Below are 208,127 nucleotides of genomic sequence, written 5' to 3'. Positions count from 1 at the left end.
GCCCACTGTTCTACTCCCTCTACACCTACGACTGTGTGGCTGAGCACAGCTCAAATGCCATCGATAAGTTTGCTGACAGCACAACTATTGTTGGCAGAATTTCAAATTGTGACGAGGCATACGGGAGTGAAATAGATCAGCTGGTTGAGTGGTGCTGCAACAACAACAGTGTGCTGACCATCAGTAAGACCAAGGAATTGATTGTGGACTTCAGGAAGGGGAAGTCAAGGGAACACATGCTAGTCCTCATCAAGGAATCAGCAGTGGAAGGGCAAGCAGTTTCACATTCTTGAGTGTCAACATCTCTAAAGATCTACCCTGGCCCCAAAATAATGATGTCGTTAAAGTTACAACGGAGGCATGACAGCAACTAAAATTAATTAGGAGTTTGAGGAGACTTCTATTAGGGCATAGTAGTGCAATGAGAATGGCTCCGGAGGCAGGCAGTGTTTTGTACTGTGCGACTTCTGGGAGACCTGCAGTCTCCCGGATAAGCACATCTGCACCAGGCGCAGCGAGTTGCAGCTCCTGAGGGAACATCTTAAGGAACGGGAGCTGTTTGATGGCCTTCAGCTCATATGAGAGAATGAGGAGGTGATAGATAGGATCTCTAGGGAGGTGGTCACCCCTAGGTTGCAGGAGACCAATAACTGGGTGACTGTCAGGAGAAGGAAGGGAAATGCACAGGCAGTGCAGAGCTCCCCCCGTGGCCATTCAACAATAAGTCTACCACTTTAGGTAGTGTTGAGGTGGACAACCTACTGGGGGGAGCCGCAGTGACTGAGTCTCTAGCAGTGAATCTGTGCTATAGCTCAGAAGAGAAGAGAGGTGAAGAGGATTACAGTAGTAATAGGACTTTCCATGGACAGAGGAACAGAGATGACCTTCTCTGGATTTGATAGAAATAGAAACACCCAGGTGGTATGTTGCCTTCCAGATGCCATGATCAGGGATGTTTCAGATTGGGTCCATGGCACTCTAAAGGGGGAGTATGAACAGCCAGAAGTCATGGTCCATATTGGCACCAATGACGTAGGTAGGAAAGGTGAGGAGGTCCTGAAGAGAGATTTTAGGGAGCGAGGTAGAAAACTGAAAACAGGAACTCCAGGGTAGTAATCTCTGGATTGCTGCCTGTGCAACATACCAGTGAGGGTAAGAATAGGATGATTTGGCAGGTGAAAGTGTGGCTGAGGAACTGGAGCAGGGGTCAGGGGTTCAGACTTATGGATCATTGGGCTCTCTTCTGAGTAAGATGTGACCTGTACAAAAGGGACATCTTATACCTGAACCTGAGGGAGACCAATACCTTTGTGGATAGGCTTGCTAGAGCTGTTTGGAAGGGTTTAAACTAATCTGGCAGGGGGTTGGGAGCCGGAGTGATCGTGCTGAGGATGAGGTAGTTGGTTTACAAACAGAGGCAATGTATAGTGAAACTGCTAGCAAGGAGAGGCTGATGATAGAGCAAAATTGCAGCTAACAGGATGAGTTGCAACGTAAAAGGTGGACAAAATCAAAGAGGGTGAGTACAGGACTGAAGGTGTTATATTTGAACGTGCACCGTATACAGACTAAGTTAGAGGAACTTGTAGCACAGTTACAGATTGCATGTATGATGTTTTGGGTATCACTGAATCGTGGCTGAAAGAAGATTATAGCTGGGAGCTTAACATTGAAGGATACATATTGTATTGAAAGGACAGGGTGATAGACAGAGGGGATGGCATGGCTGTGCTGGAAAAAAATTGAAATTGAATCATTACAAAGAGGTGATATAGGATTGGAAGGTGGTGAATCATTGTGGGTAGAGCTAAGGAACTGCAAGGGTGAAAAGACCTTGATGAGAGTTATAGACAGACCCCCAAACAGTAGGAAGAATGTGGTCTAATGAGACAGAAAATGCATGTCAAAAGGGCAATGTTACAGTAACATGCAGCTGGATTGGGGCAAATCAGGTTCGTGCTGGATCCCAAGAGGGGGAACTTCTAGAATGCCTACAAGAAGGCTTTTTAGAGCAGCTCATGCTCACTGGAATTCAGAAGAGTGGGGGGGGGTATCTCATTGAAACTTATCGAAGGCTGAGAGGCCACGATAGAGTGGTTGTGGAGAGGATGTTTCCTATGGTGGGGGAGTCTAGAACCAGAGGACACCGCCTCTGAATAGAGAGGCATCCTTTTAGAATGGAGATGAGGAGGAATTTCTTCAGCCAGAGACTGGTGAAACTGGAATTTGTTGCCACAGACAGCTGTGGAAGCCAAGTCATTGGCTATATTTAAGGGAGAGGTTGATAGACTCTTGATTAGTCAGGGCATGAAGGGATACAGGGAGAAGGCAAGAGATTGGAGCTGAGTAGGAAAATGGATCAGCTATAACGTCTTAAGGCCTTATGTCACCAAAATTTCTACAGATGTACCGTGAAGAGCATTCTAACAGGTTGCATCACCACTTGGTATAGTGGGGCCATTACACAGGATCATAAAAAGCTGCAGAAAGTTATAAATGTAGCCAGCTCCATCATGGGCACCAGCCTCCACAGCATTGAGGACACCTTTAAAAGGCGATGCCTCAGAAAGGTGGCACCCATTATTAAGGATCCCTCATCATCCAGGACATGACCTCTTGTCATTGCTATCATCAAAGAGGAGGTACAGGAGCTTTAAGATACACACTCAACATTTTGGGAATAGCTTCCCTTCCTGCCATCAGATTTCTTAATGGGCAATGAATCCATGAACAATTTCTCACTATTTTTGCCCTTTTTGCGCCTTATGGTACATCAGGCAGCTTTCTTCCCATTTCTTCAGCGTCTGACTGTTCTTTACGAGGCTCAGCCCAGTACAGATGGAAAGCAGCAAGAAATTGGCCAGACTCGAACTCAGGACCATTCGCCTTGAAGTCTGGTGCTGGTGTATATTTATATGTGTGTGTGTGTGTGTGTGTGTGTGTACTTATTATTGTAATTTATAGTTTTTTTATTACCATGTACTGCAGTGTATTGCTACTGCAAAACAACAAATTTCACAACAAATGCCAGAGATATTAAACCCGATTCTGATTCTGATACTTTGTAGTAAGTGCATATCATTGGAGAGAAGCTGATCTCTGCATTGTTCAACCTACTTTTTTTTCCATATGACCAAACAAAAACTTCCAGGACATTAACATGCTTGCAATAGAATCTGGTCTGTTGTTATCTTGCTCCACCTTGAACTAGATGTACAAGGTGGGAAAAGAAGCAACCCTCTGCCACAGGAAAGCTACTCCACTGAACTCCTTTCTCTGGCAAATTGCTAGAAGCATGCTCTTGTCATCAGAGAGAAAAGTACAAAACCCCAAGGCAATACCTCAGTCCAGTCACTGGCATCTGTAGAGAGGCTACAAAGATGTCTGCATCACCCAAGCCATGGTACTGATGGTGGCTATACAGACTACCTCCTAAACTACTCTGTATCCCCATCTATCTGCCTCAAAAACATCCCTTTCAACAGAAATGTTGCCACAAAGGACACACAGAAGGATGTGTATCTGGTACCATGTTCTGGACTGCCCCAAACCCACCATAATTCACGCATGTGAAGAGATTCTTTGCTTCTCTCCCAAGGATAATTGGGTTTGACAATGAGAATCGGGAAATCCAGGAGCTATTTAACTCAGGTACAGTATTCTGGATTTAAAGTTTTCTGCCACATCTTAAGGGAAAAGAAGCAGCAGTAGAGGAGCCTGAAGGCCAGGGTCCAGCAGAACACTTGTAACTTATGAGGCTTGACGTGTGGATGTGCAAGTCCACCTGTGTCCCAAGCACATGGCCCACCCCAGTGAGAGGCAGGAATGGGGGGTGAACCTGTGAAGGGCGGGGATGCAGTCAATCCGCTAATAGGAACACTGGCAAGACCTCCATAACTGCAACTCTGTCCTTGACATGTGTACCTCACCACAACTTGGAAATGGTTCCACAACCTACAGAATCACTTCCAAAGTTCAAAATTTTAAGTAAATTTATTATCAAAGTACATACATGTCACCAACTATTACCCAGAGAAAATGAATCTCGGGTTAATATATGATGACATATATGTACTTTGATAGAAAATTTACTTCGAACTTTGAACTTCAAGGAGTCTACAACTCATTTTCTCCGTGTTAATTTGCGCTATTTGATTCTTTTGCACATTAGTTGTTGGTTAGTCTTTGTTTATGTTGTTTTTGGCAAATTCTATTATATTTCTTTATTTTCCTGTAAATGCCTGCAAGAAAATAAATCTCAAGGTTGTACGTTGTAATATATACTTTGATAATAAATTTTACTTTGACATAGACATCTGATCCCACAGCAGCCTATTTGGCCCATCCTAGCTGCCATCCCTATCTGATGGGAAATGGACAAAGCCATTCTCGAAGTAAAGTTAGAACCTTAGAAACAGAAATCCTAACATGAGCAGTGGATGATTTCAGTCATAGATCCAAAGTGTTATCACCCATGTCTCAGCAGAGGAAGATATTCCAGGGGACCTTGGAGATGTTGTCATCCTCAACTGTCTTGTCCCCGGTGGCTAGGTAGCCGTTCTTCAAGCTGCAGCATGGATCCCATCCATCTGAAGGCACAGAGAACTGTGAAGCGATTCCAGGGAAAATGCAAGGAGCCACGCCACACTTTACTTCAGCTGTGTTGACCTCACTGAAAGCTTCGGCTCTGTCAACTGGGACAAACAATGGAACATCCTTCTCAAAGCAAGCTGCATTGTGAATATTGGGCGCCGCTGTTACGGCTTGGGGTGTTGGAGTTCAGAGTTCAATTGTGGTGTCCACTGTCAGGAGTTTGAACATCTCCCCGTGGAATGTGCATGTTTTCTCCGGGTGCTCCAGTTTCCTCCCACAGTCCAGAGAGATACTGGTTAGTAGGTTAACTGGTCATTGTAAATTGTCCCATGATTAGGTTAGGGTTAAACTGGGGGTTGTTGGGGTTGCTGTATCTCTTAACAAATAAAACAAATGTGCAAACCACAGGCTTAACCATCAGGTCAACAATAGACCCAATCCCAGTGCAGACGAATGTCAAGGAATGTTTGGTCATTACCTAACAATTTTAGAACATAAGGACATAAGAAACAGGAGCAGGAGTAGGCCATCCAGCCCATCGAGCCTGCTCCGCCATTCAATAAGATCATGGCTGATCTGTCCGTAAACTCAGCTCCATCTACCTGCCTTTTCCCCATAACCCTTATTCCCTTACTATGTAAAAATCTATCTAACTGTATCTTAAATATATTTAGTGAAGAAGCCTCAACTGCTTCCCTGGGCAGAGAATTCCACAGATTCACCACTCTCTGGGAAAACCAGTTTCTCCTCATCTCCGTCCTAAATCTTCTCCCCTGAATCTTGAGGCAATATCCCCTAGTTCTAATCTCACCTACCAATGGAAACAACTTTCCTACTTCTATCTTACCTATCCCTTTCAAAAGTTTGTATGTTTCTATAAGATCCCCCCTCATTCTTCTGAACTCCAGGAGACTCAATCTCTCCTCATAGGTTAACCCTTCATCCCTGGAATCAACCTGGTGAACCTCCTCTGCACTGCCTCCGAAGCCAGTATATCCTTCCTGAAGTATGGAGACCAGAACTGCACACAGTACTCCAGGTGCGGCCTCACCAGTACTCTGTATAGTTGCAGCATGACCTCCCTGTTCTTGAAATCAATCCCTCTAGCAATGAAGGCCAACGTTCCATTTGCCTTCTTAATAAGCTGTTGCAAGCCAACTTTTTGCGATTCATGAACAAGCACTCCCAAGTCCCTCTGCACAACAGCATGCTGCAATCTTTCACCATTTAAATAATAATCTGCTCTTCTATTCCTTCCAAAGTGGATGATCTTGCATTTACTAACGTTGTATTCCATTTGCCAGACCTTGGCCCACTCATTTAACCTATCTATGTCCCTCTGCAGACTCTCCACATCCTCTGTACAATTTGCTTTTCCACTCAGTTTAGTGTCATCGGCAAATTTTGCTCTGCTACACTCGGTCCCCTCTTCCAAATCATCAACGTAAATGGTAAACAGCTGCGGGCCCAGCACCGACCCCTGCGGCACCCCACTCACCACAAACTGCCAACCGGAGAAACACCCATTTATACTAACTCTCTGCCTTCTATTGGTTAACCAATCCACTATCCATGCCAATACACTTCCTCCAATTCCATGCATCCATATCTTATTTATAAGTCTCTTGTGCGACACCTTATCGAACACCTTCTGGAAATCCAAGTATACGACATCCACCTGTTCCCCTCTATCCACTGCACTCCTTATGTCCTCAAAGAACTCCAGTGAGTTTGTCAAACAGGACCTGCCCTTTCTGAATCTATGCTGTGTCGGTCTAATGGAACTACTCCTTTCTAAATGTTTCACTATTTCTTCCTTAATGACAGCTTTCCTGACTACAGATGTTAAGCTAACTGGCCTTTAAAAATCTTTCTTACCACATTGCTGTACCTCCTCTCTGAATGCTTCCAATGGAGCCAAATTAATTTACAGGAAAACTGGGAAACTGTTTAAGCTTAATTGCTTCCATTCCAGAACCAAGTTCACCCCAACTGAGGTGGTTGAGTTTCTGGGCATATGATATTTGTGTTTGTACATGTTTAGAAGTTAAATTGGGTCTCAGAACTGGACTGTCCATGTGTGTGAGTAGATGGGAGGGAGGAATGGGGCTTGTTTTGCTGTTGTTGTTCTGTTGCTTGTTGTGTTCTGTGTTGTTCTGCCAAGCATTGTGGGCATGGCTATGTTGGCACCAGAATGTATAGCAACGCTTGCCGGCTACCCACAGTACATCCTTACGTGTGTTGGTCGTTAGCACAAACATCCCATTTCACTGTATGTTTCAATGTACATGAGATAAATAAATCTGAATCTTAATCTGAAGCATCATTGATCTGTTAACTGAAGTATATGAGAGAATGGAGCTTCCTCTCAACATCCACAAAACTAATTTTCCTGCTGATGTGCAAGACCTGAAAATATGCTTAATGTCCACTTTATTAGTCACCACCTGTACCTGTGCATTCAGAGATGCTCTTCTGCACACCACTGTTGTAATGTGTTGATTATTCTGTCAGTTTGAATTAGTCTGGCCATTCTCCTCTGACCTCTCTCATTAACAAGGTGCTTTTGTCCACAGAACTTTAGCTCATTGGATGTGTCTCTTATTTGTTGCACAATTCCCTGTAAACTCTAGAGAGTATTGCACGTAAAATTCCCAGGAGATCAACAGTTTCTGAGATACACAAACCCCACCCTGTCTTGCATCAAAAATTATCCCATGGTCGAAGCCAGTTAGATCACATTTCTTCCCTGTTCTGATGTTTGGTCTGAACAGCAACTGAACCTCTTGACTGTGTCTACATGCTTTGATGCATTGTGTTGCTGCCACATGATTGGCTGATTAGATATTTGCATTAACAAGCAGGTGTACAGGTGTAACTGATAAACTGTGTGTATGTACCATCTCCCAAATCTAGGGAAAGCCCTCTCAGCAAAGACAGACACTGATTGTGAAACTCACCATTGCCCTTCCACCATCGCACAGCCTCTGGTGGAAGGGAAAGATATGTGAAGGTCTGGATCTCAACAGCACTTCTTGTGAGCAGCAGTGATGCCTGCCTTACTATTAGTGTCTGATAGTGTCTATGTGTCTATTAGTGTCTGATAGTGCCTATTAGTGTCTATTAGTGTCTGATAGTGTCTATTAGTGTCTGAGACCTATTTACAAAAGTAACCAGCACTGTCTCCTCCAAATCGATCAGAAAGTTAAGTGAATAAATATCAGTGTCCTCTCCCAAGCCATCCTCCCCAGCACTGAGATCTTAATTACACTCTATCTGTTGGGCAGACCACATCAGTCCTATGTACAACAGCTGACCATGAAGTGTACACTCTATTCTGAGGACATTCATAGGAAAATATTACCAGGTGGAAAAGAATCAAAGTCTCCTTGAAAATATGTAATATTCCTACTGACTCATTCCTGGCCCATGACCATTTAACGTGGACAAGGGGCAGATCAGATGGACTTAGAACCTTGAGACCATTGGCCAGGAGTAGGTGGAAACCCACAGTAAATGAAGGAAGGTGTACACCATTTCATAAACTACCTGCTCAGCTCCTTGCCCCATCTGTGGTAGCTTAGAGATGCCCATATTGCCTTGATCAATCACCTCAGAATCTAAAGAACAAGAATGAAAGTAAGTCATCCTCAATCTTGGAATGGTGCCTAAGATGGAGAATTGTCCAAGGTCTATTCTTCAGCTGTGATTGCTGAAGATAAAGGTTTACCCCAGTCAGAACACTTTTTTATGTAATGCAAATAATTCTTTACTTTAACTCATCCTCTTCTTAGGCCAGGTTTACACTCAGTGGCCACGGTACACCTGTACACCTGCTCGTTAATACAAGTACCTATTAGGTCTATCATGTGGCAGCAACTCGATGCATAAAAACATGCGGACTTGGTCAACAGGTTCAGTTGTTGTTCAGACCAAACATCAGAATGGGAAGAAATGTGATCTAAGTGAATGATTGTTGGTGCTAGACGAGGTGGTTTGAGTATCTCAGAAACAGCTGATCTCTTGGGATTTTCATGCACAACGGTCTCTAGGCATTACAGATTTACTTAAATGGAAAGATTCCAATCCTCCTACTACATTTCAATGGTTTTCCCAAATGATAGCATGCCTAAACTTGGAAAAAATTAGGAGTGGTACTACAGATCCTTCGGTTAAATTTGAAGAAACTTGGAGGCCATTTATTCAACATTTTCATATGATGTAAGTTGACCCTTTCTGAATCCATTGTAGTAATTTTTTGTTCATATATAGAGGAGTGAACGACAAATAATAATCTTAGCCGATGTAATATGACAGCCCAATCTTTGTCTGTTTTTTAGTTTAGCTGTTTTTTTTTAGTTTGGAGTTTTTTTTCCTCTATAAAATATCTTTTTCATGGTTAGTTACTATGAGATTGGGAGGCTAAACTATATTTGTTACTTTGAATCGGTGCTTGTACATGTTAACCATTATTAATGTAATCCCAATCTCTTCGTATCATTATTATTATTGTTATGTTTATTAATTTTGAAACTTAATAAAAAGATTGAAAAAGAAAAGATATTACAGAGAATTGTGTGAAAACAAAAAAAAAAGCATCCAGTGATCGGCAGTTCTGAGTGTGAAAATGCTTTGTTAATGAGAGAGGTCAGAGGAGAATGGCCAGACTGGTTCAAGCTAACAGGAAGGTGACACTAACACAAATAATCACGTGCTACAACAGTGGTGTGCAGAAGAGCATCTCTGAATGCACAGCATGTCAAACCTTGAATTGGATGGGTCACAGCAGCAGAAGACCACACCGAATTCCACTCCTGTGCCTAATAAAGTGGCCACTGAGTGTATATTTGGCAGAGTAAAATGGACAGTGTGGTATCTACGGGTTTGCTTTCACACAGCTTTCAGCCAAAAGCCGCCAGAGCAATGCGAGAGGAGGCGAACTGTCAATCCCCCTTAGTACAAAGCAAGTATCAAATGTTTTAAATCAACTTCAAAGAAAATAAAGGACATTTTGTGGTTGAGTCTCAGCTGGCAGATTACGTGGGATTCCGTTTCCCAGCTGCAGCAGGGGTTTGGTGCAAAAGCCACAGAATAAGGGATATGGCCAACATTACAAGTTTAACACACACAAATGAGGTGAAAAATGGCAGAGCTTAAAGAAGAAGCTAGATAAACCAACCCAGTGGTCAGTAATTGTGTCACAAAGCCTTGTTGTACAGCGTGGCACAAGTTGGCTGCTGAGCTATGTCAAATGTTCAAACAATCTAGCAGCTATTTTATCCATAGCCACACATACTCTTGAGAGATTGTTTATAGCTGTAATTTACAACAGCAAGCCTAAACACCAATTCATATTTTTAAAGGGATTTCGCACAGAGAAATAGTACAAGTGATGGTACACAGTCGCCTAATAACACCTGAGATGGACAATAGCTTCACCACACTGTGAAAGTACACCTTCAGTTTGCTTATTTACGGATTACTTCTCTGCTTGCCTGGCCAGGCGGCACACATCAGAACACAAGCTCATGCTCCCAAACAGGAGGGGGAGAGTTTAGAAACGTGTTGGCCCAAACATCCTAAAGAGGATGCTCCCTTGACTGAAAAAAATAATGAAGGGGTCAATGCAACAGAAAACTAATGTCAACTTCAGATCACTATTCTCTTACAATGTTAATAACCAGCTTTTTTATTAATGATCTGGATACTGTTGTTGATTTTAAAAGGGGGAACGGGGGAGAAATTATTTGAAAAAAATATGGTTTGTGTTAGATTTTCATCAGGCCATAACTTTGGTTCTTGCCAATTTCCAAAGTAATTTCTGAACCCAAAATCATTGTCTTGTGATCCTTTCCTGAACATGGAGATATGATGTTTGGTCTGAATAACGTCTGAATCTCTTGACCATGTCAGCATGCTTTTATGCATGGAGTTTCTGACACATGATTGGCTGATTAGATATTTGCGTTAACGATGAGCAGCTGTACAAGTGTACCCAATAAAGAGGCCGCTGAGTGCAAGTTCTATGTTCAATACATTTCAGATCATTTGAGAGACTAATTTTGTTTTCACCTATTTTAAATTCCTTACCAGACCTTGAACGAAAGTTGCTAAAGAAAACTCTCCTGTGTCATATTATTTTTTAGAAATATTCTTTCTCCTTTTGTAACATCAGTCTCTCGTGCAAAGTTAGGAAGGGAATTTGCTCATGGGTTTCTACCATTGTAGAGTCATGTCACTTTTTGGAAGATACAAATGACCCAGAGTAATTTCCCAGCAACTCCCAAAACATATTTTAAGCTTGTGCTTGACATTCCTGTCATGGAGCAAATGAGATCAGAAACTATCACATGTATAGAACAAGTAATTGCTGTCATGGTGGTATTGTTGTTACGACCATGTTTAAAACTCACTGTCCATTGCGGGTCATGGGTGAAAATTTCTTTAGAATCCCATTGCAAGTTTTATAGCTGTGAAGGCAGAAGTACAATTAAAAAAACTTTCTTATAATAGGTGCTCTTTTTCAACAAAAATGCTGACATCACAATCCAAATAATTCTAAATGTTAAAACAAATTATAATATCCTGCAGTATCAGCAATTACTATCAATGTATTCTGACATTTTTGCATGGCTGTTGTTTGCAATTATCCCAGGAGCAAATGTAAAAGACTTTTAGCTGAACCAGACTGTTCCTGTCTGAGTGGATGCACATTTTATTGTCACAGGATTTGCTGGGTATATTTTCATTGTCAGTTCCACCAGAAAAATCAATTACTCCCCAGAGTCCAATAGCATCACAAGGAATGAATATTTGTTTTTTTTTTACTTACACATTCTTAGGCTTTCGGTTTAGCAAGGATGCCTGTGGATATTCTCCATTCCAAGAACCCAAGATGTTCTTAAAACCTGGTGGAAACCCTTTAAACTGCTGCCGTCCATGTAGTCAATATGTTATCACAGCACCATTTATAAAAAGATACAAGATTTAATATCAGGATTGTGTGATGTATATATGCATCTGTGTGTGTCTGAGTGTATGTGTGTGAGAGAGAGAGAGAGAGAGAGAGAGAGAGAGTGGAAGAGATCTTGAAGTGAAGCTGTTCCTCAATGTTTTAGAAGTCACACCAAGCCTTGGTAAAGTGCTGCATTGTATCCTGTAAACAGTGTAAACTGCGTCATAGTAGTTCAGGTTTCGGAGGTAAACAGTGTAAACTGTATCATTGTAGACTTGTAGCAGAGAAGGGGGGATGTTCAGGTTTCTGAAAGATCTAGCAATGAAGTGACCCATTGTCTTCAATGTGTTAGGTGTGTGATACCATTGAAAATCCAGGGAATGACATTGAACTCTGATGAATAAACTCTTCTCGGGCTTCCAGCAGGGTACAGGTATTGATTGTAACTAATGTTACAATGACAAACTCTACCATCTTCATCAAGGATGATACACGATTCCTGAAGATGACAGAGTTTACCATCAAAACATCGGTTATCATTGATACCAGTACCTGGCTGGAAGCCCGAGAAGAGCTTATTCATCACTCACGCCTGGAAAGCACTAGATCCTTTTTCACATTGGATTCTGTTTTACAGGGGACTGGCGTGGCCAATTATTGCACTCTACTCTTCAACCCAAATCAAGATTTTTGTCCAGATCTTGCAATGTGTGAGCATACCTTGTAGTAATAGCGCAAACCAAAATGGAGAGAGTCCACCTGGTCATCCGAAGGACAGTGCAGTTATCATTCCAAACAAAGCTATCATGTTTGGAGCTATCTACAGCAGGATTAACTCAATTGCATGGATTCTTAATTCAGTTATCTAATCACCCATCATAAACGTGACCTAGTAATTCAGTCCCTCAAGGCTAGGCCAGGTCAGCAAATGGCAAGACTACCCAGTCATGTTTGGTGATGAACAGAAAAGTCCCTCACATAATCCCATGGCTACTTCCACTTCCTCCAAGTGGTATTGAACGAAGTAAAATATTGAATCAAAGGCTGAAAGAGAGGATTTATTATTGGACCTGAAAGTCTGACACAAGGTTCAGAACAAATATTGAGTCCCAGCTGTACATCACTATGAACACAGAAGATAGTACTGTACAGCAGTACAGGCCCTTTGGCCCATAATGTTGTGCCAACCTTTTAAGCTGCTCCAAAATCAATTGAACACTTCCCTCCCGTAATACCCTCCATTTTCTTTCAGCCATGTGCCTATCTGATACTCTTAAACGTCTCTAATGTATCTTCTTCTACCACCACCCCAGCAGTGTGTTCCACACACCCTCCACTCTCTGTGTAAGTAACCTACCTCTGACATCCCCCTATATTTTCCACCAATCACCTTGAAATTATGCCTCCTCATATTAGCTATTTGCACTCTACTGATTGTTTCCTTTATTGGTCAAGACATAGAATATAAGAGCTCAGAGATTACAGTGGGATAGGATAGAACACAAAATAGTTTGAGGAATGCATATGCCACATAACATAAGGGAGGGTGTGCCAGCACAGGGGAGGATGCAGAGAATGCTTAGCAAGAATAGAAATCTTTGGCTTTGAGGAAGGTTTGGAGAAATTGTATTTCTTTTCTATGGCACAATGATGGAAAAAAGACTTGAGGTACAAAGAACGAAATTTCTTTAGCATAAGGATCAAAATCCAAGGGCATGTGGATTATAATAATTCTAGAAGGATTAGAGAGGGGAGCAGAGATCAAAGCCACCCAAAGGATAACGCGTCCCTGAATGTAATTATTCACAAGAGTAAGCGAGGCAGGGATCCTCATCATACTTATAAAGTATTTGGCTGTGCACTTTAAGAGCAGTAACCCATGGATCCCTGGACCAAGTGCTGACAGGAATAGGCACAGTTGGTCAAGTGGCCTTGTTCTATGTTGCAAACATTCTGTGATTAGGTCCCGTGGATATTTCCATTCCAACTGCTTCACTTGAATATTTTTGGTTCAAATTAAGTTCATTGGGATGTGTAACAAGATCGTAAAATACCTGGGATTACTTACGGATCATAATTTAGTTTTGAATTCATAATTTGAAGGCCTAGATTTTAAAAAAACACAACAGTTCAAACCTCAACATGACCTATTGAGAAGTTGACAACACCAATTTAGAACAATAATCAGACCAGCTTGGCTATAGCCAAGGTATTAGGACAGGGCCAGATGCAATCATGGAATGTCTTGTCAACTCTACAATGTCCTGCATTGGATAGGTGCTAGAAATTGGAGATTGTCTCATATTCAAATTCATGAGGCAGTATACAGTCTTTACCATCCCTATTCACTAACAAGACTGACACAGCAAAGATGGCAGCACAGGAAGTCAGGAAGCATGGGATCCAGGGATAGTTGGCTGTGTGGATATAGAACTGTCCACAGAAGGCAAAGGATGGTAGTATTTGGAGTGTATTCTGCCTGATGTCAATGAGCAGTGGTATTCAATGTGAATCTGTTAGAGAATTCCTGTTCTTTATGATGTTTGGATGAACAAGTGGAATGGTGGATGAGTAAATTTGCAGATGACATGAAGGTTGGTGGTGTGGATAGTGTAGAAGATTGCCATAGGTTACAATGGGACATTGACAGGGTGCAGCACGGGAGCAAGAAGTGGCAGGTAGAATTCAATTGGAAAAGTGTGAAGGTATCCACTTTGGAAAGTTGAACTTGAAGGCAGAGTACAAAGTTAATGGCAGACTTCTTAGCAGTGTGGAGGAAGAGAGGGGCCTTGGGATCCAAGTCCATAGATCCCTCAAAGTTGCCACATAAGTTGACAGGGTGGTTAAGAAGTTTGATGGTGTGTTGGCCTTCATTAGTTGTGGGATTGAGTTCAAGAGCTTCGAGGTAGTGTTGCAGCTCTATACAACCCTGGCCTGACCACACTTGGAGTATTGTGTTCAGTTCTGGTTGCCACATTATAGGAAGGACGAGGAGGCTTTAGAGAGGGAGCAGAGGAGATTGACCAGGAAGTATCGATAAAGCGGACAAAGAGCGTCCGTGGCAAGAGAAACTAAGTTAACGTTTCAGATTCAAAATTCTTTCTTAAGCCTGTCGAGTGCTTTTGCAGCATTAAAAGGAGAATCCTGCCAGCAAGAAAGTTTTCCTGTTTCGGTGTGTCCACCTGAAGCGTTCCCGTAAGATTCTGTATAAGATGATTGTTTATTGACGTAATAGCTCAACTGGGACAAACATTGGGATCCCCGATAGGCGTGCCAGTCCCCAGTAAACCACTCTGCTGCCCAGCGTTAGCTCGTGCCCCCTCTGCCCACACTAAATGCAGACCCAAAGTTATTGTGAAGCAGATCAGAAAGGCGGTCCTCAGCTCTTGCCTATTCACATTCCCAAGGCACATGTAGAAACGATAAAGTAGTCAAATTATTTTAAAGAAACCAGCGTGAATTCTATTTCGAAGCATCCGTATGATTCTTTCATTCGCTAAAGTTAACATCTGCTGGTATTTATATCATCCGCATTGTTAGATTTTAAAAAAACAGAACTACTCGAACCACATCAAGGGACTAATGAATCAATACTCAAACTAACACTATTATGTACATACAAAGATTTTCATCAGTTAGGAAGTAGCTAAAAATCACGTTTTTCGCCAAAGATAAGTTATAATAATGCGGACATTTAAGGTTGATTGGTTCGATTTGTTTCAGTTGAAATATAATTAATCAGGAATATTTTCCCAATTCCCGCAGGATCCAGAGTAAAATGTAAACAGAATGAGCGGTTCGGGAAGTTCTGCGGAGTTGATTTTCTCTCCATGCCACCAACACCGGCAACCTCCCGGATACCGCCCCCGACGAACCAATGCAGAAATATAATGAATTGAGTGGGGATGCGTTCTTTACGTATCCTGAGCTGTCCGTTCTGAACAAGACTTTCGGGATTTGTTTGCCTGGAATGGGCGCGGCATTCAGTTAATCCCTCAGCTGCCCTGATACTCTGCTTTCGCGTCCCTCTCCAGTCCGCAGCTATTTGCGTGTTTGCAGTGTAGCCGCTTCCGTAACTCAGTCCAGCGATCCGGATCCCTGCGCAACCTGCCCGCTTTCTCGCCTGGGGTTAAATTTGACCATCTCACCCAAGGACGTCAAAACACTAAGTTTCTATATGACCTGGGAACTGTTCCCTAAAACAGCCAGAAAGTTACTTAAATCAGTGCTGCACGTTGCGCCGGGTTGTTTGCGTTTCCATAAACCCCGTCGGCTTGAGCCGGACACCGTTCTTTGTTAAATAGTTCAGGATAAAAATTCTGCCCAGGTTTTGTCAAGGCTGACTTTTCCAATATTGGGAGCAAAGCGTGGTCCCAAAGAGGATGTTACATCCCCGCATGCGTTGCTGCAGCATTTTCTTTAAAGTGCTGGCTTGTATTTCGGGTGAACAGATTGCACTCTCTCCATTCTCCAAGAGGAGAGTTACGAGAAGGATTCTGGGGGATGAAAGGGTTAACGTAAGGAGCGCTTGATGGTTCCGGACCCGTACTCGCTGGAGTTTCGGAGAATAAGGCAGGGGGTTGGTGTTGTTTCACTGAAACCTGTCGTATATTGAAAAGCCTAGATAACGTGGACATGTGGAAGATGTTTCCAGTAGCGGGGGAGTCTAGGACCAGAGGGCAAAGCCTCAGAATAGAAAGACATCCCTTTAGAACAGAGGTGAGGAGAACTTCTTTAGCCGCGGGTGCTGAATCTCCGGAGTTCATTGCCACAGACGGCTATGGAAGCCAAGTCACCGTGACATTTTAAGAGGATGTTCTTGATTAGTCCAGGGTGTCAAAGGTTAAGGGGAGAAGTCAGGAGAATGGGGTTGAGGAAGGATAATAAATCAGCCATGATGGAGGAATTTAAGGTGGGGGGGTTATATGGGAGGCGGGGTTTAAGGGTCGGCACAACATTGTGGGCCGAAGGGCCTGTACTGTGCTATGCTATTCTACGTTCTATGTTCTATGAACTGCGGAGCAGATTCGAGGGGCCGAATGGTCCAGTTCCCCTCCTATGTTAGATGATCGCTCCATAGTTACAGCACCGCTCTCTGATCTTCACCCTGGAACTACAACAGAAAACACGCAAATCCCCTTACCCCGGCGGTAAGACACTGAGAGTCGCTCTGACTGCCCAGCCTACCGCCATTCAGTGTAAACCAATGGGCGGATCCATGAGAAAGCGGTGGAAGGAGACGTGGAGAAGGGAACTCCTGTCACTGACGTGACACTTTGTATTCACTTCATTTTCTCCTTTGGGATCATTTAAGACCATAAAACCATCAAGCATAGGATCAGAATTAGGCTATTCGGCCTATCTCGTCTGCTCTGCCATTCGACCACGGCTGATTTATTCTCCCTCTCAACTCAATTCTCCTGCCTTCTCCCTTTGACGCCTTTACTAATCAAATACTTATCAATCTCCGCTTTAAATAAACCCAATTACTTGGCCTCCGCAGCCGTCAGTAGCAATGACTTCCACAGATTCACCACCCACTTGCGAAATCCCTCATCTCTGTTCTAAAGGGACGTCCTTCTACTCCGGGTCTGTGCCCTCTGGTCCTCGACTATAGGAAACATCCTCTCCACGCCTAATCTAGGCCTTGCAGTGGGTTCCAATGAGATTTCCCTCTTTCTTCTGAACTCCACCGGAGTTCAGTCCGGAGCCATCAAAAGAGTGTCATGCATTAACCCTTTCGATCCCGGTATTATTCTCGTAAACCTCCTCTGGAGCACAATGACAGCACATCGTTTCTTACATATGAGTTTTGTCTTCCGAGTTTTCAGGGAAATTTGTTCGACGACAGTGACCTTCAACTGATTTGCTCCAAATCCTTTTTTTTTCCCAGTATCTTCATTTGATTGGGGCTGTACTAGTCTTAGCGAGGTGCAAGAGGGTTTGTCAGAATTGTGGGTTCGTGTACCTTTTTAAAGCCTTTCTCAAGGGCTTATAAATGAAACATAACCCCGCAAGGTTTAAGCCTAACTGAATGTCCTGACGAAGGGTCTCGGCCCGAAACGTCGACTGTACCTCTTCCTAGAGATGCTGCCTGGCCTGCTGCGTTCACCAGCAACTTTTATGTGTGTTGCTTGAAATTCCAGCATCTGCAGATTTCCACGTGTCTGTGTAAGTGTAACGCCTTTCCCTGCTTCACCCCGCTCCCACCCCCCACCGCCACCCACATACACAGCTTCCGTCGTATAGAACTCCTCCAAGACAAACAAGAGAACTCCCAGTCCTGTCGAAGGGTCTCGGCCCGGAACGTCGACTGTACTTTTTTCCATAGATGCTGCCTGGCCTGCTGCGTTCCTCCAGCATATTTTGTGTGTGTGACTCCTCCAAGAAATGGGTGGGTTAGGGTCAATGATAGTTAACGCTGTTGCAGACAACGTCAACTATGTCTTATAATATTAGGTATATTCTTTTGTTCTGGCACCGCACTTCTCCATCCGACCACCATCCCCACGCTGAAGTCCAGTGCCAATAAGTACGCGGATCAGTAAACAGCATCATCTGACCTCTTGTTACCGAATTCCCAGTTAAATGCATGACATGGGATTCCATTAACGCTTTCAAATAATTATTTGTGGTTAGCACAACGCTTTACAGTACCAGCGACCCGGATTCAATTCTCGCCGCTGTCTGTAAGGAGTTTGTACGTTCTCCCCGTGACCGTGTTGGTTTACTCCGGGTGCTCCCGTTTCCTTCCACAGTCCAAAGACAGACCGGTTGGTAGGTTACGTATAAATTGCCCCGTGATTAGGCTCAGATTAAATCGGGGGTTGCTGGGCGGCGTGCTGGAAGGGCCAATTCGCGCTGTGGTTCAATAAACAAACAAACAAATACATTTCACAATAACTTTCATAAATTACTAATGGGGTCCGCTCATTACTTCATAAACAGTGAGAGCGGGACATTGCACACTGTCCTGTCCGCGGAATCCCATGACAATGTAAAAGTCATTCAGTGCGAACTTAGACCGTCGTACATCGGTTCGTTCATAATACAAGCTCCCATGAAACAGCCCATGTAGTCCTTGCTTTAGCTAAAACCGGATTAGATATAACGAAATTAATCGTAGCGGATCAATCAGCTACCTGGTCGGGGCTATCGGAAAGGAATGGGTGATCGGCTGGCTCGATAGCAGATTGTTCATTCAAAGGGCTAGCATCGTTACAATGGGCCGGCTAGCCTCCTGCGTAGTTCTACGATCCTCCTGTTTCCTTCACCACTTCGCTGATAGGACGCCCCGTTCCCCAAAGGTTGTACAAGGCCTCTGGATTAAGAGGCTGTTTCTCTTGTTTTTGATCGTAGAGCGTAACACCGTAGAAGAAAATACATAAAGTTAAAATGTTGCTTTTTTACTTCAAGTGAGCTCCTATTTCGTTGACTCTGCTTCCGCCTCATGCACAGGTGGGATATTCCTGTGAAACAACTCCTGTGATTTGTACCCCTTTCTTAAAAGTTTTGGAGACCCTGAGCTCTACAGCTGATTACCTGACTGACCCCTTAGTAGGACTTTAGGCTCTTCGGGTGATCTTTTCTCGGGTACGGTATCGCAAACGGGCTCTAGGATAAAGGTTCTCGGCCCGAAAGTCGAGTCTTTATTTCTTTCTATAGAAGCTGCCTGACTTGCTAAATTCCTTCAGCATTTGAGTCCGTGCGTCTCATGAATCAGTTTCACACAGCCGAGACGTAGAGAAGGCAAGTGTACCGCTAACGGTTAACCAGTTTATTAAGTGGGTTATTTGAACTCTCCATTGTCCGGGTCACTCTCTCCCAACCCCAGCACATTGTGGAGCAGACTTAACACCGGTCTGGAATCTCAAGCAGAGCCAGACCCAGCTTCTTGGCTTGGACTGTCGTGTATTTGGGGAATACAATGGAATCTTTTTCAATGCGGGATGCGCCCGGGTTCCGACGCTGAAAGCAAGTCTAACTGAGGAAAAAGGTGAGATGTCTGGCCTCTTTCTGCTTTGCCCCAGAGTGAGGCAGATGTTCAAATCTTCTATGTTCCCGTTGCCAATCTGAACAAAAAAGATTGGTTTATTGCCAACAGTTTGATGCCTGTGTTGGCGATAAGAAAAAAAAACACGAGAGATTCTGCAGATGCTGGAAAGCCAGAGTAGGAAGCTAAAAATGCTGGAGGAACTCCGCCGGTCAGGCAGCATCTGTGGAAAGGACTACAGAGTAGATGTTTCATTCTGATATCTTACCGTTGGTAATAAACCAATCATTTATCAGAAACTGAAAAAGGCTCTAAGAAGGCTGGAACCATTTAACATAGTTAGAGCATTACAAAGAGGTTCCGAAATACTCGGTGTTACCTAGCGCCCTGACCGGAGTAATATCTGGCCCCCGCTCTCCACTCTACTGAACGTCCATTAATTTGGGGTTGGTTTGTGGGAGCTCATGAGTTTTTCTTGACCACTCACTTCCGAGCTTGTAGGAATGGAGAAGGAAATGGGCGAACTGTCCGCAGATCGCAGTGTTGCTTTCTCCAGATTAATTACTGGATAACTTCCTCGTGGAATATGGGTGTAGGGTTGAATTGGCTCAAAATCTTCCTCCCTTCCCCGTTTGCCGTCTGTTTACCAATCACACTAACTTAACTTTATGGAATAATAATCCATAATAACTATCGTCAATCTTAAATAAATTATCTATTTTCCATCAACCCGGAATAAAAAGATTTGATTTATGCCATTACCCAATCACTCAGCTGCCGAGTATTTCGGTGCCTCCTTCGCCCTGGAGCGGAGTCCACTCCGCCCGCCCACTCACCGATTCCCCAGCACAGCGAAGTGTAGTGACCTCCCCACCCCGGAACGCCCCAGGGGAAACTCCCCGCTCTCCGGATGACGCCTAAACCCCGAGGTCAAGGGGGTCCATTTATTTGACCGGTTGATCAGGTCTGCTGGGAGACGCATTTCGAAAAGAAAGGATCTAGTTAGGTTGTTGGAAATTCACTTAGGTAAAGATTCTGTGTTACTTAAATAATCAAAGCATGCAGCAGTGAGGCGGGCATTCGGTCTATCGTACTGGTGCTGGTTACTTAGAACTCTCCGAATAGTCGCAATTCACTCCACGTTCTGCAAGTATTTTCAAACATTTTACCATTTCTGGAGTTTTTTAAACTCTTCCCATTTCCTTTCAGGTGGCGCATTGCGGATTCCAGTAACTCGTTGCAAAACCCATCACTTACATCCCCTTGGACACCCACTCCAATGTCCCCCCTTGCCCCTCCCACTAGACACACACACACACACACACACCTGGTCTACACATGGCGGCGGGCCGGGATTGTTCAATCCCTGACTATCCAGTGTAAACCACTTCGTTAGTGTCATTTGACTGTGGAATTCTCCCGGCACTTTGCCCATCGTTAGCTGCGCTTCGGAGCTCCAGCAACGCAGCGAGAACTTACACTTAGGGGAACTCGGAAAATGTAACTTCGATCTTTTCTCATTCATAACACTTCCTTCATCCAAACCCTAAAGTTCACTGTCACCGTGAGTTCCCCAAAGTGCTTTCAACATTTTCAGAGACAGTGAAGAATAATGTCCCTGCTCTTGGACTGTCTGCCCCTCTCCCTTCAGGGAAGGAGCTACGCAGCATCCACGCCAGGTCCATTAAACTCAAAAACAGCTACTTTCCCCAAGCCGTCAAACTGAGCAACACATCCACCCATTAACCTACCCCCCCCCACCACTCCAACCACATTACCTAGTGTTACTTTATATATATACAGTCAATATTTAACAATTGTGTTCACGTTCTATAGGATTATTTTTTATTTGTAGTTGCTTTTTCATTATTGTGTTTTTATTCTGTATCAGATCCGGATTAACCATCATTTCATTCTTCTTTACAACTGTGTACTGAAGAATGACAACAACATTCAGTCTTAAATGTAAGTAACCGACAACGGGAAATACTCAAAGGCGGAGAGCATCTCAACCGGTGCGGTCTCCAGTTCACGGTGTGTTTGCGGCAGAATGGGTACCCGATGAGCTGTCGGTATATCGCAATCCCGGGGTTACAGAACGACCTGGGAACTGGGATTAGCCTAAGCAGATCTCGGTCGGCACCAAAAGAATAGGCCGAGCGGCCTTTTTTTAAACGGCATGCTGGTTCTACGGACTGGAATGGACAGGCGTTCACAGATCACGGACGGCTGTAATACGAAGGTTAAAAGCCCCGTCTTTCGACTGGGAGCGAGGTGGAGCCAACGGTTTGACCGGAGGAATCGGTATATGAAGGTGATCCGGAAAAGTATAAAGTCTTTATTTTCTGCGAGTTTGTCACTTTACTTCTGCTGGGTCGGGGCGGGTTGGAGGACGAGTTATTCCACTTTGACCATTTATTATCTGAAGCAAATGATAAACATTTCTCGACTTGAACGGGACAGTCAGCTTGGGCGATAGGCGGCAAACTTTGACATCCACGATACCTGTACCCGTGGTCACCGGCTGAGTTTGTGTAACCTGCTGACAAATCAGTCATGATTTATTGTAAGCGAGTTAGATATGATGTTCCAGAATGACCGGTAACACGGTGAGTGTAACTACACCGAAATCCACTTGTAAACTAAAGTAAGCCCGCGGACTAATGCGAAGATGGGGGGCGGGAGGGGGGAGAGAGAGAGACGGGGGGGGGGAGAGAGAGAGACAGACAGAGACAGAGGGGGAGAAGGAGGGAGGGAGAGACAGAGAGAGAGGGGTTATTTATTTGTAATCGAGAAATACATTGATGGATTATCCAAACGCAAATAAAATATCCCTGACGGGAGTACTGATGGTGGATCTCGACCCGTAACGTTGACTGTTTACTCATTTCCACAGATGTTGCCTGGCCTGCTGAGTTTCTCCAGCATTTTGTGCGTGTTGTTTTGTATTTTCAGCATCTGCAAAATTTCTTGGTTAATAATATACTCCTTGTATGTTCACATACATGGTGTACATATTAAACATCCAAGATCATTTCTGTACACGGCACACGAAGTGCAGGGAAACGACAATGGAATCTGAGGTAAAAATAGAAGTGGAGAAAACATTATGTAAATGTTATATTTATTTTTAGTTTGCGAATTCCTGAACAATCCTACCATATATTCCTTCCAAAGGGACAACAACAGGGTCGCAAACAGACCTAAACCAGCTGATTCTAGCATAATGGGTCGGGACTGGTACAGAACTTCTTCCGTACCCGCCGTGGTCTTTACACTCGGAAGATCTCGCCTTTACCGTGGGCCCGTCCCGTGTCTACGCTCAGCCCGCATAGACTGGTTTTCCTGGAATGCGCAAAGAAAATACAGATTATATCCATATCTGACCAACCCCACAACCGCACACAGAGTCCAGGCCCCTAATCACTTTCTCTGGGTATGAGGGATCCCTGGTAAAGATACCGCGGAATGGCCAGACACGGTGTGCGTGTGTTCTTGGTGATAGAACATAGAACGGTACAACACAAGAACAAGCTCTTCGGCCCACAGTGTTGTGTCGAACCAATTAAGTTAGTAATGAAATGGCGAACTAAAGCAATCTCCTCTGCCCACACAATGTCCACTTCCTTCTATTTTTCTCGCATTAAAATGCCTATATAAAGCGTCTGCTAAAAGTTCTTTAATGTTTCTGCCTCTACCCCCACCCCAGGCAGCGTAATCCAGGCATCCACTGCTCTCTGTGTAAAACAAAACTTGCCCTCACATCTCCTTTGAAATTGCTGTCTCTCACCTTAAATGCATGCCCTCTCGTATTTCAACCCCTGGAAAAAGTTTTGTGTCACTACTCTATCTACGCCTCTCATGATCTTATAAAACCTCTATCAGATCTTCACTCAGCCTCAGCCGCTTCAGAGAAACCAACCCAAGTCTACCCAACCTCTCGTTATTGCACATACCCTTTAATCCAAACAAAACCCTGGTAGACTTCTGTACCCCCTCGAAAGCCTCGCTATCCTTCCTGTAATGGGATGATCGGAACTCTCTGCAATACCAACTCCTAGTGAAAGCACTGGTATCAAACAACTTGCCTGGCCAATGTAGTCATTTCGAGCGAACTATTCTGGTCTTACTGGGGGATTACTTCGTCCCTCAGGCAGGGGTACCTTCACCCAGTTAAAGTACCTGTTGCCAGCCTTCTCTCCCGGCGAAGGCAACGCGAACTAGTTATGCCCATGTAAAATCAATCTGCAACTACTGGGGCAGTAGTGGGAACTTCACTGATTACGGAAAGAGCAAATTAAAGAGAGAGAGAGAGAGAGAGAGAGAGAGAGAGAGAGAGAGAGAGAGAGATTAAGAAAAATAAAAGAACGTCCAGAAAGAGATGGAAACAAGTTTAAACAAGGGATTTACAAACCGGCTGTCAGGCAGACATACACAACACGAAGGCCAAGAAGAAGGAGTAAGTTTTACTGAAAACAGTAACGGCTGTACTAGGTTGGGAGGTGAATGCTGACACAATGACGATTTCAAAACGTTGATCTAACTGTAACTTGTAATGATCTGTTTCACGTGATGAGGCTTACTTAGGTTTATTTGAAAACGATCACGTTTGTCAATAGTGGCAATTAGCCCGTGTGTAACGACGAACCGTAGACCCGCCAAGCGCTCACTGGAACCAATCTCAAACATTTACATTTCAGACTCCGAGTCAGATCACGCACTATTTATAGGTGCAACAGGCAGTAAGCGAGAGAGTTGGTTGGTGCAGCCAAGATGTCACACTCCCAACCCGTCGATTTTAGCCGCGGCCGCCTGAAATCCTGTTTCACGCGCTTATTATAACGGGGTCGGAGGCTTCGCGTCCCTAAAGGTGCTGTTTCACCACACTCCAAAGTCGCAGAAGATGTTCATCGCCGTGAATAATGTAAAACAGTTGTTCCTGTCAATAATGTATTTTGAAATGCGGAAATATGACAATGTGTTTTTTTGTAATTCCATTTTATTGTTTTTTTTCTGATCAAAATATTAATTTGTCCTGAACGAGACGGAGGAATAATTACATAAACTTAATAAGCTATTAAATGTATCGAATTTTTAAACTGTATTGACGGATGGAATTGCTTGGAAAGAGTGGGGACGCGTGTGCCTAATGACAACACAATATTCTCTTTTTGCACCCGTGAAAGCTGCCTGGTGCCAACCGCTACCAGCACCTACAACGATATTGTTTGAGTACTTATCCCGAACTCACTCATCGACAAATCACTTTAGGACACCCAACTCCTTGAAGTCCATTGGCAGACTGTACAATGGCCGCAATCCGCACACTGCAACTTCATTATACTCCCCGCGAAGCTGCGGTGAACGAAAACAAAACCTTCCTGAGGCAGAGGTAGCACCCACCCACTCCTCCTCGCCACCCCTTCATCCATAATTACTTTATCTGAACAATATGCGGAAACTTCCGGCATATAGGCTCTTCTGGGCGTCGTTCGTTCCCCGTTCCTCTCATTTCGACTAACAGGGGTCTGCTCTGTAGTCACTGTGATGTCAGGCGGAAGCCCCAATCAGAGGCGCCCTTGCTCAGGCACGTGTTATAGACGCATTAAAAAAAGAGAGAGGAAAAAATCCCTTGCAAAGTGACAGAAGTACATTTTAGTCCAAAAGTGTCACGGGAAGGTGGAAATCCGGTGTGCGGAGAGCGGCCCTTCGTGGAACGGGTCTGCCCCTGTCCACGGTGCTGAAACGTATTTGCCCGTCCAAACGTCCTCTGAACTAGAATATAGAAACATTTTCAAGCCACAAAGAGGTCCTGATTTTGCACCAACTTTCCTTTGGAAATTGCAGTCAAGGTTTCATTGCTCCGAGTAGCTGTTTGGAAGCGGAAGGATTTCACCACCTAGTTTCAGGCAACTTTGTTCCAAATGACCATTTAAAGTGAGGCATGGAAGGCTCCAGCTTTGGGATTGACTCGATTTTATCCCACAGGCCAGTCAGCCCGGTCCTGGCCAAAGGAGATTCGTTGATAGGCGACTGCAGGTCACCCTCGGAGATGAAAGGAGGTCTGAGCCCAGTATCGGACATGGGCAGCGAGCAGGACTCTCCTTGCTCGCCCGGGACCGAGTGCGGCGAGACGCCTCCGCCCCTGCCGGGCGCCGCTGGCGGGCTCGAGTCTCAGCCGCATCCGGGGCAGCTGTGTGCCGTTCCCCAGCCCAGAACTGCCACCTCCTCCTTCCTGATCAGAGACATTCTGGGCGAGTGCAAACCTTTGGCGGCCTGTGCCCCGTATTCCAGCAGCGGTCAGTCTCCTCAGGAAACGGCGCATAAACAGGGGGAGGAATTCAGAGACAAACTGGACAAAAGAGAGAATTCTTCCTCGGACACAGAATACAAAGGTAAGCGGAAAGCAGGTTAGTCTCATAAATAGCAAATAATTCAAACTCGAGGGGAAAGGATTTTTGGTAATGTGTAGGGACATCGCTAGAATAAATAGCCATTAAAAGCTCAGAATATAAGGAACTTCAGAATGAGACTATCGCTTTTACCTATCAATTCAAAACCACCACGTTCTGGACAAATGCAACGGACTGAGTTTGGATATTGTCCATTTTGACTGCTTTTGTTTTTTTAAAATTTCCCAGGCAGGACCTTTCCGCGTTTAAAATGCGATTTTGTCTTTTTACTCAGTTGCAAGGTAGAATTTGATTTTCGTGGCTATTAGGGTGAGGGCAAAGCCGATCAACCGCCGTTCACACTGAAGCCACATCGAGTTCGGTATCGGCGGTGTTAAAACCTTTTGTTTCCATTCTACCACTAACTTCAAACTCTCAGGTCGAAGTCAGTCTTGGAGAGTCAATCCGCCGATGAGCTCTGTACAGGCCGTCTGACCCCGAGAGTCCGCACTATCGGGGGAGACTACATCCGAATTACTTTTGTAAAAGAACAATTACAAACAGTTGGATACGGGAAAATAGTTGACAATCTCCTCCAGATTGCTTTAGTAAGCAGATATTCCTAAATGGACCGTCTGCCAAAATACAAGTAGAGTGTCAAATTCAGATAATAGCTTAATTAAAAAAAAATAATTTGGAATTGGTTATCTTAAAATTTAAATTGTTGCTTTCAGGAAATAGCATTTAAATATGATATGATCATTTGAGGGCATATATGTTTGTTCATCAAAGCGTCCTTTCCAGGGTTATATTAAAAAAAAGCGGACAGATTTTAATGGAACAGGAAAATTTAAAGCAGGTCCCTGAATAAGTATAGTTAGCAGCGTTGTTAATTGAAAATTTCCCAGTTGTTTTGAACTAAATCGAATGTCAATCAAATAAAGTTCTGTCAAAACAGAAATTCTTCGTTTGCGCAGAGACGACATGATTCAGTGAGATATAAACGAAAGAAACTAAGGAGTTAAATCTTATCTAAAATACATTGATATTAAAAAAATTAAAAACGGTGTTAAGAGAGAATATTGTGTTTTGCCGACTTCGAGTAAAATCCTATATTTCTCCCTATTAAAATCTTATGACCCGAAAGTGAAACACAGTCAAAATTGGTAAATGGGAATAACGTCAGAAGGAATACATAGACAAATTGGTATCTAGGAGGCATTATAGGACTTCAGAGATTATTGGAACCAGACAGACACTCTCAACCGTCAGAACTTATTTATCAGTGCTGGAATGATCCTGAGTTTTCTGAAATCCCACCATCAATAAATAACGATATGTCTGTGTGGGAGGGAGAGTTATAAAAAGTACAGATAGCAAGCTTAAAAAAATAGGGAAGATAGAGACTCACCTGCTCCCTACGCACAATTCTTTAAACAGCATCAGAAACATTCAATCAGCTGAAAGGCATGAATAAACGAACGTCATTCTTAAACGATAGCCTGTCAAGGATGGCACAACTTAACATAAATCAAAAGAATCACATTGGACCAGTTAAGTTAGACTGGACCTGGACTCGTTGTAACAGATTGACGAGGAAACGACAAAGTTTCCAACGTCAACTTCAACAACAGAGGAAATTTAGTTGTTCCCGGAGAGCTGTAATTCGGTTTCAGTAGCGGGCAGATTTAATTCCTTGTCCGGTCCGACTTTTTTTTTATCATAGAAGCGTTGACCCTTAAAGTCAGGAAACTTCAGTCGAAACTTTTGATTAAAGTTTCTTCTCTTTATTAAACATACTGCTCGAAAATTAAACTGGCATCTGGGAGACATTATAGGATTCAGAGATCATTGGCACCAGACAGACACCCTCAACCGTCAGAACTAATTTGTCAGTGCTGGAATGATTCAGTTTTCTGAAAACCCACCATGTTTGGGATGAGAGGATTACATGTATATTTATTTTCAATTTAAATCTTTGAGTAGGTTGAAATAGTATATTTTCCTGTTTTGTTTTCTCATTTTATATTTTAAAATGATCTTTTCTTAAAAAAGCGAAAAGCTGCTGATAATCCAGGTGCTCTGAAAGCTCTGAAACAGAATCTTCGGACTCTTAAATAAACGTAGCCAGTTGACTTACCTTGCCAGATACTTTATACCGACACGAAATGTTTATTGTGGAATTGGTCCCCCGGCCTGATTCTAGATAAGAGGGATTGATCTGAAGTTAAAATTTCACAATTTTACTGGAGTCTCGGCCGTTGGTGTAATGCTCGCCGATTTTGCACCACTTTGTGAACTGACACATTTCACACAGAAATGACCCTTGATTTTGTTTTGAACTAATTGAATAAAATCTAGAATTTTTTGGAGTTCTAGTAACAATATAAAGACAACGAATATATTGGTATCTGAACATATTTTCTTGATCACCAGCCAATATGTTTTATTTATCTCTGCTTTATCCTTGATCGTTAAACCAAATTATTGCAAATAATCCGATAAATGGAAGTTTTAGAATCGGGCCGTTTTCCTTAGTGAAATCCAATAAGAGTGACGAAGTTTAGAGGCTGCTTTCTTTAACCCTATGTTTGTGACTGTGAGGTGGTCTTGCATCTGTACATTGTCCGTGTTTTTTTTTGCCCTCCGCCACGTTAACCCTACTAAGAACACGTTGACCGATAATCACTGTCGCGGTGGTAATGAGGAAGGGTCCTTTTATTGTGCACTCGCCTCTGTTGGAGCTCCGCGCACACCGTGAATTCGGTGGACTCTTTCTGTGTACGGCCCTAAAAGTGTGAAACTTTCGCTGTTCGAACTGTTCCAGCGTGGACTGTCAACAACACATTGTTCAGCAGGGCAGAGAGCTGAAGGCGATAGATCCTTGCATCTGGCTGTGTTTACGTGGTCATGGGCGATAGAAGTCTTACTGTGCCCTGGTAAATGCAATAGACTGTAAGCGCCAAAAAGCAGTAGAAACAATACCTTTAGATATTACCAGTCGCTCCTAGCTAGAAAGTAGTTTGGGCTTCAAGCGGAATATTTTGCAGTCTGTGGACTGCAAATATTGTACATCACATTATAGTATTTAGTAACCCACCCAATTAAGGTCTCACTTTAATTTGCGGAACAATCCGGTGATCAGTTTTATTTCGAAGGATTCTGGCGTTAATCGGCTTTGTTCGTTTCTGAAGGGGCGGGGTGGGATATAATTTGTAAAACACGAGTTAAATGGAGCTGCCGTGTGCGGGAACCCCCGGTTTCCTGTGCCTAATTGACACAGTCAGCTTCAAGCGATCGGCGTAAATTTGCGAGGTAATCCTGCGATCATTTTTTCTGTAAAGGGTCGTTCGAAGACCTCTAATCGGTCGGCTTGCTGATTTCAGTCAGCTCCGGGAGCTTCCCTGGTGACTCAATTAAATGGATTATTTCTTTCCTGGCCCGTGCTGTTAGATCCGAGTATCTTTTCTCCTTTCTGCTCTTTCGTCCCTGCTCCCTTAACAACAAACCCCACTCGATTAACGCAAACAAAGACTCACTGGACGTGCCTTTTATATCATACCTGCAGGCACAGCACGATACCAGCTATTAACTCGGGAGAAAAATATCACTGAGGCCGCCTGAATTGCACGGGTCCGTTGTTCAGCGGCCCTTGCTTCCTTTAAACTCAAACTACCTTTAAAAAAATTAACGTGTCACCTCATAATAACTGACAGAAAGATATTTCCTTACAGGGATTACAGGCTCTGAGGGAGGGAGGGAGGGAGGGAGAGAGAGGGAAGGAGGGAGAGGGAGGGAGGGAGGGAGAGGGGGACAGAGAGATACAGAGAGACGGGGAGAGATAGAGAGGGGAGAAACTGCACTCAGACAGACAAGAGAGTAGCAGAGGCGTGAAGTCTTCAGTAATTGGAATATAGGCTATGGATAATGGGAACCAGCCCACCTTAACCGCTTGGGGAGGAGGATAGAAAAGGGTTCCGGTCTTGTAGAGGTGTTCAATTGCCAACTGTGAGACCAGACGACCCCTCTCACCTTGAATGCAAAGAAGCCAAGAAAATGCGATCACTGTAAGCGAAAGCCGACAATCTAGAGCTTTCTATCGATAGTTATTATTATATTGCTGACGATCCAAAGTTTGACAACATAACAGTGTGTGCAGAGTGTGTACGAGCTGAGATCCAGTGGAGAAATAACGCTTAAGTGGGTTCCCCATTTACGAACGGGGAGCTTGCAGTGGGATGAGCTGCTGGCATGGGGTAGCGGCTGGTTTACTTGGCAGTATTAGCGCTCTGTAACCCTCCGTCCATTTTCCCGTGTGCAGTCAAAGAGGAGGCGGAGAGAGAGATCTCGAGTAGCCGCGAGAGCCCGCCAGTCCGCTTGAAGAAACCCCGGAAGGCCCGCACAGCCTTCACCGATCACCAACTCGCCCAGTTGGAGAGGAGTTTCGAGCGGCAGAAATATCTCAGTGTGCAAGACAGGATGGAGCTCGCGGCTTCGCTGAACCTGACAGACACCCAGGTCAAAACCTGGTACCAAAACAGAAGGTGAGACCAAGAGAACCGCAACTAATTAGTAATAAGAAATAAACACGCCGAGCGGTGGCCATAAACTCGCACTCTGAGCACAGGAACACCCGAGGAGGTAGGCGTTTGATTTAGATGCTGCTGGTATGAGGGTGAAAATCAGTTCCTGTCAGCTGGAGTTTAGCAGAATGGGGGAGTGATCTCATTGAAATCTATCGAATATTGACAGGCATAAATAGAGTGGACGTGGAGAGGATGTTTCCCATAGTGGGGGATTCCAGAACCCGAGGGCACAGCCTCAGAACAGAAACACGTCCCTTTGAAACATAGATAAGGAGGAATTTCTTTCGCCGGAGGGTGGTGAATCTGTGGAATTCTTTGCCACAGATGTCTGTGGAGGCTAAGGCATTGGGTACATTTAAAGTGGAGGTTGATATGTTGTTGATTGGTAAGGGCGTTAAGGTTACGGGGAGAAGCCTGGAGAATGGGGTTGAGAGGGATAATAAATCAGCCACGATCGAATGATAGAGCAGACTCGATGGGCCAAACGGCCTAATTCTGTTCCTATGTCTTATAATCTTACGGAAGGTGACCAGCGCCGCTCTCAATCATTCGCAGATTCTGGGAGCAGGCACGCAGGTTACAGAAATGCGATCTCTAAGTGGGATGTGTACCTCTCACACCCACCAAAGAAAGTCAGAACGAGCAAGGAAGTTCAACAGGCGACTGTGAATCACAGCGGCTCCAATGGGAGAGCGCTAATAACCCACCCGACATCTCAACAAGTGGGACGAAGGGATGGCTGCTTAGTGGTGAAGTATTGATATGGTGGGAGAGGAAGTGGTGAGGGTGGGGGAGGAGGGGGAGAGTGGGCGGGAAGTGAGGCCTGAGGGTCCTATAATATTACCTGTTGTATTTGGTGGGGGGGGGGGAGTTATACGACAGTGAAAATAGACCTGATTCTGAGGCACTTCTTGGGTGTCCGGACGTGGCAAATGGGAAACAATCACAGGTGGCAAATCCCGCCAGCACAAGGGACAACTCTGACCTTTAGACGCTATGGCCTGGGGCGGTTCAGCACTGGACGGAGCGACCCTTGATAAACAACGATAAAGGAAACAGATTAAAAAAATAAAAATGAGAAAATCTAATCGGCAGGAAACAGTAAGCTTGAAAGGATGAACGTTCTCCCTGTACCTCCATTAATGGGTAGAATTTTTAATGTCAGAATTCTTAACTGTATCAAACAGCAAGAAGGTCAAAATTGCTCAGTCTCGAGACAACGCGAGGTAGAGTAACACTACTGAAAAAGGCGGGAGCGTTGACAGAAGGCACCGCACACTCATTTCTCCTGAACACTATTGCAGATGTGCGCTATGCTGCAGATACCCCAGGGGTAACGCGCGGGGGACGAATCTGCCAAAATAAATTTAAATAAATAATCCAGATAAAAATGCTATACTGCTTTAAAATCAAAACAAAGAACATCGGCTCAATCCGGCGTATCTCGAAAACTGCACCCGAGAGAGGTAACCTCCAAAACGAATGATTCCCTCAATTTAACCAGCCCCAAAAGGCGAAGTGTTGCAGTGCTATCAACATCCGGAAGAAGGAGCATTAGGTAGAACCCTTCCTTCGAAAAGTGTGCATTCATAATCAATCCAAATACATATGAGATTTCATTGAAATTTGTTTTAAAAGCAACTTTTTTTATCGCCCCGTTTCCGACTGAGTCCTGCCCATTCAGGCATCATCTTCCCCAACTGAACCAAAATGCAAACTAAATTTAGTATTAAAGTACATATATATGTCACCATAGACAACCCCGAGATTCATTTTCCTGCGGGCATTTGCGGTAAATACAAACGAACACAATTGAATCGATGAAACACGCACACAACGAAGAAGAACAAACAACCAATGTTCAAAAGACAACAAACTGTACAAATAATAATAATAATAATAATAATCAAATTCAAGACGACAAATGCTGAAAACGCCAAGAGAAACCAGAAACAATCCAACACATTCCAGGATCCTGCAGTAGTTTAACTCAATCTGATTACATACACAGGCACAATCAAGTGGAAAACATCGTTCACCAAAATTTTGCCTTAAAATACAAACTCATAAAAGGCACCACACCTCACTATAAATCCAAGCCTGATCCGGTTTTAGAGTCAGACTCCCACAAATTATAGTACTAGCGATCTGTTATTACAGATAGGACAATCGATTACAACTATCCAGATATAATATTACAGGATAAACAAGCAAGAACAATTTACTTAATTGATATAGCCATTCCAAACACACATAACATAAAGACATCAATAAGTGAAAACACTACAAATATGCTGAATTAAAAGAGGAAATTGAAAGACTTTGGAACATGAACAAAGTATACATTGTCCCGATAGTAATACTGTATCTACAACTTGTATTATCCCAAAGTCTCTACACAATAACATCAAACAATTAGGGCTACACAGCAACATCTATGTAAATCTTCAGAAAGCCACAATGCTTTACACCAGTAGAGTAGTCCGAAAGTTCCCAGCAATTCAGGAAGTGTGCTTCGCTATGCCCATACCTCAGATTTTACCAGTTTTAACTGAGAAAAAATATATAATTGTGGAATTAGAAATAAGGATCTTAAATAAGAACGAAGTTTTCATTGTGGATAAAACAATAGTGCCTGAGAGTCAAGTACAACACGGTGCAATATCCAATTTGCTATCGTCCTTTTAGCACCTACACTGTTCACAAAATAATTAGAAATAGCAGCTTTTTTAATCACGCGAGTTTACTTTTGGATTAAGCAGCCACCTGTCATTGAGACAACCTCTCACGCTGCCCCCCCCCCACGTCCTTTCTACTGGGTAGGAGTAAGAACCTAGAACGAGGGCCCACATTAAAGCAACAGTTATCAAGATGAACTTGTCGTCCACTTTGGGTGCTGAGGACTTATTAAGCATTTACTGGCTTCCTCCGTTAAGAAATCACTTTGGTTCAGTCTCGGGGAGAACGCGCATACGGATTCAGACACGGCTTGGGTGGAGGGAAGGAGAGGGACGGGAGGGGAGGGGGAGGAGGAGAGTTGTCCGCACTGGGAGCTGCAATTACTCCTAAAGCTCGCTGAAACTACCCTCCAATCTGGGCTCAAAGGAGGAGCTGAGGAAATCTGCAGATAAAGTAGAACACAGTACTGTATCGGAAAGAAAAGCAATTGTCTTTAAGCAGCCTGGGGCGTCTAGTTACATATGTCAAACTACCTGGAGTTGAGAAATAGACTATAAATCCATAAGACTTGGGAGCAGAATCAGGCCATTCGATCCATCGCTCCGCCATTCCATCATGGCTGATTCAACCCCATGCTCCTGCCTTCTCCCCGTAACCTCTGACGTCTTACAAATCAAGAATCTAAATATACCCATTGACTTGGCCTCCACATCCGTCTGTGGAAATGAATCCCACAGATTCGCTACCCTCTGGCTAAATAAATTCCTCCTCATGTTTGTCCTAAAAGGCCGCTCTTCTATTGTGAGGCTGTGCGCTCTGTCAAGGAAGAGAGGGAAACCACATCTCAAAGTAGAAACAAAACATTGAAACGTTTGTAGTTTTGGCGTTATTAATAAAAGCATAGGAGGATGAATGACAATGTGTATGTTTGTAAGTGTGTGTGTGTGTGTGTGTGTGTGTGGTTTTATGCGTTAACCTGTATATTCTGTTCATACATACCACGCATGCGCACATATACACGTAAGGTTTGTACAAACTACCGTCTCATACTTTAAGACTTGTCTATGATATATTAAAGCAAAGAATTGTACATCCTTATCGATGATTTGGATTGTTCTTTCCGGCTTGTTTAAAACCAATTATTTGAAGGGAACATTTGTAATCATGTTAAAGCCAGAGTTTATCGACATGTACCCTGGAACAAAATGCACTAAACTTTCTCCCCGCACCCCAACCAGAAGTTTGTGGAACTTTAGCTGAGAATTACACGTACCACGCAAAATGTCAGTTTTATATTATCGCACAGATTTATTCTTGTACGAACTCCCGAATCCCATTTGGAATCCCCCTCTCCCCTATCTGTGAATGAACAGCCCTTTACAACAATTCTAGCGGAGACTGTCGAACTTTATGGCGAGTAGATTGGTTAGCGAAAGAAGCGCCAATATGTAATTTCACATAACTCAAGGCAGCTTTCATCTGCTTCCCCAAGTAACGTGATTTACTTAGTGAAAGAAAGCTTGGCTTTTTAAAAATATTGTTCAGTACAAAGAGAGTCCCAAATTGCCTTTCCGCCCCTGTGTAATATTGGTGGTAACTTTGAATACTTCCCACTGCACTTTCTTCACCCGTTCTTCAAGAATTCGTTCGGTAATTGCAACCATTTGGATGCGATTCCCTTCGGGCAGTGAACGCGGGCCAGTTTAGGGTCCGGCGCGCAATCCTAACCTAATACTTGCAGGTGATACAGAGACGGGCTCGCCGATGCCTTTTCTTGACCCGCGGGAGAGGAGACAGGCTCAGTTAAACTTCTATCGCAATCACCTGCCAGCGCCTGACATTCACTGACAGGAACCTACCGGAGATCCCACTCTGAGATCTATATCCTAACACATTCAGTATCCTCCATTAAGGGGTCCTCAATCTGTAGAAGGCGAGAAGTGGAACATATTTTTAAAAAAAATATCGATCGATCGGTTAGTGACAGATTTAGAATCATTCGAGGGACACATCTCCTTTAAAATCAGTGATTAACAAACCTGTCTTTGTGGGACCTGACAGCCCATTACAGGGAATCAAGAAAAATTCTAACTCAAAAATTATCCCCCACCTTCCTTAAACATAGTCTCAAAGATTCCTCCCCTCAAAGTTGTTTTGCTTTGAAATGGATGCAGCTTCTCGTTGTCACGTTGAGCAAAATCAAGGCGAGTTGGGGCCAGGTTTGGTTTATTGGGAAGGTCAGGGATAATGCAAGAAATCTCAGAACAGGAAACGAAACTTTTTGCAAAGATTCCAGGATTGGAGCGGCATAATACGTAATGACTATTCTGCATAAGGGTGATAAAACTCAGTCACAATGATTAAGTTCAGGTTAAGTAAGGGCCCCAGTCTTTGAGTCGTTTGAAGCACTTTCATTCCTGTTATTCGCCCCTTCAATTTTATTAACATTTCCCACTGACTGTAATGGAAATTCAATCAAACAATAAATAAATCCAATCAATAAAGCGTCCGAACGCGAAATAAAAAAAATGAAAACAATTTACAAAGTACTTAAACAACAGTGGAAGTTCAGAGAAACAGGCACCGCTCAGGAAGAAGAGTTGCCTCCCCCCCCCCCCCAACACCCCACTTCTACAGACAAGCCTTGGGAAAAACCTGTGTGGTGTTCAGAAAGGAGATTGTGATCTCATCCGTTTCTCTTCCGCACTTCCTGCAGTGAGATCAGACTCACTCAGATCCGGAGCAGAAAGAGGAAGTTTTGTAGGGATTAGCTCAGTTAATATTGTCACATTTTAGCATACGTTCTCCAAATAATAACGACGCCGACAACCTGTGTGAGATCCTAGAGTCAAACCCCAGCTACATCTTTATTAAGATATAACACACACACACACACACACACACACACACACACACACACACACACACACACACACATTGCGTAATATGTTTTAATATATATTTATTCTAATCTCATCTCGGCCTCACGACACAAGCTCAAAGATAAGGCTAACCATTTAGCTTCTGAACTGTTTCCCAGACCATCGGAAGCACCGTCTGCTGCCGGGAACAGAGCCTTGGCTCTCTCTCAGCCAGCCTCACCCAGCCTGTCATCTAGATTGTTTCGTTCGGCTGAGGTTGAGGCCGACTAATCCTTTCATTGAACTGGAAACCATCTAGAGCCCGGTTCTGAACTAGACTTTAGCTGTCGTTCTGAATGTTAAGATTAGAATAATTTTAACCCGGATTTATCTACATTTGAAGACTTAATTATGTTCCCTTCCCCAACAGGACGAAATGGAAAAGACAGACAGCGGTGGGGCTGGAACTCTTGGCAGAGGCCGGAAACTATTCAGCCCTGCAGCGTATGTTCCCATCACCTTATTTCTACCACCCTAACGTCGTTTCCAACCTAGACCCGACTGCCATGTACATGTATCGGGGTCCCGCCGCACCTCACCCCGTCATCCAGCGACCCATCGTCCCGCGAGTGCTCATCCACGGACTGGCAGCGGGGGGCGAGCAACCACCGCCGCTTCCCGGTCTTGCAGGCGTCCTCCCTCGGCCGCCGCAGCCTCGATGAGCCGCTCGAACCCCGCTTGGACTTTTCGTGGAAGCAACAACTAAAAATCAAAATAATTTAAAAAAAAAGCTCCAGTATTTAAAAAAAACGTGAAAAGAATTTTTAAGAAAGATTGTATTCTACTGTATTTATGGTCTTTATTTTCAAACTTTTTTGTGTAAAAAGTGAGAGGTTTTTAACTGTGATGGAAACATTGTCTTAATTTAAAATGTTTTAATTCATCCCTGACATCTATAGTTTATTATTTTTCTTTTTAAAAATTTATAGTTTTTTACAAAGCAGATATCAACTTCATGGTATGAGAATAGTAACTGGTGATGTTGCACTATTTGAAATCTTTTTTGTTGCTATTAAGCATTTAAATAGATCAATTTATTTATTTTAAAAGTAAGTTACAATGATGGACGAATTCTCTGTATAATATTGTAAATACCACGTGAGTGTATTGTGCGCAAATTTTGTAGTTTTCCTGTTGTGTTTTTGATTTGACACGGGTGTAGATTGAAGCCGGAGACATGACTAAATCCTTATCCTAGCGCTACCCCCTACACCTCGCCCTCTATCATATATATGATTATTTATTGAATACCGCGTTGGAGCTGGAGCCGGCAGCTGTTAGCGCGGCAGCCTGAGAGCGGCACCCCGGCTTCGGGAACCCGACAGATGGATAGCGGACCCTGGCATTCCCCGGCGCCTTTAGCTCCCAGCAGGACACAAAGAGAAAGAAAGAATGGACATTCGGCCAGCCCCCAAAAAAAACACAGAACCCATTCGGTTTTAGGTAACTAAACTCAACAAGTCATCTTTGAGGGTTTTAAAAGAAAGAAGTGTTTAGAAGAATTCTAAAACTCAATCAACCCATTTTCTCTCTACACCCCTTAACTGCTGTATTGTCTCAGAACTTTTAGTTTTTAATTCCTGTTCAGTGAGTACTCCTCCATTTCAATGACAGATCTTAAAATATTTACAGCTCCGATCATATCGTTTTTACAACACGTCTTGCAACCTGGCTGTACAATAATTGTTTCAAAAAAAAAGTTTGAACGCTGTTTAAATGGGATGACTGTCCTTTAGAGCGTTGTGCTTAAATGTGAATCCCTGTAGCTGTCAGCGACGCGTCAGTCACACGTCAGTATTCCATTTAATCGGATCTGAATGTACCATCAAGGAGAGAACAAGAGGCCGAGATTCAATGTCTGATATTCTGTTTCAAGACTTTGGAAGCGTTATTATTTTTATACCGACAGTTTGTCAATGGAGAATTTCAACATGTCGATATATTTCCTTGCAGGCATTTCTGGAATAGCCGTATTTCTGTTTAACTTGTCATTTGTAAAATATTGAAAGACAAATTATGGAAAAACGTTCAACACAGCTCCATTTTTTAAAATTATATTTCAGTCAATAAAGGATTCGCTCTTCTTTATTAAAAAAAGTTTACTGGCAAAATTCAGGCGTATATTTAAAATTCGAGAAATCTTTAAATTATTAGTGAGCAGAGTTAAAAATTCAAGGCGTTGAACGATAAAGTATTCAGATGATAGGGCGTCCATTTAAAAGGGGCATAAGGTGGTACCTCCCGAGTCTCCTCCCAAGAACCCCAATATGACAGGTTAGCTCCGTCCTTTTTATTTAAATCTGTTTACCAGGTTTTGGTCCCTCTGTACCAAGAAGACAAGTGTGCTGTTCTGTAAATACTGTTACTAGGTGCACTGGGGGTTGTGAGGCGAGGGCTTTCATCGCCAGGAAACCTCTGGTGCGTAACTAGCTGAGGGAAAGCGGAGCAGCAATTCTGGATGCATTAGGCCACCCGAATCACACACACACACACACACAATCAATATCGGTACTTCTATCTCTATTTACAGCCCTAGCTTGTAAGGCCAACATCTTGAATCAAATTGAATCAGCCTCGTGCGATTTTGAATGACAATATTTAATCGCAGAGAAACTCACATTAGATTATATTATCCGGCCTTTCATTTCAAGATTACTTAATTATGAGATGATTAAGAGTGCTCGTTGTAAATGTTAATCATGAGGTTTGGTCAATTTCAGCTAACAGTTGGATTTTGCCTGTTTCTTTATAGATAGTACAATTTGAGAAAAACAGTCTTTTAGAATAGAAGTTGTCTTAATGAAAGGTTTTCGCTGCTCCAAAGGTCACAGCGAAATAACTGTGGGAAGCAGAGGGAACATTAGTGGCGAGTAAAGATCAGCGATAATAGTGTTAAAACTTGATGGGACCACCCGAGTCACAAAAGGGAACGTTACCTCGCCGTGGTTTTATCACCGAGGTAATGCAACCGAAAAGAAACAAATTGCTTCTGGGAGTGTCTGAGAGACGCTGACCATCTCTCACAAACAAACTTTTAATGTTTTGGTGTAAGTAGTTTCTCGCGACAAAAGCTCACCCGCGTTTGTTACTTCCAACCCGACAAGCTAGTTTGGTTGAACCTATACAATTGTGTGCCTGTATATTTCTGTCTGCCTCACACTCTTTTGCTGTGTGTGTGTGTGTGTGTGTGTGTGTTTCTCTCCCTCTCTTTCTTCGCGCGCGCTTGTGTATCTCTTTCCGCGTGTGTCCACTCAACCTATGACGTTTGTATGTGATATACTTTAAATCAGAATCAGAAACATATCACTATAAAATCGCTACTGTGTTTTTAAAATTGCTGTTTAACAAAGATCAAGGCACTACTTGTAATTTTTACCTAATTTGGACCCAAAAAATGATAAAGAGGTGTTATTAGATACCACAAATCTATTCTAGTATGCGTAAAGTCAAAAATAAATTAATTCAATATGTTAAACGAAATTCTATTTGATTTAAAATAATAATCTGGTTTATAAACTGGTTTAGTATCTAAAACACATTTCCTAAATAGGAACTTTATTTTTAAATGATGGATTAACAGGTTTTAAGAAATTCAGAGTTTTGGAAATTCGGGAGCATTCCGAAGGAATTTTTTTTCTTTCCAAATAGAGTTATGAGCAAACTGTGGACTTGACTGATTCCTTTTATCATAAAAATTTCTCCCCTCCTCCCCATTCACTGCCCTTGTGCATTACAGCAGGGGAAAATTGTGAAAATCTGCCCCTTCCTTTGGCCTGACTTGTATATCGAACAAAAAAAAACCCCATCAGTACCGCTTATCTTCAAAACCTCGATTTGTTGCCAGATTAAGACGGTTCGGTTCTTTTTTAAAGTCAGCCCATTAGAGTACGTTATACCTGGAAAATTCCAAGGATGTATGTTACGAGTTGCGAGAGGCAGAAGCATGCCAGAATGTTAATTTTTGCAGCGGAATTTTGGCGAGTCTTATTACTGTGGATATTGTACAAAGTTAGATGGCTCTTATTCTACAACATAATATAGTGATCAAGCCAGTGGACCAGCAGACATGAGCACGGACCGTTGGTCCATATACAAGAGCTCGTGTCTCACCACGGACGCTGGGGAAATTAGTTTTAATTAATTAAATCATTTGACTTTAAAAACTAATATCAGCAACGGTGAACACGAAACTGCTTAATTTTCTATATAAACACGTTCACTATAGTCCTTCGGGCCATTCTCAGTTGGTCTAGTCTACATGTATGAGTCCCCCTCATGTCCTCTAAATTGGCCCAAGAAACCTCGCCGATTGGGCAAAAAATAATGCCGGCTTTGCAGCGACGCCCTTATCCTGTGAGCGAATAAATTACTTTCTGATCATCCTGGTTAGAATATTTCTGCAGATTATATGATGGGATTACTCCCCCTTCACAAATCCCTTAACTCTCAACATCAGCGGGTACAAAATTCAGGCTGGTATGATTTGGGGGAGTTTTCAGACTTAAAGCACAGTTGGTGTGGAAATGTATCCATTAAATGCTCTCAGGAGCGGTGAGGACCCTGATGTTACCAATATTAATGAGGGAAGTGTTATCTGCATCGTGCCCTTTTTACAAAAGATACACCCGATACATTGCGTCTCAGCAACAAAGTGGAGGTTGAAATTTGAACCATTCTGATTCGAATTAGTACCGAGTCCTGAAATGACTCAACTACACCGCTCCACTCGACCAAGATTCCATCCCCGCTCTTTCTGCCCCGATAATCGGAATGGGTCGACACCACGACTAACGCGAGAGAGACAGGGTTATAGACGGATATCATAATCTTTCCAACGCAAATGTTCCACTGTATAATCCCCGGTTCTAGATTTCTCACTTCAGATTTATGAGGGGATAGAAAATGCAAAAGAAAAAAAAAGACAATTTCGAATTTGCTACTTCATTTTCCATTGCTGTTCCACGGATTTTTAAAATATTTTATCTGATTATTTGCTCTAAATTCAAGACACCGCCATGAAAATGAAATGCTGATTTATTCTAAAAAAACGTTAAAAAAAGACATCAAAGAGAAAAAAGGGTCCTTCAGATCCGTAGTTTTGTACCACTTTGTAGTTAGGCGATTTCACACCGCCGGTGAACGATGAGATTACATAAACATCATTAGCAGCGGTATCTATACCACAACAGGAAGGCACTGATCCGAATGTGTCAGCATCGAATGCGGTTTACAGCCCAGCGATTTACTTCTGATGGACCAGTAAAACACACGCACATACAAAATGTGGAGAGACAATCGCTATTCAGGTATCACCTACAGGCTGAGCGCACCAAAGCGGACGATAACATTGCACTTTGCTGCTAGAACAAGGCGCTATTTAAAGAGCGACATTATTTTATCCCTTCCAGACATTTACTTATTTATTTAAACGGTGGGAATATTCTTAACTTCCGCTAAGCATTGATGAAGGCACTGGTCCTACAGAGAGGTGCAACTCGTGTCACAGACGCTTAAAACGCACACGCATTTTAACGCGCTCTGCAAAATGAATTAGTCTTCATCTTTAGGAGAGATTATTTTTTGTAGAGAAAGCGTCCCCTCTTTGACTGGAAGGCAGTTGTAGGTTGTGTGAAGCCTAGGTCAGTAAACTGATCAGGTGGCCGGAGAAGCGGCGGGAATGACACGGGAAGGGCGACATCATCTAACCAAGGCAGGACACAGAGAAGCGCAAAGGATCAGAATATACTTGTCCAGATCTCTTAACGTAGTGGGAGTCAAGGTGAGTGGTTCAGAAGGCATCCAGGACGTGGCAGGTTTCTAAACTTATTGTACAGAGTATAGGAGAAAAGAAGGCAAACTAGAAAGTTTTGGGCGCATTTCTGGTCACGGCAATACTTGAAGGTTGTTGTTGGAACGAGGAGGACATACTATAAGACATAGGAGAAGAATCAGGCTATTCGGCCCATCGAGTCTGCTCCGCCATTCCATCATGGCAGATTTATTACCCCTCTCAGCTCCATTCTCCTGACTTCTAACCTTTGACACCTTTACTAATCAAGAATCTCCCAATCTCCGTTTTAAATATACCAAATGGCCTGACCTCCACAGCCGCCTGTGGTAATGAATTCCATAGATTCACCCCCCTCTGGCTATAGAAATTCCTCCTCGTTTAAGACAAAGTTGTCAGGAACAGAGATATTCAGATCTGAAGAAGATTTTATTAGGCTGGGATTGCCTTCTTTGCCACAGGAGAGGATGAGCAGAGGCTTAATTGAGATGTATAAACCTATAAGGAGCTTGGAATTGATGGCGAAAGCTTGTTTCTTTTATCCCGGTGGGATTATGATCAATGGACATTTGTTTAAAGCAAATTGTAGAAAGATTAGGGAAGATTTTCCCCCCTTTGGTGGCGGAAGGTGACGAGAATTTATTGGCTGAAAATGGAGGTAGATGCACAAACTTTTAAAACTCACTTTCGGAACACCTGCGGCGCCCTGACCTCCAAGGTCAGACATCAAAAGCTCAGCAATGAGGTTAGGAAGGCCGCTTCTGCATTCGTTGTCGTGGACACAATGGGCCGAACCGGCTCCGGGGTCGTCAGTTTCTGACGGTGGCCGGTGCAGTCCCGCTGTCTAGGCCTGTAACACCGCAACATCTGCCCGCACTATCAACTGTGGCAATTTGTAACCCCCTACCCCACTCCGGTCAAGCAAAGTTACAGTCACTTATTGGAGTTGGGATCGGGATGAAAATAAATGAGTATTTCGAATCGGAAAGTTCATTAGTATGAAGAAATGTCCGCTGGTGGGGAGAATTTAGGTACACAGATCTGCTCAATGGGTCGACAGCTCCAACAATTAGACTCCCCGATCTTCCCTCACCTCTGGGCTTTTGTTTTACCAAACACAATTCCGTTATTCTTGGTTACGGAGACTACAGTAACCGATGTCACACCATATCATAGCCGTTCGCATGTAGTGTGTTTCACTCGGCCATCACGCGGGCTTGGGAATACTCTCACCTTATCCAACGTGTGCTAATAGGAAATATTACATTAGGACCTGCATCTAGGCCGGAGCTGGTCATAAAGCGAGGGTGAAACTGCTCCCGCTTTGGCCATGTGTCTTTGAAACGCAATTTCTCCCTCCTTCTGCGAAGCGGACATCGGATTCCGCCGACCCGTGCCCAAAAACAGCGTCGGTGGTTTCACGTTCACCAAAAAAAAAGCACAACCTGATAATCCGACCATATTCTCCTGTTATTTCCAGAGTCAAACCCTGGGTGAATTATGGAACAGAGCACCATGGCCCGCTCCTTATGTTAATTTTTCTAATTACATCTTCTTAACAGTCACTTTCCAGCGGTAATTTGAATATACTAATGCAGGCTTTGATGTGATGCTGAATAAACTGGTCTCACAAGGAAACGTTGAAAATGGCCTCCAAAATACAATTAAAATAATCTAACCAGGGTAGGTTACTTTGGACCATTTCAAGTATTTTGCAAACTTCAGAAAGTACAATCCGGAAAGAAAATGTCCCCATTATTTTAGTGTGTACCAGCGGGTAGGGATACATATTTTATATATATATACATATATATATATATACATACACACACACACACACACACGTAAAGTTAGGGCAAAGTGCACAGCAGCTGATTAATTCACCAAGTTTATAATATATTTTATTTGTATTTATTTGTATTTCTAGAAAGTCCGCTGTTTATCTTTGCTTGTTAGCGTATGAAAGGGTCTGGCAAATCCCACTGGTCTTGAACAGGACTCAGGGTTAATGAAGTGACGGACAGAAACTCTCAGACACGCAGAACAAAAAAGCAGCACAACAAAACGAGAGGATTCTGCAAGGATTGACTGAAACCCAGGGGATAATGAGAGGTTTCTTATAATCTCATTGCTTAATAATGAAATGAATTAAGGGCACAACAAAGTTTTTTCTTAAATTAAATTTATAACCTATCTCAAAGACTACAAAAAAAAACTCTCTACTGGATGAGGTTTGCAAATAACCTGTAATTAAAATCTGAAGATTAATTTGCCTTTCTTTGTTTTTAATGAGTTGCAAGATTAACTTGATGGCTTTCAAAAAGAAATGTAATGTATATAACATCAGCTGGTGCCGCAGAGGAAACTTAAATGTCATAAAAGACCTGATTTTCAAAAATCCAATACTTAAAACTGGCCTACAACTGAAATGGATCAAAAGATTTGCAGATTATTTCTTCTTTGATATCCTCCGGCAACAACTGCATCAATTAAATTTATTTTGGTATTAATAAAAACTGAAGCAAATGTAAAAAAACAACTATGTATTTATTGCATATACAAAGGCTATCTTGAATTTTAATTTTAAAAAAAACAGCCCATACTGCCTTCTGCCCACCCCCTTTCATACTTTAATTTCCTAATACAACATTGTTTACATATTTTCATTCAACTCACTCTAATTTAGTAAACATGTTTGACAATATTCCCAAATTTCACTCTGGGTTTTAGGTGTGGGTAAAGGAACTTAAGCCTGCCTGGGATGTATTAAAATATAAGTGCAGCACATTGTGTAGCTGAAACAGAGAAGTTTCTCACCAGTAGTACCTCAGGCAGAAGCCACTATTACATAACTGCTTCAGGCTCAAGTAACTATACACAGTGGCCACTTTATTAGGTACACCTATTCGATAATGCAAACATCTAATCAGCCAATCACTTGGCTGCAACTCGGTGCATGAAAGCATGCAGACATGGTCAAGAGGTTCAGTTGTTGTCAGCCCAAACATCAAAATTGGGAAGAAATGTGACCTAAGGTGACTTTGACCATGGAATGATTGTTGGTGCCAGACAGGGTGGTTTGAGTATCTCGGAAACTGCTGATCTCCTGGGATTTTCTTGCACAACAGTTTCTAGAATTAGCAGAGAATGGTGCAAAAAACCACCAGCGAGCGGCAGTTCCGAGGGGTGAAAATACTTTGTTAATGAGAGGGGTCAGAGGAGAATGGCCAGACTAGTTCAAGCTGATAGGAAGGTGACAGTAACTCACATAACTATGAGTTACAACAGCAGTGTGCAGAAGAGCATTTCTGAAGGCATCTTGAAGTGGATGAGTTACAACAGCAAAAGACGATGCTGGGTTCCACTCCTGTACCTAATAAAGTGGCACTAAGTGTATATACCAGTTTGATAACTAACATTAAGAATTCATGGCTGTGAAAATCAGGCACATATCTGACAAGCGTAACACTTTACTGTCTGATAGCAAAGAGTGCAAACTGCTGGAGGAACTCAGCAGGTCAAGCAGTGTCTGTGGGGGCAAAGGGATGGTTAATGATTGAGGTGCTTTCTGATAACTTGTTGAACTGATTGAGAAAAGAACATAAGAGCAGGAGCAGGGCATTCAGATACTCAAGACTGCCCCACCATTCAATGTGGACATCACCAATCTGCCCCAGGGCTGAGCTATTCTGTGCTTGTTGTCCAGAGCCTGATCTTTTGAAAAAAGAGCATCTACTTCTTTTTGTCTACTCACAATAACCTGGCCTCTGCCATGCTTGGCCTTGGCTTGTTAGTTTCCTGAATTCACCAGCAATATAATCTCTGGTGGACATGGTGAAATTAATCACTCTTTCATTTGGATGCAATCCTTAGGTAAGATAACACTAGGCAGGCTTTAAGCAAAACATCAAAAGAGAAGGGGTGAAGGTTTAGGAAGGTAACTAAATCTTTGGTAGCCAAAGACAAAGTGAACAATGTGGTGAAGGGTTTATATTTGGGGATAACCAAGAGGTCGAAACTCAGAATTGGAGGAGTCCAGACATCTCTGGTGTAAGATATCAAAGTTAAAGGTGACAGAGGATTCTGTAAACAAGGACGAGTTTTTAAATTCAGCTGTGAGTGAATGAGCGGTTAATGTGTTAGTGAGGGCAAGGGTTGGGCTGGTGGGTGAACAACCTCTGGACGACAGAAACTTCGATTATGTTATTTGTAGACTGAGATGAGTTGGACAGGTATGTATTGGAGTTATCAGGTATTCAGGTAACAAAGACTTGGGAAACAAATTCCACAGAGACGGGCTATTCTATTGGGCAGGTGGTCCGCGTGAGGGTTTGGATATGTGACCCAAAGCTCACCTTGAGGACAAATATGACACACACACTATGGCCAATCAGATCCAGCTGCTGACACCAGTCAGAAAGAGGGATGGAACCAGAGATTAGGGAGACACAGCCAGCGGAAGGTATCGATGACAATACTTTTAGTTTTCTTTACATTTGGTCCAATGAAATATCTGTTCATCCATTACTGATGTGGGAAAAGTAATCGGAGACTTTAAAGACTGTGGAGGGGCTGGAAGGAAGTGATGGTGACATGGAGCTGGAGGATCCCAGTGCACATTTGAACCCTGATCCTGTTGTTTTGGAGCAGCAGCTAGACTGGGAACTAGGAGGGGTCCAGGACAACCTCAGCTTGATAAAAATAATATCAGGTGACTGCAGACCCACCCGACTGGATGATGATGGACAGGCACTGAAGAATGGCAGGGTCAGACTAGGCAGAGACTGCAGGAGCACTGAGGGTGCCGGGAAAGGACCGATTACTACAATCACAAAGGACTCATTATTCATTCTGATAACATACATTTCCATCATGCAATAGGGAGAAAACACAATAGTAAAGGTGCAAGCAAGCAGTTCTGGGTATGCATTTTCAAATGGTATAGAAGATTCAAGAAGTGAAAGGTTAAAGATTATCTTTATTTGTCATGTGCATGTACATTGAAACATACAGGGAAATGCATCATTTGTGTCAACAACCAACACACTCTGAATATGCCGGGGTCAGCCCGCAAGTGCCACCACGCTCCTAGTGTCACATAGCATACCCACAACTTACTAATCATAACCCGCACGTCTTTCAAATAAGGGAGGAAACTGGAGCACCCAGAGGAAATCCATGTACAAGAACATATAAACTCCTTGACAGTGTTCCACTTACAGGGCAGGAAGGGAGGTTGGGTGTTCAGCTCAGTAGGGAAAAAGGTGAAGGGCATGACAAAGTCAGAGAGGGCATAAAGGGGAAATGGAACAGTGGTCTCATTCCATTTCTTGCCCTTGCTAGGTGTTCTGCAGTGACACAGGAGGTCTGTCCATATTTTACATCTAGAGCAGAAAACAGAATGAGGACCATTTTCTAAGAAGCACACCTGTAGGTCACAATTGGTTCGAATGCTCATTGTCTGTCCTTGGGTCGGAGTTGCTTCTGGCTTTGTATCAGGTTGGAGCAAATTCCTGTTTCAAGACCTGCAAAGGCTATTTGAAATTGATTTAAATTCACTTTAGTTTAAATCTGCAATTATTTTATTCTGTGTGAATATAAATTACAAACAATTCATTCAACGTCAGCAGACTTTGTCAGTCGGGGTGCCCTGTCCATCTGGGCAGTTCTGTAACTTGCTCAGTGCTGCTAACTTCATAATGATAGCACTCGTTCAGCCTTCGACAAAGTGTCTGTAGCTCACTTCAGATGGCTTCTGACTGGGGTCTGTGACTTTTTAAAGGCTTTCGCTTCTTCTTTACCTTATAAAATTTTTCCCCAAGTCCACTTGAATATTCGGATTGGAGTTTCAAAGCTACTTGGGCCTTAGTGGAAAGATTCCTGCCCAAGCCAGACCTGCGGAAAAGAGAAAGCTGTGAGTTTGGCAACTCTTTATCATTCAGAGGTTGAAAGAATAAGAGACACGGCCAGTTTGGTGCAGCAAACCGTAAATATTGTTGGGTTGGGTGACTTGAACATCGCTATAAAGATCAATGTTTACCAATTTCAGATCTGACACAAAGTCATATTTTACCATTTTACCAGTAATGTGTGCTGTGGATTTCCAGAAGGCATTTGATAACATACAATGTCAAAAGGTTATTGTGGAAAACAAGTCCAAAAGGTTTTTTTTGGTGCAGATGAAGATAAACATAGTAGACATACAGTATATGCATGACTTAAGAGCCACATAAGTACGGTTATATAGCAGCTAGTGTTAACTCTATTAGAGCACCAGCAGCTTGAGTTCAATTCCACTGCAGTCTGCAAGGAGTTTGTATGTTCTCCCTGTGACCATGTGTGTTTCTTCCAGTTTCCTCCCGCATTCCAAAGGTGGGTTAGTAAGTGGTGGACACCGAAAGCACGACAACACTTGTGGGCTGCCTCCAGCACATCCTTGGACAATAATGCAAACAATGTAATTCACTGTCTATCTTGATGTACATGTGATAAATAAAGCTACTGTTGAATCTTTATCTGATTGGCAAAGTGTAGCAAGTGGAGTGATTAAGGGGTAAATGCATGTACCCCAACTTTTACAATGTACATAAATGTGGAAGCTCGTCACTGAAGATATTTTTATTAAATTTGCTCCTGTCAAAGATAGTTAGTTGTGAAGTTGATGGAACAAATTATATAAGCAGATTAACAAGAAGGAGGATCTTGCAAATGCAGGATTACATGGAATTTCCTCCATTTTTTAAAAACTTTCTCCAAAAAGTAAAAACAAAATCATCCCAATAGTGAGAAATTTCCCAAGATGTGAAAAGATCTGGGTGCATTACAGCATGATTTAGAAAAGATTAGGTCTGCAGGTGCAGTAAGCAATAAGGAAAGTTGGCAGAATGTTACCATATATTGCGACAGGTTGTGTCAATATATAGATAGACTCCATATCTGGAGTACTGTGAAAGGTATTGATCTCTTTATTTAAAAAAACAGGTGTAAATGTGTTGGAAACAGTTCAGACAGGTAAAGAAACAGGAAAGGCTAGCCTGGCAAGGTCTGCATCTGATGGAATTTTGAAGCTTCTGAGGGGACTCGATCAAAACATACCAGAGCCTGAGAGGTGGATGTGAAGAGGCTGTTTCCTCTTGTGGGAGAATCTAGACAAGTCACAACTTAAAAATAAGGAGCTCCCATTTAAAACAGGTGAAGTGAAAATTTTCCACTTAGAGGGTTGTGAGTCTTTGAATATTTGCTAGACTGAGATAGATAATCAAGGGAAGAATGGGTAGGAATATAAAAACAAGATAAAATTAGCTTTATTTGTCATATACAGTTGCAAGAAAAAGTTTGTGAATCATTTGCAATTACCTGGTTTTCTGCATTAATTACTCATAAAATGTGGTCTGATCTTCATCTAAGTCACAATTGGTAATAGGCAAAAGTAATCTGCCTGAACTAATAATACACAAACAATTGTACTTCATCTTGTCAATACTGAATACACTGTTTAAATAATTACAGTCTACGTTCAAAAAAGTATGTGACCCTCTGGGAGAATGCCTTCTACAAAAGCTATTTGGAATCAGGTGTTCCAATCATTGAGGTGTGAGTTGTAGAGGTGAACTGTGCTAAAAAAAACGACACACAAGGTCAGGTTACTGACAAAGCTTGCGCTTCTCAAGAAAGATTTGTTTATATGCACCATGCCTTGATCAAAACAAGTTTCAGAGGACCTTCAGAATACGAATTGTAGAGATGCATGTTGCTGGAAAAGGTTACAACAGAATTTCTAAAGACCTGAGTGTTCATCAGTCCACAGTAAGAGAAAATGTCTGCAAATTCAATACTGTTGCTACTGTCCCTAGGAGTGGGCATCCTGCAAAGATCACACCAAGAGCACAACGTGCAGTGCTGAAGGAGGCAAAAAAGAACCCATGGGTAACAGCAAAAGACCTGCAGAAATCTCTCGAACTTGCTGAAGTCTCTGTTCATGTGTCCACTATAAAAAAAAACTGAACAAGAATGGTGTTCATGGAAGGACACACGAAGGAAGCCACCGTTCTCAAAAAAAAATTGCTGCATGTCTCAAGTTTGCAAAATACCACCTGGATGTTTTACAGTGCTTCTAGGACAATGTTCTGTGGACAGATGAGACAAAAGTTTAACTTCTTGGCAGAAATGCACACTAGTATATTTGGAGGAAAAAGGGCACTGCACACCAACACCAAAATCTCATCCCAACTGTGAAACATGGTGGAATGGATATCATGATTTGGGGATGCTTTGCTGCCTCAGGGCCTGGGCAGCTTGCAATCGTTGAGGGAACAATGAATTCAAAAATTGTATCAAGACATTTTACAGGAGAATGTCAGGGTAGCAGACCGTCACCTGAAGGTTAATAGAAGTTGGACGAGGCAACAAGGCAATGATCCAAAACACAAGAGTAAATCAACAACAGAATGGTTTAAAAAGAAGAAAATTCCAGCTTTTGAATTGCCAAGTTGGAGTTCAGACCTTAACCCAATTGAGATGCTGTGGCAAGACCTGAAGAGGGCTGTTTATGCAAGGTATCCAAGAAATACTGATGAACTGAAAGAGTTTTGTATGGAGAAATGGTCAAAGACTCCTCCTCGTCATTGTGCAAGTTTGATCAGCAACTACAGGAAACGCTTGGTGGAGGTTATTGCTGCTGCAGGAGGCTCTATCAGTTATTAACTAGAAGGGCTTACATACTTTTTCCAGCCTGGACTGTGTATGATTAAACAATGTTCAATAAAGACATGAAAAGTACAATCGTTTGTGTGTTATTAGTTTAGGCAGATTGTGCTGGTCTATTATTGTGACTTAGATGAAGATCAGACCACATTTTATGAGTAATTAATGTGGAAACCAAGTAATTGCAAAGGGTTCAGGAAAATGCATCATTTGTTTCAAATCAAATCAGCTAGGACTGTGATAAGCAGCCCACAGTGTTGTCACACTTCTGATGCCAATGTAGCATGCCCATAACTCACTAACCCTAACCCTACGTATTGGGAATGTGGGAGGAAACTGCAGCACCTGGTGGAGTTGGCATAACAATTGGATTAGTCATGATCATATTGAATGGCTGAGCAGACTATAGCAGCTGAGGAGCATAATCTGTTATGTTCATTCTTAAAAATTTAGCAAAATTTCAAGTTTTAAAATTGTCTAATACATACTTGTTCTTCAATACATCATACATATATCCAGAGCTCCAGTCCCAAACCTACATTAGATATTTATGCACAACCACCTAAAAGATTAGGAAAAAACATCCTGCTCTTTTATATTTTGTCCCATAAGAGACACAAATATGGGTGGAGCAAACTTCTGGGCTCAGTCTTCAAATTAAGCAAAGTTCAGGGTGGAACATAAGAATTTTGCTTGCATCCATTATTCATATATCTTAAAAAAATAAATACATTTGGGAAATTTGTTTTTGAAGGAAGCCGTAGAAATATTGGAAAGCAGTGGTGTTTCAGAGTGGAGGAGGAGAATGGGACTTGGTAGGGAGAACAGGCTGTAATTTGAAAGCTTTAAAGAATAATATTTGCTTTAAGGGGATGATTCTTCGTACGTGGATGGTCCTGCATAGTGCAAGGACATTTCCCATGAGTTCCTTGGTGCATGCATTGCAATGCTTATTTTTAATTATATTATAGAAGACTGGCTGTGAGAAATTTGGTTTAAAAAAAATCAACAGACTGAGCTTGTCAAAGGCGGGGAATTAAATAGCACTAGCCTTTCTCGGTTCTGTGGACCGCACCAGAGGTAGGAATGTTATGTATAAAAATTACCATTACTGAAAGACATTCTGAAATCCCTATACTTGCTTTGTATAGTCCTGGCCTTAATATCTGAATTAGCCTTTTTCACTCACAAGAAAGGTTTCAAAATAAAGCCTTTGAACTGTTGCAGTGCAAGAACATTTTGTAAGACAGCAAGGACATGAAGTCGCCTTAAACATTCTGGTTACTGATCTGACACATAAAAGAGGTTAGTACTTAATCAATTGTTACCCTGATAGCAACAGAGAAAGAATAATGTAGGCACAGCTTAGCTCTCTGACCCATCATATTGAGTTACTGAAGGAATAAAGGCCTTCTTTATAAACAAAAAAGAGATGGGATTCCTTTAGTACCAACTTCTGTGGGCTGTGCTACAGAGATCAATGTTAGAGGACATGCAACATGACTTTTACTGGAAAAAAAACACACACATTTGTGGAACACAGCCAAGGTTCCCTCAGCAACAAACATCTCATTTAAGAAACTAGGGAAGATGTCCCTGTAAATAAAATATCTTCAGCTCAGAATGATCGTATGTACACAGTGCATTCTTAAACAGCAAGTAAAGCTGTTTCTGAACACCAGAAAGTCTGAAGATGCTGGAAATCCAAAGCAACACACACGAAATGCTGGAGGAACTCAGCAGGCTGGGCGTCATCTATGGAAAAGAGTAAGCAGTCAACATTTTGGGCTGAGACCCCTTATCGGGATGAAAGGGTCTCGGGTAGAAATGTCAACTCTTTACTCTTTTCCATAGATGCTTCCTGGCTTGTTGAGTTCCTCTGCCGTTTTGTGTGTAAAGCTATTCGTGAAATTTCTTGCCTCCAACATTTACACAACGCATTGCTCCTTAATATTACATCTCATGAGTTATGGGGCAAATCCACACACTGAATATTACCCAGACTCTTCAGTAACATTCGAGACACCTTTTCGCCTAACTCAGACCTTAGAAATACTACAATGGGCACTCACTCATGACCACCTGTTGGGATGTGTTCCTGTAATTGATAAACTCAACCTTTGTGGAAAATAAGACTGCGGAAGCACATAAAAATTAGCTTTATTTATCACACATCAATAGAAATACCGCAAAATGTGTCATTTCTGCGCCAGATCAAATTAGTGAGGATTGTGCTGGGGGGAAGCTCGCAAGTGTTGCCAACATAATGTGCTCAGAACTTGCTAACTCTAACCATACATACTTGGAATGCGAGAGGAAATTGAAGTGCCCGGTGGAAACATAGTAGTAGTAGTCATACTTTATTGATCCCGGGGGAAATTGGTTTTCGTTACAGTTGCACCATAAATAATAAATAGTAATAAAACCATAAATAGTTAAATAGTAATATGTAAATTATGCCAGTAAATTATGAAATAAGTCCAGGACCAGCCTACTGGCTCAGGGTGTCTGACCCTCCAAGGGAGGAGTTGTAAAGTTTATGAGTTGTAAAGTCCTGACGAAGGGTCTCGGCCTGAAACGTCGACTGCGCCTCTTCCTATAGATGCTGCTTGGCCTGCTGCATTCACCAGCAACTTTGATGTATGTTGCTTGAATTTCCAGCATCTGCAGAATTCCTGTTGTTTGAGTTGTAAAGTTTGATGGCCACAGGCAGGAATGACTTCCTATGACGCTCTGTGTTGCATCTTGGTGGAATGAGTCTCTGGCTGAATGTACTCCTGTGCCCACCCAGTACATTATGTAGTGAAACATATGCGGCCACAGGGAGAATGTACAAACTCTTTACAGTCAGCAGTGGGAACTGAACTCTGATTGGTGACCGCTAGTGGTGTAAAGCAATGTGCTAACTGCCATGCTACTGTGCGGCTAACGTTTAGCTAACAACAGCCTCCAATCAATGACTACAGCTGTAAGAGACCTGTGAAACTTGTATATAGCAGCTCCACTTTGCACATTCTGATTTGCTCCAGTTTTGTAACCATAAAATCTAAAGTAGAAACATCCATATGATCATTCAAGCAAAGAGTGATGGATGTGCACACAACACCTAGAATACTCTTTCATTTTGAAACAATACATTTGATGAGCACCTTACTGTAATTCACCGGGACTCAATTATAGCCTTGTTCCTGTGTTGTTCCTCCTTATGTTCTGAGTAATGGCCCAGGTGACAAGCTAGCAAATGATTGGCTGCTTAATCACCTTATTAGGTAGGGCCCGGTCAGTAATTAGTGGCTGGAAGAGTGTTGAGTACCAAAAGACCACATCAAACTCACACACACCTTCAATTAGGCCACAGACCTCTCTGATAAACAGGTCATTAGTACACTACTGTAGGCAGGAGCGGGAAGGTGCATCCTGAAAGAGAAAACAAATTATGCTCCTTGTTTTGAGTTTTGCATTATTAGAGAGATAATGCAGTTGCTAAATTGCACTGATTTAATTTCCCTCCATCTTTCTGAGGGTCATTGGATTTCCAAAAAACTGTCTTTCCTCTCCCTTTAGAGATCTTCCCTTTCAGTCAAAGGGAATCACATCAGGCAAAGCAGAAGAAGAAATATTAAGTAAACTGGGAAAGTGGTTCACTGAGATGATGGCACTAGGTTAAGAGCAATCAACACCAGCCAAATGCACTGTGGGATTAATTGACAAAAACACCCACTATTTCAATTGCAAACATTGAACATAAGAACATAAGAAATAGGAGCAGGAGTCGGCCATCTGGCCCGTCGAGCCTGGTCTGCCTTCAATAAGATCATGGCTGATCTGGTCACGGACTCACCTCCACCTATTTGCCTTTTCCCCAAAACCCTCAATTCCCTTACTATACAAAAATCTATCCAACCTTGAATTAAATATATTTACTGAGGTAGCCTCCGCTGCTTCATTGGGCAGAGAATTCCCAGATTCACCACTCTCTGTGAAAAGCAGTTCATGCATCTCCATCCTAAATCAACTCCCCTGAATCTTGACACTCTGTCCGTCTCACTGACCAGTGGAAACAACTTTCCTGCCTCTATCTTATCTATCCCTTTCAAAATTTTATATGTTTCTATAAGATCTCCTCTCCTTCAGAATTCCAGTGAGTACAGTCCCTGGCAACTCAATCTCTTCTCAAAGTCTAACCCCTTCATCTCTGGAATTAACCTGGTGAACCTCCTCTGCACCACCTCCAAAGCCAGTATATCCTTCCTCAAGTAAGGAGACCAGAACTGCATGCAGTACTCCAGGTGTGGCCTCACCAGTACCCTATACAGATGCAGCATAACAATCACTGCTCTTAAATTCAATCCCTCTAGCAATGAAGGCCAACATCCCATTTGCCTTCTTGATAGCCTGCTGCACCAGCAAACCAACTTTTTGTGATTCATGCAAAAGCACTCCCAAGTCCCTCTGCACAACATCATGCTGCAATTTTTTTTACCATGTAAATAATAATCTGCTCTTTAATTTTTCCTTCCAAAGTGGATGACCTCGCATTTACCAACATTGTACTCCATCTGCCAGACTCTTGCCCACTCACTTAACCTATCAATATCTCTCTGCAGACTCTCCATATCTTCTGCAGATTGGGAACCCGATTTACATTAAATCAAAAGAACACGGCATTGTACACTGGATGAATTCCTCCATTGATAAATATTAGGAATGAATACACAGTTTTATACAACTGTAGTAGTATTGGTAGTGTTCTAATTTGTTCTGCATTTCATTTAAATGCATAATTGGTTACTCAGTTAAATGGTAATTTGTCTTTTTTATACCTTTGTATCTATTTCCATTTCGGCTAAGTGGGGCAGCTCTTTAATTGGGCCAAAATGTACTGGTCCCAATGTGTCCCAATTAATCAGAATCTACTGTATATGTTCTTCCTGTAACTGTGTGGGTTTCCTCTGGGTGTTCTAGTTTCCTCCCACATTCCAAAGGACATACAATTGGGATTAGAATTAGTAAGTTGTGGGCATGTTACACTGGCACTGAAAACGTGGCAACACTTGTGGGTTGCCCTCAGCATGATCCTTGGACCGTGGTGGCCATTTACGCAAATGATGCATTACACTGTATGTTTCGCTGTTTTGATGTGCATGTGACAAATAAAGCTCCATTAGGCGGTGAAGTCCAGACCCTCACAATTTGCTGAGTAATGTTTCTTCCTGATCACTCTTCATTTATCTCTAAGAATTATTTTACACGAGTATTTCCTGGTTATTGTCACACCTTCCAGAAGAAAGAGGTTCTCCCTATTAATTTAATATTGGCCTCATTATTTCTACATACAATAAAGGAGGCCTGACAGGTGTACGTAGAAGTCAAGCTGTCATCTAACTATGGAGTACAATTTCCCTCCCACTCTTATGAACACAAGAGATTTTGCAGATGCTGGAAATCCTGAGAAAGAAGCACAAAATGCTGGAGGAAATCAGCAGGTCTATGAAAATGAATAAACAGTCTATGTGCTCGACTTGCTGAATTCCTCTAGCATTGTGTTAGTTCCCTATGCCTACATTCAATGCCTTCGATAATTAAATAAAGGACCCTCCTTGCCTTTTTTAACCAACTGTTCGACCTATTCTGTTATGTTTAAGGATGTTTGGACATTCACTTCCACACCCCAGAATTCCCTTCCCTTGTTGCATTTCCCCACATGCATAACCCCAGTCTTTTCCAGACTGAATTGCATTTGCTTTTCTAGTTAATAGGGAAACATGCCCTGTATAATACTTTGATTCCTCATAACTAGTGCTATAAGGAGTGGAATCAAGCAAGACAATGATAAATACCTTCAAGCAAAATCATCATTTGGAAATCCTCCTATGTGGTCTTAAGACTTCTGACGCAAGTCAGTAAAGACCATAGACCATAGATATAGGGGCAGAATTAGGACATTTGGCCCATCGAGTCTGCTCCGCCATTTCATCATGACTGATCCAATTTTCCTTACAGCCCCAATCTCATGCCTTCTTTCTGTACCCCTTCATGCCCCGACCAATCAAAAACTACCAACTTCTGCCTTAATATACATAAAGACTTGGCCTCCACAGCTACCCGTGGCAATGAATTCCACAGTCACCACTCTTTGGCTAAAGATATTCCTCCAGCAGTGCAATGAAATACATAGTACTTTAGATTAGTGAAATCAATATATCCATCTGCTTCCCCATTCTAATTTGAAAGTGGGAACCATACTCACTGAAAATTGGCTCTTCTTTACCAACTGATTTGAGACTTCAAATCAACATGTTAACTCTGAAAGTCAATGATGTAACTTTGTTATAAATCTACCCAAGCCCAGATACTTCAAGTTACTTTCCAAAGACTTCATTCTAGCAGTGCTGAGCTCAGCAAGACACAACTGGGCCATGCTGTGATGCATCTAGCCACTAGGTCATACTCACCAGGCTTGGCTCCCCGATACTTCACATAAGAGCAAATAAAGTAGATGCAAGAACAAGCCATTCAGCCCCTCACACCTGTTCTACCAGCCAATAAGATCTCGCTGATCTTTGATCTCAGCCATTTTCCAGCAATAACCCCATCTCTTCATTCCTTCAAAAACTAAAATCCACTAGTTTTGCATCCTCGGCAGAAAATTCCAAAGATTCGCTATCCTCTGAGTTAAAAAATTGCTTCTCCTCTTTGTCCGGAGTGGACTTCCTCTTATTTTTGTAACTGTGACTCCTGATCCTAGACACCTGAGACAGAGAAACATTAACTCTTCACGGCTCAGATCAAGCCCCTTAAGAATTCTGATGCATTAAAAGCATTATCTCTTATTCTTCTAAACACAAGAATTCAGTGGCCCAGTCTGCTTGATCATTCTTCATGTGACAAACTTAGCGCTTCAGGAATTAACCTGACAATGTATAGGGAGACCAGACCTGCAGATGATATTCCAGATGCAGTCTCACTTCAAGTAAGATTTTGCTACTCTTATACTCAAATCCATTGCCCTGGCCCTATCTCATCTCAGAGCATGGCAGCTGTTTCTCAAATACATAAATAGGTCTTTTATTTGTGGCCATCATTACAATCAATGGGGATAGGGGGTAGAGGTACCGAAAAAAAAAACAAGAGGGTGAAGGTTTCAAGTGAGTGGAAGGAGTTTTAAAGAGGATTTGAGGGAAGAGTCCTGATGAAGGATTCCCTGCATAGATGATGCCTAACCTGCTGAGTTCCTCCATCATGTGTATGTTGCTCAGAGGGAAAAGTTGTTTTTTTAAAAACCCACAGAGTGGTTGATATCTGGAACGCACTGTCAAAGGAAATGATGGAATCCAATGCAATCACTATGTTTTTGAGATACTTGGGCCCAATAAAATTGGGGTGGCATGCTAGTGCAGTGTTAGTGTAATGCTTTTGCAGAACCACTGTCTGTAGGAGTTTGCATGTTCTTCCTGTGACTGCGCAGGTTTCCTCCCACATTCCAAAGATGTACGGGTTAGTAGGTTAATTGGTCACATGGTGTAACTGGGCAGCGCAGGCTCGTTGGGCTGGAAGGGTCTATTACTGTGCTGTCTCTCTAAATAAAATTTTTAGACAACCACTTAAATAGGCAGGGCATAGATGTATGTGAACTAATGGGGGCAAAAGGAGTTGGGCAAAGAGTTAGCACGGATGTGGTGGGTACTGTACAACTCTATAAATCTGTGTTTAACTGTTTATTCTCATGGTGGTAAAAGTCACCCAAAAGCAAAATGTAAAGACAGGCCATTTATCAATTCATTGGGGTAGAAAGTCATGCATTTTCTCTTGCTGAGCCACCATTTCTACAACACATGAACAATACCTGTGACAGTGAACGGATAAACGACAGTACTCCATAATACTACTGAAGGAAAGCACGAACCAGCCACTTAAAAGATTTGACAATGCACATACAATAACTTAACCATGCAGAATCAGAAGCAGATTTAATATCACCAGCATCTGTTGTGAAATTTGTTGTTTTGTGGCAGTAGTATATTGCAATACATAATAGTAAAAGCTATAAATTACAATAATTATATATAAAAATGAAGAAAAAAGTAGTGCAAAAAGAAAGGGGAAAATACCAAATAAGTGTTCATGGACCATTCAGAAATCTGATGTCAGATGGGAAAAAGCTCTTCCTGAAACATTGAGTGTGTGTCTTCAGGCTCCTGTACCTCCTTCTTGATGGTAGCAACGAGTAAAGGGCATTCCTGGGTGATGGGGTGAATAGCACATTCTAATTGCTCTCTCAATCATGAGAGACCAAGGTCACTCGTGGGAGCGGATTCATTGACAGTAAGGTAAAGTATCAGTAAAGTATTCCAGTTTGAGATTTTCCCTGCAGTGGATGGTCTGACTGAAAACTCAAAAGCCAAACAAGAACAATTAAAATCCTACACAAATCAGGTTAGAATTTTGTTCAGAACAGAATAGTTACCAGGCATCACAGGGTTAAAGGCAACAGCAAACTGTGTAATCCTGTAATACATTGGTGTCCCTTCTTGTTATGGAGCATCCCACTGCACTAACAACAGTCAGTGCATTATTACTGAGGATCAAAGCCCCCAACCCTGTCTCACATGCTCTTTATCAGTTAATCACTCTATTCATCTCTGAATAATCACCCTGCTAAATCCTCTCCCTATCTCCCAACACATGGGTATTTGATTCCTGATGGCCATCTGCCGGTAAAGGTCAAGCAACAGAATACAGCCTCTTGCCCCAGTGGTTTCTCTAGGGATGTCTGGTCCCTGTCAGCACTTTCTTCTCAGCACTACAGACACATTGGTAAATGCTGCAAGTGAATTAAACTTAAAAGACAATTAAGGAATCAAGGTGATGTCACCTTGTGAAATTGGTGAGAATGCATTCAATGTAATTGTTATCACCAATATCATGCAGCAGGGATAATTTGATTCTTGTTGTATATTCATAGGATAAGTGCTCAAAACACAGTATGTAAAAGCAGGCAATTTACTGATCAAGACACTGAATCAATTGTTAATCTTTACAGATACTATCTCTTTCAAGCAGCACCACTGGTTACACGGCTACACAAAATAATTCTGTTATTTTAATAACATGACAGATCTTTAGATGACATGTTCATTTTATGGCAGAGCAGATTTTCCAACTGCAGTGTTATTTTCAGTTTTAAAAGCCACGTCCGCAGATCTGGCTTTTAAAGCTTAAATTCTGAACGTTCCTTTTGCAACTGAGCCATTTTCTTCTCCTGACTCTTTCCCCAGCTCTCTTAATTAAAATAAAATTCTCATCATCTTTCCAGCCAGAACATTGCATACGTAAAGAGTTAATGGATCCCAGTTACACGTGGAAAGAAAGCAAAACGATTGTCAGAGTCTATGATAAGAATTACCTGAAGATTGTTTCATCATCTAATTGCTGAGCTGAAAACGCGGGCAGTGTCAGGAGTGAGTACTATTCACTTACCACCGGTAGATGCCACTAATAGAACCTACCTCAAATAATGCACAACTGACATCAAAGGGCTGAATGTCGATAAGACACAGCATTTGTTCTCTCCCCGCAAATGTTTCTCTATATCCACATACCAAGGAAAAAATACTTAATTTCAGCTATTACAGGGATTTTACTCCTGTAATGAGTATTATGTTTTCGGTTGTAACTTGACATATTACCTTCAGAATTAAAAAATATGGAAAACCCCCTGATGGGACCTCTCTCAGAAGATGTAGCTCCCTCATCCTTGAAAAACAAAATCACGTCATGGACCAGTAGCAAAGCATGGTGCTGCCTTGCTTTGCTACGCTTTCACTTTTAAATGAGATTATGGGATAACTGGGCAGTCAAAGCCGTGGAGTCTGCATGGCTGTCATCAACACTGTTTTATGATGGACAGATGAGAGGCATACTTCCCCTGTGGCCCATGTTGTTGGGTTGGTCACTGCTTTGTCGTAAGGTCGAGGTGAGAATTCCCACAACTCATCCAACGCAGATGTAAATCTCACAGTCAACCTTGGGCATCTTATTGCTGAATTTTGTGTATGACAGCAACTAAGAAAATAATATTCTCAAACTACAAGATAGAGCAGAAAGATGGATAATAATCTAATTACATTAATACTGTTTGTAATTGGCAACTTTTATGGGTTTGATTCCTTTCATCGTGAATAGGAACTTTCAAAGAAAGTGCACATCACACATATTGCTATGCTGTAGATGCTATTATGAATGGAAACTTTTAAAGATAGTGCGTAGCACACATACTAACGCTTTGCCTTAGACACTATTTCTTAGCAAAAACGTACATCATGGGAAAAATATTAGAACATTTATCCCTATACTTTAAGAAGAAATACTTGAATTGATACTACGATGATAAATCCAGGCCCCAAAACTGCTGCCAGTCACAGCATAACAGGCATGAAACTTGAAAGAAAGGCAACTACATGAGAAAATGGCTCCCCACTGTTTCTGTTGTAAAGATTATAGAATAACCCCTTGGGGATCTTTGCAACAGAGGGCGCACCATTCACAAACAGACAGCTAAATACAATCTGATCAGCTGAATGGGAGCCAGTTGGTCGCTTACACTAGGAGCAACCACCCTAAGCCACATTTGTTTTGTGCTTGCTGTCCACTTTTGATCACCGATTTGCGTTCCTTGCTGGCTCTTTGCTACAAGTTTTTGTTCTGTACAATTTGGACCACCTACTTCTCCACACCTTGTTCTAAATTCAGCCGGTAGGAGGTGCAAATTGACGTGAAGCAACATTTATGCTGACACTCCTCCTAGCAGATTAGTCAAGAATTACTAAAATACCCTGAAGAGTCAAGATATCCAACCAAACACTGGTAGAGTTTTAAATCTACTTGTCTTAATATTGCCTGACAGGCACTCCCTGATTATGTGACCAGACAGCTCAAAATATAATTTTTAAAGGCCATAATTAAGATAGATAATGTGCGAGGTCTTTCTGTGTAGTTTTTCATTGATTCTATTGCATTTCTTTATTCTACTGTAAATGCCTGCAAGAAAATGAATTGGTTAGTATTTGGTGAATATATGCACTCTGATAATAAATTTACATTAGACTTTGAACTTTGATGTACATTCAAGGAGAATAGTCAACTAATGCTGAACATTAGACGACTGAGTCGAATCAATGCAAAAACTGAATTAATAAAGAATAGTTTTATTTAACAGCTGGTTCACAACAGCATTGAGAAGGTCACATGATTTTCTACAGAATGTTTGGTTAAGCTCACTTAAGTCTTCACTGGTGATTTTCGCTCGACAGATAACCCCGAGTCTCTGGGTTAGCTCCCATTCTCTTCCATATTCTTATACAGCAATGAGCTGATTCTCTTTTAAGGTACCAATGGACTTTGCTTCAGTAATTGCTAGTGACAGAGAATTCCATATTCTCACTAAACACTATAAAAGAAGATTTTTAATCTGCATCTCTTTAAAAAAGTTTTCTGTCTGCCTGCACATTCTCTGTAACTGTAATGCTTTATTCTGCATAGTTATTGCTTTCCCTTGTACTCATGTGATGTATGATCTGTATAGATGGCATATGACAATTAATAAACAAATTTACCTAATCAGATCCACCCCCCAGTTTAGCTAACTTCTTCAGCTCTAGTGAAACTGACCTGATTTCTCACATCTCTGTTAGCGTTTAATTCAGTCCCTGCTAACAATCTAGGAATATATTCTGCTGCTTTTTGAGTGCTTTCACATCTTTCCCATATAGCATACAGATCTACACAACTCCAGAAAGGCAAAACAGGTTTCATATTCTACACTTGTTTGCTTTTATATTTTATGCCCAGAGGTCAAAACGAAGCATTTTGTTTGTCCATATCATAGTCTCATATACTCTCACTACCACCAGACATAACTTGTACATCTACTAGCCAAATTCCGACAATTCACTTTCCCATTTAAGATGTTACTATCTGAGCAGAACCTTCTTTTGTATTCTAACATCCAAATGTATATTTTTCTCTTCCCACTACTATCATCAGGGAGGAGGTACAGGAGCCTGAAGACACACACTCAAAAATTCAGGAACAGCTTCTTCTCCTCCGCCACCAGATTTCTGAGTGGGCAATCAACTAACCCATAAACTCTTTCTTACTCTTTCTTAGCTCTCTTTTTGCACTAGCTATTACATATGTACAATTTCTTATTGTAATTTATAGTTTTTTTAAATGTATTGCATTGTACTGCTGCCTCAAAGCAACAAATTTCATGACATATGCCAGTGATATTAGATCTGATTCCGATATTAAATGATTTTGCTGAAGTACGAAGAGTGGTCTCTGTCACCTACTTGCCCGTCTTGATTGGTTTCTTTTGCACTCTTTTTCAGTCTCTCAAAAGAAAGGTGTCTTGCAGCAGGGATATTAGGAGAGTCGTTCAGCTTGGTTAAGGTTATTGGTTCTGAAGGAGGTCAAAGCACATGATGGAGATGGTAGAGGGAAGGGGCTTTGGATAAGAAGCTGAAGTCAGAGGAACATTAAACATTACAACACAGTGTAGGTCCTTCAGCCCACAATGTTGTGCTCTACTCTAAGATCAATTTAACCCTTCCCTCCCACATAGCCCTCCATTTTTATATCACCCATATGACTATTTAAGAGTTTTTTAAAATGTCCCTAATGTATCTGCCTCTACCACCACTACCAGCACAGTATTCCACACACCCACTTTTCTCTGTGTAAAGAAGAACTACCTCTGACATACTCCCAATACTTTCCTCCAATCAGCTTAAAGCTACGCTCCCTCGTTTTAGCTATTTCCACCCTGGGGGGGGGGTTACCTCTGGCTATCCACTCGATCCATGCCTTTTCTCATCTTGTACACCTCTATCAGGTCACCTCTCATCCCCTTTCACTCCAACGTGCAAAGCCCTAGTCACTCAACTTCTGCTGATAAGACATGCTCTCAAATCCCTGCAGTGTCCTGGTAAGTCTCCTCTGCACCCTCTCTACAGCTTCCATATTCTTCCCATAATGGAGAGAGTATTTTAAGTGTGGGCTAACCAGGGTTTTATAGAGCTGCAACATTACCTCGCGGCTCTTGGAATTCAATCCCCAAAGACAGGCATTCTTCACAAGTAAGTTTGATGTCACCTCAGCGTGTGCGTGCATGTGTGTGTATGTGCCCGCATAATAAAAAAGCACAGAAGTAATCCAATAACTATACAGACCGTTTTCAAAATGAAAATTACTAGTTCATTTAAAACTTCTAAACTGCAGTTTAGTATAAATCAATAGGTCAAATCTATATAGGCCATTAAATGATTAGAACAAAGTCATTTACATGCTAGGTTACCAAAGGAGCCTGTGATGTAGCAAGAATCACTTCAAATAACTACACTATATAAATAAAAGGATAAAAGAAAAATTAATCCTTAACATTAATCCTGTTAGTGGAAGTACTAGTCTACTTCAAAAGGAAGTCACAGCAAACAAAAAAAAACTGATTACAATACAACTCAAACAGTGTCCGTTTAACAAAAAGAGATTGACTATGGTGTGCGTACATTACCAGGGAACTCAACAGAACCAAATGACAATGGTAGGTTTCATTCTAAAAAGGAAGCCCAACTTGCCAGCTGACAGGAGCATCCTTGTTTAACAGGTGCTCAGTTTACAGAAACCTCTTATTGTTTATTGTATTAAGTAGCAGCTGTTTACTGAACCAGCTACGAACCCTACCCCCCACTCTAAAGCAATCCCCTGACACAGACAGAGACAAGTGCGTGCTTTCAATCGGGTCAAGTTTAAATTGTTGTCTATTCTATTAATTGCAGCACAAGCTGTGATCTGACACATTACTACAGGCATTACAGAGAATAATAAAGGTAGTTATCGTCAGTAAACAGACAGTTTAAAAATAGACCCTTTTAATTAACATTACTCTGTTTGACAGGAAGGATGGAGCAGCAATTGCGGCATGAGTTTTATCTTTCTGTGGATATGGCTCTTTGAATTCTAGCCTTGATTTGGTGCCATATCTGGAAGCTAGAAGCTATAGTTAAATAAATGTGAAGGATTTCCTCCAGGATGAGGTTATATTTATAAAGGTATGAACTTCTGTTTCTCCTTTTATTGGATATAATCTCCAAATGCCGCCCAAGGTGAGAAGTTTGAAGTATTACTACCTTCTGCATGATAGAGGATGTTCATAATTCAACTATTCCATCCCCAACAACCAGGATACACCATCATAACCTTTGCTGACTCTGTCACCTCCCAATCTCCAACTCTCAAACCATTGCCTCTCCCAATATAATCTTCGCTCTTATTGAGTCTTCTGACATAACCCTTGCCCCTCCAAACACAATTCTTGTCACCCGTCTCCCTTGACAAAATCCTTGACTATCCCAATACAACCTGTGTCACCTCCATCTCCCCCGACACAACCTCTCCCACCACAATTGCCCACACTCCCTAGTGACCTCAGGCTTTTCACTACTGCCACTGTGACCTCAAAACTCCATCCTCCACCATGATCTTCAAATACACCTTGCTTAATCGCCCAAGGAACTTCAGACTTCCCCACCAATCATTGCCATCCTTTTTAACCCCCGAACACAGGGCAATCACCTACTTCCCTGGCACCCGCTTACATTCCAACAGGAAGGCAGCCTGTCAATCTGTTTGCCTACTGGGCAGAAAACCTTCTGAGAATGGCTGAAAGACATCAAGCAGTTAACCTCAGCAGAGGGTCTGGGAAACCCAAACTTCTGATCTCCCTATCCAGAATTCTTTCCATCCACTCTTTTCCCAGTGCTGATTAAATATTGAGGCCAATGATTCAAGCTGGGCATAATTTCATGGGCTTCAACACCTCTCCAGTCTCCTGCCTAAGTGCAAGCTTTTCAGGGTAACTAGGGATAAGCAATTAGTGCTGGGTTTGCTAGCTCAGCTCAAAGAGAAGAATCAGTTGAAAGAATTTTGCAAGTTTCCCATTGTCCTGAAATGGCTCTAACTCAGTCAAAAAGACTACCTCTCTTTTAGGCTTTGAAGGAGTTAATCATAGCACAACTCTCTTCATTTGTAAAGTGTTACAAGAGTGCTTACAGTTGTTTCCGGCCATAACCAGAGGAATTTCTTAAACCAGACGGTGCTAAATCTGTGTGAATCATTGCTCCAGATTGTTGTACAGCCCAAATCATTGGGTATACTTAAAGTGCAGGTTGATAGGTTCTTGATAAGTAAGGGCATCAAAGGTTACAGGGAGAAGGCATGAGAATGGGGTTGAGAAAGATAATAAATAAGCCATGATGGAATAGCAGACAAAACTCAATGGGCTGAATGGCCTACTCTGTTCCTATGTTTTATGGTCTTAACCAGAATAGCCCCAGTAATAGGTCTCTTCCTCCTTCTGCAGTGTGGACTTTGAGTCTACCCAAGGACACATCAATAATTCCCCTGCTCTCACTTCCAGGTTGTCTCAATGTAACATCACCCACAGAAAAGAAGTCAATATTATATACCTGCAAATACTAGGCTTCATCACTTCTAATTTCCGGAAGTGACTCTACGTGGTCACTGTTTGCCCCTGACCAATTTCTGATCTGCTGTGATCTAATGCTGGTTAGTTGTTCAATTCAAAAATCATTTTCACCTCCTTCACAGCCTCAGACCTGGGCTGAATCAGATCAATTGCCACTCTTCAATGCCACCTGAATGCCCGATCATTTCCAGTCTGTGTCCTCTCCATCACGATCACTTCTAACTTCAGTATCGTACTGATTTGACCCATCTATTGCTGAATCTCTCTTTCACACTGGACTAGACTATTGCAATGAATGGCTGATGGACCTGCCATACTCTGACCATACACTTCAGCTCATTCAAAGCACTGTTACCCATAACTTATCTCAATGACCCCATTTGCCTAATGATTCTCAGTCCCCCAACATAAAACCATAAGATATAGGAGCAGAATTTGGTCATTTGGCCCATCGAGTCTGCTCCACCATTTCATCATGGCTGATTTATATCCCTCTCAGCCCCAGTCTCTTGCCTTCGCCCTGTAGCTAATCAAGAACCTATCAACCTTTGCCTTAAACATATCCAATGACTTGGCCTCCACTGCTGCCTGTGGCAATGAATTCCAGATTCACCACTGTCTGGCAAAAGAAATTCCTACTCATCTCCACTCTAAATGGACATCCCTCTATTCTGAAGCTGTGCCTTCAGGTCCTGGACTCCCCCATTACAGGAAACATCCTCTCCACATCCACTCTATCGTGGCTTTTCACACTCGATAGGTTTCAATGAGATGCCCCCCCCCCCAAACTATCCTTCTGAATTCCAGTTGAGTGCAGGCCCAGAACCATCAATCAGTCCTCATATGGCAACCCCTTTCATTCCCAGAATCATTGTGGTGAAGCTCCTCTGAACCCTTTCCAAATTCACCACATCCTTTCTTAGATCAGATATTTAAGATCGTTAACATTCTTAAATATAAAATTCAAACTGTTAGTTCTTCCATGGTGCTCTTTCAGTGTTACATCCATAATCACCTCCCAAAGACTATACTTCTTTCTCCTCACTCTATTATTGATCCTGGCTTCCCATGAAGCACGTCAGCCCACTACGGAGGATCATTTAGTGGAGTTTCTTCCTACGCTCTCTCCAAGTCCCTTCAAAACAGCAGCAAATACTTAAATATTCATTGAAGATTTAAAAATTTGAGGCATCGATGGGCTGAGAAATACTTAGATCATTAATAAGAGGTGATAGGCAGCGAATCTCTTTACTCTTAGCAAAAGATGGGTGTGTGAACCATCAATTCAACTTGGCGAAACAACCCTGGAAAATGCGGACCAGTTTCCGTATCTTGGAAATCACCTCTCCTCCAGGGTCGACATTAATGATGAGATTCAACATCGTCTTAAATGTGCTGGAACAGCTTTTGGACATCTCCGAACAAGAGTCTTTCATGATCGTGACATCCGTCTGGGTAGCCTCCAACCTGATGGCATGAACATTGACGTCTCAAACTTCCGCTAATGCCCCACCTCCCCCCCGTACTCCATCCATTATTTATTTATATACACACATTCTTTTTCTCTCTCTCCTTTTTCTCCCTCTATCCCTCTCAGTATACTCCTTGCCCATCCTCTGGGCTTCCCCCCCCTCCCCCTTTTCCTTCTCCCTAGGCCTCCTGTCCCATGATCCTCTCATATCCCTTTTCCCAATCAACTGTCCAGCTCTCGGCTCCATCCCTCCCCCTCCTATCTTCTCCTATCATTTTGGATCTCCCCCTCCCCCTTTCAAATCTCTTACTAGCTCTTCTTTCAGTTAGTCCTGACGAAGGGTCTCGGCCCAAAACGTCGACTGTACCTCTTCCTGGAGATGCTGCCTGGCCTGCTGCGTTCACCAGCAACTTTAATGTGTGTTGCTACACAATAATCTTTGATTACTACTTAGTGGCGCACAGCATTTCCAGCAACATGTTTCAGTCCTGACTTTGTGCTGTAAGTGGGGAGTTGCACATTCTTCAATTAACCACTTGAGGTTCCTCTGGCTTCCTCCCACATCCCAAAGATGTGTGAATTGGCAGGTTAATTAGCCACTAGAAATGCCTCCAGTATAGTTCAGTGACAGAATCTGGGGGAGATTTTGAGACTGTGCTTAGAATAAAACAGGATCAATGTAAAAGAGTGCTTAATGTTCAATGTAGACTTGATGGGATAAACAGCCTGCTTCTGTAGAGTACAACTTTCGCTGTTGTAGAAAATGGACTTTGTTATTTCCTATCAATGCCAACTATTCCATAAATTGTGATCAGGGTTAACTTCAGGATACAATGGTAATTCTAGCTAGTTCCCTTGGCTGTGTTCCTAAAAGTACAGCTAAGATCAGATCTCAGCAATACATGGACAACTGGCTTTGCAAGGCAATACACAGTACAATGGTAGGTATATGAGAAATGTGCAACTTAATCAAATATACAAGGGTAGAATATATGGAATTTAAAACAAAAGTATAAATATATTCCTTCATTTATTAGGTTAGCATATTTACTATTCAGAGAATCTCTACGCTATACAAAATACCTTACGGAATATTTACTGAGAATAAAAAGATTTGCACACTGTGCCTTTGAAAGCACACAAATATTTTGGAAGGTCACATTTTGTCTATGACTGGGTTTAACATGTGATGACTCAGTATCTCTTTCATAGATTAGTGTTTTTTGTAACAATGATAACATGGGTGTCTGACAGTCTTTAATGAATAATAATAAATAATCCCTGTGAATGAGTCAATATCTGCATTGAATCACTTTCAAGTTACTGACCTGGGAAAGACCAGTAAGTTAGCACACTAGTTACAATATATTAACACAAGAAAATATACCACATGTGAACATTCTATACTTCTGATGGTAAATGTTTAAAAAAAATTGGTTCCTGTGTCTAGAATCAATGCTGCCGTTGTAAACATTAGATTAGATTAGCTTTATTTGTTGTGCGTATATCAAAACATACAGTAAAATGTGCTGCACACATCAAAGTTGCTGGTGAACGCAGCAGGCCAAGCAGCATCTATAGGAAGAGGCGCAGTCGACGTTTCAGGCCGAGACCCCGTCCTGACGAAGGGTCTCGGCCTGAAACGTCGACTGCGCCTCTTCCTATAGATGCTGCTTGGCCTGCTGCGTTCACCAGCAACTTTGATGTGTGTTGCTTGAATTTCCAGCATCTGCAGAATTCCTGTTGTTTGCAGTAAAATGTGCTGTTTTGTGTCAACAGCCAACACAGTCTGAGGATTGTTCTGGGGACAACTCACAGGTCACCATGCTTCCAGCATCAACATAGCAGGACCACAACTCACTAACCCTAACTCTAACAGTACGTCTTTGGAATGTGGGAGGAAACGCATGCAGTCACGGGAAGAATATACAAACTCCTTACAGACAGTGGTGGGAATTGAAATCGAAATGGTAATCGATGGTGCTGTAAAACAATTGTACCATCCTCTATAATTTTGCTCTGCTATTTATAACCTCAAATTTTGTTGAATTATTTGAAATTATAAGCTAAACATTATTCATCATAATTTCAAATAATTCAACAAAATTTGAGGTTATAAATAGCAGAGCAAAATTAAAACAAAGGAATCAACATTCACCGTGATGCTTAGGGTATTGTTGTATTGCCATTTTGGAGGATTTGAATTCCATTCTTCCATCCACCTACCAACCTGTTACCCAGAGGCCATAAAAAATGAGAGTCAATTAGAAATGAATGAATGTTAATCATAAAGCACAAGTGTAACAAAGAAAACCTCAGCCATTATTGTTTTGCTGACACAATTTTTACATAGTGAACACTACACGAGCTCTGCCATCGATGGACCCAAGCATGCCTGCGAAAGGAGGAGGGACCAGCAATGTCATCCTGTAGAAACTTTAAACTACAGAAACACCAACAGAAGCTCCGAAAACTTCACCCCTGGGAGAGGATGGATCTTTGAAGACTGGCTACATCTGTGGACAAGTTGAAAGGCTGGCCCAGGATAGAGAACTCTGGCGAGCTGCTGCCGGTGGCAATGTCTCAGTCAGGGTGATGGGCTTAAGAGGGGGAGGAGAAATACTACACAGCTAGTAACATTACTGCTTCAGGAAATCTATCCACTATTATTAATAATGTCTCATTGTGTGCAAGTTCTGCCATTCAAGTGTTGCTATATTTTTGTCACATTACCATTTTCCCATCAAGTGCCCACAGTTATAATAAAGATAACTCACATAAAGATGCTATTAACTGTATTCTCCTCCACTGATGGTCATGTTCCACCACCTCAGCTTTGTGCCTCTAACAAAACACTATTCTGTAGGATTCCTCTGTTCCAACTAATTTTACTCTCGGCTTCCAAGCAAGGATAATCTTAAAATGGGAAAGTGAATTACAACTTGACAGTTCACACGGAGCCAACCAATAAAAACTAAAAAAAAATGCTAAGAATAAATTGTACAATTTAAAAATGTGCATTTTATACCAATTATGCACTGCTTCTCAAGCTCACTTGAAACGAGGAGTACATTTGGCCGAGACACCTCCTGTGCAACACCATAGGAGACCAACTAGTGTCTTGAAATGTTTTTACATTATATCTTCTCAATATGCATTTTAGGCAGGAATTGCACCAGTTTGAAACAGAGTTATGGCTGGTGGTCTGTGAGTAAATCCAATACATGACAATGGTTCATGACAGACAAGAGCTAATTGTCTGTGATTGTCATAGCCAGTAAACAGGTTGTCATGGTAGTCAAAGTTTCCAAGCAGGAGCCAGTAAACAGATTATCAGACTGATGGAACATAGGTGATTCTCTCTTCTCAACCCTCCTCAGGTGATAGAAATAATTAGCATTCTGCACCAGCATGCTCAGAACCAGCCTGGGTTTTCTTCAGAAGTACTTACCCAGTATGAGAGAACTCCTTTGATCTGAGGTGTGATATGCTCCTTGGAGAGGTATTTTTGTTGCTAACTCTCTTTAGTTTGTGAGTTCATTGAGCCCAATCATATCACCACAGCATGGCAGCAAGACAAACCTTTGTGTAGGTTTGTGCAAGATCTGGATAAAATACTCCTGAAAAATTCACTCTCATAACTTTTTCTCCCAAATAGGAATTGTATGGCTTCTGCTCGGTATGAGCATCCTTCTTGACTTTGTAGCCTATGTGAGAACTCAAATTCTTCTTCCTCACGATTCAATCTACTTTGAAGCTTCAGTCCAAAGTAGAGAAGCAGTTTAACATTTTGTTGTGTTTTACTTTTGGAGGTGTCATCCCGCATGAAAGAAGAGTATTGAGGTGATGCAAAAGATCCCATTGAAGAAAAGTCCAACTACCCAAGCTTCATGATTGGAGTTTTGTTTTTGGAAAGAGGTTACCAAGAAGTTTGATGACGACAGGGCAGTAGATGTGTGTTGTCTAGTAAGCCCTTTGACAATGGAATGGTAGGCTGATCCAGTAGGTTAGATCATTTGGGTCCTAGGGTGAGCTAGCCGAACGGAAGGTGTCAGAGATTGACAGTAAAGAGCATTTTCCAAATTAGAGGTCTGAGAACAGTTTATTTTTTGTCATATATGTTAATGAGAATATAAGCGGCATGATTAGTAATTTTGTAGATTGCCTCAAATGTGATATTTTGTGAAGTGTGAAGAAGGCTACCTAAGATTACAGAGGATCGAGATCAACTGGTAAGGGAATGGCAGATGAAATTTAAGTAGCAGATGGGCAGCGTAGTAGTGTAGCAGTTAGCATTAAACTTTTACAGCGCCAGCAATTGGGGTTCAATTCCTGCTGCTGTCTATACAGAATTTGTATATTCTCCCTGTGAATGCGTGGGTTTCCTCTGGATGTTCTGGTTTCCTCCCACCTTCCAAAGACACATGGGTTACAGTTAATAAGTTGTGGGCACACTACACTGGCGAGGGAAACATGGCGACACTAGCAAGCTGCCCCCAGCACTTCCCCGGACTGTGCTAACCATTGATGAATTTCACTATGTTTTTATGGTTCAATATACATGTGACAAATAAAGGTAATCTTTAAAACTCAGGCAAGGGTGAAATTAATCATGATAGGACATACACAGAGAATAGAAGGGTTCTAAGGAATGTTGTAGAACAGAGAGACCAAGGGGTACAAGCACAGAGTTCCCTGAAAGTGGCAACACAGAATACAAGAATTGGGATGTCATTTTACAGCTGTGAGACCGCACTGAGTATTGTGTGGTGTTCTAGCTCCTATAATTTAAGAACAATTGAGTAAACTAGAGAGGATGCATAAAATATTTGCAAGATATTGCCTCGATTAGAAGACTTGATGTACAAGGAGGGACTGGAGAGGTTGGGTCGATCTTTCCTGGAGCAAAGGAACATGGGTGATGACCTTATTAAGGTTTACGAGACCATAAGGCCATAGGAGAGCCCATTAGAGGATCAGCTATTCTGGATTGGGTGTTGTCCAATGAACCAGAATTGATTAGAGAGCGTAAGGTAAAAGAACTCCTGGGGAAAAGTCATCATAATAATATCAAATTCACCCTGTAATTTGAAACAAAGAAGCTAAAGTTAGATATATCAGTATTACAGTGGAGTAAAAGGAATTAGAGGCATGAGAAAGGAGTTGGCCAGAATTGATTGCAAAAGAACATTGGCAGGGATGACGGCAGAGCAGCAATGGCTGCAATTTCTGGAAGCAATTCGGAAGGCACAGGATATATACATCCCAAAGAGGAAGAAGTATTCTGAAGGCAAAATGACACAACCATGGCTAACAAGAGGAGTCAAAGCCTACATAAGAGCCAAAGAGCAGGTATATATCAAAGCAAAAATTAGAACACTGGGAAGATTTTAAAAACCAACAGAAGGCAACAACAGAAATAATTGAGAAGGTAAAGATTGAATATGAAAGTAGGTGAGCCAATAATATTAAAGAAAATACCAAAAATTTCTTCAGATGCATAAAGTGCAAGTCAGAGGTGAGAGTAGATATTGGACCACTAGAAAATGATATTGGAGAGGTAGTAAAAGGGGACAAGGGAATGACAGATGAACTGAATAAGTATTCTGCACCAGTCTTCACTGTGGAAGATACTAACAGTATGGTGGAATTTCCAGATGCCAGGGGTCATGCAGTGTGTGAACTAACCATTACTAGGGAGAAGGTTCTTGGGAAACTAAAAAATGTGAAGGTAGGCAAGTCACCTGGACCAGATGGTGCATACCCTAGGGTTCTGAAAGAGGTAACTGAAGAGGTAACTAGATTCTGAAATTGGTTCCAGAAAATTGGAAATTTGCAAATGGTACTCCACTCTTCAAGAAGGCGGAGAGACAGAAAAAAGAAAATTATAAGCCAGTTAGTCTGATGTCAGTGATTGGGAACATGTTGGAGTCGACTGTTACAGATGTGGTTTCAGGGTACTTGGTGGCACATGATGTATTCAACATAGTTTCCTCAAGGGAAAATGTTGCCTGACAAATCTATTTGAATCCTTTGAAGAAATAAAAAGCAGGAAGGTGCCACACATGAGGCTGCTTAACAAGCTAAGAGCCTACGATATTACAGGGAAGATCCTTTTTATACTTTATTGTCGCCAAACAATTGGTACTAGAATGTACAATCATCATAGCGATATTTGATTCTGCGTTTCACACTCCCTGGATTACAAATATTAAATATTATAAATATTAAAAATAGTTAAAACTAGTAAATATTAAAAATTTAAATTATAAATCATAAATAGAAAATAGAAAAATGGGAAGTAAGGTAGTGCAAAAAAACCCGAGAGGCAGGTCCGGATATTTGGAGGGTACGGTCCAGATCCGGGTCAGGATCCGTTCAGCAGTCTTATCACAGTTGGAAAGAAGCTGTTCCCAAATCTGGCCATACAAGTCTTGAAGCTCCTGAACCTTCTCCCGGAGGGAAGAGGGACAAAAAGTCTGTTGGCTGGGTGGGTCGTGTCCTTGATTATCCTGGCAGCACTGCTCCGACAGCGTGCGGTGTAAAGTGACTCCACGGACGGAAGATTGGTTTGTGTGATGTGCTGCATCGTGTTCACGATCTTCTGAAGCTTCTTTCGGTCTTGGACAGGACAACTTCCATACCAGGTTGTGATGCACCCTAGAAGAATGCTTTCTACGGTGCATCTATAAAAATTAGTGAGGGTTTTAGGGGACAGGCCAAATTTCTTTTGTTTTCTCAGGAAGTAAAGGTGCTGGTGGGCTTTCTTGGCAGTGAACTCTGCTTGGTTAGACCAAGTCAGGTCATTTGTGATATTGACCCCGAGGAACTTAAAGCTTTTGACTTGTTCCACTTGTGCACCACCGATGTAAATTGGGTCGTGCAGTCCGCTACTCCTTCTGAAGTCAACAACCAATTCCTTCGTCTTGCTGACGTTGAGGGATAGGTTATTGTCTTCGCACCATGCCACCAGGTTCTTAATTTCCTCTCTGTACTCAAACTCATCATTACCCGAGATAAGACCTACATTTGTCGTGTCATCAGCAAAATTATGTATTGAGTTTGATGGAAACTTGGCTACACAATCATGGGTGTACAGTGAGTACAGCAAGGGGCTGAGTACACATGCTTCTAGCATGGATAAAGCAGTAGCTGATTGGCAGGAGGAAAAGAGTGGGAATAAAGGGAGACTTCTGGTTGACTGTTGGTGACTAGTGGTGTTCCACAGGGAAACAATTGTGTGGGGACCAATTCTTATTACGTTATATGTCAATGATTTAGATGATGGAATTGATGGCTTTGTTGCAGTGTCTGCAGACGATATGAAGAAAGGTGGAGGAACAGGTAGTTTTGAGGAAGTAGAGAGGCTATAGAAGGACTTGGACAAATTAATAAAATGGGCAAAGAAGTGGCAGATGGAGTACAGTGTTGGGAAGTGTATGGTTATGCACTTTGGGAGAAGAAATGAAAGGTTTGACTATTTACTAAATGGAGAGAAAATGCAAAACAAAACTGAAGCACTAAGGGACTTATACAGGAATTTCTGAAAGATAATTTGCAGATTGAGTCTGTGGTGACCTAACTGAAACCTATTGAGTGATGAAAGGCCTTGATAAAATAGATGTGGAGAGGATGTTTCCTATGGTGGGAGAGGATAAGACCAGAGGACACAGCCTCAGAATAGAGGGCTGTCCTTTTAGAATGGAGATAAGGAGGAATTTCCTGACCTCCACAGCCGCTTGTGGCAATGAACTCCAGATTCACCTCTCTCTGGCTAAAGAAATTGCTTTCCATCTCCATTCTAAAAGGACGTCCCTCTATTCTGAGGATGTGTCCTCTGGTCCTAGGTTCCCACACCATAGGAAACATCCTCTCCACATCTACTCTATCGAGGCCTTTCAACATTTGATAGGTTTCAATGAGGCCACCCCCCATTCTTCTGAATTCCAGCGAATACAGACCCAGAGCCATCAAACACTCCTCATTCAACAAGCTTTTCAATCCTGGAAAATATATAAAATTAAGAGAAACATAGATATGGTAGAGAGTTACATTCTTTTTCCAAGGGCAGGGAGTCTAAAACAAGAGGACATGGACTTGAGGTGCAAAGGGAAAGATTAAAGGGGATCTGAAGATGAGTTTTCACAAAGAGGGTGGTGGGTATTTGGAACAAGCTGCCAGAGGAGGTGATAGAAGAGGGTATAATTGCTCTGTTTAACATTTGGACAGGTCACAAGATAGGAAATTTTCAGATCAGAAGAAATATGAGCAGAATTAGGCCATATGACCCATCCAGTCTGCTCCATTTTAGAAGGATATGAGCCAAATGCAGGTAAAGAGAACTAGCTCAGATAGGTATCATCGTCAGGTTGAAGAGCAAAAAATCCTGTGCTGTATAAATCTATGACTTCATGCCAAAATTTTATCCACAGCATTACATAATTCTGAAGAAAATAGTTATATGCAAGTCATTGCTATACTTGCAAAATGCTAACATACAGTGGCATGCAAAAGTTTGGACACCCCGGTCAAAATTTCTGTTACTGTGAATAGTTAAGTGAGTAGAAGATGAACTGATCTCCAAAAGTCATAACGTTAATGATGAAACATTCTTTTCAACATTTTAAGCAAGATTAGTGTAATATTTTTGTTTTGTACAATTTTAGAGTGGAAAAAAGGAATGGAGCACCATACAAAAGTTTGGGCACCCCAAGAGATTTGAGCTCTCAGATAACTTTTACCAAGGTCTCAGACCTTAATTAGCTTGTTAGGGCTATGGCTTGTTCACAGTCATCGTTAGGAAAGGCCAGGTGATGCAAATTTCAAAGCTTTATAAATACCATGACTCCTCAAACCTTGTCCCAACAATCAGCAGCCATAAGCTCCTCTAAGCAGCTGCCTAGCACTCTGAAAATTAAAATAAATGATGCCCACAAAGCAAAAGAAGGCTATAAGAAGATAGCAAAGCATTTTCAGGTAGCCATTTCCTCAGTTCGTAATGTAATTAAGAAATGGCAGTTAACAGGAACGGTGGAGGTCAAGTTGAGGTCTGGAAGACCAAGAAAACTTTCCCAGAGAACTGCTAGTAGGATTGCTAGAAAGGCAAATCAAAACCCCTATTTGACTGCAAAAGATCTTCAGGAAGATTTAGCAGGCTCTGGAGTGGTGGTGCACTGTTCTACTGTGCAGCAACATCTGCACAAATATGACCTTCATGGAAGAGTCATCAGAAGAAAACCTCTCCTGCGTCCTCACCACAAAATTCAGCGTCAGAAGTTTGCAAAGGAACATCTAAACAAGTCTGATGCATTTTGGAAACAAGTCATATGAACTGAAGTTAAAACAGAACTTTTTGGCCGTAATGAGCAAAGGTATGTTTGGAGAAAAAAGGGTGCAGAATTTCATGAAAAGAACACCTCTCCAACTGTTAAGCACGGGGGTGGATCGATCATGCTTTAGGCTTGTGTTGCAGCCAGTGTCACGGGGAACATTTCACTGGTGGAGGGAAGAATGAATTCAATTAAATACCAGCAAATTCTGGAAGCAAACATCACACCATCTGTAAAAAAGCTGAAGATGAAAAGAAGTTGGCTTCTACAACAGGGTAATGATCCTAAGCACACCTCAAAATCCACAATGGACTACCTCAAGAGGCACAAGCTGAAGGTTTTGCCATGGCCCTCACAGTCCCCCGACCTAAACACCATTGAAAATCTGTGGATAGACCTCAAAAGAGCAGTGCATGCAAGACTGCCCAAGAATCTCACAGAACTAGAAGCCTTTTGCAAGGAAGAATGGGCAAAAATCCCCCAAACAAGAATTGAAAGACCCTTAGCTGGTTACAGAAAGCATTTACAAGCTGTGATACTTGCCAAAAGGGGTGTTACTAAGTACTGACCATGCAGGGTGCCCAAACTTTTGCTTCAGGCCCTTTTTCTTTTCTGTTATTTTGAAACAGTAAAAAAGTAATCTTGCTTAAAATATTAAAGAAATGTGTCATCTTTAACTTTATGCCTTCTGGAAATCAGGTCATCTTTTACTCACTTAGCTATTCACAGTAACAGAAATTTTGACCAGGGGTGCCCAAACTTTTGCATACCACTGTAACTGTTTAATTTACTGTGCATGAAAAAATTTGGCACATGATGAGAATGTGAAATTAACGCTTTACACTTTTGGTATTTAACCACAGATATTTTATGCATAAAAGTTTACACTTGATATGCTGGTAAATATACTTGCTGCTCGGTAAACACTGCTTGTCTGCAAGCAGTTGGGATTTCAGCTCCTTGAGGATAAGCCTCACTAATACACTGCAGATTTCTTTTACACCAACTCATCTCTACTTTTCAGCAAGACAAAACCAAACATGTAGACCTTTGCCTTAGCTTTTCAGGAGGAAAAATGTATCCATTATAATTTAAAAAAAAAACTGGTTAGCACAGAAAAGTGATATACTTCGTCACTTTTGTGTTTTATTTTCAAACACTATTTCCATCATCTTGAATATATTGTCAACAGCTAGTGTTAACAGGTAGTGCATTGCTGCTGTATCAACTCCTGCCTTCAGATGAATGTGGTTTGCGTGGTCTATTACAACAGCACATACCATCAGGATGACAAAAGCCTCCTACATAAAACCAACATATACCCTGCTTCTCTGAGGATCGTCAACCTTCTCATGGGCAAGAGGCTTGTGAGTTCCTGACAGCAATGCTATCTGGTGTTTAGCCATTTGGAGCTTAGCTCCCGCTAGGGTCACGCATGGCAGAAATGTCAAGGCGGAAGTTCGAATTGAAGAGCAATCCAAGCAAGACCTCAATGGTGGAGCTGGTGAAAGATGATGAGACATCGCAAGGGCAGTGAAGGGGGAGGAAGGCTACAGGGGGAGGAAGCACTGAAGGGCGAGGAAGCAGTGAAGGGGGAGGAAAGCTACAGCAGAGAAGGGGGAGGAAGCAGTGAAGATGGAGGAAGCAGTGAAGGGGGAGGAAGTTCTACAGCAGTGAAGGGTCCTCAGTTGTCTTGCACTCCATACCACTGGACCCTGACCCCGATCTGTCAATGACCATGTGGCGGTTGCCCATGCATCAGCCTGCCCACGTTAAACAAAGTCATGCAAAATCCATCAGAATCCAACCATAAGTTCCCCGTTATGTGGATCCTGGATCACCCTCTATGGTCACCTGAGGATCCACCAATAGACAACTCCTTGGGGCAACATCATATTCGACTTGAGTGATCACACTGCTACTACATATAACCAAGTGAAACCACGTGAAATAATACCTTGTTAAATAATTTGTTCCAAATTTGGCTTGCAGCAGGGCAGAACTGTGTTGTTATTTTGGAGTATGGGGAATTAGAAGAGACAAATTTTAAATGAAAATATTAAAAAAACCTGCAGATGTTGTAAATCTGATATAAAAACAGAAAGTACTGGAAATAACAGGCTAGTCAGCGACTGTGGTAAAAGAAACAGTTAAAATTTCAGGTCTGAGAGTCCCCAACCTGAAAAGTCACCTATTTTTATTTCCACGGAAGCTGCCTGTCCTGCTAAGAGATTCCAACATTTTTCATTTTTTAAAAAAAATTTCAGCAAAATTGCAACTCGGGAATCACTAGTCATTAATTTCAAAAAATGTACAGAAAATTTACAAAATGGTTTCCAATTTCTTTCCATGAAAGCACATTCAGAAAGCATTCACAAATTGTGTACCTGATCTATGGTACACCTAACCACAGTTCTGGTTGCTGCTTTATGAAGTTGCTCTTTTCTGTTGATTCTTGTCATTCAAGGTAACAGGGCAGGTGATGGAAACTTAACAAATTTTATTTGGCTCTTAAATGAGTACTGTATAGTGAATGATTGTGGAACTCAAGAAGTTCAAAGTTCAACGTAAATTTATTATCAAAAGTACCTATATGTCACCACGTATTACCCTGAGATTTATTTCCTTGTGGTAATTCACAGTAAATACAAAGAAAAGCAAGTCAGGTGGCATCTATGGAGGAGAATAAACAGTCAATGTTTTGGGCCAAGATCCTTCATCAGGACTAAAATGTCGACTGTTTATTCTCCTCCATAGATGCTGCCTGACTTGCTGAGTTCCTCCAGCTTTGTGTGTGTGTTGCTCAAGATTTCCAGCATCTTGTGTTTAGTATATAGTACCTGCAAAAATCTTAGGCATATATATATATAGCTCGGGTGCCTAGGACTTTTGCACTGTACTGTATAATGGTTAAAATAGAAAGGTGGTTGGGGAACAGACAGAAAAGTACCTAGCTTTGTATTAGCTCAGTAGTTTTAAATGTTATTTGGCAACTGGAAAGACATAACATACAGTACTGTGCAAAGTCTTAGGCACAAATATATAACTAGGGTGCGTAAGAATTTCGCACACTACTGTATGCTTGTGCTAAAATGAAGAACTGTACTCAGCAAAAGAAAATATTCGGATCAATAACAAAAGGATGTTTTTGATCAAGTACAGTACATCAAGATCGAACACATTCAGGTAACCCAGAAATGGGAAAAAAAAACAATATCCCAAAACCCTGTATATCCAACTCTTGGTACTCATTTTTTCTCCTCTTGGAAGACAAAGGCAGGAATACATTTAAGAGCTGATGTTGGCAAAACTCCAGACCAAAAAGCACGAAGTTCGCCACACAGCCAACCAGCGACAAGATTTCTTCCCTACATCACAACTGAGTTTCCGACATGACTTTCAATCAGCAGATAGATAAGTATATAAAGGTCAACGGAGGACCCACCACAATCAAAAGAGCACTAACGATGATTCCTTGCATGGTGATGAAACGTTTGCAAGTAAATGGCCAAGATCGGAGAACAATTCAACCCAACTATCAACAACCTGAGCCACACACCTTCCGAATTAGATCCATACATTTATTTAGTTCAACACCTACTACCTAAAAATATGAAAAGGAACAGAAATCCATAACAAATTTGTAAGGCTAATCTGAGAGGAAACAAGAATCTCAATTGCTTGCAGACGAGCAGAGTCTTTTCTGCGGCAGCTAGCAAATCAGCATGCTGGCATAGAATTGTGCATAAAATATCTGTGGCATACATGCAAGTCAGAATAAGTATGCTCCAGCTAACACTGGTAAGTAGCAAGTACTCTGGGTCCCTGTAGAAAAGAACTCCACTCACAACTGCTTCAGTGCTCTTCTGCAGAATATGGGTGGCTGGATATAACAGACAAGATGATAATCAGCCCTTCACCTAGCCCCAGGGCAGGAATATCGACCCAGCTTAAATGTACACAGGGGAGGATATTGTGTACATATGTGCTCTGCTTGGTCATTGTTAGCAGAGCACCTCAGAAGAGAATTTCCCCAAATTTTAGTAGAATGTCAACTAAAACCTTATTTATGAGAGCAACTGGTAATTCCACCAAAGCAACATCAGAGAACAGAAGCCCAGAGCGTTTTAACTCTTCACCCAGATGTACACAGTATTACAATACAGCCCACAGAATGCAGAAGAAAGAAGTGTCTCATGATTCGATTTACAATGGAGAGTAGAGGACAAGCAAAATTATCTACCCAACCATGTAAAAATTATGGTATTCACACAGAACCGTATATTCGTAGCATGTCAAAGCTAATCTTTAGAATGGGTAGTAATTTCATTTGAAGTACATAGAGATAAATGGGAAACTAAGCCGTTCAAAACTAAAAGATTGCAATGATCATGCAAGGTAATTACTTCTGAAACAATGCCTTCCTCTCCCATATAGATCTAAAATACTTTCCTTAAGAGCCAACAGACACTTTGTTTGCAAACATACACTTAATGGTCACTTTATTAGGTATATCTATACACCTGCTCATTAATGCAAACATCAAATCAGTCCATCATGTGGCAGCAACTCAACGCATAAAAGCATGCAGACACGGTCAAGCGGATCAGTTGTTGTTCAGACCAAACATCAGAACGGAGAAGAAATGTGATCTAAGTGACTTTAACCATGGAATGATTGTTGGTGCCAGATGGGGTAGTTTGAGTATCTCAGAAGCTACTGATCTCCTGGGATTTTCATGCACAAGTATCTAGACTTAACAAAGAGAGGTGCAAAAAACAAAATAACATCCATTGAATGGCAGTTCTGTGGACAAAAGTGCCTTGTTATTGAGCGAGGTCAGAGAAAAATGACCAGACTGTTTCAAACAGATGAGAAGGTGACAGTTAGCTCATAACCACACGTTTTAACAGTTGTGTGCAGAAGAGCATCTCTGAATGCACAACACATCGAACCTTGAAGTGGATGGGCTGTAGCAGCAGAAGACCACACCGGGTTCCATGCCTGTACCAAATTAAATGGCCACTGATTGTGTTTATGGCTCTGGCCCTGCTTTAACGTTGGTGTCAACTGGAAACATTTGAATCACAACACAACGATTAACACTTACCTCTTCACTATTGGTTTAAGGTTCTTCTTCTGCTCATTGGCCATTATTGTGCCACTCAGTTTCTGTGGTGCATCTCTAAGTCCAAAGCTTTTGGCAGTGTGTCCAAGGTGAAGGGATTTCACATGAAAGATCTGCTTTAGATTTGCTGGATATGTGGCATATGCTCGAATAAATGACTGCAAAGCTGGAGAATGATTTAAAAAAATATGATTAGGAATCGGTCACATTGTGATATATTATTTACACATCGCTCTAGCAATGAAAATTAATTTTCTTAAAAGTGAAATATCATTCCATCAGATATTAGTTATTGCTGGGACTGTAAGTAGATAAATTGGATCGATTCAAATTTATTGATCATGTGTACATCAAAACATACACTGAAAAGTGTTGCTTGCGTTATCAACCAACACAGCCGAGGGGCAGCCAGGAAATGTCACCACACATTCATGTGCCAACACAGCACGCCCACAATATTTGGCAGAAATGTTTGGCATTATTACTTTAAAAAAGTCTACAGTACCACCATTCTGAACTACACAAGACCCTCTACGTTATAAATGAGGGCATGTAATTTGTAATAGCAACATTAAATCAAGGACAGAATGTAGACACTTATTTCAACCTTTTCATATGATGTAATTTGACCTTTCTGAATCCTTCTTATTAACTTAAAATATATGAATAGAGGAGCGCAGTTGACGACATTACTGAACGTGTTCGATTTAAGATATTGGTGTAGCCTTGTTTTGTTCCGTTTGTTTTCTTTTTTGGGTTTAGTATTTAGTTTCTTTTTTTTGGGGGGGTTTTTCTTTGTATTTTTTAAATTTCTTTTTTCTCTATGATTAATTTTATTAAGAGTTTGGAAGTCTATTATACCTGTATTATTTGAAATCTCTTTTGTACATGCTTATCAACAATAAGATTATTCCAATCTCTCTGTATCAATATTGTTATTCTGTTTATAATTTTGGAAAATTAATAAAAATATTTAAAAAGAAAGAAAGAATGTAGACACTTAAAACGGGGAATTAATTTTACCAGCATGTCTGAGTCTAAAGAGTCCCCATCATTATCCCTGCTTAACCTGCATGGTCTGGATTCCCAACATCAGCAAAAAACATCAATTGTTGGAGATTAAATAGCTCCTAATTAGACTGGACTCTAACTCCATGATTACTGAACACTGAAGTTGTGAGGTAATAGCTTGAAAAACAAAAGTGAACAGAAATGCAGTATGTTTCTTTGCAGCAGATCAGAAAAATAAAAATCGCTTCCATTTTCAACTGTTTCCCTTTGGCATGCCCTGCAGTCAAAGATCAACAGGAAGTCTACTCACTCTGCCCCCAACAATGCAAAGACTGTGATCCTTTGCAGAACTGCCCTTAGGATTCTACAAGGCAGAACGGTCATAAATCTTGAGCAGTTATTGGAATCAAAAAGCAAGGGACCACCAAATGTTGTCAAGCGTTCTATTTTTCAAAACAAAAAAAGCAGTTGCTGTAGGAAAGTGACACCAGTTACAACCAATAGCTAAGAACAAAGTTTTTCTTTGCTCTAGAATCTGGATTTAAGCCACCATTAGGTTTATGGGATGCAAGTCTTACACATTCCCCTGGCTGAACAGTATAGAATCACGGATCACAGCCTCATAACAAGGGGTAAACAGGCTAGGACTGAAGAGGGAAAAATATTTTAAGCAGGTGATCTACTGCCCTTGCAGTGTATATGTACAAAGTTATGCCATGGGTTGAACACCTTCTCAAGAATTACCCAAGATGGAAGCTTTCTTCAGGGTTTTTAATGAGGTCTTACTTGTGAAAAGATATTGCTGTTTCAAAGGTAGATAAAGATGAAAGTTTTCCCACCATGTGCTTCAAATTGAATAAAAGTTAACTCGCGCAGAAAAGTGATATTTAAAAAAAACAGCTTATTTATAGGAACTGACGTTCATACAAAACAAACTGTGCCTCTAAAGGCCAGAACAGGTGAACGATTGGAATTTCATACCTACAAGTTGGCCCAATTAGAATTCATTAAAATATCCAGAAGATCTATTGACCTCTGTAAAGGGAACAAGGAGAAGGTGCAGAAGGATGATGTTGAGACAGAACGTCGGCCATGATCTTGATGAACAGTAAAGCCAGAACAAAGGGCAAAATGGCCTCCTACTGGTTTAATTCCTTATGTTCACCACTCCCCACCTGAGGTTCAATCCTCACCTCTGCTGTTTCTGTATGGAGCTTGCATGTTTACCCTGCAACTGTGTGTGTGTGCACGTTTTCTTCTAAATCTCTCCCACATGCCAAAGCCATGGGGCCTGGTGGTAGGATAAATGCCATTTGTAAATTGCTCCAAATGCAGGAAGGTGGTAGAATCTGAAGGAGGAGAATGGTAGTGAGCAGTTAAAAGGATATAAGGAAAATTAATGGGGGGTGGGGAAGAGATGGGATTTTTCTATGAGCCTCATGGACTCGATAGGCCAAAACAGTCATCTTTTCTGTAGTATGGAATTAGGAAATAATATTTGGTGCCTCAATTTAATCCAATCTAAGAGACACAATGTCTAACATGGTATTAAACTGAAGCATCAATCTAAATTTTTACAGTCTGAACCTATAATCTAATCAGACACAAGCATGGTACCAAGGAAGCCTATCTGACTCAATATTAGAAAAACTACCTTGAATATAATTCAGTGACCTTCCTTGGCCAGGATAACTGAGCAAAGGAGAAGATGTGTACTAGTGCATTAAGTGAATCCCTGAAATGGATCTATACCAATGTCGTGCCAGAGTGGAAGAAAACTCGCCTTGTTCTTGTTTCATTCTATTCATTTATTTAGAGATACAGTGCAGAATAGGGCCATCAGAGTCATGCCACCCAGCAAACCCCAATTTAACCCTAGCCTACTAACTGGTATGTCTTTGGACTGTGGGAGGAAACTGGAGCACCCCAGGAAAACCCACGCTTTCCATGGAAAGGACGTACAAACTCCTCGAAGAGGATGCCAGGATTGAACCCTGAACTCCGTCGCCCGGAGCTGTAACAGCGTTGTGCTAACCACTAAGCTACTGTGGTGCATCCAAGATTCAAGGATCAGAATATGCCATCGCTCAGGAAATCTCCCAATTCAGGAGTGTAGATATCAGCTGGATCAAACACAGCTGGGTATCATAAGAAAACATTGTAAGAGGAAGGAGCATAAAATGTCTGCTTCTGAGCTCCTTCTGAAAGGGAGGCACTGGTACTGAATAGAAATGTATGGCAGTCTTACAGCCATCAACTTGTATATCACAGAAATGGGCCTTTGGCCCACCACATCCATACCAACTTCCTTTGGTAATTTATGATAATCTCATTTGCCTCTAAAATGTCCGTATCTTTCTGTACTTTACCTATTTAAGTGCTTGACGAAATTACTCTTAAATATAGTGCCTGTATATGACTCAACCAACTCTTTGGAGTTCCTGCTATCAACCACTACCTGTGTAAAACAAAACCTTTTCCCTCAAATCCCTTTTAAAACTCTTTCCTCTCACCTTAAACATATATAGTACTGTTTTTGAGAACCTCTATCATGGGAAAATGTTCCATCTACCCTATACATATAATTTTATATTCCTCTGTCAAGTCACACCTCAGCCTCCTTCGTTTTTAGAAAAACAAGCTCATCGTAACCAATCTCTCCCCATAACTCAAGTCCTCCAATCCAGGCAACATCCTGATGACTCTCCTCTATTCTCTCAAGCACAACATCGTCCCTCCTGTCGTGTGATGATCAGAACTTCACAAAATGCTCCAAGGGTGGGATTCGCATGGTAGCGTAGCCGTTAGCACAATCACTTTACAGCACCAGCAATCACCAACCGGTTCGATTCCCACCACTCTACGAGGAGTTGGTACGCTTTCCCTGTGACCAGACCGCATGAGTTTCCTTCAGTTTCCTCCCACATTACAAAGACCTGCGGGTTAATAAATTGTGGGCACACTACATTGGCACCAGAAGTGTGGTGGCAACGGCAGCCTGCCCCAGCAGATCTCCGACACAAGTGACGTTTCGATGCTTCAATGAACATCTCTGATCTTTAACCACTTGGAGTCTTATGTGTGATAAAAGTGGAAATTAAGTCCAGACCATTATAAACATCCAGAATATCAAAAACAAAGCATACAGGGAACTCAGTAGCCTCTGAAATGCGAACCGGATCACTGCTTAAGAGCGAATTATAGCAAGAAAGAACTACAAACTAATATAAAACAGCTTCTTTAAAATCGGGTCTAAACTGAAGACTGAGAAAACACAATTAACAAAAAAAGATTGACTGTAGCCAAAGGCATTTTCTGCTGTGTAGAACTTCAAATGAATACCTGTTTGCACAAAGTTTAAGTAGAATTGAGCGAGAGTAACAGCACATCAGTGTTTATGAACAGTAATAAAATGTGTCATTTTATGGATTTGTGGCTGACAGGACCCAGGGAATATTTTAAAGCTCTGTTTACAAGGAAAAGTGTGCTTATTTCAGATCAATACCATCTGAGTTAAAGCTGCATTGCCTTTGAAGCACTTAAATAATTCATTCACCTTTTTATCGCACACATGCACTTGTTAAGCCAAAGGATGGGTCAGGATGAGAAATGAACAATTTTCCAGTCCGATTTTACAAGGTAGTAGAGACCAAATTTAGTGTGAATTCAACAATTCCTAAATGGCTGCAAGGACCTAGTTTTAGTTACTAATATTTTAACTTAAAGAAAAGCGCCTTTAGTGGCTAAGTCAACCAATACATTGCTTAATGCAGAAAAGGACCATTCAGACCAAGGAGGACCGCATTCTCAACCCTTGTCTGTATGGCTGAGCAGTCCAAGCAGCAGAAAGAATCCTAGACATGGCTTCTGTGCCCTGAACACTGAGTGGAGCTTTTGTTGGGGTGGGGGTGGGGATCAGTCACGGAGGTGAGAGGTACAATTAGTGATTCCTTGCTGGCTGCTTCCCGTGGCTGTCAGATGGCAGAAGAAGGAGGGAGAGTGAAATGTTAATTCTGTTTCTGATTCTACAGATGCTGCCCGACCTGCAAATGATTCCAGCATTTTCTGTTTTTAAATTCACACTATGAATATCTGCAGTTTTTTCAAACCTAAATGAAGTGTCTTACTTAGGTTTTGCTTTAGTAATAAATACTTTTAACAATCCAGCATCTTCATTTAATTGTTACTTTATCTTCCTGTCTACCTCAGTAATCCTTCAACGTCCTTGATCATTAAGTATCTATTTACCGCTGCCTAGAAATATTCTAAGACTTTGTTTCTACTGTCCTTTGAGAGAGTTTGAATCACGGCCCTATGAGAAAAAAGAAAATTACCTAGTCTTTCGTAAATTGATAACCTCTTATTCACAAGTTCCATATTCTCTTACAAGAGGAATCATTCCCTCCAAGTCCACTATGAAGTCCTTTGATGATTTTATATATTCAATTGTCCCGTTACTCTTGATTACAAGCCTAACCTGTCCATCCTTTCCTCATAAAACAACCTGTTCCTTCTAGGTTCCAGAAAAGTAAACACAAGAGATTCTGCAGATGCTGGAAATCAGAAGTAGCACACACAAAATGCAGGAGGAACTCAGCAGGTCAGGCAGCATCTATGGAAATGAATAAATGGTCGACGATTCAGGCTGAGACCCTTCTTCAGGACTGGGAAGGAAGGGGGAAGACGTCAGAATAAAAAGGTGGGGTGAGGGGAAGGAAGGGAAGAAAAAGAATTTCAGGATGTATATTGTATACATTTCCCTGATATTAAGTGTACCTCCTATTGAAACCTAACAAAGTGTTCAGTGAAGCCAGGTGGGTGGGGAAAGGTAAAGGGCTGGAGAAGAAGGAATCTGACAGGCAAGTCTGGGTGTGTACATGGTTGAAGCATCAGTGAGCAGAGATCACAGAGGGGGAGCAGTAAGAGAGGATCTCACTGAGCTCCCAGCATAATCCTTCTCTGAATTGCTTTCTGCATATTAGTATAATTTCTCAAATAAGACCAATACTGTACACAGTAACCCACAAATATTCTCACCAATGTCATATACAAGAGTAGCACAGGCTCTCTCCTTTTATATTCATTTTCCCAGCAATGAATAACATACTGCTATTTTTCTTAATTATTTGCTATTCCTGCATGAACATTCCGTGAATCATGTACTAATGCACTCATTACTCTTTGCAATTTCTTTCTATTTAAATAATATGCTTTTAACATTTCCTGCCAAAAATTAATAAATTGCCATTTTCCAGCCCTATATTCCATTTGCCAGATCATAAGATATAGCAGCCATTTGGCCCATTGAGTCTGCTCCGCCATCTCATCATGACTGATCCACTTCTCTCTCGGCCCAATCACCTGCCTTCTCCCAGTATCCGTTCATGCCCTCACCAACCAAGAATTTATCAATCTCTGCTGTAAATATACAAAAAGACTTGGATTCCGCAGCTGCCGGTGGCAACAAATTCCACAGGTTCACCACTCTCTGGCTAAAGAAATTCCTCCCTATCTCCATTCTAAAAGGATGCCTCTCTATTCTGAGGCTGTGTCCTCTCGTCTTACTCTCCCACCATAGGAAACACCCTCTCCACATCCACTCTATCAAGTCCTTTCACCGTTCAATAGGTTTCAATTAGGTCACCCCTCATTCCTTTAACTTCTAGTAAATACAGGCCCTCTCCAGTTTTAGCACTTCTGTTCTAAGATGAGGGGCCTAAAACTGCACACGATACTTCCAGTGAGGCCTCACCAGTGCTTTATAAAGTCTCAACATTACATCCTTGCTTTTGTATTCTAGTCCTCTTGAAATGAATGCTAATATCACACTTGCCTTCCTCACCACAGACTCAACCTGTACATTAACCCTTAGGGAATTCCTGCACAAGGGCTCCCAAATCCGTTTGTGCCTCAGATTTTTGTATTTTCTCTCTATTTAGAAAATAATCAACCCTTTCAGTTCTTCTACCAAAGCGCATGACCATATACTTCCCAACACTGTATTTCATCAGCTACTTCTTTGACCATTCTCCTAATCTGTTTAAGTCCTTCTGTAGCCTCCCTACTTCCTCAATACTACCTGTCCCTCCACCTATCTTAGTATCAGCTGCAAACTTTGGAACAAAGCCATCAATTCCATCATCCAAATCATTGACATATAATGTAAAGAGAATCGGACTCAACATAGACCCCTGTGGAACATCACTAGTCACTGGCAGTCAGCCAGAAAAGGCTCCCTTTGTTCCCACTCTTTGCCTCCTGCCAGTTGACTACAGTTTTATCCATGCTAGAATCCCCCCTATAATACCATGGACTCATAGCTTGTTAATCAGCCCTATGTGTGGCACCTTATGAAAGGCCCTCTGAAAATCCAAGTACACAACATCTACTTATTCTCCTTTGTCTATCCTGCTTGTTCTTTCTTCAAAGAATTCCAACAGATTTGTCAGGCAAGATTCTCCCTTGAGGAAACCATACTGACTACAGCCGATTTTATCATGTGCCTCCAAGTACTCTGAAACTACAGCCTTAGCAATCAAATTTAACATCTTCCCAAACACTGAGGTCTGGCCAACTGGTCTTTAATTTCCTTTCCTCTACCTCTCTCCCATCTTGAAGAGTGGAGTGACATTTTTCAATTTTCTAGTCTTCTGGAAACTTTCCAGAATCTAGTGATTCTTGAAAGATCATTACTAATACTTCCACAATCTCTTTACCTACCTCTTTCAGAACCCAGGGGCGTACACCATCTGGTCCAGGTGACATATTTACCTTCAGACCTTTCAGTTTCCCCAAGAACCTTCTCCCTAGTAATGGTAACTTCACATACTTCGTAACCCCTGATACCTGTTACATCCACTATACTGCTAGTGCCTTCCACAGTGAAGACTGATGCAAAATACTTATTCAGTTCACCTGCTATTTCATTGTCCCCCATTACTACCCCTTCAGCATCATTTCCCAGCGGTCTGCCAGCCACTCTCACCTCTCTTTTACTCTATGTATCTGAAGAAACTTTGGTATTCTCTTTAATATTATTGGCTAGCCTAATTTTGTATTCCATCTTTACCTTCTTAATGACTTTTCTGTTACCTTCTGTTGGTATTTAAAAACTTCCCTATCCCCTAACCTCCTACTAATTTTTGCTCTATTATATGCCCTTTCTTTGGCTTTTATGTTGGCTTTGACTTCCCTCGTTAGCCATGCTTGTGTCATTTTGCCTTCAGAATACTTCTTCCTCTTTGAGATATATACATCTTGTGCCTTCTGAAATGCTTCCAGAAATTCCAGCCATTGCTGCTCTGATATCATCCCTGCAGTGATCTTTTCCAATCAATTCTGGCCAATTCCTCTTTCATGTCTTTGTAATTTCCTTTACTCCACTGTAATACCGATACCTCAGCCTTTAGCTTCTCTTTCTCAAATTTCAGGGTGAATTCCATCATATTATGATCACTTGCCCTTAAGGGTTCTTTTAGCTTAAGCTCTCTAATCAATTCTGATTCATTGCATGACACCCAATTCATGCAATAATTCCCTAGTGGGCTCAACTATGAGCTGCTCTAAAAAGCCATCTCATAGGCATTCTAGAAATCCCTCCCTTTGGAATCCCACACTACCCTGATTTTCCCAATCTACCTGCATATTGAAATCCCAGTGACTATTGTAACATTGCCCTTTTGGCAAGCATTTTCTATCTCCCATTGTAACTTGTAGACCACACATCTTTACTACTGTATACAACGCCCATCAAGATTTGGCCATTTGCCACATCGTATCCAGATCCAGATTAGGTGTCCATTCACCTAATCTTTCTGTATCTCTTTGCAGATTTCTAACATCCTCTTCACAACCAATTTGACTAGTTATCATAACATCATCAACAAATTTAACAATGCTTTCATCCACATCATTCTCATAAATAGTAAACAATTGAGACCCCAGCTATGATTTATGTGAGTCCAGATATTGAGAAGAATTGACCAATATCAACTGGTATAGCATAATATTAATAGTTTATTTGCTTGTAATTATCAATCACTTATCACTTGGCACATGGCCAAGTGGTTAAGGCGTTCGTCTAGTGATTTGAAGGTCGCTAGTTCGAGCCTTGGCTAAGGCAGCATGTGTGTCCTTGACCAAGGCACTTAACCACACTGCGACGACACCAGTGCCAAGCTGTATGGGTCCCAATGCCCTTCCCTTGGACAACATCGGTGGCGTGGAGAGGGCAGACTTGCAGCATGGGCAACTGCAGGTCTTCCATACAACCTTGCCCAGGCCTGCACCCTGGAAACCTTCCAAGGCGCAAATCCATGATCTCATGAAACTAACGGATGCCTACTAATTACCAATCAACATTTTAAGTCTTGTTGGCTTTGCTCTCTTCTCTATTTTCACATCTTCAACTAAGATCAAAATTGTTTTCAGAAGATATTTGCTTATTTCAATTCATGAGATTTTACAATGAAACTTTTGATGTGGTGGTAGGGGAGATGGAAGAAGGTGCTGGTATTCCTTCTATCTAGCACAATAAATGAGCAAAAATGACATTACTTTCTACAGTTACTTTACATTAAAACCAACATAAACCCATTTGGCTGATCTACAAATACCGGTGCAACAGGGTCATATACTGATTAGTAACCAAGTCCTCCCAATTTTGATCACAACATGCCAAAAGATTATGATTGAGGCATAATCCAACAGGATCTCTGTCTGTATTTTGGGGTACTTCAGAAATGAGAGCTATCAGTCGAGTAATTTGTTTAGAAATAAATCAAGTAGTTAATTCAGTATTACTAAAATAAGCTTGGGAAAAACCCACAAGACCTAAGCAAATAATAACTGGATTCAGAGATCTGGCCAAATCTAAATTTACTAATTAGCTATTTGGTGCTGATATGAATTCATTCTAATATATGTTATTCCACCTTCACTTTCTTAATTTATAAAGCTATGAAAATTAAGTGTTATTTATTATATTTGTTTGATATGTGTAGTAAAAACCTTAGTTTCTTTTATAACCTATTGAAAGACTCTGGGTTATCTATTAAAAATGAGATTCTCATTTGCTAATGAAAATATAATCCATGGGTTTGCAGTGTAATAACCAATGAACAGTAGATGCAAGCTGACCTTTCTTGGCTTGCAGAAGATTTTCTGTGGTTGAATGCACGAAGGTCTCATACACTTTTTGCAAGGCTGTTGCTGATTCCCTTATTTCCTGCAGAATAGCAGCATCTAACTGTATGTGCATGTGGGGGGGGGGGGGAGAGAAGAAAAAGAGCTCATTAACTATTTAAGTTCATTTATTTTTGAAACTTTCAGAATACACCGGGGTTATCTATCTTGCAACATCAATAATAAGCACTCATTTCTAAAGCAAATCGACAGAGAAGCCCCAAATCTCTTCAGTCAGTAGTCGGTGAATGCTGAAACAAAAGTTATAATTAGTGTTAGCCTTTCATTCCAATTGACAAACAACACGGCAGTCCTTGAAGGGTTAACTAAACAACGAGCATTTCAGTGAGAAATAATGGACGGGTTTATAACAGATTTAATAACAAGAAAATTACAGAATAATCACAAAGGGGCAGGAGGGTTAATCCTTTCAATATTACTGAAAAGAAATAATATAATGTAGCTAAAGATCACATTGAATAAGACAGCTTGGTGTTATTTGTGGACTGCAATAGATTCCACCCAGCACTCTAACAATTTCTTGGCTTTTAATATGAATGTCAAATTACTTTTTAAAGGATGATTGACCTTTCCCTGAGGACATAGCATCATGTTATTAAAGGAATAAAGTTTTTAATAATGGAAGGTATGTTTTTTTTTTCTTTCCTCTTTAGTGTTTAAAATTAATGAGAAAGTGTAACAGTTGCCAGCATGAGATTGAACTCAGCGGCCAATACCAAATAAGAGTGGAAATCCCTATGAGTACTGAGCAAACACAGATTCAGCTGCTGAACCCTGAGCCAGATATTGTATACAATGTGTTGCACGTCTTCGAATAGATCAGTGAGGCTGATGGATGGAGAGCTCTGAGAATTCTAATAACTACTTTTATATTGAGGATGGTCTCCATCAACAGCCAAAACCTTGCTGTGGTTTCCAGTAGAAATTGGGTCTAATTACAGACTTGCAAGTGATATTTGTCTGGGATATAGAGTGGGATTTAACACATGCACACATACAAACACACTCTCAGACCGGGTAGCAACAATAACCATTCTGATCTTAATGAGTCTGACAATGACTCGATTACCTTTAGTTCAAGTCAACACAGGGCATTCATCAACCGTATTTACATCATGACGTACAAAGCACATTGTGGCAAGTTTATAGTAAGATTCTTTTCAGTCAATAATATTCTACAAGGTCTTATCAATGCTATAATTTGAAACCATGAATTCAAAATGGATGCTAGACCATATGACCATAAGACACAGGAGCAGAATGAGACAATTTGGCCCATCGTGACTCTTTCACAAGTGAAATGTTATTTCACTTCCCACTAAAGTTCTTTATTTGAGAAAATAAATTAATTGGTTTTCATTTTGGAAGAAAAAATCTTCCAAAGTACTAATAATGACAGGCTGAGTGATGAAGCCTTTTGCAGTAAAACTGAAGATTCAAGATGGGCACACCATTACCGAACTTTTGGCGTAGGTTCAGCTATACATACTGACATTTTGTGGGCAGCTCACAAAACTTCTATACAGGTATCCCCCGCCTTTCGAAAGTTCGCTTTACGCCACTTCACTTTTATGAAAGATCTACATTAGTATCTGTTTTCGCTAACCGAAATAAATCCTAAGAGGATTTTCGCTTTTACGAAAAAAGGTGAAAAGCAAAAATAGTGTTCAGCATTTGTTTTGCAGTGAGCTGTTATACAGGCAGCATGCACCCCGAGCAGCGAGAGTGGCGCCGCCAAGCACCTTCCCCGGGAACTACACTCAGCATCTCAGTGTCAAGCCACCATAACTTTTAACTGTGTCTATGAGCATCTGTGCTTTATCTTGATTTATTTTGTGTATCCGTTAGCAAGATGTGTCCTAAGGTATCAGAAAAGCCTAAGAAAGCTCGTAAGGGTGTTACGCTTAGTGTAAAACTGGACGTAATTAAGCATTTCAATCGTGGTGAACAAAATAAAGACATTGTGCATGCGTTGAACTTGCCTGCGTCCACCATTCGTACTATTTACACGCAGAGAGAAAGAATCTTGAAAGCTGCCGATGTTACTATTGGTTCTGCTAGCAGCAAAGTGGTCTCTTTTAGTCAGCATCCTCTCAAGCTTCCAGTGTGCTCGCTGTCTTCTCGATTCTGGTTAGTGAAATTACACTGTACACACATTATTTCTACTTTATACAGGCTGTGTATTTATCATTTCATTCCTGCTTTTACTACATGTTAGTGTTATTTTAGGTTTTATGTGTTATTTGGTATGATTTGGTAGGTTATTTTTTGGGTCTGGGAACACTCAAAAAAATTTCCCATATAAATTCATGGTAATTGCTTCTTCGCTTTATGCCATTTCGGCTTACGAAAGGTTTCATAGGAACGCTCTATTTTCGGATAGCGGGGGAAACCTGTATATACATCTTCTGTGCTAACAGGTGCTACCCTCAGACTGTGAGACTAATGAATACCCTGCCACCACCAAGCTATTTACTGTACTATTTACCTGTGCTGTGCACATGCAGTTTTGAATTCTATTTTATTAACTTTAGGCTGTATTTTGTCGTGTGTGATGTATGAGGAACATTGTTTCATTTAGTTGTATATATGTATGGCCAGATGCCAATAAACTTGAACTTGAATTGCTGCAATATGCAATTTCCCTTTACGCTTATTTTTCATATCGGTTGTTTGTCAGTCTTGTTTGTGTGTAGTTTTCCACTGATTCAATTGTATTCCTCTAACTCCACCTAAGCCCGGCTGTGAGAGGAGGAGGGTTGGGCATGGGGTAGTAACCTCATCCTATAAAAGCCCAGAGTTACAGAAACTCCAAAGACCTCATCTGTGGGAGAGGACAGATCTTTATCGAGAAGATGCAAGTTGGGCTACACCTGGGGACAGCTGGAAGGACTGACCCACGACAAAGTACTCAGGCAAGCTGCTGTCGGTGGCCTGTGCCCCAGTAGGGGTGATAGGCTTAAGAATGATTGTAATTCTCTGCTCTACTGTGATTGCCTGTAAGAAAATGAACCTCAGGGTAGTGATGACGATGATGGCATCTGTCTGTCTCGAAGGACAATGGATAGTGGCACTGGAGTGACCTCTCCAACACACAAGCCTGGGAGGAAGGTATGGAGATCCTAGGATGCCCAGTCATTAAGATGCCCCTCTTAGCCTCACCGGTGTAGTCCAAAGGAAAGCAAAGCAACACATTTGGCACCAGCTTAAGCTGCAGGAGTTGCCAGAAGGATGTTCAGTGACGTCCAGCTGCCTTAGGGGCTCCACTCTGGATTTTCTGTCTGTGTTTACTCCGTACCCTTTGCCTCTCCTGAAGCTGCCCACAAGGTGGTGGGGCTATTTACCCATAGCTGGGGATTTGGTTCACAAGCACCAGGGCGCGTCCACACACCGGTGGGCCTGCATGTGATGTGTGCAGCAGCCAGACCTCCTCCCTGTCTCAGAGTACTATATGGTGACATATACGTACTCTGATAATAAATTTAGTTTGACTTTAACTAAGTATTGTCCGGTGCAGTGTTATGTACTTCTTGATTCAATGCTTCTGAGTTACAAGGAGGTAAGTAAACAAAATGACCTACTTCTGATCAACTGAAATGCAAGTGTATGTGGAAAACCAAGGTTTTGGATGTGAAAGCCTCTTTAGTAGCTAACCATTGTAAATTCTAGGCAGAGATATAATAAAAGTTACAAAGACTGCCAATACCCATGAAGCTATCAGTTATAGATCAGCACCTCACAGACAAAGTGACAGCACAGAGACCGGGTTTGATCCTGACCTCTAGTGCTGGCTGTGGAGTTTGCCTATTCTTTCTGAAAGAAATCCAGCATCCAAAAGATGCGTAGATTAATTGGTCATTGTAAATTACCCCTGGTGAAAAGAGGGTGTTAGAAGAATCAGGGAGGAGAAAAAGGGCATGTGACAGAGAATATGGTGCAATAAGTAGGGAAAGGGATTATAGGTCTGCTCTGAGAAAAGGACAATGAGTTTGGCTTGTTAGGCCAAATGGCTGCCTATGTCACGAAAAACGTGATTAACTGCCCCCTGAACAAAATGCTATTACATCCCCCTATTCCTTGGCGATTATCTTTATTTCTGCTTTCATCAAATGAATGCCCAGGCCTCAAGAGGCATGACAGATAGGACATAAGACACAGGAGCAGAAGCAGGCCATTCAGCCCATCTGGTCTGCTCCCTCATTCCATCACGACTAATTTATTATTCAGCTCAAGCCCACATCCTGCAGCACTTGAGAATGCCATAAATAATGTTCTTAAAAATTTAACTTATACCCCTGGGGAACTGCTTTGTCTTTCCACAAATAATCCAGTGGAGAGTGGAGCTGAGTACAACCACAAGTAGCAGCTTAGTTGTCTATGCCAAAGCAACTGAACACAACATTCAGACTCGCTATTTCAACAAAGTGGCTAGTATTTTACATTTTGAGCCACTATTTAGCTCAAACTTAGTTCAATTAGGCTGAAAGCACATATAACACTGGACTTCTGTCCCTATACTAATAGAGTACGGGCACAGCAGGTAAGAATGCTCGTGGGAGCGATGTAACTTCCGCCAGGAAAAGTATTCCTAGCGTGGCAAATTGCAATTCCTGCATTTAGATAACATAGTTATATATCAGCTGGGCTTGCAAAATACTGCAACTAATTTAACCTGAATTTTGTTTTTTTTTCTTTTAAGAACAGTGAAAATGTGTCTTATAACCATATAACCATATAACAATTACAGCACGGAATCAGGCCATCTAGGCCCTTCTAGTCCGTGCCGAACTCTTACTCTCACCTAGTCCCACCGACCTGAACTCAGCCCATAACCCTCCATTCCTTTCCTGTCCATATATCTATCCAACTTAACTTTAAACGACAACATCAAACCTGCCTCATCCACTTCTGCTGGAAGCTCGTTCCACACAGCTACCACCTATCCTTCTCCATAATGAAATTGAAACTAATAGCATTGTGATCATTGGACCCAAAGTGCTCCCCAACACAAACCTCCGTCACCTGACCTATGTCATTCCCTAACAGGAGATCCAACACTGCCCCTTCTCTAGTTAGTACCTCTATGTATTGCTGCAAAAAAACTATCCTGCACACATTTTACAAACTCCAAACCATCCAGCCCTTTTACAGTATGGGCTTCCCCGTCTATGTGTGGAAAATTAAAATCTGCCACAATCACAACCTTATGATTACTACAAATATCTGCTATCTCCTTACAAATTTGTTCCTCCAATTCTCGCTCCCCATTTGGTGGTCTATAATACACCCCCAGAAGAGTTACTACACCTTTCCCATTCCTCAATTCCACCCAAATAGCCTCCCTAGACGAGCCCTCTAACCTATCCTGCCAGAGCACCGCTGTAATATTTTCTCTGACAAGCAATGCAACACCTCTCTCTCTTATCCCTCCGGTTCTATCACACCTGAAGCAATTAAATCCAGGAATATTCAGTTGCCAATCACACCCCTCCTGTAACAATGTTTCACTAATAGCTACCACATCATACTTCCAGGTATCAATCCATGCTTTAAGCTCATCCACCTTTTTTATAATGCTCCTAGCATTAAAATAAATGCATTTAAGAAATTTTCCACCTCTTTCTCTCTGTTTATCACTAACGGTGCAAACAACTTTACTATTTTCTTTTTCTAACCTTCTTCCCTACATCTGTTCCTACACTCTGGTTCCCCTCCCCCCTCGTATCTAGTTTAAATCCACCGGAGCCTCCCTAGCAAACCTACCTGCAAGAATAATTGTCCCCCTCCAGTTCAGATGTAGACTGTCCCGCCGGAACAGGTCCCACCTTCCCTGGAAAACTGCCCGATTATCTATAAATCTGAAGCCCTCCCTCCTGCACCACGTCTTCAGCCACATGTTGATCTGCACTATCTTACTATTTCTAAACCCGCCTGCACGTGGCACTGGTAGCAATCCTGAGATTGCTATCCTGGAGGTCCTGTCCTTTATCTTGGCGCCTAACTCCCTGAACTCACCTTCAGGACCTCCTCACTCTTCCTACCCACATCATTGGTCCCTACATGGACCACGACATCCGGCTGCTCACCCTCCCTCTTGAGAATACCGAAAACTCGATCCAAGATATCGCGGACCTTGGCAGCAGGGAGGCAACAGACCATCCGGGATTCTCGATCTCTTCCACAGAACCTCTTATCTGTCAGCCTAACTATCAAATCCCCTGTCACTACTGCTCTCCTCTTTTCCCTCCTTCCCTTCTGAGTTGAGGGTCCCATCTCAGTGCCAGAGACGCAACTACTGCAGCTTGTCCCTGGCAGGTCATCCCCATCAACAGTATACAAAACAATGTACTTATTATTGGTGGGAACGTCCACAGGGGTGCTGTGCTCACTCTGTCTATTCTGCTTCCCTCTCCTGACAGTCACCCAGCTACCTGTCTCCTGACTCTTAGGGGTGACTATCTCTATTAGGGGTCTTAATGCAAAGCAAAATACACTTTCTGATGAAAGGCCAGGACTTGAAATGTCGACTGTTTCTTTGTCCAGAGATGCTGTTGATTTTTCCCCCCTTTCCCTCCCCACTTCTTCTATTGCCCATTCTGGCTTCTCTTCTCCTCACCTGTCCCTGATGCCCTTCTTTGTTCCCTTTCTCCAATAGTCCAATAGACAATAGGTGCAGTAGTAGGCCATTCAGCCCTTCGAGCCAGCACCACCATTCACTGTGATCATGGCTGATCATCCACAATCAGTCCCCTTTTCCTGCCTTCTCCCCATATCCCTTCTCTCCGCTATCTTTAAGAGCTCTAACTCTTTTTTGAAAGAATCCAGAGAATTGGCCTCCACTGCCTTCTGAGGCAGAGCATTCCACAGAACCACAACCCTCTGTGTGAAAACGTTTTTCCTCAACTCCGTTCTAAATTGTCTACCCCTCAACTTAAACTGTGGCCTCTGGTTTTGGACTCCCCCAACATCGGGAATGTGCTTCCTGCCTCTAGCGTGTCCAATCCCTTAATAATCTCATATGTTTCAATCAGATCCCCTCTCAGCCTTCTAAATTCCAGTGTAAACAACCCCAGTCCCTCCAATCTTTCAACATATGACAGTCCTGCCATCCTGGGAATTAACCTCGTGAACCTACACTGCACTCCCTCAATATCTAGAATGTCCTCCCTCAAATTTGGAGACCAAAACTGTACACAATATTCCAGGTGTTGTCTCACCGGGGCCCTGTACAAACTGCAGGAGGACCCCTTTGCTCCTATACTCAATTCCCCTTGTTATGAAGACCAGCATGCCATTAGTCCACTTTCCTCACCTATTAGATTCCAGCTGCTTCAGCCCTTTATCTTTTCCACCTATCACCTCCCAGCTTCTCACTTCATCCCCTACCCACCTACCTTCTCATTTTCTAGTTTACACTCCCCCCCCCCCACAGTATTCTGGCTTCTTGCCCCTTCCTTTCCAGTCCCGAAGAACGGCCTCAGCCTGAAATGATTCCTTTCCATAGAGCTGCCTGACCTGCTGAGTTCCTCCAGCATTTTGTAAGTGTACTCTAATTCTTTGCACTTTCTGTTGTTAATTTCTGAAATTAAACTTGCAGTGGAAGCAAATAAGCTTCACCAGGAGGCCAGTGCACTGAGCATAGTGGGCACACTTGACATGCAACTCTCCATGGCCAATTAGACAGTGGTGCAAAGAGGCAGCCTAAGGACGCATCCTTCTGTGTGGGAGAGACTTGTCATTCGTCAGCCGTGAGGTGATTAAACTATGCAGGAGAGATTACATCTGAAAGCTTGCACCTTCCAAATTTTCACACTGTAACATTAGTAAATTAATATTTTTGTCACATCAGCAATGTTTATTGTTAACTCAAAGGACAGAAGCATGTACATTTGTAAGAAATAATGTGGAAACATTAAGAATTTGTACAGCAAAATATGAGAAATACAGAATGATTTGCCAGAAAGGATAGCAGAAGCAAAAAAAAAAGTAGATTTTATATTACAGAAAAAGTGCTGACTTAAAAGCTGGTAGGGCTCTTAATGGCCTTTTCTAACATATACAATTGTTTAAGCAAAATTGTTTAAGTTGAATATGTGAGTCAAAATAAAAACTTACTTCCAGTATAATTGCACCAGAAGCTGTAACCGCATGCTACCTGCTGTATAATCACATTAGGTCTAATTTAGATCCAGTGAGAATAATTTAAAAAGCACAGAAACATTCAAGCTTGCAAGTACATTCTATAATTCTTCATTCTTGCTAAACTATGAAGTATTGAAGGAATGAGAACTCTTCATCACTATATTTAGTTACGACATTGGATAAACATATTACTTATCGAATGGCATTAATTAGAAGTTCCTCTACTAAAATTTCATTGGCGCTTTTGGTATCATAATACTCGATGGGGGAAATTATCCAATTAATTCAGCATACTACAGGCTTAAAAAAATGCATCAGTACCATTTACTTCCTCACTGACACATTCTGTCACCTTATTCAAAAATCCTTATCAGGTTAGTTGGACATGATTTGCCTTCAGTCAGCCCACACTCATTTTCTCTAATCAACCACAATTTGTCCGCCTGTTAATTCTGTCCCTGATTAGCTTCCAGAACTGTCCCCACCACCAAGATTAAACTGACTTAATCCGTAGTTACTGGGTTTATTTCTACATTGATTCTGTTTGATCAAAGGCGCAAACTTTGGAGTTTTGCAGCTCTCAGGCTCCAGCCTAAATTTATAAGATTTGGAAGATTATGGCTTGTAATGTCCTACCTTACTGCCTCATCAAACCATCTGGTCCAGGGGACTTATGCACTTTAACCTTATGCAAGGCACCAGACCTGACAGTGTACCTGGCAGGGCACTGAAAACTTGTGCCAACCAACTGGCGGGAGTGTTCAAGGACTTCTTCAATCTCTCACCGCTGTAGTCAGAGGTTCCTACCTATGTCAATCATACCGGTGCAGAAGAAGAGCATGATGAGCTGCCTCAATGACCATCACCCAGTTGCACTCACATCTACTGTGATGAAGTGCCTTGAGAGGTTGGTCAATAAACTCCTGCTTAAACAAGGACCTAGGCATACTGCAATTTGCCTATTACCACAATAGGTCTAGAGTGGACGCAAACCCATTGGCTCTCCACTTGGCATTCAATCACCTGGACAGTGGAAATACCAATATCCAGCCGTTTACCGATTACAAACCCAGCATTCAACAAATCACTAGTGAACAAGCTCCAAAGCCTGGGCCTCCGTATCTCCCTCTGCAACTAGATCCTTGACTTCCTCATTGGGAAACTACAGTCTATGCAAATCTGAAACTGCACTTCCTTCTCACTGACAATCAAGACTGGCCCACCTCAAGGATGCACGTTTAGCCCACTGCTCTGCTCTACTCTATACCCATGACTGTGTTGTTAGGCACAGCTCAAAGGCCATCTATAAATTTGCTGATAGAGTTCAGATGGTGAAGAGGAGGCATACAGGAGTGACATAGATCAGCTGGTTAAGTGGTGTCACAACAACACCCTTGCATTCAACATCAATAAGACCAAGGAATTGATTATGGATTTCAAGAAGAGGAAGTCAAGGGATCACACACCAGTCTTCATCGAGGGGTCAGCAGTGGAAAGGGTGAGCATTTTCAAGTTACTGCGTGTCAAAATCCCTGAAGACCTATCCTGGGTCCAACATATTGATGCAATTACAAAGAAAGCTCGATAGCAGTTATATTTCTTTAGGAGTTTGAGGAGACTTGGTATGCCACCAAAGACTCTTGTAAATTTATAGATATACCATGGAGAGCATTCCAACTGGCTGCGTCACCGTCTGGTATGAAGGGGCCACTGCACAGAATCAGAAAAAGCAGCAGAAACTCGAGAACTCAGCCAGGTCAATCATGGGCATTAGCCTCCCCATCATCCAGGGCATCTTCAGAAGGTGATGCCTCAAAAAGGCAGCATCCATCATTAAAGACCCCACTCATTTAAGACATTGCTGCCACCCAGGAGGTGGTACAGGAGCCTGAAGACACACGCAGAGTTTTAGGAACAGCTTCTTCTCCTCCACTATCAGATTTCTGAATGGACAATGAACCCATGTACACAACCTCAGTATTTAGTTTTTCTTTTTGCATAATTTAGTATTTTTCTTATTGTAACTTATATTGTTTTATTATCACGTATTGCAATGTACTGCTGTAGCAAAACAACAAATTTCACAACATATGCCAGTGATACTGATTTGGACTCTAACTGCAAATACTCTTCCTATTACCTCCTCTAATAAATTTTAGCCCATCCGAAGTATTAAAGTCTAGTTTTGCTGAACTTCCCATACCTTTTCTTCTTTGGTAAATAACAATGTAGAGAACTTGCCCAGTACCTTAGATCTGCCCTCTAGCTCCATGATCAGATCTCTTTTCTGGCCCCTTATTGGCTCCATCTTTCCTTTCACAATATTTAACCAATTACATACCTAGGGAATATTTTTGGATTTCCATTAATATTTGCTGGCAATCTTCTCAACTCTCTTACTTTCTTTTTTATCTCCCCTCTGAACATTCAGTGGTCAGCTACATGTTACCAACCTAATAACTCTGATAGGCTCACTTACTCCCAATCTCCATCAGTTCATTTAAGAGAGTTTGTGGCAATACATTGATAATAATTTACAAAGACCATGACATAAGAGCAGAATTAGGCCATTCAGCCCATCAAATCTGCTCTGCCATTCAATCATGGTTGATTTATTATCCCTCTGAATCCGATCTTCCTGCTTTCAGCCTACAATTTTTAAGGAAGAATCTATCAACCTCCACTTTATATACCTAATTACTTGGTGTAATCTATAGCAATGAATTCCATAGATTCACCAACCTCTGGCTAAAGAAACTCCTCTACCTTTTTTTTAGGTTATGAGGATACGCAGCCCTCTTTTATTGTCATTTAGTAATGCATGCATTAAGAAATGATACAATATTCCTCCGGTGTGATATCACAGAAACACAGGACAGACCAAGACAGAAAAACTGACAAAAACCACATAATTATAACATATAGTTACAACAGTGCAAGCAATACAATAACTTGATGAAGAACAGGCCGTGAGCACGGTAAAAAAGTTAAAAGTCTCTCGAAAGTCCCACATCTCACGCAGACGGGAGAAGGAAGAAAACTCTCCCTGCCATACCCGACCACAGTCCGACTCTGAGTCGTCTGAAAACTTTGAGCTCTGACCAGCCCTCCAACACCGAGCACCATCTCTGCCGAACACTTCGACCCCAGCCCCGGTCGCCAGCAGCAAGCAAAGCCGAGGATTTTGGGGCCTTCCCACCAGAGATTCTCGATCGCACAGTAGCAGCGGCAGCTGCTTCACTGTTCTAGAGGGGTGTCCGTCTAGTCTGAGGCTGTACCCTCTGGTCCTAGACTTTGTCATAATTGGAAACATCCTCTCCATGTTCACTTTATCTAAGCCTTACAATATTCAGTAGGTTTTAATGAGATCTCCCCTCATTCTTCCAAACTCCAGCAAGTACAAGCCTGGAGACATCAAACACTCCTCATTCATTAAACTGTCATTCTCAGGATAGTATTTGTGAACCTCCTCTGGATCCTCTCCATTGCCAGCACATCCTTTCTTAGATAAGGAGCCCAAAACTGCTCACAATACTCCAAGTGCAGTCTGACCAATGTCTTTTAAAGCCTCAGAGCTACAGAGGAAGAATGGAGAAACAGATCGAGCATCAACTGAATGGTCTCATCTGTACCATCATAATTCTTTTAAAATGACATGGTAATAATTAAAACAAATTTAGAATGAAATGAATGCTTCAATTTGGTGATCTATTTGCTTCCTCAGAAAAGTGAACACAGTGCTTCAGTGACACAACAGCTTGAAATTTTGAATATTGAACATATTGAAATGCAGTTTTACTTTGAGTTATCAGAATGGCAATTCATTGCATGCTTAACCACAAAGTAATAACATTTTGATGGCTTAATGCATCTAAATAATCAATTTTTCAATTCATTAATCAATACAGCATTCAATTACAAAGAAAATCATCTGATATCTGCTTAATGTAGCAGGCCCAGCCCAGCTGCTCTAGATACCGAGCTCCAGCAGTGCACATTAAATGCTGGGGAGACGAGAGATGACAGTCCAGGAATTACCGTCTGAAGCTTAATTTCTCAGAAAAACTTGAGTAATTAAAGTAATACACATATTAACTTTCCAATGTAGAGAACATGACTTGCAATTTGGAAGTTACTATTAATCACAGTCTCGTCTTCGTGAAGACCAGGTTTCGCAGTTTTAAATGGATTTTTCTTTCCGAGTAGAATAGCCAGGACATTGCAATAAATAATTCAGAAGTACAGCAGAACATTATACTGGGGAAAAAAAAAACAACCTAATCAATTCCTCCACAGTTACCAAGGCTCAAAAGTGATCTTTCCCTGTGGATTATTTATTTTTAAAATACAAAAACGGCTGCAAGTAGAGTTGCCAAATATGATTTTTGAATTCTATTTTAATAAAAATAAATCTTTAAAGTTCAGCTCAATAAATCTGCAAACTTTGAAGCTAGTTAGAAATTACCTACTTAAATTAGAGCTGTATATTTATTCCACTCATTTAATTCAATTATGCATCAAATAAGCTTCATCATTATTATATGAACACTCAAATAATAATGAGAAGCTATACTATAACAATGCTTAATTGGGTTTAAGGGTAAATTCATCACTTGACCAGTTTCCTACTGGGAATGTATACAGATTTGTAGAACTACCATCATGGTGTTATGATCCAGTCTGTGACCTTTACTCTTTCCAAGCCAGCTCTCCTGCCAGCAGAACATTTTTGAACATTAAAGTAGATCATAGAACAGTACACTACAGCACTGAACAGGCCAATTAGCCAGCTATTTTTTGCCGACTTTGATGCCAACTTATACTAAATTACCTCCTCCTCTGCATCTTCCATATCTCTCCATTCCCTCATATTCATGTGTCTATCGGAAAGCCTCTTAAGCTCCACCAAACTGCCCGTTTCCATTGTGACTCCAGTAACCTAGTCCAAGCACAGCTATTCTCTGCATAAAAAAGCTTGCCACTCATGTTGTCTAACCTTAAAAGCATGTCCTCTGGATTTTAATATTTCTACTCTGGGGAAGATTCTAACTGTCTACCCTCTCTATGCCTCTCATAATTTAAAAAATCTCTTCAGCCTCCAGTGCTCTGGGGGAGCAACCCAAGTTTGTCCAACTTTTCTTTATAGCTTATACCCTCCAATCTAGGCAGCCTCCCTCTCCACATCCTTCCTATAATGGGTAACCAGACTGCATGCGAAACTCCAAGTGTGGTCAGACTAAAGTTTTCATATAGCTGCAGCCATGACTTCCTAAATATTATACTCAACATGCCTACCAATGAAGGCAAGCATGCCATATGCCTTCTTTACTACCTTATCCACTTTCAGTGAACAATGGACCTGAAAGGTCCTTCTGTACCTCAATGCTATTAAGGGGTCTATCATTAACTCTATACTTTCTCCTTTCATTTGACCCCTCTAAAGGCAAAACATCATACTTGCCTGGATGAAACTCCACCTGCCACTTTTCTGCCCACATCTGCAATTGTTCTATATCCCATTGCATTCTTTGATAGTCCTTTACATTGTCCAATCTTAACGCCATCCATAACAGGCCAATCCACCTATCTATATTTTCCATTTAAATCATTGATATATTACAAACAACAGAAGTCCAGCACTGATCCTTATGGAACACAGACCTCTAGCGAGAATAACAGCTTTCCACACTACTCCCTGTCTTCTATGGGCAAGCCAATTCTGAATCCAAACTTCCAATGCACCCTGGAACACATGCATCTTTATATCCTGAATCAATCTAGCATGAGGGACCTTATCAAATACCTTGTCCATGTAGATAATGTCCTCTGTCTTACCCTCCTCAAGCTCCTTTGTCACCTCCTCAAAAAACTCCATTCAATTTGTAGGCATGATCTGCCCTGCACAAAGCCATGCTGACTGTCCCCAAGCAGGCCATGCTTTCCAAATGTGTATAAGTCCCACCACGCACTATCATTGCCAATAGCTTCCCTACCACCGATGAAAAACTCACTGCCCTATAATTACCTGGATTATCCCTGCTTCCTTTCTTTAACAATGGCACAACATTTACTACTCTCCAGTACTCTGGAACCTCGTTTGTTGCTAGGACACAAAGATCTTTGTCAAAGCCCCAGCAATCTCCTCACTTGCTTCTTTCAATATTTGAGGATATATGCATCAGGCCCTAGCGACTTATCCACCCTAATGCTTTTCAGAAGACCCAGCATTACCTCTTCCTTAATCTCAAAATGTCCCAGCACATTAGCATGTCCCACTTTGCTTTCATTATCTTAAAAATCTCGCTCATATTTTCAGCTGACATCAAAATGCATTTATTTGCAAGATTTCTCGTTTCTCTTACAACACTGTAAGCGTAGTTTGTTGCCTACAGAATGGTACGTCTAGCAGTCCAGTAATATTACATTGGATGAAATTTTCAGTCAGTCTTTCCCTCAAACCTTTTAATGTTATCTTGAAACCAAACCTGGTCCATTTTGTTGGATTTCACTCTCCAAAAAAAGCAAGTTAATCACCATGTAAGTAGGTGCATTTAATGGAAGGACAACTTGTACATTTACAGGGCTAGGGACAGAGTTAAAACTTTATTTAATTTTTGAAGATGTCGTCTCATATTCTAGAGACCAAACTAACTCCCCTGTTTGCAGTTTACTATCAATGCACTTCAGCATTTCGAGTGCATGTTCAACAAGCTTTTAGCCTTCAAATGAAAACTCTTGATTTGAAAGCTAAAAGATAAACCGTTTCTCCACAGACCTGCCTTTTTGTTTTATTACCATTTAATACTATCCTATCGCATAAATGTATACTATACTATATTATACAAGTAAATCCAGAAAGTGTGATACAAATTCATATCTTGTACTTGGAATGTACAGACAATTACTAAAGTTTTTCAACATGCTATTCTTCCCAAGCCCGCACAGATAACTGGTGACTTGTGTCAATCATACAGTCATAAGAAAAAGCAGGCATCACATAACACATAAAAAAATAGTAATGATTAAAAAGTAGATGGAAACATATTTTTACGAATAGGAGCCACTTAATGGAAAACCCAAATCCAAGCAAGTACTTAATGTACAGTACGTATCCTTAAATATGTGCCTGGTATTATGGTTTTCCTACAAATTGGTTTTTAAAAATAATCGCCTTTTAATTGCTCCTCTGTAGCATCCTGAAGGTGAGCCATTTGCTGTGGGAAACAATGAAGCGGACATAATCGACTGATGTCAGCCAAAGAGATTCCTGCCGAGCACGCCTGTGTGTTCAGCCTGTTTCTCCATTCTGGCAACACTGTAATTCTGCTTCTGAGAAGACAAAAATAAAATGGCAGAGGAGGATGAAGAGGATTTGTGCTCAAAAAAATCCTCACACTGAGTTTTCAGTCACGTCTGTGACATTTGTGGGAGGGCAAGGTACAGGATTAGAACCCAGGTAAGATGTGAATTGAGCGGCAGGTATTGCAGCCAACTATCAGCCTCACCATTTTGTTGACTAATGAGTGTGATGTGTACTGGAAATTGGATATTTAACAGTCAAGTGTTCCTGTGTGGAAATTTGTCTTTTGTGTTCCATGAATAACTTTTGTCCTAATAACATAAGAACGGACTGGTGAGTTAAGACATAACTGTTCATTTAAACAGCAATGGCTAAAGTACTGAAACACATCTACTTTGGGTGGATGGGAAAGCTCAAAGTGGCCCAAAAAATCAGAAGACATAGGAGCAGAATTAGGCCATTCGGCCCATTGAGCCTGCTCCAGCACTTAATCATGGCTCATTTATTTTCCCTCTCAAACCCATTCTCCTGCTTCCTTCCTGTAATCCTTAAAAGCCCTTGCTAATCAAGAACCTATCCACCTCTGCTTTAAATATACCCAATGACTTGGTCTTCACGGCATCTGTGGCTGTGAATTCCATAGAATAACCACTCTCTGGCTAAAGAACTTCCTCATCATCTCTGCTCTAAGGCTGTGCCCTCTGGTCCTAGGCTCTCCATGCTATAGCAAAGATCCTCTCCATGTTCACTCATCTAGGCCTTTCAATATTCAATAGGTTTCAATGAGACCTCCCTCCATTCTTCTTAACTCCAGCAAGTACAGGCCCAGAGCCATCAAACACATTAACCCTTTCATTCCCAGGATCATTCTTGTAAATCTCCTCTGGACCCTCTCCAATTCCGCTATATCTTTCTTTAGATATGGGGCCCAAAACTGCTCACAATACTCCAAATATGATCTGACCAGCGCCCTATAAAGCCTCAGCATTATATCCTTGTTTTTACATTCTAGTCCTGTTAAAATGAATGCAGCACTGCATTGTTCCACATCTTCCTTTAATTAGTTGGTGAGAACAGAAATCAATTCAAGGCATTTTGAAAACATTACGGGCTGGAAGCTTACCCATTAGCAGCTATTATGCAGTTAGATACAAAGAACATACTTCTTCACTTATACATCACAAGATGAAAACTAGGGATCACCAATATCAGGTCAACAATAAGGTAAATGTGAAAATCAGCTGTAAGGAGATGCCACAAGTGGCAGTTGAGGCAAATTGCATAGCTGCATAAATGGGGAACCTGGGTAAAGATGTCAGAAGTGAAAATGTTCAATAGTTACTGCACAGTATCAGTTGCACACCTTTGATAGTGAAGCAGGCAATGTCCAGATATAACAAGATATAGACAATACAGCAGATTCTGGTTAACTGGGCCATCAGTTAAACGGGCAGACCATTTCTTTGGGACAACTCTTAAAAGAAGAAAAGAAATTGAGAAGATAGCAGGGACTCCCATCATTTATTTGGGACACTATGCCCCTCAATTAGCCTGTGGGTGGTGTAGTAGCATTAGTACCGCACTTTGAGGGAAGTGGTCCCTGGTTCCAATTCAGCCGGCTCCTTGCACGTGTTCCATCAGTACTGAGTCAAGTGGTGGGCTAGCAACTCTGTCTCATAAAAAAGAGAAATGGCAAAGTTGCTGCCCGATGTAGAGAGGAGGATGCCACTTAATTGGGGCAGGAGACTATTGTTCAACATTTTCAAACAGTTTTTAAATAGCATCACTTGCGTGTTTTGTGTTCAAAAAGCACTGATTTTTGTCACTGATAGTTGGCGAGTAATACACAGCAAGCCAATTCAGAACTGTTTGCTCACTGCAGTTTCAAGCATTCAGGCCTGGAGATGCCAGAAACGACCAGGAGTGAAAATGAAACAATTTCACTACTTCAACAAGTTAGGAATTACGAAGAAATTGAAGGTCATGTTAAACATTATGATGAAAATGAAGATTTGGATGATGCAATCATTGAAGGTATTGTTTGAAGGCAGTCCATTATCTGTGCTTGGGTGTCTGTACTGATTTTGCTCATTCTGACAATCAAAAGAACATGTCAGCAAACACTGAATGAATTCCAGATAACTATTAGGAACTAATGCTTAGTTTTATAGTACAGTAGTAGTTTCGGTAGTGTTCTAATTCATTCTGTACTTCGCTTAAATACATAATTTGCTACTCAATTGAATGTTAGTTTGTCTTTTTTCTGTTTTTTTAACTATTTCCATGAAATTTCAGCTAAATGGGTCAAAATGCACTAGTCTGATCCCAATGTGTTCCAGTTAAACAGAATCCACTGTATTCACTAACTACTGAATGCTAAGCAACATTAAAATGCTAATCAATAACCATCTCCCACAGCAACATGTTTAACTACCTCCATGTGACATTAAATGGATTAACAATCATTGAAAGCCCTGATATCAATATCCTGATGGTCACTGTTAACTAAGCACAACTACGATTTTTGTCTGAAGACCCAAACGCCTCAAAATGTTTCCACTATCTAAGGAAGTGGACTAAAGATTGGCAAATGGATTTCGATACAGGTGTCAGGTGATATATTTTGGAAAGTCAAACCAGCATAGGGCTTACACTATGAAAGGTAGGGCACTAGCGAGTGCATTAGGGAATTGAACAGCGGGACCAAAGAGCACAAGTGCCTAGTTCGTTGAAAGCAGTGTCATGGAAAAATAGGGTGGTGAGAAATGTGCATTCAGAGTAGGAGCTGGGTTATTATGTTGCAATTGTACAACTGCTGCACACCTCTATGACTATCTACTGGGAGTACAGTCAAATATCAGCCATTTTCTTCGCTGGGTTAAGCTGTGATATTCAGTTATCTTGATACCAGCTAGTGAAAAGCAATTGGCATTGACATTAACGGTGCAACTCAGCTGTTGTGTTTTTGAGTGTCAGAGAGATTGCAAGATGAACCACCGCCTCACAACGCCAGAGTCAAAGGTTCAATCCTGGCCTTGGGTGGCGTCTATGTGCAACTTGTACATCACCCTGAGACTGTGTGGGTTTCCTCTAGGTGCTCTGACTTTCTCCCATATCCCAAAGACATGCAAGCAGCTTAGTCAGCTGGTCACTGTAAATTGCCCTGTGTGTAGGAGAGTGGCTGAATTTAGGGAGAGCAGCTGATGAGAATATGGAAGATGTAGGATTGGTGAAAATTGGTGATAGATGGTTTGTGTGGACTTGGTGGGTTGAAGGACAGGTTTCTATGCTGTATCTCTCTATGGTTCCATGGCAGAGGTGCAATCAAGCAACTTTGAGCATCTCTTTCAAACGTGGTTTTCACCTACATGATGCAAGCACCACCTTTTACTCCACCTCTAAAATAACTTTCATATTTGGAAGCATATTGCTAAATCCACGTCTACAGTACCTTCACATAATCTGACTGCAATGGTTCAAAGTGGCAATTCAAAGGCAATTAGAGAAAGGAGATAAATGCTGGCAGTAACTAAATAAATCTTAAATATATATATTTGAAAATGAGGAACAAGGATGTTGTAAAGTTAAATGAACAGTGCAATGTAATGGGAAGGATAACACGGTACAAAATCCAGCATTGATCAGTTAGAGTGCAAACATACTGCTTGGTGTGGACAGTGGAATTTTTGTAACTGAAGCATCCTCCCAGTTTATTCAAGAAAGCGTTCCAATCCTGTCATCCTATTAGAGTACAAGTCAGTCAGTCAGCTATCTTTTTTTCTGATATTTATGCTCCTACATAAAGGTCTGAAACAGTATTTTCTTAATACAGGACCAATAAATGATAAACCTGTCATCAAAAAACATCTTCCTGGTGGAGGTTGGATGCACCATAATACAACTACCCAATGTAATGAACAACTTCCCTTGTACACTGAGTTGCAGTAGCCCAAACCATCCTTAGAAACGCCAGTATTTACTTCTCCAAATGAAAGTTTAGACCTCTGTGCTAAAGTGCCAAATTTCCGTACAGCTGATTGCTGGCTTGTTTCCTGTTGCATTCTGACTTCTCATGGAGACCACTGATGCAGTAGGCCCTTTCACAGATCTCCCAACACTTATGATGTGAAATGTGCACTTTGAAAATAAATGTACTTTGAACATTGCTCCAGTGTCATGTCTGCATGCTTTTATGCTTCGAGTTGCTGCCACATGATTGGCTGATTACATAGAACTTTCTATAGGGGCACAATTGAGAGCATCCTGACTGGCTGCATAACGGCCTGGTATGGGAACTGTACTTCCATCAATCGCAGTACTCTGCAGAGTGGTGCGGACAGCCCAGTGCATCTGTAGATGTGAACTTCCCACTATTCAGAACATTTACAAGGACAAGTGTGTAAAAAGGGCCTGAAGGATTATCGGGGACCCGAGTCACCCCAACCACAAATTGTTGCAACTGCTACCATCCGGGAAACAGTACCGCAACACAGAAGCCGGGACCAACATGCTCCGGGACTGCTTAATTCATGCTGACACAACTGTATTTCTATGTTATATTGACTGTCCTGTTGCACATACTATAAACTGCACATTGCACATTTAGATGGAGATGTAGCGTGAAGATTTTTACTCATGTATTTGAAGGATGTAAGTAATAAAATCAGTTCAATATATGCATTCATGTGGTGAACAGGTATGTGGTGAAGCTGCTCTGGGCCTCACCAGCCAGCTGAGGGTTTGCTTACCTGAGCAATTCTCTGCTTGGGGTTGGGAGGCTGGTGGAGATGCTTCAGGCAAGGGTTGAGTTTAGTCAGGAGGCTTTGAACAAGTGGGTCTCCAGAAAATTTGGACCAATACAAAGAAGCATTTCAAGCAGCAACTTCAATTCTTGAATCCTGATTCTATTCATAATCTTGTCATTTGCTAATGTGGAAATTGAGACCAGACCCAAGAAGACTGAAATTTTCAGAAGTAATGGACTTCTACACAGAGAGCTGGAAAAGTCACTGGAAATACGTTAACTAAACTTTGTGTTTATAGTCATAATTATAAGAGATTCTGCAGATGCTGGAAATCCTAAGGAATACATACAAAATTCTAGAAGAACTCAGCGAGTCAGGCAGCATCGAGAGTAAACAGTCAATGTTTCGGGCTGAGACCCTTCATCAGGACTGGGTGCTATTCCTGAGGAAGGGTCTCAACCTGAAAAGTCAACTGCTAACTCCTGTCCATAGATGCTGCCCAACTTGCTGAGTTCTTAGCAATATAATCATAGATCTTATTTTTGTCTTTCTAAGAATATAGCAAGCATTAAAGCACCAAAGTCCACAAAGTTGTATAGATTTCCAGGTCCAAATAGAGACACTCCACTATAAAACATAGGGACTCTCCATGACAACCTGCAGGAGGAAGTGGAAATCGGTCACTCACTTTCTAGATTCTGTGACCTAGGATGAGTCCTACAACAAACATAATAATAAGCACAAAACTCATTCGCGTCTTGATGTCATTATATACACACAGCATCTTTAGTGCCATTAACCTATTATGAAAACTAATTAACAGCTCGAGATTGATCTTTTTCACCCCAAGAAATGTTCCTTATAGTCAAAATAAGGGCAAGAGAGATGGAAACTGCCTTTCACACTCTCAATACTTCCAATGAAAAATACTCTTGTTTTATACATTAAAACAGAGTATTTTTTTCCATTGAATGGCTTGAACTGCATCAATGTTCCACAGACATCAATAGTTGGTTGATTGATGGATTGGTTGTCTGTCGTATCTGATAATGATATTTTGTGCAGTTCTTCAACTGCACAAAGAAACCTGTGTAGGAAAGTTTTGAGAGTGGAAAAGCTGTTGCACTGAGGCAGTTCCACTCACCATGGAGTTTTGCAGAACCGCCTTCTTGGCTGTTGGATCTCAGGGAATGAATATGGACCTGGAAATGGAGAACAACTCACCTGCTCTTCTTTGAATTTGTACTATGAAAACTTTTAAGTTCACCCAAGAATGTAAACAGAGACTTAGTTGAATGTCTCAACCTGAAGCTGGCACTTGATAATGCAGTGTTCACTCTGCATTGCAGTGGAGTTCCACCTATACCCAAGAATGAAACTTGGGAGTCAAACCCACCGACCATTGACTGGAAAACAAGCCTGGAAAACAGCACACTTTTTTTGCTGATCAGGAGGAAGTTTAAGATTGCTGGAAGGTATCTTTGCCTGTTCAGGAAATTTCCACACTGTTAACACCAGACAACAGTACAGTACTTGAATATAATATTTTACAGTAAAGTCACAAAGAAAAGTCACAGACCTTGTTTCCAGATTTTTTTCTTTGAACACGCTCTATCAACAGTGTACACAGTATATCCTCCATTTTTATTTCAGAGACACTGAAAGAAGAAAGATAAAAGGAGAATTACTTCCTCATCTAAACCAATGGTAAATTGGCATTGCTACAATAAATTTACTTTGTCTGGAAGCATTTGTGATGAAAGGGAAACATTTTAAGAATGTGAGATTCCATACACTAGAGTTGCCTGGTTTTATTATAAATCAAGTACAGTAGCCTAGTGGCTATTCTACTGGATGAGTAACTTGCATGTTTAGATGCCACAGGAAGGTAGGAAATTGAAAAATCAATTTGAGTGACTGAGCATCCCGAACAGTTCGGGGTTGGTTCTCTGATATCCTGCGGTGGAAGGAGCTCTTTACCATAGCAGTCTCCACACGATTCCAATCTCGGAGTGAATTTAAATGCCCTCAGGAGTGGCAAGAATGGAAATATAAAGACTGCAGTGTCTGTTACTTTTCTTCTACCTAACACCCCTCATTCTTTTCCATAATAATATCTTTATTTCCCGTTTAATTCACTCTGATCATTGACCTGAAATGTTAACTATTTCTAAATCCACAGATGTCTGACCTGCTGAGTATTTCTGATTTATTGCAGATTCCCATCATCTGCTATAAGTCGCTTTTGACATCCCATTTCAATGAGCATTTTTACCTGCTTTATGATGGTTGTTTTCTCATGAATTATAACTTTGCAGATTGCCCTTTTTTATCCTTCAGATTTAAGTTATTTAATGCCCTGTTTCAATGTGTTGCAAATCCATGGTTCCTCTTTAACTGACTAGGTATGTGTCAGGGGTACATTTAAGTGAAATGTACTGTATGACAATTGTTGTGAAAGGTTAATGAAAACATCATGGATTAAAATGGTGGGGAGGAGGGGGTAATGGTGATATCTCCGATGTTTCCATGCCATTCTCTTCTGGCAACCGGCCAGGCACTAGTCTCCAAGATATTTGAACTGAATCACAGCGGGAAGCCATCATCCAAGTGCCCGTGCCAGGCTGAAGCCACACTTGTCTTAATGAATCAGTGAATGAGCAATCATAGAGCTGAGAAATTGCAAGGCTGGCTGTGGAGCTTCTGTGAGCAGCTCACAAACAGAGCGTGATGTACTCGATACAGCATAAAGGGGGAGGGGAGGGGAGGAGCGCAGCGCAGTACAAGACCATACTGCAGCAGTTTTCCACACACTACAAGCCTTGGAGCTGGTATGGACCAAATGTTAAAATTCCAACCAACACTCGGGGAAAGAAATCACAGAATAAAGGATGCAGTTTCATAATGGCTGTGAAAAAATATTGTAAATTTGGTTGAAATTGCTAATTAAAAATTGTCGTAGGCCATCCTGACCAGCAATAAGTGCAGCCTGAGGCAGGAAGCCAATGGCACTGACAGTAGGGGATAGCAGGTGGTCTATTCTATTAACCTGCTCATCCTTCTTTCTGATTGGCGGAAATATGAAATCAAGGCAGGAGTCCAGATTATTCAGTACAGGCTCTGCTGATTCATGTACTTCACTGCACTATAAACTCACCTGAGTTGTAAGTGCTTACACTCAGCTCAATTTGTATAAAAAGGATACAAACACAAATTCGAGTACAATCATCAAATCCAAGTCAGCGCTTTACATTATATTAGGTTTCCAAATGTCAGAAGTGGCAATGCCATATTTAAGTTTGACCACTGTCACTGGCCCAATCAAAGGTGCTGACACATCAGCGTATAGGAGGGAGATTGAAAACTGGCTGAGTGCTGCCACAACAACAACCTCTTACTCAGAGTCAGCAACACCAAGGAGATGGATTACTGACTTCAGGAGAAGGAAACCGGGGGATCAGAGATGATGGAGATCAGCAACTTTGAATTCCTCAGTGTTATCAATCCAGAGGATCTGTCCTGAGTCCATTACGAAGACTTGCTATGTCATCTACAACTTTGACAAACTTCTATATATGTGCGGTGGAGAGTATATTGACTGGTTGCTTCATGGCCTGGTATAGGAACACGAATGCCCTTGTGAGGAGAAGAGCTCTCCCTACCATTGAGCACATCGATACGGAGCAACGTCACAGGAAAGCAGCACCCATCATCAAGGAGCACCGCCACCCAGGCTACACTGTCTTCTTGCTGCTGCTATCATGAAGAAGGCAAAGGAGCCTCAAGACCCACACCACCAAGTTCATGAACAGTTATTATCCCAGAACCATTAGGCTCTTGAACAAAAGGGAATAACTTCACTCGCTCCATTACTGAATTGTTCCCACAACCTATGGACTCATCTTCAAGGAGTCTCAAACTCATAATCTCGATATTTATTGCTTATTTATTTATTATTATTATTTTTTTAATGCACATTGGCTGTGGTCCATCCTGTTGGGCGCAGTCTTTCATTAATTGTATTTCTTGTACTTACTGTGATTGCTCGCAGAAAATGAATCTCAGGGTTGTATATGGTGACATTTACAGATATGCACTTTGATAATAAATTTACTTTGAACTTTGAAAACTACAGATTTTTACCCACATCAAAAACTCCTCCCATCTTTTTAGAATGGACACTTGAAAACTTGAATATGGCATCAACGGGGTATTAATGATGTTGATTTTTCTTTTGTCTAAGTATGACTGGTGATGGTCTGAATAATTGTTTATTAGTTTTTTTAAAAAAAGAGAGAAATACTTAAAATAACTTTCTTATAGTCATCCACGTTTCTTATTAACTTCAGCAGATACTGGTTCAACGTTGTGCAAACTGCCCACAAAGATCTAACACCCCAAAATCCAACTTACCTTCACATTTACTAACTGACACATGACTTTCTAAGAACAAAAAAAATCTTCAAAAGCTAAGCATCAAGTTAATAGTTGACACTGAATGCATGCAAATGTATTAGTCAACATTATCCTCATCTGCACAATGAACTTGAGTCAGTACTGAAGGTGGGGAAGAGAAACTGATTAAAGACACCCAGTTTCCCTATTCTGTGATATATTGCTAAAATTTACCACAGATTTTATGATTCTTACACGTCATTAATGCAGAAGACCATAGATACATTTCTCCCTCAAATGAATATTCTCTAGTTTTTTTCAAGCATTCCAATTACAGATTCACTACTGTGTTGTTTTATTTTGTTTTTAGGTCGTTGTCATCAGAATCAGATTTATTATCACTGGCATGTTGTGAAATTTGTTAACTTTGCGGCAGCAGTACAATGCAATACATGATAAATATAGGGGGAAAAAACCGTGTATTTACAATAAGTATTTACATATATGTGCATTAAATAGTCAAATTAAATAAGTAGCGCAAAAACAGACATGAAAAAATAGTTCATGGTTTCATGTCCATTCAGAAATCAGGTAGCAGAGGGGAAGAAGCTGTTCCTGAATCGTTGAGTGTGTGCCTTCAGGCTTCTGAACTTCCTTCCCGATGGTAACATTGAGAAGAGGGCTTGACCTGGGTGGTGGGGGTCCTTAGTGATGGATACTACCTTTCTGAAGCACCACCTCAATAGTAATTATTCTCAAATAATCATAATGATTATTCTCAAAAGTTTTGTTACAGACAGTTCTGTTCTTGCACAGTACTGCTGCCCTGAACTAGGAACAACCTCCCATATAACCATATAACAATTACAGCACGGAAACAGGCCATCTCGGCCCTTCTAGTCCGTGCCGAACTCTTACCCCATCCTATTCCCACTGACCTGCACTCAGCCCATAACCCTCCAGTCCTTTCCTGTCCATATTTCTATCCAATCTAACTTTAAACGACAATATAGAACCTGCCTCAACCACCTCCCCTACCTGCCCACTTTTCTCCAAGTTACAGATCACAGTACTGCAATATTTTTTGTACTTGGCTCACTCTTCTACTCTCCTCAGGCACTTTAAACAACTCTACTCCAACAAGACAGAAAGTTAGGTCAAAAAATTAATTAGTTTTCCCTTTAATGATCAAGTATTGTGCCAGTGGGTCAAAGTTGATACTAAGCACACAAATCACCAGATATTCTAATTCACTGTGCAACAGTCTTCGACTTCTGTGGTGAACACTACAGGATTTGGTTTCCTTCATGAAAGAGTCGAAAGCAGCCAGTGAAATTTTGCACCTAAGCTGCAGCTACACAGCAACCTAATTGGGAAATAAGAACATTCCCAAGTAGCTTGGCAAAGTGTACGTTCCATCAAATTTCAAGCCAGACAAATAAGCGTTACTTATAGTGGCTGAGTGCTCAGATAAACACTGTTAAACTTTAGCAATGTGTTGCAGAATGGGCAGCCAGGGCTTCAAAGAGATAAAGATTACTTTTATTTGTCACATGACCATCGAAACATAGAGTGAAATGCTTTGATTGCGTCAAATCAATTCAGCGAGGATTGTGCTGGGCAGCCCACAAATGCTTCTGGCGCCAACTTAACATACCCACACTCACTAATCCTAACCCTGGGTGCTGCATTTTGCTTTGGAAGCTGGAGCACCCAAAGGAAACCCATATGGTCACGGGGAGAATCTATACTCCTAAGCAGTGGCGGAAATTGAAACCCCGCCTTACAGTTGGCGCTGTAAAGCATTGCGCTAATCGCTTTGCTACCATGATGCCATCAAGATTTTATATATTAAGATTATTTTATAAACAAAGATTGAAAAAGTATTATTCCAAAGCTGAAGTTAAAAAACAACTACAGTAGATATACTGCAATTGGTTTTAAACACTGATAAATATTAATTGTATATTTGTTTGTGTAGGGAATCAATTACTTTGTGTTATTAAGAAAAAACACACTAGGACGTCATAATGTTTCAAGTTCTGACCCATGACATCCGAGAGAAAAGTTTACACCCAATGCATCAGTTACCTGAACACAGGGCAGAGGATAGAAAATTAAATAGAATACAACAGCATGTTACAGAGTGATATAATAAATTAATATCCATAACCTTCGACACAGTGTGCTACTGCAATGAGGAGAGACTGAACAAAAGCCAAGAACTTCCCTACAGAGGAGACGGCAAGGGCACCCTGGGTATTATGTAGAAACAGATAATGTGACCACTACTGGTCAGTTCAAGAGTGGTAATGGGAGAAAAATACCTTAGAAGCAGGGTTCTTTGGCTTGAAAGTCTACCAGTTAAATCAAGGTAATGGGCCTGTCCAGAACTTGGTTCTCTGTCAAAGGACATTTAAAACAACACGCCACAGGATAAACTTGGGATCTTTCAGTAAATGGTAAAATATCGAATCCCCTTTCACAACTTACATCAGATTTTAAGGAAGTTCTATTTAATCTTTTCTCATTGTTCGCTTCATTATACTTTTATTTTTTTTGTCAATTTAAGTTATTACGAGTTAAGAAGTGTATTGTACATATAGATAAGCCAGGCAACAAGCCCACAGCAGCTGAGCTTCAGATCCACGTTAGGAATCTTACACACTAATTCAGTGAATGAATGAGCGGACAGTGAGAGCTGATGAATTGCACCAATGATCCATAAAGGCAGCTTGCAGCATGGTGCAACACACGCCGTCAAAATAAATTGCTGTCCAGTATTATAAACAGAGCATTATGGAGACAGCTCTGACAATTTAATTTAAGATTTGGGCCAATAACCCAGTATGGTGTTTTCCTTTCCTAGTACAGAGGACACAAACAGTGCTCCTAAAGGGTTTGCAGTTTCCACAATCTTTGCAACAGAAGTGCTTGGGACAACAGACTGACCAGTATTCATGCAAGGCTCCTGAGAAAGCAGGGATACACACAAGTAATCGTTGAGTTTGGTACCAACAACCTTTCTAGAAAATGCTTGCTCAGTGCCGTTAATAGGCAGAACCTTGTACATTTCCAGAGTGAAATTAAATTTCTCAAAGGTCTGCTATATTGAACTAGTTCTGTTGCTATTGAATACAGGAAAACTGGTGATATAATTATTATATATATCTCTCTCTCTCTCTCTCTTTAGCTCTACACATCTCTTTCCAATTAAAATTAGAGGTCGACAGACTGTAAGATATGCTGCTCAAGGAAGTTCACTGGGAGAAAACACAAATACAACAGCTTCTATTTAAAAATAGAAAAACATACACAAGCTAGGTGTTAAGAGATTTTCCTTTCAATTCAGATTCACGTTACACATTTCAAATTGGACCAACATCAACGCTGCCGTCAACCGCATGTCTTCCAGGTTACATGTCTGTTTTTACCCCATACTCCCACCACCCTACCAATTCCACTTCCCATTCCCATTCTAATATGTCCATCCATGGCCTCCTCCACTGTCGTGATGAGCCCACACTTAGGTTGGAGGAACAACACCTTGTATTCCATTTGGGTAGCCTTCAACCTGATGGCATGAACATTGAGTTCTCAAACTGCTGGTAATGCCCCCCCTCCCCCATCCTTCACCATTTCCCATCCCCCTTTCCCTCTCTCACCTCATCTCCTTGCCCACCCATTGCCTCCCTCTGCTCCTCCCCCATTTTCTTTCTTCCATGGCCTTCAGTCTCTTTCACCAATTAACTTCCCAGCTCTTAACTTCATTCTTCCCCCTCCAGGATTCACCTATCACCTTGAGTTTCTCTCCCCCCCCCGACCTTTTAAATCCACTCCTCAGCTTTTTCTCCCTCCAGTCCTGCCAAAGGGTTTCGTCCTGAAACGACGACTGTACTTTTTTTTTCCACAGATGCTGCCTGGCCTGCTGAGTTCCTCCAGCATTTTGTGTGTGTTGCTCAGATTTCCAGCACCTGCAGATTTTCTCTTGTTTGTGAACCAAAATGCTTTGGCTTTATACCACTGTTATATGCCCTCGATCCTCTCTCATACTCCAGTAAACCACATACCTATTAAAATATTTTATTCTCCAAACCATTTGGAAAATTAGTCTGAAATAATGTTATTTTCCAAATCCACATCAGAAGCAGAATCAAGTTTACTATCACTGACGTATGTCCGCTGCGAAGTTTGCTGTTTTGCAGCAGCAGTACAATGTAATACATTAAAAAACTATAAATTCTAATAAAAATATAAAAATAAATTAAATAAATACTACAAGATGAGAGCAAAATAGTGAGGTAGTGTTCATGGGTTGGTACATTGTCCATTCAGAAATCTGATGGTACATAAATCTTGACTTGTACTTTTACCATTGAATCTCTTCAGCTGAGCTTCGTCTCTGCCACAGCAATAAAATGACTTACATAAAGTTATAAGTGACATCCTCAGTGACTATGATCTTGCCATGTTCTCTGTAGCATCTATCATGGTTAACAGTACTTCTCCCTTCCAAAATCTCTACTCCATTGACTAGCTCATAGTGATTGCATTTACTTGGTTACATTTTTAGTAATTTCATCATAGCCAAGACATCTTTAAGTCCCAACCTGTTAACTTTTAGGGCTTGTTTAAAATATGTTCGCAGTCTCTTTCAATATACTACCAACATGTACTATGCCCCACATATGAGGTAGTAAACTGGATTAGACATTGGCTTCGAGGGAGAGGCTATACAGTGGTAGTAGATGATTGCCTTTCTGACTGGAGACTTGTGACTAGTGGTGTGTCATAGTGATCTGTGCAGGGTCTGTTGTCGTTTGTCATCTATTTCAACAATCTGGATGATAATATGGTTAACTGGATCAGCAAATTTTCAGATGACACCAAGATCGGGAGTGTAGTGGACAGTGAGAAAGGCTATCATGGCTTGCAGAGGGATCTGCACCAGTTGGAAAAATGGTAAAAGTGCACAAACACATAATTGCCTCTCACATCTCTGAAGAACTTTGCTGCAACTTCATGCCTGAATTCTTCCAAATTGCCTTTGCACAGCAAAATATTTCTAATCAAACGACATTGTATGTGATGTTATAAAAGGCATCCGTTAGTCTTGCGAGACCATGGATCTGCGCCTGGAAAGTCTTCACTCTCCAGGGAGCAGGTCTGGGCAAGGTTGTATGGAAGACCAGTAGTTGCCCATGCTGCAAGTCTCCCCTCTCCACGACACCAATGTTGTCCAAGGGAAGGGCATTAGGACCTATACAGCTTGGCACCAGTGTCGTCGCAGAGCAATGTGTGATTAAGTGCCTTGTTCAAGGACACAACACACGTTGCCTCGGCTGGGGCTCGAACTCACGACCTTCAGGTCGCTAGTCCAATGCCTTAACCACTTGGCCACGTGCCCACACATGTTAATGTAACAAGTATATCTATTTTAGCTGCTACTTAACTTCAGCTTTTGATAACACTTATAAAAGATCTTAATATACAAAATCTTGATAGCGGCACAGTAGCAAGGCAGTTAGCACAATATCTTATAGCACCAGCTTTAAGGTCACATTTCAATTCCCGTCACTGTCTATAAGGAGTTTGTACGTTCTCCCCGTGACCACGTAGGTTTTCTCTGGGTGCTCCAGTTTCCAAAGACAACTGTTTGGGGTTTGGGTCAGTGAATTGTGGGTTGTTAAGTTGGCGCCAGAAGCATGGTGACACTTGTAGGTTGCCCTCAGCATATTCTCGACATAATGCATTTCCCTGCAGGTTTCGATGTACGTGTGACAGATACAGCTAATCTTTTTTCACAGTTGGCTTTATCTATTCTCAAACAAATTGGAGGTTATCAAAATTTCTGAATTCTGACTTGAAACATATGGTTTATCCAACAGCCCTTTGCTTGCACACCAGCACTGGCTCCCAGTTTAGCAAGGCCTCACTTAAATTTCAGAATTGCATCCCTTTTTCTAACCCCACCAGAAAATTGGCCACCTTGCACCAAAGAACCATTTTTGATGTGTCCCCACTACTGTCACGTTGGAAATACAAGCAAGCCCCTGCAATTCTTCAAAATACTCCACGAAATCTTTTACAATCGTCCACAGATGTTTCAATTTACCCATTCTTCAACTCACTCAGTACGGCACCAAACCATCAGCCTAGATTTGCGAGTTGACGTCTCTGGAGAGGGAGCTTACTGCACATCCCTAGGAGCAGGAGTGTTAGCAACTGAGCCAGGACTGAGAGTGATGAAGTTACTGATCTGAAAAGATAACCACTTTCCTTACCATAGATGGCGATTGACCAATTTGGTTTACCCAGTAGTTCAAAATCAAAGCAAGATAATTCCCTCAAAACATCTCTTACTTTTAAAATTAACCAAAACACAAATTCAACATAAGAAATCTTGATCTTTTACTTTATGGGGCAACCTATATTATATTACAACATATTATTTTAGTTGTGATAAAGTTGTGCATGAGTATGGAATCTACTTGGTGGATTTCAATAGACAAAGTGAGTTAATTAGAGCTGTGTTTGAATTGTTCAACGTTTTTCAATGTGCAATCCAAAAGTCTCTTGCTTTAACCATTGGAAGCAGATGGGTCAATGAGCACAGCATGATAATTCAGATTCATTTATTTATCACATTGTAACATGCCGTGAAATGCATTGCTTGCATTAACAACCAACACAACCCAAGGTTGTGCTGGGGACAGCCCATAAGTGATGCCACACATTCTGGCTCCAATGTAACATGCCCACGATGCTGAAGTACCTGCAGGAAGAGTAGCCGGCAAACTTCCACACCTATAATGTAACATTTAGAACCAAATAAAACTCTGAATAACTTTACAAAAAGAATTTCTGCTACCTTTTGACATGACTGACCTGATTTGGTGAGAAACAAGGGTATTCGCATATTCTGCTTCAGAGGGAGTGAGGAAAAGAAGACTGTTTCCGCACGATCCAATCCGGGCTGTCCTGCCCACTCTATGAACGTATTCTGCAGGTGAGGTTGGAGCATTGTACTGTAACAGTAAAGAAAAATGCATTTTATTTTTAAAAAGTGTTCTATTTAAAATGTTACAGGAATAGATTTCCTAGCTAACCCTACAAGTTTAAGGGGCATGGAAAGAGAGCCAGTTAAGTTTGAAGGCAACACATTTAAATACTGGAAGAACTCAGCATGTCAGGCTGTATCTATGGAGGGGATGTTTCAGGCCTGAATTGGTAAGGATGGGGGAAGAAGCCAGAATAAGAAGGTGGAGAGAGAGGAGAGGGGTAGCAAGGGTTAAATGAAGCCCGGTGAGGAGCAGGAAGAGTGAGTAGGGGAGGAGCAATGAAGTGAGAAGTTGTAGGTGAAAAATGTAGAGGGCTGAGGAAGAAACTGATAGGAGAGGAAAATGGATCATGGGAGAAAGGGAAGGAAGAGGGGAACCAGAGGTAGCTGATTAGCAGGTGAGAAGGGAAAGGGCAAGACGGGAGCCAGAATAGGCAATGGCAAAAGAGAAGGTGGAGGGAGGAGAAATTACCAAAGTTAAAGAAACCAATACTCATAAAGTCAGGTGGGAGGCTTGCCAAATGGAATACAAGGTGCTGCAACTCTGGAAATGGGGCCCTGCAGAAAGGAGCATAGACCATCGATAAAAAGGAGTGATAGAAGGGAGTACGGAAACCAGAGATCTGGTGACCATAAGGCAAGTGTGAGAACTTGGCTTCCATATGTTGAGAGGATTGCAAGAACCCCTGTCCTTGCTGTGTTGAGAGATAGTGTGGGAATCTAGGCCCTGGGGCATTGAGATCAGCCTGTACTTCATTATCTATTGATTCTGTTGCTGAACCATCAGGATTTCAAAATAATGAGATCATGAGTTGATGGAGTTTTGCTAGCATTCTTCTGTGTGCAATAACTCTAGGGTTGACAGCAAGTTGTTTTTCTCCTTGTACAATCCGGTGGTGAAGTACAAAATTTTTGGTAAAAAGATTCCAATACAAGTATCAGAAGCCAATTCTGCCATTTCATTAGGTCATGGCCATAAACACAAGAGATTCTGCAAATCCAGTCCAACACACACAAAATGCTGGAGGAACTCAGCAGGTCAGGCTGCTTCTACAAAGAGAAATAAGCCACTGATGTTTTGGGCTGACATTCTGATGAAGTGTCTTAGCCCAAAACGTCGACTGTTTGTTCCTCTCCATAAATTCTGCCTGACCTGCCGAGGTCCTCCAGCATTTTGTGTGTGTAGGTTACGAACACAAGAGATCCTGCAGGTGCTGGAAATCCACAGCCTCTGGCCTCTTACCCCTTCTCCTCACCTCCATTGGTGTCCTTTCTCCTTCCCTTTCTTCCATGATCCACTCTCCTCTAAGATTCCTTCTTCTCTGGCCCTTTTCCCTTTCCACTTATCACTTCTCAGCTTCTTACCTCAACCCCCTTCTAATTTGTCCTCCTCCCCCTCCCTCCCCCCATTTTCTCTTTCTGGCATCTTCCCCCTTCTTTTCCAGTCCTGACGAAGGGTCTCAGCCTGAAACATCAACTATTTATTCACTTCCATAGATTCTGCCTGACATGCTGAGTTCCTCCAGCATTTTGTGTGTATTGTGTAGGTCATGGCCATTCTATGCTTCTTTGATGTGTATCCATCAATACGCTGAAATAAAGAAAATCTTTAGGCAAGGAGTTTTGAAAAATTCAAACGGCTTAGCAAAATCTTCAATTAAGAAAAGGATCCAAAAAGGTTAATGCATCCCTGAAAGCAAGGTACGAATTATATAAGTTAAAGGCAATTTCACATGGTCAGCAGCAGAGATAGTCAGGAAAGAGTTGAAATTTCTGGATCGGCACAAAGGAAAACTGCTCATTTACTTATACTTTCTATTGGATTGACACTTACACAAATTTATTATACAACCCATTGCAACAGAGCTGGCCATAGGAATAGCACAGCAGGTCACTCTGCTGTCTCACATCTTCCAGTTCTATGCTGACCTCCAGTGCCGCTTGGAGTCTGCAGGTTGCCACTGCAACTATGTGGGTTGTCCCTAGGGCTTTCTGGTTTCTGGAAGATGTGTTGTTTGGTATTGGCTTCTGTAAATTATCCCTAGTGGAGAATGAGGCAGGAGAAGATGGGCTGTGTTGATGGACATAGGAGATGGGATCGCTCTGAGGATTGAGTGGCCTCCTTCAAAACTGTAAGGGAATTTAAGAGAATAATCTAATTTAACCCACTCTCCATTTTAGTTTATCTGGTTATCCTAATAGGGTGAAAAATAACACCTATTATTCTTCAGTGAAGCCGACACTGTAATCTATCATTAGATGTTGTAGGTCCGGGAAATAATAATGTTTAAACTGCTGATGAAGGTGCATTGGTGGCAAGGATTGATGAAGGGTAGGTATAATTGGAATGAGGACTAACACAAGTTCTCCTCTTTGTTTGACATGAAGCCCTAGGTGGGGGTAGTATTCACCAACACGTGGAAAAGCAGCACTACATTCCTGTGTAGACTTCATCTAAATGGTAATTTTAATGGTACGGCGGTGTTAAACACCAAAGCTCTTGTCAACTCCAAAAAATGACATTAGAGGACAATGGTTCTCACTGTAATCTAACACTGATGAATATTTCAACTAAGAATTATGCTACCTCAATGGTTTAAATTACGTAGCTTGGAGGCTACTGCAATCAATTTAACTTGCTCTTCACTCCCATTTCAGCTTCGGTGTAAATAAATGATTGAACAGCAGCTCAAGAACATCAGTAACAAATGGATTACTGCTAATCTTATTTACATGGACATCAGTATAATGCTAAAATCATCCGTCCACAAATGCATGGGAGAATACACATGATGTAGATGCACCTTCAACTTATCTACCCTATTTTTGCAATAAGTAAGGAATGCATTACTTTAATGTTACATTTTATTCACACAAGTCTTGTTTAGGTGGGGTTTTTGTGAAACAAATACCTGTAAAATACTGCAGCTATTAATTTGAAAAGAGCAGTAGATCGATGACTTTCATGTATTTGACACACAAACACTCAGAGGTGAGGATACAACTAAAGAGAAGTAACATTGTTCTTAAATACAGACTACAGTGAAATCTTGTTAATGAACCTAAGAGCATGGGAGTAAAGAGCAGGCACAATTGATGAAATCGCGATACAGTTTTGAGGGCTCAATGATGAAGAAAGGTTGAATATGGAGTTGAAATATATCCCTCAAGGTTTCCAAGATTCCTAGTAAGACATTAAATTTAAAAAAAAGTGATTGTCATAGGAAAAAATATATGCACCAACATCTCAAGGTTGCAGGATTACCATTTATCTCCATGGAAACAAGAGACAGCGATGTCACAGTTAAACTGTGACTGAAGCCAGTTTAACAGACCCAAAATAGCCCACGCATCTTACACCTCGGACAGGTTTTGACATCCTGGCCAAGCTGTCAAGCTGTTGTGGTTATAACTGCTTATTTGCGAAGGCAAATAATTACTCCCTGAAGGTCACCTTCAATGGACACTGCTCCAAAGCCTGTGGAAAGTTCCCATACTTCCACCCACGAGGCCACATGGTTCTCTGTAAGGGGTATTTCAGCCAATGCCCTGGACTGCAGTTACAGTCCAATTATAGTGTTCAGTTCTTCAAAAACATTTTACCAGCATCTACACACAATATGATAGAGACTCATTTACAATGCAGGGTGCAGGAAGGGACCAGGTTTATTGGGACAGCGTTCTGGAGTTTATTACCACTCCCACTATGACAACGTGCCCAACGATGCTCAGCATTCAGCTCCTTGAGAACGTGCAATATTATAGCTAACAACCAATATGAATAGGTAACACTTGTAGCCAAATATAACTATCACTTTGTTTGAGAGAAACATTACATAAATTGATCTTTTGCTGTGTTTAAAATTCTGTCAGCCCTGACAAATCTACATGCTCTGCAAGGAGGCACAATGATTTTTCATCATTTCTATATTAGGAGACATAGCAGGAGGCTATTCAATTCTTAGTATTGATGACTGTTTTATGTAAGAACAATCAAATATTAATTCCACAGACCTGCATCCTCCCCATATCTTCTTTGTTTCAAATATTTATCTTTTCTCTCTGAGGACTCAGTGGTCTCTATCTTAACTGTTATGTATGGCAAATCATTTCATATTCCATCAACTATAATTAAGAAAATTTCTTCCAACCTATTTCATCACTTTCATTAAATATCTACTTTTCCTTTGCCGATGATCTCTTCATTCTTAAATCCTGTTCTCTGATTTAACCAGGCAGTAGAGTTGCTGCCTCACAGTGCAGAGACCCCGATTCAGTCCTGATCTCAGGCACTTGCCAGTGTGGAGTTTGCAAGTTTGCCTTTTTGACTCTGTGGGTTTCAGCTGGTTCCCAGATTTGCTTCCAAAACCATGCCGAGTTGGTGGTTAATTGCCCACCAAGGAGTTCACTTACAAGGAGCTCTGCCACAAGAAAGCAGCATATATCATCAGGGACCCCCCACCATCCAGGCCATCAGGAACAGTTATTACCTTACAACCATCAGTGTGTACCTGTACAGATAACTGCACTCACCTCAATTCTGAACTGATTCCACAATCTACAGACTCGCTTTCAAGGACTCTACAATTCATGTTCTCAGTATTATTTACTTATTTGTACAATTTGTCTTCTTCTGCACATTTGTTGCAAGTCTGTCTTTACTTCTGTATAATTTTTCATACATTCTATTGTATTTCTTTATCTTCCTATAAATGCTTACAAGAAAATTAATCTCAGGATAGTATATGGTGACATTTACATACTTTGATAGTAATTTTACTTTTACGTTTGGACTTTTTGTAAAGTATCCCGGGAGTGTAGGTGAGTGGTAGAATCAGGGTGGGTTGACGAGTATGTGGGGAGAGTGAAAAACAGGACAACTGCAGAATTAGTGTAAAATGGGTGAGTGATGGTCAGCACAGATTCAGTGATCAAATGGTCCGTTTCTTGCTGTAACTCTCGATGACTCATATCTCCAAATCCTAATGTCTCTCCACTCATTCATATCCCACTGTTTAAATTATACCCTGATAATCTCAGAAAAGGATTTTGTCTTTCTATTTTGTACTTCTTCATATTAAACATTATCTGCCACCCGCCCATCTATTATATGAACATTAATATTTCCTTCAAGTTTTTTTTTACAATAATGTTCACTGCTTACATAACCAGCAACTTCTGTGCCAGACAATTTTGATGAGGTGCTGCCTGTACTTATACAGTAAAGTAGATTCAGATATGCTTTGAAGAGTACTCAAACATTCTAACAAAACACACATAAAATATTTTATCTTTGACTTACATACAGTGGATTCCAATTAATTAGGACACATCAGGACCAGTACTTTTGGCCAATAAAAGTTTCACAGAATAGTTAAAGAGGTACAAAGACATAAATCTACCTTTTAACTGAGTATCCAATTATATACTTAAATGAAATACAGAACAAATCAGAACATTATCAATACTATAAAACTGTGTATTTGTTCCTAATAGTTACCGACAGCATTCTGATTGACCTTAAATGAACAAAGTCAGGGCAGACAACTAGGATAGATAGCAGACTGCCTTGATGTAATGCTTTCGACAACTGCATCCTCCAAATCTTCATTTTAATTGTAACATTCAAGATGAATGTCAATAACTTTAAATTCTTCATATTTCCTAACTTGTTGAAGTAGTGAAACTGAAATCGTTTCTTTTTCACTCCGGGCTGCTTCTGGTATCTTCAAGCATGAATGTTTAAGTGAGAAAAACAGTTCAGCATTTTCTTACTGTTTATATCTCGCCAACTACCATTGACAAAATCACTGCTTTTTGAACACAAACACGCAAGTGATGTTATTTAACAACTTCACTCAAGCATGGTGTTGTGTCTAATGCTAGATGGAAACTGTTTGGCAACAGTCTCCTGTCCCAATTAAGCAGCATAGTGATTCAAATAAACAAAGTGAGTCCCAACTATTTTCTCGATTAGTTTTTGTTCTTTAAGAGTTGTCTCAAATAAGCAGCTGCCTCGATTAATCAATGGCCCAATTAACCAGAATCCAGTGTACATCCAAAATATTTTTTTAATATTCTCATCCATTACTTCTTTAATAAAACAATATTTACCTTTAACAAATGTGAAAATATTCACAGTTAAGCACTACCTGTAAATTATGGATCACATGGGCATTCTGTTCTGGGCAGTTAAGATTGTAAACATCTTGCAATTAGTCAATCATAATATCTAATAACATCCCTCACAATGCAACCTCTGACCCTCTCCCCAGCACCTCTCTACTACTGCCCTGCACTGTCAGACTGAAGGCCTGAAGCAAAGGTCTGGCTTCATTTGCCACTCTCTGCATGCAATCAAGTGGGAAAAAATGGTCACTCGAATTCTCACTTGGATCGCTGGGGCCTCCACAAAACATCAGAAAACTTTGCTGGTGGTAGGTCAGCACTCCCACTGCCTTGCACTTGGGAACCAATATCAATTATGAACTGATTGTAAAGTTCGATTCATCTATAAAATTATCATTTATTCAAAACGACATAGGCTGAAGTAATTTTAAACTATTCCCAGTGAAAGTCCTAGGGATATGGGAGAAAACTGGAAAACCTGGAGAAAACCCTTATGATCACTTAGGCAGTACATAAATTCTGCACAGGCTGTACCCAAGGTCAGGACGGAACCTAGATCCCCAAAGCTGGGGCAGCAGGACTGACTCCTGGCATCTCTTTGTTATTGGAATTAATAGCTGGAATAAAGAAAGCTCCCAGTAAGATGCCATAGAAAGAAAAAAAAATGAATGACAAATTGATAGAGCCGAACAAGGACTATTTGAAACATGCACAATGCTTATATATCATTTTATCTATTGAGGATGGCTGACTGCCACTTACCTGAACAATCCACGTGACTTCTGGAAGGTCCAGCCCACGTGCTGCTACGTCCTTTTGGAGGAAAAAAGACAGACAGAATAGAAGATTACATGGTGCTGAGGCAAGACCCCAGCATGCCACTTGGTGGACTACATGATGCCTGAAAGTACAGATGGACCGCAGGGCAATCTGTGCCAGCTTGTCAGTTGGATTCAAATGACTCATTTATTTGGTGCAGAAGCTTGCAAAGCGAGCAAGCTAATGGAGAGGGGGAAACCTAACGATTCACTAGGAGGGGCCACCATTTTGCCACTGTCATCCCACCATCCTGCCAAAAGTCATTATTGCCTTTTGCAGAAAGCCAGCAGCAGGGTAGTGGCCCCTGTTGTCTAGGCGACAGATTGTACCTTGCTATCAGTGAAGGAGTAAGAGGGAGTTAAAGCTGTCAGAAGTGCCTGCAACTGTTTGAAACCAGAGGAGACTGGCATCTTAGGCTAGCTCTTCAGCACAAGGTGCACACGATTCATATGAATGACCTTTCCCGAACCTGTACCATTACCAAAAAGAACAAGATCCAAATGAACAATTACAGAGGCAATAATATATGTAATTAAAAATGTGTGTAACACGTTAATGCAAGCAGGCTTGACTGAGGTAATTCAACAAAGCACTTCTAGGAATAAATCCAAAATGAACTGAAGCTTTTTAACCTCAAGCTGGGAATTATTTTTTCATCAAAACGTACAAAAACAGGGAATCTGCAGAGGTTTAAGCAAACAATTAGAGCATCATTAAGAGGTTGTTTGTAAATTTGCAATAGCAAATTGAAGTTTAACTGTTGCAAGGTGCATAAAGTATGAATATTGTTGAATAAAAATGCAAACTATATGAAAAGCTGAATAAAACAAAAAAAAGGAAACTATGCAAGGGAAAGCCCTTAAATGCCTCTTTGCTTACTGAAGCAAAGAACAGAAAGTCAAGCAATTTAGTAATTTGTGGACACAGCCATAATTTTCATTATCCCAATAATTTTGCTCGAAACAAGTCACCAGGACATCACAGGATGGATGAAAGTGGATGGGTTTCAAGATAATGAACTATATCTGCTTAAGGTCACTAATAAAGCTGATGGTAGTGGATGCGAAAATCAGAGCAGGAGGACATGGACTGGTGAAAGAAAGAAATGGAAAAGCAAGATACAGTGCTTTGTAAAAGTATTCAGCCCCAACCCTTTGTTTACATAAATTAGTATTACAACCAGAGATTTTGTTCAATTCAGCTGATTTTTTTTTGTTTGTGAAACATGCTCCTTTTTTCATAGTAGAGCCTAAAAACAGGGAGCATCCCCCTTTGATTAGTTGAGCCACCTCTCGCAGCCATTTCAACCAGTAGTCTTTTTGGATAAGTTTCTATTAGCTTCGCACAACATGATGGAGCAAGTTTTGCCCATTCCTCCTTGCAAAATTGCTCAAGCTGTGCCAGGTTAGTTGGGGAGCGGCAGTCGACAACAATCTTGAGGTCTTGCCAGAGTTACTTGATTGGGTTAAGGTCAGGACTCTGACTGGGGCATTCAAGGACAGCAATTTTCTTCATTTGAAGCCACTCCATGGTTGCTCTGGCAGTGTGCTTTTGGTCGCTTTCCTGCTGAAAGACCAACTTCCTCCCCAGTTTAAGCTTTCTGGCAAAGGCTAGCAGGTTTTTATCCAGGCTCATTCCGTACTTAGCAGCATTCATCTTCCCATCAATGCTGACCAGATTTCCAAGTCCCTGCTGTTGAAAAGCATCCCCACAGCATCCACTATACTTCACAGTAGGGCTGGTGTTACCTGGCTGATGTGCAGTATTAGATTACCGGCATACATACAGTTTTGTGTTGAGACCTTCTTCCACATCTTTACAGTATCTTTTAAGTAACGCTTTGCAAAGTCTTTATGGGAAAGGGTATGCTTTTCTTTTTAGCTAGAGCTTCTATTTTGCCCCTCTTCCATAAATACCCTTTTTGTGCAAGGCCTTAGAGATTGTGGAGCCATGAACTTCATCTCCAGTTGCAGCCACTGACTTCTGCAGCTCCCTCAGTGTGACTGTTGGCGCCACAGTAGCCTCTCTTACGAGTGCCATTATTCTCAGGTGCTTAAGTTTAGAAGGGTGGCCTGACTGAGGCAGTATATATTTGTTTACATATTTTTTCCATCTTTTCCAAGATGGACTGCTCTAAGCTCAGAGAGATGTTCAGTGCCTTTGAAATGATCTTATACCCTACCCTAGATTTGTGCTTCTCTATTAATCATTTTCCTGAATTGCAGTGAATGCTCTTTTGCCTTCATTTTGGTTTAGTCTGTTGAAAATCTGCCATTCTGTTGGACTTTCCAGAGAGAGGGAGTACTTATTCTTATGAAGGCATTGAAAACCAGTGATCCTCCAATTTTCTACATCAAAAAATTGAGTGAGCTGGTAAGGTAATATATAGTATTGCATCTGAGGAAGGTTAGTATAGTAACTACAAAAGGGATGAATACTTTTTCAGCCTCAAAATTTTTGTTTTTAATTTTTAGTAAATAATTGACAAGTTTTGGAATTTTTCTTTTGATTTGACATGATGCACAATGCCTTGAAGATTAGCTCAAAAAATCCTCCTCCAATACATTTAAACTTTAGAAATTGAGATGGTAAAATATGAAAATAGTTGTGGGGGCTGAATATTTCTTCAAGGCACTGTATCTACATTTAAGAAATGTTCCTCACCAAGAAAAAAAAAATGCAAAAAGATCAGTAGAGATTAATGTTGCATTGTGAGAGTGGGACTCCAAACAAACAGCAAACAATTAATTTAAATAATCATTTGGTTCAATATACAGTTGATAAACTATATTGTTCATACACTTCCTGGCACAACCACCAATGGCCCAATTGTAACCTACCAAACTAAGATACAAACAATTGGATACACTGTATGTATCTGTTTGAAACATCATTATTCATTCTCAAGATTCAAGTGTGCTCAGAAAGACAACCATCTTATCACCCATTCTCAAACTCCTTTGAAAAGATGCAACATATTGTTTTTTTGAAGGCGTAGTTTGAGATTTCCAGGATTTTCAGTCAAAGAAGTGGTTATGACTTGCAAAGAAACTTGGAGGAAGTCTTCCCATATGTCAAATCCCCTGGAGCTTCTAGGGCATAGATATCACAAGTTTGAAAGGTGCTGTCAAAGTTGACTTGGCACATTTTTACTGTGTAAGTACTATATTTATTTATTTGAGATACAGTGCAAAGTAGACTCCTCTGGGCCTTTGAGCCGCACCGCCCTGCAGCCTGATTTAACCCTAACCTAATCATGGGACGATTTACAATGACCAACTAACCTACCTAGTACGTCTTTGGACCGTGGGAGGAAACTAGAGGACTCAGAGAAAACCCATGCATCACACAGGGAGGACTACAGACTCTTTACAGAGAACGCTGAACTCCAATATCCTGAGCTGTAATAGTGTTGTGCTAACCACCACGATACATTATGAGTGATGGAAATGTATGTTTAAGCCGCTGAATGGGTTGTTTATCATGTACGCTGTTTTGTCCTGACGGTTTTGAACATTTTGTGGATGTTTAGTAAATGTGAATGAGGGAACAGTATTGCCTTATTTTTTTTTACTTTTGCCATGTAAATTGATGGAAAGTCTCTGACCTGTTTTTGTATTTATGTGACTAGCTCAAGTAAGTTCCTGGTTAATGGCGACCTCTGGGATATTAATAGTGGAGATTTAGTAATGACAATATTTTTGAAAATGAATGGGAGGTGGTTAGCCCGTCTCGTGTTGGAAAGTCAGCACCTAGCAATTGTGCAATAATTGGCCTCTTGTCAGGTCGAGCCCAAACATTGTGCTGTTCTTATTGCATGTGGGAACAGATTGCTTCCTTTTCTGAGGAGTTGTGAATTGAATTGAACATGCACAATCGTCGGGGAATATCCACACCTGACCTTACAATGAAAGGAAGGCCATTGACACAGCTGAAGATAGCTGTGCCTGGGACACTGCCTCGAAGAACTCCAGCAGTGCAACCCTGGGGCTGAGATGACTGGTCTCCAACAACCACAACCATCTTCCCATGCTCGGTATGGTTTCAGCCAGCAGAGTTTTAACCCTGTCTTGCACCAACTTAAAATTTGACCAGAGCTTCCTTAACACTCAGTCAAAATGGTGCCCTTGCCTGCAAGGGCAGATACTCTCACCTTCCCTTGGCCAGAAGCCCAGTCTGGCAGTTACATCCTTTAGGATGCAGTCTGCTTGGTCAGTAGCAGTGCTACCGAGTCACTCTTGCTGTTTCTGTGAGAAAAATCTCGGGCCCACAAAGTGAACAGTATGTGTGTGTGCGTGTGTTTGTGCGAGTTGTGGTGTCACCGAAGAAAAATCTGAATGTCAATGGGTTTCTCACTATAGATGTAATAGTGTCAGGATGAGAGTGGACCGAAGAAATTGGCTCAGGTGGTGAACTAAATGCTTATTTTAGAAAAAGGATCTTCAGTAATTTAAAATTTTTTTTTGTGTATTTACTGATTGCTGTTGGATGGAAAGGGACAGTCTGGCAGGAACCAGCACAGAGTGTTGTCAGAGGTTAATTGATGTGACATGCACCAAGCTGGATTAAGCTCATGCTGGAAGTTTACTTGGGTCATCTGTTCTGGTCACAATGTTATTCAGTGGTTATAATTTAATGGGCCTTGCTGCTGCAATCCAGATCAAACTCACCACATGGGGAATTGCAGACGTGTACTCATATCCTAGCATGCCATGCACACTCTTCCAACATATGAGCACCAAACAAGATGACCTAATTTAAGGGTTATTAAAAATAAAACAGAATTGCTGTTATGAAAAGGTAATGCTGTTAAACTTCAGGCTATAAAACTGACCTAATGCATGAAGAGTTCTACTTCAGGCAGTCTCCCATCAATATTATTAAAATGTATGGTGAAATACATTTGCAACACCCTACAGATGGGCATATGAGTGCATGTGCACAGACTTTTTCCATTTCAATTTTTAGCTGGCTAAGAGAATGTGTAAGTGGCCAGCTACCACATTTCACATTTAAATACTGCTAGTGGAATTTTTCTGATGCCTAGTAAAGGAGGGTCTGTGGAAAAACAATAAAACCCTACAGATCAACAGCTACATAACAGGAAGTTGTTCAAAATGTGAACATTAATGCAAATTTTAGAATAGCTTGGAAAATAAATCTCCACATTTGAATCATTAAGGTGTATGTTACAGCTGGAATGATAAATACACTGTGGCATATTGCGCAGAGGGTTAGCTCTGCCTGCTTTTGTTTCTAAGTTGTATGATTTATTTTTATTTTTGGACAGAATCTGTTTATTCAAATACATGAAAATTATTGCAACACAAAGAAATTACTCTGGTTGAAATGCACTTCTCAGATTAAACATGGAAGGAAAAGTAAAAGCCCTACCTAGTAAAACCTGGTGTTCTTTGCTTGGTTATTTTTCTTTGGTGACAGCTTGCCATGAAAGAGCAGTTCAGGAGTGCGTCATTACAAACAGGATGAGCTCGGAAGGGTTTATCAGCGCTAATTACTCCCGATAGCTGTAATTTACACTTTTTCTGTGAGTGGAAATAGTCAAGATTCACACGTTTAGAGATCAGCATCTGCCACCTTTGGAGTGCAGAATGCCACCTTCTGCAGTCTGAGCAGTAGCAAGGAGAGCCAAAACAATCCAACACACGGCTCAGATTAATACCTGACAGCAGCAGCTTGGTCATTTTTAGCTCTAAGTGGACAAACACACACCTGTCTCTTTATTATATGAGCACAGTTAGTTCAAAACAAGTCGTAGAGCAGGAACAGAATGGAATGAAAAGCACAGACATTCTTAAATTTACAACTTGTAACAACACCAGCCTACGGAGAAGAAATGTGCAAATAAAATCTCATTACTCCGCTCAGTTTTCGATGTAAGCCTGCTGTGTCGGGAAGATGCCGAGCAAAGGCCTACAACCTTCCCATAAGGGTAGGTCACCAGGTTGCCATCATGTGTCTCATTGCAAGCAGATTACTTGCACAGCTATGGACTTGGGAACAGGTCAGTCACTCTCCCGTCTGGCTGCAGGAAGTGAATGGCCTGGTGGACTAGCCAGGAAACGAGAGGAAGGCAGTTTATGTATCCTTATTTTTTTTTTAAGTCCAGATAAGATTAACATTTTAATGAACAGAAATGGCAGCTATTTTTACCTTTTATATTTACCTGAAACTTTAGAAAGAACTACCATAATAATTGAATAACAACTTTCCAGCGTGTAGGTGGGAGATTTGGAACAACTTTGATCCGAAGTTCAAAGTAAATTGATCAAAGTACATAAGTCTCACCATATACTACCTTGAAACACACAAAATGCTGGAGGAACTCAGCAGGCCAGGCACCACCTACGGAAAAGAGTACTGTCGACATTTCGGGCCGAAACCTTTCGGCAGGACGCTTTTCCATAGATGATGCCAGGCCTGCTGAGTTCCTCCAGCATTTTGTGTGTGTTGCTTGGATTTCCAGCATCTGCAGATTTTCTCGTTTGTGATTGGTATACTACCTTGAAATTCATTTTCTGGCAAACATTCACAGAAGAACAAAGAAATACAATAGAATCAATGACAAACTATGATCCACATTGTTTGAGAGAACAGAAGTCATGATTTTCTGAATCAATGCACAACAGTAACAGTGGTAGAGCAGGCAGAGCTGCTGCCTCAGATCACCAGTAGTCCAGCTTTGGTCTTGACTTCCAGTATCGTCCTATGCAGAGTTTACACATTTTCCCCATCAACACTTGGATTTCCCCCGGGCGTTTTAGTCCTCTCCTCCCGCCCTCACCTCTCAAAGACGAGCTAGTAGGAAATTGGCTAACGTAGAAGCTGCAGAAGATCGTGAACACAGCCCTGCACATCACACAAACCAATCTTCTGTCCTTGGACTCACTTTACACCGCACGCTGTTGGAGCAGTGTTGCCAGGATAATCAAGAACACAACCCACCCAGCCAACACACTTTTCGTTCCTCTTCCCTCCGGGAGAAGGCTCAGGAGCTTGAAGACTCGTACGGCCAGATTTGGGAACAGCTTCTTTCCGATTGTGATAAGACTGCTGAACGGATCCTGACCCAGATCTGGGCCGTACCCTCCAAATATCCGGATCTGCCTCCCAGTTTTTTTGCACTACCTTACTTTCCCTTTTCTATTTTCTATTTATGATTTATAATTTAATTTTTTAATATTTACTATTGATTTGTACTCAAGGGAGCGCGAAGCGCAGAATCAAATATCGCTGTGATGATTGTACGTTCCAGTATCAATTGTTTGGCAACAATAAAGTATAAAGTATAAAGTAAAGTAAACTGAATAGGAGGCCAAAGGATTAGGTGTCGGGGATCAAAAGGTATGTGAGAAGGAATAAGCTACTGGAATAATATGCGGAGGAATGGGATTGATGGAATTTCTCTGACAGGCAGCCGAGGTATGACAAGCAGAACGACCTCCTTTAATACTGTAAAAGCATTTGAATATGACTATGAAGGAAAGGAGGTCAGAGATGTGTCAATCTTAATGGTCAGCTGAAATCAGAGAGCAGGAACAAGAGCATTATTTTTACCATGAGATGGTAACCTAGGTGAGTTCTAGAATAGATGGGTAATCTGCTTTGCCAGTTTGCTGACCAAGCAGTGAATGTGGCAATTCTCTGACTTTCTCTGGTGCTGTCAGTGTGGTCAGAGCAGAGATAAAGTATACAACCACACCAGGGTAACTAAATACTTTAGTCAACTTCATTTTACATACTTAACTGTGAAAGCTCATTTAACTACTGTTATTTTCATCTTAGCTGGTGGAGGTAAATAATGCTAAAGGAGCAGTTCAGATTTAATTCAAAGATTTCTGATGCAGGGCTTGTTCTGGAAATGTGGGCACGTCTCATCTTCGTAGACACTGATGGACTTTGTGTATTTTCATTCTTCTTCAGGTTAAAGAGAAAAAATTAGCTTTACTTGTCACATGTACATCAAAACATCGTCTTGTGTCACTGTATTGTGCTGGGGACAGCCTGCAAGTGTCACTTTGTTTCATAGCATGCCCACAACTGTATACCTTTGGAACGTAGGAGGAAACCAGAGCACCCAGAGGAAACACACAACAGTCAAGGGGAGAACGCAAAAACTCCTTATAGACAGCAGCAGGAGTTGAACCCCAGTCGGTGAATGCTGGTGCTGTAAAGCGGTTGTGTTAACCACTACGTAACCGTGCCACCCCAATCATATTTGTAGCATTTTGTTTTCTGTCTAAGGTCCCCTGCTAATCTATCCATCTTTGTGAAATATTAGTTCAATGCAAAATTACAACAGTTAAAACCAAATGCTGTTTAAAGCAAAGTGCAATTGTTTCTATGGAAACAATGGAAGCAGCAGGTTTGTGTTGTCACACTAGTATGTGGTATTGAGCTGATTAAATGGCTGCAAATTGTAGGGAATGGGTGAAAGAGAAAAGATCCATGGGGAATAGGGCTTTGTACTACTGTGGCCTACATATGTACCCTTTCCTTTGATTCCAATATTTCAATAACTAAACCAGTTCACTTAGCAATAAGATGTAGCAGGGGTTACATCTTGGGGCATTCACCCTGTGATCTGCATGGGTTTCCTCCGGGTGCTCTGGTTTCCTCCCACAGTCTAAAGATGTACCAATTAGTAGCTCAATTGGTCATTGTAAATTGTCCTGTAATTAGGCTAGTGTTAAATAGATGAGCTGCTGGGTGGTGTGCCTCATTGGGCTGGAAAGGTCTGTCCAAGCTGTAGTACTAAATAAAATTTTAAAAGGCATGGAGTGTGTATACAAATTCTCAGAATTTAGTTCCAAATCTCTAAATCCTTAAGGATTCGTTGAGAAGCTGGATAGCTTCAGGAAAGAAATTTCGGAGATGACATGTAGTCCTGATGGTGATGGACTTGTAGTGTATCAATGGTAATTTACATATTTTTGAGATACAGTGGATTCTAGTTAATTGGACCATTGGTTAATCATGGTAGCTGCTTATTTAGGACAACTTTTAAAGAACATAAAATAATAGAGAAAATAGCCAGAATTCCCTTCGTTTATATGCCACTTAATTGGGATAGGAGGCTGTCGATGAGCAGTTTCAAACTAGTGTCAGTCACATACACTTGTGTGACCTACACCGTGCTTAGAGTGAACAGTTTTTAAAATAGCATCAGTTGCGTGTGTTTGTGTCAAAAAGCATTGATTTTTGTTATTGATAGTTGGCGAGAATTAATTAACAAGGCAATTCAGAACTGTTTGGCTCACTGTGGTTTCTAGCATTCAGGCCTAGAGATGCCAGAAATGATTGGGAGTGAAAATGAAATGATTTCACTACTTCAACAAGTTAGGAATTACGCAGAAATTGAAGGTATCAACAATCATCTTGAATGTTACAATGAAAATGAAGATTTGGAGGATGCAATCATCAAAACCCATTATATGAAAGCAGTCCACCATCTGATTTTGATTATTTACAGTCAAAAGAACAGAGTAGTGTACCATTGATAACTATTAGAAACTAATAGTTTAATTTACTGTAGTAGCAGTTGCAGTAGTTCCAATTTGTTCTGTATTTCATTTACTTTTCAGTTACAAGAAAAAGTTTCTGAATCCTTTGTATCTACCTGTTTTTCTGTATTAATTATTCATAATATGTGGTCTGATCTTCATCTAAGTCACAATAATAGCCAGAAACAATCTGCCTAAACTAATAACACACAAACAATTGTACATCTTCTCAACAATACCGAGTACACCATTTAAACAATTACGGTCTAGGTTCAAAAAAGTATGTGAACCTCTGGGGTAGTGCCTTCTACAAGAGGTACTTGGAGTCAGGTGTTCCAGTCAATGAGATGAGATTGGATGTGTGGGTTGTAGAGGAGCCCCTGACCCACAAAGTCAGGTTACTGACAGAGCCTGCTCTTCTCAAGAAAGATTTGATTATGTGCATCATGCCTTGATCAAAACACTTTTCAGAGGACCTTAGAAGAAGAATTTTAGTGATGCTTCAAGCTGAAAAAGGCTACAAAAGCATTTCTAAAGGCCAGTGTTCATCAGTCCAAGGAAAGATAAACTGTCTGCAAATGGAGGAAATTCAGTACTATTGCTACTCTCCCTAGGAGTGGGCGTCCTGCAAAGATCACACCAAGAGCACAACATGCAATGCTGAAAGAGGTGAAAAAGAACCCAAGGGTAACAGCAAAAGACCTGCATAAATCTAGTTCATGTGTCCACTATAAGAAAAACAGTGAACAAGAATGGTGTTCAAGGAAGAACACCACAAAGGAAATCACTGCTCTCCAAAAAAAAAAGTTATTACTGCACATCTCAAGTTTGCAAAACATCATCTGGATATTCCACAACACTCTGGGACAATATTCAGTCGACAGACGAGACAAAAGTTGAATTTTTTGGAAGAAATGCATACCACTATACACCAGCACAAAAACCTCATCTCAACTGTGAAGCATGGTGGAAGAAGCATCATGGTTTGGGGCTGCTTTGCTGTCTCAGGGCCTGGACAGCTTGCTATTGTTGAGGGAACAATGAACTCAAAATTGCATCAAGACATATTATAGGAGGATGTCAGGATAGCAGTCCATCACCTGAAGCTTAATAGAAGTTCGATGATGCAATAAGACAATGATCTGAAAGACTAGAGTAAATCAACAAAAAATGGTTTAAAAAGAAGAAAATTTGTGTTTTGGAATGGCCAAACCTTAACCCAATTGAGATGCTGTGGCATGACCTGAAGAGGGCTGTTCATGCAAGTTGTCCCAGAAATATTGATGAACTGAAACAATTTTGTAAGGAGGAATGGTTTAAAATTCCTCCTCGCTGTTGTGCAAGTCTGATCAGCAGCTACAGGAAACGTTTGGTGGAGGTTATTGCTGTTAAAGGAGGTTCTATCAGTTATTAAATACAAGGGTTCACATACTTTTTCCAGCCTGGACTGTGAATGATTAAACAATGTGATCAATAAAGACTTGAAAAGTACAATTGTTTGTGTGTTATTAGTTTAGGCAGATTGTGTTTGTCTATTATTGTGATTTAGACGAAGATCAGACATTTTATGAGTAATTAATGCAGAAAACCAGGTAATTGCAAAGGGTTCACAAACCTTTTCTTGCAAATGTAAATACATTATTTGTTACTCAGTCTGTCTTTTTATACCCTTTTAACTATTTCCATGAAACTTCTGCTAATTGGGGCAGAACGTACTGGTCCGATGTGTCCCAATTACCCAGAATCGACTAGGGACTTCCTTAAAAAAAAATCAGAGGTTCTCCTTTTTCTTCTACGCTTTGTTCTTAATTTTAACAAATTTTCTCATGAAAGCAGCAGTCAATAGGATTCTGTTTAATTGCAATCCAATCTATAGCTAGTGGAATCACACTGATATCTGCAGCATAACTGCACCCTTACTATCCTATTCTGGCATCTAATGATAGGCAGCTATGCACTGGCAAGAAATGTTGGCTTCATAGTGATACAAATGCAATAAATCTGGTATAAAAACAGAAATGCTGGAAATAATAGAGGTTAGATATTGCAAAGAAAAAAACAAAATGTAAACTCTAGGTTAGTGTCCTTTGATTAGAACAGAGGGAAAAAAATAGAAATTAAACACATTTTAATTTGCAGAATGATTGAGTATAGAGGTAAAGGGAAGGAGACAGAAGAATAAACTCCGTCTTTCCTCCAATCTTCATGTCTAAACCACCTTCTTTTTGCCTACCCCTAACTTCTGCAATTTAAAATTTGTCTTGTAATTTTCAGAATTGCCTGCTGCCTGACCTGGTGAGTATTTACAGCGGCCAGTAATTCACCAGCTTTTCTTTGGCATGTGGGAGAGAGCTGGAACACTCAGGAGAAAGCCATGCAGTCACAGGGAAGCCACTGTCAGATTTCTGAACAGTCCATAAACACTACCTCACTATCTTGCTCGCTTTTTGCACTATTTTAAAATATATTTCTTATTGTAGCTTATAGTTATTTTTTGTCTTGTACTGTACCGCTGCTGAACAATAAGAAATTTCACAACACAAGTCAGTGATAATAAACCTGATGCCGATTTTAAAAAAAGAATCTAATGCTTTCCCGGCACATATGACAGATAAACTGTTTGCGGGCTTCCAGACAGGTACGGGTATCGATTATAACCAGTGTTTCGATAGCAAACTCTACCATCTTCTTTAGGGACTAGACTTACTGAGGCATCATCCCTGAAGATGGCAGAGTTTGTCATCAGTTATAATCGATACCTGTACCCGGCTGGAAGCCCAAGAAGAGTTTATTCCTGATTCTGATAGTTTTTTTATTTCAGATTTCTTACAAAAGCTGTAATTTGAGAACTTACTGGTATTTAGTGGGCTTAAGGAAAAGTTGGAGCTTATTATAACACCCATTAGTGGTTCATTGTCATTTCTATAGGGATAAGAAATCAGCCCAGTAACACCAATGCATGGCTTCATTCAAATCCCCCTCTCTCAATGCTGTGACATTTTTAAAATTATGGCCCTCTCCAACTGCTTGCCCAATTAAATGTAGCCTTGACGGCAATTACCACAAATGAAAAGGTAATAAGGTAAAGGATTCTTCTAGATCCAGAGGGTGGTGGCACAACAGTGCAGACCTCCAGTGACACGGGCTTGATTCCTACCTCACTATGGAGAATAATTAGCAGTCAATGTTTTGTGCCAAAACCCTTCCCCTGGAAAAGGGAAGAAGCCAGAATAAGGTGGTGTGGGGAGGGTAAGGAGTACATCTGGCAGGTAATAGGTGAAATCAGGTCAGGGGGAGGGTGGGTGGGTGGGGAAGGCGGGGGGGAATGAAGTGAGAAGCTGGGAGGTGATAGGTGGGGAAAAGGGGCTGTAGAAGGAATCTGATAGAAGAAAAGCTGGTAGGTTACTGGCAGCTGCAAATTTCTCCTTGTGTTGGTGGGTGGCAGGAGAATGAGAGTATTTGACAAAGGCCAAAATAAACAAGTAGAAAAATATCACTTTTGGGAACATTTTAAGAGTTGGCATAGACTTATGGGTTAATGGTCTCCTTTTATATGTAAGTAACGATAAAAAGAATGTGAAAATGAGAACATGGAACTTGCTATCTACAACAGAATTGAGGCAGGTTGCATTAATGTGTTGTTCTTCAATATGAATCAAGAACCTGAAGGAGGAAGGAATGGAAAAATATGCCGTCTGCAGTTGATAAAATAGGTAGGAGAAGATGCATATGATGTATAACCTGAGGCACAGACCAATTTTTGCAGGCTAACTGGTTTGTTTGTTATAAATTCCACGTAAAGAAATTTAAAGATTATCTTTAGTTGTTGCATGCACATTAAAATATACAGTGAAGTGTGATTAACACAATTCAAAGACGTACCGGGGGCTGTCTGCAAGTGTCGCCATGCTTCTGGCACCAATGTAGCATGGCCACAACTTACTAACTCTTACGCCTTTGGAACGTGAGAGGAAAACCACGCAGACATGGGGAAAACGTACAAACTCCTCATAGAAAACAGCAGGAAATGAACCCTGACCCTGTAAAGTATTGCGCTAACCACTATGCATTTCAGTTACGTAAATCTTACATAACTGAAAGATGTAAGGGCAATTGTGTCTCAGAATACCTCATACTTAATGATAGAATACAGTTCCACCATACCGTCTGATTAGTATGACTTCACCCATTTCCTTCATGGAGCTTTTTTTGGTGTTTTGAAAGCTTTGTCAATTTTGGTGGTAACTATGGGCAATTTTGTTCCTTGCATTCTTATCCTCTACGTAAGCCAATGTGTTTGATGCTTTCTATCTAATTATTTAATAAAAAGATTTATATTATTTTGAAAGGTGCAATCTATTTTCAATACCTTAAGGGTTTTTTAAAAAAAAACTGAAGGTAGTGAACTAATATCATACAGATCTACTTAAAGATGAAGGAAGATGATTCAGCTCACTAGAAGAATAACTTTCACCATCCTACTTAGTTATGAGTTTCAAATCATAAACATGAGGAAGTCTGCAGATGCTGGAAACCCAGAGCAACACATAGAAAATGCTTCAGGCGATATCTATAGGAATGAATAGAGAGTCGACATTTCAGGCCAAGACCCTTCCTCAGGACTGAGAAGGGGGGAAGATACCAAGATATAAAGGTGGGTGGGGTGGGGGGAGAGGAGGATAGCTGAAGGTGATAGGTGAAGCCGGGTGGGTGAGAAAGGTCTAGGGTTGGAGAAGAAGGGATCTGATAGGAGAGGAGAGTGGACCATAGGAGAAAGGGGAGGAGGGGACCCAGGGAAAGTCATAGGCAGGAGAGAAGAGGTAATAGGTCAGAGTGGAGAATATAGGAAGGGGATAGTGGAAGAAAATTTGTTTATTGGTAGGAGAAATCAATATTTATGCCATCAGGTTGGAGGGTACCCAAGCGGAATATAAGATATTGCTCCTCCACCCTGAGGGTGGCCTCAACTTGGCACAAGTGAGGCCATGGACCGACATGTTGGAATGGGGATTGGAATTAAAGTGTTTGGCCACCAGGAAGTCCGGCTTGTGGCGGATGGTGCGGAGGTGGTCAAGTTAGAAGTTTCTTCATGCTTTCAGGAAAAGGTGTAGGTTACTGATCACTAAAACCTGTTTTAGTCTTCAGTAAGATCATGGTTGATTCTAAGTAGAATTTACTCACTTTGATTCCATTTTATCCAGACGTGCAAAGATTATCTAAAATTTTAAAAGTATTACATCAATGATTAACTAACAAGTTGTTAATTAAGGACATTAAGGACATCCTGAACGCTAAAAAGAGGGCGTTTAGAGATGGAGACAGGGAGGAGCTGAGGGCAATACAGAGGGACCTGAAAGCCAGGATCACGGAGGCTAAAGACAGGTACAGGAGGAAGCTTGAGTGGAAACTCCAGCAGAACAACATGAGAGAGGTCTGGAGGGGGATGAGGACCATCATTGGGTTCCGGCAAACTAGCAACAGAGGAGCTGAGGGCAGTGTGGAAAGGGCCAACGAACTTAACCTGTTCTTTAACAGATTTGACATTGTGACCCCTGCCCATCCCCCACAAGCCATCTGTTGTTGGCCCCCAATCAACACATGTTCCACTCTCCCCTCCTACCCCTCCTCACAGTCCCCCACCCTGCTCTCATGACTATACCCCTCCCCCACATGAAACCACCACAGTGGGCTTCACAGCTGAACAGGTGAGAAGACAGCTGAAACGTCTCAACCCAAGCAAGGCTGCAGGACCGGATGGTGTCAGTACCATGGTGCTCAAAGCCTGTGCCCCTCAGCTATGTGGAGTACTTCGTCATGTATTCAACCTAAGCATGAGGCTCCGGAGGGTTCTCGTGCTGTGGAAGACGTCCTGCCTCGTCCCTGTGCCGAAGACGCTGCGCCCCAGCGGCCTCAATGACTACAGACCGGTGGCATTGACCTCCCACATCATGAAGACCCTGGAGAGACTTGTTCTGGAGCTGCTCTGGCCTATGGTCAGGCCACACTTAGATCCCCTCCAGTTCGCCTACCAGCCCAGACTAGGAGTTGAGGATGCCATCGTCTACCTGCTGAACTGTGTCTACGCCCACCTGGACAAGCCAACGAGCACTGTGAGGGTCATGTTTTTTGACTTCTCCAGTGCATTCAACACCATCCGCCCTGCCCTGCTGGGGGAGAAGCTGACAGCAATGCAGGTGGATGCTCCCCTGGTGTCATGGATTCTTGATTACCTGACTGGCAGACCACAGTACGTGTGCTTGCAATACTGTGTGTCCGACAGAGTGATCAGCAGCACTGGGGCTCCACAGGGGACTATCTTGTCTCCCTTTCTCTTCACCATTTACACCTCGGACTTCAACTACTGCACAGAGTCTTGTCATCTTCAGAAGTTTTCGTATGACTCTGCCATAGTTGGATGATTCAGCAAGGGAGATGAGGTTGTGTACGGGGCTACGGTAGGAAACTTTGTCACATGGTGTGAGCAGAATTATCTGCAGCTTAATGTGAAAAAGTCTAAGGAGCTGGTGGTAGACCTGAGGAGAGCTAAGGTACCAGTGACCCCTGTTTCCATCCAGGGGGTCAGTGTGGACATGGTGGAGGATTACAAATACCTGGGGATACAAATTGACAATAAACTGGACTGGTCAAAGAACACTGAGGCTGTCTACAAGAAGGGTCAGAGCCGTCTCTACTTCCTGAGGAGACTGAGATCCTTTAACATCTGCAGGACGATGCTGAGGATGTTCTACGAGTCTGTGGTGGCCAGTGCTATCATGTTTGCTGTTGTGTGCTGGGGCAGCAGGCTGAGGGTAGCAGACACCAACAGAATCAACAAACTTATTCGTAAGGCCAGTGATGTTGTGGGGATGGAACTGGACTCTCTCACGGTGGTGTCTGAAAAGAGGATGCTGTCCAAGTTGCATGCCATCTTGGACAATGTCTCCCATCCACTACATAATGTACTGGGTGGGCACAAGAGTACATTCAGCCAGAGACTCATTCCTCCAAGATACAGCACAGAGCGTCATAGGATGTCATTCCTGCCTGTAGCCATCAAACTTTACAACTCCTCCCTTGGAGGGTCAGACACCCTGTGCTGATAGGCTGGTCCTGGACTTATTTCATAATTTACTGGCATAATTTACATATTAATGTTTAACTATTTATGATTCTATGACTATTTATTATTTATGGTGCAACTGTAATGAAAACTAATTTCCCCCTGGGATCAATAAAGTATGACTATGACTATGTTCATGGTGACTCACTATCCTGATATTCTTTTCCATGAAGAGTCCCAATTTCTACCCTGACCAAGTCCAAGACTCCCCTTTCAAATGTGTACTCACAGTGCAAAGAAGAACACCCATATTTGATTGTGAAAACTCCAGAAAAGTTTGCTTTCTTGCCTGCAAAGTGACAGAAACAGATTGTATTACCACAATTCATGTACAACGTGCCACATAGTGTATTCCTAAACCAACCACCATATTTCAGTTTGAACACAGATAATGGCTTTGATTCATTGCAATTATATCATTAAATTATACAATGAAACCAACTTTCTAAATTAAAGTCAACATCATATACAAAAACGCCCAGCAAATTATGGCTCTCGATCGTACTTCCATGAGTACAACAGATTCTGGTTAATTGAGCCATCAGTTAATCAAGGCAGTCACTTATTTGGGATAACTCATACAGGACAAAAACTAATCAACAAAATAGCTGGGATTTCCTCCGTTTATTTGGGGCAGGAACCTGTTGCTGAACAGTTTCTAACTAGTGCCAGTCACATGCAATTGTGTGGCTGTAAGACACACAATGCTTTGGGCAAGCAGTTTTTAACTAGCATTAGTTGCGTGTGTTTGTTTTCAAAACGAAGCGATTTTTGTCACTGATAGTTGGTGAGAAATAAGCAGCAAGACAATTTGGAACTGTTTTGCTCACTGCGGTTTCAAGCATTCAGGCTTGGAGATGCCAGAAACAGCCGAGAGTGAAAATGAAACAACTTCACTACTTCCACAGGTTAGGAACTATGAAGAATTTGAAGGTATCGACTTATTTGTAGTTTGTAGTTTGAAAGTAACATCTTGAATGTTACAATGAACATGAAGATTTGGAGGACGCAATCATTGACAGCTTTGTATGAAGGCAGTGCATTATCTGCGCTAGGAGTCTCTGCTGATTTTGTTCATTTACAATCAAGAATGCGACACAAATGAATACCTCCATTGATAAGTATTAGGAACTAAATACACAGTTTTATAGTACAGCAGTAGTATTGGCAGTGTTCTAAATTGTTCTGTATTTCATTTAAATACATATTTATACATAATTTGTCTTTTTTATACCTTGTTAAATACTTCCATGAAACTTTGGCTAATTGGGAAAGCTGCTAAATTGGGACTGATCCCAATGTGTCCCAATTAACTGGAATCCACTGTACTGGGATTAATAAAAAGCTTATATTTTTACTATGGATGAAAATACCCCAACCAACGTAAACACCGAATGGAAATAACAAGGACATTCGTTTGATAATGGCGATAGACTGAAGATACAGTGCAACTGAGAAATACTGTATGTATCAGTAAGCAGCAAGTGACTGTAGACAATGACAGCAAGAGGAATCTCACTGTATCTGAGATGCTGCAGTGCATCTACTCAGCAGTACCATATGGGGTATGCTATTTAGCTCCATTGAAGCTCTAATTTGAAGACATAATGCACTAATTATACTCAGGGTAATAAACATTAAAATTCCTCCCCTGACACACATCCACTTAATCTTTGCTAGATAACAGCTGGTCAGGGTGTGTGCGGCCTATATACCCGGCCTGCTCTGACTCATGAACTACAATAGCTGCAATGGGCATCAAATCTGTCAGGCCAGATCTCCGTTACCTGAAGAAAAGAAATAATTTTCTCCGTTCTCCATACCACATCCAATCTGTCAATCACAAAGGTGCGGCAGTGTAGCTCAAACGACGGAGGTCTAGAGCATTTTTCCTATTGGAAATCTCAGGATTTTAATGCTGATTACATTTCTACTTTACAAATAAAGCAAGTAAATATCCCTGATCAGCTACATTCATGATCCAATATTTCCAATTTCCCAAATGATCAATGTCATATATGGTACTGAAAGTTTTCATAACTAGAGGATGGTGGAAGTAGAAAAGTGTCTCAAATGTCACACAATTTAACTGGATTTACAGCCATACTTCAGCTTTTTACAAGGGTGAATGCAACTTTGGCAGTTTTAAAGTACAAAGCTTTTTATTTTGTGGGATAGGATAATTTCACATCCTGTCCTCTCGCAGTGATTTCCTTCACCTGCCAGAGACAGAGCTCTGCAATACTCTGAGGTTTTCCCTGTACCAGTCTAGCCAACAAGCAGCAAGTCTCAATAACTGGGGATTTTCTGCAACCATTTAAGTGAGATCCAATGGCTGTCTGGCGACCTGCTGATGCACATCACACGCTTTACCATGATGCTTCTTCCCTGCGGTTCCCCACACAGAGAGTTTCTGATCTCACCCATGCAGTCTGGGTGATAAATATTAGAAGCAACCATGGTACTTCTGCATGGCTCTTAGCAGCTGTTTCAAGAGTAGCACAGGCAGAGGTTGTGGAAACTGCCAGGGTTACTGAATGGTGTTGGATAGTGAGGGAATCAAAGGAGGCAAAAGTTAAATCATTTCCTAATGTCAGGTGTCAGTTCCTTCAAGCCTCAACACATAAATAGCAGCACACTCACCTCCTGTTCCATGTTCCCATGCAATCGCAGAAACAGCATCTTACAAGCTGAGAAAGGTAATTGTTTTTGCTCCTTGCTGTCAGAATATGAAGTAAGGGCATTTGTGAAAAGGTTGTAGTGAAATTCCACAGACTCGCAACTGGAGAAAAATATGATCATTTTCAGTTTCTTTCCAATCTGAAAAGAACAAAATGAATTACTTGAAATCAAGCATGGTGGGAAGCAAGTGCAGTTTCCATTAGTTGTCATTGGCAAAGGTTTTGCATAAGAAAAGCCAACAATATCCATTCATTCCTCAAAGTAATGGCTTTGAAATCAAATTTTAACACAGTTGGCATTAAGCTGGACAAAATTGGAAATCTGAATGGAATTTTAATGTCGTTCTAAATAATTCAAGCGTTTGGGGTGGAATACACTCAGTGGCCACTTTGTTAGGTACAAGAGTGGGACCTGGTGTGGTCTCCTGCCACTGGCTTGACATGTGTGTTCAGAGATGCTCTTCTGCACGCCACTGGTGCAATGCATGGTTATTTGAGTTACTGTCACCTTCCTGTCAGCTTGAACCAGTCTGGTCATTCTCCCCTAATCTCTCCCATTAACAAGGCGTTTTCGTCCACAGAGCTGCTGCTCATGGCATGTCTAGAGACCGTTGTGCATGAAAACCTCAGGGGATCAGCAGTTTCTAAGATACTCAAACCACCCCGTCTGGCATCAACAATCATTTCACAGTCAAAGTCACTTAGATCACATTTCTTCCCCATTCTGATGTTTGGTCTAAACAACATCTGAACCTGTTGACCATGTCTTCATGTTTTTACACACTAGGTTGCTGCCACACAATTGGCTGAATAGATATTTGCATTAGTGAGGTGTACAGGTGTACGTAATGAAGTGGCTACTGAGTGCATGTATACTGGATTACCAGTCCAAACCTCCTGTTATTACCATTTTAACAATAACCAGGACACCAGCTTATTTTGAAACAAATTTTACCTTGAATTTTTGGAGAATGAATGCTGAAAGCGTGACCAGTCGCAGTTTGCTTGGAACTAGCACCATAAACTGTTGAAGTTGTTCTGGAATTGAATAGCTATTGGAATCTTTACTGATATTCACTTGATCAGTGCTTAATTTTTTTGCCGCAAACTCAGTTGTGGACTGGTTAGTTTCAGTGATGTTAATATTAACTGGCTCTTTCAAACTGATTCCAGCCAATCGATTCACTCCTAGGGTAGAAACAGATCATTTAGAAGGCTTCAGGGAAAAAAATTCTAACATTTTGCCTTTGCTTTAAGTAATCAATAATGTACATAATTTCTTAAACTCTGTCAAATGCACTGCTTCAGGGGGGCAGGGGAGAAAAATCTTAAAAGTGACAGCAATCAACAAAAAACTCACAGAGTAGAATACAGCACTGTAAAAAAAAAGTCTTAGGCATATGTAAAAAACTTCTGTAAAGCAACGATGCTTTTAAATTAATAAAAAGTTCCTAAATATCAAAAAAATTATTATAAAGAGCAGTGAACAATAAACAATTAAATCAATATTTGCTGTGACCACCCTTTTCCTTTAAAACGACATAAATTCTCTTTGGTACATTGTCATGCAGTTTTATAAGAAAATCGGCTGGTAGGTTGTTCAAAGCATCTAGAAGAACCTGCCACAGTTTTTCAGCAGACTTTGGTCGTCTCACTTGCTTCTGTCTCTCCAGGCAATCCCAGCTTTGATGATGTTGAGATCAGGGTTCTGTCCAAGGCCATATGAAAAAATCTACGGTGCCTAAGACTTTTGCAGAGAACTGTATATCATTCTATTTTCTTTTAAGTTTCAATTTAATATAACATAACATTTCTTAAATCAGAACTGAAATGTATCAGATCAATTCAGAAAAGCTGAATGCCAGGGCTTGTAAAACCATATGATATTTTAAAAGAAACACACGCAAAATGCTGGAAGAACTCAGCAGGCCAGCAGCAACTGTGGAAAAGAGTATAGTCGTCATTTTGGGGGCCGTGACCCTTCAGCAGGACTGGCAAAAAAAAGAAGAGGGGTAGAGTTAAAAGGTGGGGGTGGGGGAAGGGAAGAGAGAGAGAAACACAAGGTGATAGGTGAAACCGGGAGGGGGAGGGATGATGTAAAGAGCTGGGAAGTTGATTGATGAAAGAGATACAGTGCTGGAGAAGGTGGGGGGGGGGGGAGTCTGATAGGGGAGGACAGAAGGCCATAGAAGAAAGAGGGGGAGCAGCACCAGAGGGAGGTGATGGGTAGGCAAAGAGATAAGGTGGGAGAGGGAAAAGGGGATGGGGAATGGTGAAGATGGGGGGGGTGACATTACTGGAAGTTTGAGAAATTGATGTTCATGCGATCAGGTTGGAGGCTATCCTGACAGAATATAAGGTGTTGTTCCTCTAACCTGACTGTGGCCATGGATCGACATATCGGAATGGAGTGTGATATTTTAGTAGGTTTTACTTCACAGTACTGATAATGATTCCCATAATGGCAATGTGTATGAAGTACCACACCATGAAAGAGTACAATCCATCTGCCCATATTCATTCTGGTGATGCAAGGGACAGGCAAGAAATAAAAGCCAAGTATTTACTGCCCATCACTAAATGCCTTCAGGAAGTGTTGATAATGACCCATTTACTACAGTACAAATGACAAGTCTCTTAAGGTAGGGAGGGAGTTCTAGGTTTTAACTCAGCAACAATGAAGAAAGCAAAATCCATATTGCATGGGCGGCAAGTTTAAACTTAAAATAGAATCAGAGCTAATACTGGTGCTGTATGTTGAAACTAATGGCATGCAACAGCAGAATCACACATTACCCCTTTTAAGAACACAGAGTTAAAAACTTTTAAAGCAAGATCCAAAATCTCACCGTCCGTTAGGGTGGCAGAGAGGAGAACGTTTTGCCTCTTCATAGTTACAGCATTTAGAGCATTCAGAATCACAGTGATATCCTTCTCAAAACCCAGGTCCAGCAATCTGTCGACAGAGAGAAGAACACCTAATAGCAGACACAAAATGCTACAGGAACTCAGCTATGAGAGTAATAAACCGTCAACGTTTCTGGCAGAGACCCTTCATTAGGGCACACAACAATAATTCTTTTTCTTCCATAAATAATACTTTTTGGGCTTTCAATAGGATGCTAAGTAACAATACTAGATGGAGCCAAATGGCACTTCTAGAACACCAGACTGCAAGTTAAGGTATCGAAATTTAAAGTCTGATGTATGACAATTAGTTTGCAACTCACTTATTTCAAATAATATAATTAGTTACCAAAGCACCCCTCCATAAAAATGGGTTTCTCAAGAATTGCACTGTCAAATACAATAGAGACATCTAGTGGTTGCAAAACATACCTACAAAAGTATATATTTTTAAGAAAATTTTATAGCTGCACAACCTCACCATAGCAAACATTAAAAGACAAATCATTCCCATTACATATTATGTTGTTTAGAAGGATTCAGACATTGTTAAAAATCTAACCCAAAATGATTACTTATACCAACAAAGGACTGGATCAGATCTCTAATAACCCATTTTAGTAAAAAAAATGTACAATCACAATAAATCATTTTAGTTTAACACGCAAGTTCTATCCTCCCTCGGCGACAAATGCAAAATAAATCTCTACCGAAAAGAACAGACACACAAGATCATTTACCTGTCAGCTTCATCAATAATTAGCCATTGTACATGGGTAAAGCAAATATTCTTTGTGTTTTTTATGTGGTCCACCAATCGTCCTGGAGTTGATATGAGAATATTTATACCTTTACGTAACCTGGAACAAGAAAGCACCAATCTTTGAATTATCCATTCAATTAGTGATTGGTATTGATGTTGGTTTATTATTGTTACCTGTACTAAGATACAATGCACTGTTTTGAATACTGTTCAGAAAGATCAAATATATTATACAATGCATTAAGGTAGAAAATTGTAAAACAATAACAATGCAGAATAAAGTACAAAACCTATAGAGAAAGTGTAGTGTAGGTAAACAATAAAATGCAAGATCAAAACAAAGAAGATTGTGAGGTCAATAGTCCATTTTATAATACAAAGGATCTCTCTGATACAAATCTGATAACAGTGGAACAGAAGCTTTGAGCCTGGCGGTTTGTGCTTTCAGGTATTTGTATCTTCCACCTGATGGGAGAGGGGAGACCAGAGAGTGTCTGGGGTGGTTGGGGCTTTTGATGTTGCTGGCTGCTTTACTGAGGCAGCGAGAAGTACAGACAGAGTCCATAGAGGGGAGGCAGGTTCCTATGGTGTGCTGAGCTGTGTCCACAACTCTCTGCAGTTATCATAATTTCTCCATCAACACCTTGACTCTACATACCAATGTGGCTAGTGTACCTGGCTTTCTCAGATTTTCGCTTTTCTCCTCCCATCAGCACTCCTGGCACAATCCACATAAATGGCTATTAGGTGGGAAAAAAAAACATATGATATAGTTGTTCAACAGAGTCATCACAAAACCTTACAATCTGTTTAGTTTAGTTAATTGGCACTGGTTCTGTAAGCAGTGGCATAGATCACAATAGGAAAGAAATAAATAAGTTTGCACACATATTGGTTGAACAGGATATAATTCTGATCACTATATGAGATACTGGAGAGAATGCAATTAAAATCTAAGGGATAATACCAGAAAAGTGAGCTAACTATCACGAGAAGACAAAGAACTTGTTTCTCTTTTCTCAAGTTTGTAGGTCGACTCATCTTAAGTAAACAAGATTAAACTTTCCATTTTGATATATTGGAAAATAATGAAGCTTGAAACATTGACAACCTGTATGACTAGGTACCAGATTGAAAACTTTAGTTCTCAATTAATCTGGGGAATGGGTGTGGAGACATATAATAGTTTCGCATATCATATTAATGTCAGATGATAACAAGAATGGAGTTGGCACTTAATTATCTCTCAGTCAGTCAGTCAGTGGGTGCCGTCCAGAATCTGGGGTTGGTGGCTATGCACCTCCAGCTTCTTCGATCTTGTGACAGCACCGAGGGCAGCCTCTCTTCCAGCTTGTTCTCGCTGGCCGCCTTGGTACCGCCCGCCGCTGCCCCCGCCAAATTCGAGCCCGAGCCCGTGTCGGCCTCCAGCCGCGGCCGCTTCTTCGAGCTCGGCCCTTCCTTAGGCAGAGGCCTTGGGCAGGTCCAGGCACACGGTGCAGTGCCCGAGTTCAGCATGTCTCTTCTAACTAAGTGCATAGCATACGATTCGTAGATAAATGGTGAGGCTTTAATCTCTTCCATGGAAGATGGCCGTTGGCTCACAAGGAGCTCATCCACCCTTTGTCAGGTCTTGTTGTTTTTAGTCCTGCTGGGTGTCCTCACACCCTCCTCACCAGACTAAGTCCGGTGGGGGAGCCGGCCAAGTTGCCGACCACTTGACCACGGCCCCCAGCCGAGTGCCGGGCGCCCGCCCCCCACCAAATCTCTCCAAGTGTCCGGCGCCCGACTGAAAACCGTGGTCGAGCAGCCGGCGACCAAACCGGCTATCTGAATATTAATTCACACTGTAATTATAATAAACATTCATAAAGAACAGTGTTTGAAATGATCGTTTCCATGATACCAGCTATGGGGAACAATGCACAGTTGTATAACCAGATATAGGGCTGGTGGTTGTACAGGGAAAATAAGGTGCAGAAGATAGATATACTTTGTCCATTATTTACTTCTGCACCATGTAGTATCAGTCAATCAGATTTCACAGTTGTGGCAAAATTCATAATAGTTTACAACCTTTAATACAATCTTAGTATTGGCAAAGATGGGATAAACAAGGAAAACAAATGGCAACATCTGAACAATACATGCTTCTCCTTCCCTGGCTCCTTACTCTACAATTTTCTTAAGTGTTCTTTCTATCTTTATTGTCACACAATCTCCTAATGGCATGCATGATCTTTTCAAAAAAAAAAAATTCCCAACAAGGTACGGAAGTCATTCAGATTACCTTACCTTGATCAGTTTCTGCAGAGTGTCAAAGCTTTGCAGGGCCAGCTAAAGAGAAAGTAAACAAATTGCTAAGGCCTAATGACTCAGAATATGCAAATTGTCTCTTCACTTTAAACTTCTTAAAAGACAAAGTTGAATGCTCTTGCTAAATGTGACCTTTTTAACAGTATTTTCAATGATAGCATCAGTTAATCTTACTGCACGAAACCCTTCTGCAGGGAACAAAATGGTAGGACATAATCAAATACCCTCTGCTGAATGCAGATCGGAGGTCACTGCTTGATGAGTGCAGGTTCACAGCTCTATTTCCTCATATTAACAGATTAATTTCATTCAGATAGACTGAGTCCACAGAATGTCATCAAGATTGCAGGCTACAGTATTAGCGGGGGTGTAGCAGGGCGGATAAAAAATTGGCTCAGTAACAAGACACAATAGGAGTGAATAGATGCTGGACTGGTAGATATACTGAAATTGCTCTGGGGTCAATGCCAAAATTACTGATTTATTTATTTATTTATACACACAGTGGCCACTTTATTAGACCTGTACACCTACTTGTTAATGCAAATATATAATCAACTAATCATTTGGAAGCAACTCCATGCACCACAAAAGCATACAGACATGGACAAGAGGTTCAGTTGTTGTTCATACCAAACATCACAATGGAAATATATGTGATCTAACGAGACTTTGACCGTTGAATGATTGCTGGTGCCAGATGGGGTAGTTTGAGCATCTCAGAACCTGCTAATTTCCTGTCATTTTACCGCACAACAGTATCTAGAGCTTACACAGAATGGTGCGAGGAAAAAAGAAACAAAAAACATCCAGTGAGCAACAATTCTGTGGGCAAAAATAACTTGAAATGAGAGAGGTCAGAGGAGAATGACCAGACTGGATCAAGCTTACAGAAGGCAACAGTAACTCAAATAGCCACGCATTACAACAGTGGTGTGCAGAAGAGCATCTCTGAACACACAACTTATGAAACTTTAAAGTGGATGGTCCTACCCAGTTTCTAGGAAGGTGTACCCAATAAAGTGGCCACTGAGTGTAAATAAATAATAATGATTTGGACCCGGGTCTCCACTATATCCAAATTTGTAAATGACACAAAAACTTGAAGGCAAAGTAAACTGCAAGGAGATCAATACTTGACTTCAAGCGCATACAGAAAAACTGGGAGAAAAGGGCAGGTGAATTTAAATGCAAAGTGGAGTGTTACACTTGGTAGGAAGATTGAGGATGGGCTATATAAACTAGAATGCATAATTCTACTAGAGGATCAACAACAGAGATCCAGACATATCTGTCCAGAGTTCACTGAAAGTAGCAATATAGGGTATGAATGTGATTTAAAAAAAAAATCATATGATACCCATGAGCTTACTAAGCAAGGCATTGAGTACAATAGTAGGGAAGTCACTACATAACCTGACAAAACACAAGTTAGGTCAACATTGCAGTATTGTATCCAGTTCTGGCTGCCACTCTTTAAATTCTAGAAATCTCCAAAAGAAACATACCTAAATAATTTCAGGGATAAGGGACTTCAATTATGTGGACAGACAGGAGGAGTGGGGGTTGTTCATCTTAGAAAAGAGCAGGTCATAAGGGAATTAATTGAAACATTTAAAATCACGAAGAGTAGACAAAGCAGATAAAGTATTCTCATAAGCTGAGGTGTCAAAACAAAGGGAGACAGAATGAAGGTTTTGGCAAAAGATCTGAAGAAAAAGGTGACATGGGAAAATGCCTATTTTAGTGGTTAGTGTATAGAATTCACCTTCAGGCACAGTAGTGGAGACAAAATCTGTTGGATAACTAGTAGGACTAGGAGGGCAAGACCAGGACAGTGGGACTAATTGGATGGCTCTTACATATAAGAAGCTTGTACTCAAAGGGCTGAATAGTCTTCTACGCTGTAACAATTTTAGGATAGATGCATGAAGCGAAAGAGCGCACGATGCTACAGTTTGGGTGCTTCTCAGGGTAGGATTCAGGCTTTCTGCTAGATGTAGCCACCCTTGCAATACCTCCATTTCAACTGGTAGCACTAAGGCAGACTGAGGTCAACAAACAAACAAAAAAATCACAATCTAATTCAGAGACCCAATAAAACCATTGTAAAAAAAAAACTTACCTCTCTGGTTGGTACAATGACAACTGCATACGGTCCGTGAGAACGCTATGAAATGGAAACAATAGAGAAGGTTTAAGAGTAATTTTGGTAGTCACTGGATAATTCATTCCCCCCACCCCAGAAGTAAAACATTCTTTGATAGCCTGTATGGGAATTCAAAATCTCAATTATTTCACCATAAAGAATACAGTTCATGGCTGGGTAAAGCTACCTACTGAACAAAAAGTTAACTTGTTGCTTTGTTATTATTTTATCCACATTCCTTCACGGTCAGGGAGGGAAAAGAAAACAGTTAAGAGATCCTCAAAATAAAAGGGTATTCATGGAAGGTTTAGCACTAATCTCCAATTAATATTGTGAACCAAAATAAAACGTGACGGAGGTTTAACTGCATCATAATGGATATATGAATAGTAAACCAAATCACTTCATTTTTATACTGTACCTGTTCAGTTTCAGGATCAGAGTATTACTGAACTTCATAATTGCCCCTGAGAAGTCAGTGATGAGCACTACAATCTTACTAGTGAAGAACTTCCAAAGAGCTGCAGGGTAGAGAGTTCTAAGTTTTAGACCTAGACACAGTGAAGGAGAAGCAGCATAATTCCTGGCCAGGACAATGGAGGGGAACCTGCTGGTGATGATGTTCTCATTGATTGCTATCTTTTCTTTCTTTGGTGGTAGAGGTGGTGGGTTTGAGAGGCGCAGCACAGCCTGAGTGAGTAAGTGTAGTGCATTTTGTAACAGCGCACACTGCAGCTCCACTGGTGGAAGCAAATGGATATTTTGGATACTTGACAGAGAGCCAATCATGCAGGCCACTCTGCCTTGAATGGTGACAAGCTTCTTAATAGTTGTTGGTGCTGTGCTGATGCAAACCAGTAGAAAGCAATCCATCACAGGTTTGCGCCTGCCAGATGGTACAAAGCCTTGGGTGTCAGTTGCTGCCAGACCAGTTCTTGTAGTCACAATATATATGTGAATGATTCAGCTGAATTTGCAGTCAACAGGAACCCTCTTGATGATGCGAATTTGCTGATGGTGGTGCCACTAAACGTCAAGTGTAGGTGGTTAGATTCCTGTTGAAGATGTTCATTCCTTGACGGTTTTGTGGAGTAAATGTTACTTGCCACTTAACCCATTTCCAAATGCTGCCCAGATCTTGCCACTTGCAGCTATGAAATGCTTCACTTACCAAAGAGTTGCAATAGAATTGAACATTGTGTATCAACCTGCAGATATTCCTACTACTGACCTGAAGGAAAGCCATTGATGAGGCAGCTGAAGTTGGACAAGCCTAGGATAATATCTGGGTAACTCCTGCAGTGAGGTCATCTGACTACAATGATTGACCTCCCAGAACCACCTTTCTTTGTGCAAGTTACGACTCCAGACATGGCAGTGTTCTCCATTTGATGTGCGTCGTCCTCAGTTTAATCAGGACTCCTTGCTACCACTCTAGGTGCTGCCTCGATGTTAAAGGCAGTCATTATTCACCTCACCCTTGGAACATGGCTCCTTGTTCATGTTTGGACCAAGCTGGTGATGAAGTTTGGAGCCAAGTGGCCATAAGGAAAACCCAAACTAAGGTTCTATGAGTAAGTGCCCATTTATTGCATTTTCAAAGATAGCTTTCATCACTGCTGCTGAATGTACAGACTTTTTGGGTAGTATTGCAGATATTGGGGTTATCTTGTTTTTTGTGGACAGGAGGTACCTGGGCAATATTTTTCACTGTTGAGTAGATAACAGTTTTGGAACTCTACTAGCACAGTTTGACAAGAAGTACAGCTAGCTCTGGAGAGTAGATATTCAGTACTATTACTGCTGTTTGGTCCCATAAAATTTGCTACTTATAGGGCTCTCAGCCATTTCTTGACATCGTATGGAGTAAATTAAATTGGCTAGAGACTACCTTCTGTGAAAGTGATAATTACAGGAAGAAGCCAAAACGGATAATCTGTTTAGTACTTTTGGCTGAACATGATTACCATTCACATGTTCAGGATGGGGAAGGTCTTGGAGCTTCTTTCAACCATTAACACTTCTTCTCTTCTTCTTCGTCTTGTTTTATGGCAGTTGGCACCCAACTTAATGGTGCATTACCGCCACCTTCTGCTCTGGAGCGTGCAATAGACTTGCATTCTAAATCCCTTCATCCAATCACACACCCACACATACCCTAACCTACACTTCGTTCTCCCATCTTTGGCCATCCTAGTACCCTATTCCTGCTTATCCATCATATCCTATAAAAAACCCCTGTACCCCTTAAGAAAGCTAAAAATACCCTAACCTGTGCTCTCTCACCCATGCCCAGCAACCCTTTTAATGTGAATTCCTGCACCCCCAGTTCTCTTAGATTATTTCTCATCATCTCTCTCTGTATCCCATACTTCCTGCAACTCAGAACTACATGTTCTACTGACTCCTCTTCCTTAATGCATTAACGCTTCAGTCATCCACCTTTATTTGCAACTAGATTAATAGGACCTGAAGAACTCCAAACTCATCCATCAATTGTGGGATCACCTAACTGTAATTATTACACGATATTCAGCTCGCAAGTAGTCCTGCACTGCGGTTTCGCTGGCTAGCACTTCATTACTTTGAAGTCTGCTTGGTGATGCATCTAGCACATTCTTCTGCACTCCTCAGTGAACCAAGGCTTATTCTCTATTTCTGTGGTCATGGAAGAGTGAGGGATATGCTGGACCACGTGGGTACAGATTGTGGTATTGAATATTTCTGCGGCTAATGATAGTTCCTGGAGCTAATGTCATATAATCTGATTGAAAGGAGAAGATAGGACTTTGCCTCCACAAGGAGATCTTAGACAGCTCAATCTACCACTGGCAGATACACAAGGGCAAGATCAAGTAGGCTTCTCTCTCATTTTGGTTCCAGTCTGTCAGCAACATCCTTTGGGACTTGGCATGCTCAGTCTGTGATGGTGCTTGGTGATCAACGTTGAAGAGTCCCACCCAGAGTACAGTCTGTATCCTTGCTACTTTAAGTGCTTTTTGGTCTAACGTGGAGGGCAGTTTCATCAGCTGAGGAATGACAGGCGATGATCAGAAGACGATTTTCTGGTCCATAACTTATTTTGTACCATGCAACTTCATTGGGGCTAGAGTCAATGTTGAGGACAACACGGACTACTCCGTCTCACGAGTACACTATTGTCCACCTTTGGTAGATCTATCCTAATGGGACAAGCTGAGTAATGGGATTGCAAACGTGGAATCTGGTGCAATCAGAATCAAGACTTTGCAGAATGTTGCTTGATCATTTTGGGGGACAATTCTCCCACAGTAGACATTAGATGCCAGAGGTTTGTGAGGATTTTGTAAAGTTGACAGGGCTGGGAGCAACTTAATAATGCTGGGATTTGGCAAGCAGGTTGATGCCAGGTATCGATTCAGTTTTTTTTATTTGAACATACTGGTAGTGCTACAACTGAGATAGACACATGGTTTGGATCTAGAGTTACTTTTAAGTAGGGTGAGCTGAAGGACATCTGGAACTAGAGGGGCACTTACAACAATCCAGCAATTTTCATTAAATACTTCATAAAATGCAATGTTCAGTAATATCCAAAGAAGTATTAACACATCAATAATGCTTTATCGTCATTTACTCTATCAGGTCTCTTTACTATATTCATGAGACCAGCTGTAATTCATTGATATTGGACTCTGGGAATATATCAATTTTAATTATATAGAGAATGAAAAATGCATTTTCTTTCAAATGTTTTCTATATATATGGAAAAATATGTAGCTTATTAAAATAAATATTTACATGAGATGAATGTTCTGCAGTGGATGATCTCCCCACTCATAAAAACACACAGCAACAGAAAGATCTACTCTTCAAAACATAATAAGTAAATTTAATTTAATAAGCAATACATTGCTACATGAAATGCAGGAAGGAACAAATAATTATAAACTTCAAAACTGAAGCAGTATAGCTTGGTTAAAGTTTCAAGCTATTTTATTATTTCAACAATTCAGCTTGTCACATCAACTCTCAAACACTTCTGTCAGCTTTTACTGCCTCACACCAGTATAGCAGCTTCATTAAATTACAAGAATGACATATGATATTAAAAAAAAGCTCAAAGTTTGGGCTTTGTGGTTAGAGAATTATAATCTTGGAATTTGAAGCCAGGTTACTGCAGTGTATAGAAAATTTCAATAGCTGGATGGGAGCTTAGTATTTGTTTCATGTTTGCTCTTCTCAAATTCAATTATAATTACAGCAGGATCTGGTTAATCTTTTTCACTTCCGTGCATAGATCCATAGCAATGAGAATATTGTTTTTTTAATGCTAGCAATTGTACTGTATAATCATATAAAGATGTTTTCTTGTCATGGTGTGAATGGGCAAGCTGGACTTAAATGTAGGGCTATAAATAAGAAATGTACTGACAATACCAAAATAAGCAATGACAGAGAGGAAGATGGGTCAGTGCTGCAGGAGATATCAATGAATTGGTTAAGTAGGCACAAATTTAATAAATAGAATTTAAGTCAATTTAATGCATTTGGGAGGTAATCAACCCAAGGGAATTCCCAACAAAAGGAAGGATACCAGGAAGTATAGAGGGATCTTAGAATGCATAACCACAGACTGCTGAAAGTGGCAGGAAAGGTAAATGTCCTGGTTAAGAAAACATACAAGATTATTGCTCAAAGCACAGATCACAAGAGCAAGGTGGTCAGGTTAGAACTGCGCAAGACATTTGCCAGGTCACAGTTTGAGTGTTGCATGCCATTCTGGCTACCTCATTATATAAAAGATGCGATAGCACAAGAAAGCATGGGGATGAAATTTATGTCATCAGACTACAGAATTATAGTTTCGGGGGCAAGCTGATTAGACAATGGTAGGTTTCAATGGAACAAAGGGGATTTGGGGGCAAGTTTGATTTGGGGGTAAATTTAATTGGGGTGTAAAATTATGTGAGACCTTGACAAGTTAAATTGGGCATAGGATTGGAAAGTAGTAGGATTGTAAGAAGCTTAGGAAATATTATTCCATGCAATAGGAAGCGGAACTTGTGACATGAAAGGATAACATATTGCCTGTAACACCAACATCCCAACTAAGAAAAATAAAAGAAATGTTAGCATTATTTTGCCGCCTTCTTTATGTGTTTTACTTCCAGAATGTTATTAGTTACAGACATGATCTGTAAACCAACAAAGACATAGCAGACCTCAGATATAAAAGTGTAGGTACCATATAACATTTAAAGATCACTCAAATATTCAATGATGATTTGTTAAAGGACAACTTACTTGTATTTTAGGTTGAACAGACTGCAAAGACTGGACCAGAGGAACACCATATGCCAATGTTTTACCTGGATACAAACAACAAAATGTGTCTGGGCAAGCAAGCCTTGTTTTGCCATACACTCCCACCCACTAAACCCAACTTCCTCAATCTCACAAAATTAAACTCTTTCCAATTATCATCTACATACTAATTTATGTAACGATTCAACCCAATAATCTTTGCAAAACAAAATATTTCAACACAAAGAAATACACAAGGTTAACTGATATATTTTGTTAGTCTTTCCTGATTTACTAAGACTTCTCAGCAAGAGCTCAGCTTATATAGTTATGCAATGCTCCCCAATTCAGAACAAGCCCCAGAAAGAAAAATATGATTGCCTGTGTATTGAGGTGATAAATGAAGTTTACAAGAAAGTTCAGCAGTGATGCTAGTCTAATATTAAAGTTCTCATTATTGCACAACAATTTAATTAATCATAATTCATATAATTTGGTGCTTCAAACTTTTAAAATTAATCATGAATGAATACAAAGTGGTGTTATAAGTAGCTTGTAATATTGCACAAGTTCCACTTTTAACCTGCTGCTTATTTTTGAAGTATATCCTAGTGACATTTAACATGCTTGCTGCTGACAATACTGCCAATATTTTTGATATTACCAACAAAATTTCAGGGTATTCAATAAAAGGTATGCATATGAAATGGTCTACTTTCACAGGAGATCAGTTGTTGTGAATTAATTGCTAGTTTTGACACAGAAATGATACGTTAGAAATATTGCTTCATAATAATCAATTCAGTGTCATGTCAAAGAAAGACAACCAGTGAGGGAATAAAGTTCAGCTCTTTTTACAGCATCCCTATGACACCCTCAGTCCAAATGAAACACAGTCTTTCATTTCTTTAGCACTTCTGACTTCTTTCCTTATTTCAGTTTATAGCACGCAGCTGTTATTGAAGCTTACTGACATGAAATTTGATGGGGTTATGGATACTGAGGACGGTTGTCAAAGGATACTGCAGAATATATGTCAGCTGAAAATGTGAGCAAAGAAATGGCAGATGAAGGTTTAACTAGAAAATACAAGATGTTGCATTTTGGGAGGTCAAATGTACGTAGTAAATGGCAGAACCATTAGGAGCACTGATGTACAGAGGCATCTTGGGGTGCAAGTTCATAGCTCCCTGAAGGTGGCAACACAAGTAGATAGGATGGGAAAGGCGGCATCATCATCATCATCGTGTCATGTTTTATAATGTGGACGATCATGGTCTTGACCATGATTGTCCTTGGCAAATTTTTCTACAGAAGTGGTTTGCCATCGCCTTCTTCTGGGTAGTGTCTTTACAAGATGGGTGAACCCAGCCATTATCAATACTCTTCAAAGGTTGTCTGTCTCTTGTCAGTGGTTGCATTACCAGGACTTGTGATATGCACCACCTGTTCCTATGGCTTCACGGGATCTTGATCAGGAGTTGGGGCGGGGGGGGGGCGGAAAATCAGGTGCTACACCTTGCTCAAGGGTGACCTGCAGGCTAGTGGAGGGAAGGAAGGCCTTACACCTCCTTTGGTAGAGAAGCATCTCCACTCCGTCACCCACAAAGCCATACAGCCTGAAATCAGGAAGTCACAGAGCAGTAGTATCAAACTTTAGCTACATTTGGAGTACTGTGCTCAGTTCTTGTGACCACATTTTAGGCAGGATGAGAAGGCTTTCAAGTGCATGCAGAAGAGGTTGACCAGGATGTCGTCTGGATTAGAGTGTATTAGCTACAAGGACTATCAAACTTGGACGATTTCCTCTGAAACGTCAGAGATTAAGGTGCAACCTGACAAAAGTACATAAAATTATAACGAGATGTAGATAAAGTAAATAGAGCTTTTTTTGTAGGGTAGAAACGTAAAGTATTTCAGGCATAGCTTTAAAGTGAGGGGAAACTTTCTCTCTTAAATAGAGAATGGTAGGTGTCTTGTGTGTGCTACCGGAGTGTGGGTGAGGGCTGGGGAAGATGATAAAAACATGTACCATGGCAGTATTTGAGGTATTTAGGCAAGCACATGAATGGGCAGGAAATGGAAGCAGATGAGATTAATCAGACATAAAGTAGAATTAGGTCATTTGGCCCATCAACTCTGCTGCACCATTCGACTATTATCCCTCTCAACTCCAGTCCACTACATTCTCACTGCAACATTTCCCAAAGACCTGACCTCTATAGCTGTCTGTGGGAATGAATTTCAGATTCACCATCTTCTGGCTACAGAAATTCCTCCACCAGTAGGCCAAAGATACATTCCTGTGCTATATTGTTCCATCTTCTTTATTCAACTTCTACTGCCCATGTAATGAAACAAAATACATATACTAAGTACCTGAGCCAGTTTGCGACTGTATCAGGGCATCCTCCCCATTAAGCAGTACTGGAATTGCTTGCTTCTGAATGCTTCAAGAATAGAACACATTGATTATGAAGGAAGACTAATATGGAAGTAAACCCAGAACAAATAATCAATTTAAAACCCACAGTCATTGAAGTTAGGCAGAAAATATTGTAAAAACTAAACATCTGAACAAAAATCAGAAAATGTTTAAAACACAGCTTTTAATCCTGACAGACTATCTCTCAGCATTTCTTTTGGTTTTAAATAAGTTCAGAAAACTTTTGCATTTAAGAAGCATCTAAAGTGAACAAAGTGCTTGAAACAGTGAGCAATTAACATTGGATCAAGTTATAGTTGAAATGTTCTCGCCAATACAGATTAACTGATTATGTAAGTTTGTGTCTATATCTACACAGATTTATTAAAAATCATATCTGACATTATTAATGAGACACTGACCATAGAACATAGAATAGTACAGCACAGTACAGGCCCTTCGGCCCACAATGTTGTGCCAACCCTCAAACCCTGCCTCCCATATAAGCCCCCACCTTAGATTCCTCCATATATCTGTCTAGTAGTCTCTTAAACTTCACTAGTGTATCTGCCTCCACCACTGACTCAGGCAGTGCATTCCATGCACCAACCACTCTCTGAGTAAAAAATCTTCCTCTAATATCCCCCTTGAACTTCCCACCCCTTACCTTAAAGCCATGTCCTCTTGTATTGAGCAGTGGTGCCCTGGGGAAGAGGCACTGGCTACCCACTCTATCTATTCCTCTTATTATCTTGTATACCTCTATCATGTCTCCTCTCATCCTCCTTCTCTCCAAAGAGTAAAGCCCTAGCTCCCTTAATCTCTAATCATAATGCATACTTTCTAAACCAGGCAGCATCCTGGTAAATCTCCTCTGTACCCTTTCCAATGCTTCCACATCCTTCCTATAGTGAGATGACCAGAACTGGACACAGTACTCCAAGTGTGGCCTAACCAGAGTTTTATAGAGCTACATCATTACATCGCGACTCTTAAACTCTATCCCTCAACTTATGAAAGCTAACACCCCATAAGCTTTCTTAACTACCCTATCCACCTGTGAGGCAACTTTCAGGGATCTGTGGACATGTACCCCGAGATCCCTCTGCTCCTCCACACTACCAAGTATCCTGCCATTTACTTTGTACTCTGCCTTGGAGTTTGTCCTTCCAAAGTGTACCACCTCACACTTCTCCGGGTTGAACTCCATCTGCCACATCTCAGCCCACTTCTGCATCCTATCAATGTCTCTCTGCAATCTTTGACAATCCTCTACACTATCTACAACACCACCAACCTTTGTGTCGTCTGAAAACTTGCCAACCCACTCTTCTACCCCCACATCCAGGTCGTTAATAAAAATCACGAAAAGTAGAGGTCCCAGAACAGATCCTTGTGGGACACCACTAGTCACAACCCTCCAATCTGAATGTACTCCCTCCACCACCACCCTCTGCCTTCTGCAGGCAAGCCAATTCTGAATCCACCTGGCCAAACTTCCCTGGATCCCATGCCTTCTAACTTACTGAATAAGCCTACTGTGTGGAACCTTGTTAAATGCCTTACTAAAATCCATATAGATCACATCCACTGCACCACTCTCATCTACATGCCTGGTCACCTCCTCAAAGAACTCTATTAGGCTTCCAAAGTCAATAATAAAAACAGAAAGCGCTGGAGGCGTCCGCTATGGCAGGAACAGTCAACTTTCCAGCTTGAGAACTTTTTAAAAAGACTGCCTCTAGTAAAAAAAAACAAAACAACCCATAGATGATACTGAATTAACCCATTTGTTTGCCAACTGAAGGGATCAAGCATGGTTAAAAACAGAAAGAGTTGGAGTTATGGAGAAATCTGCTGCTTACCTGGTCATGTTAGAAACTTTCAGGACATCACTGAGTGTGGAGACCTGAATAGTAAAGTAGAAAATGTGTCCTTGACCAAAGGGGAAGATGATTTCACTCCCCCCACCCCCACAGAGTACTGGAACTCTGAAAACTTACTCATTAATGAACTGCTCTGATGGAAGACCAGTTTTAAAGAGAAGTTCTCAAGTGTGCAATATTACCATGCCAGATGCTTACTTTCAGTTTGAACAAAATTGAAGCTTAAATTTTTAGTGTGAACTGATGAAAAAGCTCTTCTAAAAGTCCACCTGCAAATTAGTTTTATTTTCTCCCAATAAGTGACAACTATTGTGAGAACAGAGGTCTAGATAGAGTGGTCATGCAAAGGATGGCTTTAATTGTGGGAGAGTCCAGCACCGGAGGGCACAGCCTCAGAATACAAGGATATCCCTTTAGAACAGAGATGAGGAGGAATTATTTTAGCTAGAAAAGTGGTGAATCTGTGGAGTTCATGGTCACAGACTGTGGAGGCGAAGTCATTGGATATATTTAAAGCAGAGACTGACAGGTTCTTGATTAGTCAGGGTGTCAAAGGTTTTGGGGAGAAGGTAGGAGAATGAGGTTAGGATGAAAAAATAGTCAGCCATGATTGAATGGCACAGCAGACTCAATGGACCAAACAGCCTAACTCTGCTCCTTTGCCTTTGGCCTATAAGATAAATACTTATAGTGACAATAAGTGTCCATCATGCAGAATACATTTCTGTTCATTTTGTTTTAAGAATCTCACCATGTGCTTTTCAAAATAATTATAGATGTACTTGCATGATGCACAGGTGTTTTACATGACACTGGTGACTTGGAGAAAGAGGCTGGAAGGACAATAGTGGATGAAAATGGGATAAAACAAAAATGTTCCAAATAATGTAAAAGAACATTTATTGAAGAAATAATTAATTTATCACTGTTTTGATTTAGCTATGCTTCGCAATCACAAGTTTTGCATTTCTATTGGTAAAGAAAATACCTAGTTTTGATAAAAAGTAATAAATGAAAAGAACACTCCCAAACTGAACAAAACTATAAAACTGAAAAAAAATCAAATCCGGGCGTAGGATGAGACTGATATCAAAATTATATTTGATTCCTCTTCATTGGAATTGTGAACTGTAACCTCTAAATCTGCACTGCAGTTGCTCGCATAGATCCAGTGCCAATTGATTAATTTCCCAAGCAGATAACAAATAGTTTAATTTTGGTCCCTTGATACACTAATGATGACAGATAAATAAAAAAAGCAGGAGAATCCTCTTACTGACCAGATGTGGGTGCAGCTCAACAAGTTCCTTGAAATGGCTTGTCGTAAAAATAGATTCTTTCAATGTTTTAACCGTCTGCCTTAAAATATAAACAAGGAGAAAAATCAGAAAACTTATAAAATATGATATCCACACAATGGTCTTCAAAGGCAAATGACTGCCAATCATAAACACAAGAGATTCTGCAGATAGATGATGGAAATCTACTGTAACACATACAAAATGCTGGAGGAACTCAGCGAGTCAGGCTGCATCTATGAAAAGAATAAACAGTCATTGTTTTGGGCTGAGACCTTTCATCAGGACTGTTTATTCCTTTCTCTGATTGACAATGTTGGTTTTAAACCATCCAATTTAGTTTATTTTCTAAATTTTCTGTTTTGTATCAGAACTGGCCAATTCTGCCAGAAGTTTTCTATCTATAATATTAACTCCTTCTTTTCTCTTCCCGCAGATGCAGCAAGATATACTGGGCACTTGCAGCTCTGTATATCTAATTTCAGCGACGGTTCTAACCTGCATGTCATAGCTTTAACGTATTGATTTGTGCTCATTCCCACACTCTCTATGCCCTCATGAATTTCACCAAACAGCTCACTTGGGCAGCCTTGGCTTCAGCCCATCCCAAATATTGTCTCCGCATTCTACATACTTTACCTACCCTCCGCGCAACTTAAAACTAATTGTTTTTCCCCTCACTGAGCCTCAAAGTCAAAATCAAAATAAAGTTTATCAATCTATGTTTATGTTACCATATAATACCATAAAATTAATTTTCTTGCAGGCATTTTCAGGAATATAAAAAAAGGGTAGAATTTACAAAAAACAATAATGATGGATATGCATTAGCCAAATTATACAAGTAAAAAATACAGTATTTAAAACATGAGATGTAAAGAGACCTGGAAAGTGTGTCTGTAGGTTGTAGAATCAGATCAGTGCTGTGGGGAGTTAAGTTATCCATGCTGGTTCAGGAATCTGATGGTTGTAGGGTAATAATGTTCCTGTACCTGGACGTGTGGGACTTAAGGCTTCTTTACTTCCTGCTTGATATCAGTAGTAAGAATAGAGCACAAACAAAATGGGAGTCTTTGATGATGGATGCTGCATTCTTGTGATAGCTCACCCTGTAAATATGCCCCACGGTGGGGCGGGCTTTGCCAGTGGCGGACTGGACTGTATCCACCACCTTCTGTTGATTTTTCCATACCTGGGCATTCGTGTTGTCATACCTGTCTGTGTTACCAGTTGGGATACTATTCTGATGACGGCTCTTCGATCATGAACTTGGCCTCCTTGCATAGATGCAGTCTGACCTGTTGAATGCTTCCAACATATTCTGCTTTTATTTTAGATTGGCAGACCTCAGAACATTTGTGTTGAAATTGTTTTCACAAGGACAGCTAAATGAAACAGTGTTCCTCCTGACCCAAGGTGCAAAACACAATCCATACAGTCACACACCACACATAGTTACTATGCAGCACACACAGCCACAAAATAATTTTAGCACAAATCCGAGTGGCAGGGCCTGAAGATTGATGGTGCATGTGATGTTGTTCTGGAGCCATGTTTCCGCAAGAGCAAGTACGCAGCAGTTCCTTATCTCGCACTGGTTCAGCAGATGAAGGCAAATCAGCTTGTCTCGCGCTGGGTCAACTGGAAGCAATCCAGCTTGTCTTCCAAAGAGCAAACCCTGGATACTAACACCGATTGCAGAGGTCAGCCCCCAACCCGCACAGATTCTAGTGTGCCCATCCTGTCTCTGTTTTCTCCCACATCGCCTCTGTCACCTCCTCCAGCTAGTGGCTGTAGCAGGCGATGTCGTGACATGAGGGCTGGTCTGTGCAGTAACCAAGGCCATGCAGCTCCCCCACCATCAGTCTCACCGATGCAACGGGCTTGCAGTGTTTTATATTACCAACATCCAACAGGGTCTTGCAGGCAGAGGAAGATTGTTTAAGACACACATTTGCACCATTTGTTGGACCCAGAGAGGCCACTGCAACCAAGCTTACCACAACTTACCAGAAGTAAAACTCATGCCTTTGTTAAGCATGTCTTCTTTCTATTTTGCCTCATGAGAATTGCAGTATGTTTCTGCTTCAGATTCTTCTTCCCTAAATTGCACATTTCCATTGTATTCACCCTCATGTCATTTCAGACAGGCAATGCTCATTGGACTTTAATACATTATAGAAATGGAAGAAAAACATGCTAAATTTATCCGTCCTTTTCTTGTTCATCTTTGCATCTACAGTACTGTGCAAATGGCTTTGACACATATTGATAGCTTGGGTGCACAAGACTTTGCACAGCGCTGTACTAATTTTATATAAAATGTACTGTACTGCGGCCACAAAAAAAAAATTCATGACACGTGGGGAATGATAAACTGATTCTGATATGGGCCTCTATTGTGGACTGAGAGTGGGAAGGGGACAAGGTGGGAATCATGGTTGGGTAAAGGAGAAGGGAGAGAGAAGGGAGACATTCTGTAATGATCAATAAACCAATTGTTTGGAATCTAATGACCCTACATGGTGTCTCAGGCATGGGTGTGTCTGCCCCTGCACCACCCCCCACCCAACCCCCGGCACTCCTTGTCCGCCACTTGTCTCACAACTATCCCGCAGTGCTCCTACCTTGCCATTCCCAACATCCTTTGCTCCCACCGATTTACAAAATTGCTCTCTGCTCCATGTTGACAAATATAGTACTGTTCAAAAATCTTAGGCAGCCTAGATGCTTGTGTGAGAATGCTGCTCTTGGACTGCAGTTCAACACTCAACACCATAATTTCCTCCAGGCTTGGAAAAAGCTCAGAGACCTCGGCCTTCACCCCGCCTTGTGCAGCTGGATCCTGGACTTCCTGTCAGATCACCGGCAGGTGGTAAGAGTGGGCTCCCTCACCTCTGCCCCTCGACACAGGTGCCCCTCAGGGCTGTGTTCTAAGCCCCTTCCTTTACTCTCTGTATACCCGTGACCATGTCGCCACCCACAGCTCCAATCTGTTAACTAAATTTACTGACGATACTATACTAATTGGCTGATCTCAAATAATAATCAGGCAGCCTACAAAGAAGAAGTCATCACCCTGACATAGTGGTGTCAAGAAAACAACCTCTCCCTCAATGTCGCAAAGACAAAGGAGCTGTTGTGGACTACATTAGGAATGGAGACAGGCTAACCCCTACTGACTTCAATGGATCTGGGATTGAGAAGGTGAACTCGGCATAAACATCACCAAGGATCTCACGTAGTCTGTACTTACCGGTTGTATGGTGAAAAAAGCACAACAGTGCCTCAGATGATTGTAGAAGTTTGGTAAGGGCCCCCAGATCCTGAGAACTTTCTACAGAGGCACAATTGAGAGCATCCTGACTGGCTGCATCACTGCCTGGTATGGAAACTATTTCCCTCAATCGCAGGACTCTGCAGAGAGTGGTGTGGACAGCCCAGCACATCTATAGATGTGAACTTCCCACTATACAAGACATTTACAAAGACAGGTGTGTAAAAGGGGCCTGAAGGCTCATTGGGGACCCCAGTCACCCAACCACAAACCGTTCCAGCTGCCACCATCAGGGAAACAGTACCGCAGCATAAAAGTCAGAACCAACAGGCTCTGGAACATCAGGCCATCAGACTGATTAATTCATGCTAATTCAATTGTATTTCTATGTTATATTGACTGTCCTGTTGTTCATACTATTTATTATAAATTACTATAAATTGCACATTTAGATGGAGACTTAACATAAGGATTTTTACTCATCCTGTATATGAAGGATGTAAGTCAATTCAATTCAATATACATGACGGGTTGTTGACTTTTCGGCCATTGGGGAATCATAATCAAACAGGACCCTGTTCTCTCCTATTTCTGTTCCCTCTGGCTAGCTCCGTGTTCTTTCCAGGAAAAACTTATTTGCTGATCGGATAACATTACTACTAAAAATCCAGGGCAGGCCTTGTAACTTGTAATGCTGAGGCCTTATGTCAGACCATATTTAGAGTATTGTGAGCAGTTCTGGGCCCTGTATCTAAGAAAGGATACGCTACAATTGGAAAGGATCACGAGGTGGCTTCCAAGAATTATGCCAGGAATGAAAGAATTAATGTACGAGGAGTGTTTGATTGCTCTGGGCCTGTACTCACTGGAGGTTAGAAGAATGAGAAGGGATCTCATTGAAACTTACCAAACATTGAAAGGCCTAGGTATGGTGGATGTGGAGTGGACATTCCCAACAATGGGAGGGTCTAGGACCTGAGGACAGAACCTCAGAATACAAGAGTGTCTCTTAAGAACATAGATGAGGAGGAATTTCTTTAGCTCAAGGGTGGCAATCCGTGGAATTTATTGCTACTGATGGCTGCGAAGGCCAAGACTATGGGTATATTTAAAGCAGAGCTTAAGAGGTTCTTGATTAGCAAGGGTGTCAAAGGTTATGGGGTGAAGGCAAGAGAAAGGGTTGATAGGGATAATAAATCAGCCATGGTTGAATGGCAGAGCAGACTTGACAGGCCGAATGGCCTAATTCTGCCTCTATGTATGGCCTAAACTAAAATGTTCAAGAATTGTTGTGTGAATGTGTCCCAATGAAAGAAAAAGCACAGTTGGAGATTTTGTAAAGAAATTTACTGTTTTAAACTCAGCTCTTACTTGTGAATCTCTGGGATCGTGGGGTTGTTTCTAAATAAAGAGGAGGTTTTGATAGGATCTGTCATCTTTTGCTCTCCTCTGTCCCCCGGCTCTTCCACAATTTTTCTTTTCTTTGGAGCCAAGTTAGGCACCTGCTCACATTGAGGTCGCTTCTTGGCATTTCTGTGTGTTTTGCTCACTGTAGAAGATGACTGTGTTGTTGGTTTCACAGGAGGGACACTTTTCGAGCTTTCCTGTAATTGATGTTTTCCTCTGCCGGGCTGCACCTGTGTATAAAGTCAGTGGAGAAAACATCACACTTAGGAACAAAGTAACACAATAGGAAATGAAAGACTTTGTATTATTGTCACACCATCAGCATTCCTTCCTGCACCCCTGTCAGCACAGATAAACAGATATTATTTTTTTATTGATGTATTATTTTAATTAACAGCATAACTACAAGTTAAACATTTAGGGCTGCACAATTATCTTTGGATAGATTTGGTGTTGCTTCCAACAGCATGCCCTCACAGCACCTCGATCAGTCCCCTGGATTGATAACAATAGATAGACTGGGCCATCAAGTCAGTGGTGGTGGAGTAGAATTTACAGTTTAGTATTCCCCCGTTAGTTCTGTTCAAATTCTATTCCATATAGTGTGGTGTAGGTTCCTCCAAAGCAATGTCCTGTCCACTGACGACTTAGATCACAGAAATCATCCTTCAACTCAAGTGAATGTACAGTATGTCCCAAATCTCACGTATGTCCCATCTTCTTAGTGTCATGTGCTTGCACTCATTGGTCTAGACCAGGGGTTCCCAACCATTTTTTTATACCACAGACCCCTAGTATTAACCGAGGAGTCCATGAATCCCAAGTTGGGAACACTTGATCAAAGTGAACTTTTCCCATTTCTTTCCATGCAATTTCCCAATCTCAGCACTTCCAACATGACCCAGTGGTTCCACCTTGACCTGTCTGACCATAACTTCAGAATCTCATTTCCAGCATGCTTGGCTAATGACAGCTCATTCCACCTTCTCCATAAGGGTTTCATATTATATGAAACAAACTTGTTCTCACTCTTTGTCAGGTACGAAATGCCAACTGTTCCTGTTCCCATAGACACTACCTGACCTGCTGAGTGTCACCAGTATTTTCATTTTTGTTTCGGGTTCCCAGCATCTACAGGTTTTTGACTTTCCCCTTTCACTTGTTTAAGGAGTTAAGTAACTGGCCTCACTTAACAATAAATTGGTTTGTGTCCCAGATGAATGCAAACGTGAGTGATAAACCCAACAGATTCTTAATTCAGAAATTTTGGTTGTCTTATCTAAAAAAACATGTGCTTGCATTGGAGAGGGTTCGGGGAGGTACATAAGAATAATCCTGGGAATGATAGGGTTAACATACTGTACAAGGAGCCTTTGATGGCTCTAGGCCTATATTCACTCAAATTTAGAAGAATGAGAGGGGATCTTATTGAAACCTGTAAATATTGAAAGTTCTAGATAGAGTGGATATGACTAGAGGACACAACCACAGAATAGAAGGACGACCCTTTAGGACAGAGATGAGAAAGGTATTTCTTCATACACAGTCACTGGAGACAATTAAAGTTGAGGTTGATATGTTCTTGATTTGCAAGGATGACAAGGGCCATGGGGAGAAGGCAAGAGAATGAGGTTGAGAGAGAAAATAAATCAGCCGTGATACAATGGCAGGACAGATTTAATGGGACGAATGGCCCAATTCTGCTCCTATGTCTTATGGTCTGAAATGCAAGCAACTGCAGATGCTGCAATCCGGAACAAAATACAAACGCTAGAAGAACTCAGCAGGTTGGACGTTATCTGCAGAAGGAAATAGATAGTTGACACTTCAGGAGATCATCCATTGGGATTGTAAGAGTAGAGTGGAGATATCCACTGTTGGTCCACCTTTCCATACCTCATCTCCCCTATTTGGTTCTATGCTGTACCTTCCCATTAAATTTCTTGGCCTGCAGCCCTTCGTTGCCTCCACCTATCCCCTCCCAGGCTCCGTGCCTACTTCCATCCTTCCCTCCCCCACTTGACACCATCTGTCAGTCGTCTCTTCTCACCTATATCAATCCATTGTGTGCCAGTCCTTACCCCATTCCTCTCCCTCACCTCTTCATACTAACCATATCCCCTCAACCCTTTCAGTCCAGCTGAAGGGTCCCAACTCGAAACACTGACCCTCCATTACCTTCCCCAGATGCTCTCCTGACCTGTTGAGTTCCTCTAGCAAATAGCCTCTCTTCCACTCATCTGAGATAATTACCAGCAGCGTGATGTACACAGAGCCCTTAGCATTGTTGATGCTCTCTCCCATCAGTCCCACAATCTCTTTCATCGGACAAGAGCTACCAGAGCACCAGGACAAGGACTGTTAGGATGGGGAAACAACTTCTTCTTGCAAGCAGTGAGATGACTGAACTCCCTGCCACCACACAGGTCTCATCACGTATGAAGTGCTGGTAGCATTATCCTGTTTACTTTTTAAACTTGCAAAATAAATGCACCTTATGCTAAATGTCAATCTTCTGGAATATACTTTATTATTTGTCAAGGTATTTGTGGTAATTTTATTTGATATGCCGTGTGTGAGTTACATGTACTGTGTTTTGCACCTTGGTCCAGAGGAACGTTGTTTCATTTGGCTGCATACATGTAAATGGTTGAATGACAATAAACAAACTTGAACTCACTTCCATTCTCTTAATTCACTTTGTTTCTAAGGTGTTGCACAAAACAATAGTTAAATAAATTTTCCTGTTAAGCTTCATGGGAATCAGGTCCCACAGTGTTTAAAGAGAGCGCAGGTCTTCACAATGTTCTCACATGAAATTTTGTCTGTAATTTGTACACTCACCAATGCATTATACCTTTGGTCCTAGCACTAGACACACAATTCCTTCACCTTCTTGGGTATCACCACAGTTCTCTGTTCAGATTTCTCTCCTGAGAGACAACCAGAATATTCTTTGTGCTCAGAAATGTCTTCAATGGTTCCACATGAAGTTTCTCTTACCTTTCAAACCCCATGACCTAGAGAAGACCTCCATGAGCTACCATTGTCACTGCTCTAGATCAGACACCTCATTCTCTCTATTCTTCACACCAGATCACCGTCTTGCAACACATTCAAGCGTCAATATCCCACTCTCAAGTGTCAATATACTGTCACAAATTATCGGCTGGAGGAAGTCAGCAATTCGAGCAGCACAAACACGATAAACTCCATAGATGCTGGAAATGCACGGCAACACACACAAAATGCTGGAAGAACTCAGATCAGGCAGCATCTATGGAACAGAATAAACAGTTGACGTTTCGTGTAGAGCAGCCTCTGTGGCAGGGAAGGAGTTGTAGTCGTCTCCAGCCAAGCCCCTGCATCAATAATTCCTTTCTCCCAACAGATGCCGCTCGACCCACTGAGTTCCTCCAGCAGATTGTTGGTTGCTTCAGATCTCAACATCTGCAGTCTCGTGTGTCAACATTGGTTTCTAGGTGTTCCTGAGAACATAAAGAACTATTCCAAGGAAGAGCTACGAACATAACATTCCTTACTTAAGAAAACAATTTTAACTGAAGCACCAATACCCGGTACAATGTTTCAAGGGCATACCACATGGTATAGATCATCTTTTAAAGGGAATGTTACCTTCGTCCTCGTGTTTGCGTTACCTTTATCCTATCTAGTTACAGCCAGTTGGTAACGTTTACAGTCTTTTAGCAATGTACATTATTGATAGTGAATAAAACGATTTAGTAAATGAAAGTAGCAATCAATTCACAGAGCCATCTTACCCTATTTTCTGTACTTTTGAAACTCTTGCGCTGATGGTCTTTCGGATTCCTTTTGATGAAGGTGTTGGTGGTAATATTTATCATTAACCCTTCATCGGCCATGTCTGCCGGAGCTGCGCCGACTTGGGACAAACTCCAGGAGCCTCAGTTCTCCAAAGATACCGCTGGCACCGGACCGGAGGGTCGCCGGGTCGGTCTGAGGGGGGAAAGCCGGGCCGGAAGGCAATAAGCCACCTGAACTCTTCAAATACAACGATTTTAGTTCAGCAACAAAACAAGTGCTGTCAGAGAAAGATGAGCCAAAGGGAGATTAGTCCTGCGGGACCTCCTTCCCGGTTCCGCACGCACGTTTTGTTTAGCCCAAGCCTGACGCGTGTGGGCTCCGATTCACGCTTCACGTTTCCCAGGCGATCTGCGTGGACGCCCCGGCTCGGCCGCTCGGGGTCTTCTCGGAGTGGCGGGCACGAAGCGCTGACGTCACCGCCGTCGGCGGAGCTGGGGCTGTGGAACATGGCGGCGGCGTCCGTGCTCTCGGCGAAGAAGAAGAACGGCGCTGGCAGCCCGACCGTGCAGACGAGCAAGCGGGAGCCCAGCGTCAAGCTGCAGTACCCGGTGAGCGGCCCCGAGCCTCTGGGCTGGTCCGAGGACAATCGGCTCTCCATCACCACCGGTAAAAACATCTACGTGTTGGAGCAGATATGCGACATTCACAACAACGGGCTGGACATGGTGATCCACCGCACCTCGGTGCCTGCCCCCAGTCACAGCTGCTTCCTGAAGGTATCTCCTCGCCTCGCCCCTCTCTGCATCCCTGCAGACCTAGTTCACCCTGAAGGAAACATTTACGATGAGGCACAAGAGACCGCAGACGCTGGAGTAACACACAATCTGCTGGGGGATCTCGCTGTCGAGCAGCGTGGTGGTGGTGCTGGTGCGGAGGGAGGGAGTGGGAGGGAATGGGAATTGGACTTCAATTCGATTTCGATTTCCCATTCCCATTTTGACATGTCACCCTCACTCTGTCCCCAACAAAAGAGAAGATCTCCCGGTGGCCAATTATTTAAATTCGACTTCCCGTTCTCGTTCCGTCATGCCAATCCATGGCCTCCTCTTCTGCCATGATGGGGCCAAGCGCAGGTGTGAGGAGCAACACGTTCCATCTGGATAGCCTCCAACCTGATGGCAAGAGCAGCGATTTATTTAACTTCTGGCAATTTCTCTCCCCTCTGTCCTTCTCTCTCAACATTTCTTATTCTGGCCACCCTCTTCTCTTCTCCCTACCCTCCACCTTTCCTTTCTCCCATGGTCCACTATTCAATCAGATCCCTTCTTCTTTGGCCCTTTACCTTTAACAACCATCACCTCCTAGCTTCTTACTTCATCCCTCACCCACCTGCGTTTCCCCTCCAGCGTACCTGTTATCTGCCAGTGTACTCCTTTCACCTTCTTATTTTGGCTTCTGACCCCTTCCTTTCCAGCCTTGATGGAAGGTCTGGGCCTGAAACGCTGACTGTTCATTCCCCTCCATAGATGCCGTCTGACCTGCAGAGTTCCTCCAGCATTTTGTGTGTTGCTCAAGATCTGCAGAATCTCTTGAGTGTGTGGGGTTTGACCCAAAATGTCGACAGTTCCTTTCCTCTCAAAAATTTGCCCAAACCTCTGAGCTCCTCCAGTTCGTTGTGATGCTTTAGGCTTTAAAATAAAGTAACACTTTGGAGAGAAATTTGCATCCCGACTTGTTTTGAGGTAGGAAGTGCAGTGGTATGTGTGCACATAACGACATCCCCCTACATCGCAGATGATTATGAGCAGCAAATTTGGTTCCTCTCCAAGGGCAGGCACCTTGGAGAGCTCCTCTGATGTTCTTTAGGTTCCTGTCTGAGAATCACATACATTCACCTGAGAAGTCAGAAGCAGGTTTGGCTTACTGTCAAATTCCAAAGCAAGCATTTCAGCGAACATAAAGTTCTCTCGTTATTGCACTGAACTGTCAGCTTTTTTCTCAAATCTTATTTATTGAGATACAGCATTTGAGTTTGGAATCTGAATATAATGTGAATTAAATGTCAGAAGAACCCCATTACACTGCCTGAATCAAAGCATCGTTAAATATGTTACTTGCCTTTTTACACAGTTTTTAAACCTCTAAGTGCCTTGATAGGGCAATTGCATCTAATTTGGTTTTAATTGATAGTTTTGTGTTGAAAGTGTATATATACAGGCAATGGGATTAAAGTTGTCAAAACTAATTTCATGGGGAAACCCTTGAACTGTAAATCAGGGACTTTTCTGTCATCAATTGAAACTAGATTATATTACAGTGGATTCTGGTTAATTGGGACTCATCTGGACCAGTATATTTTGGCCCAATTGAGTGGCTTCCCTAATTAGCCAGTTTCATGAAAATAGTTGAAGTATAAAAAAGACAAACTACTGTCTAAGTAACAAATTATGTATTTAAATGAAATACCTAACAAATTACAACACTATCAATGCTACTATAGTCCTACATAATTGTTGATAAAAGAATTCATTCAGTGTACTCTGCTGTGTTCTTTTGATTGAGAGTAAATTAAGAAAATCAGCACAGACACCGAATGCAGATGATAGACTGCGTTCATACAATGCTTTTGACGATTGCATCCTCCAAGTCTTCATTTTCATTATAGCATTCAAGATGGTTGTCGATACCATCAAATTCTTCATGGTTCCTAACTTGTTGAAGTAGGGAATTTTCATTCCCAGTCGTTTCTGACTGGGAGTGCTTGAACGATTGAAGCTGCAGTGGGCAAAACCATTCAGAAATTGTCTTGCTGCAACTATCAGTAACAAAAATCTCTGCTCTTCACACGCAACGGAAACTATGTAAATACTGTTCACTCTAAGCACAGTGTAGTGTCTAACGGCCACTCAGGTGTACACATCTGACGCTGGGTCGAAGCTGTTCGGCACCAGTCTCCTGTCCCAATTAATGGCATCATGTCCCACATAAACAACAGGAAACCTGGCTATTTTCTCAATTAACTAATGGTCCAATTAACTAGAATCCACGGTACATCCCTGCATCCATTTTCTTCAGATCTTCTCTTCACAATTGCTTGGTACTTCCTTCCTAAGGCCTCCTAAGTACCCAAATGTTCAAACTTTTTTCAGTGTTCTTGAGTCATCAGTTCATTTCCTTTGTAGTGTGCTACCGAATGAACTTTACCACTTTACTGGTGAAATACACACTCCCTGCCTGAAAATTTCCCAGACATTTTCTCTACATTCAAAAATAGCAAGTTGGAAGAAAGCTTAGCAAGTGGGGCCGAATCTGTGGAAAGAAGAATACTCATTCTTCCGTAACTAATCTACTGAGATTTTCCAGCATTTTCAGTTTCAGGATTTCCAATACCTCCAGTTTATTTTCTTAAACTTCATTTTCTAGATGTTAGTGGTGTAGAGGGAAGTCCTAATTTAGCACTTGGGTTCCTTTTAGGACTTTCCCACTTAGCATTTGAAATAAATCTCATGTTCAAAAGAATTAAAAGCAGTTAAATGCCCAATTATTTTCAACCACAGATGCTAATTTTTATATTTTCGGTGTTTTCAGGTCGGCTCTCAAGCAGAAGTAAGTGAATGCAAGGAGAAGTTCTTGAATAAAAGAGATCCAACACTAAGCCACTCAATAATGATGGACAGGATCTTTAATCCGGAGGGAGGTGCTTTGTCACCGTTACGAGGGTTTAAATTTACCAGTTGGTCTCCCCTGGGTTGTGACCCTAATGGAAGGTGTTTATTGGCATCTTTGACGCTGGATAATAGACTATCCATCCAGGTGAACGTGAATAGGCTACAGTGGACACCAGCTTTAGATATTACTGAAGTGTACGGTGAGATGCTGTACGAGAACAAGTACGGGCATTTGGATGGCGACTTGGACGGGCAATTGAAGAATTTCTCGGAATTCCAAAGGAGACATTACATGCAAACTCCTGTCAGAATGGAATGGTCCAGTATTTGCAATACCCAGCGTGTAAAAGCCAACAATGAGTGTGAAGATGTGGGCACTGTTTTGCTGGCTGTTCTACTTGAAAATGGGGATGTTGTTATCTGGCAGTTTTTGATCCCATTTCATGGCAAAGATTCTATTATTGGATGCAGTACTATTGAATCAGGCATTAGTGACCCAAGTGTTCTGTCATGGTGGGAATATGAGCATGGGAGTCGCAAAATGAGTGGCTTGATTGTTGGCAGCTCCAAAGGACCAGTTAAGATTCTGCCAGTCAACTTGAAAGCAGTGAAAGGCTACTTCACTCTCAGGCAGCCCGTGGTTCTTTGGCAAGAGATGGATCAGTTACCTGTGCACAATATTAAATGTATATCTCTCTCCCACCCGTATCAGAAGTGTAGCTGCAGTTTGGTTGTAGCAGCTAGAGGAACGTATGTCTTCTGGTGTCTGCTGCTGATATCCAAAGCAGGATTGAACGTCCACAATTCTCATGTAACTGGCCTCCATACGCTTCCCATTGTATCACTGACCGCCAACAAACAAACTGGGAGTTTCTACACCTGCTCTGTCGATGGAACCATCCGAAAGTTGACGCCCGTCTTTACAGACGTAGCAGTGAAGTTTGATCATGTTTTAATCAAATTGCCTGAGTCGATTGGCTCAGTGAGGCTCCATGGTATCTGCCTGAGCCCCAATGACGCTTACTTAGCACTCGTGACGGCAGAAGGTATAAATAATGGCCTCCATCCAGCCAGCCGAACATACCAGGTGCAGTTCATTACGTTAAAAACTCCAGAGGAAGCAGCGTCCAGGATCTTGGAGTCTTCCATCCACAATTTATTCAAACAAGTGGACTTGCTTGACCTTGTACGCTGGCGAATATTGATGGAGAAGCGCATTCCTCCAGAACTCGATGAAGCTTTAGACCATAAACTCCAGACAAATCCATCTAGCTACCTCTGGCGGCTAAGACTTTTCCTCTTAAAGATTTTGTTTCAGACTTTACAGAAAACTCCAGCCGAAACACTGTGGAGACCAAGTCACCAGGAGTCAAAGATTCGGCATTGTGATAATGCTGCATCGTTGAATGAGAGTAGTCAGCAGCCTGACGGGGCAGAGACGAGTACAAAAGAAGCTCAGTCAAGTAACGTAGTTGGAAGTCGAGTAGAAGATTTGCCAGTGGACCCAAAAGTAGGCAAATCTGAAGAGGAGATTCACGAGAAGATTTCGAGAAAATTGAATGAGATTCAGAGTAAGATTGAAGAGGTGGAGCTTCACTTAACTCGTGAACACATGAAAAGAGTCCTAGGTGAAGTATACCTCCACACCTGGATTACTGAGAATACCAGTATCCCAACTAGGGGTATTTGTGACTTTTTGACCTCTGATCCTAGCTATGATGATAGGACAGCTAAGGTAGGGCTCACTTGAACAACTTTGATTTTTTTCCCTTTAATTCTTCCCTCATTCCAATTCCCAATTTCTGTGTACGTTAAATGTTACATGAAGTTAAAGATATGATGGCCACTCAGTTCATTGGTACTCTGTGGCCTGTAGTTCTCAAGTTACCTAACTTAGTGGGAAAAATAAAAGCTAACTTTTATTCCTAATGGGTTGACTCCAAGGCTGCTGGATGCTATTCAAAGGACATCTGCATATACCTGCCATGTTATTTGTACTTGTTAAGTATCAAAGTGCAACTTTCAGGTTTTAAATCTCCGCCATTGCTTTGTGTTTACGGAATTGTACACCATGATATTTTAAAGTTTAAGAAACTGCAATATAACAAGTAATTTTGACCAGAAGCGAGTGTCCCCATGCTGGCTGCTGTTCAAATATGCCCATGTAGACTGGGGATGCTCTGAGAGTGGGATTAGTCACAGCACTAAATTAGCCAGAGGTTGTAAATTTGAATCTCACCAGGACCAGTTTTGAGGTTGAACTCTATTATAAGATCATAAGACATTGGAGCAGAATTAGGCCATTTGGCCCATTCAGTCTGCTCTGCCATTCAATCATAACTGATCCTTTTTTTCCCCCCTCCTCAGCCCTATTCCCCAGGCTTCTCCCCCGTAGCCTTTGATGCCATGTCCAATCAAGAACCTAACAATCTCTGCCTTAAGTACACCCACAGCTGCCTGTGCTAAAAAAAGTTCCACATATTCACCACCCTCTGGCTGAAGAAATTTCTCCGCATCTCTGTTTTAAATGGATGCCCATCTATCCTGAGGCTGTGCCCTCTTGTCCTGGTCTTCCCCACCATGGGAAACATCCTTTCCACATCTACTCAGTCTAGGCCTTTCAACATTCGAAAGGTTTCAGTGAGACCCCCCCCCCCAATCCTTCTAAATTTCAGTGAGTACAGGCCCAGAGCCATCAAACGTTCCTCATATGGTAACCCTTTCATTTCCAGAATCATCCTTGTGAGCTGCCTCTGGACTCTCTCCAATGCCAGCACATTTTTTCTTACATGAGGATCCCAAAACCATTCACAGTACTCAAGGTGTGGCCTCACCAGTGCCTTTTAAGCTTTAGTATCCCTGCTCATGTATTCAAGACCTCTTGAAATAAATGTTAACATTGCATTTGCCTTCCTCATTATAACAATATTTGTAAATAATAACTGTCTGGATATAATAATACAGGATAAAGAAGCAAGAACAACTTATAGTCATAGTCATACTTTATTGATCCCGGGGGAAATTGGTTTTCGTTACAGTTGCTCCATAAATAGTAATAAAACCATAAATAGTTAAATAGTAATATGTAAATAATGCCAGGAAATAAGTCCAGGACCAGCCTATTGGCTCAGGGTGTCTGACCCTCCAAGGGAGGAGTTGTAAAGTTTGATGGCCACAGGCAGGAATGACTTCCTATGAGGCTATTTAATAGATATAGCCATTTCAAACACACAAACTTACAGAAATCAGTAAGTCAAAAACACCAGAAATATACGGAATTAAAAGAGGAAATTGAAAAACCACAGAACATAAACAGGATATACATTGTCCCGATAATAATATCTACAACTGGTATCATCTCAAAGGCACTACGTAATAGCATTAAACAATTCGGGTGACACAGTAATATCTATGTAAATCTTCAGAAAGCCACAACACTAAACACCAGTAGAATAGTCTGAAAGTTCCTAACAATTGACAAATGAGTGTGCGTGGCTATGTCCGTTTCTCAGGTTTTACCAGCTTGAGTTGAGAAAATAAATGCTACTAATAATAATATAATGCCTGTAAAGGAGGACTCACTGCCTGGGTGCATGGGTTCAAGTCTCATTTCCAGATACCTGAACAGAATAATTAAGACCAACTCCAGTGTATTTGTTAGATCTTGGAGTAGGTTAAAAGGTCAGAACAACATCGTGGACTGAAAGCTCAGTATTGTGCTGTAATCTTCTATATTCTATTTGTGAGAGTGCTGCATTGTCTGAAATGCTAGCTTTTAGAGGAGATAAACACGTGGGTTTTCTTAGGTAGAACTGAAAGATCCCATTAGGGTTATAGAATCAGGAAATTTACAGTGCAGGAGGAAGCTATCCAACCTACAGTGCTCATACCAGTCAGAGTTGCCAGCCTAATTCTGCCTTCCAACACCTAGTCTGCAGACCTGTAGGTGACACAGCTTCAAGTGCCCATCAAAGCCATATTGGAGAAATGGACAGTCCTAGGGAAAATTGGGTCATGAACGTGCTGTGCACACATTGCTACGTCATGCTCAGCCCTGAGGGGCTTCCTGAGAAGGAGATGCACCTTTCTGGCACACTTAATATATTGCAGCAGAGACGCCAGTTCAAAATCCTTATCGAGTGATAAAGCAACTGTAGATTCGTAAAGGATATTGAGTGGCATTATATAGTCTTTCTCCTTCAAATTGGCAGTAGAAGATTAAATGTACCCTCATCAGCATTGCTGACATCCCAAATGCCTGTGTTGAAGAAAGCCTGTTTTGTTCATACTGCTGTTTTCCTAGCTGTATCTCATTGCAATGACCATCAGATTAGTCTATTAAAAATTCCTTCAATTACCTTCAAGGATCCCACACAAGCAGCAAGACTTTAAAGTCTTTTGTTCATTTAGGCTTGTGAATCTTTTGTAACAGTTAAATCCTCCAGGATTTATTTTTCTGGTGTAGGAAGTACTGAAAATATTATTGGTAAATTGCAATAATTTAAAATTTTGCCTGACACATATCTCTTGAAGTCTTGATTCGTGAACAATTTTATCACTTCCATACGCCCGGCAGGTCAGGCAGCATCTATGAGGACTAAATAATCGAAGTTTCGGACTGAGACCTTTCATTTTTGACTATTCTTCTCCATAGATGCTGCCTGAGCTGCTGAATTTCCCTAGCATGTAATGTGTATAACTTTGGATTTCCAGCATCTGCAGAATCTCTTGTGTTTATCACTTCCATAATTTGTTTTACTTTGAAAATCTAGCAATATTAGCAAGGTTGTAATCTGGCCTTTTATCCTTAATGTGAATAAGTTCATCTCCTTGCAAGTAACTAAAACTTCAGCAGAGGGTTAAAGATAGATGGTGGTTGAGAATGAGCTATCACAACCATGCAGATAAAAGAAGATGTGAGAGGCTAGAGGCACTGGGTATTTGGTGTTTAAATTGGTGTTGAAGAAAGCGCTTTATTTAATTGAGTGGAGCGCATAAGCCACATCTGCCCCTGGAGTGGCAAGTTGCCCAGGCTCACTGGTCCCCCAGCCACACTTGCGTAGAAATCGCAAAAGTAAATGATTACATTTAGATTAATTATTATATACATATGTTAGTTCAGAAGAAATAAATTACCTGAAACTTGCCTATCTTCCTCGCAGCCGTTCTTCTCCATTAAAATGAATGGAGCCGTTGAACCTTTGCCAGGTTAACCTGTTGCACATTCAGCACCCTGATTTCCCAGTCCATCTGCTGGAAAACTGCAGGTAGGTGGCGCTCCTTTGCTGAAATCCATAGAGTCCAATGTCAGAATGCAATCAGAATCACACTGGGGAGGATCTGTCAAGAAGTTTGCACAAGTGATCCTTAGAGTGATTTGAATTCTCATTTTCACCCTTAAACTTTGAACACTGTTGAGTTAATTGAAATGACAAACTGAGGCTTTTTCAAATCCATGAAATGATTTAATAAAACAATAAGACATAGGATCAGAATTAGGCCATTTGGCCCATCGAGCCTGCTCTCCAATGTTATCATGGCTGATTTATTATCCTTCTTTTCTTGACCCATGACCTTTGATGCTCATATCAACCTCCACATTAAATATACTTAAATATACCAGTGAATGCCACAGATTCACCACCCTCTGGCTAAAGAAGTTCCTCTTCATCTCTGTTCTAAAGGGACATCCATCTATTCTGAGGCTGTGCCCTCTGGCCCTGGACTCCCTCACTATTGGAGACATTATTTCACTCAATCTGGGCCTTACAATATCCAATAGGTTTCAGGGAGATTCTCACTTTCTTCCCCCACCCCCCTCCACCATTCTTCTAAACTCCAGCAGGGTAAAATGCTCCACATACCTTAACCCTTTCATTCCTGGGATCATTCTTGTGAACCACTGAACCCTCTCCAATGCCAGCACATCCTTTCTTAAATAAGGGACCCCAGACTACTCGCAATACTCCAAGTGCATTCTGACTAATGCCTTATTTGTCAGGAATTACAGGTGCCCGTTGCGGAATGTGCTTTTGATCCTTCCAGGGATGTTGAACATTTGCCAGTGATGTCATGTTGGTAGAGAGTTGAATTGTGAATGGAGAAGTCACTCTGTTCTGAGCACTCCAGCAAAGAATGGACATTCAAAATCGAAGCATGTGCTCTCATTTCCTTGGCTTCCAGCATACGTCATATATGCACAGCAGTCTGCCAGTTTTTGAAAATGGGGCTCTTACCTTGCACTGGAAAATTAAATCATTCTTTTAAAAATTTCTAGCTGAGCCAAAAAAAAGCGCCTCTCTTCCATGGGGTGAAGTCATCAAATCCATTCCATCTTTACTCAACCTCTTGTGCTAAGGCAGCCTTAAAGTTCAACAAAGAGCCAGGATACTACACAGTATTCCAGGAACAATCAATCTGACCAGGACACTCTAATTTGATCACCAATCTTCTGATTTAGTATGGAATATGTTTTGTCTTTACCCTCTGTTCTGAATTCTGCTATTTTATTTCACACTACTGCAGAAATTCCCTTTGTTTCACCCTTTGCTGTCCACCACCTCTTAACTAATTACAGGCCCTTTGAGGGACCAACAAGTTCTCCATTGTTGATATTTTGCCCGACATGTGAAGCTTATGACATTTCACACAATTATAAAGTTTACTTCATACCAATAGGTTTTATTAACTCAATAAAGTAGCTTCACTGTCTCTGTATAATAGGTTAGACATCATTAATTATATAGATCTAAGTCTATAATGTATATTTGATTTCATCAATGCCATTAAATAGATTGTATTAGTCAGGTAGAAAATGCTGTTTATTCAAGGCTGTGATTGTAAGTAACACAAGCTTTAATACATTGGCCAAAGTGTAAATTTATAGATTTCCTTGTCACTCGAGTTGAAGTACTCTCTGTATTGATATATATTTTGCCTTCAGTATGCGAAGTGAGTATGGATGTTTAACTCTATTCTCTCTCCCCACTTCCTTGTAATCCATTATGCAGGTTTGAATTCTGCTCTTTTTTGCCCACCGACACTGGTTGTTTCTTTTGGGCTGTCCTTTGTGATTGCTGCTGCTTTAGTTTGTGGATGTGAGGTGGCCAGTGTTGGAGCTGTAGACCCTTCTGAAGATGGGACAGGGGGTGACCAATGGGATCAGTGATGTGCTGTTTATCGAACCCTCTGTGTCAAATTGCCTACTGCCTAACAAGTCTAGAATCTCACTGGCTCTCTACTTGGCTTTGGAGCACCTCAACAAGAGCAAAACATATGACAAAGTTCAAAATACACTTATTATCGAAGTACGTAAACATTATACAACCTTGAGATTTGTCTCCTAACAGGCAGCAATGATACAAAGAACACCCAAAAAAAACTCATTTAAAAAGGACCATCAAACACACAAAGTGCAGAGAGGGAAAAAAAAAATCGTGCAAGCAGTAAAAGCAAGTAAATAGTGTGCTGGACTAAAATCCACAAAGAGAATCTGTCCACAGACCCTCAGTTCTGCACAGAGTGAAGCAGCAAACTGAACTAACTCGTCCCTCACCTCGGACCCTGACACCCTGACCTTTTCAATCTGGCCCGTGCCCAAGTTGTCATCTAAGTATCGGGTTCAGTTGCTGTGACGTGCTCTAGTGCCTGGACCATTCTGCCTCGATGCAGCCTGTACCCAACATTTCAGGTTCGCCCAGGCGCTTAAGTTGATCGAACCTTGGATTTCCTCACTCTTGGTGACAGGCCCGCTGCCTCATCTCGCCTTGGTTCTGCCACGTCGAATTGCCTCCAAGGCCAAAGGGAAGTTACAGGCTATCATTTGCAATGATCGTTTACCAGAAAATGAGTGATGAACAAACTATTTAGTTGGTTTCCTTGTTTCGTTTGCCACCAGCCAGAAGTCCAGCTCTTGGCTCCATCCCTCCCCCTCCTGTCTTCTCCTATCATTTTGGATCTCCCCTTCCCCCTCCAACTTTCAAATCCCTTACTCACTCTTCCTTCAGTTAGTCCTGACGAAGCGTCTCGGCCTGAAACGTCGACTGCACCTCTTCCTAGAAATGCTGCCTGGCCTGCTGCGTTCACCAGCAACTTTTATGTGAGTCGCTGAGATTAACCAGTGCCATCTCAAACTGGAATGAGGTTGACCTTTATCGATAGCAGCTCTCTGTGTTCAACATGATCTTCCACCCACTACCAATTGACAAGGTTCAGACCTGGGCTTCTGTATCTCCCACTGCAGCTGGATCCTCAACCATAGACCACAGACAAAATGGATTGGTAATAACATCCCCTCCTCGCTGGCCATCATTACAGGGGCGCCTCAGGGTTGCGTGCTTAGCCAGCTGCTCTGTTTACACTGATGCCTGTGTGGCTAGGCACAGCTGAAATGCCATCTGTAAGTTTGGGAATGACACCACTGCTGTTGGCAGAATCTCTGGTGCCAACAAGGAGTCATAGAGGTGAGCAGTAGATTGGCTGGTTGAATAGTGTCTCAACAACCTCGCACTCGGCATCACAAGACCAAAGGATTGACTACGGAATTCAGAATGGGAAAGTCAGGAGAGCGCATACATGAGGGATCAATGATGGAAAGAGTGAGCAAAGTTCAAGGTCCATTTATTATCTAAGTATATAGCCTTGAGATTCATCTTGCAGGCAGCCACAAACCAAGAAACACCATAGAGCCATTTAAAGAAAAACCACACACAACAAAACCATCAAACGTGTGGAAAAAGAACAAGTTGTGCAAACAACAGAAAGTGAACAAATAACCCACAGAACATGAAACATCAAACCGCAGAATCCCCAAACCTGAGTCAATAGCCGAGAGCTGCCAAAGCAAGTGAAGCTGGTCCAGGAGCCGATGGCCACGGCTACGGTCATGATGCTACGTCAGTGTCTGCAGGCCACAGTTGTAGATGTAGTTCTGTGCTGAAGCACCTTGATCAAATAATATAGCGCGTTCAGCACTGGGGACATTAAACATCAAACCGCGGCTGAAAGAGAGCAGCTTTAAGTTCCTGGGCATCAACACATCAGACAATCTGTCCTGTGTCCATCACACTGTTGTCACAAAGAAGCCACTCCAGTGGTTTACTTCACTTGAGGTGATTTGATATGTCAGTAAAGACTCTTGCAGATAGACGTCCAACGGAGAGCATTTTGTCTTCTTTGCGTTACAGCCATTATGGAGCCTCCGATGCCATTGAATCGTAAGAGGCTGCAGAGGGTTGTAGACACAGCCAGTTCCATCATTTGTACAACCCTCCTCGCCTTGAAGGATATCTTCAAGAGGTGCCTCCAGAGGGCAGCGTCCATCATTAAAGACCCTGGTCCTCTGGGACATTCCTACTCAGTGTTTCTACCATCTGAGGGCAGGTACAGGAGCTGAAGAGCCGCACTCAATGCCACTGACTGAGCGCATTGCCATCTTACCAAAAAAACCTGCGGTAATATGGCCTGCTTCGTCACTGCCTCTCCAGTCCGATAAATGGTGCAGGTGTTTGTCTTGCACGTTTTCCTTATGATCGCAAGATCCTGTGGGACATTAATAATAAAAAATACTGTAAATTTGGTTCAGTATTGAGACTGACAGCAGAGGAGCTGCATAGCCTTGGGTTATTGCACGGACTAGGCTCTCTTCACCTGTTACAGCCACACAGGGGAGGCGGCGCCGGAAACGGTGTGGGAAGTGCAGCAAGTGTACTGGAGCCTATGCTAGCTTAAAAGGTTAATCCATGCAGCCAGACTCTCCCGTTCGTACTGCTCCCCGGTGTCGCTCCCCTGGAAAACAAATTGCCTTTGTCTGCAGCTGACCCAGCGCGAGGTGAGAAGTTGCTGCAAGCTTATTCTTATAGAAAAATGGCTCTAGGACAACATCTGATGCACCATCAATCTTCGGGGCCATGTTACTCAGGGACTTGTGCTAATATTAGTTTGTGCTGTGTGGTAACTGTATGTGCTAAATGTGGCTATCTTCCGCTCTTATCCGGTTTGGGAGCAGCAGAGCATCAGACTGGAAGTCCCTTTCAAGGACTGTGAGAGTGGCCAAGAGGATCATAGGGGTCTCGCTACCATCGATCGAGGACAGTTATCAGAAGTGCTGTATACATAGAGCCTTTAGTATTAGCAAGGATCCCACCCATCCTTAAAAGCATCCTCTTTGTCATTTTACCATTAGGCAGGAGACTCTAATGTATAAAGACAAGGACAGTCAGGATGGGAAACAGCTTCTTCCTTCAGGCCATTAAACTTCAGAACTCCCTGCCACATCGCATTCGAAAAGTCACTGAATAATTTGTACTGTATCCTACGTTATTTAATTTATGCACTTTACTTTGTTTATCTATGTGTAATTCATTTGAAGAGTTAATTCTTGCTTTACACCCAGCCCCAGAGAAACATTGTCTCATTTGACGACATACATAAATGACAATGAACTTGACTTGATAGTATGATATGTATGGTGTTTTTGCACCCTAGCTCCAGAGGAACAATGTTTCATTCAACTATATAGTGTGTATGGTTAAATGACAGTGAACTTGAACTTACGGAGAGCTTCTTTCCCTCTACCGTCAGATTTCTGAATTGCACATAAACACGGCCCTATTATTTTTTGCACTATTTATCTTTGTAACATAGTATTTTTTAATGTTCTGTGCTGTACTGCTGTCACGAAACAGCTAATTTCACATTTGTCAGTGACAATAATCCTGATTCTGATGTATGATCCTGAGATTCCCAATGCTGCTTTTCCACTTTAAGCATCCATGGTCCAAAGGCTGCTAGAAGTTGACGGGGATATTATTCTTCAGGGAAACTTGAGCATAGCCTTGAATATTTTTCTCTGTCTGTAGTCTCTTCCCATGGTAGGTCTTGGTATGCTATGTCTGTCTTGGGAGCCTGATGTCAGGCGTTTGAATGATGTTGGCTATCCAACATAACTGAGATTAACAAGGGTGTAAATGCTGGGGTGTTAGCTAAGGAAAGGATATTGGTGATGGTTCTGCTTAGAGGAAAACCACCTTTCCTAGGCTAACTAGTGAATTTAAGACTATTTTGTAGAAACAATAAATGCTGCTGGCATTTTTTCAAATCGCAGTGGTATTGTCTCTACAAAATCCTCTTAAATTCTGCTGGGAATTTTACCATCAATTTGTGGGACATGTTTGCATGTTATCTTGAATGTGCTGTGTATATTTTGCATCTTGGCCCCAGAGGCATGCTGTTTTGTCCGGCTGTGTCCATTTATGGTTGAATGACTTGAACTTGAACAATACCTTGATGTCAAAATCACCCTAAACCTCAATTCTTGAGTTGCAGTTTGTACTCTGACGCATGCATCGACGTGCGTTCAGAGGCTGAGCTCTGGGACTTTGTTGACTCATTCAATGAGTACATGAGATGATGGCCATGCCACTTGACAAGACTGAGATCCTCTGCCTACACCTGCACTCAGATAAATGTTCACAGGAGATCAAGGGAAATGTGGATCCCATACCTCAAGAGCCATTTCTTGGCGATGAGTGAAGCAGGTGATGAAACTCGCCACTACCTTTAATGTGCCATTGCAGCCGGCGGAGAAAGCGGGTATTTGAAGATCAAGCCCTCTTCGTGGTGTACTGGGCAGAAATGACCCGTTTTGCTGTATATGTCTGAGCTGAGATCTTGAGGCATTGTTTCACTGTGAGGAGCATCATGAATGCAAGTTCAAAGTAAATTTATTACCAAAGTGTGTAATTGTCACCACGTACCACTCCGAGATTCATTTTCTTGCTGGCATTCACAGTAGAACAGGGAAATACAGTAGTATCAATGAAAACCTACACACAAAGACTGACAAACTGCAAAATAAATGGAGAGAGAGATAATACTGACAATGTGAGTTATAGAGTCCTTGAAAGTGAGTCCATAGGATGTGGAATCATTTCAGAGTTGAGGTGTGTGAAGTTCAGGAGGTTGAATTTGAGGGGTAATAACTGTTCCTGAACCTGTTGCTGTGGGACCTAAGGCTCCTGTACCACCTCCTTGACGGCAGCAGTGAGAAGAGAGCGTGGCCCAGATGGTGGATGTCCTTGATAATGGTGCTGCTTCTTATGGTGGTGCTCCTTGAAGATGTGCTCAGTGGTGGGGACGGTTTTGCCTTGTGATGGACTGAGCTGCGTCCACCACTTTTTGTAAGCTTTTCCATTCTTGGGCGTTGATGTTCCATGCAAATACTTTAATTATAGAACATCATAACCTGTTGATGTGCAACAGGAATCCCTTCTGATCTAAACTGAATACCCCACAGCATCTGTTATGCTTTAGGTGTACTGGAAAACCCTGAGATGTACTCTGATGCTAACTAGCGGTTTAATTGTATAGCAAAAACACCAAGAGGTAACATTGCATTTCACTTTCAAAATCACAAACAATTACTTGGTCCCTTAGGCTTTCATATTACCTTTGTTTCTAGGTAGCATTCAATTTAATAAAAAAAGATTCCTGCATCTCGACTTAAAGCTTGTAGATCTATGCATTTCTTTCTGTTTAAACTTGCCTGCTGAAGTGCTCCTGTTCTTTTGACTTCTATGCTGTTCATAATTGGCCAGTTGGTTTGTCCACAAAACTGGCAACCGCATCATGTGGTTTTTCCCTTATTGCCAATGAATATGAATTGCAGTGAGGTGATTGGCTTCCTTTTTCCATACTAGTCATCATATTATTGCCTTCTAAACTTGCGCAGATTCATCTCATTTTAAAGCATGCTACTTGCTTAATAATTTTTAAGGTGGCAAATAGAAATAATGTCCCCTGCATAACTTTGCCACTGGTACAGAGTCAAGTATTCACTTTTGCCCATTCTCTTCCCACGACACGCTGGTGTTGGTTCCATTTTATATACGCTGTGGTCACTTTTATTAGTTACCTCCTCTAACCAATGACATGGTATTGAGTGCACGTCCATGGTCTGCTGCTGTAATCCATCCACTTCAAGGTTCGACATGTTATGTGTTCAGCGATGTTCCTCTGCACAGCACTGTTGTAACACATGGTTATTTGAGTTACTGTTGAATTCCTGTTAGCTTGAACCAGTCTGGCCATTCTTCTCTGATCACTCTCATTAACAAAGCTTTTTCCCACACAAAACTGCTGCAACCTGGATAATTTTTCTTTTTCGCCCCATTCTCTGTAAACTCTAGAGATTGTTGTGTGTGAAAATCCCAGGGGATGAGCAGTTTCTGAGATACTCAAACCACCCCATCAGGCACCAACAATCATTCCACAGTCAAAGTCACTCAGATCAGATTTCTTCCTCATTTTGATGTTTGCACAACTGAACCTCTTAACCATGTCTGTATGCTTTTATGTACTGAGTTACTGCCACTTGATTGGCTGATTAGATATTAATTTGCATAGATTTGCATTAAAGAGCAGGTGTACAGGAGTACCTAATAAAGTGGTCACTGAGTGTGTGTGTGTAATTTTCTGACTTTACAATGCTTTGAAATCACCTTTGTATTTCCGTTTAACCGTAAAGTGACTGATTCCCTGAATTATTTTAAACTTGAACTCTTTAGCAAGTGGAGGGAAAAAAATAATGTGAATTGAAAGATTGCTGAGGGCGAAGTGAGTTCATGATGGAATCATGCAGGTTTGATTCTCTTTCCTGGTTATGTAGGAGACTCTGCAATGTAATATTTTAATTCTGATAAAAGTGTCATTTATCTATTTACTCTGTTTTTCCCTCCATGGATACCTCTCGATCTCCTAAGTGTTTCAAGTATTTGTTTTTGATTTCAGATCTCCAGGATTTGCAGTATTTTGCATAAAAATCACATCAGTTTTGTTCGCTTACATTAATTTATTGCTGCTGATATGTGAAGTGATCTAAACAAAATTAAATGTTAGACCATAAAGGATTACATTCTTGATAAGTTGGTTGCTTGACCTCTCTCCCTCTTTGTTTTCCTGTTGGATGTAGGTTTTGATTTCTCACAATTTGAAGAAACTGACCAAACAGACATTTCCAGAGCACTGTTCCCTCTGTAAAGAGGTTCTACCGTTCACCGATCGGCGCAAGGCTCTCTGCTCCAATGGACACATTTGGCACAGGTAATCATTGCCACGACCAGGTATTATATGCATGATGTGCATTCTATAGGTCATGAACCTTGTGTGTAAGTTGCATATGAATTTAACATTATAAAAGTTCATACAGATAACTAATTTGTCATTTCTACAATTTTGTGCAAAGACGTTGCTGATAACAGCTTTGATTTTGTAATCAAACACCTTAAGTTTCTCTTTACATTTTCCTTTCTGAAAATAGTTTAGGTTTAGATTTTGCAATGGCTATTGCACCAGATATTTCTTTCATTTGAAAATATCGACAGTGACTGGTATAAATTGTACATCTAGATAGTAACATAGCCGAAGGCAGAACATTGTAAGTGTTGTATTAGTAAAGAATAGTCCTACTTACTACTTCTTGCAGATGTGTTTTGACATACCATGCTTGCCAGAGTCTGACCTATCGCAGATGTCTACTGCAAGACAGCATTGCTCGACAACAGCTACCCTCAGGTGAGCTACCTGTAAAATTCAATCCAACTCATTTTAATCATCTATTTTCTGTAATTTCATATTAGAGGTGAGTTTAAATATTCTGTTGATAAGTATCAGTCCTTAATTGCAACAGATTGCATCTTCAGAATGTATTAATAAATGATGTGGCAATAATGTGTGTGTGTGTGTGTGTGTGTGTGTGTGTGTGTGTGTGTGTGCGTGCGCGCACCTGTGTGTTTTCTGGTAACAATGGGATTGTACTCTACAGTTAAGTAACCTACAAAATCTTACAACCAAATACAACCACTCTTAATTCAAATGATCATCAATGTAAACTCTTAAACTAGATTGTGACAATTTGCTTTAAGAGAATTCGCTCTTGGTTTAAGAATTTGCAGATTATTTAATTGTAAGGTCTGGGACAGCTAAGGGAGTAAGGACTTCCTCATGCAGTGCATGATTGAACCATGGATATACAGGGATAACTTAAAGCACAAGATCCATGATTTCAGTCCCCATGGTTACACGTGTGGTCCAATGGTCAGCTTTAGGCTTATGTGACATACATTGCTGAAGTTGATAATATTGAACCCTTTACAACAGCAAATTGTTGTGCAGACATCCTTCAGTGAGTAATTGATGCTTGGGTCACTCCAATTTCTTGAACTTTAAGAAAGCCAATTGTTCTTTTAGACACATTGTTCCAAAAACTTCTTCTGTCGCGAGAAAGAGGGTATACATGCAAATATAATGATTGTTCAGCCTGACAATACAGTTCACACTAAGGTTTATCAAGTTTGATCACTTTGCAAAGTGCCTCTCACGCTACAATTAATAAATGCAGTATGTTAATACTTGACAGCTGATTTGCCAGCAGATGCTACAAATAATACCAAAAGTGCTAACAATAAATTTGTTTATAGTTTCTTTTAAGATGAAGAATTTTGATCTTCCAGCCATTGTGCAGATAGTGCATCTGCATGTCTGGTGTCAGTAACAAAAGAGATCCGGCAGATGCTGGAAATCCAGAGCAGTACACACAAAATGCTGCAGGAGTTCTCCAGGTCAGGCAGCTTCTATAGAAATGAATAAACAGTCGAAGTTTTGAGCTAAGGAGATGATGGTAAGGTAAAGGGCTGGAGAGGAAGGAATTAATAGGACAAAAGAGTGGACCTCAAGAGAAAAGGAATGAGGAAGGGCATCAGGGGAGGTGATAAGCAGATGAGGAGAAAATGTCAGAGTGGGGAACAGAATAAGAGGGAAAGGTGAAGGAAATTTTTACCGGCAGGAGAAATTGATGTTCATCCATCAGGTTGGAGGCTACTCATACGAGATACGAGGTGTTGCTCCTCCACCCTGAGAGTGGCTTCATTGTGTCAAAAGAGAAGGCCCTGGACTGGCATGTCAGAATGGGAATGGGGATAGGAATTAAAATTTAAGATTAAAATTAAAATTTTCTGCAGGTCTCCTTAAAATGCAAATCTACATTAAAAAAGTGTTCCTTTAATTACATTATACACTTAATTATATACAGTTTCACTTGAGTATTTCATTTTTGCTGTTCAGTTGATTAATAAGTTAAGCTTGTGAAATTAGCCAATACAATTTGTCTTGTGAACATTTTGGTCAATAAGATGTCCCGGGAAAGAAATGGGCAATGGATAGAAAAGGCAAGTAGATGGTGCTGAGTTTACGGACAGATCAGCCATGATCTTATTGAATGGCGGGGCAGGCTCGATGGGCCAGATGGCCTACTTCTGCTCATATTCTTATGTTCTTATGTAAAATGATTGGCCACCAGGAAATTCTGCTCTTGGCGAATGAAGCAGCGGTACTTGACAAAGTGATCCCTCAATTTAGGTCAGGTCACTATGGGAGCACCAGATACAATAGATGACCCCAGCAGATTCACGGGTGAAGTGTTGCCTCACCTTTTCAGGACTGTTTGGGTCCTGAATGGAGGTCACATAAAATGCTGGAGGAACTCAGCAGATCAGGCAGCATCTATGCAAACGTACACAAAATGCTGGATACTGTTGTATGTGTTGTCTGGCATCAGTTCTATTTCAGTATTTCGTGCAGAACTGAAGCACAGATTCCATGTTGGTCTGTCAAGTTAGATTGTATGCTCCAGTCTGTTGAAGGGTTAGTGCACACAATCCTTGTGTCCACAAGAGTGATTGCTAGAATTCCTGTTCCTATTTAGTTAGCAGATAGGATGCACTTTGCCACGGCTTTCTCTTTTCACGGTAAACTTAATTCAAGCATTTAAAGGCCACCATGAATTTTTACCTCGTTAATGCAGTTCTACACCTCTCCATACATTTTTAAAAAAAGCAAACTGCAGGTTCTGGTGCAATTTATGATACGTAAATAAAGCATTGATGCAGGTTTATGATATTTATTTTTCAATCATTCTTGAGACCCTGGCTGTTAACTGAGGCATTTTCTTCAACTGAACTTCCCAGATCAGTTTTGTGCATGCATTTTTACAGACTATATGTAATCTTTCTAGCAATGTGTATAATTTGCAAGAGGAACATTGCCCTACTATTTTTTTAATGTTCCCAATTGCGTTGAGACATAGTGAGTTGGTGACCTGTTACTGTAGCTTGCATTCAGTAATCACAGTCTTACCAAACCATTTTATTTTTTATTGACAGTCTTTGATTTCATACATATAGACATATCTATTTGGCCATGCATTGTTATTTAAATTGACCTATTTTAAATGTTTCTTATTACAGATCCTGACTGGATTAAGCGTTTGCTTCAGAATCCTTGTACATACTGTGACTCTCCACTCTTCTGACGAGGTTTCGCATTAGTGGACAAAGGGAAATCAGAGCACATAATTGTGTCTTAAATTCAGCATTGAAAAGATGATGCTTAAAATATTTACCCTGCTCTCAGGGGAGTATTGGCATATCGTTAGTACCCTTCTCTACTATCAACGGGCATTCGGAGGTGCAGCTTTATGTTCTTTGGGGCACTAAAGGCAAAGGTGGAGGATTCTCGGCGTCCCTCCACTGACACGTTCACGAATTTCAGGGTTACTGGCGAAGGACACAGCTTTTCTCATCAATGTGCATTATTCTTCAGGAGGAGAAAATGAATGTAACTTTTTGCTACGTTCAGAGAAAATGCAGTAGATTGAGACAAAGTCAAGCACGATTCTGTACATGAGGAATATATGTGAGGTAAAATTGAACAGGTCAAGTTCTTGCCTGTTTGGATCAAATTTTCATTTAATGAATTGAAATGACTGAGGTAACCTGTTACTTCTGAAAAAACAACACTCGCTTGCTTTTGCATCAGCAGGAACTGGACGCTAAAACTGTCTTCGGGAACAATACAATAAGGAAGTTTTTTATATACCATTTGAGGTTTTGAGTAAAAATGTGATGCTTGTTGGGAATTGTGCTCAATCCAAGGTTGCAAGTTCCAGTACAAATCTCCTGACTTGAGAAATGGCCTTGGAACTAATTGAGGGTGGGGTGGGACGGCGCGGTGAGGGCTTTTGTGAGCAGTGGCAAGATTATCAGGCTTGGAACTGTAATTAACGATGGGATGGGGTAGGATGGCGTGGTGAGGGGTATGTGCTAGACTCTGACAAGTAGCAGTGGTAAAGTGAGCCTGAGTTTGCAGTTTAGGTTGAGGGAAATGAAACACAACACACTATTTGCCTTCAGAGGATCTATATCTGACATGAAGCCAATTGATCACAAGCTTGGAAGGACCCGTTAGACATTTTCATCTGTCTTCAATTAATGTATGTTTTCATATTTTAATTTTTTTTTGTTTCATGACCCTTATGCGTTGTGTACATTTGTGAACACAATTTAAGACTTGGTAAACTACTTTTTGTACTATAATTGTTTTCTCAATAAATCTGTTACTATTTGGATAAAATGTATCAACTTGTAAAATTCATTTACTTGAAGCTATGGCTGAAGCACCCAGGTGATAATATAGCTATGTTTCATGATGTCAAACTTGGTGCCACCTATCTTGAAGAAAAATGGCCCTTGCACAGGCTTTTATGGAAGGTTAAAGGATTGATGGGTATTACTTTTGTCGATAATTTTCCCCCTTTAGCTCTTCATATAAATAGGGACATGGATTTCTGAAGCTAATACCTTGGAAATTAATACAGTACCTGACATTTCTCACTTGTTACTCATTCTGCTCTAATTTTGGCCCGTTTCAAGTTTAAGTTCAAATGTATTTTTATCTGATTGTATATAAACGAAACAACGTTCCAGCGGAATTCGGTGCACTCCCAATACATATATCACACCCAGCACGTAAAATAAAATATTACTACAAGTAAGTTAATAAAATATAATTCAAAATGTGTATTAAGGGCACAGCACAGGTAAACAGCTCACTGCCTTAAAGATGAGACCTTGGTGGTGTCAGGGTATTCATTAGTCTCACAGCCTGAGGGAAGAAGCTGTTACCCAGTCTGGCAATTGAAGTCCTGATGCTCCTGTACCTCCTACCTGACAGTAGTGGGTTGAGGAGATTGTGGGATGGGTGGTAGGGATCTTCAAGAATGCTTCAGGCCCTTTGTATACAGCACTTCCAGAGTATGTCATACATAGGGATGAGGGAGACCTTGGTGATCATCTCGTCAGTTTTTACTATCCTCTGCAGGGTCTTGTGCTCCAATACCTTGCAGCTTCCATACCTCACCATGATGCTGCTGAACAGGACACGCTCAATGGTGTTCCTGTAGAAAGATGCTAGAGTGGCAATGGGGAGCCTTGCACATCTCAATCTCCTCAGAAAGTGTAGATGCTGCTGTACTTTTTTTGACTTGAGAGGTGATGTTTGGGTCCAGGTTAGATTGTCTTTTTAGTGCAGACCAAGGAACTTTGTGCTCTTCACTCTCTCCATGGCAGTGCCATTGATGTGCAATAGAGAGTGATTGACCTGCACCTTCCTGAAGTCCACAGTTATCTCTTTAGTCTTGTCCATGTTGAGACTCCAGTTGTATTCACAGCATTTAACATGCCTCTTTACCCCCTCTCTACCACATCTCTGTACACCGACTCATCATTATTGCCGATATATAACAATTGTATCATCAATGAACTTGATGCGGCTTGAGCTAGATCTGGTAGTGCAGTCTAAATAGACTAGAAGACATGGAGCAGAATTAGACCATTTGGCCCATCAAGTCTGCTCTGCCATTCAATCATGGCTGATTTTTTTTTTTCTCCCCACTCCCCAGCCTTCTCCCCGTAACCTTTGGTGCCATCTCCAATCAAGAACCTATCAATCTCTGCCTTAAATACACCCAACAACCCGGCCTCCACGGTTGCCTGTGGTATCAAATTTCACAAGTTCACCACCCTCTGGCTAAAGAAATTTCTTTGCATCTCTTTTTTAAATGGACGCACCTCTATCCAAAAGCTGTGCTCTCTTGTCCTGGACTTCCCCCACATTGGGACACATCCTTTACACATCTACTCTGTCTGGGCCTTTCAACATTTGAAAGATTTCAATAAGGACCTTGCCCCTCATCCTAAATTCCAAGTACAAGCCCTTGTCATCAAGTCTTCCTCATATGATAGCCTTTTCATTCCCAGAATTATCCTTTTGAACATGTTCTGCACTGTCTGCAATGCCAGCACATCTTTTCTTAGACGAGGAGCCTAAAACTGTTCACAATACTCAAGGTGAGGCCTCAGCATCACATCCCTGCTCTTACATTCTAGACCTCTTGAATTGAATGCTAACATTGCAATTGCTTTCCTCACCACTGACTCAGCCTTTAGGATGTTCTGCACAAGGACTCCCAAGTCCCTTTGCATCTCAGATTTTTGGATTTTCTTCCAGTTTAGAAAATAGTCTGCACATTTATTTCTACTATCAAAGTGCATGACCATGCATTTTCCAACACTGTATTTAATTTGACACTCTCTTGCCCTTTCTCCTAATCTAAGTCCTTCTGCAACCTACCTGTTTCCTCAACACTACCTGCTCTTCCACCAGTCCTAGCATCATCTGCAAATTTGGCATCAAAGCCATCTATTCCATTATCTAGCAACACACAAAATGCTGGTGGAACGCAGCAGGTCAGGCAGCATCCATAGGAAGAAGCACAGTCGACGTGTTGGGCCAAGACCCAGGACGAAGGGTCTCTGCCCGAAACGTCGACTGTGCTTCTTCCTTTGGATGCTGCCTGGCCTGCTGCGTTCCACCAGCATTTTGTGTGTGTGCTTGAATTTCCAGCATCTGCAGATTTCCTCGTGTTTGCATATTCCATTATCTAAATCATTGATGTATAACATTAAAAAATGGTCTCAACATTGACCCCTGTAGAATACCACATCACTGGCAGCCAACCAAAAAAGTATTTTATTCCCCCTGGCTGCCTCCTTCCAATCAGCCAGTGTTCTAGCCATGCTAATAACTTTCCTGTAATACCATGGGCTCTTAACTTGCTAAACAGCCTTGTGTGGCACCTTGTCAAAGGCCTTCAAAAATCCAAATATACAACATCCACTGTATCCTCTTTATCTACCCTACCTGAAATCTCAAAAAATTCCTACAGGTTTGTCGGGCAAGATTTTCCCTTAAGGAAACCATGCTGCCGTTGTCTTATCTTGTCCTGTGTCACCAAGTACTCCAGAACCTCATCCTTAACAATTGACTCCAACATATTCCCAACCACTGAGGTCAGGCTAACTGGTCTAGAATTTCCTTTCTGCTGACAACCCCCCCCCCCCCCGCCACTCCTCCAGAACCATGCCAGAGTCCAATGATTTTTGAAAGATCATTACTAATGCCTCCACAATCTCTACCACTACTTCTTTCAGAACTCCAGGGTGCAGTTCATCTGGTCCGAGTGAATTATGTATCTTAGGTCTTTCAGCATTTTAAGCACCTTGTAGTAGTAACTGCAGTCACTTCTCTTCCCTCACACCCATCAATATCTGGCACACTGCTAGTGTCTTCCACAGTGAAATACTCATTTAGTTCATCCGCCATCTCCTTGGCCCCTGTTACGAGGGGTGATTAATAAGTTCGTGGCCGAAGGTAGAAGGAGATGAGTTATACAGCTCTCGTTACATGCACATGCAGTTCAACGCTTTGAGTGATTATGCAGAAAGTCCTTCTACCTTAGGCCACAAACTTATCAATCACCCCTGATGAGTTATTAACTTCAAACTTTCTGTATAATCACTTAAAGAGTTGACCTGCATGTGCATGTAACGAGAGCCGTATAACTCATCTCCTTCTACTGTAGGCCACGAACTTATCAATCACCCCTTGTATTATTTCTCCGGCCTCATTTTCTAGTGGTGCACTCTTATATCTCTTTTATTTTTTATATATATTTAAAAAAGCTTTTTCTATCCACCTTGCTAGATTGGTTTCATATTTCATCTTTTCCCTCCTAATGATTCTTTTGGTTGCTTTCTGTAGGTTTTTGAAAGTTTCCCAATCCTCTATCTTCCCCCTAATTTTTGCTTTGTTGTATGCCCTCGTTTTTAATTTTACAATAGCTTTGACTTCCCTAGTTAGCCATGGTAGAGCTATTTTACCGTTTGAGTATTTTTGTTTTTGGAATCCATCTATCCTGCACCTTCCTCATTTTGCCCAGAAACTCAAACCACTGCTTCTCTGCTGCTGTCCATGCCAGCATCTCCTTCCAATTTACTGTGGCCAACTCCTCTCTCGTACCACTGTAATTTCCTCTACTCCACTGAAATACTGCTTGGATACTGCCTGTCTGTAAGAACGTTTCAACCGAAAGCTCAAAGATTTCTCAAGACAGGGTCTCGTATTTTGGTGTCCACATGTTCAACCACATCAACGTGCATTGGGTCCAATTTCAAATTTTCAAAAGCCTGAATCTGAATGTCTTAAATGAAGTGTAAATTGGAATCTTCACTTTAGCCCAAGATTAATTGGAGACATGTACTGGAAAGACCTCCTCATCAACTAGTTTGATGGAGTTTAGGGCATCTAAAGAAACGTTTAAGGTTAAAACCTAACAATTTAATTAAGACATCAGTAATGGCTGATAAAGTATAAATTTAGTATAAATCGTGATTTTTGCTTCCACTTGTGCTGAGTAAACAAAATACATTAATTCGCTGCCAATCCATTCTGATAAACTTTTTGAAAATTTGAGTTCCTTGCAGGAAAATGCAGACTGATTAAACAATATTTTGGAACAAAAATACTCCTAAAATATTATAATCCAAGTACTTCCCTGTATATTCAGCTGATCAGATTACTATTCATTTCAAGATTGCAAATCTCTTCAATCTTCAAGGTACTCTGTATGGTCACCATTCTTTTAAAGTATATTCTACATCTAGCGCCAGTTGCTATTTAGATTTTTCTAATGCAAAAATGAGCACCAGGGCTTTTTACTTGAGCACTCGCTTAAAGGAGGTACTCCATCACTAACTTTAGATGCTATTTTAGGGAGATTACCTTGAAACTGCCCTTTAATTACACTTTCCCTTTCCCTGCCATGATAACAATGATTAGACAGCTCATGCTGTTACGGCTGTTCTGCTGAGTTACCCTGCTGGTGCTCATTATCCAAGGTCATGCATGAACGGTGGCCACACATGAAAGGTATCAGGGGATATCTTACGTAACTCTATCCCAGCTTGGAAAATAACCCCACAAAAGGGTAGGAGGAGGGAGAAAAGTCAGAACAAATACTAACTCAGGCTAATTTCTTTATCTGACAAAGTTAAATGTCATGCAGTTAATAGTTGCTGCCATGTTTGCATCCACATTTCTATGCTTCACTTGTTCATTGTCCTTAATACTGGGTAGGAAAATAATTGAGACACATTTGTCAGTGATATTGTGATTCTTTCTTGGCTGGAATCTCATTAGCAGCAATCACAAGGTAAATGTATTAGGTTACACAGTTGATACCACTGACATAAGCTACCAAGACAAATCAAATGATTACTTCATTCTTCAAGTTTACACTCAAAATTACAACTCCTTTTTGTCACATCTCAAAGTGTTTAGCGAGAGAACTATTTTTGAAGGGTAGTCACAGTTGCTCCCTCTCCCATTTGACATTTCCACCCTGGGGATAAAATACTGACTACACCCCCAATTTTATAAACTACTGTCACATCACCTCTCAGTCTCTAACGCTCCATAGAAAACAGTCTCAGTCCAACCTCTCCTCACCCTGGTAAACCTTTTCTGTACCTTCTCCAATGTTTCCATGGCCTTCCTGCATGAGGTGAGCAGAACTACTCCCAACGCGGCCAAACAGCAGCATGGAATCACGTCCTTTGGTGCAACTCATCCATCCTAACTGAAGCATGTAATGAAGTACAAATTGTGTATGTACGTTTGTACAAATGGTATGTACACAAACTAGTTTGGGATTGATACAGAGAAGATGTGTTAGGAATGAGAGAGAAGCAAAAGATCAAGGGCCAGAAGATGAAATCATCTGGAATTATGAAAAAGAGACATATGAATTTTGTGGGTGCCGTAAAAGAAACGTCATTGGATTTAGAATTTCTTCAGAAGTGCTTCTTAAAGAAAGATTGAGGACAATGTGAGAGAGAGGGGGTTAGATTGGATCTTAGAGTGAGTTAAAAGGTCAACTCAAAATCATGGGCCAAAGAGATTGTACTGGGCTACAGTGTTCTACAGTATGTTCTATTCAGCATATCATTTGTGAGGCAGATTAATTAGAACATTTTATTAGACTTCAACAGAAGTGGTTATAGAAGGGGAAATTTCCCAGTGATTCCTACAGAGACCAATCATTCATATAGAAGTAAGAATGACATTGACATCATAAAGCTTTCCTGTAATTGTTCTTTCAAAACTCCTGTTGACATTAACATTGTTCCTGCGGTAGAAATCTTCCTGGTGAATATAATTATTCTGGACTAGCACGGGAATTTCTGCCGTTGAATTTTAACAACAATGCACTTTTAAATTGGAGAAAAATTAATCATTCATTTCTCAGAAATATGCCGTGCAGTACTATCTCCTAACAAGCATCCATGCACAACTGGGCTGTATATAATGCATCACCTAGAGAGAATGTGTACTGTGATAAGAGAAAAGTGCATAGAACAGAAATGCAAGTTGAGGATTGTTTCACAAGAAATCCAGATTTATTAGGTTTTTTTAAAGGACCAAAGTGAATCCTCCTTGGGAGAGATTTCCACTCATGCACACAACCTGTCTGCTCAGAGAAGGTGGACTGTATTAACCTCCTGTTCTTTAATTTTTGATTCGAGTTTTAATTTTCAAATATGTATTTAGAATTCAAGCAACATTTGTAACAGCCTAAAAATATCCTCGCGCGTTAATTACCCTTCTTTGCGTAGGAAAGTTCCAATGCTTCAGAAATTAGTATTGCCATAGATTGTCTGCCTTTAATACCCAGAACGGTAATTAGGCTGACTTGATACACAGTTATAACGAAGAACAATCACTGTTGTTCTCCATTTCCAAGGGATCGTTAAACAAGAGTATTAACTTGTTCTGCTGCCACACGGCTCAAAGCTTGCTCTCAGAGCTCGCTCCCAGCGGACACCTGAAGGTCACTGCCTGACCCGAGTCTGCTTGTACGACATGGAAAGGAGCAGTCGGAGAGAGCCCAATGTCCTTGTTTGCATTCATCTCGGTACTCGTCATAAGTGAAGAAAAATGGAAACTGCATAAAACAGCTTTACTACAAATGTGCTGTCATTAAGAGAAGAGCAAATTGCATAATTGGTATATTTAGTTAATGCATTTTATCATCAGCAGACACAGCAGCGTCAGTGAAGGCAGTGGTTCCATCGATAATAGCAGCATATATTTAAATAACTAATAAGTTATTTATTTCCTATTTCGCTGATACTCCTTACCCTTCTGTAAGTACCTTAGCAGAGCCTAATGAAAGAAAATAATTATTATTGAACATAAAATTACAAGTGCTTTCTTTTCGATACTACCAGCTGGAAGGAGGTGCAGGAGTCTGAACACCCACACTTTACGATTCAAAAAAAATGCTTCTTCCCCTGCACCGTCCACGGGAGCGTAGTGTTTAGCGCGACGCTCCAACAACTCTGGGTGACGGAGTTCGGAGCGCAATTCCGGCGTCGTCTGTTAAAAAAAATGTTTGAACGTTCTTGCTGCGTGCATGGGTTTCCCGCGGGTGCTCCAGTTTCCTCCCCTGTCCGAAGACGTAGCGGTCAATTGATTTTTGTAGATTGCCTGTGATTAGACTCTGGTTAAATCAGAGGGTTGCGGGGCGGCGCGGTTCAGTGGGCCCTGTTCCGCGCTGTATCTCAGTCTAAATAAATTAACAAACCATAACTCCACCTCATTATTCCTTCTTTTTGCATTATTTATTTTGCATTCCATATTAATTTTATGCCTTTGCACTGTACCTCAGCAACAAAAGAATTAAGTTTCATGCCCTATGAGACAGTGACAATAAACTTGATTCTGATTCTATTAAGTGTCAGACACAGGGCGGGATGAAAACGCTTGAATTTGTAGGTGACACCTTGAATGAAATAGCAGGTCATCCGGGACAAATACGGGAAGACCCTATTGCAGAGAGTGGCAGCTGGATTATGAGGAGGGGCAGAGGTGAATCAGTGGCTGGTTCCAGTCTAAAGTCACCTTGGTCTTCCTCACCTGAAATCTTTCAACAGGATCAGTGAATTCGGCCAGTTTCTGGATATGGGTAATACCAGCTCTATAAATACTGCTGCCCAATGACCATCTATTGTCCTTAAGCCCTCACATGTTGAACAGAATTGGTAGATAAATAAGTAATCCATAAGTAATCCAGTGATCTAGTTCTTTAATGCATCTTCCAGGTAGGACCTACAGAAAGCTATTTTAAGAGTGGAAGAACAATTCTGATTTAAGCTAGAGATGGAATCGGAAGCACATCAGCCCCGGTAGGGTTTGCAGGCTACTACGTTCTACAAAGTGAAATCCTACGTCATGAGTGACTATGATGCCTCACTCCCAGATGAGTTCAATGCCTTTTATGCACGCTTTGAAAGGGAGAATAAAAGTACATTTGCGTGAATCTGCTGACCGCGTGGTCTCTGTCTCGGACGACATCAAATCATCTTCCATGAGGGTGAACTTTTGCAAGGCGTCAGACCCGGGTTGTGTACCCAGAAGTTCTCTGAAAACCTGAGCCAACCAACTGGCGGGAGTG

The 208,127-nt window shown here is 41.4% G+C and overlaps 3 protein-coding genes across 7 annotated transcripts; 2 read left to right on the top strand and 1 right to left on the bottom strand.

Annotated features, from left to right (window-relative positions):
* The first annotated feature begins 25,485 nt into the window (after positions 1–25,485).
* On the top strand, positions 25,486–36,781 carry barhl1a (BarH-like homeobox 1a). The gene is made up of 3 exons (XM_063073108.1): positions 25,486–25,936; positions 30,255–30,477; positions 36,490–36,781. Exons 1-3 carry the CDS (start codon positions 25,486–25,488, stop codon positions 36,779–36,781), a joined length of 966 nt encoding a protein of 321 aa, XP_062929178.1.
* Positions 36,782–46,806: 10,025 nt separating this feature from the next.
* On the bottom strand, positions 46,807–178,108 carry ddx31 (DEAD (Asp-Glu-Ala-Asp) box polypeptide 31). 2 transcript variants are annotated; one of them, XM_063073476.1, is made up of 20 exons: positions 177,710–178,108; positions 173,892–174,157; positions 169,226–169,304; positions 167,925–167,968; positions 166,014–166,084; positions 163,635–163,699; positions 158,324–158,368; positions 156,178–156,219; positions 154,561–154,625; positions 153,863–153,982; positions 153,065–153,171; positions 151,171–151,403; positions 150,178–150,354; positions 147,764–147,823; positions 130,834–130,884; positions 123,771–123,910; positions 114,067–114,145; positions 92,235–92,343; positions 82,068–82,251; positions 46,807–47,802 (listed from the first exon to the last, which is right to left on the bottom strand). In XM_063073476.1, exons 1-20 carry the CDS (start codon positions 177,809–177,811, stop codon positions 47,652–47,654), a joined length of 2,190 nt encoding a protein of 729 aa, XP_062929546.1. In that variant the 5' UTR covers positions 177,812–178,108; the 3' UTR covers positions 46,807–47,651. The 2 variants fall into 2 exon arrangements, with proteins under 2 accessions (XP_062929546.1, XP_062929547.1); XM_063073477.1 differs by lacking the exons at positions 46,807–47,802; positions 82,068–82,251; positions 92,235–92,343 and adding an exon at positions 106,828–107,771.
* Positions 178,109–178,211: 103 nt separating this feature from the next.
* On the top strand, positions 178,212–199,835 carry gtf3c4 (general transcription factor IIIC, polypeptide 4). Of its 4 annotated transcripts, none has more exons than XM_063073472.1 (5): positions 178,212–178,489; positions 181,302–183,116; positions 195,351–195,481; positions 195,864–195,952; positions 198,682–199,835. In XM_063073472.1, the coding sequence occupies exons 1-5, from the start codon at positions 178,220–178,222 to the stop codon at positions 198,744–198,746; spliced, it is 2,370 nt and encodes a 789-aa protein (XP_062929542.1). In that variant the 5' UTR covers positions 178,212–178,219; the 3' UTR covers positions 198,747–199,835. The 4 variants fall into 4 exon arrangements, 3 of the variants coding, with proteins under 3 accessions (XP_062929542.1, XP_062929543.1, XP_062929545.1); XM_063073473.1 differs by having other exon boundaries at positions 178,214–178,321; XM_063073475.1 differs by having other exon boundaries at positions 178,243–178,379.
* The last annotated feature ends 8,292 nt before the right edge of the window (positions 199,836–208,127 follow it).

Source organism: Mobula hypostoma, chromosome 21, assembly GCF_963921235.1.
Source record: "Mobula hypostoma chromosome 21, sMobHyp1.1, whole genome shotgun sequence".
Taxonomy (NCBI): domain Eukaryota; kingdom Metazoa; phylum Chordata; class Chondrichthyes; order Myliobatiformes; family Myliobatidae; genus Mobula; species Mobula hypostoma.
The sequence above is the reverse complement of the archived record's forward strand: the minus strand, read 5'-3'. Positions and strand labels throughout refer to the sequence as shown.

Coding starts and splice junctions, on each gene's coding strand:
- barhl1a (XM_063073108.1), top strand. CDS start 25,486: ATGGAAGGCTCCAGCTTTGGGATTGACTCGATTTTATCCCACAGGCCA. Junction 25,937..30,254: donor CTCGGACACAGAATACAAAG/GTAAGCGGAAAG, acceptor TCCCGTGTGCAG/TCAAAGAGGAGGCGGAGAGA. Junction 30,478..36,489: donor ACCTGGTACCAAAACAGAAG/GTGAGACCAAGA, acceptor CTTCCCCAACAG/GACGAAATGGAAAAGACAGA.
- ddx31 (XM_063073476.1), bottom strand. CDS start 177,811: ATGGCCGATGAAGGGTTAATGATAAATATTACCACCAACACCTTCATC. Junction 167,969..169,225: donor TTGAGCTGCACCCACATCTG/GTCAGTAAGAGG, acceptor TTTACTATTCAG/GTCTCCACACTCAGTGATGT. Junction 82,252..92,234: donor TCTTCTGCAAGCCAAGAAAG/GTCAGCTTGCAT, acceptor ATCATTCTCCAG/CTTTGCAGTCATTTATTCGA.
- gtf3c4 (XM_063073472.1), top strand. CDS start 178,220: ATGGCGGCGGCGTCCGTGCTCTCGGCGAAGAAGAAGAACGGCGCTGGC. Junction 178,490..181,301: donor GTCACAGCTGCTTCCTGAAG/GTATCTCCTCGC, acceptor CGGTGTTTTCAG/GTCGGCTCTCAAGCAGAAGT. Junction 195,482..195,863: donor AATGGACACATTTGGCACAG/GTAATCATTGCC, acceptor TACTTCTTGCAG/ATGTGTTTTGACATACCATG.